The sequence below is a fragment of the Cnephaeus nilssonii genome (assembly GCF_951640355.1).
Source record: "Cnephaeus nilssonii genome assembly, chromosome: 4".
Classification (NCBI taxonomy): domain Eukaryota; kingdom Metazoa; phylum Chordata; class Mammalia; order Chiroptera; family Vespertilionidae; genus Cnephaeus; species Cnephaeus nilssonii.
Window position 1 is genome coordinate 86,809,972 of NC_137075.1, and position 288,358 is coordinate 87,098,329.

Consider the following 288,358-nt stretch of genomic DNA (forward strand, 5'->3'; position numbering starts at 1 on the left):
CAGGCAGTTTGGGAAAGGAGCAGAGAGGCTTTAAGAAAGGGGACAATTGCAAGTTTTGTTGATGATGAGCGGTGTATGCCCCTCCTTCGCCTGCTCATGGAATGCCTCGAGAGCAGGGCGGTTTGCATGCTGGGATAGGTCTCCAACCTATAGCAGAGTGGCTCAAGAGGTCCTGGTTACATTCAAGTCGGTTTATATCTCTCTCCCCACTATGAGCCCTACAAGGGTACAGACTGTGTTTCTAGCTTTAGTAGATTTCCCGTCATCTGCCAAAGTAGCCTGTCACTTCATACCTGTCTGGCGAATGAATGAATGAGTAAATGCTTCCCTCTTCACCCTTTGCAGAGATGGTCTTATTTTGACATAACCAAAGGTGGTTACTAGATAGAGGATGGCCTCACGAAACACTGAATTTAACCTTTGCCCTTTCCATACACCATAACGAAATATTTTAGAGGTTGAAACAAAGGTCAGCTCACGGAGGCAGAAGCTGGGAGTCATTCTCCAAGGCATCTGAGACATTTCCCTCTGGAATGGAAAGCCTAGCCTGCTTCCTGTTTTCACTTGCAGCTTCAACTCTGAGTGTGTGCCATGTACGTGTCTTGTGACGTGTGATGGCAGCTGTGATGAGCCTCACATCACAATTAGATGACGACCTTGGAAGAAGATCCATGGGCAAGTCAGGAAGAATAATGAGGGCAATCTAGAGCATCGCTCAGGGAAGCCCTGGTTGTTTGGAAAGGTCTGAGACCTGCACCACCTATTTATTTATGAGTGAGATTAAGAGAAAGAAAGAGGAGGAGACAGAGATCACACTCCTTGCCCTGGCCTGGTGGCTCCATTAGTTGGAGCATCCTCCCGTGCACCAAAAGGTTTCGGGTTCATTCCCAGTCAGAGCACATACTTGGGTTTTGGGTTTGATCCCTGGTCCAGACATGTATAGGAGGCAACCTGCTAAAATTCTCTCCCACATCTTTTTCTTTTCTTTCTTTCTTTCTCTTTCTCTCTCTCTCCCTTCCTCTCTCTAAAAAAATCAATAAACATGTTCTTGGGTAAGAATTTTTTTTAAAAGTTAAAGATCCTGCTCCTTTAGAGCAAAGGAAAGGAGGGAGAGGCTACCAAGTACTGTAGGCTTAAGTTAAAAGGATTTCCTTATATGACCATGATGTAACAAGACATTTAAAAAATTTCTGGCCCTAGCCGGTTTGGCTCAGTGGACAGAATGTCAGCTTACAGACTGAAGGTCCCGGGTTCGATTCTGGCCAAGGGCACATGCCCGGGTTGCAGGCTTGATCCCATTGTGGGGCTTGCAGGAGGCAGCCGATCAATGATTCTCTCTCATCGTTAATGTTTCTATTTCTCTTTCCCTCTCCCTTCCTCTCTGAAATCAATAAAAATATATTTTAAAAAAGTTTTTCTGAATAACACTGTTCTTCCACAGCATCCTCTTATGAGTTATGAACTATCCCACTGGTATTGCTATTAAGAGAGTTTGGGGGTCTTTTTCCCCCTGAGGTTTTTAGGGGGGAAACAAAGACCTAGATTTTTTTCTTCCAGCTTAATCATACATCTCACTCCCCAGACAGGGCTTGGAAAGACTCTGGGTAGTCCCAAGATTCACCTCCTCTTTCAAAGGTGGAGGTTTATCCCCACTGGGGACATGCTATACGTCAGGCAGACTTTTACGCAGTGAGGAGGCTTGGCAAGGTTTAGAGGTGGTGTCAGCACCGGTGGGGTAGTGTGAGGCTGCTCCAGACTGGAGGATCAGTGAGGGCAGGGTTCATAACTGTCTATCCACCACTGACACACAGTAGATGTACAATAAGAGTTGAATGAATGAATGAATAAGATAATCAATGCACATGGAAGTGTGAGTTGTGCAATGTCTCTTAAAAACTAGGAAAAAGAAGTCTAATTTCTCCTCATTCAGTCTCAGGTAGGACCTGAAATGGCATTTCCAGGTGCTTCTCAAGGCATCTGACCCCACTTCACGGGAGTCGGAGGCACTAGACTCCATCGGGACACTCCAGCACCCTCGAGAACAACATCAGAGTCCCAAGGTTTTCCAAAAACAAAATTTATGGACACAAATGCTGAAATGATGCCCTTCAAATAAAGACTACAAACTTTTCGTGTGCAAACTGATAAGCCTTGGGAGGCCCTGTAAGTTTCCTAGGGCTGTTGTAATCAAGCACCTCAGATTTAGTGGCTTAAAACAACAGCAATTTGCCTTGACTTGTGTGGCTAAGTGGTTTGAGTGTCAGCCTGTGAACCAAAGGGTTGCAGGTTCGACTCCTGGTCAAGGGCACATACTTGGGTTACAGGTTCTCCCAGGCACCAAGCCGAGTGTGGCGCATGTGGGAGGCCCAACCAATGATGTCTCTCTTACATAGATGTTTCTCTCTCTCTCTCTCCCCCTTCTCCCCTCCCTTCCACTCTCTCTATCCTTGGGTGAGGATTAAAAAAAAAAAGAAGAAAAAAGCACAATAGAAATTTATTGTCTCGCAGTTCTGGAGGCTAGAAGTCCAAATTCAGACTTCAGCAGAGCCATGCTCCCTCCAAAACCTATAGGAAAATCCTTCCTTGCCTCTTCCTGGGTTCCTAGTTAGCTGGCAAACCCTGGCACTCCTTGGTTTATAGCTGCATATCTCCAATCTGTGACTTCATGGTTTTCTCCCCGTATGTCTGTCTTCATGTGACTGTCTTCTTACTAGGACACCAGTCATATTGGATTAGGGGTCCTTCCTACTCCATCCAGTATGACCTCATTTTAACTAATCACATCTGCAAAGACCTATTTCTAAATAAGGTCAGATTCTGAGATACTGAGGTTAAGATTTCAACATATCTTTTTGAGGGAAACACAATACAATTCATAACAGAGCCATTTTTGGACCATGTTACATTAAAACAGGATTCACTGATCCAATTGACCCAGAGAATCAAATTGTAACCTGCTCAGTCTCAGTCTTCTGAAAGCCGGTATGAAACATCAGTCTTCAGTTGACCAAATTTCCCATTGTATTCGCTAGGCCGGCTGGTTTATAGAACTCTAACCCAAGGGTCATGCTAACTGTGAGTTACTTATTTGTGGGAGACAGTAGTATTTCCCTACCCTTTCTTCCTGAGCAGAAACTACAATCATAAAGTTGTATTGCTATGGCAAAAGGGTTATTTACTCGTCAATCTCTGGCCCTTCTTGGTAAGAAAGAGTTTGAGGTCTAGGGCTGGCGATGCCACTGATGCTAGATCAATGCTTCCTTTCTTATTTCTCTCACGGCACACAGAGGGTAAAAGGTAGCATTTGCAAAGCACTGAGGGAAAGGGACAGGGCTCCTCTAGCCACTTGCCCTGCCCAACTTCCTGAATGCTAAAGAGCTCACCATCTCAGGCACAGGACACCCACCTCGGACCCTGGGAGGGAAGCCTAGGGCTAGATGATTATACAGATAATCTAGAGGTGGGACTCTGACCCCCACCCCACTGCCCCCTCAGTGGATCTTCATTTGGTGACTTGACTTTTTCTTCATATGCACATATCCTATCTAATAAAAGAGTAATATGCAGATTGATCATCACTGCAACACACAATATAGCTGCCCCCATGTGGTCAAAGATCCTGCCCCCATGTGGACACAAGATGGCCACCATAAGATGGCCAGCAGGAGAGGGCAGTTGGGAGGCACCCGGCCTGCAAGGGAGGGCAGTTGAGAAGGACCAGGCCTGCAAGGGAGGGCAGTTGGAGGTGATCAACCCTGCAGGAGAGGGCAGTTAGGGGTGACCAGGCCGGTAGAGGAGGGAAGTTGGGGGCAAACAGGCTGGCAGCAGAGTGGTTAGGGGGTGATCAGGCTGGCAGGCAGAAGCGGTTAGGGGCAATCAGGAAGGCAGGCAGGCAAGCAGTTGGGAGCCAGCAGTCCTGGATTGTGAGAGGGATGTCCGACTGCCCATTTAAGCCCGATCCCACCGGTGGGATCGGGCCTAAACGGGCAGTCGGACATCCCTTGAGGGGTCCCATATTGGAGAGGGTACAGGCTGGGCTGAGGGACAACCCCCCTCCGTGCACGAATTTCGTGCACCGGGCCTCTAGTACCTGTATAAAAGGAAAGAATTGGCTTAAATTATGTCATCTACATGAAGAATGAGCACAGTTCTAATTCATTAGGGGAGAAAACTGTTCACACGTAGGATAGATCTAAGGTGTCTAACATTCTAAAGTAGTGCAGTGCCTAGTCCAGCATCAGAACTAGAATCTGTGACCACAGTTTTCTTCTCTGGTTTAGAGTCCTTCCTCATGGAAGATGAAGGTCTCAGCACAAGGAGAGATTAGTTTGTGAGCTGTGATGGGCTCTCCTTTGGGTCACCTGAAGAGGGTTAATCAGCTTCACTAGACTGCATTTTCCTGAAATGGCAGCATCTCCTCAAAGGCATGATTCCTCTCAACTGCCGCCGCCTCCTCCAGGCAGCCCTCCTTGATCATCTACCCTAAATCTGGCGACCCTTCTCTGTGCTCTGGCACCTACTTTCATCATAGCACCTGTTGTATTAATAGAGTAACTTATCATCTGTCTTTCTCACCAGGTTGCAAGCTCCTGACTCTTATATTCCCTTTATTGCCTATGTCTAGTACCTGGTAGGCCCACAAGCTTCTTGAATAAAATGAATGCCACAAATCACTTTGGGGACAGTGGATGACTACTTTCACAAGTCAGCTTCCTCAAAAACCACCCAATATCTGCTCGGTGCCCTGAACATCTCCACCTCTGCTCACACCTGGATCCAGGCAACTATAACATTGACTATGCTTTTTAACTCAGGGAATACCCCTGCTCCTTCTATCTTCCTGTAATCCCTCTTGCTCAATTCTGGTGTCCTCAGCTCCCATGGCTTGCCAGCTCCTAGGATTTCCCCACTGAGAAGGGACATCTTAAGAGGTTTGGTTACACTTCTGCCCATGAGTGTCTCCTCCTGATTGTCCCTCACTCCTCCCTTGGCAGTCACATGTGGGGCAGGTCAATACATAGGGCCTGGGGGCTCCTGCTCATCAGGGAGAGAGGCTTGGGACTGTCTGTGACCTCTCTCCCTCCATCTTTTCCCTTCCTTCCTTCCTTCCTTCCTTCCTTCCTTCCTTCCTTCCTTCCTTCCTTCCTTCCTCTTTCTTTCTTCCTTTCATTCTTTCCCTCCTAATTTATTTGTGTATCTATTGTGACAGTTTTATTGAGATATAATTCACATGCTATAAAACCCACGTTTTTGAAGTGTGCAATCCCGTAGTTTTGGTATATTCACAGAATTGTGCAATCATTACCACTATCTAATTCCAGAACATTTTCATTACCCCAAAAGGAGCAGTCCCTTCTCATTCCCTGCCTTGCCCAGGTCTTGGCAAACACTAACCTACTGTCTATTTCTATGAATTTGCTTACTCTAGATATGTCATATAAAAGGAATCGCAGTATGTGGCCTTTTCATGCTCTCACTAACCTATTCAGTTCCTTTGCCCACTTTAAGAATTGAGTTATTTGTATTTTTATCATTGAGTTGTAGGAGGTTTTATTTATTCTGACTGCAAGTTCCTTATCAGATCTATTATTTGCAAACTAGAAGCCCGGTGCACGAAATTCGTGCACAGAGGGGGGTTGTCCCTCAGCCCAGCCTTTACCCTCTCCAATCTGGGACCCCTGGAGGTATGTTTGACTGCCCTCTCACAATCCAGGACTGCTGGCTCCCAACTGCTTGCCTGCCTGCCTTCCTGATTGCCCCTAACCACTTCTGCCTGCCAGCCTGATCACGCCCTAACCACTCCGCTGCCAGCCTGGTTGATGCTTAACTGCTCCCCTGCCAGCATGTTTTCCCCCAAATTCCCTCCTCTGCCGGCCTAGTCACCCCTAACTGCCCTCTCCTGCAGGGTTGATCGCCTCCAACTGCCCTCCCTTGCAGGCCTGGTCCCTCTCAACTGCCCTCCCTTGCAGGCCTGGTCCCTCTCAACTGCCCTCCCTTGCAGGCCGGGTGCCTCCCAACTGCCCTCTCCTACTGGCCATCTTGTAGTGGCCATCTTGTGTCCACATGGGGGCAGGATCTTTGACCACATGGGGGCAGACATATTGTGTGTTGGAGTGATGGTCAATCTGCATATTACTCTTTTATTAGATAGGATAGAAGCCTGGTACAGGGGTGGGGGCCAGCTGGTTTGCCCTGAAGGCTGTCCCAGATCAGGGTGGGGGTTCCCTTGGGGCGTGGGGCGGCTTGAGCGAGGGGCCTGTGGTGGTTTGCAGGCCACCCACGCCCCCTGGCAACCCAAGCAGAGGCCCTGGTATCTGGAATTTATTTTCCTTCTACAATTGAAACTTTGTAGCCTGGAACGGAGCCAAGCCTGCTTTATTATTTGCAAATATTTTCTTCTATTCTGTAGGTGTTTTCACTGTCTTAAATTTTTTTTTAAGTTTTCAATTACAATTGATATTACATTAGTTTCAGGTGTAGGTTTTTTTTTCACTTTCTTGATGGTATTCTTGGAAATGCAAGAGTTTTCATTTTGGTAAGGTCCAATTTATCTGTTTTTTTTCTTTTGTCATTTGTACTTTTAATATGATATCTAAGAAACTATTGCCTAATCCAAGGTCATAAAAATATATTCCTTTGTTTTCTGGTAAGAATTTTAGTTTTAGCTTTTACATTTAGATTCACTATCCCCTCTCTTCATTTTTGGTCTATCATCTCCCAAGGACAAATGCATTTTGCAGCAGGTTTGTTTGGCATAATATTCTCTGATTGTCTGTTACCTTTACACTGGGATGAGACACTTCCTTAGTAAGTTGTTCATATTTAGTTGTTCTGCGAAATGGACATTTATACCTTCAATAAACTTTGGCTTCCATCATGTAAAAAAAAACCCACAAACAAAAAATTAAAAAAAATACCTGCTTCTCCCCCCCCCCCCCGCCCCCCCACCTCCCCGCCCACAACACACACACACTATTCTTTCTGGAATCCAACCAGGCTGTGCTCTGCCACAGACCAAGGCTGGAGAGACTCCAGGCAATGACAGTTCTGGAGGTGGGTTGAAGCTCAGTAGTGTAAACAGGGAGGGGAGATCATCTGTGACCTCAATATTGAGGAAGAAGGACTTCAACTGCAGAACTCTTCATAAGGGCCCTTGATGCCTGGCAAGCTGTCACCTCACTACTGACCCTGCCCTTTCTGCAGCTGTGGCTCATTGTTCCTCTGCTTTTGATTATTCAGTTCAGCCATTGTCTGAGCCATTGTCTGTCAAGATGTTTGGTTTTGGAAATCCTGCATTACACCTCTGAGCAAATGACACCACATTTTCTCTCTGAATCCTGCATTTATTGGTCTTTGAAAGTTGGTAACAAAATTAGTCTTGGTTTTCTTAGACATTGGTTTCGTATGGTTGTTGGTCCTCTCCAAAGGGTATGTTTGTTCCACTTATCAGCAAATCCTTCAACTTTCTATTTATTTGAATCCCTTCAAAAACAAGAAACAAATTCATTTAAAAAAAAATCAAGCTCTATTTTTCATCTGGTTAAGTTTTCTAGGCTTCAGATTTAGTACAACTGGAAGAATAGTGCCAGAAAGAAAGATAATTTAAATCTGACATATTTTTACAGATGAGGTCATTACTTTATTCTTTTGGAACACAACCTCCCCGAATGATGTAATTAGTAAGGGCTACACTGTAAATGTCTACAATGAGATAATCACCTCCTCTAGGAGCAGCAGCTAACATCTATCTCTCCAAAGTCTACTTTCTAGTAAGTCAGCCCACACAATGTGCAGAGGGACAGCTTGGTCACTCTCCCAAGAGAGATTTTAAAGCTGATCTGCGATGATCTTCTGTCATCCAATAAATGGAAATAACAGCCACCATCCAGGAAGCCACTGCGTGGGGAAACCTACAAAAGGCCACAGAGGGACATAGCTCTTGGCTGCCATAACTCCACCATTTGGAGGTGTAGATCCAAAGACGGCTTGGCTTCTTTTGCTGCTGATTTGCTCTTAGAAATGCCAGGCCCTCCGGCTCAGACCAGACCGGAAGCCCAATGGCATGGAAGTCTTGGTCCATCCTGCTCAGTGTCAGGATGCTTTTAATGGAAAAACAGGATTAATAACGTGTACACAAATTTCACTTAATATTGACCCCTTAAAAGATGCCTATGCAATCTTGTTGATCCACTTGAAAAGAAGCAGCTATAAAATGGTATGTATAATATGCTGGCCCTTTTGGTAAAGTGTTTACATACGTTTTTAAAAGTCTAGAAAAGAGATACATTAAAGTGTTTTCTCCAGATGATAAACCTACAAGTTTCCCACTTTATACTTAAAAATTGTAATATATTCACCTTCCATAATAAAATAAATAAATAAATTGGGCCAATTCCACTTTGAAAAAAAAATTAGGCCTTTCCCTGAACTCAAATGCATGTTCAGAATTTTAAAAATATGCAGCGAAGAGTACATATTCGAATCTGCTACTCTGCGAGAAAACTTAAAAATAATCAGTCTTTAATGGTGGAGAAGCAGGCCAAATGTCTGCTGCTCAAGCAGGCGGGGCCAGCCCTAAATTCCAGGTCACAGGGCAGTTTGCCAGGGCTGCGGGCTCATGATGCTTCTGCCCCCTGCTGGAATGCTCGGGAAAGTGCACGCTCTGGCCCAAAAAATTTCTCCAAGGATATGACCCTGGAAGATGAGAGCTTATGAACCCAGTGACACTTGGAAAAACTGGCCTTATTGCTCAAAACTTCGGGAAGGTCTTGCCACAGAGAAACTAGTCATGTCACAAACCTTTAATGCTCCTTAGCCTGCTTTTAACACATATATTTATTTTTAAATGCCCCAGACTTCATTCTAAGCATTTATGTATTTATAGAATATACGTACAGATTAAAAATAGATTCCTTTTTTGTGCCACCCCACATTTTATAGTATATATATTATATTGTACTATAGGTATTTCTTTGACTTGCGTTTTTCACCTGTCAATACATCCTGGCAGGGTCAGGACGAGGGTGAGGCGGGCGAGACCTGCACAACCCTGAGAATGGCCTCCTTACATGTTTGTGCCCTTTGACAGCACATGCAGGTTAGCTTCAGTCTTTTGACCTTAAATAGTATTCTATGGCATCAATAGGCCACAACTAACCATTTCCATCTGGATGAACCTTTAGGTGTCTCCAATTTTTAACTATTACTAAAATGTTGTGTTGAAATCTTATAGATGCCTCCTTGTGCATGGAGCCAAAGTTACAGGGTGTTTTTTTTTACTTTATGGTTATGTGTTTTTACCTTGTTGAAGAAGCCTTCCCTACATTAAGGTTATAATAGTATCTTCCCATATTTTCTTTTTCATTTCGGGCCTGAGGTGCAGAATTGAGCTAATCATACTCCTTGGCTCCTCAGTTCATACTCCACAAGTTATCATTGGTCCATATAAGACACTTTTAAAAAATATTTCCTTTTATCCCCATTTCCCACTCCAATTCCTCCTGCCCACCAGACAATCACTCTGGTGTGTTTGATAGGTATAATAGTATTTGTATGTTTTCTTATAAAATATGTAGTATGTGTATGGGAGATTTATGTAGATGATATTGTGTCACAGACCTTATTCTATTTCTTACTGTTTTCATTCAGCATTGTGGTACAAGCTATCCACATGGCTGTGGTACATGCAGTTTCTTGCTCTTGACTGCTTCACTCATCCCTTCCCCTAGTACTGAGCCCCTGGAGCCTTCAACTCCCATTACCAGAAACAGCCCTGCAATGAATAACCTCGTGTGTGGTCCATCCGGTGTAAGTTCTCTAGGGTATATTTCCAGATTGCTTACATTTTTTTCTACTACTTTTATAGTTTGGTTTTTTTTCTTCTATCCATATAACCATCCACATTTGATTAATTTATCTGAGCACATTTAGCTTGTGCTATGATCTCAACTCTTCGTTCTTATAATATTTTTTGTAAAAAAAAAAAAAAAAAAAAAAGGAAGAAACCTAAATTCCATTTGATCATGTTTCTTCAGCTCTGTTGAGCTAGACGTTGGGAAGGAGTGTGTTTTGTTTTGTTTGAATCTCAGCTCTCAGATTTATGCTACATGATAATAATATAATTTAGTGCCCTAGCCAGTTTGGCTCAGTAGATAAGAGTGTTGGCCCGTGGACTGAAGGGTCCCAGGTTTGGTTCTGGTCAAGGACACGTACCTGGGTTGCAGTCTTACCCTGGCCCTGCAACACGTACCCTGGCCCTGCAACCAATCAATATGTCTCTTTCACATCAATATTTCTCTCTCTTTGTCTCTCCCCCTCCTTTCTACTCTCTCTAAAAAAATTAAAAAAATAAAAATCTATGGAAAAATATCCTCGGGTGAGGATTAACAAAAAAAGATAATAATATAATTTAGGTTGGGTCCTGCCTAAAGCAGAACTGGGACAAGATGTTGGTGACAGTATTTATTTGGGAAGCCATCCCAGGAATACCAGGAGGGGGGAAAGAGTGAAACAGGGAAGACGGGAAGGCCAATGAAAGATGCATTACTGAGCTAGTTATAACTGGCACAATTTCCCTGGAGACCCTTTGAAGAGCCATTTAAAATTACCTGGAATTGTCCCCCTGAAGGATGAGACACACACACACACAGAGACACACACTTTCCTGCTGTGACTGCCTGCAAAGTAGCTTGGGCAAGCTATAAGCTAGGAGAAAATCCTGAGACAGAAAAGCTGAGTGACTTCTTGGTGCTTGAGTGGGAAGCCATCAGCATGCATAGGAGCTGTTGACTCTTGGCTGCCCACTTCTTTGCCTGAACCCTTCTATTCATGTATTGATGACCTCTGACCGCTCTGTACCCACCCAGCAAGACCTGCTCAGACCTCTCTGCAGTCAGGACCTATCATTACAGCATTCCCTCTGCCTCCCTGGCCCCAGCCCCTCTGCTCACCCCTCTGACTGGCCTTTAGCCACCCACCTCTGGAAATTTGGCATTTTCCTCCTGCCTAGCACATGGGCCCTTTTATTTCTCTTTCCAGCTCCGCTGTTGCTTTCTTTCCCTCTTCTCTCCTGGTTACCTCCTTAAACCTGCCAAACAGCCTCAGTGAACCCTACTAAGATCATTGGCTACTGGGCTCTCACAAAGAGGGTCCACACTCAGCTTCAAAGATTAATATAATCAGAATGATACCGAATGCTGTGTGAGCACTTACTAAGTGGCAGGCACTGTTGTTTATATTGGTAGAAGAACCACCTCATGAAGTAAGTACTATCATCATGTCCATTTCACAGACGAGGGAACCTGCTGGAGAAGATGCCTTATCTGGCCGATGGAGCTCGGCCTCAAGTGTGGGTGTCTGGCCTAAGGATTTCTTCTTGACCACTTCAGTTAGCTTAGCCAGCTGACGTGGGGAAGGGATTTCACTCCTTGTGTCTGGTTTTTGACTTTTCAAACAGCACAGTCTTTAAGGTTTCTTTTCTTTCGTGAAATTATTGGAAGTATGAAATAAGATTTAAAAAAAATAATAAACCTAACACCTTGTTATTTTTCATGTTTGTTTTGATTTTTTGTTTACTTGGTTCATGTGTTACTGCTATACATTTTTCTCAGGGCTCACCCTAATAGATTTCCCCCCAGCCTCCAGATAGCTGAGATTCTACTATAAAAATGAATTCATTTGATGTCAGTTTAGTTATAGGGAGAGCATGAGTGAATTTAATGACCTTTCCTGAGAACTAGTTTTGAAAGAGGAGACCGGGAAGAAGCATGAATGTGCTAAGCCTGGATTAAAGGGAAGCCATACTAGGTCATCACCCTAGAAAAGCTCTCGCACATGTCACCGGGATTTATGTTCAAGAATGTTCTTGGCAGCATTGTTCATAATGGGCTCAAACTGGAAATAACCCCATCCGTGCAGAATAGAATGGGAAAATGCATTGTAGCATACATATTAGTACGATGGACTACAATACAGCAATGAAAATGAGTGACCTACAACTAACTACAGCCATATCCTTGAATCTCACAAACATAATGCTGAGGAAAAGAATGCAGTTTTGACAAGAGAAAACTGTATTCCATGGGAATCCATACTGGTAAGGTTCAAAGATAGGTGGTAAAATTATAAAGACTATGAAGGAAATTAATATCATGAATGTCAGGATAATATCAAGCCTATCTAATAAAAGGGTAATATGCAAATTAACCATTGCTCCATCACAAAGATGGTGGCACCCATAGCGGCCGGAGGCTGGATGCTGGCGGTGTCGCCCGTGGAGGGAGGGAGGGAGGGAGGGAGGGCAGGTGGGCGGGCCTCTGGCCAGAGCCCGGCTGGGGCGCAGGACACTGACGTCATTGCAGGCCGGGCTGAGGGACCCCTGCCCCCTGCCCTGTGCACAAATTTCATGCACTGGGCCTCTAGTTAATTATAATGGGCATGGAGGGGATTGTGATTATTCAGGTGATACACAGGCATCTTCTTGGATACTGATAGTTACTATTTCTTTATCTGGGTGTTGGTTCCACAGAGGGTTACTTTGCGATTATTTGTTAAGCTGTCCAAATGTGTTCTATGCATTTTTATGCCTGTATGTTTTATCTCATTCTTTTGAAAAACTAAAAGCAGGGAAGAAAGGAAGGGAGGGATGGAGGAAGGGAGGGACAGACAGGAATGCCAGCCCCTCAAACCAGATCTCATTTCTCTGTTTTTTTCTTTTTTATTGAATTTATTGGAGTGACATTGGTTAATAAAATTGTGTAAGTTTCAGAGGTCTAATTTATGTGTTATAGCTAATCCAGACCAGGTTCTCGGAGACCTGGTCAGGTTGGAGGCAGGTGCCGAAAGGCTCTGTGCATAGCATCTGTGGATATTCAACTGCCAAATAGTTTTCCATTGAACCAATTTGTTCTCTTACCAGCAGTTCCCATTGCTTTGCATCTTCACTATTAGCTGATATTGTCAGATTTTTAAATATTTACTTCTTTTTTAAGATGTGTAAAGGTATCTCATTATTGTTTTAACTTGCATTATTATAGTAATTAATGTTGAGCATCTTTTTAATGTTTTGTTTTTGTCTTTTGTAAAATGCCTTTTCAAGTCTTTTGCCCAACACCCCCGCCCCCCCCCCACACACACAATGGGGTTGTTGTCTTTCTTATTGATTTATTGCAATATGTATTTATTTTGGATATGAGGGCTTTGCAAGTTGAAAATATCTTTTCCCATTCCATGGCATGTTGCCTGTGTTTTGCTAGATGGATGGCACGGAGGTAGCAAGGGTTTGCCGCTCTGAATTCCTTTGCTTACCCCTTGGGTGCCTTGGAATTTGCTCAGCCTTCCAGGGCTGCCTTTCTCATGCATCTTGGAGTTCCTGGCCCCACAACCCCAGCAGCCATGCTATCCCCTCCGGAGGCAAGCTGCCCGAGAGGTAAGCGAGTCCCCATGAGAAGGACAATGTGAGCCCTGTGCAGGCAGAGCCCGTGTTCTGTTTTCTTCTCTTCCATGAGCAGAGAAAACAGAGTTTGGTTCTGTCTCACGCATTAACTTTTACTTTATACACCAGCGCAGGAAAGAGTGACATGGGAAAGGATTTAGAGGCAGCCAGTTTCTGAAGCCCTTTGTACTGGCCTGGATTTCAGTGTATGGACAATGGTAGGTGCTACCTGAGAACTGGGAACGTGACTGTGCCAGGGCAGAAAGAGAAATCACATCTTGCCAAGGGGCAATGGGCCATGCTACCTGCATCAGCGTTTGAAGCCAACATTAAGAAGGTTACTCACGGGCTTGGAAGCCATTAGCAGCCCTCCCTGTAATACCTATGTAAAAACTAGGGACTGTCTTCCAGCGGAAGTGAGAGGTAACTGAGTACTATTATTCTACCCTAATTTTCTTTGCAAGGAGGCCTGGCTCTGGTGAGAAGGGTGTGGTGGATCCCGAATCTAGGATAAATTTAAAGAATTAAAATCTACATGCAACAGGGACAATACAATTTTGAAATAAAATCAGTCAGTCTTTCCTCCCCACTACCTTGAGCCCTTCTCTGACCCCAATCTCTTGAGCACAACTCTTGGTTTGCATGACATGGAAACCACATGTGCAGACTGAGAGGTGGGGGGTAGAGGGAGACAGCCCACTGCAGGCTGGAGCCTCTGGAGAACTAAAGATGTAAGCAACTGCAGTAAGGGTGCAATCTGGGGGCTGAAGAACTTGCTGTGTGTCGGATAATGTAACTCTTTCCTCAACTGACGTCTGTGAGAGATACGTCGGAAAGGCTTTGTTACTTTCAAGGTTGTCTGGAGTCAGACTTGCGTTTCTTTAGACCAGCGAGCACACCCTAAGGCAGGAAACGGGGGCTCAGCTATATCTGGGTCAGACTCCTGTGCTTCTCTTTATCTGCACCAGCGGCATGCTATACACAAACAACTCGTTTTCTCCTGGTGTGGCTGTGCAGGATGTAAAATTACCCAAAACCTGGGACTCTTGGGACCCCCTCGACTTCTCACAGGCACCATCAGAAACCGGCTCCGGCTCTGAGACCTGCAGCTGCTCTGGTGGTGCCCACACTGAACCAGCGATTAGACATTGTCTCCCCCCTGTAGATGGTTTCTGAAACCTTAGAGCAGATCTTCACATTGAACCTGATCAGATTCAGGCCATTGCTCCCTGAGGTTTCGTTTAGGTTTTCTCAGAAACCAAGAAGAAAATAAGAATTTGAGTGCGAGTCATTCACTTGGGAGTCATCTCAGGAAACAAGGAAGCACAGCGGGAACCGGAGGAGCTGGGGGCCCAGCGGCCGCTCTGCCGCAGCGAGGTGAGCCAGGAAGTCAGCAATGACGTGTGAGCAGAGACACCCAAGGCCCTGAATCAACCTCCAGAGCCCCAAAGCTGCCGCCTCACGTCTGCCTTCCAAATCTCACGCGATTGTTCTCTTGTGGCCAAGCCTACCATGTTCCACACATGGAGGGATCTGGAAAACGGAGCTCCCGCTCCACAGCTCTCCCCTGAACGCACAGACAGCTCGATCCTCAGTCCACAAGGTCTGGCGCAGAACAGCACTTTCTTTGTTTTCCCGTATCAACTGAGTTCCTGCCTCTAGCCCCATTCCCACAGACAGGCAAAATGTTTAACTTCCGCCATTCCTGGGTTCCCCACTTTGGGGTCAGGTGAAGATTCCACCATCTTTCCCAGTTCCAAGTGGAGGTGCCTGCTGCCACTGGGTCATCCGTGACTGTCGAAGGTTAACACTGAGACGGGCACTATGCCTTTCCCAGGGGTCCCTCCACATCTGGTGGCACTTGTGTTTCCATGCCCCACACTTGGGGGAAATGAGCTTGTTTCAAGGCTGGGGGCCCCCATGCCTTTCCTCTGTGGGGTTTTGCCACCTCCCTGAAGCCCGGCCAGGAAGGGAATCTGTTCCCTTCAACTTTCTTAAACATCCCACTGTAAAACTCTAGCACCTTTTCCTTTACTCTTTCTTCTACTTTAGCCACACACCTACATTCACCGAAGGATTTGGTAATCAAGGAACAAAAGACTGACATCTGCCCTTTCATATACCTTTAAAAAGAAGTCCTCACCCAAAGATATGTTTCTATTGATTTGAGAGAGGGGAGGAGAGGGGAGGGGAGGGAGGGGGAGGGGGAGGGGAAGGAAGGGAGAGGGGGAAGGAGAGAAACATGGATCAGTTGCCTCTGACCTTGGATCAAGCCCAAAACCTGGGTATGTGCCCTGACTGGGGATCAAACCTGTGACTCTTCGGTGCATGGGACAACGCTCCAACCGAGCCACCGGCCAGAGTTTCTAAGGCAATAAAACATAATGGGAGAGAGAATATACAAGGAGGAGAAAAAACAAAAATTAATCTTTTAAAATACTATCCACGCACCTGGGGCTGTGATGGCGCTTCTTCTGTGTCTGGAGGAAGACGCTGGTCATGGCAGCTGCAGCTGGAGGTCAGCATTCCCTGGGCTGTCACCATCCTCTCTGCTGTCACCATCCTCTCTGCTGTCAGCATCCTCTCTGCTGTCACCATCCTCTCTGCCTTGCCCCCTGCCCAGGACGCTTCTCCCCTTCTCCCGGTTGTGCTGAGGCAATGTGCTGGGGAGAGAGTGGCGCCGACGTGAGGCCTCCAAGCCACAGACCTCTGGACACCCTGTGGGGCTGAGACACATGCTGCTGAGGGAATAGTGCCCCTTGCTGCCAGCAGCACTATCCCCGGTTTCTGTGGGCCTGGGAAGCCTCCCTGCCTTAGTGACCACCCCAGGAGAACTGCTGATCACTTTGGTCTATACCCGCCCAGCAGAGAAAATACAGCCACCCTGTCAGTCACAGCTCCGGGCTTGACAGAGTCAAGATCTGCTAAATGAAATACACTTGCAGGTTATGAGTGACAGAGGCATAGAGAAAACAATGAATTAAAGGGAAAAAAACATCCCAATGGATCTCATAAGCATGGCCATGTGGATACCTGACCCACACAGGCTGATCCCTGGGAAACACCAAAGCAGCTGGATTTAAGACAAGTCTAAGCCGATCTGTGGGTCTAAACCAAAACTGTAGAATTAAAGTTGGCCTCGGGCCGAAACCAGTTTGGCTCAGTGGATAGAGCGTCGGCCTGCGGACTCAAGGGTCTCAGGTTCGATTCCGGTCAAGGGCATGTACCTTGGTTGCAGGCACATCCCCAGTAGGGGGTGTGCAAGAGGCAGCTGATGGATGTTTCTCTCTCATCGATGTTTCTAACTCTCTATCCCTCTCTCTTCCTCTCTGTAAAAAATCAATAAAATATATTTAAAAAATAAATAAATAAAGTTGGCCTCGGGAGGCCTCTAGGAAGCAAGCAGCCAGCTTCCAGGTGTCCCAGCGATGCCCACATGCATGTGCTGGGCCTTATGCTATTCTCTATGTACATACTAGTACATACATGGTATGTGGAGACTATGTGTGTGCACAGACATCTAAGATGGGGAGCTCAGCAACCGCAGCATTGCATGCACCACAGAGCATAGGGAACAATGTTGGGTGACTACATCACCTATTGAAGTGTCTGTCACCTAGAGTTACGTAATAAGAGTTTCCTCTGGCTGAGCCTTAAGTATAAAAGTCTTACTAATTTACTCAAAACAGTATGACTTCTAACACAAAAATGCTTCTATCTTTATCTATGTTCATCTATCCACTTTTGCTACGTGTCTGTCATTTAACTGTTTCTCATGATGATGTTCAGCAGTCTGCTGCTTAGCAATCCTTTCCAACTCGTTTCTGAAAATAGTTTGGTAAGTGAATGTTCTCCCTGAGAGTCATTTCATACCGTTGCCAAGGATTTGGTTGCACATCGTGTTTTAGACTAGTTGCACTTGATACCCCTTTCAGTTTATTTTCATTCCTCATTTAATTATACATACCTTCCCCCCTGATCTTCCCTAGTCCTCAATCTCTCACACGCCCCAGCACGTCAATGGTGTGCTGTCAGTAGATATTATTGCAATGCTGGTTTATTGGATTTTGTGTCCAGATTGATGAAATGGAGAAATCAACTAAAAGAGGTATGTTTATAACAATATTGATTGGTGATATCAGGAAAAAATGGGCAATGACTATAGTAGTGAATGGATAACTGATTAAAAGCCCGAGAGTGTGCTGCTCGTGTGACACGTGCTGTTCACATGCACATGGGTGAGCATCTCCTGGTTCCAGTTACTTTTCTCCTTGTGAATAATCACAGGCATCATTCTGAAGAGAGAGATACCCGAGTGGAAACAAATACAATCTTAGTCTATTTTCACTTCCATATCATCTCTACATCTCTACACCTTTTTATGAAATGATCTCCTGCCATAATAAATACTGAGACAGGGTGTTAATTGCATTCCACTGAGTCTGGTTCTGTGAGAAGGCATCCTGAGGTGTGGATTGGCAGCTCTTTTTAAAAAAAAAATTTTTTTTTAATCCTAAAAAATTAGGATATGTTTACTGACTTTTTTAGAGAGAGGAAGGGCAAGGGAGAAACATTGATCGGCTACCTCCCATACTCACTCGAACTCACTCGAACCTGCAACCCTTTGGTGTATGGGACGATGCTGGGGCCAAGTGTTAGGAAGTCCTCTCTTGAGTATCAGAGGTTCCAAGAGAGAAGCCTCACAGGACTGGAGGAGCAGCTGGGGAACAAGAACTATTTAAAAGAAGTGCTCGAGGCTATATGATGCTGAGTCTCTCATCTTCCTCTGGCTTTTCACAGATTGAATGTGGGGACAGAAAAGGAAAAAGTGAAATGCAAACAATAGCTTTTCAGGTTGTTCCTATGGCACATGCCTTTTCTCTGAAGGTCTCTCCTCTAAGCTGAGCTCCTGTTTTAAGATTCTTGTGAAATGACAAGATCAGAAGTGAGGGTGTTATTACTGCAATAACATATGCTTTGTTTTTCCATTACTGAAGGAGAAAACTTTCTGGGGAGTGAAATTTAACACTCTATTTAACAATAGCACTGCATACTAATTCATGTCAAAATATAAAACCAATCTATTCAAGAAAACATCAAGATTAAATGAAATGGGCCATGATACATGAAATGGGCCATGATAATGGTATGGGTTCATGTTATGAGGATTACAAATTCTTTCTAAATCTTAATCATGGTTCCCTTCTTGTAGCCCTAGCAATGCAGTATTATAACTACCTGATTATTTAGCCCAGTCCCTTCTAGACTAAGCTTGGTGAAGGGAGGGTCTGTGCTAATCTTGTTCACCATTGTATATTCCACAATGCTTGCATGTAATGGACAATCAATAATTATTTGCTCAATGGATCAATGAATGAAGCATTTATTGCCAATCTCACTCTTTTTGGTATTTATCATATCCTACATATACTGTACTTCCCTGTCTTCCCAACTGGATTACAAACTTCCCTGGGTCAGGGACTCTCGCTTACGTATGATATATCACTAGCACTTATTATGGTGTTAAGCACACAAAGGCATCCACTCATTTGTTTATAGATGAGAAGCTAGAAAATGGGTTTGATTTAAACACCTTAAGTACTTCAATTTTTTATATCATGTAGTGCGTGTAGAGATGGCCTTAATCACAGATAAAACATATATTACTTGCTTAGTTATCTTTCCAGTTGTTCAGGAAACAAGGAACCAAGGTTTAAAAATAGATTTATAAAAAAGTGTTTAACATGGAGGAGCAAGAAGAAAAGAGCAGGAGAGAAATAATAGAACTAAATAGTCCCAAGGGGCCAGGTCTTCAGCCAGGGAGGAGCCGCCTCCTGTATTGTGCAATATGTGTGGCTTGGCAGAAATGAGATGAACATGCACTCTTCCCTTCTATTAAAGGCTAATTGTTTTTTTAAAGTAAAATTATGACTTATACAAATACAAACTTAGCATGTGTCCAATATTTTATTTAACTTATTAATGAATGAGGGAACTAGTAAGATATTACAACTGATTCAAAAGATAATCCAAAGAAGCAGAAACATATATAGACAATTAACAGTGCTGCAATTCATTTGATTAACAGACACAACACTGGTTTCTTGGGTTGAGGGGGAGAGAAATCAATTGTACTCCAAGAACAATTTGCATTTGTATTTCTATGGACAAGAATCATTTGTACTACTGTCAGGTTTTTGTTTTTTTTATATTTTTATTGATTTTAGAGAGGAAGGAAGAGGGAGAGAGAGATAGAAACATCAATGATGCGAGAGAACCATTGATTGGCTGCCTCCTGCACACCCTGTACTAGGGATTGAGCCTGCAACCTGGGCATGTGCCCTTGACCGGAATTGAACCCAGGATCCTTCAGTCCTCAGGCCGATGTTCTATCCACTGAGCCAAACTGGCTAGGGCCTACTATCAGGTTTTTTGTAACACATAAGAGTTGTAAAATAGCTCAAAGCACACTTAATCTGCTAGTTGGACACCCTGTAACCTGTAGTTTAAAGTCTTTCACAATTTCTCTTGACACCAATAGATCTCTCAACTTGTCTTCCAACATAATGATTCACTGTGTGAAGGCTTAGTTTTTCTCTGAAAAAGTTTAAGAAAAATAAATGTGTTTTTTTTTAAAGATTACATTAATCATACAAAGTCTCTGAGTTCCTTAGATAAGACCATAGAGTGGAATAAAAATCTCAGTTCTTCATAGATGCTTGTGTGCTTCAAAAGACAACCTGATCCTTTTCTTTGAAATGTAACTCTTTTGTCCTCCTTAAAATAATATAGCTGGCATTTAATGTTTTTTTCAGTCATGAGATATTTTATAAATACAGAAAGTTTTTCTGCTGTGGCTGAAAGGGGGACACTGTCTGGAGCAGTGGGCAATTCCCACATCCAGAGGAACTGTCAATGGAGGTGACATCTTTCAGGCAGGTGAGCAGGAGGAGGCCCACAGCTGGGCTCTACTAGCCTGTGGCTGAAGTTGTGATTGGGGCAAGCATATTCCTGGCTGAGGCTGCACACATGTAAGGTGGAGACCAAAGAGGGCCCAAGTTAGTCACACATGCTGACCCTGGGGTTGCACTGAACTTATTTGCATAGTAAATTTAAAAAGGCTCTTGTAGCCTAGCCAGTGTGGCTCAGTGGTTGAGTGTTGACCTATGAACCAGGAGGTCACAATTTGATTCCTGGTCAGGCCACATGCCCAGGTTGTGGGCTCAATCCCCAGTGGGGGGCATGCAGGAGACAGCTGATCAATGATTCTCTCTCATCATTGATACTTCTATCTCTCTCTCCCTCTCCCTTTCTCTCTGAAATCAATTATATATATTTTACAAAGGCCCTTGTAGAAAATAAAACTTGAAGCATACCTGAAGACAGCCTGAATTTTGCATGTGTTCCCTTAAACATACACAGATCTATCAATGGTGGAGGAAAGACCAGTTTAAGGTGTTTGAGCACACTTAACACAGTGTGGGCGGATCACGAGCATTCTCATCTATATATATAAAACCCTAATATGCAAATAGACTGAACAGTGAAACAACTGAACAACCGAATAACCGGTTGCTATGATGTGCACTGACCACCAGGGGGTGCTTGCAGAACATGTTGGGCATTGGCAGCAGGCAGCAGATTACGGAACATGGCAGGTGTCAGCTGCGGTGGGATGGTGGAGCAAATGAGCGGGGGCGCCAGACCAAGGTGGGGTGCCAGTCACTGTCATCGAGGCGAGTCTCTGGTGGTTATTGAAAATTCTTTGCTCTTGTGCACCGCAGTCCCGCTTGGCGCTCACACCTGCTGCTGGCGCTGGCCCCGCTCACACCCGCTGCTGGCGCCAGAGCTGCCGCTTGCACTTGCTGCCGGCGCCCAGTGCCAGCCTCGATCGCCCCTCTGGGCTTCTCCACCTCCCCCTGCTCCTGAGGGGCGATCGGGGCTGGCAGCCGCTGCTCGCACCCACTGATGGCGCCGGCCCCAATCGCTCGGCCGTCAGTGGGTGAGAGCGGGGCTGGCGCTGTCAGCATGTGGGAGTGGCAGTGGGAGCAGGGCTGCCAGCAGACGGGAGACTGGGGGCGCGGTGGGAGGGGAAAGGTGGGGGTGCGGAGAATGGGTCAAGACACCCCCCCTGTGCCCACCGCAGCCTCTTGGCCCACAGTTCCTTTCAAGGTGCACGAATTCGTGCACTGGGCCCCTAGTGTTTTCATATTTCACAGTGTTTTACATAAATGTTAAAAGCATGCCTTAAAATTAAATACCCATTGCATTTTGAAGTTATTTATTACATGTTCTTACAAGCTTTTTAAAGTATGATACTTCGTAAAACGTTTTTTGTACTCGTTCAATAGAAACTTCTCTGGCCACTGGGTAAAGCTAGCAATAAAACTACTGGTGCACAATGTGTTAACATTTATCACAAAACAAGATGGTTCTTCTCTGGCCGAAAAGTCCTTGTACTCTTGGTTAAATCCAGTTTAAGAGGAAATTCAAACAGATTTCTTTTCTTCTTTAACAAAGAAGGTATTAGGGTACACACGGAGAGAATGGCACTTGAATATATAGTTGAACCTTAAACAATGAGGGTGGACCACTTGAATATATAGTTGAACCTTGGGCTGGGGTGGCCCACTTTTAGGCATATTTTTTTCAATTTACCTACACAGCTCAAACCCATGTTGTTCAAACCCATGTAAGCAAAAGCCCTCCATTCTACCTGCTTGTTATTAGTATAGATTAATGGATTTCTATTTTTTAAAATGTTTATAAATCATTATCATAATTATTTTGGTGTTCAAGTTGTCCCAGAGTTAGCTAGTAGGATCCTCTTCAAGCTGGCTTCTGTGTCCCTGTGATATGCCTCATCATTTTTTGGGGGAAAACTTCCTTAATTTCCAGCAAAAAAAAGATGTTCCAGGCTCATCTGGAATCAGATTATTTCTCCACGGAGCCCTAATTCTTCTTTAGTGTGCATATTAGCTATTTATTACTGCATAATTAGCTACCCCAAAATTTAGCAGCTTAAAACAAGTTATTATCTCACACAGTTTCTTCTGAGGTTCAGGAATTTGAGAGAGGGTAACTAGGTAGTTCTGGATAAGTTTCTCTCCTCTCTTGAGGTCACAAATATGATGCTCATTTCTTGGTCTTTTTTTTTTTTTTAATGGGAATTTATTCTGGGAAGAAAAATCACACTTGATACAAGGAGTTCTCAGGCCATAGAATAAAGAGTCAAAACTAATTCAATATTGCAGGTTCTGTTCTACTTTAAAAGATTGTTTCTTTTAAGATCAAGTTCTAAAACAAAATTTTAGACTACCTTTATTTTACTCTAATACTTTTAGTCTGTTTGAGTATTTTCTTTTTCATCAGTTGGCTCAAGTTATTACAACAAAAGGTTATTGAAGATCTACTTGTACAAGACTGATAAAAGAAATAGGCTCTGGCCTATAGGAACTTGCAAAGTAGTATAATCCTACTTCTTTCCTGAAATTTTTCTCAAAGAAGTAAAAATTTCAGAGGTGAAGCTACTAGGAGCTTCCACTTGTTTAATGATTCTTACCCCCTTGCTCACCATTCCAGTTATTTTTCAGCTACTGAATACCACAATCTGTGCTGCACTATTAGCTCGGACATGAATGCAATGTAAAGAGCAATTCTTGACACCTGCCTAATCAGGGTAGTCTGTCTTAGGTTCCCAGGGGTTCCAAAGCTGTCCTAGGAATAAGCCTTGCTCAACCCACTTGAGCACAAAAGGAAACAGTTAATAATTAATGAAATTGAGAAATCTCCCACACTGGGTAATCCATCTTTGAGGAATTTGGGGTTCTTTGTGAAAGAAAAGGCAGCCTTGCTTTAAAGCAATGGGAAAGGGCCCCGGGCCAGCGGTCTTCCAGAGCCGGTTTTGATCACCGCACTGCCCCCCAACCAGCTGAAAGGCGGGTGGTCCAATCATATCAGGTCTCGGAATCTGTTTCTCCATCCAGAACGTGAGGGGTAGGCTCGACGGCCCCGCTCTCACTGCAATTTTCCAGTCCAAGGCTCACGGAGAAACCCATAAAACGAGTAAGGGAACTCACGATTTGCTCTTTGTGGACAAGCAGTAGGGGCGGCCAGTCGAGCTAATTTATTTATACACTTTGCCTAGACTCGTGACCATCCTTGCTCAGCACCTCCCCCACCTCTCACCGTCCCAGGGAGGGACTGGAGCCAGGGGCAAAGGTCTAGTCGTGCGCCTGCGTGCTGCGGTCGGAGGGATGAAGTCGCGAGCTAGCCCCGGTCCGCGCCGCAAACCACGCGATATTTCCTGCGGAGCTCGGCAGCGGTGAGTGGGGAGCGAAGGCGGTCTGTGGGTCTGTCGCGGCCGCAGGGACTGGGGCACCTTCAGTTGGGTAGGGCCGTCCGGGTGCGGGAAAATCTAGGAGCCAGGGTGACCTCTTGGCTTCCTCCTGGAGCTACTGGCGTTATACCTAGGACTTAGAATAAAGAATGCTGGAGAAGCAGAAACAGGTTTGTTTAAAAAAAAAAAAAAAGAATTGTGGGGAGTAAGCAACCTCAGGATTGGACATACTTGTGTCCAAGGTGCCTCTGAGATGTTCATTTAATACATTTTTTGTTTTTCTAAAATATGTTTTTATTGATTTCAGGGAGTAAGGGAGAGAGAGAGAGAAACATTAATGATGAGAGAATCATTGACTGGCTGCCTCCTGCACACCCCAAACTGGGGATCGAGCCCGCAACCCAGGCATGTGCCCTTGGCCAGAATCGAACCTGGGACCCTTAGGTCCGCAGTCCGATGCTCTGTCCACTGAGCCAAAACAGCTAGGGCTAATACATTTTTTGAGTATCTACCATGTGCCAGGCATAGGGGTTGGACATAAATCACTGAACAACGGATACAAATCCCTGTCCTCCTGGTGCTTCCAGTCTGGGAAGTCAGCTGGAAATTCTGGGCTGTAGATGCAGATTCCTAGTCATTTCCAGATGAGTGATGGGTCGTGGGAGCCCAGGAGGAAGGCGAGGTCCCTGAGAAAGGGAAGGGTTTTGCAGGAGTCCCCACATATTGGACTTGGGCAGAGGAAGGAGGAAACAGGAGACTCAAAGGCTCACCTGGCCAGCTCTGGAGGAATATATCGTGCTGTTTTCTTTTAATCGAGCCTCAGTGGGAGGCTTAATAATGATGGTATGAAGATGAATGTGTTTGAATTATGAGGCCAAAAACATTATGCCCATTCAGACTTCAACAAACTTGTTTCTATTAAACAAAAATTCTAATTAGACTTAGTCCTTCTTCATATATTTGTTTTAGGAGGCAAACTCTGACAGGGAACTAACTATATCTTTTGTGGATCCTAAATATGATTTTTCTTCTCCCCACAAATGTGCTTTTTTGTTTTTAAATTGTTTAATATTTTCAAACTTCCTTGTGATTTAAAATGTTTTCTATCAATAGGAATTACTTTATACAGAAATCTTGTGAGATCCCTGTGCAAACAAGGTGATGATTGTACAAAGAGTGGTATTGAATTCCCGACCTGGTACGTATTTATCTGTGATGAATGAAAAGCTGTGGTCTTTGATAATTATTAATGCAAATGGAGGAACAAAAGTATCCATATGATGTCAATGTGGTAAATTGAGGTTGGAAGATGATAATAGTAGCAGAGATATTAGAAGAAATTCTTTAAACAATGTACTATTCAGTTTTTCAAGTGATATCAAGGCCATTTGTTGAAAAAATAAGGTATTTTAGAATTACTATATTTAAAAGATTATATTACAACTATGTGGCTTTTGTATTTTATTTATAGTATGTATCATTGGTTCTTAAAATTTGCTTTTCTTTTGATGTGAACAGCACTGACTTATGTCTGTGCTGATCTCTAACCTGAGTCATAGAAGCAGGTATGGAAGTAACCTGTGAGGTTTGGGCTCATGCTGCCTTGGTTTTGTTGTCTTTTCATAATCCTATATAATAAAAGGCTAATATGCAAATCAACCAAACCTCAGAACGACCGGTTGCTATGATGCGCACTGACCACCAGGGGGCAGACACTCAATGCAGGCGCTGCCCCTTGGTGGTCAGTGCGCTGCCCCTGTGGGAGCCAGAAGCTGGGCTTGCAGCTGGTGAGCGCATCGGTGGTGGCAGGAGCCTTCTCCCGCCTCAGCAGCAGCGCTAAGGACCCTGTGAGAGGGTGCAGGCCCGGCTGAGGGACACCCCTCCCCACTAGTGCACGAATGTCATGCACCGGGCCTCTAGTATTTAAAAAAGCTGTCTATGATTTTTCATTTTTGAAATCTTCCTAAATTTTAAAACAAATGAGGTGATTTACCTGTAGTCATCTCAAAAAAGAAATCTTAAAGTTGACAGCAATATACCAAAGGATCTTCTTGGAGAAAATGAAGAGCAAGTAAAACTACTTGAAGAATTTATATTGAGTTACAGAGAAATTACAAAATAATATAGATTTATTCATGCCCAAGTTAAAAGACAGTGCTCTGGACCCTAGAGTGACCTTTTAAAGAATAGTAAATAATTATATAGAAAAATGAGTTATTTTATATTTTTACCTAATATTTTAGGAAAAAATGGTAATCCAGTGGCAGAAAATTTCCGAGTAGAAGAAGTAAGTTTACCAGATCATATCAATGAAGGACAAGTACAAGTCAGAACTCTCTATCTTTCTGTGGATCCTTACATGGTAAGAATCAGGATTTTGTGACTTGGTGAAAATTATTTTTACTTTTATGTTTTTTAATGCTGCATCTGAATCTTATTAAGCAATCTTCATGGTTAATGAATATTTGAGCAATTATATTTTGATACTTGTGAATTACAGATTGCCTTTGTTTTTATTTACTAGTGTTATTAAGGAATGTTATAGGAGGAAGATTTTCATAATAGTAATACATGTTTCTTCCAAATGTCCAGACTACTTCCCAGTAGTAAGTAAAGCTTGAAGATAGTAAATTAGGATTGGAAACTCTCTCAAATTTATCCAGTTTATAAGATCTTATTTATCACTCCATCTCCAGGGACTAGCATGGTGCTTATTAAGTATTAATTAAAGGAAGGAAGGAAGGATGGAACTCACTTCTTTCCCCAGGTGGCCCTGCATGGTATGATGTGCCATGCCACTCCACTTGGGAATTATAATTAATCACTTGCCTTCACTAGACATTGTTCTATTAAAAAAAAGAACATAAACAACTTCAAATGAAAAAAGAAAAGGAATCTAATGAACATTAAATCATTGCAATTTTATATCATTCCAAAATCACAACTAATTTTAATCACCATGTGTGTACACTATTTTACATGGTTATATTTAATGTGTATATACTATTTAATTTCATATTTAAGTGACTTTATATACCTATCTTCATATGAAAAACTAGTGGAAATATCATTACATTGGCGGTTCTGTTTTTCTCTTAGCCTTGTTTGAGTCAGGTCCTTGGTCTGGCCAATATCCAACGGCTGCTGCACTTGCTTTCCAAAAATACATGGGAGGGACACAGAAGCAGAAGTGTAGCATGTACCTATAGAAGCTTCTGCTTCAGTTCCTATTTGGTCTTTTCTAACTGAACTAGACCACCCTTGATCAAGCAGTGTTTCCATCTTTTCCATCTCCTGGACCACACTGTAGGCCTCCAATTCTTGACTTCATGAGAGAGGCAAGAGTGAGCCACAGAGAAGAAGAGAGCCTTCCCTAATGTCCAGGATGTCTTTAGCATAGTCTCATGGGAGGGTGTGGTGTCACTGTGGCATTTTTTCTTTGCTGAATAAAGAGAACATCCACCTGAGGTTAGGGGTATGATGTAGTGCTTGCTCTGAAGTTTTCCCTATCATTGTTTTATTGTGGAAAATTGAACAGTTGGGGAAAGCTTATAATTGTTTTGGGAATAGGAAGTATTAGAAATTAGGAAGAGGAGTTCAGAAGGGATGGTGATAAACAACTGTATAAAAATAGTTTTGCCCGGCCGGTGTGGCTCAGTGGTTGAGTGTTGACCTGGAGGTAACAGTTCAATTCCCAGTCAGGGCACATGCCGGGGTTGTGAGCTTGATTCCCCATAGGGGGCATGCAGGAAGCAGCAGATCAATGATTCACTATAATCATTGATGTTTCTATTTCTCCTTCCCTCTTTCTCTCTCCCTCCCTCTCTGAAATCAATAAAAATAAAAAATAGTTTCATTTTTGTATGTGTTATTTCCATTGGGGAAGTGAAATTGCTAGCCAAAAGAAATGAGTACCATTATGGTCCATATGTTACTAATTTGTTTTCTATAAAAAGTAGACAGTTTCATAATATTGTCATCAACATGTAAGTATACTTAATTTGCCAAAATCCATTGAAACCACTGGCACAGTAGTTTGTATTGATTTTGTTAGTATAATGTCTGTAATGTTACTTAAATGTATTCAAGTAATTGTTTAAAATTTTTAACAGCTTTATCCTATCTAATAAAGAGGGAATATGCTAATTGACCATTAAAGCCTCACAAAGATGGTGGCGCTCACAGCCAATAAGGAGGGAATATGCTAATTGACTGCCACGCCCTCAAAGATGGTGGCACCCATAGCCATAAGATGGTGGTGCCAGTCCCCTCAGTCCCACTGGGGCAGCAGGCATGTGGCATGGCCAGGCCCTCCCCCAGGCGGGTCCTACCACTCCACGTGCCTGCCTCCAGAGTCCCCCTATCCCCTCAGCCCCCCAGCTGCACAGGGCCAGCCCGAGGCACAGGCAAGTTTCGGATGGCATCTTTCCAGCCACCCAGGGCCGGCCCAAGGTGCAGGCAAGCCTCAGATGTTGGCTTCCCAGCCGCCCAAGGCCAGCCCAAGGTGCAGGCAAGCCTCGGATGGCAGATGCCCAGCCGACGCCCAAGGCACAGGCAAGCCTCGGACTTTGGCTGCCCAGCCACCCAGGGCCGGCCCAAGGTGCAGGCAAGCCTTAGATGGTGGCTGCCCAGCTGACCAGGGCTGCCCAAGGCTCAGGTAACCAGGGCCGGCTGAGGCTTGCACTGCCATCAGTGGCAGCAGCAGAGGTGTGATGGGAGCATTGCCTTCCCCTAATTGCTGGGTCCCCTCCCACCCCTGAGGTCTCTTGGTCTGTGAGAGGGGCAGACCAGGCTGAGGGACTCCCCTCCAGTGCATGAATTTTCATGCACCAGGCCTCTAGTTGAAATATAATACACGTATCATACAATTCACACATTTAAATGTACAATTCATGGTTTTTAGTCTATTCACAAAATTATGGAACTATTATCACTTTAGAATATACTTAAATTTCTATTATCACTTTAGAATATACTTAAATTTCTTTTGAATTGCACTTCTTGTTAGAGGATACAATTTTTTTTTCAGAATAAAAAACTGAAAGGAAGATAGAAATTAAGATAAATTTTATTTGTTTGATTAACGCTTTACTTAACATTACTTATTATATACCTTTCCTTTAGTCACTAGATAAATTAGTAAACTGGCTCAGTATTATTAGACAGAATTATGCTAATCAGTGTTTTCTTTTTTAGCGCTGTAAAATGAATGAAGACTCTGGGTCTGATTATTTAGCACCTTGGCAGTTGTCTCAAGTGGTTGACGGAGGAGGTATTGGGATTATAGAAGAAAGCAAACACACAAATTTTACTAAAGGCGATTTTGTGACTTCGTTCTACTGGCCCTGGCAAACCAAGGTTATTCTGGATGGAAATAGCCTAGAAAAGGTGATGTATAATATAAAAGTATTTTTCGCCACTGTAATTCTTATTTTGTACCTTTGGTCTTCAGTTGTTTGATATGGGGGTGGGGAGGTGGGGAGCATACATTTTCTTTTAGATCTTTGCAAAAATGTAGAAAGCCTTTGTTCCTTTTCCACTATTGGCTGTAACTATATATGACAGTTCTTAGATTACCAGTGAGTGGTGGTGTTTTCCACATTTAATTTATTTCTCAAATTTTACAGATATAAAATAAAACCTGAACTATACTTAAGCATCAAAAAATATTTTATACTAAGAACCAGAGGCCCCTTGTAGTCGTATGCTTTAAAGTTTCCTGAGAAATTTACACTTAAGGAATTCCTTTGGTTTGGGCTTGAAATTCCATCTTGTGTCAGAAATCTTGAGTTTGGTTTCTGTTAGGTTGAACCATGTGAAATTACCAATGTTTTCCTGTTTTGACCTGCAAAAACTGGCAGCTTCATGTACAGGGTGAGGCAAGAGTAGGTTTATAGTTATGAGTATGGAAAATAGTACAGTAATTAAAAAATAATAATACAAGAATAAACTCTGTGTTTCGCATACTCACAACTGTAAACCTACCTTTGTCACCCGTGTATAGTCACATTAAGGGTTAGGTATTCAACATATGAATTTTAGGAATGTCGATGTAAGAAATGTCCAAACCAGTAGAAAAAATTTTTTAAATATATATTTTTATTGATTTAGAGAGGAAGGGAGAAAGAGAGAGAGAGAGAAAAACATCAATGATGAGAGAGAATCATTGATCAGTTGCACGCCCCACACTAGGGATCGAGCCTGCGACCCAGCATGTGCCTTGACCGGGAATCGAACCATGACCTCCTGGTTCATAGGTCGATGCTCAACCACTGAGCCACACCAACCAGGCTCAAATAAATTCTTATAAAAAATTTTCTATTCCCAGCCATGTGGCTCAGTGGTTGAGCATTGACCTATGAACCAGGAAGTCAAGATCCGATTCCTGGTCAGGGCACATGCCCAGATTGCAGATCTCCAGTGTGGGATGTGCAGGAGGCAGCTGATCAGGATTCTCTCTCATCGTTGATGTTTCTCTCGCTTCCTCTCCCTTCCTCTCTAAAATCAATAAAAATATATTTTAAAAACTTTATTTGAGCCAAACTGATGACAATTGCTGGGAAGCAAAACCTCAGACATTCTGGAGAATAAGTTTTACATTTTCTTTTATACATTTTGAAATTAAGAAGAGAACATAAGGAAGATTACGTGAAGGAGGGAGAAAGCAAGGCAGCAATTGGATTACAGGATAGTTAACAAGAATGATAACCTAAGATAGACAAGAATAATGGACGGCTTGCTTAAGGCAAACATAAACCTTTTACTGAAGAAGTTATATGCCTGGGGAGTGACTACCCACCAAGACCTGCCCTGTTAGGAATTTATGATCAGATCACCCTGTGAGGTTACTTTCTGTAGAACCCTTTTTTTGTCCACAGGAAGACACAATTCAGCCTATAACAGGTTGTTTCTACCTTGTTGACTTAAAACTAGAATTCCTAGTTTTCTTTTTAGAAGATATATATTTAGACTAAATAAATAAATAAATACAAATAAAAGATATATATTTCATTTTAGGTAGACCCGCAACTCGTGAATGGACATCTTTCATATTTTCTTGGAGCTATTGGTATGCCTGGTTTAACTTCCTTGATTGGGATACAGGAAAAAGGTCATATAACTCCTGGATCTAATCAGACAATGGTTGTTAGTGGGGCTGCTGGTGCTTGTGGATCCTTGGCTGGGCAGGTAATAATTTCTGAGAATTACTTGATTTTCTAAAATTGTCATAATTTAATCTCTAGGTACATATATATAATTTAAAATATAAAATTGAACAAATTTATGATTATTTTGCACATTTCTGTTAGAAATGATGTTATTACCTGCTTAGACTGTCTTTATAATAATATGAAAAATGTTGTAGATTTTTGTATCTTGTTCTCTGTTAACCAAAAATAGACATGGGAAATGCTAGAATGATCCAAGGAAGAAAATCAGAGTACCTATTTGGAATTCATGAACTAAAAATAAAAAACAAACTTGCCCTAGCCAGTTTGGCTCAGTGGTTAGAATGTCAGCCTGCGGACTGAAGGTTTGTGGGTTCTATTCCAGTTAAGGGCATATACCTCAGTTGCATACTCAATCCCTGGCCAGTGCAGGAGGCAACCAATCGATGTATCTCTCGTACATTGATGTTTCTGTCTCTATCTCTCCCTCTCCCTTTCTCTCTCTCTAAAATCAATGGAAAAAATATCCTTGGGTGAGGATTAACAAAAAACCCCACAAAAACTAATATTGTAAAAAAAAAAAAAAAAGTCTTCAAATACAGTAAATATTATGATAGAATTTTATAAAATGCATTGTTTTTATGAATAGTAGCCTTTATAGTATGAAACCTCTGAAATAAAATATTTTATCTTAGTAGTGATTTTACTCACAGGCCTAAAAAGTATTTTAAAACTTTAAAAATTTTTTTATTTATTGGAGTGACATTAATAACATTATATAAATTTCAGGTGTACAACTTTATTATATGACATCTGTGTACTCTATTGTGTGCTCACCACCTGCTCCTTCTGTCACCATATATTTGACCTCCTTTACCCTCCTTGCCCTCCCCTTACCTTCTTTTCTTCTAGTAACCACCATTCTGTTGTCTGTGTCTATGAATTTTTTGCTTTATATCCCACATGAGTGTGATATATCCCACATGAGTGAAAACACATTCTTCACTTCTCTATCTGACTTATCTCACTTAGCATAATACTATATGCTCAAGATCCATCCCACTGAAAAATATTACATTGCAAGTTAGTGATGTTTGGGGTCTGACTATTCTTTTTATGAAATTAGCTTTAAATTCTGAAATTTTAACATTCAAACTAAGTCTAATTTTATTCAATCTTAATGTTTTTAAGAATGACATTATATTTGTTTTCTGTTCTTTTGATTTCAAATTACTTTTAGCTGAAAGCCCTGTAATCTAACCTAAGTTGTGGTGAACACTCTCATATACTTGTAATATCTTATACGCTTTCACATTCTAAAATGTAAACGTGACATAGAAAGTTGTTTAATTTTCAAAAATTTCCCCCCTAGATTGGTCACTTGATGGGCTGTTCCAGAGTGGTGGGAATTTGTGGAACACAGGAGAAGTGCCTCCTTTTGACCTCAGAACTGGGCTTTGATGCTGCAATTAATTATAAAAAAGACAATGTAGCAGAACAGCTCCGGAAACTATGCCCAGCTGGTGTGGATGTTTACTTTGACAATGTTGGCGGTGACATAAGTAATACAGTGATAAGTCAGGTAGTTTGCTGATTTGTTTCTTATAAATTTGAATGCTATATTTTATTTGATGTGATATATTTTTACCTGATATTAAGAGATAGAAAAAAACTTTGTAAGATTATAGGGCTTATTGAGAAAAGGAAACTAATGCTGATCAGTACTGTAATTGATACAGAAGAGCTTGCTGATATATCTACTTCCATTTACTTACAGATTTGCACTATGAACATCAGTTTCAGTTCTTTGCTAGCATTATTATATTTTCACCTGTAATTAATTTTTGTGAAAAGTACCGTTGTATTGTTCAAATGGTGAAGTTCTGACTCTTAACTCACCACGAACCAACTCAGCCATGGCCCCTGACTTTGGGTAGGGAATAGGTTTTCATAGATTGTAGTATTTACCTATTTTTATTGACAATGTTATAAAATATGAACATCAGCTATTAACACTGCATTGTCCTTTACTATAGGTAAAATTATTTGCAATTGAGGTTAAATTATTTAAATACAAAGAAATATTCTGCTACTACTACTACTACTACTACTACTACTAAAAGTAGCAACAACAACAGCAACAATTAATGTAATTCTTTTGCTGATTTCCAAATTCTCATTTACCTCTAATTCCTTGGGAGTGGACTTATTTTCTAGTCAATTAAAACTCTTAAGTACATATACTGGGTAAATCTTTAAAATGAAATCTATTAATTGGCACTAAAGGATTAAATTCAATGGTCAAAGAGGCTTTCTTTGAGACAGCCATAAAGTCAGATATGGGAAAGGCATATATCTAAGGCAGTGGTCGGCAAACCGCGGCTCGCGAGCCACATGCGGCTCTTTGGCCCCTTGAATGTGGCTCTTCCACAAAATACCACGGCCTGGGCGAGTCTATTTTGAAGAAGTGGTGTTAGAAGAAGTTTAAGTTTAAAAAATTGGGCTCTCAAAAGAAATTTCAATCGTTGTACTGTTGATATTTGGCTCTGTTGACTAATGAGTTTGCCGACCACTGTCTTAGGGTATAATCACCTATTTTATCTGAACAGATGAATAAGAACAGTCACATCATCCTGTGTGGTCAAATTTCTCAGTACAACAAAGATGTGCCTTATCCTCCTCCACTACCTCCTGCTGTAGAGGCAATCCAGAAAGAAAGAAACATTGCAAGGTGTGTTCTACCTCTTCCTGTTTTTATCAAATTCAAGGGGTTTAAAGATCATAGGTGTATATGAAATGTATTGTTCTCCACGTATAATTTTTTCTTATTAAATAAAACTTGCAAATATGTATTTTAAGCTGATTCAGTATTTAGGGTTTGGTTAACCAGCTCTTTGGCAGAAAACTTTTAAAAAATTGCATCTGTTCTATAAATCTTTTGCAAGTAACAGAACCTCAATCACATTGGCTTAAGTACAGAGGAAATTTATTGGCTCATGTATTGAGAAGTGCAGTATTAGTATAGTCCTGGCTGAGATCCGGCTGGATAAAGCGTTTGTATAGTGGCATCACGACTCCGTTTTTCTCCACCTCTGGGCTGTGCTCCCTCCCAGGCTCTCCTCTTGCAGCAGCAAGAGGATGGCTCTTACCTCTAGTCTTACATTTTACCAGGTTAGCAATCCAAGCAGAAAGAGAACAGCTTTCTCCTCGAAGTTTTCTCAGGTCCCAAAGCTGATACTCTATGGCTTACACTGGCCTGGCTTTGGTCACAGAGGGTGGGGAAAGGATGTTACCCACTAAGTAAAATCACAGAGCTATTACCAAACTGGGTCGTAAATGCTGGGCAGCCAAAACAATGGAACTCCACTGCACTTATCCCTATCTCTACACCTAAACCTATATCTGGCCAGATTCTGTGATTAAGTCCTAATGATTGAATGATTAACAGATAATAAGAGTTCTGGAATGATTTTATTTTGGACTCTTTTATTCCCCTACTGGTCTCTGATCATTATTCTTTTCTTTCCCAATACAGAGAAAGATTTCTGGTGTTAAATTATAAGGACAAATTTGAGTCTGGTCTTCTACAGCTGAGTCAATGGTTTAAAGAAGGAAAGCTAAAGGTAGAACTTGCTTCTATTCTTTATCAATGGCATTCTTACTGCTATTTGACATGCTTTTGAGTTTATTATAGCAATGTACTAGTTTCACAATAAAAATTCCTACAAAAGGGAAGTGTACTGAATATTATAAATTAACTTGACCTCCCAGGTGATATAACCTCCTGGTTGAGAAGCCCTCTCTTATTATACCCTTCACGTGAAATTTTATTAACCTTACACTTTTCTTAGATTATATTGTAAGATCAATAGATTTTCCTTCCTAAATTTTAATATTCATTAATTTAACAAATATTAATATGGAATGCTACCATGTGTTAGAAGCTGTGCTTTCTAAAAAATCTTATAAGCACCTCCTAGTACCCCCACCTCTCCACTACCATATTTCTCTCCTGCCCTCCCAGGACATTCTGATATATCTCGTTTTTGCTTTAAAATCAGAAGTTATTAATCTGGGGTCCAGAGACCATGACCTAGCATGTTCTTAAAACCTGCAAATGATAGGCAAAGTTTATGTGTGTTTGCTTATGTACTTTTGGAAAAGAGGGTATATAGCTTGTGCTGTTACCAGTGGAAGATTAGACAGTGGGAAAATAGAATTTTATTTAAAAAAATTAATTGATAGGAAATCTTTTTGGGTTACCTACATGAGATTAAGAATATCTATTTTTAGATAGAAAGTGCTAAATAGTATTGCTGTCTTTTGCAAACATGAAAACTATTAAGTAGAAACATTGAAGTCTAAAGAATACTAAGTATAGCTATTTTGATTTACAGATTAAAGAAACTATGACAAATGGATTAGAAAACATGGGAGGTAAGATGAATGTAGATTTATTATATACTAGAGGCCCGGTGCATGAAATTCGTGCACTTGGGGGGGGGTCCCTCAGCCCAGCCTACACCCTCTCCAATCTGGGACCCCACGAGGAATGTCCGACTGCCGGTTTAGGCCCGATCCCTGTGGACATCCCTCTCACAATCCAGGACTGCTGGCTCCCAACCGCTCACCTGCCTCCTAGCCTGATCACCCCCTAACTGCTCCCCTGCCAGCCTGATTGCCCCCAACTGACCTCCCCTGACGGCTCGGTCGCCCCCAACTGCCCTCCCCTGCCAGCCCGGTTGCCCCTAACTGACCTCCCCTGCAGGCCTGGTCGCCCCCAACTGCCCTCCCCTGCTGGCCTGATCACCCACAACTACCCTCCCCTGCCAGCCATCTTGTGGCAGCCATCTTTGACCACATGGGGGCGGCCATCTTGTGCGAGGGCGTGTGGGTCAATTTGCATATTGCCTCTTTATTATATAGGATATGTGCTCAGCACAAATAATACCTTTTTTCTTTTGCTTCTACTTCTCTGGGGTCTTTTTCTTTTAAAATATATTTTTATTGATTTCAGAGAGGAAGGGAGAGGGAAAGAGATGAAAACATCAATGATGAGAGAGAATCATTGATCAGCTACCTCCTGCACTGGGGATTGAGCCCACAACCCGGGCATATGCCCTGACCAGAATCGAATTATGACCTCCTCGTTCATAGGTCAATGCTCAACCCACTGCTGGCTCTTTTGTTTGTTTTAAATAAAAAGGATTAGCTCGGCCGGTGTGGCTCAGTGGTTGAGTGTTGACCTATGAACAGGGAGATCACAGGTTGTGGGCTCAAATCCCAGTAGGGAAATCAATAAAAACATATTTTTAAAAAATAGAAGGGATTAATCAATTTTTTTTCTTTCTCAGAAAAAAATTTAATGTATTTGGTTACTAAGTTTACCAAACAGAAATATAATTTCACTTATTTTTCTGGCATAATGTGTATTTCACTTAGTAAAACTTTATGATTAGATTTCTGATATTTTAACTGTTATATAAAAACTAGAGCCCCGGTGCACAAAATTCGTGCACTTGGGGTGGGGGGTGCCTCAGCCCGGCCTGCACCCTCTTGCAGTCCAGGAGCCCTCGGGTGATGTCCAACTGATGGCTTAGGCTTGCTCCCCGCCATCAGTCGGACATTCCTTAGCGTGGCTGCGGAGGCAGGAGAGGCTCCTGCCACCACCGCTGTGCTCACCAGTCATAAGCCCGGCTTCTGGCTGAGCGGCGCTCCCCTGTGGGAGTGCACTGACCACAAGGGGGCAGCTCCTGCGTTGAGTGTCTGCCCCTTGGTGGTCGTCAGTGCGCGTTATAGCGACCGGTCATTCCGCCATTTGGTTGATTTGCCTTTTATTATATAGGAATGGATTTGTTTTTTCTTGTTTTTTTTTGTTTTTTTTTAAATTTTATTTTATTGTTTAAAGTGGAATGGATTTGTTTTGCTGATATTTTACTTTCAAACTTATTTGCCTCTAGTTTTCAGACTGTAAGCCATGAGTGTCGATATAGACAACCAATTAAACATTTCTAGTTTGGGTAAAAATTTTTTAAAAATATATTTTCATTGATTTCAGAGAGAAAGGGAGAGGGAGAGATAGAAACATCAATGATGAGAGAGTATCCATTGACTGGCTGCCTCCTGCACGCCCCACATTGGGGATGGAGCTCGAAACCCAGGCATGTGCCCTGACCAGGAACTGAGCCGTGACCTCCTGATTCATAGGTCTACACTCAACCACTGAACCACGCCAGCCTGGCGGGTAAAAACAGTTTTTTAGATGCTAATTGGGTTAGTTTACTCTGTAACTTTGCCAGTGTATATGTGATGTTTCTTTTCATGACAGTTTTCTTCTATACTTAATATTAAAATCATTGAAGTAATTTTTTTAATTAATTGTGTTTGACCTACCAATAGATATGTATGATAGTGACATTTATGTTGTGAAATAACTTCGTTTTGTTTTTTCTTTCTAGCTGCATTCCAGTCCATGATGACAGGAGGTAATATTGGAAAGCAGATAGTTTGCATTTCAGAAGAAACCTCTTTGCAGTCTCTATAAACACCTTCATCAAGGAAATACAGATTTCTTTCCATTTTGCACAAAGACTTTCATGACACATTAAAAAAAAACAAAAACCTTAGAGTGCAGATAGCTTTTGGTTTAAATGTAATAATAGGTGATTATTTTCTTAGTTGCAAAATAATTCTTTCTATATCTTCCATATTATATATGTACTCTACATCCAACGTATTATTTACAACAATAGATTGAAGTCAAAATGATCTATTTTTCTTTCTTTTCCTAAAACTATTACATATGATATTTTTATCAGATATACTGAAACCACTGGAGATTTGATACAACTATTAATGGATCATACAAAACAGCTTTTCAAAATTAATAACTTTTATTGAAAATGTAATGGTTGAGAAGGCATTTAGTAAATATTTGTAGAACTGGAAATGTTTTACATAATTCTTGAACTGAAACTTGTCATAAGAAGAAAATTGAGATGGCCTTTCTATATTGTACATAAAAAAGGGACTTAATGGCAGGGTGTTTGTCTGGAGTTTGGGGAATTCAGAGCTCTGTGTTGGGACTAGTATGAGAAGATAAGTAGAGGTTCATTAGGTTGATGGAGAGACTGCATTTGCTACAGAAGATGATCTATTTGTGTGATGCCAAATTTACTGTATAGTCTAATAACTCAAATATTTATTGATAAAAGCATATGTTTATTTTAGGTTAGCAAGCACATACTGTCAAATAGTTGTCAAGATTTCCAGGGCAAATAGATAAACATCACTTGGAGTTTTAGGTGATTAAAAAGATTGAGACAGCCTGGCTGGTGTGGCTCAGTGGTTGAGCATCGACCCCAGACCCAAGAGGTCACTGGTTTGATTCCTGGTTAGGGCACATGCCTGGTTTGCAGGCATCATTCCAAATAGGGGGTATGTAGGAGGCAGCCAATCGATGATTCTCTCTCACCATTGATGTTTCTGTCTCTTCCTCTCCTTCCTCTCTCTCTAAAAATCAATAAAAATATATTTTTAAGCCCTAACTGGTTTGGCTCAGTGGATAGAGCATCGGCCTGTGGACTCAGGAGTCCCAGATTCGATTCCGGTCAGGGGCATGTACTGTGGTTGCGGGCACATACCCGGTGGGGAGTGTGCAGGAGGCGGCTGATCGATGTTTCTCTCTCATCGATGTTTCTGGCTCTCTATCCCTCTCCCTTCCTCTCTGTGGAAAATCAATAAAATATATTTAAAAATATATGTATATTTTTAAAAGGATTGAAACAAAGACAGCTTCAGAAAATGTTAGCACTGAATGGGCAAATTAACAAATGATTGTAAACATGAATGTTCAAGACCTACAAACGTAACTCTAAATTAGAGTTTGCCGGGGTCAGGGGAGGTGGGGGAGAGTATAGGGGGGATAAATGGTGATGGAAGGAGACCTGACTTGGAGTGGTGAATGCGCAGTACAGTGTTACAGGTGATGTGTTGTGAAACTATGCATCTGAAACCTGTAAATTTTGTTAACCAGTGTCACCCCAATAAATACAATTAAAAAAAAAACACAGTAAAATTGAGGGTAGTTTTCTCTGAGTGTCCTGCTGGTTTATGGTCACCTGTTTATACACTGCATATACTTTTTAAAAACACTATCTTATTGTTAAAAGTATTACAGATATCCCCCTTTCCCCGGCCCCATTGACACCCTCCACCCTACACCCCCCTCCTGCAGTATACTTTTGTTGGCAACATTTATAGAAAGTAGATTCAAATTGTGTTAATAATCAGTCATTCCAGTTGTCTTTAGTGGCCTTCTTTCTTGTTTTATATAATTTTCCTGGGCCATTTAATCTCTGTATGATAACTCCCAAATCTACATCTCTATTTTTGATCTCTTTCTTACTTGAGCTTGGGACCTTTACCTCCAAGTAAATATCCCCTTGGGATAAACGCACTTTAAAGAGGAATAATCTTCCCCTGAACTGTGTTTCTCTTTTGTTTTGCAAATCACCATAGTTTATTCAAACTACTATAGTAGTATATTCAAACTACTATAGTAGTATATTCAAACTACTACTCTCTCACCCATATATATGCCTGTCTTCAAGGCTTACCTGTAATTTTAAGTGCCTTTCTCAGAGAACTCCTTTAATTCCCGCTGTTGAGTTCTTCATGGTCCGGCAAGCAGCACTATCAAAAAATTAGTAATTTCAAGAAGTCAGCAAACTCATAAAGCTCTAACAAGTGGTGGCATCCAGCCTGGAACGCAAGTGGTCAGGACACCTGAGAGCTCTTTACATCCAAATATGTGGAATCCAGACGCTAGGGAATTCATATTCCAAAAGTTCTATCTACACTCGAGTCTCAATTCTCACCCTGCTCGGTATACAGTGCAGAACTAGGTTCTGCAAGTTCCCTTCCCGGGGAAGTGAAGCTTCCCGATCCTCCTCACTGAGAACTCTGATACAAGTCTCGGCAGTGATCGTTCTCGCTCGCCTCCATTGCAGCTAGTACAGGTCTCAGCTGACAGGTACAACGACCCCATCCGCCGCTGCGGGGAAGCAGTGACGTCACGGCTAGATGAACCGACCCCGTTTTTTCGGGCTTTGCAGACCTCGGAGCCCCGAAGGCCGAGAGAGGATGAGTGGGAGGTGGGAGACCGCGGCGCCTTCGGTCCGGGCGCGGAGCCCTGCGCCGCAAACCAGGTTGCCCGGCGGCCCCTTGTACCCAATCTTACACCCGCCGGCCCCGACTCAGCCTGGAGGCGAGAGAGTGGGTGTGTGCGTGGGGGGCGGCCAAACTTCCTGTCCCGCGCTCGAGCTGCTTCCGGCAGGAGCCGGAAGACGCTGTGTGTGGACGGAATTCGGGACCGATTGACCCACGGGCGGCTGCAGGGGACGTAAGGTGAGCTCCAGGGCGGGCCGGACCACACTGGCTGGGCTAGGTGGTCCCCGAAAAAGAGGGAACCAATACCACCTCCTCGGGGGGCTCGGGCCCAGGGCGCCTCGGGGAGGACAGGGAAACCGCCCCCCTTAGGCACCCCTGCGGGACCTGGCGGGCCCGGGAGCGGCCGGTCTGAAGCCCCACGGCTTAGACCCTTCCCCTCGCGGGGTTTTGGGGCCGATGTGTCGGCTCCTTTGCTTGGTTTTGGGGGCCGGAGCGTGGGAACAAGACCGTCCTGAGAAAGCCGGAGTCAGCGAGTCCCGTGGGCGGGGGCTCCCTGCCCTGGCAGCCGGGGCCTGCCCGCGGACCTTGGGCCCGACACGAAGGCCGGCGCACTGGGGAAATGCGATGCCAAAGGGACTCCGCCCTGGATATCTCGTCCCCGAGCTGCCGCCTCTTACCTTCTGGGTCTGGGAGGAGGAAGGCTGCCGACTTAGAGGGGCCGGACTGCGGGTTTCTGCTTCGCCTGTCATTTCAAGGCAGGTCAGGGGTGTGGGCTGTGTGTGCAAGCCTGTATGCGTTTCGCAGGTTGAAGTTATCCTCTGTAGTTTCTTCAAATAACCGATAAAATTAGTTTATTAAAGTTTGTGTCACTTGCTCATGAGACTCTGAAATGCATTTAGGCACTATTTGGAGGTTAAATACTATGAACGTGGGACCTAAGAATTTGCACTTCTTCCTCACTTTGGCAAAAGGTCAGTGCAGCGTATTTTCAAAGAGACTAAAAAAACATCTTGAAATAAAGTCAGGGACATTTTGTTGTTAAGGAAGAAATTCCACTTTGTGTTATCTTCGTGTGGACAGTCAACTAAACTAGCAGAAGATTTAGGTTCTAGTTTTTAAAGTTCTACATTGAAGCAGATGCCTAATTTTTGGCAAGTTACGTAATCTCTAGCTTTTGGCTTTTTCTTTTTTCTCTGTAAATTAAAGAGCTTACCTATTTATTCAGCAAATATTTCCTGAGTGTTTACTTTGTACACAGCATCGTCCTAGGTTAATGGAAAAAGGGTGAATAAACTCAAACCTAACCAATGAAAAAAATTCCCATGTAGACAACTAACACCCAAAGGAAAATGAAATAATTGCTAAAAGAGGGGTTAAACTGTTTTGTGAAAACACCGAGGTAAGGACAGATTTGTTCTGACTGGAGGGAAAGGATCAGAGAGTCTTAATGGATGAGATGACATTTGAGTTGAATTTTAAAGGTGGGGAAGGATTTCACAAGATCAGATCTAGATTGGGGGTGTTTACTACTGATTGAAGAACTAGCCCAAGCAAAGACCTTGAGCACTGACAAAGGTTAGTGTGTTCATTTAATAGTGAATTTAGTGTGGCCTGGAGTAAATAGTTTATTAAGGAATAGAGTGGATGCTGGTGTTTGAAGACATGTAGAATATTTAAAATGCCATGTTTAGGTGTTTGACTACTGAGGCACTGAACTTTGAGTAAGGGGAATAATACAAACATTTCTATGTTTTGGAAAAAGATGGTTGGAAAGGGGAATTTTAAGGGCTGGGTGGCCAGATAGAAGCCTATTTTAATACTGTATTTGAAAGATAATGAGAAACCTAAACAGGGCATTACATTTGGGGGAATCAGAACCACTGGGATTATTTCAATAGGGAAGATGAAAGGGATTGTTAAAGATCTAGAATTTGCAGCTGAGTGGGAGAAAGATTGGGCAATAATTGAAATGAATGCTACAGGGAGAAGAACAGGTTTGGTGGTGGAGTTAATAATCTGGATTTAGTACATTGTTAGGTTGAGTTGCTGTTGGATAGCTATGTGGAGATAGTAGCAAGCAGTTAGAAAGTTTGAAGTTCAGAAGAGGTCAGGAATAGAGACAAAAATTTAGGTATCATTTGCAATGTCATTCATTTATTATACAGATTTATTCAGTGCCTACTAGGTGCTTACATGGAACCTTGTGTGGAAGCCCTTTAAGCTCGTAGTAAAGAAAACCTTAGAGCGTCACAGTATCAGAAATGACTCTGGAAGACCTAAATTCCTTATCCTATATAATAAAGAGGTAATATGCAAATTGACCATCAGTCCAAAACACAAGATGGTCGCCCCCATGTGGTCAAAGATGGCTTCCCCCATGTGGACACAAGATGGCTGCTACAAGATGGCTGGCAGAGGAGGGCGGTTGGAAGGGACCAGGCCTGAAAGGGAGTGCAGTTGGGGGCGATCAGGCCTTCAGGGGAGGGCAGTTGGGGTGGACCCAGGACTGCAGGGGAGGGCAGTTGGGGGCACCCAGGCCAGCAGAGGAGGTCAGTTAGGGGTGACCAGGCCAGCAAGGGAGGGCAGATAGGGGCAATCCGGCCGGCAGGGGAGAAGTTAGGCGTCGATCAGGTTGACGGGGGAGTGGTTAGGGGGTGATCAGGCTGGCAGTCAGAAGCAGTTAGAGGTAATCAGGCAGGCAGGCAGGCAGGTGAGCGGTTGGGAGCCAGCAGTCCTGGATTGTGAGAGGGATGTCCGACTGCCCGTTTAGGCCCAACGGGATCGGGCCTAAATGGACAATCGGACATCCCTTGAGGGGTTCCAGATTGGAGAGGGTGCAGGCTGGGCTGAGGAACACCCCCCCCCCCCCCCCCGCGTGCACAAATTTCGTGCACTGGGCCTCTAGTACTTACATAAAGTACTATGCCAGGTGCTGGGAAATATAGTAGTGGACAAGACTAGTTCTTCCCCTTGTTTATGGAGCCTGCAATTTATGGGATAGCCAGACAAAAAATAAATAAATACTGTATAAAAACAAATGAAAGAATTAGAAATTGTGATTAGTGAGGATGTTAGAGGGAGTATGGCGAACCTTCTTTGAGTAAAGTATCAGGGAAAGCCTTTCTAAATGAGTTAACAGTTAAACTGAACTCTGAAGGATTAAGACAAACAAAAAAGGAGCTAACCAATGGAAGAGAATGGTAAAAGCATTCCTAGGGAGAGCAAATGTCATGTGCAAATCCATAATATAAGAAAGATGTGTTCTAGGAGCTAAGGGGAGCTTCCTCTGGCTGGGACTTGGTGAGCAAGTAAAGGAGGGTGACTCTGGAGGGTGGAGACGCAGGAATGGCTCACAGAGGTTTTTACAGGCCAGAATAAGGAGTTTGGATTTTGTCGAGACACATTGGAAAGCTTAGAGAAGAATTTCAACAGGGAAGTGTATCTATAATAGGATTCACATTTCAAGATGATAATTATTGCTGTGAAGAGAACAGAATGGAGGGTGGCAAGAATAGAAGCAGGGAGACCAGTTAGGAGACGGTAACAGTGCTTTAGGGAAGAGGAGATGGTGGCCTGGAGTAGGGTGGTAGCAGTAGAGAAAGAAGTAGGTGGATTTGCTATATTTCCTCTTTTGGAGATAGAATCAATAGGACTTGCAGCTGGATTGAATATTGGGAGCAAAGGAAATAAAGTAATAAAGATTACTCCTAAATGACGTAAATAGTGGTCCTTGAGTAGAGGGTTGTGGTGAGAGGGGCTGGTAGGGAATGATGGGAAACAGGCTTGAGAGAGAATTTGTTTTGAACATGTTAAAATTGAGATATTAAGTTAAAATGTTAAGTAGAGATGTATATACATGTCTGCAGCTCAGAGGAGATATCTGGGCTACAGATAAAAATTTTGGAGACCATATGATTTAAAGCCAAGGGAACTGGATGAATTCACAAGAGGGAGAGAGTATAGCAAGAAAAACGGATCTGAAACCTATCCTGAGGAACATTAACATTTAGGGGCTGAGTGGAAGAGGACTATAGGAGTTATCAAAGGAGATTAGAGAGATGGCCAATAAGGTAGAGTGAAATAAGGAACATGTATCTTGGAAGCAAAAAGAATCGTGTTTGAGAAAGGAGGCAGCGCTTTTGAGAAACGGTGCCAATTATGCCTCTTCGGTTGCAAGTGAAAAAGAGAAATTTTTAACTTTATTTCAGAAGAGGAATTTATAACTAGGATGTGAGCAACTCACAGAACCAGAGAAAATGCTGAAGGCCCTGACTTTATAAAGGACAGGAATATGAGCAGCCCCAGGGGGGGCTGCTAACTGCATTACTGGAATGAATGGGCTGCTGCAGCATTTTTCAGTCCTGAGTTACTTTCAGGATTCATGTTCTCAGGAAAAGTGTCTGATTTGTTCAACATGGATCAAGTGTCCAATAGTTGGCCAGGATAGAAAAGAATGTCTTAATCTGTAGTCCTGCCAAGAATGTAATTAATGGGGAGGGGTAGATCCCCAAACAGAATGGATCCTGTCACCCAGGCAGGGGAAATGAATGTAGGACAGTCAAAAACAATAGTTGTCCATTGCAAAGGTCAAGTAAGATGAGGACAGTAAAGTGTCCATTGGATTTGGCAACATGAGGATCATGGGTTATCTTTACAAGAGAGGTTTTGGTGAATTGATGGGGTTGGGTAATGATTGGAGATGAGAAAGTAGAAACAACTCTTGATGAATTTAGCTTGTAGAGAATTAGGATTGTAGAGAAATGGGGAGGTGAATGGAATAAGATTCAAAGCTATAGGAATGGAGCACCCAGAAGATCCTGGGAAGAGAAAGGGGAAGGCCTAGGGTGGACCCTGGTTTTAAAACTCATTCTGGCTTCACAGTTCTATATTCCAAATTTCTTTCGTTAGTACCTGTTACCACTTTATCATTAGAATTTAATCAACTCCCATAATGTGCTAGGTATGATACAGAAAGTTACCTCGTTTTCCTGTTCCCAGCACTACCATGTTATACCAAAATTTAAACTGCTCTTTTAAAATAAATTTTAAGTCTTTGTAGTTTATTAATATCAGTAGAGTTTTTGTTTTCATTTTTCAATGATTACTGACTTGTCTGGGTCTATATCTGTGGTCAGCCACAGGTGGCGATGAAGGGAGCTGAGAAGCAGATTGGCCCATGGTCAGAGAGACTAGTCCTTTTGGTTGAAATCATGTGCTTTATTTTAGCCTTTGTATGAATGGTGACCAGTTGGGGGGAGCACAATGTTTCTCAATTTCTTTTTTCCTCTACCCACCCACCTTCCACTTCTTTCTAAAACTGGGTCAAGGTCAAAGCATTGTTGACCTTCCTCAAGTTAGAGCAGTACTGCTATTCTGGGCTTTGATTTCTAGGGTGGAATTACTTTGCCTTTTATTTTTATTTACTTTGTATCCTCAGTTGAGGATATGTTCTTATTGATTTTAGAAAAAGAAAGGGAGGGAGAGAGAAAGAGAAACATCGATGTGATCGGTTGCCTCCTGTACACATTCGGACAAGGGATCAAACCTGAAACCTAGGTATATGCCTTGACCGGGAATTGACCTTTTGGTGTTCTGGACAACACTAACCCACTGAGCTACCCAGGGTCACTTTGCTTTTTAGAGGTTAACACAATGATCTATGTCTTTTATGAGGCAAAGTAGTAAAAGCCCCTGGTCATCTTTCCCTTGGAAATACACTCCCTTCTGCATAGCAATCAGGACTGAGACAGGAGACTTGTATCATCTCTGTTCCCCTGTTGCTTGCTTACTTTGGATTGGTTTTCTCTCCCAGTTATGTGAGAGGTCTGCATTGGGGTTTGGGACCAAAAACTTCTTTTTGTTGCTGGTCATTTGCCTAGTTTGTAATATTTTCCTCTGCAGAACTCACAGGGAGGGCCTGAAGATAAGATTCAAGTAATCTATTTCACCAAAACTCCAACAACAATAATGGCTGATTGTTTGTAATACACACACACACACACACACACACACACACACACACACACACATATTTACATTGAGTTCAGAGGAAGGTAGAGGGAGAGAGAGATAGAAACTTCAATGATGAGAGAGAATCATTGATCGGCTGCCTCCTGCACACCCCCTACTGGGGATGGAGCCCACAACTCGGGGCATGTGCCTTGACTGAGAATCGAACTGTGACCTTCTGGTTCATAGGTTGATGCTCAACCACTGAGCCACATTGGCTGGGATTAATATATATTAAAAGCAGGTTTATATCAATGGGTTTACACTTTGTATGTGATGCTATCCTATATAATAAAACGCTAATATGCAAATTGTCCCCGTGGGCGGGAGTTCGACCAACCGGGAGTTAGACATGTGCTGACCACCAGGGGGTGCCGCAGAACATGGCGGGCGTTGGCGATGCAGCGCTAGCAGCGGGTGGCAGTGGAGGCACTGCCGGCCCCCATGGGCCCTGTCAAGAGTGGGACTGCGGCCCTGGCCGGTTTGGCTGGGTGGATAGAGTGTTGGCCTGCGGACTGAAGGGTCCCAGGTTTGATTCCGGTCAAGGGCATGTACCTTGGTTGCAGGCACATCCCCAGTAGGGGGTGTGCAGGAGGCAGCTGATCGATGTTTCTAACTCTCTCTCTCCCTTTCTCTCTGTAAAAAATCAATAAAATATATATTAAAAATAAAAAAGAGTGGGACTGCAGCGCGATGGTGGAGCAGGTGAGCAGGTGGCGCCAGGCCAAGGCAGGTGCGAGCGGGGACCCTGGTCGCCCCGCTGGTCACCCCACAGATTGGCCCTGATCACCTGCCAGGCCTAGGGACCCTACCCATGCATGAATTTTGTGCACCGCATCTGTAGTGTTTAACATATGTATTTTAGACATTTTGAAGTTACTTTAATACAGTGTTTTTCAATCTGTGGGATGTAACCTGTTAGCAGCTTGTGAGATCAGTTTATTGGGTCTCATCATTAAAAAATTTTTTTCAGAGTGCATGAGAGTAGTATAGTATAGGTTAGTATTGTTTCATGAAACTATGTTATCTGTGTGTGTTTAGTTTATTGAGTTATGATGGAAAATGTATCTTACTGTGGATTGCAGTCTCTATAGGAAATTTGGACTCAGTAATAAAAGGCAGAGTTCTTAACATTTTATGTATACTAGATAGACTTACTTGTTTCTTAAGCACCTATTTAGAAGTTTTATTTCTGAAGAATTTTATAATCATTTCTATTGACTGATAAAAATAATCCTAGGGTTGATCTGTTTCATTTCTATATTTCAGATGAGTTTCCTGGGGCCAAGAAGATGAGTAGCTTGCCCGGGTCTCAACCTAGTCAGAGGCAGAATTAAGATTTCTGCTTTAGAGACCTTGCATTTTTGTTTTTAAAAAAACCTATCTCAGCTTCTTTATTTAATTTGTTTAGCTACTTAGTGTTAATGCATAATTTGTTCAATGATGTTGGGTGTATTGCAGAAAAAGAATGCAGCTTATTAAACTTTAGTCCCCAGGATTTGTTTATTTGGCTAAAAACAGAAGGAGAGTTGTTCTCAGGATGGTCCTGATCATAGAGATTGCTGTTGTCCTAAATCTCCTTTGCTATTGTTAGAATTCTCTAATTCTTTTCAAGCCTTGTGTTTTGCTTTGGTTCATTGCAGAGGTTTTTTTGTCTGCATTCTTTTTCATCTCTAGGCTGACTACAAGCTAACATTCAATTATAGCAGTGACAGGGTCAGTGGATTTCTAAAAAATATAATATATATGCTGGGCCAATTTTTTTAAAGCAGTCTAATATGCTTTGCTGGCCATGCACACAGTAAAAGGGGAGAGGGAAATAGAATCTGAACAGTGCTACTTTGACCAATTTCTGAGATCAGTTTGTTTTGTTGTAAAGTCTTAATCTAGAGCCAAGATTCCTTACTTATGATTTGTGGAAAATATGATTCGATGGGCCTGGCCTTGGTTGCTGATAGTTAAATGTTGTTGTCTCTTCCATTATTTATGGAGCTAAATTAGTACATTTTCTATTTTAAAGGAAATAAAGATATACATTTTGCCTGTCCACCAGCTACAGATACAAAGTAAAAATGAACAAATATTACTATCCACATTAAAGAACTTTGGATGATTTAGGTGACTGCTGTGTATATTGCATTTTTAATCTCTTATCTTAATTAATAGCATAAGAAAGCCAGGGAAGAAATTTCCTCTGATACCCATAATTTTTCTGAAAATAGCTTCCCTTTGAGTAAGAGCAGTGCCTTTCACTTCAGTGTCATATAAATTGCATTTAAATGAAAAACATTGCATTGGGACTCTCCCTCCCCCCCAATACTGGCAGATTATTTTTATTTTAAATATACTCAAACATAAAGCTAGATAATTCTTATACCTCCTATGCTGAGCCTTTATAGCTCTTAATCAACTGCAACATCAAAACAAATTTACAAATCAATAATAGTAGTGCCACAATCAGTGGGTTTCTAAAATATATATGCTAAACAAAGATTATTTTCTTTAAGCAGTCTAATATGTTTTGATGGCCATGGGGAACCATGTACATCATAAAATTTAGATTATCAAGATTATGTCAGTTGTTGCCATGGATTTATATCTTCATGAATAAGTATACAGATGTAAGCAATACCATACAACAAGAAAATTCAAATTAACATTCATATTAATTTGGTAGAGATGTTGTTTGTTAAAATGAACTACATATTTAATGTTGAGCTTAACAGTGGAAAGATTTAGCCTTGGATTCAGTAATATATTTCATTTGTTTCTAAATTTTAACTTTAGTAATACTAGTGCAGAAGATAGCATACAAGGTAGTATTTGTAATGTCAAGGCATTGTTACACAGTTTATGATAATCAGATCTTATACTTAACCAAAGGTGACTGAGAAGTCCTTGAATGCCAGTTTTAATGAGGTATTGTTTGATGACTATGTAGAGTTAGAATTGCCTTATTCAATTAAAGATTTGCTTTGCAAGTGAAAAGATAACATAGAATGGAAGAAAGGTTGTGCAAACCATATATCTGATAAGGTCTAAGATATGAACATATGCCCAATAAGCACAGGAAAAGATGCTCAGCATCATTAACCATCAGGTAATGTAACTCAAAACCACAGTGAGTTACTACATCATACCCATTAGGATGGCTATTCTAGAGAAGGCAGATACTAACAAGAGTTGGTAAGGGTGTGGAGAAATTAGATCCCTCTTATATACTACTGGTGGGATTGTAAAGTGACACAACCACTTTGGAAAATAGCCTGGTATTCCTCAGGAGGTTAAACATAGTTACCAAATGACCTAGCGATTTCACTCCTAGATATGTACAGAAAAGAATGAAGACGTATGTCCATGCAAAAACTTGTACATGAATGTTCATAGCAACATCTGTACTAATAATAGAGGAATATGCAAACTTTCTGGGACGCCGTCACAGTAACAGTAACGACCGAACAGCAGGCTGCATGGGACAACCAGGCCAGCAGGGGGGTTAGTGAGGGACGAGCAAACAACTGAACAGCAGGCTGCGTGGGGCAACCAAGCCGTCAGGGGTTAGTGAGGGACGACCAAATGACTGAACAGAAGGCTGCGTGGGGCGACCAGGTCGGCAGGGGGGCAGTTGGGGGCAACCAGGCCAGTGGGGGGAGGGGGGGTTGGGGGCGACCAGGCTGGTGGGGGTGGGGGGCAGTTAGGGGCAATCAGGCAGGCAGGCAGGTGAGCAGTTAAGAGCCAGCAATCCCGGATTGTGAGAGGGATGTCCGACTGCTGGGGATCGGGCCTAAACCGGCAGTCGGACATCCCCTGAGGGGTCCCGGATTGGAGAGGGTGCAGGCTGGGCTGAGGGGGACCCCCCCTCATGAATTTCGTGCACCGGGCCTCTAGTTATGCATAATAGCCAAACTGGGGAAACAACTGAAATGTGGAAACAACCCAAATGTCCATCAATTGATAATTTGATAAATAAAATGTATATCCATACAGTAGAATAGTATTTGGCTACAAAAAGAAATGGTGTACCAATACATGCTACATACAGTAAGGATAAACCTTGGAAACTTCATGCTAAGTGAAAGCAGCCAGGCACAAAAGATCACATATATAATTCCATTTATAAAAATGTCTAGAGTAGGTAAATCCATACAGGCAGAAAATAGATTAGTAGTTGCCTAAACCTGCTCAGTGAAGGGTTTGGGAGAAAATGGGTACAGGTTTTCTTTTTTTGGGATGACAAAAATGTTATAAAATTGATTGTGGTTATGTTTGCACAACTGAATATACTAAAAACATTGTACTTGTCCTCTTTAAATAAGTGAATTGTATGGTATGCAAATTATATCTCAGTGAAGCTGTTATTTTAAAAAATTTGCATTGCAGTTTTTGAAATCTGTTACATGGGTAACTGGAATTAGGAATAGAGTTGAATTGCATTTGCCATCACACTTAGCTGGAGCTGTGTTAAAGATGAGATCCACACAGTACATTTACTATGGTACTGAGTGCTCCAATACAGATTCTTTTGAGGTCATCCTGCCTATTGTACTGCATCCGACTATTCTCTCTTTTGCTTACACAGCACACATAACAAACCACAAATTTGGATACCAAAATTGTATGGCAGTTCTCAGTAATAATACAGATACCCATTTATTCCAGAAAGTGATTGTTCTAATTTTTAAGATTATCATTGAAATGAAAACACTAAAATAAAAGGGAGTCATAGATAACTATGGATTGAGAAATGATGATGTAGAGGTGATCCTTAAACTATAAGAGAAGTGGCAGCTTCCTTTTCTAAGTTGTTATTACAGCTTTGCAAAAGTGTTTAAGATCTGCTATATCTGATTTTTCCCTTGTTCAGGGCACATATTCTTATCCTTTATTTTTCATTAGGTAAGGAAACAGAAACCCATCTCTGGAGCCAGCACCATTAGTTTCTTTAAAAAAAAAATTGAACAAATATAAAGACAGTAAATAATTGTCTAGTTTCTTAGAGATTTACAATCCTGGAATCTCAAAATTGTAGGAACATTAAGAATAACCTAAACAAACATTTGGTAATTTCTTGGCTTCTTGAGATGAGCTGGAATTGGGGAAAGAGAATTCTTAAACCTTGGTGATTCAAGATCAGATTTGAGAGATGTAATCACTATTCATGCCAACTATTCATGCCAACCTCCTCTGTGGGTAGGAGTTTGGCTCTGCAGCTTAATAACTTGGACAAGTGATATATTGAGCCTTGGTTCCTTTCAAAGTAAAAGAGGGATGGATAAGCCACATTGAGCTATTATAGTACTTGAATGAGAAAAATGTGTGTGAAAGGAAAAGTTGGAGATTTATGCTACTTTATGTGGGAAACAACATTTTATTTACATCTTGTAAATAAATTTTTAATGATGAAAAATACAGATTTCTAGCAGCTAACAAAAGGGAGAGGAAGGAACTATCAGGGCAGTAACACTTATTCAGGTACATCTAAATGCTCTTTTTGTAGAGTAAATCTTTCTAACTCTTTACTTTACCTTGGTATTAATTGAAAATTCTCATCTTGAGTACATTTTACACTGTATGATCACTTTGTATATAGTAGTGCTCCCAATTTTAACAATAATTGTACAAAATAAAGTGAACTCACTTTGCCAAAATCCCAGGGGGGAAATTAAGCTATAAGAAAGTAAGAATTTCAATTATGGGGAGAAAACAGCTGCATCAGGGTCCTGAGAGTACTACTTTGGGAAAATATTATTCAAATTTTGACTGACTCGAAATACTTTTAGAAAAATTGGGAAATTGAGAAAATAGTCACACCAGCCTACCACCCAATTAACTACCATCACAGCTGTGTGAATTTCCTTTCACTTTTTCTTATGCTTACCTTAACTAGTTTTAATATTGGCAAGTGTGTAATTTCATATTTTGTTTTTTTAAAAATATATTTCTTTATTGATTTCAGAGAGGAAGGAAGAGGTAGAGAGAGATAGAAACATCAGTAATAAGAGAGGATCATTGATTGGCTGCCTCCTGCATGCCCCCTACTGGGGATCGAGCCCGAAACCCAGGCACCTGCCCTTGGCCAGAATCGCACCTGGGACCCTTCAGTCTGCAGGCCGATGCTCTATCCACTGAGCCAAACTGGCCAGGGCTCATATTTTGTTTTTGTAATTTAACCAACATTTTCTAATTATTGGGTATAATTTAATCAACACTCCTCAATTGTTGGGTATATGCATGTATTTATATGTTGTTTGAAGTTGCTTATTATCACAGATGATAAGATGAAATTCTTTGGATATATAGCTTTTCTCATATTTAAGAACTTTCGTTAGAATAGGTTAGTAGAAATAGAAATTCTACATCAAAGTAAAACTTTTTATGGGTTTTGATACCTACTGAGTTTGTTCTATTTTAAAACAATTGTTTTAGGACGAATTCTTTATTGCTTGCTGTGGATATACCAGGGTGGGAAATAGTGGAAAAGGACATGCAACTTATGATTATTATAGTAGATAAAGTCTTTGTCTGTTTAGCTACATTTTTCCTCTGCTCTTAATATTCTCTCTCTCTCTTTCCCTTATTTTAGGCTAAATTGATTACCCACCCAGCACAGCATCTTACAGGAAAAGCATAGCATGTCCTAGAGGAATATGAGCATAAACAGGAAGGTGTCATTGACTTTGAATTAAAATTTTAACTTGTCCCCTGAACAGCTATAGGATTTGGAAGCTGAATCAATGTTATCAGATGAGTTAGAATCCAAACCAGAGGTGAGCCAAATCAGCTTGTTTTGTTTTCTTTTTAGTGGGCTGTATTCCAAAGGTTGTCCTTATTTAGTTTGGGGGTCAACAGACTTTTTCTGTAAAGGGCCAGATAGTAAAATTTTAGTCTTTGGGGGCCATATTGTTTTGTGTTTTTTTAAAATATATATTTTATTGATTTTTTACAGAGAGGAAGGGAGAGGGATAGAGAGCCAGAAACATCGATGAGAGATAAACATCAATCAGCTGCCTCCTGCACACCCCCTACTGGGGATGTGCCCGCAACCAAGGCACATGCCATTGACCGGAATCGAACCCGGGACCCTTCAGTCCGCAGGCCGACGCTCTATCCACTGAGCCAAACCGGTTTCGGCTGGGGGCCATATTGTTTTGATAGTAACTACTAGTTTATTATTTTTCTCTTTACTAAGTACTTTTTCAAAGATTTAAGAATTCCGTTTTTACCTCTTATGACTTTTAATATTTGTTATTTAATAAGTATAAAATTATACATCTAGATAATTATATGACAAAATTTTGTATTTTATATATGGCATATATGGGTAATGTGTGTATACATATGTAAATATTTACTACCACAAACCATTCTTTTATTAATTTTGCATATATCTGAAAGTATTTTCTTTCTAAATGTAATAGGACTTAAACTTTTTTTAAAAGGATTTTTATTGATTTTTAGAAAGAGAGGAAAGGAGAGGGAGAGAGAAACATCAATGTGAGAGTGCAACATCAATCGGTTGCCTCCCACATGTGGTCTAACCAGGGATCAAATCCACAACCTAGGTATGTGCTCCAAACAGGACTCAAACCTGCTACCTTTTGGTGTATGGGACAATGCTCCAACCAACTGAGCCACACTGGCCAGGGTGACATTTTTTTTTTTTTAATATCTTTTTATTGATTTTAGAGAGGGAGAGAGAGAAACATTGATCTCCTGCCTTCTGCATGCCCCCTACTGGGGATCAAGCCTGCAACCTGAGCATGTGCCCTGACCAGGAATTGAACCAGCAGCCTTTCAGTGCATGGGATGGTCCTCAACCAACTGAGCTACACCGGCCAAGACAACATTTTAAATTTTTATTTATTTTTCTCAACTTAAATATATCTGTGTTACACAATGAAAAGTCACTGAATTTGGAATCAAATTACTTAAGTTTGAAGACTGACACTGCTTCTAACTAGTTTTATGACCTTAGAAAAGTCATCCAGTGTCTTCAACTTGATTCCTTATCCTTAAAATACATGTTCAAGCTTACTGATTTATAGTGAGGCTTAAAAGAGCCGATACACAGAAAAGTGCTTTATAAAATGTAATCGGTACAATGTGGTTGAGTTTTTAATAGCCATCATTTAAAAATATAATTATTTTTTATCATTTATTTGTTTGGTGGAAGATGACAGAGGTTAAATTAATTACATAATTTAGCCTTTCTCCAGAACAGATGACTTGATAAAAATAACTTTAAATTTTATTTGTTGTTAATTTAGTTTTACACTGAATATGGCTGAGACTAGTGAGCAATTAAGACTTAATTATATCATCACCTTTTGGGAAATTCAGGTGTTATATCCATTCCTAACAACTTGTATATCTTTATGTTGTTTCCCCTTCCCCTAGCTCCTGGTACAGTTTGTTCAGAATACATCCATCCCATTGGGACAGGGGCTAGTAGAATCAGAAGCTAAAGACATTACTTGCTTGTCCCTCCTTCCAGTGACTGAGGCCTCAGAATGCAGTCGGCTAATGTTACCAGGTAAAAATTAAGAACACCACAGTTAAGATAAATGAGTCCTAAGAGCTTAGCCTACTCTATGGTACTGGTAGAATGGATTAACTGATTTTGTAACAGACTGGTGGAAACTGTAAAAATTAGGAATCGTGGAGAAAAAGGAGCCATGGGAGTCATAAGTGCATTGATAGTTTATCATAGGAATGGATATGATCACCCATAGAATATGAAAGTGAGAAGAAAAGAAGGCTAAGGTAGAACGCCTTGGAATGTACTGTTTAAGGAGGAGAGCCTGTGGAGGGAAGAAGGGAAGTCTGGAGTAGTATGGGAATACTGGCATAGAGTACAGGCATGGAACCCCAGGGAATAGTCAATGTGTCACATGTTCCTAAGAGGCCCAGTGAGATAGGGTCAATAAGGCCTTTGTTGACCTACCAAGACCTGTTCCATGGAAAGGGGGTAGAAAGCCAGGCTGCAGTGGATTGCAATACTTGTGTAAGATAAGTATAGAGGAAGTATCTATATTTTTATAAAGACTCCTGTTATGGGAAGGAAAAAGAGAAGGATGTAAGATAGATGGAAGAATTCTTCTCTCACATTTGAAATATTTAAGGGTGGTTTTTTGCTAAAAGAAAAGAGCCAGTTAGAGAAGTTGTGGACAGAAAATGTGGATAATTGGTGAGGAGGCTTCAGGAGAGGTAGAATGAAGTCAAATGCTAAGCATAGGGAAGTGAAATTATTAGCTTTGGATGGGAAGAGGGTGATCCAAAGCTAATAATCTCCTTGACTATTACCAAGGAGAACATTATTTTTAGATGCAATGAATTCTTTGTTTCCTGGTCCTTGTTTTAAAATTTGGAATACTAATGTTAAATCAGGTGAGGATCAATATTTATTGGTGACAAATTATTTGTTATAGTCTTCTGGTTACTGTCTTCTAGTGGTGTTTCTTTTTCTTTTATTTTTTTCAAGTGACTTTAAATCTTTTTCAATGTTTAAAGATTCAAGAAGGGCAGATATAATGAACTAACCAAATGTTGACTTAAGGTTTCCCTAACTAGCTCCAAATTTTTCCACATTTCCTACCTTTCAATTCCCATTTTTCTATTAGTATATTGGGAGTCTTTTCATATGTTTATAGATTTTCAATATATGAAAATTTCCACGTGCTAATAAATTTTGATCTTCATTAGGCTTTCCCCCCAACTTTTCTCTCCCAATTTTAACTTATTATTTTATCTTATTTTTTTATTGTTTAAAGTATTAACATATGTCACCTCCCCCCCCCAATTTTAACTTATTGAATAAATATTTAACAATAATAAAGGAAATGAAAACAGAATCAAAAGCATGTCTTCTTTTGCACATTACCTTCTTTTAGTTTTAATTTTGATTTAAAATATTTTCAAGAACCAATTGTAGATAATAAATGCAAACTCATATGTACTCACCTCTCAGCTCATGAAATACAATATTACAATAGCAAATGTATCTGCACAAAACTCCCTAATCTCATTCCCCTCCCTCTTAAAGTATGTGTGTATCATTCTATGGATGGCCTGCATGTTTTCTTTTTACTTGAGATATATGATAGATTCAGAAAAGTATAAAACCATATGGATATACATATTGAATATTGTAAAGAAGATACCAACCACTTAATAAAGAAGTAGAACATTGCCAGCTCCTAAGCCCTCCATGGAGCCCTCTCTGATAAAGACAACCTCTGTTGTCCCATAGGTCACCACTGTCCTTAGCTTTTGAGACAGTTCTTTGTTTCCAAGTTTCCAGTAACTACCCAAGTCTAAGTAACGCAGTTTGATTTTAGCTGTTTTTGGACTTTAAATTAATGGAATTATATGCAAGTATGTTGTACCTTTCTTCCTTTACTAATACTCTGTATTTGTGAGATTAATCCAATTCATTCTTGTGTGTGTAGCTATGGTTTGTTTGATTTCATTGCTCTAGAGCATTCTGTTATATGAGTGTACCACAATATTCATGCCACAATTGATGAATATTCACTTATTTTCTATTGTTCAATGACAAACTGTGTCTCTATGAGCTTTATTTAAAAAAAATTGTGGTAAAATATACATAACAAAATTTACCATTTAACCAATTCTATGGTATTAAGTATATTTACATTGTTGTGCAACTTCATTAGGCTTTGACATGGCAAAACTGCCCCTAGGCTTCCACTTTTATTCCTATAATTTTGTCTATTATCTCCTTAAAATAGGAAAAATTGTTATCCGCCTTTGATAGAGATGAAGGAAACTCTGAAAACAATGGATGCTTCAGCACTGTAGTTCAGGTCCTCATTACATTGCAACCAAATCCTTTGTAAACTCATCTCCGTCTTACAATAAAATTAGAAAGTATTTTGATTATTTCTTTATATCCAGTGTAAACCTGGACTATAATGAAACATATTGATGATTCTATAAAATTTCAGTTATTTCCCCAGCTATGCTCCCCCCTCTCCCTCAATAATTCACCAGAACTGTCACATACATGGAAGGGATCTCTCCCAAAGAAAAATAATATAAAATTTAGAGCCTATTCTTAGGTTAATATTCATTGTATGACCATGTTTTTTAAGGGAAAAGTACTGATTTCTGGCCTCAAAAGGACAAAGGTCTATAATTCCAAATGTGGATGGTTGGTTATTAGTTACTGCCAGGTGTTAGAGGAGTATGTCCCTCACTTTTTGGCTGACTCCCTTTAGAACTTAAAGCCATCTCTCTGTTCTTTTCTGGGGCAAATTTTGTATTTGTAAAATGAAAATGTTGTCTGTTCCTATATGGGTGTTAGATAATAAGGGATGTTACAAGGGTATTAGGTGCTATGTATCAAAATTGTGAGCTCTTTGGAAATAGGTGCTTTATAAAACTGCACTATTTTTTCTTTACTAGATGATACTCCAAATCATACTAATTCCTCCAAGGAGGTCCCTCCTTCAGCTGTGTTAAGAAGCCTTCAGGTGAATGTGGGCCCAGACGGAGAAGAGACAAGGGCTCAGACTGTACAGAAGTCCCCAGAGTTTTTGTCCACTCCAGAGTCTCCTAGCCTGTTACAAGATCTACAGCCAAGTGATAGCACTTCTTTTATTCTTCTTAACCTAACAAGAGCAGGTATTTTTTTTTATCCTTTTCTGAACTCTGCTCATGCTTAAAAAAAATTGTGGTGGGCCATATTTAACTCAGTCATACTTAAAATGAAATGAAGCTTTATTATTTTATTACTTTGGAGAATTGGTATAGTCTAGTGATCAATTCAGTGTGGATAAAGAGAGGGAAGACTCTAGGGTGACTCAAAAGTTTCTTGTATGGGAAATTAGGTGGTGCCGGTCACCAAGATATTGAACACAGAAAGAACAGGGCTGGAGGGAGGATGATTAGTTCCTATTTGTGCCTGTTGATGTTGAGCTATGGGAGGGACATTCAGGAGTAGGAATCCTTTAGTGTTAGAAACAAATCCAGAGCTGTAGAGAGGTCTGGTGTGAAATATGTAGTTTTGGTGCTTATCAGCATTCAGGAAATGTATGAAACAGCAGGATTCTTTGATTCAGTAGTAGCCTAGAACCGTGGTCGGCAAACTGTGGCTCGCGAGCCACATGCGGCTCTTTGGCCCCTTGAGTGTGGCTCTTCCACAAAATACCACGGCGTGGGCGAGTCTATTTTGAAGAAGTGACATTAGAAGAAGTTTAAGTTTAAAAAATTTGGCTCTCAAAAGAAATTTTAATCGATATTTGGCTCTGTTGACTAATGAGTTTGCCGACCACTGGTCTAGAACATCAACAGAAAAATAGGCAAATCTGGGACTATGGGAAAAACCCAGACATTTATGAGGATAACAGAAGAATAGGAAGAAATTGCTAATGGGGTGGGGAGGAGGTAATAAAGGGTAAAGGGGATCAAATATATGGTGACGGAAGGAGATTTGACTTTGGTTGGTAAACATACAATGCAATATACAGATGATGTGTTATATAACTATACACTTGAAACCTGTATAACTTTATTAACCAATGTCACCCTAATAAATTTAATAAGGAAATAGAATGTGAGTGGTATAGGGGCATCCAAAGGAGGAAAATGTTTTAAAGAAGAGAAGTTACTAAATCATGCCAAATACTTCAGAATGGGCTAGTGAGATGAGGACTAGTGACTTTAGCAAGAGCAATTGTTTTTGCAGTAGTAGAGGTGGAGGCCAGGGTTAAAGAGATGGGGAGTAGCCCTGGCCAGATGGTCAGTGGTTAGAGCACTGGCCTGCGGACTGAAGGGTGGCAGGTTCTATTCCCAGTCAAGGGCATGTACCTCTGTCACAGGTTCCCCAGCCCCAGTAGGGGCACCTGCAAGAGACAACCAGTCCATGTTTCTCTCTCTCTGCCCCCTCCTCCTTCCATCCTTCCATTTTCTCTATAAGTCAATGGAAAAAATATCCTTGGGTGAGGATTAACAAAGAGAGAGAGAGATGGGGAGTAGGTGGCAGGTGAGAAAGTGAATATGCAAGTTAGCAGTTACACTTGTTTAAGAAAGTTAACTTTGAAGGAACAGATGAAGGTGGACAGCTAGACAAGTACTTGGGACTTTTTGTTCTTTTAAAAAAAGTAAAGATGGAAGAGACTTGAGCTTGAACAGGTTTAAAGGCTGTAAGAGAGGCTGTAAGCTGGCCAGTAGGGAAGAGACAGCTGAAGGAGACATGGGATAATTTAAGGGTAGGATGGGGATACTAGAGGAAGGGGTTAGCCTGGTTGCCAGGAAGGACATCTTTGCCATTGAAATAGAAGGAGGTAAGATGGAGACAAGACTGTAGGCTGGAGTGGAAAGGTGATGACCTAATCTTGTGTGAGAATTGAAGCTTGAGGTAAGAGGTGAAAATCTGGAACAGCTGATTCAGGACACACAGGGTTCCAATAAAAGGATTACTTGATGGCTAACTTTTCTTGTTTCTACTAGGTCTGAGCTCTTCAGCCGAGCACTTAGTATTTGTACAAGATGAGGCAGAGGATTCAGGGAATGATTTCCTCTCCAGTGAGAGCACGGACAGTAGCATTCCATGGTTCCTCCGGGTTCAGGAGTTGGCCCATGACAGTTTGATCGCTGCTACTCGTGCACAGCTGGCAAAGAATGCAAAAACCAGCAGCAATGGTGAGACCCTTGTGGTGTTTTCCAGTATTCTATGCAGAGATTTTGGTAATGCAATGGTTATATTTTGAGGAAATGAAATTGTTGCTCATGACAAGTTAGCAACTAGTTATGAGGGCTGTAGTATTGTTTCATTTCTTTTTTTAATGTTAACCTTTATTTTTTATTTTTTTTAGATTTATCTTTATTGTTGAAAGTAATATGGATGTACATCCCCCCCCCCATTGACCCCTTCTAGCCTACCCCCTCCCCCTGTATTTTTTCTTTTGAGTTCAGCATGTCTGTACTACTTCCTCTGCCACTTTTCTCTACCCAGTAATTTTCAAAATGTTGTCCTTGGATCATCAGTATCACTTAAGAACTTAGAAAGGCAGGTGCTTAGGCCCTGTCCTACTGAAGATCAAATTCTTCCTGTGTTGCTTTTGCTGATCTCTGGATCCTAAAATCTTCAGCATCCCCACATTACATTGAGGGAATAGTGTCATATTTGCCAATGAGAAGCAGTGTAGGGAGGGAACTTGTGATTTGGACTCTGAAGCCTGATATGCATACCTGGTGCCATCATTTACTAGTTCCCTGCCTGGGCAATATAATCTTCCTTACTTCAATTTTCTCATGTTCAGAACATAGAGGTCAGGTAGCGTACCTGATTAGGTTGTTATAAGATTCTATCTGGGAAATGCTTTGTAATCAGCAAAGCATTGTGTGGATGTTTTTATTACTCTCAATATGTTACTTTACTACCTAACAACTACCTGATATGCTTGAGTATAGGGTGAGTCCAAATATATGATAATCTTCCATTTTCTCAATGAAATGGGTGCCTAAAAGCCTTTTTGGGGGGCTATTATATATAACTTTAGGCATGTAGATAAAATTAAACATTGTAATTTACTATTTGCTAAATGTGGTTACACACACATTTTAGATAATATGAAATACATTAATTTAATGTTGCTTTTTACCCAATAACATAATGAAATTTTATTCAATATTTTAATACATTTAAACAAAAACCTTTGTCATTACTGAAGCCACATTGTGAGTCCTGTAGCAGTTTATCAAAGCACATCATCTTCACGCCTATCTAAGTTGATCGAGATAATAAAATATTTTAACTTTGTATTGGCTGGTGTTTCTCAGTGGTTAGAGAGTCGACCAGCATAGCAAAGGGTCACAGGTTTGATTCCTGGTCAAGGGCACACCTGGTTTGCAGAATTGATCCCCAGCCCCAGTTGGGGCATGGGTAGGAGGCAACCAATTGATGAGGCTCTCTCACATCGATGTCTCTCTCTCTCTCTCTCCCCCCCTCCCTTCCTTCCTCTCTTCCTCTTTCTCCCCCTCCCTCCCTTCCATTTCTCTAAAAAAAATCAATGGAAAAAATATACTTTGGTGAAGATTAACAACAACAACAACAACAAAATTTAATTTTGCATTTGATGCTTATATCAGGGTAGGCAGAGGTCCATGGGCCAAATACCCACCTGTTTTTGTAAATAAAGTTTTATTGGAACACTAGCATGCCAATTAGTTCTACAAATCGTCTATGGCAACTACCATGATAAAGTTCAGTACTTATGACAGAGATCATATAACCCTCATAGTAAAAAATATTTACTATCTGGCCCTTTACAGAAAAAGTTGACTGATCCTTGCTATATATGATAATCTCACTGGAAATTGCATCCCAAATGCAAAGACCTGCTGGCATAACTGTAGGAGATTTAAAGTGTTTACAGTTGTTATCCAGCTTCTGCAATATGAGGTGTTGAATTTCTTTGTCTTTCTCTTTATTTAAGTGTTTGAACCAGTGACCTCTAAATATTCAAAAACATCATTGTTGAAGTCATTTTAATCTGTCTTCTGTAAACAGTACTCCCCCCCAAAAAAAAACACAGTAATTGAGGGTGCACTTCTTTGAGTGATTTTATAAGGAGTCAAATACAAGGCAACTCACTCTTTTCTAAGGGATTTTCTTCTGCTTTATAATTATATCATTGTATCTACAAAATTGAATTCACAGAGCCCCAACTGTCACAGGCTTAAATCTCTGGATTAGCGAGGGGTTTCTGCAGACCTTTCATTAGACATTAATTAGCTGGAGCTTTGGAGTTGGGAAATTTCCTTTGTGGTGTGTGCTGTTTAAATTTTACCTATGTACAGGTATTACTTTTTCAATTAAACAAATTTTAAAAACTGTGTTTTAAAAGAGAAAGTTAATATTAACTAGCAGAAGGCATCTTAGCTTTTACTTTGACCTTGGAGCAATTAGTTTTATGACTAGCATTGATGCAGTACAGGAAGGCGAATGTAGGGCAGGAAGAGAATAAGATCAATTGATGGGACAGACACTGCCTTTGATCAACTGTCAGGTTCCAGGGAGTGTGATAGGAACAACATATGTACCCAACTCTTATCTTTCTAAGGTATGTATGAGTGGAAAGATAAAGTCTTTATGCCTACAGCAGAATTACATGAATGTTTTTCTCAATTGATGTCCAACTATGTCTGAAAGAAAATGGAAGGAATTTGGAATATAAATACTTTTTAATTAACTGATTTATTTAAATTTAAGGAGGTACTGCAATGTGTGCTTCTCTCCTCCCCTCCTTTTATTCTGTTGAACAAAAAACTTCAGTAGATATTATCTCTCACTTTTTACAGTGTGGTTAGAAATTTTAAAATCTGCTGAGTTTTTGCATTCTTAACCCATTGTACGCCATAAGCATCTGTAGATGCAAGCGGCAGACCTTCCCCACATGCCACGTGAGTCTATAAAAAAAAATGTTTTCCCTAAGTGGCAGCCCTGACCAACTTTAAAATCATTTTTCGTAAGAATTTTCAGCTCGCCCTAACCGGTCTGGCTCAGTGGATAGAGCGTTGGACTTCGGACTGAAGGGTCCCGGGTTCGATTCCGGTCAAGGGCATGTACCTTGGTTGTGGGCACATCCCCAGTAGGGGGTGTGCCGGAGGCAGCTGATTGATGTTTCTTTCTCATCGATGTTTCTGGCTCTCTATCCCTCTCCCCTTCCTCTCTGTAAAAAATCAGTAAAAATATATTTAAAAAAGAAAAAGAAGAAGAATTTTCAGCTGAAAATATTAAAGAACACCCGAATTGTAATATATTTATTTTTATAATATTCATGGCAAATTGATTTTTTAAATTAAATTCAAAATATTTGGTGTGTGGGGATGATTTCCCTTTTGGACGCGTGGCAGTTAACTGGTTAAATATTTTATAACTGAAAAGGAGTGGTACAGAAAATTAGAAGGTGGCTCTTACTCTGTAGAATGATAGGAATAGCCAAATTGACTTCAGAAGATTGAAATATAAGAATGGCCATAGCCCTCACCGGTTTGGCACAGTGGATAGAGCGTTGGCCTGCGGACTCAAGGGTCCCAGGTTCGATTCTGGTCATGGGCATGTACCTTGGTTGCAGGCACATACCCAGTAGGGAGTGTGCAGGAGGCAGCTGATCGATGTTTTTCTCTCATCGATGTTTCTAACTCTCTATCCCTCTCCCTTCCTCTCTGTAAAAAATCAATAAAATATATTTAAAAAAAAAAAAAAAAAGAATGGCCATCTACAAAAGAAATTAACTACCATAAGCCCAGAACTAAGCCAGAATGGCTGTTCCTCCTTAAAATACAAGTTTGTTACCTACGACTTTAAGTCATCTTTTGTAGCACTCCACTCTGGGTGTTGATATATCTGCCTTCTCACCAATCTGTGTAATACAAAGTAGGTTTAACTCTGCTTTTTGATATAAAACCATTTTTGACATTTCTTACATTTGCCAAGAGGCCTAGTCTGTGCAACAAAGCATGATGGCTTTGGTAGTTCTCTGGAACACTCTCACTTCCTTTGTTAAATGGATACAAAGAGTTGGGGAAGATTAAGATAAGTATTTGATAATTGATCACTAGGAATAAAATATAGGAGCCTTGTTGTTTGAACCAAACTATCTGAGCAGGGTTTTTTCCTGGATTACAAATATGTGACTCTCTTATAGGAGAAAACGTCCACCTTGGTTCTGGTGATGGGCAACCCAAAGAATCTGGGCCCCTTCCTCAAGTGGAAAAGAAGCTCAAGTGTACAGTTGAAGGCTGTGACCGGACATTTGTGTGGCCAGCTCACTTTAAGTACCACCTCAAAACTCATCGGTGAGCAAAGCTGAGACTCCATACTTGGAGCCAAAGACATTGATGTTTCCAGAGGAACTTGTAGCCCCAATTGATAAATTAAAGGAAAGCAAGGGCTGCCACTCATCTGTGGTTAAGATGTCCTTTGTTCTTTAGTAGAAAGATCATCATTGTCTCATTTATCTCATTCTTGGCAAATATTTAATAAGACATTTGGCATCTAAATGAACTGCAGCAAGAGTCCTCAAATCTCATTATAAATATAACTTCTTGGAGAACTTAAAAAGAATAATGCATAATCTTGGGCTCCACCCTAAACCTATGAAATCCGTATTTTGAGAAGAAGGGCCTGGGCATCTGTAGTGTTAACAAACGTCAGGTAACTTCAGTATATCCAGGTTTGGGATTTACTATCTGCCTTCAGAGTCAATTGGAGCTTTGACTTGTCCTCTCTAACAGTAAGCATTTTTAAGTATGTTGCTCATGCGTTTTTGTTTGTTTTTCAGAAATGACCGCTCCTTCATCTGCCCTGCAGAAGGTTGTGGGAAAAGTTTCTATGTGCTGCAGAGGCTGAAGGTGCACATGAGGACCCACAATGGAGAGAAGCCCTTTATGTGCCCCGAGTCTAGCTGTGGTAAGCAGTTCACTACAGCTGGGAATCTGAAGAACCACCTGAGGATCCACACAGGTGTGTGCAACCCTAACCTTCCCATGGACAACTGTTTGGCTTAATGCTTGCTTGCGTATCCTTAGGAAAGGCTCTGAGGTGGAAATAGAGGCGAAGGTCTAAGGTTGTTGCTAGAACTATGAAAATGGAATTTCTTTTTTTCAGATTCTTCATGGCACTCTGCAATTCATTCAGTAACATTTCTTGAGCTTTCACCTGTGTGTGAGAAACAGTGTTAATTTCTGCCTCTAGGAGCCTAAAGTGTAGAAAGGAATATAAAACCTCTGACAGCAATGATATGATGAGAAATGGACAAAATAAGTCTTTCCAGATATCTTTGAACATTACACAACTGTAATTTGGGCATGAATATTGAGTCACAGAAACATTACAGAGCCTTTTCTAGGCACTGAATGGGGTAAGATGGGGGAAATACAAAGGCAAAGATATAATCCCTGACTTTGAGGAGCTTGCTTGCTTGTTAGGGCCTCACAGCATGAGAAACAGAATAGAGAAATAACTTGTTCTGTGTCAAACAACATGTTCATATCAAAGTGGAAAAATAAAGATACCCTGGCTCTCAGTCTGAGAAGGAGACATAGGGGATAGGGTGACTTTCCAAGCCACTTGCCCAGCATGTGGAAAGTCTCTTGCCAGATCAGAGCTTACTCACTGAACTCAGACCACTGCCTCAGGATGTGTAACTCTTCTCTACTTTCTTGCCACTTCCTTTGTCTCTTCCTTGTTCATTCTTGCATGACTAAAATGACAGCAGGTACAGTTAAAGGGCATTTAAAAAGTACAAGCTGAAGCCACATTTGTTCCAGGTGTGATCCCCTCTAGATTGACATTACCATTGGCTGTGTTTTAGGGCGGAATAGCTCTGTTCTCAGCTCTTTCTTGAAAAAGGAAACTATACTTGCTCCAAGAAAGCAGTTTGAATTAAAAAAACAAAAAACAAAAAAACTGCCCTAACCGGTTTGGCTCAGTGGACTGAAGAGTCCCAGGTTCGATTCCGGTCAAGGACATGTACCTTGGTTGCAGGCATATCCCCAGTATGGGGTGTGCAGGAGGCAGCTGATGGATGTTTCTCTCTCATCGATGTTTCTAACTATCCCTCTCCCTTCCTCTCTGTAAAAAAATCAATAAAATATATATTTTTAAAAAACAACAACTAAGATAAACATGTAGCTGAATAGATTAGGAAAGAAGTAGAGTTCACCATGCCTTATTGTTAAGTACAGTAACTTCAGCCTTGTGCTACTCACCTTCTTTGTAGCTTTTCGTAAAACCGAACATCTTAAAATGCTTTCTTTTACTTCAGAGAATGACCTGATTTTCTCTCTTTATTCTAATTTTTACTAGCTCTCCCTTGTTAATCTTCCAGTTGTTCACCAATATCAGAATTTCCAGCTTCTTTCATTTTCACTCAGTGTGCTCTCTCACCGCATTCCCAGGCCTCAATTCAGTCACTTCTTCTAGGATGACTCACAGATCCAGGTCTCAATAATTAATATAATAGTCCTGGCTGGTGTGGCTCAGTTGGTTGATCGTCATCCGTGCACTGACTGAAAGGTTGCTGGTTGATTCCTGGTCAGGGCACATGCCTGGGATCTGGGCTCAATCCCCAGTAGGGGGTGTGCAGGAGGCAGCCAATTGATGTTTTGCTCTCATATTGATGTTTCTTTCTCTTCCTTCTTCTCTCTCTCTAAAAATCAATAAAAAAATCTTTAAAAAATTAGTATAATAATAAAAGTTAGTATTTATTGAGGTAATTTAATATGTGCCAAGCACATATGTGTGTGTGTATATATGTGTATCTTATTTAATTTTCAAGGTAACTTTATTCATTACATACTGTATTTATTGATGAAGAAACAGAAGATTAGAGAATTACATAACTTGCCTAACATTATGCAGCTAGGAAATGGCAGAGCTGCCAATTTTAGTGGCTTACCAGGAGAGCTTACTATGCCAGGCACTATACTGAATACTTGTGTTATCTCATTTAATCCTCAAAATAATCTTTTGAGATTGTATTATGTTCATTTTATAGATAAAAAACTGATTCTTGGAGCCCCAGTTGGGTGGCCCAGTTGGTTTGAGCATTGTTCCATACACCAAAAAGGTTGCTGGTTTGATTTGATTTCTGGACAGGGCACATACCCAGGTTGCGGGTTTGATCTATGGTCGGGGCACTTAGGGTAGGCAACCAATCTCTCCCTTTCTCTCTCTCTCTCAAATCAATAAACATATCCTCTGGTGATGATTAAAAACAAACAAACAAACAAACAAACAAAAGTAATTCTTGGAGAGGTTAAATATCTTCCCCATACTAATAAGTGGTAGTGTCAGGATTTGAACTCAGGGTCAAGTAACTCATGCTTTAACCATAATGCAACATTGCCTTTTAAGCCTCCTCTTCTCCTTTGTACTTTATCTCCGCAAAATCACCACCCTCTCAGTGTCCAAATAGGGAGGCTGTATCTATTTCCTAGGCCAGCTTGATTCAGAGATTCATACTACTAGATTCTGTTTTCTAAATCCTCTATTTTAAGGTTATTTTAGTTCATCTCATTAAACATTTAATCTTATTTATTACTAGAATTTTCAGTTTTTCTGACATCTATTCATATTTTTGTATCATATATATATATACACACACACACATACATATATATATATGATATTGTTCAGTATTTTGTTCAGTCAACAACTTTTTGAGTACCTAGCATTCTGGGGTAGGTGTAAGTACACAAATATGCTTTCAAAAAAGTTGCAGTCCACAGGAATGTCATAAACATAAAGCTGTGTGGTCCTAGCCAGTTTGGCTCAGTGAATAGAGCGTCCACTGTGGACCAAAGGGTCCCGGGTTCAATTCCGGTCAAGGGCACGTACCTTAGTTGCAGGCTCAGGCTCCTGGTTGGGGCTTGTGCAGGAGGCAACGAATCGATGTTTTTCTCTGTCTTTCCCTCTCCCTTCCACTCTCCCTAAAAATCAATGGAAAATATCCTCATATGAGAAATAACAAAAACAAACAAAAAAAGAAAAACACCACATGAAACTGTGTGGTGCAGTCTGAAAGAACAGGATAATCTAGAGCAGTGGCACTTCCTCCTTCAAGGCCAACTCCTGTGTTATCACTATGCCATCCTTACTTGCTGAGTAGGAGAAACTCATTCTTATGTTTCTCCTTTATTCTAACACCACCACACTCACAGCACTCTGACACCAAATGTGTGGGTTTTTCCCCACACCAAGCAATTCTCTGCAACACCAGCTGGGTGCCCTACTTGGAGGGAGATAGGTCAGACCTCACAGGTTAAGGGCTCAGACCCACAGACTGCTTCCACCCTACCTCTGATGCCAGCAGCAAGTAGTAGACTGCTCATAACTCCTCTCCGACTTGGCTACAAATCAAGTTTTCATGATCCTCCCTTCAGATTTGATTATTTGTGAGATAGCTCACAAAACTCAGGGAAACATGTTTATCAATTTATTATATAATAAAGGATATGCTAAAGGAAACAAACAGCGAGACAGAGAGAATATAGGTTGAGGTCTAGAAGGGTCCCAAGCACAGGAGGTTCTGTCCCTGTGCAGTTGGGAGGTGTCACCCTCTCAGCATGTAGATGTGTTCACCAACCCAGAAGCTCTCTGAACCATGTGCTTTTGGGATTTTATGGAGGCTCCATCACATAGGCTGAAAATCCCAACTTTCTAATCATGGCATGGTCCAACCAGGAGCCCACAAAGAGTCACTTCCGCCGAAACCGGTTTGGCTCTGTGGATAGAGCATCGGTCTGCGGACTGAAAGGTCCCAGGTTCGATTCCGGTCAAGGGCATGTACATTGGTTGCGGGCACATCCCCGGTAGGGAGCGTGCAGGAGGCAGTTGGTCGATGTTTCTCTCATCGATGTTTCTAGCTTTCTATCCCTCTCCCTTCCTCTCTGTAAAAAATCAATAAAATATATTTAAAAAAAAAAAAAAGAGTCACTTCCTTTGAACAAAAGACATTGTTACCCAGGAAATTCCAAGGGATTTAGGGACTCTGTGTCGGAAACCAAGATCAAACCCAAATATTAGAACAAAAGATGCTCCTAGTGCTGTATTGCTTAAGGAATTTACAAGGGTGTTAGGAAACCTGCATCAGCAACTGGGATTAAAGACGAAATGATAGAGCAGGAGTCTCCCAGTCCCCTTATTTATAAGAATTGGAGGAGCTCTGTGGAGAACCAGGGGCAGAGGCCAATGTATATATTTCCTATTTCACACTTGCTGTTTTCTGAACTTGCCCTGGGCACTCTCAGTTTCAAGGCTCTGCTTAATGCTATTCCTTGTGCCTAGAATTTCCTTCCATCCTCGTCATCTTTTAAGACCAGCTTAAATTCAGCTTCTTTAAAAAAATTATCACAATCAGAGTCTCTTCCCTCTCCAAATGCTTATAGCCCTTTTTGTACAAGAATTAATATTGATGTTATTTATAAATACATTTCTCTCTCACACACTAGTCTGTGACCCTTAGAGGATAGAGACTACATCTGATTTTTTTCACTTTCTATTTTGAAAAAATTATAGGCTTACAGGAAATTGCAAAAATAGTACAAGGAGTTCTGTGTGCTTCTTCCACTTCCCCAGAAAGTGGTATCTTATACAGTCATAGTACAGTATCAAACCAGGATGTTCACAGTACTGCCGGTTAGTCCACAGGCCTTACTCAGTTTTTACCACGCATGTTTGATTTTTAAATAACTAATATTGTAGAAAAAATTTACAGAAAAGCGGAAAGAAAATAAGTCATCTATAATACCACTATGAGGATATCTACTTTTAACATATTTTATAGATTTTTTGTGTACTTTGCCTAAACATGTTTTTATTTGTTTTCTTTATAAAATGAAAATATATAATATCTACTTTATAACTTTAAAAATCTGTTTTTTAATGGATCTAGAAACTGATTCTTAAAGAGACTTGGTATATAAGTTTAAAATCCTAGCGGCATATATTACATAATGTTAATCTTGATGTCCTCAGAGGGGTATGGTCACTAAAGAAGGTAGGTCAGTGCAGTTGGGGGTCAGCACTTGAGCCAGGAGGGAGAAAAGGGCATGGCAGTCTGGTGGGCTGTATACGAGCAGAACATTGAGAGGTGACATTTGCTAGATAGCCCAGTTGAAATTATATAGCCTGAATTAAAGAAATCAGATTAAGTCATTGGAAACAGAAAACAGTTGGTGGGAAAAGAGAGTGAGAGATAGTTCACCAGAAGACTGAGTCTTTATCTCATTTTCTGTTTCTAGGAGAGAAGCCTTTCCTTTGTGAAGCCCAAGGATGTGGCCGTTCCTTTGCTGAGTATTCTAGCCTCCGAAAACATTTGGTGGTTCACTCAGGTACTCCCATCGTTGTTCAGAACCACCAGGGTGAATGTTGAAGACGAGGAGAGTGGTGGCGGGAAGCGGATAAGGGGCTATTGTGAACCCAGGGTTGGAATCCTTGAGGATGGTACATATCCTAGAGATCTGTGGAAGCCTGTATGTGAAAAGGGAAGTAAATATTCTGTGTGGCTGCCATGACCTTATAGCAAAGATGTTTTATGAAGGCAACAGAACAATGGGTCTGGAAAGGACTGGGGGCTGGGAACAGTGAGGATGCTAAGTCTTCCTGGGGTACTTTTCCTGCCTTCTTACTGAAGGTTGAGAGGCTGGGGAAGGTGAGAAGTGGGAGAAGGAGCAGCCTCTTACATAATTTAACCTTCTCTGGGCTTCTCCATCTAGGCCTTGAGTCCATTTTCTTGTCGTTTTGGCTCCCCTGTCTTAAACTGATCCCTGTTTCAGGAGAGAAGCCTCATCAATGTCAAGTCTGTGGGAAGACCTTCTCTCAAAGTGGGAGCAGGAACGTGCACATGAGAAAGCATCACTTGCAGATGGGAACAGCTGGGAGTCAAGAGCAGGAGCAAACTGGTGAGACAGGGTTTGGTGGAGCGCTGTTTCTTCTGGCCAAATAACTGGCATGCCTGGTCATCGGGAAATTTTCTGATTCTGTTTTGGGTAGAGACCTGGTCTCATTTGGAGGGCTAGTGGTTTCCAAACATAGCTATACAGTAAAACCCTTTGCAAGCTTTTAAAAAAATACATATATTTTTATTGATTTCAGAGAGGAAGGGAGAGGGGGAGAGAGAGAGAAACATCAGTGCTGAGAAAGAATTAATTGATGGGCTGCCTCCTGCATGCCCCCTACTAGGGATCAAGCCTGCAACCCAGGTATGTGCCCTGACTGGGAATCGAATTGGCAACCTTCTGGTTCACAGGTTGACACTCAACCACTGAGCCACAAGCTTTTAAAATATATACAGTATATTCATATTGTCTACTCCTTCCCCTAAACTAAACTAAACCTGGTAAGTGAGGTTATTTGGGAGTAAAATCCCAGAATCTGTAGTTTTGAAAGTTCCCTGAGTGAGTTGGATGGTAACTAGTGCTGGTCCATGAACCAGTATTTGAGTATCAGTGTGATAAAGATTTCTGTATGACAAGAGTTTAAGCATATTTTACTTATCAGTCATGACTCCCTTTTTAACATAAATTCGATACTTTTTGTTATTATTCCTTTTCCATGTCTTTCCTTAACCAGTTCTTTCACTCCAAACGCTCCTTTAAGGGCATTCATCCTATTTTATAAGCTAATTATCCAGCTCACAAGCCAGGGTGTTTATTCATAAGGCTGAACCCTTTCCTTGTAGGCTTATTCTTGCTTTCAAAAGTAGGTGAAATAGGAGGTGGTATCCAAAATGCAGGTTAATTTTTAGAAAGAAAAGGCAAGCTTCCTGTGAAAGAATGGGGACCAGGAGCAGCCTTGACTGCTGTATATCTCTCACATCCTATTCTCTGTGCAGCTGAGCCACTAATGGGCAGTAGTTTGCTTGAAGAGACTTCAGTACCCAGTAAAAACCTGGTGTCTGTGAATCCCCAGCCCAGCCTTGGTGGAGAGTCCTTGAACCTACCAAATACCAATTCTATCCTAGGAGTTGATGATGGTAAGAATTTCAGCTCTCCTTTATTTGGGGAAAGTGGGCTGCCACTAGAGACTAAGGAATGGGATTGCCTCCAAAATGGAGGTTCTAATTTCATTTCTTGTGAGTAGCTGTGGTATGATTGAGTAGCATTTGTGTTCTTTGTCTCTGGGATGGATAAGTGAACTTAAAAAAAAATTAATTGAAAAGATGATGTAACAATAGAATAAAGAGAGAAAAATTTTAAGAAGAAGATTATCCATAATCCTAGCATCCTAGCCCAACTATTTCTATTTTTCCTATTGCAGTTATGGAAGAACTTAACTTTTAAAACATTTAAACAGAACATAACCAGGTTTTACAGAGGAGATATAAAGCAATTTCTCCATACCATCAAAAGCCATATCTTCAGGAGAAAAGAAAGGGCTCTCTAGGAAACATATGCTTCTCTCTGGTGTAGAAATTTCACCCAAGTTACACAGGCCAGGCCCTCTTCTCTGAAAAACGTAACAGGTGAGGTCAGCATGCATTTATTCAGTGCCTACTCTATGCCTGGCACCATGGGAAAGATTAAAAAGTAGAAGACAGGGACCTTAAATCTAGTTGAGAAGTCAAAACTTAACACGTGGGAAACAGAAGACAGTAATAAGCAAATGTTAAATTATATGGTATAGTAAGGAAGAGCAGTGTAAGTTTAAAAAAGCCACTAAACTAAACTGAAATTTGAGGGCTAAGTGGTTTATGCATAAACTATTTCCAAAAGATCTTCATAGTGATATCACTAATGAACATTGAATAAGTCTAAGATCTGTGTTTTAGTTATTCATATCGTACTCAGTCTATTTGGGGCATACGTGACCATTTCTGTGTAACTTCTCCAGGGAGCCGACAAGGCCTTAGAGTGTGCTCTGTACTTACCTCTCCTCTGTTTCATGAATGATACTAGTGGCTAACTGAAGGATGAGGCACAGAAATTGCATGGAGGTACTTTGCCAGCCTGAAGGAAGAAAGTCGTAAGGGAGGAAGGGACACAAAGGAGCTTTGAAGTGAAGCTAGGTTTAAGTTCTTGACTTGCACACATTGTGCTCTTTGTATCATTGGTGGCTGCTTTAAGGATCGCCTCTAGTTTCCTGATTTGCCTGCCTAAGCAGCTTTTGTCCTGTTTCCTACACAGTGTTAATCCAGTTAACAGTGTTAATCCAGTTAACAGTGATAAAGCCATATTACTCTAAATCGGCATATTAAAAACTGGTCAGCTCCTATATCAAGATTTTTTGCCTTTTCTTCCCATTCCCCTTTTGTAATATGGTACTTTCCAAATTCATTGATAATGACTTTTAGATAAGAATTAATTTGTAAGAAATACAGGAACATGGGATTCAGTTTTTCAGGGAACAGTTTTAAAATTCTTAAGAGGCTTGATAAGGCAGGTAGGTATCTGTGGATTCACTTTTTGTTGAAACATTTTTTTCTGCTATTTCACAGAGGTGCTTGCTGAAGGATCCCCACGTCCCCTGTCTTCAGTGCCTGATGTGACACATCACTTGGTGACCATGCAATCAGGGAGGCAGTCATACGAGGTTTCTGTCTTAACTGCCGTAAATCCACAAGAGGTAAATGGTCTCTTGCCCTTGTTTTGTTCCTGTGGAAACTAATGTAGAGAGTGATTGGGAATCTAGTTCAGAGGATTTGAAAAATTCTCCAATTTCAACTTCCCAGAAGCTTTGAATAGAATATCTTCCTTTAAGCTCAGAAAGGAGCCTGAGTTGTAGGGTTTCCTGAATTGAGAACTTGGTCAATTACAGGTGAGATTCTCAGTTTTAATTTTCTGTATTCACATGCCTTAATGAATATCTGCTCCTTCTGTTTTCTGCCTATGAGATGAGTTTGCTTTTATTTTTATAAAGAAAATAACATCCTTGGATAAAGTGGTACTTAAGCAAAAAAAAAGTACTAACAAATCATTTTTCAAAATTATTGTTCATTTAAAAATATATATATTTTTTATTGATTTTTTTTTCACAAAGAGGAAGGGAGAGGGATAGAGAGTTAGAAACATCGATGAGAGAGAAACCAATCAGCTGCCTCCTGCACATCTCCTGGGAATGTGCCCACAACCAAGGTACATGCCCTTGATCAGAATCGAACTTGGGACCTTTGAGTCCGCAGGCCGATGCTCTATCCACTGAGCCAAACCGGTTAGGGCAAATTATTGTTCCTTTTGATAGGGTCATATGTCTAGAAGATACCAAGCTGAACCAATTGGTCATATAGAAATGTGTTCACTGGTTTATTGAATGAGAATCATCATCTAAATTAAAGAGGGATTTTAAGATCATTAAGAGCAAAGATGTGTCATTAGAGACCAAGGCTAAGATCGCTCACGGGCTCATATTCCCAGTTACTATATACAGATGCAAAACTTTGACAGTGAAGAAGGCTGAGAGGAAAAAAATTGATTCATTTGAAATGTGGTGGAGGAAAGCTCTTATGAACACCCTGGACCACACCCTGGACCACTAGAAAGATGAACAAGTAGTTCCTAGAGAAAATTAAGCCTGAAACATTGCTGGAGGCAAAAATGACAAAACTGAAGTTGTCCTACTTCGGGCACATCTTGAGAAGGCAGGGTTCTTTGGAAAAGACAATAATGCTGGGAAATAGAAGGCAGCAGGATAAGAGGAAGACCAAACATGAACTGGACAGGCTCCATAAAAGAAGCCGTGGCCAAGTCTACAGGAGCTGAGCAGGGCTCTTGAACATCACTATGTTCACTAGGAGTTGGAGCTCATTCAGTGGCATATAACACACATGTCCATTGGTTCTTTCCTAAGTTACCTTCTCCTGGTTATTGCTTTGGAACATGTCTCAACTATGTAGCCTTCCTTTATCTATTTTATCCTTGTTTATTTTTAAATGTTTATTATGGAAGTGTTCAAAGGGTATAGAGAGAATAGTATCTTTTATAGTTGGTTGGTTTGAATTGGGATTCAAACAAGGCCCATACATTGCATTACTTAATAATTCTTAATTCTCTTTAAAATAGTTCCCTACACCCAACCACACTTTTTTTTTTTTTTTCTAGTATGGTTATCTATTTAAGGAATTGGGTTACTCTGCCTATAGAATTTCCGACATTCTGATTTTGACTGATTGACTCCTGTTGTTATTTAATATATTTTTCTATTCACAGATTTTCTAAAAGATGATAATTACATTTAGAGGCTTGATTAGATTCATGCTCCCCCTGAACCCCCGAGAGAATATTTCATATGTGGCATTCTTGCTTCCTATGACATCTCATCAGGAGACACATGATAATCAGTTGTTCTCCTCTTACTGATCTTAAGATTGACCAGTGAGCCCTAGACGGTTTGGCTCAGTGGATAGAGCGTCAGCCTATGGACTGAAGGGTCCTGGGTTTGATTCCGGTCAAGGGCACATGCCTGGGTTATGGGCTCAATCCCCACAGCCAATCAGTGGTTCTCTCTCATCATTGATGCTTCTCTCTCTCTCTCTCCCTCCCTCTCCCTTTCTCTCTGAAATCAACAAAAATATATTTTTAAAAAAAGAAAAAAGATTGACTAGTGAGTTAAGTAAAAACTTTGGCAAACATTATTGATCATGGCCTAAATCTATTTTTACATTAGAACTTGCAAAATGGTTATGTCCTAATTCTCTTTTTTCCCTTGCTTTTCTTTTATAAAAGAAGTACTTTTTCTCACCAACTATTGGGTTGCTCTGAAAGTCAGTTCAGTCTTCTCTTTCACAAATTATTATCTGACAAAACTAATCTGCAACACTCAACCTTTTCTTTTTTTATGTTTGAAACTTTGGAGTTTTTCTCTCCTATACTGCTAAATACTTTTTTTTTTTAAGTTTTTATTTTATTTTACTTTTTAAATGTTACTGGTTTCAGAGAGAGGAAGAGAGAGGGAGAGATAGAAACATCAATGACAAGAGAATCATCTATCTATGCCTCTTACACGCCCCCTACTGGGGATGGAGCCCAAAATCCAGGCTTGTGCCCTGACCAGGATTCCAATTGAGACCTCCTGATTCATGGGTCAACACTCAACCACGGAGCCACACTGGCTGGGCAAAATCCTTTTTTTTTCTTTAATTGAAGCACTCCAAGCAACCCCAAACTAATGCCGGATGTATAAAATCATAATTCAGTCATCATACATTTTGTACCTAATATGTGTGAGGCCCTCTACTGGGTACTAGTTATACAATGTAAATAAAATACAATGTCTGCCTCAAAGAACTTACAGTCAGAATTGGGACCTCTACCTTTTATAACTCCATAATTATGTAAATGGTGTCCCTGGAGTGGTGGTGTACAGAGAGGTTAGAATGGGAAGGGTGACAGATCAATAACTGGCAATTTTTTTAAAATATATTTTATTGATTTTTTACAGAGAGGAAGAGAGAGGGATAGAGAGCTAGAAACATCGATGAGAGAGAAACATCGCTCAGCTGCCTCTTGCACACCCCCCACCGGGGATGTGCCCGCAACCAAGGCACATGCCCTTGACCGGAATCGAACCTGGGACCCTTGAGTCCACAGGCCGACGCTCTATCCACTGAGCCAAACCGGTTTCGGCAATAACTGGCAATTTTTACATGCTGTAGTAAGTGCTAGTCTTGGGGGAAGTCAGAGAATAAGTTTTAGTGTTTATATATTTTTTAATATATTTTTATTGAGTTCAGAGAGGAAGGGAGAGAGAAACATCGATGAGAATCATTGATTGGCTGCCTCCTGCATGCCCCACACTGGGGTTCGAGCTCACAACCCAGGCATGTGCCCTTGACCGGAATCGAACCTGGGACCTTTCAGTCTGCAGGTTGATGCAGGCCGATGCTCTATCTAATGAGTCAAACCGCGCCTCGCGAGCCACATGCGGCTCTTTGGCCCCTTGAGTGTGGCTCTTCCACAAAATACCACGTGCAGGCGAGCACATACAGTGCGATTGAAACTTCGTGGCCCATGCGCAGAAGTCGGTTTTTGGCCTGGACGAGTCTATTTTGAAGAAGTGGCGTTAGAAGAAGTTTAAGTTTAAAAAATTTGGCTCTCAAAAGAAATTTCAATCGTTGTACTGTTGATATTTAGCTCTGTTGACTAATGAGTTTGCCGACTACTGGGCTAGGGCAAGTTTTAGTGTTTGAGATCTGAGGGATGATAGCAATAATCTTGATGGATAAGTGGGAGGGGTTGGAAGGAAATAATAGGCATAAGGATAGCAATGTGTACAAAGGCAGAGGATGAGAGGGAACAGGGAACTATGGAACCACAGAGGATTGAGTATGATGGGAGCTGGAATGGAAAAATGGGAACAGGAAAGATAAGCTAGTCCCTGTCTTGAAGGGCCTTCCAGGACCTGATTGTATCCTGGGGGCAGTGGCAGCCACTGCATAGTTTTAAGTGAGGTATGATATGGCCTGATTTGTGTGTGCAGAAAGGCCAGTAATAGTGCATTTGTTCTCTTGAACCTAGGCACATGGGTCATGGAATTGACCTCAGAGTGTCCATGTCCAGGTGATGCCCACTTACAGCCTCAGGCAGACACAATAGCACAGGCCACCTAAGAAACAAAACTCGGCTTTCACCCCAGGAGAACACTAAGGATCTATAGTGACTAGTTTCATAATGGAAGGACCTGACACTTAATAGGAAAATATTAACACAAAGTGGGAAGTGCTGCCCTTAGATGTAACTAAAAATCCTGTACTATCACTTTTTCCTCATGGGTCCTTGTATATTTATTAACACACTAGAGGCCTGATGCACGAAGTTCATGCAAAAGTAGGCCTTCCTTCCTCCGGCTTCCCTCTGGCACCCGGGACCTGGGCTTCCCTCCGGCTGCCAGCAGGCACCCAGGACCCAGGCTTCCCTCGCAGCCCCCGCTTCATCCGGAAGGATGTCCAGTCTAATTAGCATATTATACTTTTATTATTATAGATTACCTTCACTATTACCATTATTGCCTTCCTGTTACAACACTGCTCACCCTCCTTTTCCTTTCTCAGGGGTAGGCTTATCACATCCTCCAGTACCTTAGTTGTTTTCAAGCTACAAGCCCCCAAGGCTCCAATCTTAGTCCTCTTCCTCATCCAAGGTCTAGGTACTAACTGACCATTCCTCCAGTCATTGAGGAAGGTTGATTCTTTGGGGAGACTCAGATGCCAGAGAAGGAGAAGGCAATTTGCAACTCTAAAACAACATATGCCCATTCCAAATTCTGTTTTTGGAAGTTACCATGCATTATATATTACACCTGTAAGAATCTACTGATGCACCAATTGGACTCCTAGAAATATGCTCTAAAAATAAAAATAACTTATCAAGAATATCAGAATAACCAAATCAAGTATCTACAAATTTCATGGAAAATATATCAAAACTACTCCTCATTCAGATGGTGCAGATTGGACAATTTCTGTCTTCCCTCAATATTGCCAGGTCTCCCAAGAATCAGAGGACTCATTGTGCAGGCCCACTGGGACCCCAGGGCTTTTGGACCTGCCAAATACAGGTCATCCTAACTGGGGTCCCATGTCACAGAGTTCACATTCTATTCATTCATTCGTTTATAGAAACATTGATTTGTTGTTCTACTTGTCCTTTGATTGCTTCTTGTATGTACCCTGACTGGGGATCAAACTTGCAACCTTGGTGTACCTGGATGATGCTCTAACCAACTGAGCTACCTGGCCAGGGCGAGTTCACATTCTTGAACTCAAGAACCAGTATAAGTGATTGCCAGCTAGTTTGACTATATCTTATCATGTTTTCCAGATAAAACAAATTACAAATTCTATACCATTTCTCATAAAATGCCATTGCTAAGTTTTTGAGTTCAAACATCTGAATCTTGGCCTAGATTAGAAGCATACCATTCTTACATCCCTACCACACAGCATCAAATGAAATCTGTGCTTTAATTTGTTTAAATGTCTTTAAATTCTGTACTGTTACATTCTCTATAAACTACCTTCATCCACATTGAGGTCAACAAGTAAATACATCTCCAGGTCAATAATTTATCTGATTAGATTTTAATAAGCCAAATTTGTATGCTGAATTTCACAGTATTCCTATCTCATTTTCTTTCCATAATAAAATGGAACCCAGTTCCATCAATTATTGTACAAAACCGCCTTTCAACAAAGTGTAGAGCAGAATGTCCATGTTAGCTGCCACCCTGCTGGAGTCTCAGGCTTGTCTCACTTCATCACAGGAAAGGTATTCCTTAAGCCCAGGGAATCCCTGGAGTTCTTCTGAGTTGGGTCTAGCTCTCATATAGAACTCTTTGGGAATAGCCTTCCATTCCTTTTATTTCTACTTGAACTTGCAGCCTGTACTTGAGCTAACACTGACATAAGATTTTTGGTCTCACCATTTCTAATTTCCCTGTAAGTCATAGATTCCTCCTTCACTGACTAGTAAGTACACGAATATGCGAACAATAGTTTGACTTATAGACTCAGGACATTTTATTGCCGTAGGGAAAATGACAGCATCATGAAGTGTCCACAGTGCTGTCTCAAGGCCAGTATCTGCATGGCTCTTGCTTTGGAATTAGATATCCTTGACTCCGCCCCTGCAGTGCATTCCCCACTCCCACTCATAAACCTTTTACTTAGTATGAATTACTTTTCTTTTATTCATCGGTACCCTATTCCAGATTTTGTTGTACTCTTTTACAGTTACTCAACCAAGGAGATTTAACTGAAAGACGGACATGAGCATGGGTACTGAATGCTGAAGAGCAGCTCTATCTGATCCCAGCGAGCATATAGTGGGAATAACTTGCTTATGGCTCACAGTCTGCCAGAATCAAAATGAATCTGTGAATGACAAGACCCCGCTTTTTCCTCTGTGCATCTTCCCTGGCAAAGAAGATGAATGCAAGAGAGCTTCTCTTCAGACTCTCATCTGACCCAGAAAAGGAAGAAAGCAGGGAATGTGGGCTAGGTAACTGTACCTACCTCTCTTCCCACTGGAAAATTTTGGGATGGACTTCTCCCAAAAAATGAATTTGATTATGTATTGGCTGACGTATCTCAGTATAACTATTGAGAGGAGATTTTCCTATGAAGAGCTACCATCCCAGCCTCTGCTGTCTTATCACGTGGATGAACTAAGTCCTGCCACCAACCATAAAACTTCACCAAGAAGTTGAGCTTTCAAGATGCCTTGTTGCTTTGGAGAAGGGAGTGATGTCCGTTCTGTTGTGATATTCTCCCTTTAGCAACCTGAGTAAGACACTCTCCGCCAGTGGGCTGCAAAAAAATAAATTACTTGAATCCCTACTTGGCCCAGGCTGAGGTACTATCTTGTCCTATACACCTCTACTTAGTCACTTTGCTTCTTTGTTTATGGAACATACAGTAGCATGTTTAAAGGGCTTTTTTTTTTTTTAAGTTAAATCACATGATTCAGAGCTTCAGTTGTTTTCCCTTTAAATAAACAAAATAGCCCCGTCAGTTCTTTGGCTTGTTTCAGACAGAATTTATTCTCTTAGAAGATTAAGAAAGTAGTTCAGTCTTCACCTTTAAGATAAGGTATTGATTTAACCTTAGGATTCCATGCAGGTAAGACCGGGCTAAGGAGTCTTGGGGAACATGATATGAACATCTTTATCTCTAACTAGCAAACCCAGATGATAGCTATTGCCGGAGTATCACTCTGTCCTCACCAGAAAGAACCATGTCTGAGTCTGGAAAATTAGCAATGAATTTTCCCAGAAACTTAAAAAAAAAAAAAAAAAAAAAAAAAACGCATGAGAAAGGTGCTTCTGTTAGAGTAGGCACTCTTGCTATTATCCTGTCTCTACAGCTACTGAGAAAACATCTAATTATAATTAGTGAGAAGTATTCCAAAGATCACTTACTAGCAGAAAATCATGGCTGTCAAATTTATTTAAAATGAACCTCATGCTGACACATACATGCTCACAGATAACATTCTAAATATATAACAGGAAAGAACTGCTTTTTAAAATAAAGTAATTACAGTTCTCAATTTGTTAATGACATGTATAATCGTGCTATGTTAGATTGAGTTCATGTCAATTACTTGTATTCTTAAAATACCAGTTTTTACTTCCTGTAGCCTCACTCTTATACTAGAGCAGTGGTTTTCAAGTGGGAACATTTTGCTCCCAACTCTCCTAGGGACATTTGGCAATATCTAGAGACATATTTGGTTGTCCCAACTGGAGGGTATTACTGGCATCTAGTGAATAGAGGCCAGCATGCTGCTAAACATCCCACATTGCACAGGACAGCTCCCTGTCCTTGTACCCAACAAAGATTCATCTGACCCAAAATGTCCATCGTGGTGAGGCTGAGAAACCCTGTACTAGAAGTTGCAAACTTGTCATCCCCCAGGTGTTTTATTTTGCCTGTACAGTATTTCCAAGTAATTTTTAAATTAGTTGCCAACATGCAGATTTCTGGCTTCTGTTGAAAATGCAGTTGATCTGGCAATTCTGGGCCTGTATTCCAGCAGAGACTCCAGTCTCTACTGTCCCCCTACTCCCTTACAGCCAGCCCATTCAACCCATTTCTGACTAGCCTCTGTAGGCATTTGGGCTTGTGCCCTTTTTTCTGTCCCTAATATTTAAGTGTGAGGCACAAAGTAAGAACCCTTAGCTCAGCTATGGTCCCTCCACCCTGAGCTTCACTTTGATTTATTTGAACCATTCCTTGATATCTGCTACTTTTCTTTTCCCCATTCTCCAAGAATAGCCATGACTCAAAACCCAAGTTTTCCCTTGCCTTGATTTGACCCCACTTTAGTTGCTAATATTATTGAGAAGCAGTAATTAAGTGTACTGGTTAGGCCGGTGGTTCGAGATTATCTAGCGATTCGTAAGACAGCTCCTCCTGCTCCTTCTTGGGGCTTGTAGGCTGCTCTAGAGGTTCTTCTAAATCCTGCTGTGGGTTTCTGATGCCGAGTTTTGTAGTTTCATGGGTGCTGCAGAATAAATAAAAATATGAAAAAATGTTTAATTAAAGCATGTAAAGCTTAAGGATGGTCTCAACATTTTTATTATATGGGATGCAAAAGGAAATTTCTAGGTGGGAAATGGGGAAAGGAATTAGGACTTAAACAACAAAATTGAAAATATTAGAGATGCTTTACTCCCTTTGATGTATACGATCTCAATGGAGGAGGTGGTGCTGAGTTATTTTTAAAGAGCGCTAGAAAAACAGTTTTATGGGAAATAAAAATATACATGATTTTTCAAACATGGAGTGGAAATACTTTTGACTGGTGGCATTGGAACTGGAATAGAAAAATGATGTTTCAAATTTTAGGAATCTAGACTTAATATACAATGGTTATATATATATATATTTAAACATATTTTGATTTTTTACAGAGAGGAAGGGAGGGGGATAGAGATTTAGAAACATCAATGAAAGAGAAACATCGATCAGCCACCTCCTGCACACCCCCCACTGGGGATGTGCCTGCAACCAAGGTATATGCCCTTGACCGGAATCAAACCCTGGACCCTTCAGTCTGCAGGCCGACACTCTATCCACTGAGCCAAACTGGTTAGGGCTACAATGGTTATATTTTATTCACAACTGCACTTTTCTCCAAATTCAAATGTGTTATCTGGAGATGTCTGGATAGTATTCTGTAAGTACAGGATAGTGATCTCAAAATATGAGTGGCTGTCCTAAAGACTCCTCCCAGGGGCATTACTAGGGATGGCACCTGGAGGACTGCAGGGGGTCAGCAGCATCTGGGATTACCTGGGACAGTCCTGCATTTCTAACTGGGCCTTCCACTGTGCAGCCCTGGTGCCCTGAACCTTGTTCCTCACAAAGTCTTCATCCAGCCCGGCCTGCTTCAGGGTGTCTTGATACCTTTGTTCTGCTTCTTTCCTGGCAAGGTCCTGTGGAATGGAAACTAATCTGTAACTGTCTTGTGAATTTCTTGTTAATTCTAAATTACTAGCTTAACCCATATCCTTAAAATACTGCTCACCACCACCCCTCTCCCATTAGTGGGGACAAGATTTGCATAGAAATTACTTCGAGCTTTGTTTTCAAGCCTTAAAGTGCATAGGAGCTATCTGAAGATTTTGTAAAGAATAGACTCTTATTTGGTAGGTCTCAGATGGGGCCTGCAATTCTGTATTTCTAACAGTCCCAGGAGATGCCAGCCATTGATTAGGGAGCCACACCTTTGAGAAGCAAGGACTTAGATTTTTGAAAGACCAAGTGAGGTCCAGATGAAAATGATGGACTAAAAACCCTTCGAGACCTAGCAATGTACCACAGATCTAGAGGCTGGTGATGGTCCACCACTATGAACAGTGGCTCTGGACAGCAGAAAAGACTGGATTTTCAGTCACATTAATAAGTTAAAGATGTGCTTGCTAACAGCCAAACTCACTGTGTGTATGGGACCTAACTCCCACTCTGATTCATACTGAAAGCTAGACTACAGTGAAAACTCTAGGAATTGAAATTTCCCATTTTAGATAGCTTTAGAGTCCAGTCTTTGATTAATTTAGCCCAAGTAACATTTACTATTAAACTACTATTACTACTTTGGTAGTAATAAAATGGGCCCAATTTAGAATCTGAGCTTCAGGGAAATGTTTAGATATTAAACTTTCATGTCTAAGAACTCTTTCATCCTAGACAGAGAGAAGATGACTGATTGTTTAGTTTTACCTTGGTAACTTGTTCGAAGAGATATGGCCTCGTTTGTATTCTCTTTTTCATTTCCTCCAATTCTTTCTTATACTCTTTTGCTCTTTTACGGTCATTGTTCCTGGAATTAGTAAGATTTTTAAAATGCGCCTTACTCCAATCCAGAATACCCTTCATTCCAGTTCAACAGAGTAAGTCTCACGGACATTGTAAACTCCTAACTGTGCCTGGCAAAACTCATGACTGCCATTAGAGGACCCTACCCTAATAACTCCATTTGCCATTTTCAAGGCCAATGATCTGCTGGATCCCAAGACACTGCCCTTTGACACATGGAAGACACTGACCGGTTTTCTTTCAGCTTTGCTTTGAATACCTCCTCCAGGCTTTTATGGGGATCCATGGCTTTTGCACGCAAGGTCACGGATTTGGACATTGCTTGACACTTCTTTTTATGCATCTCCAACCACTGAGTACTCTCATGTGCTTTGTTCTTTTTTTCAAGTGAACTTCTAAAGGGAGGAGGGGAAAAAAAAGAATACAGATGACCAACTTGGATATATTTAAAAGCAATCTTAGTAACCTCTCTGGAAAGTTGGTGTTGTCTATGAGTGGGGATGGGTGGGTAATTTACCGCCCTGGCATTTCAGAAAGATTAAGATTCTGGCATCAAATGCAGGGCATATGATGCCTTCCCAGCACTCCGGATACAGTGATATTCTACCCAAGAGAGTATCACTCATTGAACTGAAAAGAACGTGAATAAAATATCCTTACTTAAGTAGCCAAACATTCAGGCTTGTCTATCCTGAAACAAAATACTAATAGCTACCAGTAGCTGAGTTATGTACCCTGAACCAGTGCAAACAGTCCACAGGGGCATTATGCCCACTATCTTGTGTCATCCTCATACCTGCCCTGTGAACTAAGAACTAGGAGCATTCATTGTATAGGCAAAGAGATGTAGCCTCAGACAGGGTAAGCCACTTGCCCAAACCTACCCAGCGTACCAGTGGAAAAGCCAAGGTTAGAATTAGGATATCTGACTATTTTTATTTATTTATTCTTTAATTTCTTTATTGATCAAGGTGTCACATATCTGTCCTCATCCCCCCATTCCCATCCCACACCCCTCCCCACGGATGCCCCCACCCCCCTGTTGTCCTTAACCATTGGTTAGGCTCGTATGCACGCACACAAGTCCTTTGGTTGATCTCTCCCCCCGACCCCCACCCTCCCCTACCCTCCCTCTGAGGCCCGACAGTCCGATCGATGCCTCCTTGTTTCTGGGTCTGTTCTTGTTCATCAGTCTATGTTGTTCATCATTTCCCCTAGATGAGTGAGATCATGTGTTACTAGAAATATACTTATAAGAACCGAATGTGAGACGAGCAATAATAGTTATGCTGACAGGCAAATGAATCAGTCTGTAGTGAGTTTCTTTCTGGACCAACAGTTCTTTTGAGACCCAATTTCAATGTCCACCAGTTCCTTATGTGTACATGTCGGCACTGACATTACAGTTCTGGATGGTGGACAAATGGTGGTAATGCAGGTCTGACTCCCTCTGGTTTAGTCTCACCTGGACCCAGGGGCGCGGCCTCACCCGGACCTGGGACCCAGCATCACCCGGGCCCCAGGGCGTGTGGCCTCACCCGGACCCGGGATCCAGCCTCACCCGGACCCAGGGGCGCGCGGCCAGGATATCTGACTTTTAAGTCTCTGCCCTTGGTGTATGCACTGTGCTATAAACAGTGGGCTGGAAGGTGCCTGAGTTTATGGTCCTTTGGGAATACAGATAACTAGAAATGGACTTCTTTTAATGCACAATTTGGGATCAACTTTTAGTACTTCGTTTGTGTAAATATTCTACAAGGAATGGAGAGTTCTACCAAAAGAAAAAAGTCAAGACTCTTGCATTTGGCCCACACTCAAGTGGACCGATTAGGAAGGGGGACATTAAAGTTTTATCTGCTAGTATGTCAAACTCCCTACTGCTAGGAAGCAGCGGTGGACATCCTCTGCAGGTGGGCCAACCTCTGGTTCATAATATCTAATTGGGACCTCAGGATATTGCTACATTCAGCCTTGATTTAGTAGCTCTACGAAATTTGAGGAAAAGGGAAATATCCATTGGATTCTAAATACATTTCTACGATCTGTGTGGGTCTTAAAGGGCCAAGTCGGTTCTTTTACTCCTCTGTGAGCTCCACAGGAAAGCACCAATATGCTGGTCCTCTGCTCACTTGTCTCAGAGGCCTGGTGGAGGAACTCTTGCTGGCTCGATGAGAACAATACCATGACAGATAAGGTCAGTTAAAGAGTTAAAAATAAGGAGGTGCCGGATTCCCATCTGACTTCTGATAGTTCCCCCAGATGAATCTCAGAGAATTTCAATATGTGCAATGGGTGCTCATCTCTGGGGCAGGCTCAGCCACCTGTCATCATGCTTCTCGGAGTTCCTGCTCCTAATGGGTTCCTTCCTTTTTCATCTCTAGGTCTTTACCAATGTTGTTCTTTGTCTGGAAACTTCTTTCTTTCCAGCCTTTGGCTTATTCCTCTTCCTTCAGGTTTCACCTCAGACCATCTATTACAAGAGTCCCCTCCCCAGGCTTCCCAGTGCCCCACAGTCCCCTGTATTCCCTCATCATTGCACTCACTGACAAAATAAGGTAGCTGCTTCGTTGCCTTTCTGTATTTCAGATTAGGTATTAAACTATAGGTTCCATAGGTATCTCCAGCCTTAACATTCTACCTGGCACAGTGTAAGGCCCCGTGGGTATTTGCTGAATGATAGCTAGGTGTGTTCCCGCCCTAAGTGTGGAGGACCACATGTATTCCTGTCCTGACCAGAGAATTCCCTTCCACGCCTTTAGGCTTCCTGATAACAGGAGAGGAGGCCCAGCAGTGGGGTGGTTTCCATCATGTGGGCCACGATCCGGGCATTGTGAGTCTTTTGCAGCCTGACCACTCACCTGACTGCAGATTCCCTCTTCCTGGTGGCATCTGTGATGTGCACAGGTAGGGTGTTGGCAGAGAGGGAAGCAAGGCCACTCAGAGAACGACTCCTGGGCCGGGAAGCAGCCGGTGGCTGTGGAGAGTCCTAGAGGAAACAAAGGCTGGTATTGGTGGGACCGCATGTGTGATTAGGTTCCATCTTAGCTGGAATCCATTTCAGTTAAGATAGAAACTAATCAGACTAAGAATCTTTTTTCCGGGTATTAAAGCCAAGGGTAATGAGATTTCAAGTTTAGTAATTGGGACAGACTTGGATGTCAATCCTGGAGGTTGTTTTCATTGTTAATCCTCACCCGAGGATATTTTTCCATTGATTTTTAGACAGAGTGGAAGGGAGGTGGAAAGACAGAGAGAAACATCGATGTGAGAGAAACACATCAATTGATTGCCTCCCACACGTGCCCCAACCAGGGCCCAGGGCCGGGGATCGAGCCTGCAACCAAGGTACATGCCCTTGACCAGAATAGAATCTGGAACCCTTCAGTTCAGGGGCCAACGTTCTATCCATTGAGCCAGACTGGCTAGGGCAATCCTGAAGTTTTTAATCAAATGAGTAGAGTTCTTTGGAATTGGTATAGAGACACAACAATTGATCCCAACTTTCTGCCTCCCAGACCTGCTTGAACTTATTTCTTCAATTTCTCGAGAGAGAGGGAAGGAAAAGAAGTATTCTTATGGTCTTAAGTTTATAGGAATTGTGTATCTTTGATCTGCTTATAGCTGAACTGGTGTTTTAAAAAAGAAATTAAGATAGAAAAATGCCATGAAAAGTGCCTTCCATTGAGACGTGGCCCTCTTTGGATTTTGGGCCTCCAGGCCCTTGACCCTCCCACAACTGCCTGGGCTCTCACCTTCCTCCCTCCAGTGGCGGCAGCATCACAGGGCCGCTGGGTGTGACACAGGCTGGCGGTTCTCAGCAAGAAGGGCTTGTTGCGAGTCCCCTCCCGGGTGTCCCTTCTCTTTGCAGCTCTTCTCTGGAAGGCCTTGTAAAGGCCCTCATAGTCAGGGACAGCAGGATTCACCCGAGGCTGGAATCCAAAGTCAGTCTGCAGAAACCCAAGCTTTTCCTGCCAGGTTCGGGTGGCTGTGCGGAGCTGTGGGTCAGCCCTGCAACTGGAGGAGATGATGGGGGAGGAGGCCATCTTGAGCATGTCCATGGCTCTCATTTGGATGCGAATTTTCCTGAAGAGCTCAGCTTCTGTGAAGAAAAGTCAGGGTGGTGATGGGTGAGAAGGGACTGAGACTCATACCAAAAGGTTTGGAGAACTTTTCCTCTTTTAAACACTAGCAGTAATGTGCTGGAACCAAATGTTAACTTTTCAGGAATTTTGTGATCCAGCTGACATGTGGGGAAGCCTGAAATTGGCCATGATGGGCATATTTACATGACAGAAAATGGCAAACACTACAAATCGGGGTTTTTTTCCTGGAGAGCTCATTAGTAAATGTTGAGGAGAACACTGCCAGGTACCAATCAGGTTGCAGAATCAGCTCCATTCACATTTACTGAGTGCTTTCTCTGGTTCCTGAAGGATGACCAGGAGGAATGGGCCAGTCACCTGCTCCTCTCCCAGGTCTCCCCTGTCTCAGAGAAAGGCCCCACCACCCACACAACTGCCCAAGCCCATTATCCAAGTCATTCTTGACACGCCCTCCTTCATCTGATCAGTCACATGTTCCACCGTCTCCTCCACTTTAACCTGTCTCCAGTCCAGTCTCTTTTTGTTGCCCCTGCTACTAATTTCATAATTTTTCAACTAAATTGTTGAAATAGCCTCGTTATATCAGCATCCCTGAGTCTTGCACCTCCCCCTTTAATTATCTCAATAGCAATCAGAGTGATCTTTCCGAACTTCATATCTGATCATGAGCCACTCTACTTAAAACCCTCCAGTGGCTCCCCAGTGCCCTTGGGTGAAGTCCAAACTCCTTCCCTCGGCCCACAAGGCCCCAGGTCTGACCTGTGCCTGCCTCTCTCCTCCCCTCTCCCTCTTCTCTCCACCCTCTACCTTTTCACCCCTGAATGTGCTCAGCTTTCTTACCTCCATGCTATAGCTCTGTTGGTACTCTTCCTCCCTCTTCATCAAATTAACACAGCTCCCCATTCCGGGTCAGCCTCAGTGCTCACTTTCTCTGGGGACCCTAACTGTTCCCACCCCTCACCACACCCTAAGTTAGGTCCTCTGTTATAAACTCCATAGGACCCTATAATCCTTGCAAATGACTCATCACAGTTGTGGTTATTTGTTTATCTGTCTCCCTCCCATGTCCACAAACTCCATGACTATTTATTCACCCTAGAACAATGCGTGGGACATGGCACATGTTACTGAATGAGCAAAGAAAGCCTGAGTCTCTTATTTGAGCTGCACTTCTTGAAATGAGTACCTCACCAGGATGGGGGAGGTTTCCTCAGAGGCAGTGGCACCGGTCTAAGTCAGTCTATAGATGTCTCGTTGGTTCTCTGTTCTCCTATCTGTGCGGCCACAGAGGCCTTCACATCCACTCACTGAGGGCAAGGCTGGTGGGGAGTGCTGCAGGACATCTCCTACAGGGTTCCCCCTTGTGTAAATACACCCAACCTGCTCCATGGCCTGCACTGAGGGGCCCCTAGCAGGCCACCTGAAAGCCAGGCTAACCCCCGAGCCTGACTAAATCCCCACCGCACCCCCGGCAGGAGGCAGCAAGGTGGCAAGGTTGTCTTTACCCTGGAGTTTGTCCCCGAGAGCTGGCTCCAGAATGGACCTGGGGATCCTTCTAGTGGCAGTCTGCTTGGAGGCCTTGGCCTGAGCACTGGCGGCCAGTTCCCTCTGTTGGGCGGCTTCCTTCCGTTGCTCCTCCTTCTCCAGGAAGCTGAAGGGTTTGAAAGACGAGAGGAGCAGTTCTTTCCTCTTCTGGATCCCTGCCTGCCTTCGGGCCTCACTGCGCGCCATGATTTCATGGTAGAGGGGCAGGTAGACATGTGCAGGCACGGGTTGTGCTCGGAACTGCCGGTGGCACTCGGCCTCCTCCTGGCCCTGCCTCTGGGCCTGCTGCCTCTCGAGCTCGAAGGAGGCAGGTGAGGCCAGCCACTGGGCCTTTTTCTGGGCCTCACGCACCGTCATACGGAACGGCTGAGGAACAGTGATGGAGGATGCCCAGGAGCTGAGACTTCGGTGCTGGGAAGGAGGCCTGGAGCCTGTGGGCGGCTGGGACTGAACCTTGGGAATGTCGGAGGGTAGGTTGCTCAGGGAGCTGCAGCGCCTTGTGTAGCCACACCTGGGGGAAGAAAGCAGCTGCCTTGTGCTTGGAGGACAGGGCGGCCAGGAGGCCCGGCTCCTCCCAGATCCTCCTCCCCACTGCGCTCCCTAGACCTCTCTGCTGGCAGGTTGCATCTAGCTTCTCAGCCTAACATCGCAGCCCCACAGGCCTCTAAGCCTTTGCCTTTCTCAACCAGGCCTCCTTCCTTCCCACAGGCCAGCTATCAGCCTTAGTAAGAAGTCTCTTCTCCAAACTGATCCAAAAATTGCCACTTTGCATTCTAATATTTTCATAGGGGGATAGCGCAGTGGTGAGAGCAGGGCTTTAGAGTCAGACAGAGCCATAGTCAAATCTTGCTTCAAACAATTGCCAGCTGTGTGACCTTCAGCAAGGTTCTCTTGGAACCTCAATTCCTCATCTGTAAAATGGCAAAATAATACCTATTTACAGGGTGATCAAGAGGAGAAAAAATAAATATTAAATGAGGTAGAGTATACATACACATAACAGGGCTTGGCCAAGGTAAAGGAACCTTGCTGCCATTCTCAGGGAGGTAGTGTGTTTGGGAAAGGCATCAGTTTAACCAATTCCTGTGCTTCAGGTGACTACGGGTTACCCAGAGTGATTTAGGACTGCTGGGTAGGAATCAGAACACATGTTTGGATCTGGAAGCTGATTCTTCCGGAGCCTGAGTAAGTGGCAACTTGAAAAAGTGGTCTTTGCTTTACTGAGGAAGAAACACAGGACTTGGTTGGAATTGTGCAGTGAAGCAGCTGTTGAACTGCAGTGCCTCACCTTGGAGATGGTGGGTACTGGACCTGCGGCTTCCCCCTGCCTTTGTTCTGGAAGAAACTCGCCAGGTCCTCATCATCTTCAGAGAGGCTCTCATCACTGTCTGGGTCAGACTGATGAAGGGATTCTGACAGGCACCACCTGCCTTTCTGCTTCAGTGCCTGCAGGGTCTCATAAAAGCTCCCAGTTGAGTCAGGAGAAGTAGAATCTGTCTCCTCTAGGCTGAGGAACTCATCAAGTTTGCCAGCCCTAGGCAAAACCAGCCCATCCCCAGACAGCTCCTCTTCTGCCTCTGTGTCTGAGGAGGATCTGGGGGGAAATATCTAAAATGAAATAGGATAGAGCGGGGTCAAACTATAATTTCAAATTTATTCAAAACTTAACTGTTAATTTCACTTTGAATAAGCCTCTATGTATTAGGGACTGGGGAGGAACAAAGAAAATTTTTAATTAACAGGAAAGACAATGTGGAAATAAGATGTGTTCTAAAGAAATTTCACGCCCTAGCTCGTTTGGCTCAGTATATAGAGTGCGGGCCTGTGGACTGAAGGGTCCAGGTTCGATTCCAGTCAGGGGCACATTCCCCGGGTTGTGGCCTCAATCCCCAGTGGGGATTGTGCAGGAGGCAGCCAATCGGTGATTCTCTTTCATCATTGATGGTTCTAAATCTCTCTCTCCCTCTCCCTTTCTCTCTGAAATCAATAAAAATATATTTTTTTAAAAAATTTCACAAATTGGCCGAAACCGGTTTGGCTCAGTGGATAGAGCGTCGGCCTGCGGACTGAAAGGTCCCGGGTTCGATTCCGGTCAAGGGCATGTACATTGGTTGCGGGCACATCCCCGGTAGGGGGTGTGCAGGAGGCAGCTGGTCGGTGTTTCTCTCTCATCGATGTTTCTAGCTCTCTATCCCTCTCCCTTCCTCTCTGTAAAAAAAAAAAAAAAAAAAAAAAAATTTCACAAATTGGTATATGGGTGTGCTTGGTCGAAGGTGTCAATCCCAAGAAAGAATATACCTGCCAAAGACTCCTTGTTGTTAACTGGGCTCAAATTCATAACCAGAGTGTAGCAGCCACTTTTTACAATGGTCCCCCACCCACACTGCGCATCAGGGAAAACCTCAGCTGGAGCTGCCAGCCTCAAGTACTGTGTTCCTGCCATCAGAGCTGACCCTTGTATTAGAGCTCCTAGAGCTGTAATTCAACCAATGGGCTGAAGACCTACCCTATCCAACTGGAGCTGTGCAACTATATCCTCATTTGCATATTAACTGACCAATCAGAACACAAGAAGTCTATGGTTCATTTGCATGAAAACGGATCAATCAGGGACTAGAAGGCACTCTTCTCTGTATAAGGCAGCAGAGTGCCCAGATTGTGTTCCCCAGGTTTGCAAACTGAGCTGCAACCCTTGAGTTGTTTTACTGAATAAAATCTCTCCTGTACCGCACCCAAAGTTGGGGACTTCTGTTGGTGTTGAATTGTGGCAGCAACCTTTGGTTGACAAAAGACAGTAAAGAGATGCAAAGAGCTGAAATTGGATCCCTACTTCATGCAGTGTGGTGAGCATTTACAGAGAACCTACTCTGCACCAGGCATTCTGCTCCCTCCAGGAATCCTACCCATGACCTTGGCCACACTTTGGGTCCTGCCCTCTTGGGGTTTTACCAACTTTTTTCAATCTTCTTTTTTCTTGCTTTCCTCATATTCTAGCTGATTTCCACTGTGTCACTAGGAATGAATAATTAACAGGAGAGACAATGTGGTCTAGCTGAATGAGCAATGTCCTAGAATGTGGGAAACCCAACTGGGTTTAAATACTCCAGAAAATATAAATTAGGTGACTAATTTGCACTAAGAATTAAGCTGAGAACAAGACAAGGCCTTGTCTTGAACTATCAAGGCCTTCATGAAGCTAACATTCCAGTAAAGGAAGACAGAAGATATAAGATAATAATTCAGTGAAATCCATAAAACTATGGGATTATAGAGTGGCTATAGGAAGCTTTCCTTATATGATGGGCTAAAAAAACCCCATCAGATAAAGACTATATATATTTATGTAAAGATAGAGATATATTGTGGAAGGTATGTATATTTGTACTATAATCAGAGTTAGGTTTATTAACTTGCTGCAGTAAACCATGGAAAATAATAGGGACCTTGGGAGGGGGGTAGCTTTTACCCATAGTAGGAGGGTGGGAGAGGGGCTTTTTCTAAGGTTAGCTTGTCCTGAATAATTCTGATGAGAGTTAGGGGAAGCAGGGATCAACTCTGAATGGATGCTGTCGTGAAGAGGGGACAGTTTAGTAAGTGGATGATTGAGCAATTTTTATTCAAAAGGGGGCAAGAACAAGTGGGCTGGGTAAGTAACTGATAGGTAAGCATAATCATTTAGAAGGGGGTGTTAGTCATTTTACAGTATGGTGTGGTCCTATGAGAAACACTGCTTTCTGCTGATCTTGCTGCTGGCCTTCTCTGTCCATTACGGTCTGAATTGTACTTTCTCAGACCTGGGATGATTTTTACTTCTCACTGTGGAGGAGTTTGGGATTTACACCTGGCTGATGAGAAGGAGCCAGCCTCGCTCAGATCTGGGGTAAGCGGTTTCTGGGTTCAAGGAACAGCGAAGACCTTGAGGCAGGAACAAACTTGACTCTTGGAGAAGCAAGAGGGCCAGTGTGGCAGGTGTGGTGGTGCCAGGATGGGACCAGAGGGTGACTGACTGCAGCTGGACTTGCTGATGATTTTACTGGGTTTTCTAAGGTCCAGCTCTAACACTGCAAAGAACACGACATTGAGTCAAAGGTATGTATGTGCTCTAGCCCTCACTCTGCTACTGAAGAGTGTGTGGTCCTAGGAATCTTCCTTTTTAAAGGAACTTATTGAGAGATAATTCACACATCATGCAATACATACAATCCGCTTATTTAAAGTGTGCAGTGGGTTTTAGTATATTCACCGTTGGGCAGCCACCACCAGCTTTACATGTTAATCACTCCAAAAAGAAGCCCCATACCATTTAGCAGTCACTCACTGTTTTCCCCAATCTTCCCAACCCTTCCCCAGCTCACCCCTCATCCTTCCCCGCCGGCCCCAAGCAATCGCCATTCTACTTTCTGTTTATATGGATTTTGGGGCAAATTTCCTCATCTCTCCGTGCCACAGTTTTCTCTTCTACAAAATGGAGACAACAGTCTACGACAGTCCTAGGGCGGCTGAGGGGATAAAGCGAAAACTGAGGGCCATTGCGTGGTTCTGCGAAGAGCCTGACCTAGGGCTCCGGTTCAGGCAGTTCTAAACGCAACCAATTTTAATCCCACGCCCCTCGGGAACACGCCCCTACGTCTGTCTCCAAGGCAACGTCAAACACTCCTCTCAGGCATTCCTTTCCGGGGCCCAGACCTGATTTTCCCCCCTTCTGTCTTCTTCCTCACCTGAAGGCTCGGAGCGCCGCCGGAGGCTCCCGCACGCCTCCCCACCGTCATCTTCCCAGCGGGGCAGAGACAGAAGCGGCCGCGACCCCGGCGGTGACTGCGGCGGCGGCTCAGACTACGTGAGCCAAGTTCCGCCCCTTTCTAGATTTGTGCTCTGATTGGCTCCCAGGCGGATGCTTGAACCAATCCCCTACCAGGGAGCCTCCAAAACATCCCGCCCAACGAGGCAAGGATTGTTTTCCGATTGGCCTATTCCCTTTCCACGTTCTATTTCCGGTTCTGAGGCCGCGAGGCTGAGGCGGCAGGTGATTGGAGGACTCTGGTCTGGAAGTGCCACCCAAGGCGGGCCTAGCGGGGTGCCCAGTACGGAGCGGGTCTGCACCATGGCGGCTCTGTTGGCTGTGAGCCGGTTAGGGGCTGCACCAGCAGCTGCCCGGAGAGGCCCGCTGGTCTCCTGTCGGAGGTGGGCCGGTGCCCCGGCAGACACCGTGTACGATGTGGTGGTGTCAGGTGGAGGCCTGGTAGGCGCCGCCATGGCCTGTGCCTTGGGTAAGCGCATCTTCAAGGCCGGTAGTGTGGGGAGAGGGGCCGTGGAGCTGTGGGGACTCGGGGAGTTCTGGCACTGTTTTCCCAAAGTCTGAGGGTTGCGGATCTTGTGGCCCCTTCCCTCGCCCAAGGATCCCCAGGGCCCCAGGGCAAGCGTGTGGTTCTTGGGGGTGCCGAAGGGTCAAAAGTGGGAGGTACCTTAGGAGTCCTTCCAACCGGTAGGGAAATAGACCTGCTCAGGGTTATTTAGTTAGGGGCAAAATTGCAAGCAGTCAGGCATTGTTGCTTTGGGCTAGGTGTTTCCTCCCTCCTTCCTTCCCTCCCTCCCTCCTCTTCCTCCCTCCCTCCTCTTCCTTCCTTCCTTCCTTCCTTCCTTCCTTCCTTCCTTCCTTCCTTCCTTCCTTCCTTCCTTCCTTCCTTCCTTCCTTCCTTCCTCCCTTCCTCCCTCCCTCCCTCCCTCCCTCCCTCCCTCCCTCCCTCCCTCCCTCTCTCTCTTCTTTCTTTCTTTCTTTCTTTCTTTCTTTCTTTCTTTCTTTCTTTCTTTCTTTCTTTCTTTCTTTCTTTCTTTCTTTCTTTCTGTTTTAACAGCTTCATTGAAATATAATTTGCATACCATAAATTTCACCCATTTACCACTATTTTATTTACTGATTGATTAGAGAGAGAGAGAGAGAGAAACATGGATTGGTTGTCCCGCTTATTTTTGCATTCATTGGTTGATTCTTGTTTGGATGGGACCGAAACCTTGGTGTATGGGACACTCTAACACACTGAGCTACCAGGCCAGAGTTAAAGTTCACCCATTAAAAGCATGCAATTTAATGTGCGTGTTTTTTTTGTATACTCATAGAATTGTGCAGCCATCACGACAAATTTTAGAACATTTTTATTACCTCCAAAAGAAATCTGAACTCATTAGCAGCCACTGCCCATTTCCTCCCAATCTTAGCTCTAGGCCGGTGATTTTCAATGGTTTTCATCTCATGGCACACATAAACTAATTACTGAAATTCTGTGGCACACCAAAACATATATTTTTTGCCGATCTGACAAAAAATAGGTATAATTTTGACTAATTCACACCGACGGCTATTGTGTTGGCAGTTGTCATTTTTGAATTTGACAGTCTGATGGAAAAGAGGTCAGTGCTCTGACTAGTCGGGGATTGCATGTTTTAAAAATTCCTGCAGCACACTGGTTGCAAATCACTGCTCTAGGCAACCACTCATGTGTTTTTCTGTCTGTAGATTTGCTTTTACTGGACATTTCCATCTACGTGAAATCTGCTTAATGTTCTCAAGGTTCATCCAGGCTGTATCATGTGCCAATACTTCATTCATTTTTATGGTTGAATAATATTCCATTGTGTGGATATAATACGTTTTGTTCATTCATTAAGTGATGGATGATTTTGTGTATAAGCTTTTGTGTAAACATATTTTTGGTTGTCTTAAATATATTCCTAGGAGTGGAATTGCTGGGTCATATGGTAATTCAGCCAAACAGTGTTCCAAAGTGGTTGCACCATTTTATATTCCTACCAGCAATATAGGAGGGGTCCAATTTTTCTACATCCTGGACACTTGTTAATGTTTTTTTGTTCTTAGTCATTCCATTGGGTGTGAAGTGGTATCTCCTGGTTTTGAGTTGCATTTCCATAAAGACTAATGGTGTTGAACATCCTTTCATACGCTTATTGGTCATTTGTATATCTTTTGAGAAAATGCCTGTTTAGAGTTTTTGCCCATTTGAACTATTTGTCTTTATTTTTGAGTTGTAAGAGTTTTTTGTGAATTCTCAGTACACATCCCTTGTCAGATAAATGATTTGCAAATATTTTTTCCCATTTTGTGGGTTGTCTTTTCACTTTCTTGATGGTGTCCTTTGAAGCCCAAAAGTTTTTAATTTTTTGTTTTTTCACCTGAGGATATTTTTTTCATTGATTTCTAGAGAGAGTGGAAGGGAGTGGGAAAGACAGAGAGAGAAACATCGATGTTAGAGAGACATTGATTAGTTGCCTCCTGCACACAGACCGACTGGGAGTGGGGATCCAGCCTGTAATCCAGGTACATGCCCTTGACCGGAATTGAATCCACAACCCTCAGTCCACGGGCTGATGCTCTAACCACTTAGCAAAACTGGCTAGGGCCAAAAGTTTTTAATTTTGATGAAATTGAACTTATTAGTCTTTTACCACTTGTATTTTTGGTGTCATATCTAAGAAGATTCACTCCTAATCTTCCTTTTGAGAGTTTTATAGTTTTAGCTCTTACATTTAAGCCTATCATCAACTTTGAGTTAAACTTTGTGTATAAGGTGAGGTAAGAACTTGGCTTTCATACTTATAGTTTAGGCTGCTTCACTACCCTGTGAGGTAGATATTACTTTCATATCTTTTATGAGAAAACTTGCCTGGCAAAGGTTAAGTAAGGACCAGAGTCTCATAACCAGGCACCAGCAGAATCTGAATTCAAATCCAGGCCACCAAACTCAGGATAGTTTGCTTCTAACAACTGCACGGTGACTTTCAGAAATTAGATTTGATTTTTCTGGCCTCACAAAGATCATTAATAGTGTTTGTTGACTTGAGAATTAGAGTGTGGTTCCTCTTCTAGGAAACTGGGGGGAAACAATGCTATGTATAAGCTGATGGGCTTGAGTCTCAAAGTAATTCTAGAAAACAGTTATCAATTATTAAGCACTTGCTATGGATAGGCATATTTTAAAGTATTCTACCTACATTTTTATTTAATCTTCATTGTTGATTGTGCAGGTAAAGAAGTTAAAGCTCAAGAAAACTTAAGTAATTTGCACTCAAAAGCCAGTAATTAGAAAAAGCAAAGATTTTTGTGTGTATACCCTTTCTCCCTGACAGCTATTTGGTTGTACCTATTGATAAATGGATTAAAATAGTGGTTCTCAGGTGCATTTAAGAATCACCTGGGTTGTTTTGTTTTGTGTTGGTTTTGGGCTTTGAAAAACTAAGACAGGCACATATATAAAATTCAAAAGGAATTTTGAAATACAAAGGGTATTGGGTATAGAGTATCTATATATATAAAAGCCTAAGCGACCGACCATTCAGCTGGTCACTATGACACGCACTGACCACCAGGGGGCAGATGCTCAATATAGGAGCTGCCCCCTGGGGGTCAGTGCGCTCACACAGTGGGAGCACTGTTCAGCTGACCAAAGGGCGCCAGATGCAGGGCTCACGGCTGGCCGCCACAGCCCGGAGACCGCAACGGAGTGGCAGTGAGCCTACCGACGGGTGGCGTTAGGCACAGTGGGGCCAGGATGAGCAGGAGCAGCAGGCAGCGTGGGACTGCCGGTTTCCGCCCGATCCCCACACGCCACGCCGAGGAACACCCCCCACACCAGTGCACAAATCCGTGCACCAAGCCTCTATCTAGTAAATCATATAAAGTAAGACTTCCATTTTTTATTGTTAGCCACCCAGTTCTCCTCACGGACAATCGTTGTTACACGTTTGTGGGGTATACTTTAGAAATGAGGGTTCACAGTTCTACCTCCAGTAACTGATTCAGTTTGTCCAGGTGAGGCCCTTTATTAACATGTGTCTCTGGGGATGGATGCAGGAGATCTGAAGACCACACTTTGAGAATGAGAAACACAGGGAAGTGCTTAATTGTCTTGTAACAACTTTACCTCTTAACTTTTATGCGATGTTATACACCTTTCATGGGCAGGTGTAGTGTTGTGGGGTGTTTCCTCCTGTTGAGTCAAGTGAACTACCTGCTTGGGATTTTGTGTGTGCTAATGCCTCCCCTTGATCATCATGGCATGTGTCCCAAAGAAAATTCTTTGTCAGTAGTTGATATACTGACTGATCTTACTTTATAGTTCAACTCCCATTTAATTTTAGATAGATGCTTTAAAAATAAAAATTTTCCAGTAGGCTCTTCATCTTGATGTATCAGTCAGTTTATGTTTTCCTTGATTTTTCTTCAAACTCAAATTTATGTTCTAGGCTTGAAATATCTATATTGTCCTTTTACATTGTTATTTGTAAACTTGTAATCCTCTAATGTTTTTTGACAAATGAGTTTTCTAAAATGTTACATTAAATAGCTAACAAATAAAATATTAAACTTGGCTATATTTTATAATGTGTTTGGAAATCTAATTATTTTCCTGTTTGTTTCCTGGTCTGTTGTTTAACAAATGTCTGTGAAGACATTATCTACTTTATGGATTGAGGAGATACAGCATTTGTTGCTGGGGATATTACTATAAGGGGGAAAAATCCCTGTCCCCAGGGAATTTAGAATCTAGCAAAGGAGAAAGATTTGTAGATAACTGATCAAAGGAAGAATGAGATGAAGCTCTCCTGGAGGAACAGGGGAAGGGGAAGATGGTCGGGCAATTCTAGCACATATTTTTCTCCTTTCTTGGCAGCAGCAACTCACTGCTTATTTCCCCCCGTGTCTTTCTCTGAGACACTGGCGAGACTGACTGTAATGTGCTGCAGACACCCAGTGATGGCATCCCCAAGTCCCCCCCTTTTTTTATTTTAAATAATTTTTTAATGATTTCAGAGAGGAAGGGAGGGGGAAAAAGAGGTAGAAACATCAGTGATGAGAGAGAATCATTGATTTGCTGCCTCCTGTACACCCCACATTGGGGATGGAGCCAGCAACCTGGGCATGTGCCCTAACCGGGAATTAAACCCTAACCTCCTGGTTCATAGGTCAACGCTCGACTCTCGACCACTAAGCCACGCCAGCGGACCCAAGTTCCCTTTTTACTTCCTCTGCAATGTTTTAGGATCAGATTTGTAGGCACAACTGATGTATTTTTGGCCCCCTTTTCTTTTACAGACTAATTCTTTATCCTTGATTTAACCTTGAGGCTACAATGAATTTCGCTTATTAACTACATTTTTTCTGTTGAACGGGATTTGTAATTTTCAGTGATGTAATACTTTGAGGATTAGAAATATCTGGTGTCTAAATACTACCTTACGGTGGTTGGCACGATGGTTCGCATGGCTGAAATGGTGGTATAAGTTACTGCTTAGGACTGCATGGTGTTTCCTTTTTGTGTGCTTTGTAAGAAATTTGTTCTTAAGGATTAAGGCATGAATTGTTGCTTCTCTTGGCAATGAAAAAATAAATTCTGATTTTCCTAAAATGATATAAAATTTTGTTTTTTTTGTTTTAGGATATGATATTCACTTTCATGATAAGAAAATCCTGTTGCTAGAAGCAGGTCCAAAGAAAGTATTGGAGAAATTGCCAGAAACTTACAGCAACAGGGTCAGCTCCATTTCCCCTGGCTCTGCAACCCTTCTCAGTAGTGAGTAGAACATCCTCTCTCACAGAACCAATCTCCTGTCTCTCTCGGCTTCCCAGTGTGCCCCAGAGGCAGAGTTACCAGAGCATCTGGGCGGAGGGAGCTCACTGAGGTGGATGGGAGAGAGGGGTGTGGTTGGTAGTTTCTGAAATCGTTAATGTGCCAATTCCCCATCTGAGGAAGACATCCTTGGAACATGTGGGGCCATCGCGTAGACTTCATTTGTGATGTTGGGTCATTATAAATGTGTGGAACTAAAACTATATGAACTAATTATGAGCAGAGTCACTCTTCATTCCCAGAGTCCGCCCTGGGAAGCTAGGGAGCCCGTGTAATAAATGCTTTTGGGGTGAAGATGGATGTGTGCGAACAGAACCAGTTGTCAGCACATTGTCTTTAGGTCTCTGCTCGGACTATCCTGTCTAGAACCACCTTACCTAAAATAGCCTCTCGTATCACTCTCTAGCCCCTTATACTGCTTTATTTTTCTTCATAACACTACCACCTGACATTATATTATGTATTTGTTTTTTACTACAAATAGTAAGTTAGGATGTTAGCTACAGAAAGGTGGGGACTTTGTCCATTTGGTTTCCACTTTTTGCTCAGTACCTAGAAATGTACTAGTATCTGTCACATTTTAGGTGCTTTGTAAATATTTCCTCAATGAGTGAAGCTCTTCAGTGCCATGGAGATCAACAAAAAGTAGTCTTTATCCAGAGAGTTTGTAACTTCAATAGGATGGAAAAGAAGAACAGTATGGCTTTGATTTCCTTATTTATTTCCCCTACTTTACAATGTGATTTGACCTGTTGATCTTGAAAGCTGGGTCTTTTCTCAGACTGTAATCTGAGCCGGGGAACAGAGGAGCTTAGCTCCTGCCATCGAACATCGAAGGGGAGAGTATTTCTCTGTTATGGAGAACACTGAGAACAGCCTCTAACTGAACACGATGGAGGGACAGAGGGAGCCCAGGAAGGAGGCTCCGGTCTCTAATAGACCCTTTCTTTTGTAGGTTTCGGTGCCTGGGACCACATCTGCAACATGAGATGCAGAGCCTTTCGGCGAATGCAGGTGCTTCCTTTGTCACTCTTGGCAAGATACCTTGGTCTGCTTTGTGCCAAGATATTGGAGTCCACATTCTCCAGGTTTTCTGAGAATGTGGGAAGAATCAAAGTCCACACGCAGTCTAAGAAAGTGGGGGAAAGCATTCCCCAGGGAATTTTCTTCTCACCTGATGTCCTGCCAGAGGGACTGACAGTTTGTGATTATTCTGCTCTGTCACTTGGGAAAGCAGTACTCAGTTTCTGATTGGAGTAGAAATACAGACTTTCTTTTACTTGGGTTGTAATACAGACGTTCCCTTGGTGTTGCCAGGTGTGGGATGCCTGCTCAGAGGCCCTGATCATGTTCGACAAGGATAACCTGGATGATATGGGCTACATAGTGGAGAACGATGTCATCATGCATGCTCTCACGAAGCAGCTGGAGGCTGTGTCAGGTGAGGCTCCCACCTCTTCCATTCTCTGGAAGGTGAACCTCTTTAGAATTATTCTAGGGCTTACTGGAAGGAAGGATCCCTTTTACAGATACTGAATGTGCACCATAAACAAACATTCTGATACTTATCTCAGGGTTTTTCTTGTTTTTCTTTTACAGCTCTATTCAAGTATAATTTACATACCAAAAAATTTACCCATTATAAGTGTACAATTCAGTGATTTTTATTATAGAGTTATGCCACCATCATCACATAATTTTATAATATTTCCATTACCCCAGAGGAAACCTGGAGCTCATTTATAATATTCCCCAATCTGACCCCCAGCCCCTGGCACCACCGGTCTACTTTCTGTCTTTTGGGATTTGCCTGTTCTGGACATTTCATAGAGTTATACTCATAAAATATGTATTCTTTGGTGTCTGACTTCTCCCATTGAATGTATTTTTGAGATATGTTCATGTTGTAGCATGTATCAGTACTTTATTCTTTTTTATTGCCCTAATCAGGGATCAAACGCATAACCTTGGCATAATGGGAGGATGCTCTAACCAACTAAGCTACTGGCCAGGGCTCCTACCCCTTTTTAAAAAAAAAATTATAGCCGGTCGTTTCGCCTTTCGGTCAGTTTGCATATTAGCTTTTTATTATATAGGATACTCTATATCCCATATAGTTCATATTACCCTTGTGACTATGGAATGGTATCTCATTATAGTTTGGATTGTATTTCCCTGATGACTAATAATGTTGAGTGTCTTTTCATGTGCTTTTTGGTCATTTTTCTTTGGAGAAAGGTGTATTCAGAATCTTTTGCCCATTTAAAAACTGGATTATTTGTTTTTTTGTGAGTTATAGTGTGTTTTTTTTAATTAAAAAAATTGATTTCAGAGTGGAAGAGAGAGCTAGAAACATCGATGAGAGAGAACCATTGATTGGCTGCCGCCTGCACACTCCCCTCTGGGGATCGAGCCTGAAACCCTGGCATGTGCCCTGATCAGGAATCGAACTGTGACCTCCTGGGTCATAGGTCGACTCTCAGCCCCTGAGCTATATCGGCCAGGCCAAAGTTCTTTATGTATTCTGGATATAAATTCCTTATTCAATATATGATTTGCAAATATTTCAGGGTTATTCTAGAGAGAGAAAATTGGAAGCAATCTTAAATGCTTTTGATATGGGTAGTAGTTCACCCATGTAATGAGCTTCTGTGCATCTTTTAAAGATAATTTAGACCTAATATTTACTAACTTAGAACCATGTCCCACAATCTATTGGTGAAAAATATTACACGTCACATGATTCCATTTGTGTGTGAGGGTGTGCGCACCACATGTACATGTATAAGAAATTGTTTGGGGCCGAAACCGGTTTGGCTCAGTGGATAGAGCATCGGCCTGCGGACTCAAGGGTCCCAGGTTCGATTCCGGTCAAGGGCATGTACCTTGGTTGCGGGCACATCCCCAGTAGGGGGTGTGCAGGAGGCGGCTGATCGATGTTTCTCTCTAGTCGATGTTTCTAACTCTCTCTCCCTCTCCCTTCCTCTCTGTAAAGAATCAATAAAATATATAAAAAAAAAGAAAAAAAAGAAATTGTTTGGTAAGCTCTATGGCAAAGCTTTAACTCTAGTTGTCTCTGTGTGTTATGATTGAGGGTGGTTCCCTCCACCCCCTTTTAAACTTTTCTTTATTCCGACTTTTACAGTGAGCATATCTTTTTTATGGTCAGGAAGAAAAATGTTATGAGATCTAGAAGTTTGAGCCCGTGGTATTTCCGTGCTGTTTACTCTGAAAGCACACATGGGCTCATTTAAGCGTAGAGTGAACTGAAGAGCAGGAGGGGAAGAGTGCCTGCTGTAGGCTGATGATTCACTGAGAGATTAATTTTTTTACACTGATTCATCCCTGTGGTTTCTGTTGTTTATCAGCTCTCAGACAATAGCACCAGTCACATGAGGTTTTTTTAGATCTTACTTTTCTTGTTTAGAAAAGGACAAGAGACCGCTGTCCTGGGACCTTGCTTTAGGGGTTTAGTTATGGCTTTTCCTCAGCCTGCGTGGGCTGTCTTTCTAATGTTTTGTGTTTTCTCTTCTGACCTCCCTAGACCGAGTGACTGTTCTCTACCGGAGCAAAGCAGTCGGCTATACCTGGCCTTTTCCAATTTCCATGGCAGACTCCAGCCCTTGGGTTCATATTACCCTAGGTGATGGCAGCACCCTCCAGACAAAATTGTTGGTAGTTGAAGATTCTTATTTCGCCAGGGGTCTTGCATATTCACATGTTAGCCTCAATTCTAGGGCCTCTAGTTTTTCATCTAAGCTACAGTGGATGTTAATTTTAGGCTAAGCTTTTGGTTATAAGGACCAGTACCCAGTAAGCCAGCTCAAGTTAAGATGGTCTTATTGTAAATCCTGTACAGGACCAAATCTCCTGGACCATCTTAGGTCATGAAATAAGGACAGCTGGCCTCACAGAGACAGGAACCAGAGTATCAGAAGTTGAGGCTGTTCTTTCCCTCCCAGGAGTCCTGTAAGTCCTCTCCTTGTGTCATATTTTTCCTCTGTCTGTTCATCAGCTTTCCCTTTCCATGGCAGCCATCCCTCACCTTACGTCAGGACTGTTCAGCTCTAGTGCCTGCCTATTGCTTTCTAGTCCAAATAGCAGGGGAATTTGGCTGAGTTTAACCTGTGGCTGGCACCTCGTGGGTCAGATGTCCAGCTTTGGTCCGTTAGCTGAGGCCGGGGTCACATATGTAGAGCCACCCCTTTAGAGGCTGTGAGTGAGGCAGGCATGATAAAAAGTTGTCTGCCATAGATGGGCTTGCCAGCAGTTAGAACTAGAGAAATCTTTAAGAGGCAGAGACAAACTTCTGGAGCAGTTTCATTTACTAAAAGATTGTAAGACTTAGCAGGCTCTTGTTTTTGTGCAGATTGGTGCAGATGGTCACAACTCAGGAGTACGGCAAGCTGCTGGAATCCAGAATGTCAGCTGGGACTATGACCAGTCTGCTGTTGTGGCTACTCTGCATTTATCAGAGGTAAGATCCTGAGCCCAGCCCTGGCCAGTGTGGTTCAGTTGGTTGGAACATTGTCCTGTATACTGAAAGAGGGCAGGTTCGATTCTGGTCAGGGTGCATGCCTAGGTTGCGGGTTTGATTCCCAGTTGGGGCATATATAAGAGGCAACCGATTGATGTTTCTCTCTCACATCGATGTTTTTCCGTCTATCCCTTCTTCTCCCTCTAAAATCAATAAACATATCCTCAGGTGAGGATTAAAAAAAAATAAGACCCTGAGCCCACCATCTGGGGACCCTGCTGGTGTTTATTATGTGTACTTCTCACAACTGTTCTTTCTTTTACAGGTCACAGAAAACAATGTAGCTTGGCAGAGATTTCTTCCCTCTGGGCCCATCGCTCTGCTCCCGGTAAGAAGTCTGTCTGGCTAGTCTACTTAAACACGTCCAGCCTCCCTCTTTTAGGACTTCATTTTCTCTCAGCCATTTTCAGGTTCCAAGTGAAATATCTCCAGGCTAGCTTCGTTTCTCCTTCATACCTTTATGCTTGATAGTGCCCAAGAACGGAAGTTGTAGCTCTCAGTATTGATGGTGTTCTTTTGCGACAGCTCTCAGACACCTTGAGTTCCTTGGTCTGGTCCACATCCCATGAGCATGCAGCAGAGCTGGTGAGCATGGATGAGGAGAACTTTGTGGATGCCATTAACTCTGCCTTTGTGAGTATCAACTTGTCTGCCTGATGAGGTGTTGCAGGGGTAGATACAGAAAGGCAGTTTTGAGTAGGAAAAAGAAGTAACCAACCAGCTGCCCTTCTGTAACTGAAAGGCTTGGTCTGGATGACGTGGAGGAGGATTCAGGGAAATCCAAACAATAGAAATCAGTAACCTTTGTGCTCTTTTGAGGGTCATGGGCTGCTGTTATGCTGATTGAAACAGCTGCCTGGGTGGAAGTTAGCATTGGCCTCTTTTGAAGCTGTAATTCCTAGGTAATCTTGAGCGGAGCTGCTGGGTCCCAGGTACCTGAACCTTTGAAGCCTAATTCATCAGAATGTTTTGGAGAGGGGCTAAGCACATTTCAGTGGGGGTCTTAAAAGTTTTAGACCAGAGGTGGGGAATGTCCAGCCCATGGGCCATGTAAGGCTTGCAGAATCATTTGGACTGGCCCTGCCAAGGCATTAGGGGTGAGTTAATTAATGTTTGACTAAATATAGCAGGCTAATTTCTAAGTTGATAATTTTGTATGGTCCTTGAATGATGTTATAAATATCCAAATGGTTCTTGGCAGAAAAAAGGTTCCCCACCCCTGCTCTAGACAGACATGGGTTCAATACTGGTACTAACTGTAAATCTCCTAAAAAATGGAAATACCAACCTTTCAAGGGTTAATAATAATAAAAGTCTAAAGACTTAAGATGAGGCACTTTATGTAAAATACTTGCAGCATACCTCATACATTATAAGTGCTCAAATAGTAATGATTCTGGAGTAATATGGCTTTTAGATAATAGGGCACAATATTTCTGAACGTTAAATGCTACATTTATCTAAATTCACTAATATGACAATTGGTAACATTTATCGAGCACTTACTACGTACCAGGTACAGGTGAAGAGTTCTACCTGTATGTATGTATTTAAATCAGCGACTCTTTGAGGTAGGTACTGTTAACATGCGCATTTAGAGATAGGTAACTTTCCCAAGGTCCTACCTCTTGTGCAAAGCTGGGTTCTGAAATGAGGCTCTCCCTCAAGCCTGTGGTTTTAACTACCAAACTCCACTACCTCACTCATAATTCACACCAAAGAACTTAAGCTTTGCTGCTCTATAGTAGCAACAGTAAAAGGAACTAAACATACTGAAGTGGCTTCCAAGATAACTGCTACCCCCTCGCCCCCCCTCCCCCGGGGCCATTTAGCATATATTCCTGGCACAGGCCTCTGTAGGACATTCATTTAGCAACTAGAGGCCCGGTGCACGAAATTCATGCACTGGGGAGAGGGGGAGCCCCCCCTCAGCCCAGCCTGCACCCTCTCATAGTCCAGGACCCCTCCCTCCTTATCACCCGCTTGCTCACTGCTTCTTACCACTTGGCTCGCTGCTCCTTAGTGCTGCCATGGAGGCAGGAGAGGCTCTCACCACCACTGCTGTGCTCGCCAGCCATGAGCCTGGCTTCTGGCTGAGCAGTGCTCCTGCTGTGGGAGAGCACTGACCACAGGGGGCAGCCCCTGAGTTGAGCATCTGCCCCCTGGTGGTCAAAGCGCATCATAGCAATTGGTCATTCTGGTCGTTCAGTCCTAACAGTCGCTTAGGCTTTTATTATATAGATAATTACAAGCGCCTTCTACGTAGAAGGGTCTGGTGATAGACAAATGAGACACAGTCCCTGCTTTTAGGCAGCTCATGATCATGTGAGGAGAAAGGTATATAAGTGACAATTTCAGAACAGTGGTAGAAGTATGCATAGGATGCTACGGGAACATAGAGGTGAGCACACACAGGCGAGTTTGGAGAAGGGTTTATAAAAAGAGCTGACAGCCTCGGGGTGCTCTGAGGTGAGGTCCTGGTGAAGTCTAAGTGGGAGGACATTCTAAGCAGAGGGGAGTGGATGTTGTAGAATGAGCTACACAATGTGGCTGGTGCAGGTCATTGAAGTTGGGGACTAGTAAAAGATCAAGGTCAGAGGTAGGCAGGGGCAGCTTAGCCATTTGGCTTGATACTACAACCTGGAATCTGTGTTTTGCCTTTATTGGAGGGACTGGTCACTTGGGGTCTAGATTGGTTTAGGCATGTTAGGTACCATTGCCCTTGGCTTTCGTTATAAAAAGAGTTTCCTTGTTGAATTAATTCCCTGCTAGTCACTGATGAAATTTCACTTTTGTTTTGTGGCTGATGCTACTCAGTGGAGTGATGCTAACCACACAGACTTCGTTGACTCGGCCAGCACCATGCTGCACCAGGCTGTTGCCTTTCTGAAGCCCACTAAGGTCTCAGCTCGCCAGCTGCCGCCAAGCGTAGCCAAGGTGGACGCCAAAAGCCGAGTACTGTTTCCTCTTGGCTTGGGACATGCTGCTGAGTATGTTCGGCCTCGGCTGGCGCTCATCGGGTAAGAATGGCAGAGCAGAGCTACTCCCTTCGCACTCTGCTGCTGGAGGCCACACCTGAACTCTGCTTCCTTTGCAGGGATGCGGCCCACAGAGTCCATCCACTGGCAGGACAAGGTGTCAACATGGGCTTTGGGGATATCTCCAGCTTGGTCCATCACCTTAGAACTGCAGCCTTCGATGGGAAAGATTTAGGTAAGGATTCTGGTTCCTTAAAGAAGTATCCAGAGGTCATGTAGTCAGGGAAAATCAGGACCCCTGAAGGCCCCTCAGGAGCTGGATGTGGTGGACATAAGTGTGTGTGCTTTTCTAGGAAAGAAAACTTTACTATGGGATTAGGGTATAACTTTCCTTTTTCCTCCAGGCTCCATGAGCCACCTCACAGGTTATGAGACAGACCGACAACGTCACAACACTGCTCTTCTGGCTGCTACTGACCTGCTAAAAAGGCTCTATTCCACCAGCGCTACCCCTCTTGTGCTGCTCAGGACGTGGGGCTTGCAGGCCACAAACGCAGTGTCTCCACTCAAAGTAAGAGGTTGCTCACGGCTCTCTTAAGAGTCTTGGTCACCGAGGAATGACTTTGCCAATGACTTAGTTAATTTGAATTAATTTTCTTGGCTGTAAAATTATCCTTTTTATCTTCCCCAGCGATAATGAGCAAAAAAGACTGTGCTGGGCTTGTTGGTGCTAGGGCCTATCTAAATAGTAATTTTATACAGTATAAGGAAGGGTTAAAATAGCAAATAGGGGCTTTCAAAGATAAAGATGCTTCAGCTCCTTTTGCTGTTTGGTCAGCTTTTTCTACTGAGAAACATCCATTTAAAGGCACTTCGGAGGGACTCTTGTGAAGAGTATCTATCTGGGACTTTAGCTGAGTTTTTGCTTTAATCACTTTGGATACTTGAAAGTATTTCCTTCACCCGCCCTCACAGTGTCAGAGTATCACTCACTTTGTTTCATTTCTCTTTAGGAACAGATTATGGCCTTTGCAAGCAAATGAATGCTGCTCTCCTGCAGATTATATTGAAGAAAAATAAACATCTTTTCCCAAGGCCATCATACAGTTTCAAGATTTAATTTAATAAATTGACTTTGTATTAGCATTCTCTAGTTTCTTTTTCTCCTTTATTTAAGGGGTCTGTGGAACCCAAATAATGAGTGATAATTTGCTGTGAGGAGGGGTATATAAACCAAGCCAAGAAAAACCCCAAAGGAAGACTATTACGATTTTTGTTGAAAAGAACTTTTTATTACTAAAACAAATCATTAAGGTGCTCATTCATTTTCACTTGTTAACGATCCTTTCTAAAGATAAGATCTATAGTTTTTTTTTAAATGCTGGTCATAAATTTATACAATTACCTTTTGATAAAGAAGAATTAGAAATATTCAATTGATGCATTTTTGTTAGAATTACTGTTTTAAAATTAAAAATAAATTGCTTTAACCTTTGTTATAGGTGCACTGGACTTTCTAAAAAGAAAACCAGATCTTGTTGTTCATTATTACTTCCTTATCACAGCACGGATTTCCATTTTATTTATGGTTCCTCTCTGGGACACCATTGTCTGTTCAGTGACAAAACAATAAATAGTTTCATTGCACAGGTTTGAAAACTTCAGGAGCCAGGTCAAAGGGAAAATCTGATTAATTAGCAGCAGAATTTGTCATATTTGGTTGCAGACTGGTGGCTGATGGGTGTAGGGGTGCTGTGGGTGTTTGAAGAGCTCACTTCACAGTATTGAAGAGATTTGGGGATCCATTAGATTTGTATGCTGTAGAGAAAACTTTGCCCAAAAGTCTGATTTGATGATGAAATGAGAAGAAATAGTCTGCTTTTGAACCAAGCTAAACTATTCTTAGTTTAGCTTAGTTATTGAAGGAATGAGAAATATGTTTCAACAGGGGAGCTTTTCAGACAAATGTACACAATTTATAAGATACTATAGTAAAAAGTGATAGTGTCACAGATGTTCCTGGAATCTCTGGAAAGATGAGCCCAGAATGAAAGATGGCAACTACTGTGAAAGTTGTATGACTAGTAGCAGAGTCTAGAAAGGTCACCACTGAACGGGAGAGGAAAAGGTCATCTTTCACAAAAATGGGAAAGGTAGCCCAGGAAAGGAGAAGAGAACATGGACTCTCCAAAAGTATGCAAATAAAATCAGGCAAATAGGAAGAATTTTAAGGCACATCTTGCAAGGCCCTCCGTAACCCACAGAGGATGTTCTTCATATGATGATGGTAAACGCACAACATCCACTATGTGCCAGACCAGGTCCTAAGTATTTGAAATATATAAACACATTTATAGAAAAGAAACTTAACCAACAATATTAGACACTATAGGATTCCTCAATAAGAGGCCCAAAAGGTACACCAAGGGCAGAAAGGACATTATAGACAAGTCATATTTTCTAAGAAATAAAAATTCTTATTCCATATTGCTCCTAACATGGATAAACTGGTTAATTCTCTAGATGTTCTAATCAAGATTATCAGAATTTAGGTAGACACATCTCAAGAGTTCTGGAGGTACTTGGGATGACCAAAGGAGTCTGAACAGCTTCTGTCCATAAGAAAATCTTCAGAGACAAGCTATGACAAAGACCAGGGAATCTTGCCGCTCTCGACCGTCAAACTGGCGGAGTCTTTAGTGAACACAGCTTACCTCTTGGGAATCATATGGAACAACATTTAGCGTATGACTGGTTCTAGCACTCAACCTGTGTGACACAAATGGTAAGGGGTCTAGAAGCCAAGTGTTCTATTAAAGAAGAGACCACAAAGGACTTGCGAGGAATTTTCTTCAGGAGACGGAAAGGCTATGAAAGGAGGGATGAGAGATGACCATTGAGAGGAGAGATTGCAGCTCCACATGAGAAGGGATTTTTAACATCAGTGCTGTCCCAAATGCAATGAGATGTCTCAAAACATGCCTAACCAGAAGCTAAATATAGCTACTTAGAAATGTTAAGGGGATTCTGCAACAGTTAGAAGACTGGATTATATCTTTGGGCTGTTTCCAACTCTAAATATTCTATTATGTATTAGCATTTTTTTGAGGAAGACAATAGGTATCAAGGTGACCTTGGTATAATAAAAGTCAGTGTGAAAAAATAATAAAGTCAATGTGAAGAATCTGAAGAAATTCCACAATGAAATTCAAAACAAAACAAAACACTAAAATGTAGGGGATAAAGATAAAATTTGGCTAGTTACTTGCACATCAGATGTTAACCACTTATTGACTCAGTGGAAGAACTTTAAAAAAGGAAGTAGTGTGAGGGCCAGGTGTTTAACATTTTTTGTGTGAGAGAGCCGAAAGAAAGTCTACTGTGATAGCTACAAGTGTGGAAGATACAAACTGCTGGAAAGAAGCTGGAGGTAAAGAGCCAAGGTCAAAGAGCCAGTCAACAGGAAGATCCTTCAAGCCCAAGGGCACTGAGTGGGCAGACAAGAAGCAGGCGAGAGTCCTATGGGAAAGAACAAGATAATGAATTTTAGGGGAAGTAATTCACAAAATGAAGGGCTCAGAGCATTCCAACCCAAAACAAGAATCCACAGTATGAGGGCCAAAATAGCCAATGAAATAAAATGTTAGCTTATCATGGAGAAGGGTATCAGAAACCCTGGAACTAGACAATTTAGGAGATGGTAGCTAAAATGATCAGGGGCCAGGTAGGAGATGTTGCTATAAACAGAATAAAAGGGCAAACTGAAAGGAGCTATGGCCAAAATCTAGATCCTCCAATAGTAGGATAGAGATGTACTTCTTAGAAATACAAAGAAGTTTAGGATGACAGATTACTGTAAACAGAGCCTGGAAGGAAGTACTGGCACTGAATAAACACATATTCCTAGAAGGTTGTTCAGATTCATTAATCTTACCGTTGACATAAAAAGTTGATTAAAAGAAGGTGGCCTATACAAGGCAGCCACACTCTCCCAAAACTTGTCCTTAGAGCCTGGATGGCCCCTTTTCTTAAGGCTGTACAGCTAGGAGTTGCTCTCCCTCCTGCTAAGAGTTAGGACAGCTCTCAGCTGGCTGATTGGAGCTAGCACAAAGCAGGATCACACAACTTCAGAGATGGTACCTGTCTTTCCTCTTGAATTACAAAATCAGGCATTTTTTTTCCTCTTTTTTTAGGGGGGTGGGTGGATGGGTATGATAAGGGTGGGACAAGGTAATGTGCAGGGAGGAAAAATATACTGGTGTTGATAGGCTATGGGATTGCAATCAGCTAAGTTTAGCATGTAAGAAGAAAATTAAAATGTTCAAAAGGAAGAGGCACTCAAAGGGTTGAAAGGAGATTTTTCTTTGGTTAAGTTCCAAAGCTATTCCTTTTGGCTCTCTGTGACACACAAGCATGCTCAAAAATTTAGACTCTAGTACCAGCTGTGCAAACAGTATGGTTAGGTACCAGTTCCTATTAGATGTGTAAAATTAATTAAACCCAAATCTCTAGACTTAAGGGCAAGAGCTGTCTACAAAAACCTCTTCCTCCTGATGAAGCCAGCTGCTGGGTTTCAATCCAGGTGGTTTCCAGACTGCCTCATAACATGACTGAGTCTTATCTTCTCCCGTTAAAAGGTTGTTGGCAAACGCAGGCCTCGGAGGAAGCTTCTGGCCTCAGTGGGAGACGCCCAGAGACTGCAGCAAGTGAAAGGTGGCTCCCAAGGCCCAGCCTGTCTCTATGTTGTTCACTTTCTTTGTGAGCTGTTGGGGAGGAGAAAAAGAGCCTTCACATTTTCATTCAATTTTTAACTTTAGCCAGCACGACATGGGCCAAGATCACCCACATGGCCAAACCAAGGCAAACTGGAAGTAGCCAGTCTGGAGGCCTCCCCACAACCCATTTCTGCAAGTTTCCTCCCTGCCGTGGCCTATTACCATCCCTTGCCAAGCTGATCCCTGAATCTTCTGGCCCAGGAAAGTGGTCTCACCCAGGCTTTCCAGACAGGACCTTTGGGACTCTTCCCCTAATCCTGAAATTAAATATAGCAGGAGTTGGGGTAGATTTAGAGGTATGAAAGCACAGACTAATAAGCTTCCTCACTCATACTTTGTAAGTAACTGCATTTTCTTAAGCACTATTAACCATCTAAGGTTTTTAAGGCATTCTAGGCCAGGATGAGCCTCAATTCGTTCATGACCCCAAGTTAGACCCCATTTTCTCAACTACATAAAAGGGATTCAGTTAGTATTTATCAAATTGTTTTCTTCAGAATCCTGAAGGTTCCTTGAAAGTGCTTCAAAGAGAAAGGGGGCCACATGGTGAAGGAGTCCTGTACCTCTGCTTCAACTAGATGTTCCACATACCAGTGTTATTGGCATTCTGCATAGCTTTTGTTGAGTAAAGACCACCACACACATACACACAAGTTTGGAAACCAGTGGATTGGTTTTAGTCTGTCTTTCTAGTACTCAGTTTTAGGACACAATACTTTGTTGACCTAAGGTAATCCAATCTAGTCACTGGGCCAAACTCTGGGAGAATGGCGTGTGAATCTTGAGGTTTTGTCTGAGATAGCTGGGTCAAACTGGGAGTGTCCCCCAATCAAATGCTCTCCTCTGTTCTGAGGACTGGGCTGACAGCCTAAAGATACAGATGCTGAAGTGAAGCTATCTCGGGCAGGACTGTGCACCCCTGATTTAAATTTTGTTGCCACTGAAATCATAAAGAGCAAAAGGATGCCAGCACTGGAAATGGCAGAAACTTGTCCTTAAATGATTTGGTTATAATTGATGCTTAAATAGAGAATGATGTTAACTCAGTACTATATGCTATGTACTAAGGGTTTAGGATGACCTCTCTAATCCACAAATCTCTTCCCAACTACTAGTAACACCAATACTAATAACTTATACTATGTGCCAGGTAATGTGCTTCACAGGCATTACCTCAATTTTCATAACAGTCCTATAAAATAGGAACTCGAAGGCTACCTGTGCTTTGGGTGAGGAACCTAAAAGTTAGAGAGGAAGTAAATCATCTAAGGTCACAGAGCCAGCAAGCTTGCAGAATCAGAACTTGAGTCCAGATCTGACGGACAACAAAGCCCATGCTTTAAACACCACTATACTAATCTACTGGCAAGTAACTCTTCTGTCTTAAGCCCCTTAAATGCTGACGCTCTTGGCAGGCAAAACACATTAAGTCCAAGTACCTTAGTACGAATCAGTTTATGACATCTGTATAACCCAACAAATTGGGTAATATAAACTCATCCGGAACTGATGAAACAGGAAGGGGAAATGGCACAAGGAGGGGAAGGGGGCTCAAAAAGAGTAGTCTACTTACTTGACCCCAAAGTTCAAAGCTGCCTTGTGCCATCTCCTTTAATAGACTACATGATATCTGAGAACAAAGATTACATCTTACTCATCCTTGTAACTGTGGATGAAAAAGGGTCACATAGTAAACCTGACAAGCTCAAGGTGGTCTGAACGTAAAAAATCCTAACTAAAAGTGGGTCATGGTGGGTAGTCATGTCCTAGGCCTGTAGCTTCCTTGAGAAAGGTCAATCTTTACCTTTGAAATTGTCTATTTTCTTTGTGCATCTAAAATAACAAACCTTTGAAATGTCAGGGTAATTTTCTTTTCCAGACCCCTCAAAGGCACAACCACCCACACCAGAGCACGAGACCACACTGTTGTATTGTCGCCCACATGCCATTGGGTGTACTGTAAATATTTGTACCCACCGATGTACAAGATGCATCTCTGTGTTTTACTTTTTATCTAATCTCAGAGATTTCTCCACTTTGCTTTCTCCCACCTCCCTAATCTATCACCAAATAGATTTCATGTAACCCCCTTATATCTCCTCCTTTGATTCTAATCTATATATACAAAGAGCCAGGATCGTAACATCCACAACGACTAGAGGCTCAACCAAACGTCAGGCTTCTCGTACAGCAGGCGAGCAGGCTGAACTGCTGGCCTCTCGGAGAGAGAGAGAGGCGGGGCTGATCAGCAGCAGCAGCGGCTGCTGGTGAGGCCCAGAGAGAGAAGCAGGGTGATCAGACCCTGCTTCTCTCTCTGGGCCTCGCCAGTAGCCAAGTCTCTCTCTCTCCCCCAGAGGTCAGCAGTTCAGCCTGCTCGCCAGCAGCCTGGGGCGGTTGCTGATCAGCCCCACCTCTATGATCAAGCCCGGAGATAGGCCCAGAGATGCTGACTGGCATAGAAACCGACCAATCAGAACCAAATCTGGGTGAAGTGCGAGGAGCCAATGGCTGCCTAGGAGGTGGTGCTTTTGACACTGACTGGCATAGAAACCGATCGACCAATCGGAACCCTGGGTGAACTGTGAAGGCAGAACCTAAGGTGGGGGCTAAGGAGGGGTTTTAAGGGCAACAGCTGTTTGGTGTAAGGTGTAAGAAAGTTATTCAATTTTTTAATGACCTATTTGGCAGTACAGTGCATATGACTGGCTATCAGTCCAGATATAGGGATTATGTGTTTTTGTCTGCCAAGAGCATCTCCTCCTGCTGAAAAAGGCTCCCCCCACATTTAAGCAATCCTATCCTATATAATCTATCTATACTAATAAAAGGGTAATATGCTAATTAGACCGGGTCGACCAGCCATCTTCCAGACGTCCAACTTCCTTCCAGACATAGCCATGGTGGTGGGGACCAAGGCAGAGGCAGTTAGGGGTGATCAGGCTACCAGGGGAGGGCAGTTGGGGGTGAGATCAGGCCGGCAGGGGAGGGCAGTTGGGGGCAACCAGGCCTGCAGGGGAGGACAGTTGGGGGTGAGATCAGGCCTGCAGGGGCGGGCAGTTGAGGGCAAGATCAGGCTGGCAGAGGAGGGCAGTTGGTGGTGAGATCAGGCCAGCAGGGGAGGGCAGTTAATAGTGATCGGGCCGGCAGGGGAGAGCAGTTAGGGGTGAGATCAGGCTGGCAGGGGAGGGCAGTTAGGGGTGATCAGGCAGGCAGGCAGAGAGGTTAGGAGCCAATCGTCCCGGATTGTGAGAGGGATCCCAGCTTGGAGAGGGTGCAGGCCGGGCTGAGAAACCCCGCCTCCGTGCACAAATTTTGTGCACCAGGCCCCTACTGTATAAAATAAACTGCAAACTGCCATTCTCTGGAGCATTTTCCCAATCCACTGAGATTTTGCTTCCTAGCAATGGTTGTCAGTTTGGCTCAAATAAACTCTTATAAGACTTTTTCTAATGCTGGACATTCTTTCATTGACATAAACATATGTGCAATTATTCAATTACTGTACTGAAAACAAGAAAATGGGATGGATTAAAGATGTAAGATGTGCTTAGAACAAATAAATAAGTTACTACAATGTTGAGCCTGCCTATTCTGGAACAGATGGACAGAGATAGGAAGATAAAGAGGAACCCAAGACTCCAAGAGGCACTAAATATACATATATATATATATATATATATATATATATATATATATCACATATATATGGCATACTACATATACACAGCATTCAACATTCATGAGGTCTTAAGCCACTTGTTGGTGGCACCCTTCTGGTCCCTCATGTCCTCTGCCAAATAAGACCATCTAATGGGCTGAGTGGGCTAATATTACCAGATAATGTACTTGCCCCTATGCCTCTCCAAATAGTGGAAATTTGTGCAATGGCACCAGGCACCTCTGTCCTTGTGCCCCCTTGATTAAACTTCAGTTCTAGTACTTGCGGCCAATCACACTGTCAGCAGCAGCAGAAGGAATTAGGATATACATACCCAGAATTCAGGAAGTGTGGCACTTCCAACCTGTTTGCACCCTACACTGTGTGTTCACCTGTCCCATTTCTTTCCTGTTGCTTCTCGTCCTGAGTTTCAAAATTGATTTAATAAACCATGGGGCCTGGGCATCTTCATTTGGACTGTAAGCCTTCTCCTCTGTGACCTCTAGGATAGCTTTCCTGGTAACATACTTAGAAACTGCCTTTCCCACACTCATAGTGCCTTGCACAGTGCTTGTCCATAGCCCGAATAAAAATCCTCATAATTCCACCTATAGTCACTCTTAACTCTTTCTTCCCAACTCCCAGATAAGTCTGTTATGAGACTCCTCAGCTCTTTCTCTTGCCTGTAAGACGGTGCTGTCCGCAAAGCCAAAGCCATCCTTCAGCAAGGCTGTGATGTAGCTGAGATCCATGCACAGGAAAGGACTGCCTGAGGTGAAATTTTCCAAGTTGTCACACACTGAAGGGGAGAGAGAGTAAAGAGTGGAATTCAAGTTTGCAGCCAACTGAGAGGTGTATGATTTTCTCTAAATATAGACTTGGAATAAGCAAAGCAGAATTCTCCATTTGGCTGATGCCTAGGAGTCTTAGAGGCTAGAACTGTGCACTGACAGCCTCTACAAGACTGCAGCTGCTTCTTCTTCTTTTTTTTTTTAATGTATTTTATTGATTTTTTACAGAGAGGAAGGGAGAGAGGGACAGAGAGCCAGAAACATCCATGAGAGAGAAACATCGACCAGCTGCCTCTTGCACACCCCCTACTGGGGATGTGCCCGCAACCAAGGCACATGCCCCTGACCGGGGTCGAACCTGGGACCCTTCAGTCCGCAGGCTGACGCTCTATCCACTGAGCCAAACCGGCTTCGGCAAGACTGCAGCTTCTTAAGAACTTGCAGATTTCTGATGTGGTATCTTATCTACTCAAATTTACATGGACCCTCATTTATTTGCTAAATTTCTATGTCTATTCTTTGGGCTTAATTCAACCACATCCCTTACTTATTATTAATGCTGAGGCCCTGAGGACAGGGAAATACCAGTTAGCATTACTTTGGGGACACTGGATAAGATTATTTATTTATGTTTTCAATGGACTCTTTCCAGGAAACCGCTGTGGCTATTTCCCATATATTTTGGTGCTTGATGTTTCATTAGCACTGATAACACTATTTCAACTAAAAAACACCACCAGAAATGTAGAAAAGCAGGTTTTCACCATTTTCCTAAAGGCTCTTCTATTCTCATATTTTTCTATGCCACTTAATGCTTTAAGCTCCTGGCAAAGACAGGAAACCAGCCTCTGAGAGGCTTTCTGCTGGCTGTGGAACTTCAGGACACGTGAAGGTCACTGGACTTTGTACAGTCTCACAGACTCACTGCTAAGGGCTGCCACTGACACTTACCTTCTTTTGCTTTTCTTTCAAAGTCTTCAACTTTTAAAATACCCCCCTTTTCGTAATCTGAAATGAAGCAGAAGAGTAGCTGATGTTAAAAAGTGTCAAAGAAACATAAGAAAATTCATCCTAGTGAGATTTGTAATAAGTAAAAACAGGAAATAAAATTCCCAACATTAGAGAATGGATTAAATAAACATGATATTCATACAAAATAAACATGATATTCACACAAAATAAACATGATATTCATACAAAATGATCATGATATTCATACAAAATAAACATGATGTTCATACAATGATAATCATGTTTATTTTTGATAGGGGAAGGGACCACTCTCTGAGGCAAGCTACTGGAGCTCGATCATAGTAATAAGAGAAAGCATAGAAGGAGCTTCTCTGGATTTCAATATTCATTCTGTTTATTTATAATCTATTTTATGTTATATGTATTTAACCACAATAAAAAATTTGATTCATTTACAAAAACACATTAGAAAATAGAAAATCAATTCATATCTCAGGCCATGACAGATTACATACATATATCATCATAGCTAAACAAAAACATTACTACTGTGATTAAAAAAAGTTATAAAGAGGGAGGAGGAAACTTTAGGGTAATACATATGGTTTTAAATATTGAATTTGGTAATGGTTTCATGGGTATATAGATATGTCAAAATTAGTAAACTATACACTTTTTCCCCCACATCACTCGGGTAATGTGCTGATGTAACAGGGTTTGAGGGAGGCACATCTCACAAAAGAGCGTGAACACCCAATCATCACACTTATGAACTACCTTGTACATTTTAAAATAGGTACATTTTATGCTGAATGAAATAAGTCAGAGGACAAAAACTATATGATTTCACTTATATGTGGACTCTAAAAAACAATGAAACAGACTCACAAATATAAAGAATAAACTGATGGTTGCCAGAGGGGAGAGGGATGGAAGGATAGGCAAAAAAGGTAAAGGGTCCAAGAGGCACCAACTTCCAGTATAAAATAAATAGATGCAGCAATGTAATGTACAACATAGGGAATATAGTCAACAATATTGTAAGAACTTTGTAGTGACAGACGGTTACTAGACTTACAGTGGAGATCACTTTGTAAGATATATAAATAAATGTTGAATCACTATTTTGTACAACTGAAACTAATACTGTATGTCAACCATATTTAAAAAAAAATAAAGTATGTGCATTTTATTTTATGTCATTTATACCTCAATAAAAAGTAAAAAAGACTTCATGTAAAATTTTAAGGCCATTTTCTAGCTCTAAAAGATTCTCAATCATATGCCCCCTTCCATTCGAGTAACTGGTGTCACTCAATAACCAGCACTGAAGAAGAGAAGGATGATCACCTCCAACCAAGCATTTCAGATAATCCCTCTCCCTTTCCCACCAGAACCTTGCCCAATGTCCTCCCTGACCTGACACCCGGAGTGAACTTACCAATCATGTGTGTGTCAACAGCTCGATCATAGTAATAAGAGAAGGCATAGAAGGAGCTCCTCTGGATTTCATCTGGTTGGTGAAGTTTTCCTTGGACCACCCTCAGCACTTCAGCATAGCAGGGCTCAAAGCCCACTTCCCCTGCCAGGGCAAAGTGCACAGGGACACGGTGAGAAAAGTGATAGGGGAAGGGACCACTCTCTGAGGCAAGCTACTGGAGCCAACGAGGAGACAGGAGGAGGAAACAAGGAAAGCTGAGGCTCAGGACAACAGGCTTAGAGATGAGCTAACTTCCACAGCCCTGCTGGTCTGGAGGAAAGGCACCTGCTTCTCATACAGCTCCCCTCCCTAACCTGTACTCACCAGAAACAGCCCCAATCAGCCTAGGCTGCTGCCTCACATTATGTCTCATAGTGCTTATGAGAAGTGGCTAGAAGGCTTGCCTGCTTCCTTTACTAGAAAAATCAAGTTCGTCCTTGATTTCAAGGTCTGTGCTTTTTATAAAACTTAAAGTGAATTATTCTCCCTATCATCTCAATTTTAAGTTTCATCCTGCTGAGGGCAGAGACCCTTAATGCTTTAGACCCCAGGTCTAATGGATCCACAACACCGGGCCAGGGAAAGAGCAGGATACAGAGTGACAGCTGTTCACTGTCACCTCCCACTATTTCTTAGAGGCATACCAAGATCTTTTTGCAACGAGTCTCTGCAATATGACAAGTTTCTCTTGAGCTCTGTAAAAAGTTTCACATAGAACTTCTCCAGACTTCAAGTGTAAAAATAATTTCAACCAGTGAAAAAAAAAATCACTTGCCTTCTTGGATGCCGCCATATTGGTATTTCACGCCCCCAAAAATCCACTCTGCTTCTAACCATCTTGGTAGACAGGCACTTCGAAAAGTATGTCCCTCAGTCCCTGAAAGAAAAACACCAGACCACAAAGTAAGAGGCAAGGATGTGAGAGAAGGAGGCAAGCAAGCCACTAAGGTGGAAAGTAATCACCAAGGTGGCTGGGCCTTTAAATCATATTAAATTAGTTCCATGATTACAACCAAGGACAGGAATTCTTAACAGGGTTCGTAGATGGGCTTCATGGTGTTGGTGAAGCCCCTAAAACTATGAGCACATTTCTGTCATATGTGCATTTGGTGGAGGGAACCATGGCTTTCATCACATCCAAAAGAAATCCCAAACCTACAATGGACTAAGTTCCCTCCTTTCTAAAAAGGAGGAGAAAATACTGTTTTACTTTTCTCATTTGTGTTGTAAGGCTTAAATGAAACACATTTATAAGCTGAAATGCTATACAATCATCATCACAATAATAGCTTACTGGCTATTATTGCAAATACAAAGTGTTTTAAATGTAAAATCTTACTTAAGGTGAGGAAAGGGGCACAGAAAGGTAGCTAACTTGCCCCAAATCACAAAACTGAAACTGAACCCAATTCTACCTGACCACAAAAGCTGAGCTCTTGCCTAGCCCTTGTGGCTCAGTGGTTGAGCATCAACTCATGCACCAAGAAGTCGCTGGTTTGATTCCTGGTCAGGGCACATGCCCAGGTTGTGGGCTCAATCCCCAGCAGGGGGCATGCAGGAGGTAGCCAATCAATGTTGATGTTTCTCTCTCCCTCCCTCTCCTTTCCTCTAAAAATCAATAAAAACATGCAAAGAAAAAGAATCAAAGAAAAAAAAGCTGAGCTTTTAACCCTTCTACCACCTATGAAGAGGTGAATGGAGTTGCTCAGCTATTCCACCCTGCAAGTGGATTTTTTTTGCATCTGCATCTCCCATGTAAAGCCAAGGGCTTGAGCAAGCTCCTACCAAATTTACTCTTTGAGCCTTGAATTTCTGCAGATACTTCAGCCTCCTGGCCACAGGCTGTTGCCCCATACAAACAGACCTTATTCTAGAAATGACTAATAATGCATATCAAAACTTATCTGACTCATAAAGGAAAAAAAGAATTTGCCATTATTATGTCCATTGTATAACATACTAGAGGCCTGGCGTACAAATTTGTGCACTAGTGGGGTCCCTCGGCCTGGCCTGCGCCCTCTTGCAATCCAGGACCCCTCTAGGGATGTTGGACTGCCAGTTTCGGCCTGATCCCTGCAGGCCAGGCCGAAGGACCCCACTTGTGCAAGAAACCGTGCACTGGGCCAGTTTCGGCCTGATCCCCGCAGGCCAGGCCGAAGTGACCCCACTGGTGCAAGAATCTGTACACCGAATCCAATGCACTGGGCCTCTAGTATGCATATAAGATCTTTGGTTAATCTCTTCCCACAAGCTGAGTATTGGGTTCACTCTCACCATACCCCAACCAGCACAGGTACCCAGACGAACCTTCTGTTTCCAGGGCTCCCAGAGTTGCTAGTCTTGCAGCTTTCAATCCAAATCCCAAGTAACTGTAAAATACAGGATTGACTGCTGGTCCTGAAGTCCTCCAGCCTAAAGCTACCTCTTTCAAAAGTAACATGGTTCCTCTGTGACCTATTCATCTAGTGTGGCTAAGTGGTAATTTCTGCACAGTTTAGATCGGGGTGCTGCAGTAACTACTTTCCACAGCTATGACTTAAAGGCCAGAGATAGTGATGCTGCCTAGGGTCCCACCCTGGGAACCACCCCCAGAAAAGCTCTCATCTTAGCTCCCAGACTCACTGTGATCAAATCCTAGGCTGGATTTTGAACATCTGAAGGCAAACTCAATGGCATCAGCACAGAGCTTTGGCTGAACTTTTACTGAATGTCCTCTTTATAGAGAAAACTTTTGACTCTTTAAGTCATATATGTTGGAAGCCAAGAATGGATAAATCCTTGGATCCCTTGGTACAAGCATGTCAAACCCATGAGTTTGACATGCTTGCCTTTGGCATTTGGTAAGTGGGTTGAGTTTCAGGTTAATAGGCCTTCAGGGACTGGAAAAGACTATGTAAGGCTTATCAGATGCAATGAATAGATATGAAAATGCTTTAAAAAGTTAGAAGACTTGCTAGGCTGGCATAGCTCAGTGGCTGAGTGTAGACCTATGAACCAAACCAGGAGGTCACAGTTCGATTCCCAGTCAGAGCACGTGCCTGGGTTGTAGGCTCAATCCCCAGTGGGGGTCATGCAGGAGGCAGCCAATCAATGATTCTCTCTCATCATTGATGTTTCTATCTCTCTCTCCCTCTCCCTTCCTCTCTGTAATCAATGAAAAAAAATATTTTAAAAATAAGTTAGAAGGAAAAAAATAAAATAAAATAAGTTAGAAGGCTCATACTACATGAAATATTTTTCCTCCCTGTTCCCCTCCTCACCTATGTGTATAGAGTTTATAAGTTCTGTTAAACATCTCAAAGGAAGTGAGGTAGCCCCTAGGGGTTTGTTCCAGGGTTTTCTGCAAATTAGAAAAAGCAAAAAGGCTATTCAGAATCTGCGATTATTCTAAGGATGTTATCACCACCATCCCTGTCCCTCCCCCAGAAAGCAAGAGATCAAGGAGACAGATTAAACTGCTAATCTCATATGGCTTGAGGAAGCAAAGGGACTCTGAACAGTGACAAAGAAAAGTTCACTCAGTTATTAACTTACTCTACTCAGCCTATTTGTAGTGGAGCTGCTACCTAAAAATAGAGCACCACTTTCCTAGCACCATGATATGCCTGCCAAGTGAGTTGCTAACCAAACCTTCATGGTAATGACTCACCTGAAACTGGGGTAGAAATGTGATTTGGGTGGAGGCTCCCCCCAGATCCAGGGTCCCCACAGTCTCCTGACTGTGGCCATGCAGCTGACCTGTGGATGAGAGCCAGTGTGAAAATGTTCTGTTCCTGGACAGCCCAATACTCCTCGGTCTGCAATTTCTCTCCTGCTTTGGAGGAATTCCATAAACGCTCCATTGCTCCCTGCCCCCATGGATTACAGGCAAATGTTAACCTAGAAGGACTCTTGCTGCAGCTGAGGCCTTGAAGGCAGGTTATAAACACTAAATCCTGTCTTTCCTTTCCTCTTTTTTACAAAAGGAAAGAACAATACAGGAAAAAAGAAAGGTAATTTTGCTCTTTGACCCTGTATGAAACCCAGTCAAAATCTTGATACACTTGAGAATGTATTACCTGTCAGAAAATTCACAGTAATCCAAGCTAATATGCCTAAAAAAGACAGAGAGACAAGGATTACATCACAGAGTACTTTCCCTCTTCTCTGGCCCCATCTTTGTTCTCTTTTCTCTCTAAAGTTCATGTCTAAAGCACACACCTCCCTTCTCCCCATCCTACCATTCCTGCTATTCCATTCCTCCATGCTTATTTGTTTCTCCTTAGTTCCTTTTGCTTCAGCACCCGATCCTGTTCACAGTCCTTTAATCAGATCTTTTATTAACCCTGGCCCTCTCCCTCTAGAACATATATCAACACCTCTCCACCTTCATAGGATCCATCCATGATGCTAACACTGTCATTTGGTACCAGGAAAGGTGACTTCTTGAAGATCTCTTTTACCTAGAGAAAAAGGAAAACATTTGAATTCCCTAAGGCAATAAAATTGATTTCCATATTTTGGCTATATCCTAAAAGGCTTAGAAAACTACTCTCTTCATTGTCCCTAAATAAAATCTTAGAACTCATTAATTTTCTCTAAAGAAACTAGAGAAGGCCCAGCGGTGTGACTCAGTGGTTGAGCATGGACCTAAGAACCAGGAAGTCAGGGCATATGCCCAGTTTGCAGGCTGGATCCCCAGTAGGGGGCCTGCAGGAGGCAGCCCATCAATGATTCTCTCATCATTGATGTTTCTATCCCTCTCTTCTCCCTTCCTCTCTCTGAAATCAGTAAAAATATATTTAAAAAAGAAAAAAAAAGGCTAGAGAAGAAACTATGCAAGTTATTAGTGATTTATTGTAAAAAGAAAACACAGGAATTCCCTTAACTTTAAAATAAACTGCAACCAACCAAATCATCTACATTTATAGGTGAACTGGACCTAGGAAAGGGCATACATTTGACCTTGCCAGCTCAAATCAGGATCCTGTAATTTTTTAAAGCACCTGATTAATTCTACCTGGATATGTGCTGGAAGCTAGGAGGACCCCTGCCCACTCCATTTCTTAGATGAGCAGATAAATTTGGAGAGTAGAAAAAGAGTTGGGCCTGGGGGGCTCCTGAGACTACAATAAAGTTTCTGCTGCTCTCATATCAAATTCTATAGTTTTTGTCCTTCATGGTAAAGGAGCTCATGTCCCTGGGCTGAGGTACTCTGCTGCCAACCCCTGTCAAATCCTGGCACATGGCTGGGGCCTCAAAAGAGTCTAGAGAGATCCCAAATCTAAATTTACTTATTCTATTTCAGAAGATGAGGATGAAGAGCTTGCACAAATGCTCTTGACGCTCTATAAATATAGGTCAATAATATGGGTGTTATGTCTTATTTTTATACTAGTGGCCCTGCGCACGAATCTGTGTGCAAGTAGCTCCCTGCCACTTGCCTCAGCTGGCCACCCCGCCCACCGCCACTAGTAGCTCGCTGCCCCACCCCCCTGTAGCTCCCCACTGCTTATAGCTCTCAACCCCGCCCTCCTGCTGATCGGTCATTATGTGATGGCGTCCCAACCAATTTGCACATTACCTTATTATAAGTATAGATTGTAAGTATAGATGATTATCATGTTGGGGAGAGAGAGGCTCCAAATAGAGTTAGGAAAAATTCTAGTCTTGGTTGTTCTCATTTCTGACAGAACACTTCATGCAGTTACCTCTGAACCCTATTTCAACCAGGAAACGCCAGTTAAGTGATCCATAAACAAGCATTTAAGAACACAGATAAGCCATAGCTGGTTTGGCTCAGGGAATAGAGCATTAGCTTGGGGACTGAAGGGTCCCAAGTTCAATTCCAGTCAAGGGCATGTGCCTGGGTTGCAGGCTCGATCCCCAATAGGGGATGTGAAGGCAGCCAATCAATGATTCTCTCTCATCATTGATGTTTCTCTCTCTCTCTTTACCTCTCCCTTCTTCTCTAAAAATCCATAAAAATATATTTTTTAAAAAAGAAGATAGACGAGCAAACAGGAATAAACAAAGTTTCTGCTCTTGCCCTCTCCACTCCATGCCTCTGCTCACAATTAATTCTCAACACAGCAGCCAAGAGTGGTGCTTTAAAAACAGACATCAGATTATATCCCTCCTTAGCTCAAACCCTCCTGTGACTTCCTTCTTAGAGAAAAAGGCCTTACACTGGCCTTTGATGCCCTATCACTCCTTCTCCTCCAGCCACCCTACCCTGGATGCTAATCCTTGAACATGTCAAGCACATTTCTGATTTAGGTCTTTACACCTGTTTATCTAGCATGGAATAGTCTATATTCACAAATGTTTTACATAGCTTGTTTCTTTATTCCCTTCAGATCTCTGATCAAATGCATCTTACCAATGAGGTCTTTCCTGATCACCCTATTTAAAATAGCACTTCTCCCACACTACCACTAGCATTCCTATCTGCCTTACCCTGCTTTATTTTTTTCGCCATAGCTTTTAAAGCACCTGACATCCTTTGTATTGACTTGTTCATTTTGTCTTGGAAACTAGGATGTTAGTTCCATTAAGACAGGGACAGTGTTATTTTTGTTTCCTGCTCTATGTCTACTTCACCAGTGCCCAGTACATAGTAAAGCACTCATATGATGAAAAAATGAGTGAATGAATGAGGAATTGGAATTCAGATTCTCATAAGGACATTCCAGGCAGTTTATCTTTGGGCAAGGGACTTAAGCCCTCTGTACTGACAAAGGAGAATCTATAATAATAAGAGCGTAATATGCAAATCGACTGAACAGCCGAACAGCAGAACGACCATCCGGACAACCTTCCAGACAAAGCCAGGGCTGTGAGGGCCGAGGCAGTTGGTGCTGCGAGGGCCAAGCCCCTTGCATGAATTTAGTGCATTGGGCCTTTAGTGGATTTATAAAACTGAATTAAAACACCTAAACATAGAATCATTTTTTTAAAATATATTTTATTGATTTTTTACAGAGAGGAAGGGAGAGGGATAGAGAGTAAGAAACATCCATGAGAGAGAAACATCGATCAGCTGCCTCCTGCACACCCCCTACTGGGGATGTGCCCACAAACAAAGTACATGCCCTTTATCGGAATTGAACCTGGGATCCTTCACTCTGCAGGCCGATGCTCTATCCACTGAGCCAAACCCGTCAGGGCGAATCATTTTTTTTGCTGTGATTTTTTGTTATAATGGGATTCTGCATATATTCTTCACAATATTAATTATTAATCTTATTAATTTACACATTTTTGTATAATAAAATGTACAATAATGTTTAAAATAGAGTTTTTTAAAACTCTCTGTACTTAGTTTTGATCTGAATGAGCAATAAAATAGATATCTTTAAAAACCTTTCATACTTTACAATTCCATGATTCTTCTCAAAACCTTTATACTGAGAGAAAAAAGTAAGACACACAAGAAAAGAAATATAAACTGTATGACTCCATTTACAGGAAATGTAAGAACTTGCAAAACTAATCTATAATGACATAAAGCAAATCAGTGGTTGCCTGGTTTCACTAGAGGGGGAAATTGACTACAAAGGGGCACAAGGAATGTATGTATTTGTCAACACTCATTTAACTGTATACTTAAAATTGATAAATTTAATTGCATGTAAGTTACTCCTCATTGAAGTTGATTAAAAATAATTCTGCTGTAATAAGTTTAGAAAATTATGAGCATCATGATCCTGGCCAGTGTGGCTCATTAGATTGGGTGGTCTACAGTGCATCAAAAGGTTGCCAGTTTGATTCCTGGTCAGGGCACATGACCAGGTTGTGGGCTCGATCCCCAGTAGGAATCGTACAGGAGGCAGTTGATCTACGTTTTGCTCTCACATCAATGTTTCTCTCTCTCTCTCTAAAAATTGATTTAAAAGAATATATATTTTTTAAAAACATCACGGATCGTGCTTTAAATTTTTTTAGGAAAAGCTCTATAAATTCAAGAGTAATATTTTAAAATGTAAATAACTAGCTACAAAAGAGCCCAAAGTCACCACAGTGCTTTAGCAATGGTGGAATACTAAAGGTTAACATGCCAGAGGGCTTTAAACCCATAAAGAAAATGTTTATATAGGGAAAAAGAATTATCCAAGATGCAGATGATTTCAAATATTACCTCAAAGAGCAGAGCCTGGGCTTTCTGTTCTGGCAGTAAGCGCAGTCCTGCTGTTGCCTTCAAAACCACTGGGGTCCTTTTCCAATGACTTCGGGGGATTGAGTCTTTGGCTACCTCCAAGAGCTCTTGAACAGTCTCAGCACCCTGCAAAAAGAGAAGAGCCACTCAGGCAGTAAAGAGTCCATGTGGTGGCACTTGTATATTCCCTCATCATGTTTCTGTAGGAGCAGAAACCTAGAGAAGTAGGCTTCTTTGAAGGAGAATCCATTTCATTTTGGGTAAGTAGTAATAAAAATGATTCTTTTATAATGTGGTCATTTTAATTGATTGCTATTTTGTGTCTCATATAAATTAGCTTCAGGCCAGAAAGTTGCATATAGTGAAGGAAACACATAATTAGGAGTTAGAAGGCTTGCTAACCCTGTGCCTAACATAGGGGCTTCCTGGACTTGGCTTCCTCGGCTGTGAGATGGGATATATTCCTCGTACCACCACAAACTGCTGTGTACATTAGATGAGGCAGACTGTGTGTAGTTTCCACACAAAGGCCAGCTGTAGCTGTTATTATGCTACACTTTATATGATTTCCATTAGGACAGAATATGTCAGGTTCATTTTTACATCACTAACACCTACATGCATGGTACACAGTAATGCTTAATTTATGATTAATTCAAAAGCATTATTTTAAATCCTGTTTCCCTGAGTAAACACCTATCCTGATACATGATGCCTCTTATAATCATAATTAATAGCAACCATAACACAATCTTCTTCTCTAAATGTCAAATCAGTCTTTGATAATGTAGTTGCTTTCAAGAGCTCCTAGTTTTCTAGCATTTTTGCCATTTTAAAACAGTGAGCTGAGAAAATAAACATCCCCTCAGTTCTTCAAGTTCAAACCATTTTAGGTTTCCCTTTGGTTAATGATTATGCTCGAGACACTGAATAATATCTTTACAGCTGCTACCAAAGTTCAACATTCTATTTTATTCTGACTTATTCTATTTTAATGTGGCCTCTGACACACTGGGTTTTGCATGTTGTGGGTGCTCCAATGTGAAACATAGACACAACAAAACCATTCATCCTCTGCTACCAAAGATTTTTTCATCACATATTCTTGCCTAATTTCCAGAGTATAGGCATGGTCTGTCTTATATCTAAGTGTTCAGAAAGGAGTTCAGTGGGTCCACATTCCCTAAGTTGTCTGTCATGTTTATATCTCATACCCTATAGAACTTCATGTCCATCTTCTACATCTACATTAATCAATGCAGCTGATGGCTTCAAATCAAAATCTTAAACAGTAAATAAAAAGGGAGAAATCTCTTAAAGAGATTCTAGCCTCCTTCCACCAAAGCCCTAGTGAGTTCAGGATATATAATTTCTGTTATCCAGGAGATTAGCAGAGGACAGAAAACCGACCTCACATATAACCTCAGTATCAGTGGTGAACAGCACGAGATATTTAACAGCAGCTGTGTGGTGAAATTATCAAGATATTGAGAATCTAAACATCTTATTGTAATTGTAAAAAACAAACAAACAAACAAAAAACTCACCTGCTTAGGTTGATCTACAAAAGCAGAAAGTCCTGGCTTTACAGAATCAAAAATTTCCCCTTCCAGAACTGGAAGCTGTCCTATTTTGTCCAGGGATTAAAATAGAAGAGAGATGACTGATTACCAAAAGTTAGGCTGCTTCTGATACTGGGCTCTGTCATACGACCTACTAGATTAACCTGCTATTCCCCGAGCTATTCCAGGTAATCCCACCTGTGGGGAATGGCTGGCAGGAGTATTGAGGAAGACAGAGGATGACAGGCAATCCTTGAGAGTCCCTCTGTCATTTCTCTGGTGGACACCTAGTTCCTACTCCTTTCCCTAGGCTTTACATGTAACTTGAAGACAGAACCCTGGAAATTCAGGAAAAATTATACTTCAGGGTCCCTTCTCCAAGATGGTAGTGATCCTTCTCTCGAGACTACCCCAATATTCTCAATATTCTGCACCCGGAAGTATCAACCACCTTTCAAGAAAAGGAAAGACAAATTTTAGCTATACTTCTTGGACACATGGGTTTCAAACTACAGGCAACCCAGATCTCTCTTAATCTCACATTGAATTAAACATTATATACTCAATTATAGTCCAAAATGTTCTCTGAAGAAAGACATTCAATAGCCATAAGATTCTGTAATGCACATTACACACTCTCAGTACATTTGTTTCTACTAGAGTATGGATTTATCAACTCTGGTGAGGGTACCAGTTGCACTTACCTGCTATTTTCTGCACAAAGGTGTAAACATGAATTCGTGTTCCAGTGCTCCCTGCATCAAACATAATTCCATACAAGGTGCTGGTACTGACATTGATGGGGCACATGGAAGACAGGAAGACACCCTCAAACCAAGTCTGCTGGTCTCTGTGGAAGGTAGTGCTGCAAACACAGGATGCTACCAACATGAAAAAAGCTGCTCCCCAGGAAGTGGCCATTCTCTTCCCAAGACGTGGTGAGTCTAGACCTTTGTTGCAGAAGCAGTGCTGCTCAAACACCTGCAGTGGCTTAAAGGACAAAGCCACACAAGGTTAGATCAAGTGGCCTTTTTGTTTACACCTGTAAAAGAAGTAACACCATCGTAGAAGTACCACCCCTTTCCTAAGGTGCTCCTTCTTCTCTGTTTCTAACAACCAGAACAACCAGATAGACCAGGGTGACACAGACTCTTAGGACCTTTTCTGAAGGCTATCTGGTTGCAAAGGAAATTTGGGATTTAAAATATATTTAACCAAGCTCTGCTTTTAATTGTAGAGTGGATCTCACATATTCAAAGGCTCTCTCTGACACCTTGCTCCTATTGTGGAGTCCAATTTTCTTATCTCCATTTTGACAACTTTGTCTTTAGAGCATGTACTAACCCTCTCTCCCTGTTACCTCTCTTTCTGCTTTTTTACATTAGAAGCTTCAATTTCTGAATTAAAGTTATAAAGTTCCAAAGGAGTTATAAAGCCCCAGCCCCGGGGTGTTCCCAGCTTTCAAAAATCAGGTTATTGGACTGACACCTGTGACCAACAATGTTGACATTGGCTTGCACATGCAACCACATTTCAAGGAAATAATTAACTTAATTTAAATTACTTAAATAGGTCATTATGGTTTTTATTTTCTTTATTTTTCATTCATTATGGTTTTTAAAATATCCTTCACAGGTTTCAGGCCATGTTATCCCCATAAGAACTTAGGGCAGATGGACAAATTAACACAGAGACATTCAATAACTTGCTGAAAGTAATAAAGCAGGTCAATGGTGAGATTTTATTATTATTATTATTGATTTTGGAGAGGAAGGATGAAAGAGAGATAGAAACACAAATAATGAGAGAATAATTGATCAGCTGCCTCCTGCATGCCCCCTACTAGGGATCAAGCCTACAACCTGGGCATGTGCCCTTGACTGGAATTGAACCTGGGACCCTTCAGTCCACAGGCCAATGCTCTATCCACGGAGCCAAACTGGTTAGGGCAACGGTGAAATTTTATCAGATAACAGTCTTTACTCTTGCCAACCTTTCTTTTTCCCTGATTCCAAAGTGCATCTCTTATGGAAAGTTACTCCTATATTTCTTTTTTTTTTTTTTTACTCCTATATTTCTTAATGTGTCCTTAGTAAAGGCATAAAACTCAGTACTAGTGCTCAGCATTCTTTGTTTTGAATTTGTATGTTACGATAGGTTGAATACAATTGATGATGAAAACCTAGAGTAAGGTGACACAGAAAAATGTCTCCTGGATAGGCTGTATTTTCCCCTGGTATTAATGAAGAATGCTATATCTATCCTCTAACATTTTTTAATCCTCACCCGAGAATATTTTTTTCATTGATTTTTTTTTTTAGAGAGAGTGTGGAAAGGAAGGAAGGCGTGGGAGGAGATAGTGAGAGAAAAAACATCTATTGGATGCCTCACGCACTTGCTCCGACCAGGGCTGGGGACCGAACCTGCAACCCAGGTACATGCCCTTGATTGGAATCAAACCTAGAACCTTCCGTGCACGGCTAACACTCTACCAAGCATGTCAAACTCAAGGCCGATGGGCCGCATGCCTCCTTGCACTGAGCACACTGGACAGGGCTATCCTCTAACATTTAAGGCTTCCTTAATTGCCCCTTATGTACTTTGCTCAAAACATTTTTTAAATCATTTTTTTACTTCTCACTTACAGTGGACATACAATATTATATATTAGTTTCAGGTGTATATCCCAGTGACCAGACCTTATATAACTTACTAAGTAATCATCCTGATAAATCTCATACCCATTTGACACCATACATAGTTAATAGGATATTATTGACTATATTTCCTATGCTGTAATTTACATCCCCATGACTATTCTGCAACAACCAATTTGTACTTCTTAATCCCCTACCCTTTTCCCCCATCTTCCCAGCTATCCCCAAATTTGGCAACCATGACAACGTTTTCTGTATCTATAAGTCTATTTCTTTTCTGCTTGTTTATCTTGTTTTTTTAGATTCAATTGTTGATAGATATGTATTTATTGCGATTTGGTTGTTTGTTTTTTATCTTTCTCCTTTTTCTCCTTCTTCTTCTAGAAGACCCTTTAATATTTCATGTAATAATGTTTGATGGTGATTAACTCCTTTAGCTTTTTCTTGTCTAGGAAGCCCTTTTTCTCTTCTTCCATTATAAATGATAGTTTTCTGGGTAGAGTAATTTTGGTTGTAGGTTCTTGCTTTTCATCACTTTGAATATTTCTTGCCACTCTCTTCTGGCCTGCAAAATTCTGTTGAGAAATCAGCTGACAGTCTGATGGGAGCTCCCTTCTAGGTAACTAACTGCTTTTATCTTGATGCTTTTAAGATTCTCTTTTTACCTTTAACCTTTTGCATTTTAATTATTATGTGTCTTGGTGTGGGCCTCTTTGGGTTCATCTTGTCTATTTCCTTCACCAGGTTAGGGAAGTTTTCTGTCATTTTTTTTTTTCAAATAGGATTTCAATTTCTGTTTGTTTTTCTCCTCACCCAAAGATATTTTTTTCCATCCATTGATTTTTAGAGAGAGAGTGGAAGGGAGAGGGAGAGACAGAGAGAAACACCGATGTGAGAGAGATACAGTGATTGGTTGACCAGAGCTGGGAGCCTGCAACTGAGGCATGTGCCCTTGACCAGAATCCAGAATCAAACTCGGGACTCTTCAGTCCACAGGCCCATGCTCTATCCACTGAGCAAAACTGGCTAGGGCTCAATTTTTTTAAAAAAACTATTTTTATTGATTTCAGAGAGGACTGGAGAGGGAGAGATAGAAACATCAATGATGAAAGAAAATCATTGATCAGCTGCCTCCTGCATGCCGCACACTGGGGATCAAGTCCACAAACTGGGCGTGTGCCCTGACCGGGAATCGAACAGTGACCTCCTGGTTCATAGGGCAACACTCACCCACAGAGCCACACCGGCTGGACGGTTTTCAATTTTTTGTTCTCTCTCTTCTAATTCCGGCACTCCTATTATTCAAAATTGTCCCAGAGACTCCTTATACTATCTTCATTTTTTTTTTTGGGGGGGGGGTTGGGGGAGGAGGGGAATTCTCTTTTCTTTTTGCTGTTCTGGTTGAGTGTTTTCTGCTTTCCTTATATTCCAAATCTCCAATTTGATTCTCTGCTTCATCTACTCCACTGTTGACTCCCTATAATGTATTCATTTCAGTTAGTGTAGTCTTCATTTCTGACTGGTTCTTTTTTATGTTTTCTATCTCCATTTTTATGTCTCCTTCCCTCTTTGTTGAAGTTTTCACTAAGTTCATTGAGCATACTTATAATCAGTGTTTTGAACTCTGCATCTAGTAGATTGTTTCCACTTTGTTTAGTTCTTTTTTTTTTTTTTTTTTTTGGAGTTTGGTTCTGTTCTTTCCTTTGGAACATGTTTCTTTGTTTCCTCATTTTGGCTGCCTCCCTGTGTTTGTTTCTATCTATTAGGTTGAGCTGCAACATCTCTCCGACTTGGTAGAATGGCCTTATGAACTGGGTGTTCTATAGGGTCCAGTGGCACAGCCTCCCTATGCACCTGAGCTGGGCATTCTAGGTGCATTGTTGTGGGAAGCCACTGCTTTCCCAATATTGTCATAAGAGTGCACCAAGGAACGCGGAAGGCCGATGGACCGTGGATGTTAGCAGGGCTGTGTTGAGACAGTGGTGGCTTGAAGCAATTTCTTTTTTCTTTTTTTAAATATATTTTACTGATTTTTTTTACAGAGAGGAAGGGAGAGGGTTAGAGAGTTAGAAACATCGATGAGAGAGAAACATCGATCAACTGCCTCCTGCATACCCCCTACTGGGGATGTGCCCGCAACCAAGGTACATGCCCTTGACCAGAATCGAACCTGGGACCCTTCAGTCTGCAGGCCGACGCTCTATCCACTGAGCCAAACTGGTCAGGGCTTGAAGCAATTTCTTGACCTAATAGTCTCAAAGTAAATGTTTACTGAACCTTACTGATCTTTATTGACCTTAGAGATTGTCTGTCTGCTACCTGTTTGCTGTGCTTTACTGAGGGCAAGATGTGTATCTAAAATTGAATAAAAAGCAGATAAGGCCAGGTTTGAGTGTGCCTCTCCAAGAGAGAGGTCTCCACCTGGCCCCCCATGCCTTCTAAATTCATATTTCGTGTCTATGTTTTCATTTGTGTGTTGGCCCCTTCTTCAGATCCTGAATCCCTGCCGCAAAAGGTTGCAGCACACTGTACTCTCCAACCCCAGCCCCAGGTGGGCTGTGTACACCCTCCTGTGTAGTTGAGCCTTGATTGCTGTATGCACAACAATGGGAGGGATTTATCCCCCAGGCCAATCACCTGCAAGGACTGTGGGAGATCACCAATGACTATGGAAGATCAGCTGTGCAGGCCCACCCCATAGAGCAAGACTTACTTTGGCGGGGCTTGGTGCCTACTGAGACCACCTCTGAAGTGTGTCACATGTGGAGGTGATTGGGTAGTGCTTCAATGTGGTCTGAAGCTGTCCACTGGGTGCACTGACTTTGGGCCTCCCAGGAGGTTCAGACCAATGTCAGCTGCTGCCTGGGGCCACCCACCATGAGCTACAAAGTGATCTGCAGATGGCTGCTACTTGTGCTGGGCTTGGAGGTGCCCTGACAAGACCAAACTGCAAACCAAGGCTCCTGCTACTAGTGCTGGACCTGTGGCCACTTAGTGAGAGGTATGGGGCACACTGAGGCCAGCTGCTGCTTGAGAGATTTTAGGAAAATCTGAAGCACAAGCCAAAACAGACCATTCATGTCAAAAAGCCACTGGAAACAGTTTGGGTGGGCCCACAAGTTGGGTGGAGTGGGGTCTCAAGGAATCACCAGGGTGGGGCAAAGAGTATGAGCCAGGTTGATGGAAAAGTCAGATATGGCTCCCTCATGCTGCCTCTGGGGAGGGGGGTCTCAAAAAAAGAACAATGGCCTCTGCTGGCACTTTAATCTGGAAGAAAGCTGTCCCCCAAACTCTCGCCCTGATGTCAGATATTTCAGTTCTTCCCCTAATGTCCCTGGTTCCTTTCAAGCTGCTGCCCCAGCACTGGAGCTCAGAGGGAGTGAGACCAAGGTAGTCCAAGTGTGGGCCCTTTAAGAGGCAGCCCTCCATCTCACTCAGCTATAATCCTTGCTGGTTTTTACAGTCAGAAGTTATGGGGATCTCTCTTCTAGATACTAGAACCCTGGGCTGGGGGGCTGGGTGTGGGGCTGGGACCCCTCGCTTCTCAGGGGGCACCTCTGCAGCCAAGATATTCCTCCCAATTTTTATCCATTACACATTGATATGGGACCAGCCTGTTCTATGTCTCACCCCTAGTACCAGTCTTAATACCAGTCTTAATGTGGCTTCTTCTTTAAATCCCTAGTTGTAGGATTTCCATTCAGCTAGATTTCAGATGGTTCTGAATGATGGTTGTTCTATAGTTTAGTTGTCATTTTGATGTGCCAAAACAGTTTTTTGGGAGGTTTTCTTATCCAGCTTTATCTCTGAAATTCACCTTGTATAAGCCATACTCGTTAAACAAGATCTAATTCCAAAGTCCCCATTTCCCAGTTCCCTTATCTCTAACACAATACTCGGTGTAGTTGGAATACTGAGTGAGGATTTTTAATCATTCTTAAGTTTGTTTATCTCCTATATCAAAATGTATCACTCTCCACAGATGACACATAAAATAAAATAAAATTAAAATTAATTGAATTTGGAATTTTAAAGTATTTTAAATAGAGTTGTTTTGAGATACTGCAAAGGCAGAGTTAGAATTATCAGTCTGAACACTCTTCAAGGTTGAACTTCTATCCTGAAGTTAAAAACCAGAGTTATTATTGGTTAGGAAAGGAGAATTTTTAGAATCTTACACAAAGGAAACTTCATCCCAGGAAATCAACCACTGAAACCAGGGCAGATGCCTGGCCAGATTCATACTCACATCTTAAATTACTCCCTCTGGCTGATTCTTCTTTTACAGAACATAAACTGGTCATGTAGATCAATCTAAATAACTGAAAACAGAAACCACCTTTAGGATTCTCTGAGCATTAACAGATCCTGGCCTTGTCCAGAGCTCAAACCATATTCAATATCTGATCCCGTTTCTCCCCCAGGAAGTGTATTTAGGGACTTTCCAGTCACCAGTCTTCCCCCCTCTCCATGACTGATGTACAGCAGCTTCTTCAGGGCTTATTCATATTTTCTCTATTATTGTTGTTTCTGAAAAACCTCTCCATCTTCTATTTCCATTAAGCAAGAATTTGCCTTTCAAAAGAGATTTCAAAGGGAAAAAATGCATACTAGGTATCCTTTTTCCTGGAGTGAAAACTGCAGAGTCATACCAGGTGTTCAGTGTACTAGTAAAACTAAACAGATATTAAAGAAAGCAAAAGATGAACACATAAAATGCCTCTTTTGCTCTCAACCCCACCTTCTAACACCACTTCTAATCTCATTTTTTAAGATTAGCTACTTTAAGAATGGTAATAGAAAGGTTTACAATTTAGAGTGCATAGAATAGTGTCCTATTTACATGACACCAGCCTGCACAGCTTGCTCATTTGCTTTAGTTTTTGCTCAATTGCCATTAGATTCTTAGTGAGACCTTTCTTGTTCACTCTATAAAATGCAACCCACCCAGTCACCTACACATCTACCTTCCTTCCCTGTTATATTTCTCCATAGCACTTCTCATCTCCTAATGCACTATATAATTTACTATTTTGGGTGTGTTGGTTTTTTTTTATACTTTCTGTTCCCCCTTCCCAATGTGAGTTATACACAGGCAGGAATATATGTTTTGTTCAATGATGTGTTCTTGGTGCTGGAACAGAACGACCACAAAGTAGGTGTTGAATATACTCTGAAGGGAAGAACAGTTTTCAATAGCTCATGGACTGAATCTCACCCACTTAAGAAGAATATAATAGCTAACTTCTTTCCAAAAGGAGATTACCTACCCTTTGGAAGACCAAGATTCCAAACTTGCAAGGAAGAATTGTTTCTCCAAATGTGTCAATTACATTAAAAGTTTTATATGCTACTAAAAATAATGTACATAGTCAGGTTTATTTTTTATAAATTGGTGAGTATATATCAGTTTATTTAAATCCACTACTTTCAGAATTGGTCTTCTCAATATCTCTTGCTCTTTATCTCCTATTCACTCCCAACAAAGCCTCATCTTCAATTCTTTTCATTGAGACTTTGGTGCCAGCCAGTGTTTGTCACTATGCTCACATCCTTCTAAAGTCTTTTCAGTGTATCTTTGTCTCCATAGTAAACACTATTCTTCCCTAGTCTGCCTCTCCAGAGCTTCACTTCTGGATTCCCTCCCTCCTTGTCACTCAGAGCCTGAGAGACCACAATCCCACAGGACCCATGTCCCATCTGGGTGCTCACCTGCTCGCGTGCCTGCCTGTTCCCTGTGAATTCTTGATTTCATCGTTGGTTGCCTTTTGCTCTTTGCTCCTATTTCAGCTCTTCTGAGTCAAGCTACCTTCATGAAGCACATTCACCTTTGTGCTAGTTTGCAAGTAACTGTGTGACATTCTGCTAACTCACTCCCTTCTTTATCTTTCACTCCTCCCTTATCCACATTTTTTTCTGGGTACATTATAGTCTGGTTCATCTACTTTTATGATAGTTAAGTGCCAACTAGTAGATTATTGCTTATAGGATAGAAGTTGCTCAGGAACTGAATTCTATATTCTTTTTACACAGGAAATTAATTACCCACTAGTGAATGTTTTACAACATTATTTAATAATGTTATTTTTAAGAAGGGAAGATGGCTGCCGACGGGAAGGCAGACTGCAAGATAGTGTGTGAGTGAGAGAACAAAGCGAGAGTGTGTGGTCACACGGGGAGTGTTTGTTGGTGAGTTGAGGGACAGCTATACTCCAGGAGACTGTGGGGGACTGCCGGATGGGGTTCCCCTGACCAGAAAGCCCCCACGGCTGCTGGGTTCCCTTCCAGAGCGACCGGCTCTGATGCAGAGACTGCGCCATCTTGAAAGGGAAAGTGGATGTTATTGGAAGCCTGAAAATCCCAGGAATCTACAACTACGGCACCCAGTGAACAGTTGCGAACCCAAGAACACCGGTCCCCAAGTGGCGTGAGCACGTAGATTCAGAGGAGCTCTGCACCCCCTCACGGAAAGGTCAGATTTTGCCAGGGATAAGGAGAGAGAGAACTACATAACCAGACACCTGGAGAAGAGAGATCATGGGGAGACAAAGAAACAGCCTGCATATGAAAGAAAAGCAGGCATCACCAGAAAAGGAAGTAAACGAAATGGAGACAAGCAACCTGTCAGAGAAAGAATTCAGAGAAATGGTCATAAGGTGGATTAAAAGAATGGAAGACAAATTCAAAAATATGTGTAAGAACCAAGAGGAAATGAAGAAGAACCAAGAAGAAATGAAAAATGACATTGCTGCTTTAAAGAACTCAATAGAAAGCATCAACAGTAGACTAGAAAAAGCAGAGGACTGCATCAGTGAGCTAGAAGACACGGTAGGAAAAAAATACCCCAGCAGAGCAGCTTCTAGAAAAAAAAATTAAAAAGCAGGAGGAGAGCCTAAGAGAACTTTGGGACAACACTAAACAAAACAACATCCACATAATAGGGGTGCCAGAAGGACAGGAAACTGAGAAAGGAATAATGTTATTTTTACAATTACAAATACGTAACTATGTAATGTTATTAATTCCTTACTAATTCATGTTTTTACAACACAGTCCAATTATAGAGAAGTTAATAGTACTCCTGATACCTTCCATCCTTGAAATGAGTTTAGAAATCTGGGCACTGAATTGTCTAATTGATAAGCATTTACTGAGTATCAAATATATAACAGGCACTGTGCTAACTTCTAGATACAAAAGAGAAATCAGATATAGGCCCATTTATTGGGGAGACTTCAGCTTGTTAGAAGAAAAAGAAAAGTAAACTAATAGCTATAATGTACTATGGTAAGTTCTCTGAAAGAAAGAGGCACAGTGTGTGCCAGAAACACACATAAGAGGCAAGTAACTCATACTAGAAGGGGAAGGATGGAGGTGGGAAGGGAGTGGTAGATTTCTTTTTTTTTTTTTAATATGTTTTTATTGATTTTTTATTGATTTAAGAGAGGAAGGGAGATGGTGAGAGAGATAGAAACATCAATGATAGAAACATCAATGATGAGACAGAATCACTGATTGGCTGCTTCCTGCACGTCCCCCACTGGGGATCGAGCCCACAACCCGGGCATGTGCCCTTGACTGGAATTGAACCTGGGACCCCTCAGTTCGCAGACTGACTCTCTATCCCCTGAGCCAAACCAGCTAGGGCGGGAGTGGTAGATTTCTTAAGGGATGAGAGGCTTGAGTCCTGAAGCAGAGGTAGAAATTAACCTGGTGAAGTGACACAAAAAGAATTCTGAGAGCTTCAAATATTAAAAGAGTTCAGAATGACTAGAATATAAAGATGCACCAGAATAGAGGGCAGGTGTGAGAAAGGATGGTTCTCAGGCATTGAAATGTTTCAAAATGAGTGGACTTGTTTTTCTTACATGTACAATACCATGGTGACACCTGACTGTTATTTATGTTTATTTCCTCCCTAAGCAAGTATCAATATTGATTGACTTAAATAAAATGACACAGTATTCCCCAACAGTGGAAAATAATGAAATGGGATAGATGACTAGAAAGGTCCACCCGAGTATCTGAAAACAGTGAAATGTAAAAGTACCAACTGCCAATTTTTCTGAGCTCCACAGTAAAGTTGGCTTTAATAAAGTTAAATATTAAACACAAATCAAGTTTAAAATGTAACTGGGATAAAATTTCTAAACTATGGGAATGGATTAGTCAAACCAACCAGAGTATAAGTTAGCCAAGCAGAGCCAAGCCAATGTAGTTCAAATAAAGCAAATCTGTGACAGATTTCAGCACAGTGAGCACTGCCTCCCTTGGGGATATGACTTGGCACCTACATACCAAACACCAAATGCCAGAGTCCTGGGACACCTTGCTATCTATCTGAAGGGTGTCTAAGGTGAAGGTACATATTGTTCGTATTTCTCAAGCCAAGTAGTGAGCCTGGAACATGTCAGACGTCAGTCAATGTGTCCTGAATGGACTTGGTACAACTGGACTAATGGAATCTGCAGGAGCATTGGGCAGAGAGTACCCCCTTTCCCAGGATCTTATTATGGTAAGCATCATATCCTCCAATCCCCATTATCCTCCACCTCAGCCCATGGATAGGAGTACTATTCCAGGAAGCCTATTTACTCAAATATTAATTCATTCATTTAGCCACTCCAGAATTTATCAGTTGCCTAATGCTATTCACAAGTAGAGCAGACAAAGATGAACCATCTTAGACCTGCCCTTTAAGAGACTAAACAGGAAAAAAATACCTCTGTAAAGTTAAAATGTGACAAGTAGCAGTTACCATGTTCTGAGATTTCAAAGCAAGGAGAGATTGCTTCCAGCTGGGATGATCAGAGGCTTTGTGAAAGAGGTGGCACCTGAGAAAGGGAATTAGGACAGGAGAGGAGTGCTTTTGGCGGGAGGAGGGGAGACAATATAAATCAAGACATGGATGGAAAAAAAAAAAAAAGAGGATAGGGCATGGGAGTCCCTGGGGAATAGTAAACAGATCAGTTTGACTAACTGTAGAAAATAAAGTTGGAAAGGCAAATTGAGGTCAGATAGTAGAGCACCAAATGCTCAGTTAAGGGGGGGGGGGGGGGGGTAGCGGGGAGAGAAAGAGAGAGGGAGAGAGAGAGAGATATCTGTTGCTCCACTCCTTTATGCACTGGCTGGTTGATTCCTGTATGTGTCCAGACCAGGAATCAAACCCACAACCTTAGACTATCAGGATGATGTTCTAAACAACTGAGCTATCCAGCTAGGGCTCAGCTACGGAGTTTCAACTTTACTCTGCAGGTGATGAGAAACCATTGGAGATTTTGAGCAAGGGAGTGTCACAAATATGACTCTAACAGTTACATGTAAGAAGGATTGGGGTGGAGAGCCTTGGAAAGCTCCATTTGTCTAATTCAACAAGTGTCTGTGAATGCCTGCTAAGTACTAGGTGCCAGAAAATTAAATGTGAACACACAGACCTTTTTTATTCAAGATACTCAAGAGTATGGCAGAGGACACACACACACACACACACACACACACACCTTTTAAGTTAATCAGAAAAATGCTAAAGGAGCCTAAAGCACAGGATTTAATCTACCCAGCGGATTAAGAAAGGCATCATAAGATGACATTTGAACTGGTCATGAAAAATGAAGAGCAGGTCTGGCCGGGTATGGCTCAGTGGTTGAGCATCAATCTATTAACCAGGAGGTCATGGTTTGATTCCCGGTCAGGGCATATGCCCAGGTTGCAGGCTGCAGTGCAGGAGGCAGCTAATCAATGACTCTCTCATCATTGATGTTTCTCTCTCTTTCTCCCTCTCCCTTCCTCTCTGAAATGAATAGATATATTAAAAAAAGAAAAATGAATAACAGTAACTGCATAAATAATAGAGACATGTGGACAAAAACCAGAGGGACTTATAAAAAGGTGAAAACAGATAGGGAAATTATGGATAATTTAACTTCATTTTTAAATTTTCTCAAGAATTTCTGTCATGTGAATTTGAGACACACAAAAAATGAAGTAGACTATAATGGAGAAGGGTATGGAAAAGGAGGGTTAGCATTATTAACATCCCCAGTCAATAAATGAGAAAAGTGAGGTTTAAGAAATTAATTTAAGACTACACAGTAGTAAGTGAAAAGAGCCAGAAATCAAACCCAGATTGTTTAACTCCAGAGCCCATAGTTTTAACCACTAGGTCACCCAGGAAGGGTCATGCAGTATGGCTCTAGTGAAAGATAGAAATGGCAGTGAGGAGGTGAGTATAGAGCAGAGACGAAGCTGGAAAGTTAGACTGACATCTGAATGTGAAAGTCTTACAGTAGTTTGATCTCCTTCCTTTACACAACCAAAAGCTTCTGATGTTTCCTGCTGGTTCTACCTTCATTACATTTCCAGAACCTGAGTTTCTGACCACTTCCATTGCTACTACCTTAGCCCAAGCTACCATCTCTCATGTGGTTTTTACCCTAATATTGTCCTAACAGATCTCTGCTGTTATTCTCTTTATGAGTCTATTTTTAACAAGCAACTGAAGTCATCCTTTTAAAATGTTAGAACATGTCTCTTTCCTCTCCAAAATTGAGCAATTGCTTCCAATTTCCCTCCAAGTAGCAAGGTCCCAACAACAGCCTTCATGGATCCACCTGCTCCACCTTCCTCACCATTACCTCTCTGAACTCATCTACTAAGGTTTCATCTTACTCTCCCCACAGTGACCTCTGTACTTACGTCACACATGCTCCTGCATCAGGGCCTTTGTTTGGAACAATCTTTTCCATACATCCACTTGATATATGATATATTCCTACAGCTCCTTGAAATCACTGTGCAAATGCATGCCACTTATTGAGGCCTATCTTTAATACTGTAACTCCCCCCCCCGCCATTTCATGTGCCATCTCCTCCACCTATTTTCTCAATCCCCTCTACTCTGATCTACTTTTTCTTCTTTCCATACCACATTCCAGATAGCTTATATATTCTGTTTATTGTCTGTGTTCCTCTGACAAGAATATAAGCTTACTGAGAGGAGGAATCTTTTTTGTTTACTGATATAGCCCAAGCACCTAGAAGAGTATCCAAAGGTGCTCAATAAAAACTGACAATAGCCCTGGCCGGTTTGGCTCAGTAGATAGAGCGTTGGCCTGTGGACTGAAAGGTCCCGGGTTCGATTCCCGGTCAGGGCACATGCCTGGGTTGTGAGCCAGTCCCCAGTGGGGGGTGTGCAGGAGGCAGCTGATCAATGATTCTCTCTCATTGATGTTTCTCTCTCTCTCCTTCTCCCTTCCTCTCTGAAATAAATAAAAAATATAAAAAACAAATTAAAAAAAACAAAACTGACAATAGACCCTAGCTGGTTTGGCTCAGTGGATAGAGCATCAGCCTGCAGACTGAAGGGTCCTGGGTTTGATTCCAATCAAGGGTACATGCCTGGGTTTTGGGCTCGATCCCCAGTAGGGGGAGTGCAGGAGGCAGTCAATCAATGATTCTCTCTCATCATTGGTGTTGCTATCTCTCTCTCCCTCTCCCTTCCTCTCTGAAATCAATAAAAATATATTTTAAAAAAACAAAAATAAAAAAGGAAGAAACAATACTTTCATAGTTATAGAGTTCTAAGAGAATGTAATTGATTAATACAGCAATTTTCAACCTTTTTCATCTCATGACACACATAAATTACTAAAATTCTGTGGCACACCAAAAGTATTTTTTGCCCATCTGACCAAAAAAAAAGTTTAATTTTGATTCATTCACATTGGATGGCTATAGTGTTGGCTGCTGTCATTTTTTTATTTGACAATCTAAAGGAAAAGAGGTCAGTGCCCCTGACTAAATAGTTAGGTGTTTTATGTTTTAAAAATTCTTGCAGCACACCAGTTGAAAATTGCTGAATTAATGAATACCTAAATTCAGTCATATTGTCTTAGAAGAAACTGTAATTTTATTTTTCTGAATCTATTAGTTGTATAGCTAAATTGAATTTCTTTATCTAAAGACTTTCAAATCATTAAACTTGTGATAAACTAACTTTCAAAAAAAAATCTAAAGGACACTAAACATAGTTTACATTGCCCAAATCCGTTTCTATTTATTAAACCAACAAATACTTGAAGATGTTGTACATTAGTTATCTATTGCTACACAACAAATAACCCTAAAACTTAGTGCTTAAAACAATAAATATTTATTATCTCACAATTCCTGTAGTTCAGAAATTTGGGAGTGGCTTAATTAGACAATTCTGGTTTAGAGTCTCTTCTGATACTGGGGTTGCAATCATCTGAAGGCTTCACTGAGGCTGAGGACCCACCTCCAAGATGGCTCACTTAATGGTTGACAAGCTGATGGCTGGATGTTGAATGGAAGCCTCAGCTGTTTCTCATGCAGACTCTCCATAGGGCCTTGAATATCTTCACAACATGGTTGGTGGCTGGCTTCCTCCAGAGTGGGCAATTCAAGAGAGAGCAAGGCAGAAGGAGCAATGTTTTTTTAAGACTTGGCCTTATTTATACACTATCATTCCCCCCCATATTCCATTGGTCATACAGATCAAACCTGATGAAATATGTGAGGGGACTACACAAGGGTATGAATATAAGGAGGTGAGGATCATTGGGGGCCATCTTAGAGACTGTGCTACAGTAAGTTATATACAGTATTTGCGTAATATTTTATGTTCGGCTTTTTTGCAGTTTATGTATATTTCTATTAACATAGCTTAGATACTTCTTATTTTAGGAAGTATATATTATTGCAAAGATATTAACTCTTAAAAATTAAAAACAATATGGACTTTTAACGTCTCTGAAAATATCATGTCCCACCATTTGAAGCTTTTCATTTTTTCTGTTACAGTCACAAAATCTTACTTAATGAAAATAATATCAGAAAAACTGCAACTCACACAATGTCCTCTTTGTTCTTATGAGAGAAAATAAATTTAAATACTTTAAATAAAAGTCAGATATATTTAGGAAAGAGTAGGAATAAAAGAATCATCAGACTTAAGATTATAGACACCAGTTAATAACTGAATAATAAACCTAACAGTGAAATTAAATACTAAATCAAGAAAGATATAGAGTGAAAATATGTATATTAACAGAATAGCAACTTCTTTCATGCAACATAAAGAAAAAATGTTTCCAATCATTAGTTAAGTACTGAAGAGATATTTGGTAGAAAGAGACAAGACCAACAACTAGAACAGATTTGAAAATCACTGAAATTTTTTATAACAAATATTTTTCAAACATCAACTAAATAAAAGGTTTATTAAAAATCAACTTTTAGCCTTAGCCAGGTAGATCAATTGATTAGAATGTCACTACAATATGCCAAGGCTGCAGGTTTGATCCCTAGTCAGAGCATATACAAGAAGCAACCAATGAATGCATAAATAAGTCGAATAACAAAATCGATCACTCTCTCCTCTCTCTAAAATTAATAAGTATTTTTTAAAAAATCAACTTTTATTAGATCATTGCCAAGGAGCTATGCTGAGACCTGGAAACTACAAGAGAAGAGACTGAATAGGAAGAACTTCCCAACATGAATTGTCTCATGCTGGTGAGAGGAGGATTCTTACTCCAAGGGCTAAGCCCAAATCTAATTCACAGATCAGAAGGATGGTTATATCTTTTAGGTCTCTCCACCGCTAAGACCAAATACTCTAATTCCCAATAAAGGAATTAGATTGATGCATTGGTGGTTACCAATAAATATAAAATTCTTTCCTATAAACAGATCATTTATTTCTGTACTTCATCACATTTTAATCAAAACATCATTAGACAGCCCTGGCAGGCTTGCCTTAGTGGATAGAACGTTGGCCTGTGGACGAAAGGGTCCTGGGTTAGATTCTAGTCAAGGGCACATGCCTGGGTTGCAGGCTTGATTCCTAATGGGGGGCGTGCAGGAGGCAGCTGACCAGAGATTCTCTCTCATCATTGGTTTTTCTATCTCCCTGCCTCTCTGAAATCAACAAAAATCCTATATAATAAAACCCTAATATGCAAATCGACTAAACAGCGAAACAACCAGTTGCTATGATGTGCTCTGACCACCAGGGGGCAGACGCTCAACGCAGGAGCTGCCCCCTGGTGGTCAGTGAGCTCCCACAGGGGGAACACCACTCAGCCAGAAGCCGGGCTCATGGCTGGCAAGCATAGCGGCAGTGGCGAGAGAGGCTCCGCTGCAGGTGGGTGGTAAGGAGTGAGCGGTCCCAGACTGCGAGAACCCCGGACTGTGAGAGGGATGTTTGCCTGCTGGCTTAGGACTGATCCCTGAGGGGTCCTGGACTGCGAGAGGGCATAAGCCGGACTGTGGGACCACTCCCAGTGCATGATTTTTGTGCACCAGGCCTCTTATTAAAAAAATTATTACACAAGTGTCAAAAGGCCCATTGTGTACAATGAAACCATTTGAGTGTTATACAAAATTAGATCAGGTAGTGCATGACTTCATTCTTCATTGTTTGGGGTTTGACTTAACTATAATATTCATTACATGGGGAAAGCTGTTGCTATCAATGCCTCTCATTCGTCACAAGTCACAAGCCGTTTATTAAAAGTGAAAGTCCTTTAGATTAAGAAAACACTATCAACTGGGAGGAGGTTAATAGTGCCCCAATGAGCAAATATAATGAAAACCTAAGGTCATAAACTATCCCTACATCCAAACACATATTGATTGTGGGAGGCACTTATTGCAAAAGACTAATTGCAAGGATCAATGCTATTTGTCACAGTTTATACTGGAGTTTGAGGGAAGAGACGTGAAAACATATTTTCCTTTTCTTGTTATCAACTGAAAAATAGCTACTGCTTCAAATATGTTAAATTGAAAATGAAAAATATGAGAAAGATTGAAATATTACAATGATACCTCATGCATAAAGCAAGGAATAACATCAGCCAAGACCGGTTTGGCTCAGTGGATAGAGCATCGGTCTGCGGACTGAGGGGTCCCGGGTTCGATTCCGGTCAAGGGCATGTACATTGGTTGCGGGCACATCCCCGGTGAGGGGTGTGCAGGAGGCAGCTGGTCGATGTTTCTCTCTCATTGATGTTTCTGGCTCTCTATTCCTCTCCCTTCCTCTCTGTAAAAAATCAATAAAATATTTTTTAAAAAAAGGAATAAAATCAGCAACAACAAAAGAAGGAAAGTCAGACTCCAAAAATTAGTGTATATTTCTGTGTAAATGTATGGGAGGGCAGTGACTAAGGAGCTAATCCATAAAGTAAGTATACAAAGTCTATTTATGCACTTTCTACCTATGAAGAACTCAAATACCAGTTGTGTTTTCCAAGTGTAATCAAGAACAGCCACTTACTATTACATGTATGAGTATATGGTTAAAAGGGACCAAGTCAATCCCAGTCCTAAATACACATCCACAAGAATTGAAAACAGGGATTCAAAGAGATATTTCTATGCCAGTGTTCACTGCAGCATTATTCACAACAGCCAGAGGTGAAAACAAACAAAATAAACAAAATGATATGTAAACAAAATAATATACATGTAGATATGATGGAATATTATCTCTATATATAAAACCCTAATTTTCAAATAGACCGAAATGCAGAACCGAACAACCAGTCACTATGATGTGTGCTAACCACCAGGGGGTGCGCGCAGGATATGATGGGCATCGGCCGCAGCAGGATAGTGGAGCAGGTGAGTAGGGGTGCCAGACCAAGGTGCGGCGCCAGTTGCTGTCACGGGGGCAAGCCTCTGGTAGTTACTGAAAATTCTTTGCTCTCGCGGGCCGTGGTCCCGCCTAGCGCTTGCATCTGCTGCCAGTGCTGGCCCCACTCAGACCCGCTGCTGGCACCGGCCCCACAATGCCAGCCCCAATCGCCCCTCAGGGCTTTTCCACCTCCCCCTGCTCCTGAGGGGCGATTGGGGCCAGCAGCCACTGCTCACACCCGCTGCCAGTGATAGCCCCGCTCAAACCCACTACCAGTGCCGGAGCCACTGCTCGCACCCACTGCCGGTTCCAGCCCCACTTGCACCTGCTGTTGGCGCTGGCCCAAATCGCTCCGCGCTGTCAGCGGATGCAAGCGGGCCAGCGCTGTCAGCACATGGGAGTGGCTGCAGCTGGAGTGGGGCTGCTGGCAGAAAGGGGACTAGGGGCCGCAGCGGGAGGGTCCAGGCAGCGGCAAGAAGGATGGCCCAAGGCCCACCCTTGTGCCCACTGCAGCCTCGCAGCCCACAGTTCCTTTCAAGGGGCACGAATTCGTGCACTGGGCGCCTACTCCTATATAATAAAAGCCTAATATGCTGTGTCTGGTCATCCAGTCATCTGTTCAACCAATGAAAGCATAATATGCTAATGATATGCTAAGGCCACTCAACCACTCACTATGATGTGCACTGACCACCAGGGGGCAGACAGTTGACTGGTTGACCAGCTGCTATGATGTGCACTGACCACCAGAGGGAAGATAGTCACCCAGTCGACCAGTCACTATGACGTGCACTGACCACCAAGGGGAAGATGCTCTGACCGGTAGGTGAGCTTGCTGCTGGGGTCCGGCCGATCCAGACTGAGCTAGACAGACTGGACACATGCTGGAGCCCTCCCGCGGTCTCTCCCCGGCTGGCCAACCTCCCATGTCCCTCCCCGGCTCCAATTGTGCACCAGTGGGGTCCCTCAACCTGGCCTGCGCCCTCTTGCAATCAGGACCCCTCAGGGGATGTCAAGAGTGGTTTCAACCCTATCCTGCAGGTCAGGCCGAGGGACCCCACTGGTGCACGAATTCATGCACTGGGCCTCTACTTTAGCTATAAAAAGGAATGAAGTTCTGACACCTACTACAACATGGATGAACCTAGAAAATGTTATGCTAGCACTAACCAGTTTGGCTCAGCGGACAGAGCATCAGCCTGTGGACTGAAGGGTCCCAGGTTCGATTCCAGTCAAGGGCATGTACCTTGGTTGTGGGCACATCCCCAGTAGAGGGTGTGCAGGAGGCAGCTGATCGATGTTTCTCTCTCATCGATGTTTCTTACTCTCTATCCCTCTCCCTTCTTCTCTGTAAAAAAAAATCAGTAAAATATATTTTAAAAAATCTTATGCTAAGTGAAAGAAGCCAGACACAAACAGACAAATATTATATGATTCCACTTATATGAAATAACAAATAGGCAAATGCATTAAGAGAAAGTAGATTAGAGGTTTCCAAGGGGTGGGGGAGAGAAGAATGAGAGCTATTACTTAACAGGTCCAGAGTTTCTGTTTGGGGTGATAAAAAAGTTTTGGAAATAGTAATTATGGTTGTACAACACTATGAATGTAATTCATACTACTGAATTATACACTTAGAATGGTTAAAATGTCAATTTTTGTTATACATATTTTACTGTAGTAAAAAAAAATAATTAAGAGCAGAGGGAACCAAGCACTTCAAATATAAGATCATAAGCAGAAAAATGGTGGCTACTTAAAAGAGTAACAGTTATGACAACACTCTTTTCCTGAGCTACGACCTCAGCACACAGCCAGCCAATTACATTTTAAATTCTGAAGGATAGTACTGATACTCAGAAAATATTCTTCAGCATTTGAATTTATATAGTATCATCCATTCTCTCAGAAAGAGAAAGTTAAACTTACCTATGCAACAGAAGCCTAAAAATTATACATGCAAGAGAGAATTTGAACAATGTTATAAATTCCAACTACAGGGCAAACATTTTAAAGAAAAATCTTTACATTTTGTTGACTACAACTTAAACACTTCTCCAGGGGACTTTCAGTCAAGATGGTGGAGCAGGTAAATGCTGTGCTGGCCTCCTCCCATGACCATATCAAAATTATAACTAAACTACAAAACAACCATCCTTGAGAACTGCCTGAGATTAGCTGAACAGAAGTCCTAAAATTAAGAAATATACAGAACAAGCCACGTTGAGACTGGTAGGAGGAATGGCAATTAGAAAGACAAAGTAGTGGTAAATATCCACTCAGAACAGAAAAAAAAAATTTTTTTTAAGAGGATAATTAAGGGAACTCCGGGACAACATAAAGCACTCCAACATTCAGATCATAGGGGTTCCTGAAGGAGAAGAGATAGAACAAGGAATTGAAAACTTATTTGAAGAAATAATGACTGACAACTTCCCTAACACGGTAAAGGAAATAGACAAGTCCAGAAAGCACAGAAAGTCCCAAACAAAATGAAGCCAAAGAGGCCCACACCAAGATGCATCATAATTAAAATGCAAAAGGTTAAAGATAAAGAGAATCTTAAAAGCAGCAAGATAAAAGCAGTTAGTTACCTAGAAGGAAGCTCCTATAAGACTGTCAGCTGATTTCTCAACAGAAACTTTGCAGGCCAGAAGGGATTGCAATAAGTATTCAAAATTATGAACAGCAAGGACCTAAAAACAAGATTACCCAGCAAAATTGTCATTTAGACTTAAAGGAGAGGTAAAGGGTTTCCCAGACAAGAAAAAGCTAAAGGAGTTCATCATTACCAAACCAGTATTATAAAAATGGAAAAAAGCTGGGGTTGCAATACTTTCTTCAGACAAAATAGACTTTAAAACGAAGGCTATAGCAGGAGATGAAGAAGGACTTAGCAATTCCACTTCTGGGTATTTACCTGAAGAAATCCAAAACACTAATTGGAAAAGACATATGCATCCCTATGTTCATTGCAGCATTATTTACAATAGCCAAAATATGGAAGCAACCTAAGTGCCCACTGATAGATGAATAGATACATACAACATCGTATGTATGGTACATACTATATACAATGGAATATTACCCTATATAATAAAAGACTAATATGCAAATTGTCCCCTCGCGAGTTCGACCAACCGGGAGTTCGACCGCTCACTATGATGTGCGCTGACCACCAGGGGGCGGCGCAAAACAAAGGAAGGCCCCGGCTGGTGGCCAGCAGCCAGGGGAAGGAAGGCCCCGATTGGCCCTGATTGCCGGCCATGCCTAGGGACCCTACCTGTGGATGAATTTAGTGCACCGGGCCTCTAGTTCATCCATAAAAAAAGAATGAAATCTTGCCATTTGTGACAACATGAACAGACATAGAGGATATTATGCTAAGTGAAATAAGAGTAAGACAAATACCGTATGATTTCATTTATATGTACAATCTAAAAATATAATTGAACAAATAAAACTGAAACTTATAGATATAGAGAACCTTTTTGTTTTGTTATTGTTAATCCTCATCTAGAGATACTTTTCCATTGATTTTTTTTTTTTTAGGAAGAGTAGAAGGGAGGAGGTGAGACAGAGAGAGAGAGAGACATCAATGTGAGAGAGACATCAATTGGCTGTCTCCCACACACACCCTGATGGGGGCTGGGAATCGAGCCTGCAACCAAGGTACGTACCCCTGACCAGAAATGAACCCAAAACCCTTCAGTCTGTGGGCAGATGCTCTAACCACTAAGCAAACTGAGTAGGGCTACAGAGAACATTTTGATGGCTGCCAGATGGGAAGGGGGTTGAAGGGATGGGTAGAAAATGGGAAGGGATTAAAATGTGCAAATTGCGAGTTATTAAAAACAGTCATGGGAATGTAAAGTACAGCTTAGGGAATATAGTCAATAATATTGTAATAACTATGTATGGTGTCAGATTTATCAAGGTGATCACTTCATAAGTTACATAATGTCTAATCACTATATTGTACACATGAAACTAATATATTATTGTATGTCAACTGCAATTTTAAAAACTATTTTAACTTAAAAAAAAAAAATAGCACCCTGGCCAAATGGCTTAGTTGATTGGAGCATTGTCCTGTACATCAAAAAGGTTGTGGATTTGATTCCTGGTCAGGGCACATACCTACGTTGTGAGTTCAATCCCTGATCAGGGTGTGTATGGGAGGCAAACACTCAATGTTTCTCTCTCACATTGGGGTTTCTCTCTATTCCTTCCTCTCTAAAATCAGTAAAATCATATCCTCAGGTGAGGATTCAAAAAATAAAATAAATAAGCATTTCTTCTCCAGGTATTCGCTTGGAATCCTACAAATCTTGACATTTTCATTAAACTTTCCTTTTAAATACACTGAACTCAAAACAAGAGACACTTCAAACTGGCATCTCCAAACATCTCCCTTCCTCAGCACCACTAGGATTTCCTCTTCTAATTTCCTGTTTCTGTTAGAGACATCACAAATTTCCTAATTCAAAACTCAAAATCTTCATTATCTTTGCATTCTCCTCTCTCAAATAAAAACTGCCAATACGTAATAATCATCTGTATATAAATAAAAGAGTGGCCGAAGCCGGTTTGGCTCAGTGGATGGAGCGTCGGCCTGCGGACTCGGGGGTCCCGGGTTCGATTCCGGTCAAGGGCATGTACCTTGGTTGCGGGCACATCCCCAGTGGGGGGTGTGCAAGAGGCAGCTGATCGATGTTTCTCTCTCATCGATGTTTCTGGCTCTCTGTCCCTCTCTCTTCCTCTCTGTAAAAAATCAATAAAATATATTTTTTTAAAAAAGAGTGAATAGTTAAAAAACTAATTTAAAATTTTTAAGAATAAATCTTTGATCTCCAGGATTTCTTATTCCTTCAGGGATATAAACAAACTGGTTACATCACAAGATAATACCTATTTAACAGTATTCTATATTTATATCATATGCCATAAAAAATGTAGGATGAAAGTAATTAACTCCCCATGATATCATGATATTCTGAAATATTGATCAGTCCTTTCAGAAATAGGTTGAATGATAATATATTTATCCAGGATCCCAAAGTCTGCATGAAAACAAAATCAAAAGTCTCCTCCAGATATAGAGTAGTACCTGCTACCAAGTGATTTCAGGATGATTTAAGAGTAGAAACTTGGTCTCCAAACTAAACCAGAATAAAGCCACAGAAGACTTTACAGAGTAAATCCAATTTTAGAACTACTAGAAGAAAAAAATAAAAATACTATTTATTTTGATAAGTAGTCCTAACTTCTTATTTGGTGTGGAGAGCGGCTACAGCATTTAGACAGGTTCAAGCCTCAGACTAATAAGAGGGCATGGTCCTCTCATGGCAAAGCCACGTGCAAGTCCCAGCTTGGAAGGCAAAGCCCTCCACGCCCTTGCCTTGCCTCATGGGATAGGACTATAAAATAAGAGTCTCTCCATCTGAGAACAGTGTCCCACCTGACCCCAACTGTATTCTCTTGTCTGTTTTCTTTAATCCTTCACCACCCCTCCTCAGGTTCATCCCTGGCCATGCTGGACGCAGTTAAAAACCGACAATGAGGTACCATCTCACACCTGTCAGAATAGCTGTCATCAACAAATCAACCAAAGAGAAGTGCTGGAGAGGATGTGGAGATAAAGAAACTCTCTTGCACTACTGGTAGGAATGCAGACTAGTGCAACCACTGTGGAAAACAGTATGGAGTTTCCTCAAAAAATTAAAAATGGAGGTCCTATTTGACCCAGTAATCCCACTTCTAGGAATATATCCCAAGAAATCAGAAACACCAATCAGAAAGGATATATGCATCCCTATTTTTATAGCAACATAATTTACAATAGCTAAGATTTGGAATCAGCCTAAGTGCCCATCAGCAGAGTGGATTAAAAAACTATAGTACATCTATACAATAAAATACTACGCTGCTGTAAAAAAGAAGGAACTCTTACCATTTGCAACAGCATGGATGGACCTGGAGAGCATTATGCTAAGCAAAATAAGCCAGTCAGAGAAAAATAAGTATCACATGATCTCACTCATTTGTAGAATATAATGAACATAAACTGATGGACCAAAATAGAGCCGGGGGGAGGGGGAAGGGCGGAATTTTTAGAATAGAAGTAATCCTGTTATTTGCAGATTTCTAATAATTCCTACAACTTTTGTGATATTTACTATGTTAGTACAGTTTTGGTAATCCTATATAATAAAAGGCTAATATGCAAATTATCCCCTTGACTGGGAGTTCAACCAGGGGGTGGGGCCGGCCGGCCAACCGCCCATGGCCCCTCCCCCCAGCCAGCCCCACCCCCCAATCAGGGTGGGCCAGACCCCACCTGTGCACGAATTCGTGCACCAGGCCTCTAGTATTATTATACAGTATTTTCCAGCATATAAGACAACTTTTTAACCCAGGAAAATCTTCTATACGCCCAGTCATCTTATACGCCAGAAAATACGGTATTTAAAATCTTTTTTTCTTGAAGTATTAAAAAATAAAATAAGGAAAAAAAGAAAGAAAAGCACAGCCCTAGCCTGTTTTGTTCAGTGGTTAGAGCAGACTGAAGGGTCTCAGATTCAATTCCGGTCAAGGGCATGTACTTCGGTTGCAAGCTCGATCCCCAGCTCAGGTTGGGGAGTGTATGGGAGGCAACCAATCAATGTGTCTCTCTCACATCAATGTTTTCCTCTCTCTGTCTCTCCTCCTCTCTTCCACTGTCTCTAAAAATCAATGGAGCCCTAGCTGGTTTGGCTCAGTGAATACAGCGTCAGCCTGTGGACTGAAGGGTCCTAGGTTTGATTCCGGTCAAGGACACATGCCTGGGTTGCGAGCTTGATCCCCAGTAGGGGACATGCAGGAGGCAGCCAATCAATGATTCTCTCTCATCATTGATGTTTCTATCTCTCTTTCCCTCTCCCTTCCTCTTTGAAATCAATAAAGATGTTTTAAAAATAAATAAATAAATGGACAAAAATCCTTGGGTAACGATAACCCCACCCCCACCCCCGGCAAAAAAAAAAAAGGCGCAATGGCTGTTTGCCTAAGGTCACCCATTGAGTATTTTTGCCATGATTATTTCCCAGGTCAAAGTGGACTGAATGAGAAACAACTGTTTCTTGAACCTGTGTTAGATGAACATTTGCATTTTATTAAATAACTAGAGGCCTGGTGCATGAAATTCGTGCACGGGGGTGTGTGTCCCTCAGCCCAGCCTGCACCCTCTCCAATCTGGGACCACTCGAGGGATGTCCGACTGTCTGTTTAGACCCGATCCAGGTAGGATTGGGACTAAACGGGCAGTCTGACATCCCTCTCACAATCCAGGACTGCTGGCTCCCAACTGCTTGCTTGCTTGCCTTCCTGATTGCCCCTAACCGCTTCTGCCTGCCAGCCTGATCACCCCCTAACCACTCCCCTGACAGCCTTATTGATGCCTAACTGCTCCCCTGCCAGCCCGATTGCCCCTAACTGCCCTCCCCTGCAGGCCTGGTCCCCCTCAACTGCTCTCCCCTGCAGGCCTTGGTCCCTCCCAACTGCCCTCCCCTTCAGGCCCGGTTGCCCCCAACGTCCCTCCTCTGCTGGCCTGGTCACCCCTAACTGCCCTCCCTTGCAGGCTTGATTGCCCCCAACTGCCCTCCCTTGCACGCCTAGTCCCTCCCAACTGCCCTTCCCTGCTGGCCTGATCGCCCACAACTGCCCTCCCTTGCAGACCTGGTCCCTCCCAACTGCCCTTCCCTGCTGGCCATCTTGTCGCAGCCATCTTGTGTCCACATGGGGGCAGCCATCTTGTGTGTTGGAGTGATGGTCAATTTGCATATTACTCTTTTATTAGATAGGACTAGAGGCCCGGTGCACGAAATTCGTGCACGGGGGGGATGTCCCTCAGCCCAGCCGGCACCCTCTCCAATCTGGGACCCCTCGAGGGATGTCCAAATGCCTGTTTAGGCCCGATCCCAGTAGGATTGGGCCTTAACGGGCATTCGGACATCCAGGACTGCTGGCTCCCAACTGCTCACCTGCCTCTTAAGGATTGCCCCTAACTGCTTCTGCCTGCCAGCCTGATCACCCCCTAACCACTCCCCTGCCAGCCTGATTGATGCCTAACTGCCCTCCCTTGCAGATCTGGTCCCCCGCAACTACCCTCCCCTGCAGGCCTGGTCCCCCGCAACTGCTCTCCCCTGCAGGCCTGGTCCCCCCCAACTGCTCTCCCCTGCAGGCCTGGGTCCCCCCCTAACTGCCTTTCCCTGCAGGCCCAGTCGCCCCCAACTTCCCTCCTCTGCCGGCCTGGTCACCCCTAACTGCCCTCCCCTGCAGGCTTGATTGCCCCCAACTTCCTTCCCTTGCAGGCTGGTCCCTCCCAACTGCCCTTCCCTGCTGGCCTGATCGCCCACAATTGCCCTCCCTTGCAGGCCTGGTCCCTCCCAACTGCCCTCCCCTGCTGGCCATCTTGTGGCGGCCATCTTTGACCACATGGGGCAGCCATCTTGTGTTGGAGTGACGGTCAATTTACATGTTACTCTTTTATTAGATAGCACTAGAGGCCCGGTGCACGAAATTCGTGCATGGGGGGAGGGAGGAGGTGTCCCTCAGCCCAGCCTGCACCCTCTCCAATCTGGGACATCCCTCTCACAATCCAGGACTGCTGGCTCCCAACCACTCGCCTGCCTGATCACCCCCTAACCACTCCCCTGCCAGCCAGATTGCCCCTAACTGCCCTCCCCTGCTGGTCTGGTAGCCCCTAACTGTCCTCCCTTGCAGGCCGGGTTGCCCCCAACTGTCCTCCCCTGCTGGCCTGGTCACCCCTAAATGTCCTCCCCTGTAGGCCTGATCAACCCCAACTTCCCTACCCTGCCAGCCATCTTGTGGTGGCCATCTTGTGTCCACATAGGAGCAGCCATCTTTGACCACATGGGGGCGGCTGTGTTGTGTGTTGGAGTGACGGTCAATTTGCATATTACTCTTTTATTAGATAAGAGGATTATATAGGATAGCAGCTAGCAGATGTACAGTTTTTGAAATTCTTGAACTTGCCCAGCTGGGAGGTATGGAGGGGACACTGTCTGAGTGTGGGCCGAGAGGCAGGTGATGGATTGCATGAGGTGCTGGACCTAAATCACCTCCTGCTTGGAGCAACACCGTGCTAACATTTACACTTACCTCGGCAAATATTTATTCACTTTTGTGTGTGTGTTTCTTCTTAAGCTGTTTATTTTCTAATGTAATTATTGCTACAAAGACTATAGGCAATGTATATGTAAGTTATGAATCAGAATAATAAAGCAAATTCTTATGAAAGAAAAAACACAAACTGGGCAAAAAAGAACTACAAAACCAAGTCAACAAAACACTTGGCTTATTCCAAGTTGTAAAAAGACGAGCATTCTGCCGAATCCGGTTTGGCTCAGTGGATAGAGCGTCGGCCTGCGGACTCAAGGGTCCCAGGTTCGATTCCGGTCAAGGGCATGTACCTTGGTTGCGGGCACATTCCCAGTAGGGGGTGTGCAAGAGGCAGTTGATCGATGTTTCTCTCTCATCGATGTTTCTAACTCTCTATCCCTCTCTCTTCCTCTGTGTAAAAAATCAATAAAATGTATTAAAAAAAAAAAAAAAGACGAGCATTCTAAACAATGCAACAAGGCAGGTTTATTCAGCAAAATAACCCTGAAATTTCATAGTAAAACTACCAGAAATTATGGAAGGAAATGCTACCAGATGAATTGCTAACCTGCAACTTCCTACTCTACTATTTGCACCATCAGATATATCTTACTAACAGGAAGACTGAATAATAACATCAAGATTTTTGGCAGAGAATGTAGAGGTTCAGAAGACTATATTCTAGAACTACCTCTACTACACTATGAATCTGGACATTTCTCTTAGTCATATTCATCTCTCAATGGTTCTAACTATAAATTCAACCTTATAGTCAATAAAAATGTGCTGTATGATAAAATAACTATAAAGTACATACTATAAAATACAAGTAGAAACTACTATGCTCATATTAAGAAATAATCTTGTTACAATCAAATTTTCATGTTTATAAATGAATCCGTAAACTTATGTATAAACAAAAGACTTGAACTGAATTTCATATTACAGTTACTAATTTTTAGAATGCATTCCAAATATAGCCTGTGATAGAAGATGCCCTATTCCTTTTCTGCAGGTTATCAATAGAGTGCACTTTCAGAACCTTAAACATACAAAATTAATCATAACTTTATAGATTCCATACCAAGAGGAAACCCCTTCAATGTATGGTGATTCACCCTGGACCCACTGGAGTGTGACATACAAAAGAGGGGGAAATGCACCAAAAATAGAGTAAGCCACGATCGTGCTAGCAGATGGTATGTCTAAAAAGATTTTCAGTGCTCATTAACAAATCAGCATGTTCCCTCTAACCACAGAATTCAGAAACAGAAACTAAGTAGGTGAAAAAAAAGGGGGTGTGGGAGAGCACCAGAGGTCAAAGGCCTCTGGAAAGGGTGTCGGTAATTAACTTTTCCCCAGGGAAATGGAGAGGGAAGATGCACAATGACGTTTTAAAAAGAAATTTTAAATTCAATTCGAAATGGAGGACGTCGCACAGCTGAGCCTCAATCACAAGTTTCCTAACTATTGTCTGGGCACCCAGAGTTCCCCACCTGCCTTAAGGACTCACTCACTCTCCTTGAATGAAGGCTTAGTCACAGAGCTCCTCCTAGGAAAAAGAACAATACTTTGGAGTACTCCTTTGCACAGGCGTGCTCAGGAGGGGGGGAGAAGCAAGAGCTTCCAACTTTATGCAACTACAGAAAAAGGGGCTGCGGACGCAAGGGATACTAGCAAGCAGGAATGCGGCCGGCTCTGGGCAGGCAGCGTTGGCCGTACAGGACAGAATGGGGCCGAGGACCAGACGCCCGGACTCTCCGGAAGGCCCCGTAGCCTCCAGGTGGCAGTACTCGTTTCCTCGCCCGGCTCCCGGAGGCCCACGGGCGCTGCCCGGCGGAGGCTGCCAGCCTCACTCCAACCACCGTCTCCTAAAAAGTCCTCAACGGCCTCACCAAAAAAATGTGTGGCCCCCCCGAAAGTCCGCTACGTGCGCCATCCCTTACAGAATCAGCAAGAGTTAGAAGCCTGAAGAGGAAGGGAGAAACCAAACGAGCCAGGGCAGGCGCGGGAGAGCCGGCGGCGGAGCACCGTCAGGCGGCCGCGGCCACGCAGGCTGGGCGTGAGGAAATGGGAGGATGCGCAGCAGGGACGCGGGACGCTGCGAAACTGGCGGGGCGGCCGGACCTTGTACGGTAGCAAGACTCCCGGGGCGAGGGCGCCTCGACCTCGCGCCGTCCGAGACGCCCGGCCCCAGGACGTCGCGCCGCGCCGCGGGCTGGGGCTAGCTTGTCCCGGTCTCCCCACCCGGCCCCGGGACAGGGTCTGGTCCCTCCCGACACTCGCACACTCACCGCGCGCGCCGCCCCGGCGCGGCCGCCCGCCGCCCTCGGAGCGATCTCCGCCCCGCCCTCCGCGCCCGGCCCGCTGACTGGGCGGCCGCCGCGCGGCGGCGTGGGAGTCACGTCAGGGCGCATGCGCTCTCCGGGCGCTAGCAACGGCCGGCGCGGAAAGTTACCAGCCCGGCGTGCTGGTTCCCTTAGAGACAGAACCCGGGCTGGGCGGCGGCGGAGAAACCGCCCAGACAACCCGGCCCTTGGAGAAGCCAAGATGCCGATTAGGGGCAAGAGCAGAGGGAAAGGCAAGAACAAAGACAAAGACAAGAAGAAGTAAGGAGAACCCACTCGGGGGCCCTCTCCCGGGATTCGGGCCTGGGGGCCGCGGGGGTTGGCTGACGGACGCCTTGCCGCCCGCCCTCCTGGACTTTTCTCTGGCTCTCCCGGATTCTGAGGACAGTTCCCATTGTTCAGAAGTTCTCAAATGCATGCCAGACTTGACTGCTTCAGCTTAGACCATAGGATGAGATTTGGGACCCTGACGTAATTTAGACACAGCCCCTACCTATGTATAATGCATTAACGATGGAGGCAGACAGGTTCCCCAAAAGTAGAATTAATACAGGACCGAATGAAATAGGTGCTTGTGGAGGAACAAAGAGCTGAGAGTGAGGAGAAAGCGGTCTGACACTAGAAGTGAAAGCCAGGATAACATTCATTGGGATACTGGGGGTCCTCTAGACCTGCGCTGTCCAATAGGGTAGTCACTGGCCATGTGTGGCTACATTCAAATGAAATAAAATTAACAGTTCATATCCTCAATTGTACTAGCCAGATTTCATAACCTCAGGAAGCACATGTTGCTAGTGTAACTACATTGGACAGCCCAGATATCTAACATTTTCATCATTACCCAGTGCCTCACATTTGAACTGTCTTTTCTATTCTGACTTGCTCAGTCTTAGACCCTGGCTCTCTCTACTATAAATCCATTACCTTAGTTCCTCTTCACCATGAAGATACATTCATAGTGTAAATGTAACTTTTAAGTCCATATTTCTGTAATCTTCCACCTATCCCAATCCCAATTTTCTTTTTGTTCTAGGTTATTTTGTGTGTATTTTTTGTTGATAGATGAGTGATTCTTAACCCAGGGTGATTTTGCCTTCCAGGGCACATTTGGCAATATCCCCGGAGACATTTTTGATGATTACATCTGGGAATGTGTGCTATTGGCATCTAGTGAGTAGAGATGCTGTTTTACATCCTGCAATGCACAGGACAACCCCCTCACCCTCCACACCCCAAAGAATCATTTAGCTCAGAATGTCAGCAGCGCCAGGGTGGGGAAACCCTGCTCAAGACTATAAACTTCTCTAGAATAGGCACTAAGCATTATTCACCACATCTCCGGCACCTAGCAGAGAGCCTGGCACACAGCAGATGCTTATTATTTGTTCAATAAATAAGGTATCTGCCTGTGTATGCTTCAACCTAGATATTTATTCCACAAGAACTGTGCTCTTGATCCTAGTCTGAGAGATCTCTACTATGTGGTTGTTATGATCTTGAACATCTAAAGGATCTCTTGATGATTGAAGTAGTTCCTTAGGTCTTCTAGGGATTCCTTTTGGTTCAAAGGAAAGCATAAAGGATTTGACCAAATTGGCTAATTGTTCAGATTTCTCCAAAATGATCAGAACTAACTGTAGCACGAATCCTTTCCAGGCTTGGAGCTGCTGCTAATTGTCACTAACCTATTAGGTAGCCCTGGTAGTTCCTGACACATTGGAGTGTCATACATGGTGTCCAACAATACTACATATGGGACTATGAGAGAATCCCCAAACTTGTAAGGTTTGTGAAGTTACTTGTTTAAGAGAGTAATAAATGCTCAGTGCAGAAAGTTTAGGAAACATGGAAAGTTAAAGTAGAATACAAAAATCACCTGTAATTCATCATCCACTAATAGCATTTTGGGATATTTTTTTAAGTTTTTAAATGATAGCCCAATGTACATACTTATTTGTAACTTTCCTCATCTATATATATATATATATATATATATATATATAATCTATATCTATATCTATATCTATCTATATATATATATCTATATATATATATATATATAGATATATATATATATATAAAGAGGTAATATGCAAATTAGGCCAAGACACCATAATGGGTCACGACCGGACAGGAGGAGGTTGCGTGCGCAGAGACAGAGACACAGAGCAGAGACAGACAGGGAGGCCTGCACCAGCCGGCGCGGCGGCTCGGGTGGCTCCGGAGTGGACACAGGCAGGGTGGTGGAGGGACGATGTGAGTCAGGCACAGATCCGGCCCCCCACAGCACCCCGGCACTGCACGAGTCAGGCACAGGTCCCAGCCCCCCACGGGGTGCCTCCTTGAGCGATTTCAATCGCATGCTGAGCCTCTAGTTTATTCATATAAGAATTCTTCTACAGTGTAACTTTAAAACCCACATAACTGCATAGTTAGTCTAGCACTTTTAAAAAGTGCCAAGGGCTTATCACATTCTTGGAACTCACTAGCATATGTTTTCTATTTTTGACCATGCATCTACAGTATATATATCAACAATGAAGAACATTGAGCCCTTGACAGGTGGTTCAGTTGATTGGAGTGTCACTGTGTACACCAAAAAGATTTTGGGTTCGATTGCTGGTCAGAACACATACCTAGGTTGGTGATTTGATCCCCACTCATGGAACATACAGGAGGCAACTGATGATGTTTGTCTCTCACATCAATCTCTCTCTCTCTCTCTCTCTCTCTCTCTCTCTCTCTCTCTCTCTCTCAAGTCAATAAACATATCCTCAGGTGAGGATTAAAAAAAAAAAAAAAAAAGAACACAGATCTCTTATTCTTTGGATTTTCCATGACTCATAGTTTGAGAAATCCTGCTTTGTTTTTACAGTCAGTATTATTGGTCCTTTTATGAGAAATCCTATCTGATTTCTTTCATCAACTCAGAGCAAGTTGGACTTGATACCTTCAGGAAGCAATTGGATGACTGTAGCAAGGCAGTCTGTCACTATTGCCAAAATCATGCTGGAAAGGGAGTTCAACAGCTATAACAGGGTGGGGTTGGGGATGAAGCTGGCCATAATTTGTAGAGAATAAAAGGTGAAAGTGGGACTGAAAAGGGATCAAGAACCAAAAGTTGGTGGGGATGGAGGGTGGCAGTATAGAAATGTCCACACATACTTATGTGTGGAAATATTTAGAATTCAAATACAGGTGAAGTCTTAGTTATTATCTAAATATATACCCAGTGCCTACCATAGTAAGGGATAATGTTTGGTAATGCTCATACAATCTTTATTTTGGAAAAAGCCTCCCCTTTTATCACTTTAATCTTCAAAGCCATTCTTTATTATTATTTAAAAAATTTCCTCTTTACCTCTGTACAAATGATTATGGTTCGTCAGGCATCCTTGAAGCCTGATGCATTGTGGAACTAGCAGATAAGATATTTAACATACTAGTACTTGCTCAAGTGACTTGAACATTTGTCCAAGGCTAGCCAAGAAACAAACAAAAAATACACACAAAATAACCTAGAACAAAAAGAAAATTGGGATTGGGATAGGTGGAAGATTACAGAAATATGGACTTAAAGTTACATTTACACTATGAATGTATCTTCATGGTGAAGAGGAACTAAGGAAATGGGTTTGTAGTAGAGAGAGCCAGGGTCTAAGACTGAGCAAGTTGGAATAGAAAAGACAGTTCAAATGTGAGAGAATCAAATAAGTGAAAAGATGTGAAAGCTTTATGAAATAAATTTAACTTATTATGCCTTTCCTCTTTGTTTTTCTAGTCCTTTAGAGTTATGCTCCAAAGCTTTCCTCTTCCAGGAAGAGGCACCTACTAAGACAACTCCTTTGTCAAGTAAATATGTATTTATTACTAACTAATTCATCTAATAATGTTTGCTCATATGTGCCAGGCAATATCAAACAAAACAATAATAGAGAAATGTAATAGAGAATAATTAGTTATATGTTGTCAATGCCCTCTTCCCATGTAGGAAGACAACAAAAACGGAGGAAACTGCAGTGGAAAGAGCCAAGGCCAATGCCTCCCTTTGGGAGGCCAGGCTGGAAATCACAGAACTCTCTAGGATTGAGTATCGTGATACTTCCCTGAGACTTGCGAAAACTAATGAGGACTTAAAGAAACAGCAGTATAAAATGGAGAAAGACACAATGTCTGTATTAAGCTACCTGAAGAAGCAGGACCAGGAGAAAGATAATATGGTAGGTGGGTAGAAATCCTAATTACATAGAAGCTTTGTGGCCTGTATTAACTAATTGATATTGGTCTGCCTTTATCAGTATCACTTATATATATATATTTTTATTTTCATCTGCCTCCATATATCAAAGGCCTACATCTAGCTGTAGCAAATGCATAATTTTTCACAATCATGGATGTTCATTAAAACCAAAGAAATTATTTTGCAAAGAAGTAAAGCAGGTTCAATATATCCTGGTTAGCTAGCTCTCCTATAGTGTTTTACTCATTCTTCTATATCATAGAAATGCATTATTTTCTTAAACTTTATTTAAGCTGTTATAGTCTTATTTCATGTTAATTATAGAAATATTAAAAATAAAATGCTTTGCCCTGCCTGGGCAGCTCAGTTGGCTAGAGAATCGTCCCAATATGCCAAGGTTATATGTTCTATCCCCATTCAGGGTACATATAAGAATTAACCAAAGAATAATGTATCCATAAATAAATGGACCAATGAATCAATGTTTCTCTCTCTCTCTCTCTCCCCTTGCTTCCTTTCACTCTCTTATCTCACAAGTTTATAAGAATTAAAAAAGAAAATGTTTTAAAAATTATATCTTGAACAAAATTTGGAAATTTTTCTTAAAAATGGGTTTTTGTATTTAATGCTTTGTTCAGTCAATCACAAAAGATCATTTCACACCCGTGCTACATGGTTTAGGACTATATCTATTTTTTAGAATTTGTAAGTTTTCCTTAAACTAGTCTAAGATATTGTTTACAACAATATTTCACTTCTGGATCCTCTGATTGCATAACCAAATCAAGGAGTTTTTAGTTTAAAACTACTTAGGTTCCATACTAAAACCAGCATTCTTGGAGAAATGACTAATTCCAAGACTGGGACAGGGAAAATAAAAGATGAGCCTGGAATATCTTATCGTGACAGAGAATAAGTTAAAAATATTAACTTGAGCCGAAACCGGTTTGGCTCAGTGGATAGAGCGTCGGTCTGCGGACTGAAAGGTCCCAGGTTCGATTCCGGTCAAGGGCATGTACATTGGTTGCAGGCACATCCCCAGTCGGGGGTGTGCAGGAGGCAGCTGGTCAATGTTTCTCTCTCATTGATGTTTCTAGCTCTCTATCCCTCTCCCTTCCTCTCTGTAAAAAATCAATAAAATATATTTTAAAAAATATATATATTAACTTGGGATGGTGAACACAGAGTACAGATGATGTGTTGTGGAATTGGGCACCTGAACCTGTATAATTTTGTTAACCAGTGTCGCCCCAATACATTCAATAAAAAGGGAAAAAAAATTAGTAAGAAAAAAAAGTAAAAATATTAGAGGACACAGGAACTAGTTGAAAGGGGCTCCCACTGGCCAAATCTGGGAAAATCAAAATAAATAATTACTGATAAATTAAAACTCATTGAAAAGAGTAAGTCCATGAGCACATACTACTAATAAATAAATACATTATAAATGAGGGAGAAGGGAGAGCTTTTCCTTATAGTAGAATGTAGTAAATTATTAAATTTCCAAGGAGTGAGGATGGAGTAGGAACAGTCACCATTTGGCATCACAGTAATAATTGATTCGGTCAGAAATTATCAGTGGATGCTAAAACTAGTGGGTTATAGTTTGATGTGCAGAAGGATATTTGCATAATCTCAAAATACCTTCCCACAAATTACTTAATAATTACAAAAGAAAAAATACTAACTTTTTTTTGTGTGTGTAAGCCTTGTCGAAACAAGGCCGCCAAAAATTTTGGTTGCCTCCAAAAAAAAAAAAAAAAATTGGGAGAGAGAGAGATATACTAACTTTTAAATGGAGAAACCTGGCAGACACAATCTTAATTGATTAAAGTTGACATCAATCACCTCATGATGTGATGCACTAGAAAGGATACACCATTGCTTTGCAGTGTATGCCTTCCAAAAATGCATAACTTGAATCTACTCATGAAGAAACTTCAGACAACCCTAACTCTGGCCAGTAACCTTCAAAAATGTTGAATCATAAAAGACAAAGACTGAGAAACTTTTCCAGAGTAAAGGAGGCTAGGATACATGACAACAAATATAATACATAATCAAGAGTTATATCCTGGACTGGAAAAAGAAAAGTTGCAATGAAGGACATTAATGGGACAAGTGGTGATAAAATATGAATATGGATTATAGATTATATCAATGTTAAATTTCCCAATTTTGATAATTATACTCTGCTTCTTAAAAAGTGCATTTTTAAATTAGGAAATACATAATTATTTAGGAGTAAAGGATCGTCATGTTTTTAATATATTCTCACATGGTCCAGAAAAAAACAATATCATCTGTATATCTATACTTATATAATTATATATTTAGATAGATCTTTCTATATATTTAGATGCTTTTTTCTATACAGAGGGAAAGTAAATGTGGCGAAATTGGGTGAAGAGTGAATGAGAACTCATTGTACTCTTCTTGAAACTTTTCTCCTAAAAAGTTACCCATATATATTATGCTAAGTGAAATAAGTCAGACAGAGAAAAATAAATTCCATATGATTTCACTTATATATGGAATCTAAAGAGCAAAATAATTGAACAAGTAGAAACACTCATAAATACAGAGAAGAGACTGATGGTTGCCAGAGGGGAGGGGATTTGGGGGACTGGGTGAAAAAGGTGAAGGGATTAAGAAGTACAAATTGGTAGTCACATGCCGCAACCTGCAAGGCTAGGGTTCAGGATCTGAAGAAGGGGCCGACGCACAAATGAAAGTCCTATATAAGAAATATGAATTTAGAAGGCATGGGGGGCCAGGTGGAGACCTCTCTCTTGGGAAGGCACACTCAAACCTGGCCTTATCTGCTTTTTATTAAATTTTAGATACACATCTTGCCCTCAGTAAATCACGGCAAACAGGTAGCAGATAGACCGTCTCTAAGGTCAATAAAGATCATAAGGTTCAGTAAACATTTACTTTGAGACTATTAGGTCAAGAAATTGCTTCTAGCCACCAATATCACAACATGGAACAATTGGTGCTTAGCGTCAGCCTGCTAATGCCCAAGGTCCATCTGCCTTCCCCGTTCCTTGGTGCACTCTTATGACAGTATTGGGAAAACGGTAGCTTCCTGCAGTCTCAAGATAGTCCCAGGGATGTAAAGTACAACATAGGGAATATAGTCAATGATATTGTAATAATATTGTACAGTGCCAGGTGGGTACTTGAAATATCGAGGGGACCACTTTGTAAGTATATGATTGTCTAATCACTAGGGTATACATTTGAAATGGATACAAAATAATATTGAATGTCAAATGTAATTGAGAAATAAAATTTTTAAAAAGTTACCCAGATAAGAGAAATGCATATCAAAACAACAATGTGATAACCATAGCTACTATCAGAAAGTAACAAATGTTGGAGAGAAAGCAGAAAAATTAGAACCCTTATGCACTGTTAGTGGGAATGTAAATTGGAACAGTTACTATGGAAAACAGCATGGAGGTTTCTCAAAAAATTAAAAATAGAATTGCCAGATGACTCAGCAACAAGAATTTAAAGCAGGATCTTGGAGAGATACTTGCATGCCCATGTTTGTTCAGACATTATTCATGTAGCCAAGAGGTGGAAGCAACACAAATGTCCATTGATGGGATAAAAAAGGGAAAAAATGGTATATACAGACATTTAATGGAATATTATTATACAGCCTTAAAAAGGAAGGAAATCCAAACAACCTAAGTGCCCATCAGCAGATGAGTGGATTAAAAAACTGTGGTACATCTACACAATGGAATACTATGCTACTGTAAAAAATAAGGAACTCTTACCATTTGCAACAGAATGGATGGACCTGGAGAGCATTATGCTAAGTGAAATGAGCCAGTTGGAAAAAGATAAATATCACCTGATCTCACTCATTTGTGGAATATAATGAACAACATAAACTGATGATCTAAAATAGATCCAGAGACATAGAAGCATCGAACAGACCATCCAACCTCAGAGGGAAGGCTGGGGGTGGGGGAGGGGAAGTAGAGGGGGAAAGGCCAACCAAAGGACTTGTATGCATGCATATAAACATAATCCATGGACACAGACAGTAGAGGGGCAAGGGCATGTGCTGGGGAGGTGGGGGGAATGACCGGGGAGAGGTCAATGAGGAAAAAGGAGACATATGTAATACTTTAAACAGTAAAGAATAAAAATTTAAAAAAAGGAAATCCTGTCACATGCTACATATGACGTAGATGAACCTCAAGGACATTATGCTCAGTGAAATAAGCCAGTCAGGAAAGAATAAATATTGTGTGATTCCATTCATATAAAATATCTAAAGTAGTAAAAATCCAGAAATAAAAAGTAGAAAGGTGGTTGCCAAGGCTTTGGGTAAAGGAGGAAAAGGAATTAGTATTTTATGAGTATAGAGTTTCAGTTTTGCAAGATGAAAAAGTTACAGAGATCTATTGTACAACAATGTGAATATACTTTACTGAACTGTACATTTAAAAATGGTTAACATTTACTTTCTGAAGTCAATAAAAACATATTTAAAAAATAAAAAAAATGGTTAACATGGTCAATTTAATGTCTTTTAATTTTATTTATTTTTTATATTTAGAGAGAGAGGAAAGGAGAGAGATAGAAACATCAATGATGAGAATCATTGATCAGCTGCCTCCTGCACGCCCCCTACTGGGGATCGAGCCCCCAACCTGGGCATGTGCCCTGATTGGGAATCAAACCATTACCTCCTGGTTCATAGGTCACCGATCAACTGCTGAGCCACACAGGCGGGGCTCTTTTTTTAACATGTATTTATTTATTTATTTATTTATTTTATTTTTTAAAATATATTTTATTGATTTTTTACAGAGAGGAAGGGAGAGGGATAGAGAGTCAGAAACATCGATGAGAGAGGAACATCAATCAGCTGCCTCCTGCACACCCCCTACTGGGGATGTGCCCGCAACCAAGGTACATGCCCTTGACCAGAATCGAACCTGGGACCTTTCAGTCCACAGGCTGACGCTCTATCCACTGAGCCAAACCGGTTTCGGCTAACATGTATTTATTGACGAGAGAGAGAGAGAGAGAGAGAGATCAATTTTTTGTTCCACTTATTTATGCATTTATTGATTGATTCTTCTATGTGCCCTGACTGGGTATCAAACCCACAACCTTGGCATACTGGGACAATGCTCTAATCAACTGAGCTACCCAGCCAGGGCTTAATGTTGTATTTTTTTTTTTTACCACAACTAAAAAATAAAGTTACTTAGGTAATTCTTATGATAGCCAGGTTTTGGAAACTAGCATTAGCAGATTAAAGGTATGAAGTATGTTCCCTCTCCTCTTACTCAACCTCTCCAACCCTACTGGTTTTAATATGTGAAAAACAAGGCTATTTAATAAAGGAAGAACAGCAATTTCATCACCTTCTTAACTCTGTATTTTCATCTTCTACAGATTGAAAAACTAAAACAGCAATTGAATGAAACAAAGGAAAAAGCCCAAGAGGAGAAGGAGAAATTGGTAAGTATCAGTATACATTAATTAATATACTTACTGGGTGATCAGGTTTCTGGAAAGCTCATTTTTAAGACACAATGAGATTAAATGAATCGGTCATCTGAGCAGCTCATTGACCTTACAGCTCATACACCTGTTGTGCAGAAGCTCAAAAAATAACATTAAAATATGTTATTGTAGAAAACCATCTGGTATTAATGGTGCTTACTGAGCCCGTGTTTTACATTCTTCCTATGGCTTTTCAGTGGGCCAAAAGTTAGGAAATATGTATATATTTTTAAAAGCTTAAAATATATCACAAAATATAAGCCCACACTAATATTTTCAATTCAGATGCAGGAATACAGGGTTTTTACTTAACTTTATCTCCTTATAAAGTTAAGTGTGTCCTTTCTTCCTTGCCCAAAATCCTGGTTCTTAATGATACCTATATAATTTTGTATTTGCTTTAAACCTCAATACAGTCACAGAATACTAATACCAATGCTACCACGAACATAGATTAATAGGAACAGTTTTAAGATTTTTGTGGGGCCCTTTTCCCCTTGATATATGTCAATAGGAATCTACTATCAAATTATAAGGTTTAAGAACAATTTGAAGCCCTAACTGGTTTGGCTCAGTGGATAGAGCGTCAGCCTGCGGACTGAAGGGTCCCAGGTTCGATTCCGGTCAAGGGCATGTACCTTGGTTGCGGGCACATCCCCAGTAGGGAGTGTGCAGGAGGCAGCTGATCCATGTTTCTCTCTCCTTGATGTTTCTAACTTTCTATCCCTCTCCCTTCCTCTCTGTAAAAAATCAATAAAATATATTTTTTTAAAAAAAGAACCATTTGAAATAATTCCTTTCTGTGAGGTTATGCCACAAACGCAACAACACACTTTGCTTTTGATTTTTAGGAGTTGCTTTTGAAAAGTTTAATTGTGCATATAAAAGTATGTAATTATATAAATATTTATAATTATGTAAAATATTTATGTGGTTCCAAAGTCAAATCTATCAAACATGGTATATTCTGAAAAATCTAACTTCTGTCTATGTGTTCAAAATATACCAGAGTATATTATCAAAATAGAGTTTTGTCAGCATGATAGGTGAGAAATGTTGTTTCAGTGTATTTCAATTTGCATTTCTCTTATTGTGAGCTAGGTTGAGCATTTTTTTCATATTTTTTAGGGTCATTTGCATTACTTTTGATATTTCAGGTGTGGTGGGTTTTTTTGTGTGTTTGTGTGTTTTGTTTGTTTGTTATTGTTGTTTTTGCTGTATTGGCCCTTTTTCTTTTTCCTCCTTTTTCTCTCTCCTTTTCTTCCCTTTCTCCCTCTTCTTCCTTCTTTCTTCTCCTCCTCTCTCTTCTTCCTTCCTTCCTCTCTCTTCCACCTTTCTCCTTTCTTTCTTTTTTTAAAAAATATTTTTATTGATTTCAGAGAGAGGAAAGGAGAGGGAGAGAGAGAGATTGAAACATCAATGATGAGAGAGAATAATTGATTGGTTGCCTCCTGCATGCCCCCTGCTGAGGATTGAGCCCGCAATCCAGGCATGTGCCCTTGATCAGAATCGAACCCGGGACCCTTCAGTCCGCAGGCTGACACTCTATCCACTGAGCCAAACCGGTTAGGGCTCCTTGCTTTTTTTACTAGAGATATTAGCCTTCCCTTTGTCTCTTAATTTATTAGTTTTAATTTAGGGTCAGGAACGTTATTTATCTTTCTTACAGATTACTTTTTTTTTTTTTTTTTTTTTTAGCCCTGATCGGTTTGGCTCAATGGATAGAGTGTCGGCCTTCGGACTGAAGGGTCCCAGGTCTGATTTCAGTCAAGGGCATGTACCTTGGCTGCGGGCACATCCCCAGTGGGGGGTGTGCAGGAGGTGGCTGATCGATGTTTCTCTCTCATCGATGTTTCTGGCTCTCTATCCCTCTCCCTTCCTCTCTGTAAAAAATCAATAAAATATATTAATAAAAAATAAAAAGAGAGAGACAAAGACTATCACAAAAATTTTTTTAGTCTTATGCCTCTTGTTAATAAATACCTGCATTTTCCATACAAGATCAGCTTACTTAGAATTTTTCTTATTCAATGCACTTGATATTTTTTAACAGAAAGTAAAACTTTATGCAAAAATAAAAAGGGAACATTTCTCCAAAGAGGGTAGACAAATGGCTTAAGGCTTCAAATGGAACATGATTCTGCAGGATATCTGTTATTTTTCCTAACTCATTTACCTGTTTTTCTTTGTTTTTATATATAGGAACAAAAGTATACTGTGCAAATAAATGAGCTGGAGGGACAGTTCTATCAGAAAGCCAAAGAAATTGGCATGATTCAGACAGAGCTAAAAACAATAAAACAATTCCAAAAACGAAAAATCCAAGTGGAGAAAGAATTAGATGAGGTAAGTTTCTTTCTTTCTTTTAAAAAGGAGGTTAGAATTAACTACTATGTCTGCAAAAGCCTTCACTGATATTTACTCATGTGAGATGGTAAAGGGATTTTTTTTTTACAATAAAAGTGTAAGACATCAGTTTAGGGCTGGATGCAAAAGGTCTTGATGTTTAGACTTTTCTTTTTCTAAGCATTGATTCCTTTGTAAATGTACCAAATCTTAGCCAGCACATCCTCCCACATTTATCAGCAGTCAAACCTTTAGAGTAACTTCAATAAGAAACAAACTACAGTTCTTTGAAAAAAGTATGGGCAAAGTCCTAAAGGAAAATATGCTTAGACAGATGAATGATAATTTTAGAAAATTTTAGAAGGCTCTCTGGGTAGGTGTGGGTGGGATGCGGAAAACAGTACTTTTAGAAAATTCCTCTGACCTTGCTATGCTCTTTTTCTTACTTTCCATCCCCTCAGCTCAGAATATAGTTTTATTGCATTGATCATAATGCAACAAATGTCACAGATGAGTGCCAGGCACAAGTAGCTGAAGTCAGCTTTGTGACTTTGGGCAAGCTACTTAACCTCTCCATACCTTGGTTTCCTCATCTGTAAAATGAGGAGAATAAGAATCTTATAGTGTTGTTTTAAGGACTGAGTGCATATATGGAAAGTATTTAAAATAGTGTATATGACATAGTGAGAATTATATTAACAGTGGTGTGTAGCTCTCTGAAAAAATAGGTTATTAGTGAAAAAAAGTAATAATTTTCTGTGTCTCCATAGCATTTTGTATCTTTTTTATACCATTTAGCCTATCCTATCTTGATATTATAGTTATAATTTGTTTTATCTCCCCTACTGGATTGTAAATTTTTCGAAGTACAAATAGTGTTGTCTTTTGTATTCATCAAAAATACAAGATAAACAGCCGAAACCGGTTTGGCTCAGTGGATAGAGCGTCGGTCTGCGGACTGGAAGGTCCCAGGTTCGATTCCGGTCAAGGGCATGTACCTTGGTTGCAGGCACATCCCCCGGTGGGGAGTGTGCAGGAGGCAGCTGGTCGATGTCTCTCTCTCATCGATGTTTCTAGCTCTCTATCCCTCTCCCTTCCTCTCTGTGAAAAATCAATAAAATATATTAATAAAAAAATACAAGATAAACAGTAATTTACTAGCTCAATAAATATTTGTTAAATGCTGAGTGGGTCTTTTCATTAAAAATGTAATTGGCGGGAACCTGGCCAGTATGGCTCAGAGGTTGAGCATCAACCTATGAACCAGGAGGTCATGGTTCGATTCCCCGTCAGGGCATATGCCCAGGTTGTGGGCTCTCTTCCCAGGGTGGGGCGTGCAGGAGGCCGCCAGTCAATGATTCTCTCATCATTAATGTTTCTATCTCTCTCCCTCTCCCTTACTCTTTCTCTTTCGCTCTCAAAATAAATAAATAAATAAATAAATAAATAAATAAATAAATAAATAAATAAAATAATTGGAGGGATATCAATTTTTCTTTTAATTAGATGGGAGGAACCCTTTTGCAATGTTTACATATATCAAATCATCACTATGTACACTTGAAATACATTACAATTTTATTTGTCCTTTATGCCTCAATAAAGCTGAAAAAATTTAGACGGAATATTAAGTTCTGTTTTATATGAAAAGGCTGCATATTGAATCAAATTAAGTTCCTTAACTTTTCAGGAACTCTCAAAATAGATTCCTATGTGGAGGTATACATTCTGAATCAAAATGAATGAGGAACTAGTTCATAATCCAGTGGGCCACAGTGTGATTTTTTTTTAAAGAACAATGTTGCCACCTAGGGGACAAATAGATTTCATATCTCTTCAAAGAGGGCTGTTGGGCAAGGACGACTTAAAATTCAAAGGCTTATGGGGGAAAATAAAGTGGTTCTGTGGAATATGGAAGAATTAAGGCAGGTGTGGAGGCCCGTGAACTTAAAATTAAGGGGGTAGGTAAAACATAAATGAAGAAAATTAATTATACTGGGTAATAAAATTCACTGTATAAATTTAAAAGAGGCTAATTATATTTAGATTATAAAAAGGTAGTCAAAACATATATTTTAAAGAAAAAAATATTTCTATCCACGTGATTTGTGAAGAAGAAGCATATATTAGTAGCTTGCAGTTATTTTAGTTATTTTTTTCATAAATTGTTTTGTCTTTGTTTTTGATGATAACCATTTTCAGCAAATTTAGCTGATAAAAAAAGTTGTCCTCTCCCCGCCACACACACAAACACCTAGGTATAGCCATTGAATATTTTTATTAAAATGCTATGTAGAAGCATATTTATATATATATATAAACATATTTCATATATATATAGGCTAAGGGAGTTTATTACCACCAAGCCAGCAATGCAAGAAATATATTTTTAAAATATTTTTACAAAAATGAGGTCATGATGTACAAATTGTTTGTTAACATGAAATCCTATTGAGTAAATGTGTCATGATTTATTAATTGGTTCCTTGTTTTGGACATTTTTACTTTAAAAAAATTTTTTTTATTGATTTCAGAGAGGGAGAGGGAGAGAAACACCAATGATGAGAAAGAATCACTGATAAGCTGCCTCCTACTGGGATCGGGCAGCAATCTGGTCATATGACCTCACCTGAGTGGAACCCTTATCTCCTGGTCCATAGGTCAGTGCTCAACCACTGAGCCACACTGGCCAGGTGAGACCATAGCTTTAAATTAGCTCTGCTTTCTTTACCTAGAAGAATTTTATGTCATTTTTGTCCAGCTGGCATGGCTCAGTGGTTAAGCATTGACTTATGAACCAGGAGGTCATAGTCAGGGCACATGCCTGGGTTATGGGTTCAATCCCCAGAGTGAGGTGTGCAGGAGGAAGCCAATCAATGATTCTCTCTCATCATTGATGTTTCTATCTCTCTCTCCCTTCCTCTCTGATCAATAAAAATATATTAAAAAAAAAGAATTTTATGTCCTTTTTATTATATACTTAGAGGCCTGGTGCAAGAATTCGAGCACCAGTGGGGTCCCTTGGCCTGGCCTGCAGGATCGGGCCGAAACCGGCTCTCTGACATCCCCTGAGGGGTCCCAGATTGCGAGAGGGCACAGGCCAGGCCGTGGGACCCCACTGGTGCATGATCGGGGCCGGAGAGGGCCATGGAAGGTTGGCCAGCTGGAGAGGGACCATAGGAGGGCTCCAGCTCGTGTCCAGTCTGTCTCGCTCAGTCCCAATTGGCTGGACCCCAGTAGCAAGCTAGCCTACTGGTCAGAGCGTCTGTCCCCTGATGGTCAGTGCATATCATAGCGACTGGTCGACCAGTCGACTGTCTGCCCCCTGGTGGTCAGTGCACGTTATAGCAAGCAATTGAGTGGTATTAGCATATCGTTAGCATATTATGCTTTGATTGGCTGAATGGATGACCGGACACTTAGCATATTAGGCTTTTTTTTTTTAACTTTTTTTTGTTTTGTTTAATATATTTTATTGATTTTTTTATAGAGAGGAAGGGAGAGGGATAGAGAGTTAGAAACATCGATGAGAGAGAAACATCAACCAGCTGCCTCCTGCATACCCCTTATTGGGGATGTGCCCATCACCAAGGTACTTGCCCTTGACCGGAATCGAAACTGAGACTCTTTGGTCCGCAGGCCGACGCTCTATCCACTAAGCCAAACCAGTTAGGACTAGGCTTTTATTATATAAGATAGTTTTAGAGGACAGAATGATTCATCTGTGAAAATCATAGGGAGATGTTTCTTAAGATTAATACTAAGAAGAATTTTCTAAAATTAAGAACTATTAAAGGTCAGCTTAGTGAATTAATGAGATTTGAATTAGTGATATTCTGTTTCTAGATGTTCTTCTTATAGGAGGGATTTTCATATTAATTGAGAGATTATATAGTCTGACTCCTCAGGTCTCTTCAGTTCTAAAATATGATTCTGTGTATCCACATGGTTAAAATGAAAGATATTTAGAAAATATAATTATGAGGATACCTTGTCTGAATGTTTTGAGAACTGTTATTCATGAAAGACTTTTTAGGAACTCAATACTGATCCTGTAAATCTAGAGAAGTTTGGGGGAAATGTAGTACTCACAGGCAAAGACTTGGAGTTTTTCTGTGTGTTCAGGATTAAGAGGTAAAGTGTAACAGAAAATGTTTCTTTATTGAGAATTTCCTAGGAATAGGCCCCAATCAACCCCAATTTCATTTCCTATTGACCAGGTTTTTGTTGTTGTTGTCTTTTTGTTTTGCTATTTTAATTTAGCTGAAGGAGAATTTAAGGAATTCAGAGCGGAAACATCAAGAGACTCTTAGAAAATTGGAAAGCAGGTTTTTTAAAGAAAAGGTATGACATATTAAGGTTAATTTAAAATTCTTTCATTTACCAGAACAACATAAATGTATTTACATGTACTCTGAGATATCAACCTTCCATTTGGTACCTTGTTAGTTTTTTGTATTTTTTTTTTTATCAAATCACAGTAGAATAAAAAATAGGGAAAACAAAGCCTATTTTAGATATCTCACTGTCTAGTCTTTTTTCCCTTCCCAGTTAGAGATTCTTGAAACCCCCAAGTGAGATTGTCATCTTACCAATGCTTTCAGACATATCCCCCTCAGTTTGGTGTTTCCCTGGTGGAACTAAAGCTACATAAACCTCATTATATAGGGGAGTTGGGATTGGAGAGGTCACTCTGGTACACAGGATGTACATTTTAATTATTATTATTGTTTGGGTCCAATCATAGGATATAATCTCCATGAGAGCAGGGACCCTATCTGTTTTGTTCACCACAGAATCTCCAGTGTTTAAAAAACCTGGTACACTATTATTGCTCCATAGGAATTTGTTCAATGAATGCATAATGACTCTCATCACTCTCATAGATACTGACTCTCCTCGTTATATTTAGCAGAAATTTCTCTCAGCTCTGCTTTGCCATACTAATGTGGAATTTTTTTCCTATTTATCTGTCATGTATTTCTTTAATGAGGAAATGGGGAGGTACCCTAAGGTTCCTGTGTTCACACTATTCTTCTGACTCCTCTATCAATAGGTGGAGTTCACATCAGGTCATGTGGACAGGAGTATTTTGACATTATAAAATACTTAACTTTTTGATGTGTTAATTTGTTGTTAGAAATATAACTCTGTATTAAAACAGACTATTTTCTTTTTTAGCACCGACTAGAACAGGAAGCTGAAAAGAAGATAATAATGCTGGCAGAGAGAGCCCATCATGAAGCTGTTGTGTAAGAGACTGCTGCCATTTTCCCCTTTTTAATAGCCTCTTACCTTTTTCAGGTCTGTTTTGTTCTTATCATGTTGTCCTCCCACTTCTCTCCTGGTTTGCTTTCTTTGAATTTTCTGGCTTATTTTCCCTCACTTTTTCCATAAAGAGAACTTTGTGTTTCCACCCTCTTCCACTCCACCCTTTTTTGTAGCAGCATGGTGTACAGGTAAGAAACTGGGTTTTGAAATTAGACTGGTTTTCAACACATATACCAATTGACTGTAGGTAGATTCCTTAATTTTTTGAAATTAAATTTCTTTATCTAAAAAATGGGGTTAATGCTCTAGCAGGTTTTGCCCAGTGGATAGAGTGTCGGTCTGGGGACTGAAGGGTCCCCAGTTAGATCCGGTCAAGGGCACATGCCTGCTTTGTGGGCTTGGTTCCCAGTAGCGGGCGTGCAGGAGGCAGCCAATCAATGATTCTCTCTCGTCATTGATGTTTCTATCTCTTTCTCCCTCTCCCTTCCTCTCTGAAATCAATTAAAAAAATATTTTTTAAAATGGGGTTAATAATAGCAATCTAGCAGGGTTGTCCTTATCATTAATTTGGGGGGATAAAGCAATAATTGTCCTAGTTTGGTAATATCTGAAACTTAGACCTCTGTTTTGAAATCTTGTGTCTCTCTATTTCAGGCAATTGAACAGTGCTGGAAGAGCTGTTTTTAAAGAGAATGTTTATCTCCAGAAAGCTCTTGACTACCACCTGAAGGAAGCTGATGCTCTACAAAAAAAATCTAAGAAGTTGCTAGAGTCTAAAACTTCCCTTTTATATCAAAAGGTTCCCATTCTCTTTTAGACTTTGCTTCCTATCTTTTAAAAAAATATGTTCTTACTGATTTCAAAGAGAGGACGGTAGAGGGAGAGAGGAATAGAAATATCCATGATGAAAATCATTGATCAGCTGCCTCCTGCATGCCCCCTACTGGCGATCTAGGCTGAAACCCGGGCAAGTGCCTGACTGGGAATTGAACTATGACCTCCTGGTTCATGAATCAAGCTCAACCACTGAGCCACACTGGCAGGGCCTTATCATTTTGTTTTTTGTTTGTTTTTTTAAAGATTAAGTTGGTAAATATTAAGCATTGAGTATAATCCTCCTATATAATAAAAAGGTAATATGCAAATTGACCATCATGCCATCACAAGATGGCTGCCTACAACCAGGCTGACAGTGGGGTTAGTGAGGGACGACCGAACGGCCAAACAACTGAACAGGCTGCGTGGGGCAACCAGGCCAGCAGGGGGGGTTAGTGAGGGACGACCAAACAAGTGAACAAGCAGGCTGTGTGGGGCAACCAGGCCAGCAGGGAGGGGCAGTTGGGGTCAACCAGGCCAGCAGGGAGGGCAGTAAGAGGCAACCAGGCTGGCAGGGGGACACTTGGAGGTGATTAGGCTGGTAGGGGGGCAGTGAGGGACAACTAGTCCACCAGGGGAGGGCAGTTGGGGATGACCAGGCTGGCAGGGGGGGGGGGCAGTTAGGGGCAACCAGGCAGGCAGGCAGGTGGGCGATTAGGAGCCAGCAGTCCAGGATTGTGAGAGGGATATCTGACTGCTAGTTTAGGCCCGATCCCCAACAGCAGTCAGATATCCCCCAAGGGGTCCTGGATTGGAGAGGGTGCAGGCTGGGCTGAGAGGACCCCCCCTCTGTGCACTAATTTCCATGCACCGGGCCTCTAATAAAGATATGTAAGGACAAAGGGGTCATTTTTCTTCTGTCTGAATGATGTACCTTTCTTATCTCAAAAGATTAATTACTGAATGACTAAGAAGCATTAGACTTGGCATTATAAAGAATATATCAGAAACCTAACTACAACTCCTATTATCTACTACTTGAGAATACTCATTTTGCTTTGCTTAGAGTTGGTCTCTGATTCACTTAGGAACAGGTTCAGCTGTAACAGCCCTGACAACAGTGGCATCTACACTAATAAAGAGAAAGATGCAAATTGACCATACCTCCGCATCGCCCACCAGCCAATCTGGAGTGAGTATGCAAATTAACCCAAACAAAGATGGCGGGTTAGTTTGCATACACAGGCGCCAAGCCCGCAGCCTCCCAGGACCATCACCGCCCTGGGAGGTGAGGGTGGCCGCGCAGCTTGACAGCAGACAGCAGGCCCTGCTTGGCTGTAGCCGCGGTGACCCGTGAGCAGGCAAGCGGGCCCACAGGCAGCACCCAGCAGGGCCTGCTTGGCCATCACCAGGGCAACCCATGAGCAGGCAAGCGCGGCTCACAGACAGCACCCAGCAGGGCCTGCTTGCCCATGGCAGGCCCCACAGAGAGCAGAGAGCCATGGGGAGTGGGCCTAAGCTGTCAGTAGGACATCCCCTGAGGGCTCCTGGATTGGAGAGAGTGCAGGTCGGGCTGAGGGATGCTCCCCCCACCCCTGTGCACGAATTTCGTGCACCGAGCCTCTAGTCATCACATAAGGGTTTATTCTCTCACCTGAAGGAAGTCAGAGCTGGAAAGCCAACAAAGCCCAGGTTCCTTAACTCTGCTCTGCAGCATATGGCTTACATCCTCAAAGTCACCTCATGGCCCACAGCAGCTGCTGGATCTCTAATCATTACTAAAAGAGCAGGAAGGAAGAAGGACAAGAAAGAAAAATATATGTCCCTCCCTTTAGCATTCTTCCTGAAAGTCCTACACACATTTCTACTTACACCTCATTGATTAGAACCTACATCGCTATGCTGAACCACAGGGGAGACAGGGAATTTTCAACTGAGCTCACTGCCTTCCTGAAAAAAAAAAAAAATTGGCATTTTATTACTCAGGGGGAGAAGAGAAAATGGACATTGAGATAGGTAATTAGCAAACTGCCAGAGTTTCCAGTATACAGTTGTTAATTTTTTTACTGTATAGTCATACTGATTTTGGAATTACCCTTTTGATAATATAAAATATTTAACCTTTCAGAATATTAGGGGAAGGAAAGTTTCTTTTTTTAAAAAATATATTTTTATTGATTTCAGAGAGGAAGGAAGAGGGAGAGAGAGACAGAAACATCAATGATGAGAGAGAGTCATCGATTGGCTGCCTCCCGCACGACCCCACTGGGGAATTGAGCCCACAACCCCAGGTACGTGCCTCTGAACGGAATCAAACCCAGGCCCCCCCAGTCCGCAGGCCGGCGCTCTATCCACTGAGCCAAACCGGGTAGGGCGGAAAATTTCTTAATTGGCAAAATTAGTGGTCTTCACAAGTCTAGACAAGGACCCTAGGATGTTTTTTACTCTGTATATGCAGAATTCTAAAATATCCCATCTGAACTTGGCATCATACTCAAATCTAACAAAGTAATGGAAATTAGAGAGGAACTTTTAAGTTCTGAAATTGACTAAAGAAAAAAGAAATCTCTCACCTCTTTCTGTTTTTAGGAAATCGACGATCTGCTGGTTAAGGAAAAGGTTATGCAACTTACCCAGCAGAGATCTCAAATCCAAAGTCTTCAGAAGAAGGTGGTAAGCTTGGAGACTGCCCTGAGTTGTCTGACTAGAGAGTTTGAGACTGAAGTTCTAAAACTGAAGCAACAGGCAATGGTAAATAACCAAGGTGATCTGATTGAAATTTACAAGCTGCAGAACCTTCTTCAGATGAAGGACAAGGAAATGAATAGAGTGAAGAAATTGGCCAAGAACATACTAGATGAGAGAACAGAAGTGGAAAGGTTCTTTTTGGATGCTCTACACGAAGTGAAGCAGCAGATTGCATTTAACAGGATACATTATAAGCAGGTGGCACAAGCTGCTTTCAATTTAAAAATGCGAGAGGCATATGCAGGAAGAACAGAATATCCTAAAATTCGAACATTTGATGGCAGAGAGCACAGCACCAATAGTGTGGATCAGGATCTTATGGAGGCTAGTAAATGGTACTAATAATACTTTAATATTTTATCTTTTGTGCTGCTATTTTTGTACCCTTTAGAGAAATAAGAACCCTGAAAAATTCAGTTTGGTAATATCTAAGTATTGAGTAGATTACTTAGTGAGGTACTTGAGGATAGGAACCAACTCATCTTTGTAACCCCTATGCTTGGCATAGTTTGTGGGGCCTAATATTCTTAGTGGTGCCCTCTTTTTAAAAAAATATATATTGATATTTTACAGAGAGAGGAAGGGAGAGGGATATAGAGTCAGAAACATTGATGAGAGAGAAACATCAATCAGCTGCCTCCTGCACACCCCCTACTGGGGATGTGCCCACAACCAAGGTATATGCCCTTGACCAGAATCGATCCTGGGACCCTTCAGTCTGCAGGCCGATGCTCTATCCACTGAGCCCAACCGGTCAGCGGAATAGTGCCCTCTTTTCTTCATAAGAGAAACTGTTAAAGGGACTAGATTATTTTTTCCCATAGAATGCCATTGCAGTATCTTTTAACATGCTCCTTTATTTTGTTTTTTATAAACTAGTTACCAAGGTTTAATTAGATTCAGGTTAAACATTTCTTATAAACATACTTTCATAAATATTTTATAAATAGAGGCCTAGTGCACAGATTCGTGCACCAGTGGGGTCCCTCAGCCTGACCTGTGTCCTCTTGCAATTTGGGACCCCTTGAGGGATGTCGGACTATTGGTTTCACAGTCTGGCCTGTGGGGATTGAGCCGAAACCGGCAGTCTGATATCCCCTGAGGGATGTAATAGTGCACAAAGCTTCAGGCAGCTCCCGCTCATCCTGGCCCCGCTGCTCAGTAGTGCACTGACACGGAGGCGGGAGAGGCTGGCGCCACCGCAGCTTCGCTTGCCAGCATTGAGCCTGGTGTCTAGAACCTGTCAGTCAGCTGAGCGGCACCTGCTATGGGAGCACACTGACCACCAGGGGCAGCTCCTCTGTTGAGCATCTGCCCCTGGTGGTCACTGTGTGTCATAGCAACCGGTCAAATGGTCATTTGGTTTTTGGGTCACTTAGGCATGTATATATATATATGTCCCTTTTACTATTCTGAGATGAAATTCATAGGTAATAATACCTAAATAAACATATAATTTTAAAAATCAATATAACAATTCATTGTAACAATTCTTTCTTTTACAGAACTGTCCCATGGATCGGAGGACACCCAGTAGTGCCCCCATCATTGTGTTAACCAAAAGTCCCCACAAGTTTCCTTGATATGTACTGCTACTATGATAAAGGTAGCAGAATGCTTGAGACAGTTGTAGACTATATACTATGATTAACTGCTTACTTAGCATTTCTATCTGTTGGAGCACTCTTCCCCCTATAAACCACGTATTAAGTTATGATGCATTTTTAAAGATTATTGTTAAAATTATGTTTTATATCCCAATGAAATTAGATTCTTCAAAGGCCTTAAGTCAAGTAACTTAAAAGGACTCCAGACCTCTATGTACTTAACATCTTACTAAGAGTGCTTCCAAATGTATTTTCTGCCTTAAATTATTTTTTAGTGGATTAATTTGTATGCTCTTTTAAATTAGCTGCTGGAAAGGTTGGACATGGTTAATAGCTTCTGAAAGATAAGACTATTCTTCGAAAATGTCCATATAGTGTATGATTTTTTAAACTTCTTTCTATATTCATAAGCCTGTAATAACACTCTTTTTTTTTTACCAACAGATACACTACAATTCCCTCTAATTTATTTAATGCCAAGCAAGTTGAGTCCCTATCAAACATAACGCAGTTTCTTTTAAAATTTTTTGTCTATGGCCCCAGCCAGTTTGGCTTAGTGGATAGAGCATTGGCCTGTGGACCGAAGGGTCCTGGGTTTGATTCTGGTTAAGGGCACATGCCTGGGTTGTGGGCTTGGTCCAATGTGCAGGAGGCAGCCAATCAATGATTCCCTCTCATCATTAATGTTTCTTTCTCTCTCTTCCTCTCCCTTCCTCTCTGAAATCAATGAAAATATATTTTAAAAAATCTTTGTCTATATATATTAAGCAGTATATTAGTTTTCAGAGGAAGGTACATAAACTGATTCTACACATTTTTATTGAGGAAACTGGACTCTTCCTATTCTGGCTTCTGTGTGACATTTCTGCTATTGAGCAACTTGTCACCTTAACCTCAGTTTCTTATTAATTGCTTCCTTAACATTTCTATCTGTTAGAGCATTCTTCCCCCTATAAACCCTCAGCAGGGCAGGTAGAGGCAATAGGAAAGTAAAAGATAAGTAAATGATTTTTAAGAGGCTTAAGAGGCAGATTGGAAAAGGACAGTTGAAGTATATGGTGATAATAAAGTAAAACCTAAACTTTAAAAAAAATATTTTTTATTTTTTATTGATTTCAGAGAGGAAGAGAGAGAGAGAGAGAGAGAGAGAGAGAGAGAGAGAGAGAGAGAAACATCAATAATGAGAGAGAATCATTGATCGGCCCCCTCCTGTATGCTCCACACTGAGGATAGAGCTGAAACCTGGATATTTTGCCCTGACCTGAAATTGAACTGTGGCCTCTTGGTTCATAGGTTGACGCTCAACCACTGAGCCATGCTGGTTGTGCAAAACCTAAACTTTTAAAGAAAACTAACATGCTGTGGCTCAGTGGTTGAGCACCAACCTATGAACCAGGTCGGCTTATATGTAGATAGAGTATGGATGTTGTATAATATGAGAAATTTTTTGCATATAGAGCACTTAGTTTTATTTCTTTTTTTAAAATATATTTTTATTGATTTCAGAGAGGAAGGGAGAGGGAGAGAGGTATTTTCTTTTCTTATATTTACATATTTTAGAAATTTTCTTTTCTCATAGTTACATATTTTATACTTTTCAAAAAAAGAGATGCTTACTTTGATCATATTTTTCCTTTTCATTTCTTTTCCCTTTGATATTCTTCAGGACAGATATTCAAGGAAATGTGGATATTGGAGATTTGACTTGGGAGCAGAAGGAGAAAGTCTTACGATTGCTCTTTGCAAAAATGAATGGTTTTGGTCCTAGGTAAATCCCTGTTTCTGTAGTAAAATACCAAGTTGTCATCAATCCTTTAAACCATATAGGAATAATGAACTTATTCTCACTTAGAATGAAAGGATTAGGAAAAGATCAGAAAATATAAAAGGGTCATATTGCTTAGCTATACAGTTCTCAGAGATAAATAAATAAGGGGTAGAAAAGATATTAATTTTAGATGTTTAAGATAATGCTTACTAAGAAGGTATAATATTGCACAGCTGAATGAGCGGTAATGTAGAGATGCATAACAATTGTTAAGATTTTATTGGTCTACAAAGATAAGTAAATGATTTTTAAGCTGATTATTAATCAAGAGAATCTCTAATACCAAAGAAAAGACCTAAAAAGGAAAACAAAAATCTACAGATATTTAAAATAATTCTTTTTAAATTGATTTTTAAAAAAATTGATTTTAGAGAGAGGAAGGGAGAGGGAGAGAGAGATAAAAAAAAAAAATCAACAATGAGAGAGAATCATCGATCTGCTGCCTCCTGCACACCCCTTACTGGGGATCAAACCCACAACCCGGACATGTGCCTTGATGGGTAATTGAACCTTGATCTCCTGGTTCTTGGGTTGAAGCTCAACCACTGAGCCACACCAGCCAGGCTAAAATAATTCTTCTTAATGAATTGTTTCACTCTCTCTACTATGTTTTATCAGTGACTATAACCCTGGTAATGAACTATAAAGTGGGTAAAATTAATCAACCACTTACTGATTGCCTGTTATGTGCTTGGCAGTATGTTAGGTACTCTGGGGATTCAACAGAATTAAGAGACATTAACTTTGATCTCAAAGAGATCAAGCAAAACCAAAAATAACAAGGATAAAAATAGATGGAACAAAAAAGTACAATTGGAGTTCAGACAATATGTCAATGGGCTAGAGTAGTCAGGGAAGAAGACTTCAGTTAGAAAGACAGGAAGTATGACTCTCTGGGGTACCTTGTAAGAGAGTGGGATAGTAGAGAGAGGGGGAAGGGCACATCAGGCAAGGGGCAAAGTAGACAGCATAAGCAAAAGCCCAAGGTAGAAGTGGGTATCAGGTATTTAGGGAACATTGAGGAAAAAGTGCCTAGCTTGAAAAAGTGTGGTAATGCTAGAGAATAATTAGTAATTAGAAATAAGGATTAATCTGTAGATTAAATTATGATGAGCCTTTAAAAACTGCAGAAAAGCCTGAACTTTTGCTAGTGTAGATTCTAGAGCAGTATAACCTATTTTGCTTCTCCATCTTAAAGGAATACAAAGAGCAGTAAGTCATACTCTCATACTTTCACTGGGAGGGCTCACAGGTTATTGTTCTCAGAGCTAACCGGAACCTAACAGTGACAATATGATGTCTTGGAGGACAGAAATAGAGGTGGGATCCAGCAGAAGCTGCTGCACTACTCATGTGGTAGTGAGGGGTTTAGGCAAAAGTGGGAGCAGTCAGAAAAAAGGAAGCTGAGACATGGGAAGGAGAAACAGCTTAGTGATAAAAGGACAAAAGGAATAAAGACAACAAAGTGTAAATGTTTGTTTTTAGATTAAGAAATAAAAGAATGGTGGTATTAAAGTCAAATGAAAAATCTGAAAGGCCAATGTGAGGGAAATATTTAAATTTTATTTAATCCATCCATCGAGTCATTTAACAAATACATATTGAATGCTGCTATTTACTGAGGATGTCATGGTGAGTAAAAAAAGACACGCTTAAAACCAGGGAGTTCATGGTTTATGTGGGAAGAAAGTCATTATTCAAATGATCACATAAATATATTCAAAAGTACAACTATGACATAGGCTCAAAGGAGTGGTATGAGAGCCTTGATGAGGGGAATCTGACCTAATTGAGGTCAGGAATATTTCTGAGGAAGTAAAAGCTTGAGCTGACCTCTAATAGTAAAAGGTAAATCGGAAGAAAAAAGGGAGAAAAGCCATTCTAGGCAGAAGAAACAGAAAGTAGTATTTTCAGTGTCAAATTGGAGATGATGGCAATATTGAAGTAAAAAATACTTAAGGCATGTGTAAATAGTGTTTGGAGTACAGATGATAGTTTATGGAGAGAGATTTGAGCATGTTTAATGAAACTGGTAGTTGAGTTTAGTAAAGTGGATGAAGGTAGAAAAGTAAAGGGTTGAGGCTAGAACCTTGAGGAATAACCACAATTAATGAACAGGGGAACAAAGAAGAGTACAACCAAACGAGAGGAGTTTAAAATATTGGCTAAATGGACGATAAAGAACTTTGAAATGGCTTTGTGTCTCTGGTAGTCTTTTGAAGATGTGGAGGTACAATCTGTAGGTACTAAATGTCTGTCTCATTGTGAGTTGACTTCTCCCAGGGAATATAGCCTGAGTTCCAGGCCTCAAGTTCCATACTGTGTTGTTTTCAACACTGGAGAACCAGGAAGTTGAGTGAAATCTTTCACACCAAAGTAATGAACTTGAACCTGGCCACAATGAAACCATGTCTAAGCCTATTGGAATCACATGCCAGAGTTAGATGAAGGAAAAAGAATACAGGAATAGAATGGTGAAATGTTGAGATAAAGATGAGATTAAATGAGTAACCTAATGTTAGGGAGAAATTAAGTGATAAAAGGTCTACCAAGGCAAGAAGAATAATTAGGAAGTTGGTAAGAATTCACAGTAGATTGTATATGATTGTGAACCCAATAGTTCAGTATTTTTCTTTGTGAGTGAACTAAGTCAAAGGAGTATGTATAATCAATAAACTGTACTCTAATGCATCAGCAACAACTCTGGCTATAACTTAGGCACTGGTAGTATCTAAAATATATTATTAGACTATTTAAGATAGCCAGATTTTGAATGGGTTAAAAAATTGACTTGAGAAACATTGATTTGTTGTTCCACTTATTTATGCATTCATTTGTTACTTCTTGTACGTGCCCTGATCAGGGATTGAACCCACAACCTTGGCATATCAGGACAAAGAAAATGCGCTAACCAACTGAACTACCCAGCTAGGGTGAGGATAGCCAGATTTTGAATGGGTTTATGCTTCTTTCATGTACACCTAGTTGAGGGCAAGTTTTAGGAGTGAGATATGTGTCTTTATCTGCTGGCAAAAAAACCTACCATACTTTTTTTGTAACTATTAAGCTGACTTTCAAATTAAAATATTGACTTAGTGACATGTTTATTTCCTGTGTTTAAACCAGACTTGCCAAAGTAAAGAGAAATTTTATACTGTGTCTCTCCATTTATACTGTGTTCTTTTTGTAGGAAGGGAATTTTTCTGGCCATGTTTTATGTTTGTTTTGTTTTGGTCAGTCCTCTGGTTTAACCTTGCCCATCACCATTAATAGCTGTTATGTACCATCATCATGATCATCACCATAAATATTTCCCATTTCTTAAGTTCAACATATCTCAATTTTAAGAGACTATAAGTTTATATTAACTTGCCTTAATATTATATTGCCTCTATGTGTGTGTAAAAGATCATTTTTTTGAAAATGAGAAGCCCATCCAATGGAAGCATTAATTTAGTGCTTTTTAAAAAGTATTTTATTGATTTTAGAGAGGAAGGGAGAGGGAGAAACATCAATGATGAGAGAGAATCATTGATCGGCTGCCTCCGGCACGCCCCCTACTAGGGATCGAGCCCGCAGCCCAGGCATGTGCCCTTGGCCAGAATCGAACCTGGACCTTTCGGTCCACAGGGAGACGCTCTATCCATTGAGCTAAACCAGCTAGGGCAGCGGTTGGCAAACCGCGGCTCGCGAGACACATGCGGCTCTTTGGCCCCTTGAGTGTTATAATGCCACTTCTTCAAAATAGACTCGCCCAGGCCAAAAACCGACTTCTGCGCATGGGCCATGAAGTTTCAATTGCACTGTATGTGCGCGCCCACACGTGGAAGAGCCACACTCAAGGGGCCAAAGACCCGCATGTGGCTCGCAAGACGCGGTTTGCTGACCACTGAGCTAGGGCAATTTAGCACTTGTAGAGTATAGTTGAAATAAGGGCACAAGGAGACACTGCCTCATTGTTAACTTTTACCCACCACAGGAAATACAGTCAGAGGTCTACATCTCCAGGTCCAGAATATGTTGTTCCAGACAGTGGACAAACAGAGGAATTTGGGTAAGGTCTCTCTCTTTTTTTAAATATCCTCACCCAAGGATATGATTTTTTAATTGATTCTAGAGAGAAAGGGAGAGTCAGTGTGAGAGAAAAGTGTCAATCAGTTGCCTTCTCTACTCGCCCTGACTCAGAATTGAACCCACAATCTAGGTTGTAACCTAACAGGGATCAAATCCACAACCTTTTGGTGTTGGGATGATGCTTCAAACAACTGAGTCATCTGGCTAGGGCAAAAGTAAAGTCTCTCTTTTTTTTTTTTTAAATATATTTTATTGATTTTTTACAGAGAGGAAGGGAGAGAGAGAGAGAGAGAGAGTCAGAAACATCGATCAGCTGCCTCCCGCACACCCCCCACCGGGGATGCGCCCGCAACCAAGGCACATGCCCCTGACCGGAATCGAACCTGGGACCTCCCAGTCCGCAGGCTGACTCTCTATCCACTGAGCCAAACCGGTTTTGGCGTAAAGTCTCTCTTGACAAAGCAATGAATGTGAGCCTGATCACAATGGTTCTATTGTTCTGAACTAGATTCCATGTGTGCCTGGTTGTTGACAGGTCTCTTTGTTGTTATTTAAGGGATGAAAGTAAGCTTCAAGATCAAACTTTCATCACCCAGCAAGTACCAATCTCAGACTCTTCTCATGAACTGGTAATATCCAATATTCAGAAAGGATCACAGGAGTCTGACATGGTAAGTAGTCTGTAATCTAACCAAACAATACATATAACTGTTACCTTTCCCCATGAACTTCTTTGCTAAGTCACAGTTGTTCAGCTCTACTATTTCAGGTATCAGTGAAATGAGTATTAATACTAGTATGAGATTGTGGACATTTTTATAACACTATCTATACTAAGGAAGGCATATACTTAATGCAAATGCATGTTTTGCCTCTTAGTGTTGAAAACCTATTAATTGCCTTTTGAAATACACAGCCTAGCCAAAATATGTACTCTCTTTTATGTAAGAATTAAAACATAATGACCATTTAACTCTTGGCTTTGGACAGAGGTGGGAAGTCTAAGTCACCACAGGCTAGGGGACAGAGGTATTATAAGGAAGTATGGCACCATTTTTTAAAGCCAAATTTTCTTTTTAAGAGCTTTTTATTTGTAATTCATTATTCATAATTAGGTACAATGTAGAATCAGAGAATGAGGCCACATCAGAGCAAAAAGAAAACAAAATACTCTTTTAGCTGCTACTAGCATTAACGTAACTGTACAGTTGTTTTTTTCTATCTAAGAAATAAGAAACTTCTGAGTAGCAAGTAGCTAGCCAAATAAATTGATTCCAATTAGAGGAACATGATTCTTTTTTTTTAAAATATTGAAACATCTTCTAATTTAATTATACCTGCCATTTTCATTATTCTTATTAGTATTTTTAAAAATATATTTTTATTGATTTCAGAGAGGAAGGGAGGGAGGGAGAGAAACATCAATGATGAGAGAGAATCATTGATAGGCTGCCTCCTGATTAGTATTTTTTTAAAAAGTGATTTCCGTTAAATGTAAGGAAAATTTAGGAGTCTCTGTGATTTAATTCCACTTGGAATTTAGAGAGTATGATCTTTTATTCAATCCAGCCTCTAGTTGTTGAATTGGATTAAATATCACTACCAGTTGCCAGCTGTGATAAGAGATAAAACAAGGGACATTCTATAAATTTCTACTGCCTCATCTTTAGGAAGGCAAATCTAAAATAAAACAAAATAAATCAGGAAGACCCAGTAAGGTCATAAATGTATTTTATTAAAATTCTAGTCACCTTAAATCAGCGATTTTCAACTGGTGTGCCACAAGAATTTTTAAAATATGCAAAACCTGACTAGTCAGGAGCACTGACCTCTTTTCCCTTAGATTGTCAAATAAAAGAATGACAACAGCCAACACAAAATAGCCATCCTGTGTGAATGCCCCCCCCCTTTTAAATTAAATCTTTATTGTTGAAAGTATTACATTTGTCCCATTTCCCCCTTCCCCCAATTGACCCCTTCTAGCCCGCCTGCCCGCCTTCACCTTCACCCCCAAGTCCCAGGCCTTCACCACCCTATTGTCTGTATTCATGAGTTATGCATATATGCATATAAATTCTTTGGTTTATCACTTCCCACCCACCCACCCACCCACACTCCCCTGCCTTCCCTCTGAGATTCCACAGTCTGTTCTACACTTCTATGTCTCTGGATCCATTTGTTCATCAGTTTATTTGGTTCATTAGATTCCACATGAGTGAGATCATGTGATACTTGTCTTTCTCTGACTGGCTTATTTCACTTAGCATAATACTCTCCAGGTCCCTCCATGCTGTCTCAAAGGCGAATGCCCTGTCTTGAACCATTAATATATAGGTCATATAACAGAGTTGCATTTATTGGTCATGTTGCATAATAAGGTTGCATCTGATTAATTCTGGGTACCAAAAATCCTTATTTACAAGTATATACACCTGATTTTGAAAAAAGTAATTTTGGAGCAAAAAGGGTAGGTAATTACTATTACTATTTTTTTTGTAAATAAATCCAAATTATACCAATTTTTTGTCAACTTGGCAAAAAATATAATAAATTCTTAGCAATTAGTTTATGTGTACCATGAAATGAAAAAGGTTGAAAATCGCTGCCTTAAGTGACTGAAGATTTTGATATTCTATCAGTAGGTGGTAGTAATAAGCCTAAATTATGTAGAGTGCACAAACATTTTCAAGGTTTTTCACTATCCTTAATTCACTGAGCAACTCCTATGGAGTAGGTCAGCATTATCCATATGACTAAAGAGAAATAGAAAAATAAATGACCTATGTCATCTGGCTAAGGACCAGAGATTACTTATGCTATCAGAGCCAGAAGCCTTCTCCTAGTTCACTGGGTGAAAACTGCATCAGAAAGACAGGATTTAATTGGATGTAGAACAAAAAGGCAGAAGCTATTTTGATTAGCATATCAATATCTATTTGACTTAAAGCTTAGCTACATCAAAGAAACAAAAAGCATAAAGACAAGTTGAATTAATGGTAGCAAAAGAATCTGTCAAAGAATTTTTTAAATTTCAAATATGGTTTTATTGATTTTGAAGAAAGAAAGGGGCAGGGAGAGGGAGAGGGAGAGGGAGAGGGAGAGGGGGAGAGGGGGAGAGGGGGAGAGAGAGAGAGAGAGAGAGAGAGAGAGAGAGAGAGAGAGAGAGAGGAAGGAAGAAAAAGAGAGAAAGAAACATTGTTTGGCTACCTCCTGTACACATGCCAACCAGCAATCAAACCCACAATCTGGATATGTGCCCTGACCAGGGATCAAACCAACCACCTTTTGGTGCACAGGATGATGCTCCAACAAACTGAGCCGCATCAGGCAGGGCAAAGCATTTCTTTTTTACTACTTTATGCCATGAAAAGCTTTAAAATGTCTTAGACCCTAGTCAGTTATTCTATATTAAGGGTTGTTTTATTAAAAAATATAATCAGGCTAGACTTGCTTAAGGCAAACCCCCCTTGATATCAGGGCCTAGAAACAAACGGACAAGAAACCTATTGGCATTTGAGTTAATAACTGAATTGTTAATTAATGATTGTTGAAGCAAACTCTAAAATTTAACATTTGGCACACACAACAAAATGGCGATTTATCCAATGCATACTGAGGTATCCTTGAGAAATTATTTGAAGAAGCAGGACAGAGGTGATGACAGAATTTAGTGGTCATGAATCACTAGGACAAAGTGGCATTCAGCAAAAAGAATCAAACAGTTGTCACAACTCTGGGATAAGTAGAAATGGACTATATCTTGTGTAGTATGGGATGAGAGGCTCAGGAAAGCCTGGCAGTGGGGTATCACCCACTGGCAATTATGTAGGGCTGTGTTTGAAGGTCAACCAAAGGGTGAATTATGGAAGATCTTCTTTACAAACACTAATCTCCCTTCAAGTCATGAGAATTTTTAGAAAACAGCTCTAAGCTCTCGTTCCAGATAAACATTTCACAGTTAACAACAGTTACCTCAAAAAGAGAAGTATGAAAAGTAAAAATCTGGCTTCAGATTTATACCAGGAGTCTCCCTATAGCAACTGTGCAGAGGCTCATGGTTCTGAGAAAGATTTTAGTTACAAGGTATTCCATTCTCAGGGACCTGATCTGAGCAAAGTTGGCAAATGAAGGTAGTTAAGAATAAAGGGAGAGGACTCAGGATGGACTGAGTCTGGAACAACTCATTCTAACGGCCCATGGTAGGCATGACCACAGCAGGTGAGGAAAGAGTAGCATCTTCTTCTTTCCACTGAGAAGTGATGGTCTTTAGCTGAGTGTAGAATTGGATGCCCTAAAGAGAACAAAGGAAGAAATAGAGAAAGAGAGAATTAGCATATATTTGGGAGAGATTTCATGATTTCTCTTTTAATCAACGTTTGAACAAGTTGCTGCAAAGTACTATTCACTCTCCTACTTGAGGAATAGGTACAACTAAAATCCAATATATTGTTCATGTAAGTTTTTCTAAAACATTTAGCATAATACTTGGCACATAGTAAACAGTCAAACCTTAGTTATCATTATGCTGAAACTGGCCAATGTAATCTGTTAAATTTGTAGGTCATTCTGTTTCTAGAGCTGAATACCATGTGCTTTGAGGTCTAGAGGCATGGCTCAAATCCTGCCTCTACTCCTTGTTGACTGCTGTTTAACCTTGGGCCTTATCTGTGACATAATGTTCACCTCACAGCAATGTGTGAGGGGAAAATGAAATGGCATACAAATCTCTCCTTCCCATGAAGAAGAGAAAGGAATGAGAGAATGAAATCTATATTAGGCATTTCTGACAACTGTCAGTGATGAACAGCTATACTGAAGCAGTAAAATCCACAATATCTTATAAATCTAAAGTAAAATGTCTGATATACACATTCATTTCTAAATAATCAATAACATAAAAGGCAAAAAAGTTCAGCATATTTAAGTCTTTATATCTACATGGTTTATTTTGTAAGTACAGTCTTGAACAAAAGAGAATAGACTAGACAGATCTAACACCAAATTACTAGAAAGCTAAAAAGATATTATTGGAAAAAACACACTAGTTTGATTGAAATACTCTTCTAGAATTACTTGACAAAATCTGGGCCATGTTAATATATTGAAAACTACTTGAGATTATTATATACTTTCAATGTAAGATACAACTAAAGTTTATATTATGTAAGAAGTAGAGGCCTGGTGCACAAATTCATGCACATTGAAAGGAAATTAATTAGAAGAAATATTTTAGAGGCCAGAGAGGGACCGCAGGAGGTTGGCTCCAGGGGATGTCTAGCCCGACCCGCCCAGTCCCGATTGGCTGGACCCCAGCAGCAAACTAACCTACCGGTTGGAGTGTCTGCCCTCGGTGGTCAGTGCATGTCATAGCAACTGGTCGAGGGTCAACTGAATGGTCGACCGATCAGTCGGACACTTAGCATATTAGGATTTTATTTATATATAGACTAGAGGCCTGATGCACAAATTTGTGCACTAGTGGGGTCCAGTCGGCCCACCCTAATGGGGGCCGATCAGGGGTGGGGCCAGCCAGGGCGATGGGCTGTGGTTGTTCTGGTTGTTATGGTCGTTCTGCCATTCGATCGCTGGGCTTTTATTATATAAGACTAGAGGCCCGGTGCACGAAAATTCGTGTACTCAGGGGGTTCCCTCAGCCTGGCCTGCGCCCTCTTGCAGTCCGGGTACCGTTGGGGGATGTCCACCTTCTGGCTTAGGCCTACTCCCCAGGTGATTGGGCCTAAGCTGGCAGTCAGACATCCCTCTGGCAGCCAGGGAGCCCTCGGGAGATGTCCGACTGATGGCTTGTCCCTAGGGAGCGAGCCTAAGCCATCAGTTGGACATCCTTAGTGCTGTTGAAGAGGCGGGAGAGGCTCTTGCCACTACTGCTGCACTCGCAGCTGTCAGCCCAGCTTGTGGCTGAGCAGAGTTCCCCCTGTGGGAGCGCACTGACCACCAGGGGGCAGCTCCTGCTTTGAGCATCTTCCCCCTGGTGGTCAGTGTGTGTCATAGCGACCTGTCGTTCCGGGTCAGTCCGCTGTTAGGGTCAATTTGCATATTACCCTTCTATTATATAGGATGATACTTTCATTTTAAAATGCAAATTAGCAATTTAATTACCTGAGGATTTTAGACTTCAAACTCTATATGAGGTTAGTATTTTCCTCCAAGAAGCCTCACTTACAGAGTAACTTATTAAGAAATTTTTGTTAATAGTATATACTGGTTAGTTTTATAAAAGCTGTCATTTTTGTCACAAACTGTATAATAAGCCTCCAAATAACCAAATTTTTTCTTAGCTAGTTAGCCACACTGCCATATTCTTCTATGTAAGTCCACTGTTAATTTTTTATTAACCTATAAAAGAGAGATCTGTATGAAAAAAAAAAAAGTAATTTATCACTGAATATTCCAGAATGGCTGAATTTCTGTAGGACTATAAAGAACTTCCACTAACCCATTTGTTCAACACATGTTTGGGCACCTGCTTTGTGCCAGGTGCTCTAGATAAGTAAATAACTAAAGGGTAATGTGGGCTTCTTAACATAGCTTAAAGATTCTTACATGACTTGTCCCCGCCTACCTCTCTAACCTCATCTCTTACCCCACTGTCTTACTCATTCACTCCCTGTGCTCCAGCCCATTTCTGCTGTTTGAATATGCCATGACTGTTTCTGCCTTAGGAAATATGCAACTCCTGAAGAATGTGATAACAGTGGTAACTTAATCCTCATAACCTCATGAAATATAGGTATTGTTATTTTCATTTTACAAATGAAGAAACCTGAGGCAAAGAGAAGGTATCCTCCAAGGTCACACAGTTGATAACTGGCCAAGCTGGGGTTTGAACCCAGGCAATTTGGTTTCAGATCTGCTTTTTTTTTTTTTCCCAGTGCTGTATTTATAGTGCCTAGAATAGTGTTTAGTACAGAGAAGGTGCTCAATGAAGTTTTTTGTAAGTGAATAACCATTACAGGGAGAAATATGTGGAGTGGTGGGAGCAATAAGGGCATATCCAACTGAGCACTGAGGAAAGGGCTGGTGGTAGTCAAGTGGTTTTCTGGAGGAGTCCATTCTTTAAATGGAGACATGACAGGTGATTAAGAGTTAGATGAAAATGAGGAGGCAGAGGAAAGGGCATATACTAGTATAAAGGCTTGGACTTCCTTATGCTTTTCCCCTAAAACTTTGTTCTCTTTCAAATCTTTTGTAGGGGACCTACTGACAAGCAGTGATGAACAATATATGACCTCACAGAGGCTGCTGGCAGACCCTTCCTTGCAGAATCCTTGTTCCTGAATATGTAAAAGTTTCTTAGAGGAAAAGACATTTAAAAAAACTTTGTTACCTGTTTGCCATAGAAATTGGTGTCTCCCCTGAAGGAAGATCGAGAGCCAGTGAATGAGAACATTGGTAAAGGCACTGGAATGGGGACATTCACACCCACCTAAGTAGAACAAATCCACGTCAGATATTAAGAAAACGACTCAAACAAAGTAACTCTCCATTTAGAAGCATAAATGTGTGGCATTAGAGAGACCAAGTTTAAATACCCACCTTCCACCCTATATCCATCTCACTGAACTTTTATTCCTGAGGAAGAAAATGAGGTATTGTGGGAGATCAGAGCGGTAGCAACTGATCACTCTTTACCACCTCCCTAGGAAACAGTAAGTGGCTATAAGAATCTCCTAAAAATTCTTTTCACAAACCTGTCCAACATCCACCAAGTGGGAATATTTCCTAGCAGTGGCTCCATTGGTGGTGAAGATGGCAGTTCCATTTCCATATGGGTTATCATTTACAATCTTGATGGCTTCATCCAAAGTATCTGTCTCCAGAACCACAAGAACTGGACCAAAAATCTCCTCTTTATAACAAGTCATATTTGGCTGCCAGGAGTGATGCATCCAGAAAAGAAGTCAGTATTTTATGCTTATTTGTTAATTTAGAGCGCACTGTTTACATAGACAGCTTTCATGTTAGTAATTGCTTTTCATCTTAAAGCACTTATTTTTTTTAAAGTGCTTTCTTGCTGTGTTCCGTCTTCCAAGCTACCAATCTTATCAATAACTTCTAATTCCCATTAAGTACAATTACAATCCTTTCCTTTAAGCATTGTATTTTTAGGTCCCATGACCCATCACTAGCTTCCTCTTTTATACTTGTATAACCTGTTCATACAATTATTATGTTACTGAAAACTTACATGAACATTCATTTTTTAAGTAAATCAAATATATATTTAAAATACCACAGGAGATTTCTTTCTGTTTAAAGAAACCCTGTGCTAAGTTTTCTATAACATAAACAATCCATTCTCATTCATTCCTTTGTTTCCCAAATGAGTCTGCACATTTATATTTTGATATCAGGTCACATTAAACATTCAAAACATTCTTTACCACTGTAGCTAGTCAGCTGTGTTTATTGTTTATAAGTGGATATTTTCTTCCATGGTTCTTTGGCAAGAGATTTCATAATTTCTACTACACTTACATTCAACTTAATTATTCAGGATTATAGTAGGATTTGTGGGGACATATATATTTCAAAAAAAGCCTCCTAACCTCAACTTGGCATTAATTTTAGCTGAAAAACATGTAGAGTTTTGATAAATAAACATTTTTATTTGATAATAAAAATTATCTTCCTTTTGTCACTTTCTGGTAAAGATGCAGCTAAATTTAGGGCACAAAGTACTCAATAAATATTGGTGGCTGATATAGCTGCAATAGCTATAAGCTTGGAGTAAGAAGGAATGGGAAAAAATTTAACATTAAACAAATAAGTAACAAGTATAAGATAGGGATTGACAAAATATGGCCATTGGGCCAAATATGGCGAGCTGCCTGTTTTTGTACAGCCAACAAGCTAAGAATAATTTTTGTTGTTGTTATTATTAATCCTCACCCAAGGATATTTTTCCATTCATTTTTAGAGAGAGCGTGGAAAGGAGGGAGGGGGGGAGAGTGAGAGAGAGAAACATTGATGTGAGAGAGACACATTGATTGGTTGCCTCCTGCATGTATCCGACCCGGGCTGGGGATGGACCTGCAACCCAGGTACCTGCAGGACTGGGAATTGAACCCATGACCCTTCGGTGCTCAGGCTGATGCTCTAACCACTTAGCACACCAGCCATGGCTCTATATTTTTTAAACGGTTGAAAAAATCAATCATGACATACAAAATTATTTGAAATTAAAATTTCATTATCCATAAATAAAATTTTACTAGAACACAGCTATACAATGTTAATGGTTGCTTTCATACTAATATGTCAAGAGTTGAGTAGTTGTGACAGACATTGCATATCCCTGCAAAGCCAAAAATATTTACTATCCAGCCCTTTATGGAAAGTTTTCGGACTACCAGTAGAGTAGAAAGAGATTAGGAGTGAGAAGGGAGGTTTATTCAGACTCTAGATAAAATAACTGAATAATTCTGGCATGAAATAAAGTCTCTAGTCATTAAATGTACTTTATTTATAAATTAGAGGGATGAGCTTCCATAGCCTCTAAAGTACCTTCAGCTACCATATATGGGAAACAAATAATCCAGAGTTGTTTACCTTGACATTTGAGATGATGGTTGGTCCAACAAAGTTGCCATTTTCATAGCCTTTGACTTTAATGTTTCGACCATCAAGAAGGATGGAGGCTCCCTCCTTTGTTCCACTATCAATCAGATTACAGACTCGCTCTTTGGCCTGAGGCGTGATCAGAGGGCCAAGATCAGCTCCAGGCTGGTCTCCTATAAACAACACAGAAGTGTTTAAGGTCTTCATTAACATAATTTATGACTGCCAACTAAAGATTAATCCAAACAGGTTCAGTATAAAGAGAGGCAATGGTAAAAACTGATATGATTGCTCCCATTGGCCAAAGCCAATGTTAAAACCAAGAGCTTGGTGCCACAGATGCAAAGTCTAAAGGAACGAGGCAGATAACCGATTACCTGCGTTGACTCTCAGGTTTTTGGCACGCTCCACCAGCTCTGGCAGCCACTTCTTAGCTTCTCCCACAAGGATCGCTGTTGAAAGAGCCATGCAGCGCTGACCAGCAGCTCCAAATGCTGCCCCAACCAGCTGGTTAAGTGTATTTTCCTTATTGGCATCTGGCATGACTACCCCATGGTTCTTGGCTCCCTAAGGAAATACAGAAAGCACACGAATCTTCCTTGACAAAATAAAATTATGCTAAAAATCATATAATAAATAATATGAGATTTCAAATAAAAATTTAAGGTAAGGACTAGAGAATTTATCCTTTGTCGCTTTGAGGATAGATTTATTATTTTGATATTGCTAAAGTCTTGGTAACATTGAGCAAGTCTCCAGATTACTCCCCCCTCCCACACTTTTTCAGTTGATAAGCTGATACATGTTTATTTAGATTTTTTTTAAAAAAGAAGAACAACCCTAATCATCACATTTAAGTCAAACTGACAGGCTAACACTGCATCCAGGAACCAATGAGAACTACTTTCTCTTTCCTGTCAGATAGGAAAGAATTTGTTGTCTTTTGAGGTTTCCAGTTACATGAATAGCAGTGTAAACAACTACCAGTAAGAATGCCAGTAGCCAGATGAAGCAAAATAGGAGGTAGCCCTCTCCTGATAAACAGTTCTAGAAAGAGGTTCCCCAGACTGGCTTGCTTCTAGATACACAGCCTCATGAACTTCTATGAAGGATACCATCTGGTCATTTCCACACATATGTTTTCAAATATAATTATAATTGATTACATGGATAAATACCATGCCAGCTACTTAATTTTATCCCATTACACACGTTATACTGTGAACTGGGAGGAACTTAAGTCAAACTGGCCAAAATACACTCGGCCATGAAAATAAGTAAGTAGGCATATCATGAAGTTTCCAAACCTGTGCTCAGTGGCTATTCTTTAAGCAACATTAGTCAAAGAGTGAGAAAGTAGCAATTGGACTTTATATTTAGTATCAAGTATTTGACAAGGAACTAGTAAGAGAACAGCAAAACTATGCAATCAAGTAAACCACACATCTCGTATAGGGATATGGGGCTCTTCTCAGTGCCTTAAATAGTCTGAACTCTTAGGGAAGAAGATATTTGGACATTAGTAGTTAGGATACGCCTTAAAAGAAGGAAAAGGTAAAAGGGCTAGAAAGGCATGGTATGAAGGAAGAAACAGGGCCAGAACCAGAATTCGGCTGTTACTGCTAAAGCCCAAAGAATATGAATAACATTTTCAGGGAAAAATGCGCCCCTGGGCACCCAAATTTGTTGTATAAGATAAAAGGTAATTAAAGTTGCTCAGCCAGTGTGGCTCAGTGTGGTTGACCATCGACCTACGAACCAGGAGGTTAGGGTTCGATTCCCGGTCAGGGCACATGCCCGGGTTGTGGGCTCAATCTCCAGTGGGAGGTGTGCAGGAGGCAGCCGATCTATGATTCTCTCTCACCAATGATGCTTCTATCTCTCTCTCCCTCTCCCTTCTTCTCTGAAATCAATAAAATATATGCATTTTATATATTTTAAAAAGGTAATTAAAGTCACTTAGAATAAACCTCATCACAATATTCATCATTAAAGGAAAGCTATTCAGGATGAAATGGGAATAAGGAAACATCTGGTTCTGGCCCTGTTTCTTCCTCCATACCATTGGCGTTAGAGTGGGAGGAGAGGCCCCTCTGCTGCAGGGCTGTTTCTAGGTAAATTTAATACATATAACAAAGTTTGAAAGAAAGAAGGAATAAGAAGTCACCATATTGGCTTGAACTCTCTTGCCATGTCTTGACCCTCTCTCGAAGATGTACTCTCCTGCCTGGTTGGATCCCACAAAGCTGATTGCTTTGATATCCGGATGATCACAAATAAAGTTCACAGCTTTAAGAGGAAAATAAATGATCACCATAAAGGAACAAATGGCTATAGGTTTCTCAACATAACAAATTTCCCCTTTCCCCACTGCTATGAGGGAGAAATTTTCATACTTTTGTGTTTCAATGCTGGATTCCCATTTTGAAGTTCTCTCTTACTTTGTCCTCTTAATTCTTTAAACTATAAAGTCTATTTAGCATTTTCCCTTTCATTATTTTTCTCATTTGCTATTCCAGAATTTCCACTTCTAACTCTGAAACCTACAACTCCTATTTTTCTTGAAAATAACAGCCCTTCAGAGCATCTGAGATCTTGCTTCCTGGCATTGTCCTCAGTTTGGGCTCAAACACACTTCTAAATTCTCCAAAATAACAGCCCTTCAATACTCAACACTTCTGTTCTTTAAGAATATGATATTTCTTCAACTGTTACTACATATCAGAACTCTCAGATACTGTTGTGCCTTATGTGAGAGACAATATAGCACAGTACACTCATGTGCTGCTTAACGACGAGAGAAACATTCTGAGAAGTTCATCATTAAGTAATTGTGTCATTGCGCAAACATCATAGAGTGCACTTACACAAACCCAGATGGGAAATTTGTTGAATCCAAAAGTGACAAATGGATCGACATCCACAACCTATCGACATCACCCAAGCCTATGAACAAGTGCCTGTTGTTCATAGGCTACAAACCTGTACAGTATGCTTCTGTATAAAAAATATGAGATTAAATTAAGCACGAGAAAATGATGCAATCAACAGGTGCAGTAAACGTGAGATGTATAAGGCTGCTGCCAGCATAATACGACATACTATTTTACAGCAAACTTTTAAGTAGAAAGAGTACACTCTAAAATACCAAAGAGAGCCGAAACCGGTTTGGCTCAGTGGATAGAGCGTCGGTCTGTGGACTGGAAGGTCCCAGGTTCGATTCCGGTCAAGGGCATGTACATTGGTTGTGGGCACATCCCCCAGTGGGGGGTGTGCAGGAGGCAGCTGGTCGATGTCTCTCTCTCATCGATGTTTCTAGCTCTCTATCCCTCTCCCTTCCTCTCTGTGAAAAATCAATAAAATATATATATATAAAAAAAAATAAAATACCAAAGAGAATAGCAGAGTAAGTACACAAATCAGTTATATAGTCATTATCATTATTAAGTAGTATGTATTGTACATCATTGCATATGCTGTATTTTTCTATACCAGCATCACCACAAACATGTGAGTAATGCATTGTATTACAATGTTACCATGACTACAATGTCACTAGGTGATATGAATTTTTCAACTCTATAATCTTTTTGGACCACTGTTGTAATATGCAGTCTGTTGTTGACCAAAACATCGTTATATTTAAAAGTAAAAACCAGGTTCAGCCTTCCTGGATATATACATCTTGGCTCTGATAGGTTTTAGCAGTGTGACTTTGGGCAAATTACTTAATTTCATTATGCCTCAATTTCCTTATCTGTAAAATGGAAAAATAGCATCTATCTAAATGGGTTCTTACAAAGATTAAATGAAATAATCTATGAAAGATACTAGGAACAGTGCCTGAAACACAGAAGCACTTTTTTTTCTTTTTTTGTTTTTTCTTTTTTTTAAAAAAAAATATTTTATTGATTTTTTTACAGAGAGGAAGGGAGAGGGATAGAGAGCTAGAAACATCGACCAGCTGCCTTCTGCACACCCCCCACCGGGGATGTGCCCGCAACCAACGTACATGCCCTTGACCAGAATCGAACCTGGGACCTTTCAGCCCGCAGACCGATGCTCTATCCACTGAGCCAAACTGGTTTTGGCCACAGAAGCACTTTTTAAGTAGTAGCTATTATTATATGAATTAGAAGGCCTTTAGTCTCTCTGAGGTCTGTAAAGTGAATCTCTGAATTAAAAATCCTCATAAATTATCTCAATATGAAAGTGAAAACTTTTTCTTTAATCTTATCTGTGTCTTGCCCTAATCCATATTTCTTTGTCCCAATGTATTTTGTAGAGCAAGAAGCACTGCTACTCCCTAGTTAGCACACAGACAGCAAAATAGTTAACAAATATTACCTTCAAACATGGAGATAACTTAGTAAATCCCTTCATCCCTAGGTTCCTCATTCTAGAACACCCATTACCACTCAACACCTTGGTATTTGGGAAGCCAGATTAAGTGCCATGTACTGAAAGGCAGTTACCTTCATGTTGTCCATGGATGATGTTCAGTGTTCCATCAGGGGCACCAGAGTCCTGGAGCAACTTAGCAAGAAGCATAGTTGCTCCAGGGACTCGCTCTGATGGTTTCATTAGGAAGGTATTTCCACACACCATGGCCATGGGGAACATCCAAAGGGGGATCATGGCAGGAAAATTGAATGGAGCAATGCCTGCACACACCCCCAGAGGCAGACGGTAGGAATAAAGGTCCATGTCTTTGGTGATGGATGGCATGGTCTCTCCCAGCAGGAGGGATGTCACACTACAGGCATGCTCAACCACCTCTGCAACAGAGAAGAAGCAGTCAGGCCAGCAGCTGTCCACACGGTACACTACTTGTCTTTGTCATGCTCCAATAAGCCCTGAGGGCAGGGAGTGGCTCAGGCCAATGACAGAGGAAAGAAACACTGACTTGACCTTCCATGAGAGAAGGGCTTGTGCAAAATGAGATTCTCTAAATGGGAAAAAGACAGTGAAATGTACATACCTACTGGAAGATCAGTTGAGTAAAACAAAAAATGAAGTAAACCAATTGCATAGATTGCTGAAAAGTATTGCCATTTTCCACAAGTATTAAAAAACATGGGATAACAAAATCAACATAAAGGAAGAAGCAATCCCTCATTAAGGGATCTTTGCCTCCCATTTTCCTTTGCTCCTTTCCCAAATGTCCCTGAAGCTCCCCATGAGGGACACCCAGCTTACGAAGGCCTCGAAACACATCTCCTTCAGCATCAGCTAGGGTCTTCCCTTGTTCCAGAGTGATTAACCTGGCAATTTCTTTCTAGAGAGAAAACACACAAATAGAAACCAATGCAAGGATGTGTCTCCTTTTAGTTCTCAGGTAGCAAAGGAAAGACAAAACTGGGGAGAAGTAATATGAGAAAGAGAACCATGATCTACGTCTCTCTGGACTGTACAGTGAGAGAGTGCAGCTAAAAGGGCCTCTGTGGGTGTGACACGTCTGCTGTAGACAACAGTTTGGAAAACGGTGTCATTCAGATTTCTTACCAAGTTTTCTTTAATAAGTTGTTGATAGCGAAGCAGAACCTGCTGACGGCTTAATACTGAAGTGTCTGCCCATGCGGGAAAAGAACGTTTGCAGGAGGCAACAGCTGCATCCATTTCAGCCTTGGTGGCCTGAGGGACCCGACCAATGACCTCATTGGTGGCCTGATGGGAAAAAGCAGCACATCATCCTTTGCCCCTGCCTCGCCTTCTTCATTTTTCATGGCTACGAAGGCAACACTATGTGCTTCACGATAGACACCCAGGTCCCCACTTTCCCACCATGTTCTCAGAATTCTAGGCTAGTCAGTTTAAGCAGCTTTGCTTACTGGGTTGTGGATGTCGATCCATTTGTCACTTTTGGATTCAACAAATTTCCCATCAATGAAGAGCTTTACAGTTGTCTGGAAAAACAACAATAACACATACACACAAAATACTGTATTAGTTAATTGTTTTACTTTTTTCTCTATCACAAAGAGGAAGGAATTTGGCTTGATAAGGAATCTACTGCTCTCTAGAAATGTTGCCACTTGCAAAGCGATACACAATAAACTTGTTTATAGTGTTTAAGATGTGGCAGAGTCTCTGAAAACTGTGACCTCTCTGAAAATGGGAAATTCCCCGCCAATCAATCACACAGTGGAACTTCATGTGTAAACACATGTCACTGTAAAGCTTACACTAAAAAAGCAGCAGACTTTGTGTTAACAAAGATTAGCTATTGTGACTTCTTGGTCCAGCTGATGTTCTGTTACATTAGTATGATAATGTCTTACCTTTATGATCAAAATATATGTATATTTTTAATCCTCACCCAAGGATATTTTTCCATTGATCATTTAGAGAGAGTGGAAGAGGGAAAGACTGAAAGAAACATTGGTGTAAGAAAAACACATCGATTGGCTGCCTCCTGCATGCTCCCTGACCAGGGCTGGGAGGTGCCTGGGCTGGGGAGGAGCCTGCAACCAAGGTAAGTACCTTTGACTGGACTTGAACCCAGGACCCTTTGGTCCGCAGGCCGACCTCTATCCACTGAGCCAAACCAGCTAGAGCTATGATCAAAATATTTTTAAAATGTTTTTATCTGTGATTTTTTTTTTCTGAGAAGCTTACTTTTGTTAAATTTTTATAAGTGTCTGTGGACCAAAAAAGGTGAAGAGCAATTGTGCTACAGTGTGTGCACGCTTTATATAGAAAGGATTTTGAGCCCCAGTCCTATTTATTAGATTTTAGGTACGACATATGGCTGACAGACACAAGGTCTGTAAAAACAACTCTAAAGGTTGTCAAGAAGTACAAATCACCTGGTAGGATCAACTAAACTTCTAGAAGCCATGAAAATGTTTGTATCTTTTAACAGTTATCTTATTTCAGAAGAGAAATAATCTAAAAGAAGTAAAAACAAACTGTAAATAAATGTTTGTAAAACAATATTAAAAAACTGAAGCAATCTAAATGTTATATGGGGAAAATATGAGATAATTCAGGTTATGTATACTTAATGGAATATAACACAGCCATTAAAATATTAACATAATAGAAATATTAAATAAGAAAACCAAGACAGAAAGTTTCACATACACTGATCACAGTTACATAAAGAAGATAAATTTTGAGAATATAAATTCAGTATAATTTTATACCCCAAAATTATACTGAATTCCTTCTCAGAAGTCAACTTTTCATGCCAAATAAACTCACCGCTGAAGAAGAAGAGAAGGAGGATGCTGAATACCAAGTGGAATTCACCTTGGAAGAAACCTGTTAGGTAAAAGAATGATTATTTTTATAAATGAGAGCAGAAAATTATTTAAAATGTAGTGAATGGATACTATATGTTTAATATTATACTACTAGTATGGATATATGAAAAAGGATTTGATGTTGGTTGTTCTCAAGGGTCATATAATCTTTGAGAAGACATGAGACTGAGATACAGCAAGTTGAGAAAACAAGAAGCTATAATGATTGTGTCCTCAATTTCTGGACAGTACTGATTTTAAAAAATAATTTTTGCCCACCCAGGTTGCTCAGTCGGTTGAGCATTGTCCCTGGGCACATACCTAGGTGGCGAGTTCAATCCCTGGTGGGGGTGCCTATGGCAGGCAACCAATTGATGTTTATTTTGCACATCGATGTCTGTCTCTTTCTATTTCCCTTCCTCTCTCTAAAATCAATTAAAAATATTTTTTCTTTCATTAGTCCATATTTTCCTAATTTTTGGCCTGGAAAATGTAGTCACCATAAATCTAACAATATGAAAACACTTACCATGGTGTCCAACACAATAAGTGTTGAATGTAAGACAGTATATAACAAAGTATCAAATATAAGTATAATATGCCCATACAAATACTTAAACACAAATGTTCAGAGCAGCTTTATTTATAACAGCCCAAAACTTAGAAATATACCAAATGTCTACCATTGGATGGGTGAATAGAGGAACTAATGTGGTATATCCATACATTGGACTACTAACCAGCAATACAAAAGAATGAAACAACATGAATAATTATAGTAATTATATTGAGTAAAAGAATTCATACATAAAAAAGAGTACATATTGGATGACTCATTTATATAAAACTAGAAAATTCAAACTAATCTGTGGTGTCAGAAAGCACATCCAGTGGTTACCTAAAGATGATGTGGGAGGTGGAGAGCAGAGGGTAGAGGGTAACTTTCAGGGATATGGATATAATCATTATCTTGATTGTGATGATGTTTTCATAGGTGTATACAAATATTAAAACTTATCAAATTGTACACTTTAAATATATACAGTTTATGTCAACTTTATTTCAATAAAGCTATTTTTAAAAATGCCACATGTACCTTAGAGATTATGATTAGAATACTGGGAGGGGGATCAGTTACAATAAAATAATTCTCTAAATCAAGCATGTCAAACTCGCGGCCCACAACAAATATTTTTGTGACCCAGCCAATATAATGGTATATAAGAAACATTTTAATAAAATTTTATAATTTAATTTTTATAATATCCTGTTATATGTAACTAGAGGCCCGGTGCTTGGATTAGTGCACACTGCAAGTAAATTAATTAGAAGGTGGCCGGCGGGGTGGGACTGGGCAAGACAGGCTGGACACGCCCTGGAGCCAACCTCCTGTGGTCCCTCCCTGGCCAGCCGCACCTGGGTCAGCGACAGGGCTGGAAGGGCATCTGTGGAGTGAGTGAGGTCCCTCCAGCAGGTGGGGTCCCTCGGCCTGGCCTGTGGAGATTGGGCCAAAACCAGCAGTCCAACATCCCCTGAGGAGTCCTGGAGTGGGAGAGGCCACTCTGCAAAGTTGCTGTGGCTCAGCAGCTCCTGCATTGAGCGTCTTCCCCCTGGTGGTCAGTGCACGTCATAGGTGCTGGCCCAATCAGCCAGTAGCTTAGCCTTTTATATATAGAGAGATGATTATTAACCTTTTGCACTCGGATGTCGAGTGTGACTCGACACGGTTAGCATTAGAATAAAGGAATCGAGAAAAAAGCAAGCGAGTGCAAAGGGTTAAGGAACTACAACGTTCGCTAATGACTGATTACTATAATCGTGTTGCATTCATTTCCCTTATGCGCCTTATGTGTAGATGCACCATTTCTCTCCACTAATACTAGCAGCAAATATTTTAGTAGCTGATTGCCATGTCATTAGCCTTGTACTGACTTATTTGGTGTGTGCAACAGGAAATATTTTGCTTTCGGAGAACAAGAAAAATAGGTTTATTTGCATTACGCTTAGTAATTTGTGCAGTTATTCAGTGTCTGGTAGGTTAATGTTCAAGAAAAAATAATAATTTTTATTAAAATGTTCTATTATTTTATGTTAATGATTACCAATTTATATCAGCCCTTTGTATTCAGCATGTCTCTATAGAAATAAACCTACGTTTCTATGAAAATTAAAGCTTTATTTTTTTGCGGCCCACATCCATAAACTTAAACCTTATTTATTCGGCCCAGGTTAGCTTTTGAGTTTGACATGCTTGCTCTAAATAAATAGTTTATATACATATATGTTATGGAAGTTGATTTAATAAATATTAAAGTCTAATCAAAGTGAGCAATATGAAATACCTGGGACTGGAATATAATAATCTATTATCTTGTCTGGATAGAGAACATGTTAACCAAAGGGTTAGAGCTGCATGAAGTGTAAGAATTAGTTCATCTGCAGCACTGTCCAGTCCAGAAGAAAGGGTCCTTTGGACCAGCAGACAAACCTTCCAAATGCCTATTCTGCTTTCCTCACAAATGCCTATTCCTCCATTCCTCACAAAAGCTATTTCAAACCACCAATACTCTCCTGGAGCCCACCATGTCTTATTTATAGCCATGTCCCCAATACCAATGTGATAAATAGTAGGTGTTCAATAAATATCTATTGAAAAAAAAAAAGGTGCATTGGGCTGGACTCCCCCCACCTCAGATTAGTTTAGGTGTTCCTCTTTTTGTACTCCCATAGCAGCCAATACTTCCCCTATCAGGTTTATTTGTCTCTGTTGTAACTGCCTAATTACTTGTTACCCAAAAGATTGTAAGTTCCATTAGGGTAGGCTTGTTTACCTGCTTTAAAAATATCTGTATTGCCCTAACTGGTTTGGCTCAGTGGATAAGAGGGTCCTGGGTTCCATTCCGATCAAGGCATGTACCGGTTGCTTTACAGAGTTACTGTGATCAAGATTGTACAGATATGAAAAATAGTTGGTGTTCAATAAATGTCATTATTTTATTATTAAAATACTTACTTGTTCTCACTGCTTGCTATTTAAAAACTTATCAATTCTCTTAAAACTTCCAACTCTGCTACTTCCTCTCTTACTCTCAGGAGCTGACTTTGCTTTCCTAAATTTCAGAGGAAACAGAAACCATGAGATGAGAATTTCCTACTAGCAAATCTACAAAACTGACCTGCAATTATACCCATCTTTTTTCCTTCCTCCCTCTTCTAATGGAGAAGGTAGCTAGCAAGCTCTGTGAGGACAAAGTGACTGGGAGACAGAGGTGCACAATCAATATCTGTGGACTGACTGAAGTGGTGTCTGTTCTCCAGTCTAAGGCTAATCCATGCACCTGTGTTCTGAAGCCAACCTTTCCTGCTGCCTCTTTTTAAAAAATAAATATTTGTATTGCCCTAGTCGGTTTGGCTCAGTAGACAGAGCATCAGCGTACAGACTGAAGGGTCTGGGTTTGATTCTGGTCAAGGGCACGTACCAGTTGTAGGCTTGATACTTGGCCCTGGTCGGGATGCATGTGGAAGGCAACCAATCAATGTGTCTCTCTCACATCAATGTTTCTCTCTGTCTCTCCCCCTCCTTTCCACTGTCTCTAAAAATGAATGGAAAAATATCCTTGGGTGAGGATTAACAACAACAAAACAAAACAAAAATATTTTTATGGATTTTTCGAGAGAGAGGAAGGGAGAGGGAGAGAAAGAAACATTGATGTGAGTTCAAAATATTGATCAGCAGCCTCCTGTTCGCTCCCTAGTGGGGCTTGAACCTGAAACCCAGGCATGTGCCCCGACAGGGAATTGAACCAGCAACCTTTTGGTGCACAGGATGACGCCCAACCAGCTGAGCCACCCGGCCTGGGCTCCTGCTGGCTCTTACATTTCCATCAATTATCCTTTCTTTCCTGTATCTTAAAAACCTCTCTCCAACCAATAGCAAGGGTTCTCTATACCAGATGTCGCCAACCTTTCGGACCTCATGGACCACCAGTGGTCCGAGGACCACCTGTTGGGCACTGCTGCTCTATACTAATTACCTTTATTTCCTCATCTCCTACTAACTCTTCAATCTATTCCAACTTTCATGATTGAACACCAGTAACTTCCTACATCCCATGGACTCTATCATACTTGACCTCTTAGCAAAGGTGACATGGTGTGAAGGAGACTATGCCATGATGTGACAGCTATGGGGCCCTGCTAACTAGATCCTGGCCAGAACAAAGATTGCTTCCCCAATATCCCCTCAGGGACTATCTAAATGACTCCTTCCCTAGGCCCCAAGCATGCTGGTTCCTGGAATAGGCCATTACCCCCATCCCAATTAAGCACGCAAAACCTTTCCCCTTATCTGGGGTAGCGCATGCCCCAGTACTCCATTCATCCAGCACTGTCCTATAGAACCCTTTAGTGCAAGCATGTCAAACTCAAAGGCTAACACGGGCCAAATAAACAAGGTTTAAGTTTATATCAGCTGCAAAAAAACAAAAGCTTCAATTTTTTTCTTTTTTTAAATTTAATAAATCTTTATTGTTCAGATTATTACAATAGTTTCTCCTTTCCACCCCCATAGCTCCCCTCCACCTGGTTCCCACCCCACCCTCTGCCCTTACCTCCCCGCCATTGTCCTCATCCATAGGTGTACAATTTTTGTCCAGTCTCTTCCTGCACCCCCCATATCCCTTTCCCCCTGAGAATTATCAGTACACTCCCTTTCTATGCCCCTGATTCTATTATATTCACCAGTTTATTCTGTTCCTCAGATTTTTAATTCACTTGATTTTTGGGTTCACTTGTTGATAGATATGTATTTGTTGTTCATAATTTTTATCTTTATTTTTTTCTTCTTTCTCTTCTTAAAGAATACCTTTCAGCATTTCATATAATACTGGTTTGGTGGTGATGAATTCCTTTTGCTTTTTCTTATCTGTGAAGCTCTTTATCTGACCTTCAATTCTGAAAGATAGCTTTGCTGGGTAGAGTAATCTTGGTTGTAGATTCTTGCTATTCATCACTTGAAATATTTCTTGCCACTCCCTTCTGGCCTGCATAGTTTCTGTTGAGAAATCAGCTGACAATCGTATGGGTGCTCCCTTGTAGGTAACTAACTGTTTTTTTCTTGCTGCTATTAATATTCTCTCTTTGTCTTTTGCTCTTGGCATTTTAATGATGATGTGTCTTGGTGTGGTCCTCTTTGGATTCCTTTTGTTTGGGGTTCTGTGTGCTTCCTGGACTTGTAAGTCTATTTCTTTCGCCAGGTGGGGGAAGTTTTCGGTCATTATTTCTTCAAATAGGTTTTCAGTATCTTGCTCTCTCTCTTCTTCTGGGACCTCCATAATTCTGATGTTGGTATGCTTGAAGTTATCCCAGAGGCTTCTTACACTACAACTTTTTGGATTCTTTTTTCTTTTTGCTTTTCCGGTTGAGTGTTTTTTGCTTCTTTATAATTCAAATCTTTGACTTGATTCTTGCGTTCCTCTAGTCAGCTGTTGGGTCTCTGTAAAGCTTCAATTTTAATAGAAATGTAGGTTTACTTTGATAGAGACATGCTGAATACAAAGGACTGATATAAATTGGTAATCATTATCATAAAATAGAACATTTAGATAAAAATTAATATTTTTTCTTGAACATTAACTTACCAGACACTGAATAACTGCACAAATAAGTGTAATGCAAATAAACCTATTTTTCTTGTTCTCCAAAAGCAAAATATTTCCTGTTGCACACATCAAACAAATCAGTGCAAGACTAATGACATGGCAATTGGCTGCTAAAATGTTCGCTGCTAGTATTAGTGGAGAGAAATGGTGTGCCTGTGGGTAAGATGTGTAAGGGAAAGGAATGCAACACGATTATAGTAATCAGTCATTAGCGAACGTTGTAGTTTGTTATTAATAATTATGTATAACAGGATATTGTAAAATTAAGTTACAAATTTTTATTAAAACATTTCTTACATACCGCTATATTGGCTGGGCTGCAAAAATATTCATTGTGGGCTGCAAATTTGACATGCTTGCTTTAGTGCCTGCCACATGGCACAAAGGATATCCTTACCATCTTCCAGTCACCCAATAGGAGCCTCAGATATAAGTTCCCTTTATAAACTTTATGTAATAAAGGAATTGTCAGCCTTTCTTTGTTCTCTCAACCCTAGGAAATTTTATATAACACATAGTAATCACACCCTCTTTCCTGAACCCCTTTCACTTGTCTTCTGTGATACCCTGGTATCTCTTCTTTCTCTTGGGCTATATCTCTGCCTTCTTTGCTAGTTCATTCTTCTCTGCCTGGCCACTGTGCATTGGGTCTTAGGCCGTCTTTTCTTCTCATTCTGCCTACTCTCCTTGAGTGATTTTATCACCTCCTGTGGCTTAAGTACTTAGATCCTGATGATGCCCAAATTTGTAGTTCCTAGCCAGAATCTTCCTCTTCAGGTAATATCCACATAACTGTCTTTGCTCTATCTCTACTTGTTATTTAGGTACAGGTTGAAAAAGCAGAATTCATCTTCTTCCCACCAACCTTTCTGCTTCCTATAGCCCACCTTGCAATGAATTGGACTACTTACTATTCATCTAGTTGCCCAACCAGAAACCTGAATGTCATCCCAACTCCTCCCTTTCTTTTCACAGTGAATAAACTAAGTCCAGGCAATCTGTTCTCCCAGAAATCTTTGAATACACTCCTTTTCCTTTACCCCTCCTGCCATCACCCATACCATCACTGTCTCTAACCTGGATTTCAATCTTAAATCTTGTAAACCTAGTTTCCATCCCATAGCCAGAGGGTCTTTCTAAAACACAAATTGGTTAGATCGCCCTTTTGTTTAAAACCCTCCAATGGCTTCCCACTGCCCTTGGGATAAAGAATAATCTTGATGTTGCTGAGAAGACTCTACATAGTATCTTTACTTCTCTAGTTTTATAGGTTCCTCTGTGCTCTGTTCCTGCCATTTGGAACATGTTTTGAGCTCTCTTTGTTCTTGCACAGGCTGTTGCTTCTTCATGAAATTTCTTCATTCCCTTTGCTTGACTCATTGCTACTTTCTTCTCTACTTAGCCATCACTTTGGATCAGTTTTGTAGGTTTGCTAGTAGGAAGTTGAGGAAGTTCTCACATTATGGTTTCTGTTTCCTCTGAAGTAGAAGAAACAAGGTTAACTCCTGAGAGTGAGAGAAGTAGCAGACTTGGAAGTTTTCTTTTTAAATGTTTTTATTGATTTTTAGAGAGAGAGGCAGGGAGAGAGAGGGAGAAATGTCGATTGGCTGTCTCCGACATGCCCGCTACTGGGGATTGAACCTGCATGTGCCCTGATTAGGAGTGGAACCAGCAATTTTTCGATGCATGGGATGACAGCCAACCAACTGAGCCATACTGGCCCGGGCATTACTTAGAAGTTTTTGAGTCTTAATCTCAGGTCTAGGCTAAGTACCTAATTGTAGAGTTCATAAAACACCTGAATTTCTTTATTTCTCATGTCGTATTATGGAATAATATCTTAATTATTAAGTCTCTCTCCCCTTAGATCACTAGATTGTGTCCTCTGCCCCTTGCACTGTTCTGGAATGAGCACTCAGTAATATTTTGCATAATGAAAGAATGAGTATACACCAAGCAAACGCTTGATACTAATTTTGTTTCATGTATACTCTCTTATAGGGCAGAAAATGCATGAATCAGCCAACCTGAGCATTCTAGGTTACTTAGTTTTATTTTTTTTCTCTTGCACACAGACTCCCTGCTGTGAAGAAGGCATAAAAGGCATTGCATTTGGTATAATAAAACTATCACATAGCCCTGGCTGGTTTGGCTCAGTGGATAAAGCATTGGCCTGCGGACTGAAGGATCCTGGGTTTGATTCCGATCAGGGGCATATGCTTGGGTTGAGGGCTCGGTCCCGGGGGGTGAGGGTGGGGGGACGTGCGGGAGGCAGCCAATCGACGATTCTCTCTCATCCTTGATGTTTCTGTCTCTCTCTCCCTCTCCCTTCCTCTCTGAACTCAATAAAAATATATTAAAAAAAAACCACACACACACAAAAAATATCACATAGTTTTTGACAGGTTAGATCTCCTATAGTTTCTTTATTTCCTGAGAAACAATCATTAGCACTGTTGCTGAAGAAACTACCCTAAGTCCAGTCACACCAAATTTCTTGTTCTCTAAGTATTTTGTACTTGATATTTGCTTTACCAGGAACTCCCTTCTCCCCTTGGCTAAAGGCCTGCTAGTCTTGCAAGACTCAAGCCCAGAGCCAACTCATTTTGGAAGCTTTTCCTGAACTGCACAGGTTGAGTTTGGGGCTCTTTCCATATGTTCCTGTAGTACTCTGTGCACTCCTATTATTTAGCAGTTATTGTTGCATTACAATAGGGAAGCTTTCAGTGAGTATTTTATTTTCCTCTCCTTTCCCAAAGCCTGGGGAGAGTGCCTGACACAGGAAAAGATGCCAAGACTTAAGTCCTGAATTTAGTTACTAGTCAGGAAACCTTGGATGACTTCAGCCATAAGTGTCAGGTAACTTACTCTGTTATATTCATTAATCTTCACAAACATTCTCCCCCCAACCCCCAAATTCTTAAAAACTAGAAATGGTGGAGTTGGGATAGAATCTCAGTATAATTGTGAAGCCTATGCTTTTTAAAAAAAATCCTCACTTAGGATATGTTTTTATTGATTTTTTTTATAGAGAGACGAATGAATTGAGAAAAAGAGGGAAAACATGGATGAGGGAGAGAAACACCAATCAGTTGCCTCTGGCATGGGCCCTGACCGGGGATCGAACCCACAACCTAGCTCTGTGCCCTGACTGGAATCGAACCCGCAACCAACTGAGACACCCAGCTAAGGCTGTGCTTTTTATACCACATCACTGAGGCAAATCACTGAGACTCTTAAAGACTGGTTTTCTGAATGGGAATCATAATACCACAAGAAGCATAAGTTCTAAATTTTACTAACAACCATAACAGAGATGTTATGCTGAATATGTACTTAAATAACTGAAAACATGAACTCTCTCTTTTACACGTCAGTTTGATAGTCGTCTAATTTTTTTTAATCCTCACCTGAGGCTATTTTCCCATTGATTTTTGGAGTGGAAGAGAGGGAAAGACAGAGAGAAGTATCGATGTGAGAGAAACACAATGACTGGTTGCCTCTTGCATGAGCCCCGACCAGGACTTGGCTGGGGAGGAGCCTGTAACCGAGGTACATGTCCTTGACTGGAATCAACCCGGGACCCTTCAGTCCACAGGCCAACGCTCTATCCACTGAGCCAAACTGGCTAGGGTGATAGTCCTCTAATGTTCATGACTGCCGGAATCTAGGCTGCTCTTTATCAAAGTTTCATGTTACAGTAACTACTATTAGGCTAAGGATTACTATTTCTGTTCTAAACTCAGAAGTTTCTCCAAATGACTAAGAAAATAGTGTATTTCCAAAATAAAGTACATGGGGAGGGATGTTCTTCACCTTGATGCAAAAGACAAAATATAGTACCTTCTTAAGAATCTTTCTCTCTTTTTTTTTAATCCTCACCCATGGATATTTTTCCCATTGATTTCTAGAGAAAATGGAAAGGAGGGAGGAGGGGGGAAGATAGATAGATAGATAGATAGATAGATAGATAGAGACGTTGACTGATTGCCTCCTGCATGTGCCCTTGACGGGGAATCGAACTTGAAACCCTTCAGTCCCAGGGCTGAAGCTCTAATCACTGAGCAGCTGTCCAGGGCTAAGGATCTCTTCTTAATGATTCATTGTGATTGAGGGGAAGGGAAGGAGGCAAAGGAAAAAAGTAAATTTTGTTAAAAGATTTCAAGGAGAACTGGAAAACACAGGGTGGAAATTTCGCTTTCCTACTACTGAAAAAGGATACTAGAAAAAAAACTTGAATCACAGTAAGAAATATACAAGTGAAGCTAGATCATCTGACAAACCCTTCCACTCCATTCTCCACACTTCCCCATTAAATAGCATATTTAAACATAAACCTTTGCTGACTCTGCTAAGAATCTTAAAAATGATTAAGTTTCTGCAGTAGAATTCACTAAAAAGTGGTAAATACCAATATTATGTAAAAGTCCAGTAATATAAAGGAACAAGTCCCCAGGCTGGAGGTAATGAGGAAGAGGGGGCAATGTTGTCTGCAGTAAATCTTGCCTCATATTCTAAGTCCTTGCTAAGCTATGAACAAGAAGGGAAAGGCTATGAAGAGAGTTGGAGGTCACAGGCCTCAGGCATGAGTTCCTGTAGCTCTACCACCTCTCAGGCTGGCTTCCTAGGACCCAATCCCCCCGCCCCCTCTCCCCACACACCCCAGTCCCACTAAATGGGCAATGCTGAGGGTGTCCTGGCCCACTAAAAACTGACTCAGGAGCAGGAACTTGGAACTTACACTTCGTGTGTTCCTTGGCTCCCGTTTCCTCTCACCTGTTTCAGAGATGTTTAGTCCCTTGCACGTGCTTGGGACAAACAGTAGCATAAATATGTTCTTATTTACTGCCAATGTGAACACTGTAACTTTGCTGAGAAGAAGTTTAACCAAGTCTTGGCCAGCAAGGGGACAGCCCAGGGATATGGAAAAGCAAACAGCCACAGCTGGGGAAAACAGCAAAGGGCTGCTTTGGGGGGGGAACCTAGTGTACACTTCCAGAAGCAGACTCAAAGTTCACCCACTGACCCTCGCCCCTCAGTGCCTCCTCCTCCCCACCCCCTGGAGCTCGGATTATACACAGTGAAGTAGGGTGGGGGAAGGAAACAATCTGGACGCTCGGGGCAGGTGAAAAAGCTCTAAAAAAAAGGTGACCAGAGGCGAGTTTCGGGGGAGCGAGGTGGCAGGTACAGAGGTGAAGGGGAAAGAATGTGAGAGGACCAAGGAGAGGTGAGTGCAAGAGAGTGTGACAGCAGACGTGGGGCAGGGCTGGAGGAGGAGAGCGGGCCAAGAGCCACACCAGGGGAGGCTCAAAAGGAAAAGGGTGGGAGGGGCAGGAGCGATTGTCCGGGGCTGGATCCTACGAGGACGGACCTGGAGCGCGGGGGGGTGGGACAGGGCCGGACAGGTCTTGTGGGAACAGCAGGGTCGGCCAGGATGGGGTTGACTCAGAGAGTGGACGGAAATGACCCAATTCCTAGCTTCACGACCCCTCGGCGCCACCCTCACTCGCCTGCAGGATCCGAGCCCGCACAGCCGCCGCCGCCACTACCGCCGCCATGGTTCCCGGTGCCTCTACTCCCCGTGACAGAACTGCAGCGGCCAGACTTCGCCCTTCATCCTGCCGCACCTCTTCATTGGTGGAGAGGACCATTTCCCCCAGCCAATCACTCGCCCGAACTCCTGACTCCACCCCCCATGCCCGGTTTTGGGCACAGGCGATTGGTCAGAAGTGAAAGCGCTCTCGCCCCCTCTCCCACCTCAGCAAATTCTGTTGGCGGAGGTAGGGAAGACGCCCCTCACTTGGGTGCTCCACATTCAGCACGCCGGGAAGACGCCCCTTAACGGGGAACCCCGATTGGCCACAGGGACGACCGCGGCCCCGCCCCCTCACTGAGGAAGTAAATAAAGCCTTCCTAGAATTTGCAGGCGCTCCACCTCCTCCAGTGCGTGAGGGGGTGTGGCCAGCGGTGGGGCGGGGTTAGGCAAAGATTTCCCTTTACGGGGCAAAGGAGATGGGGCCTGGGCGTGGGGGATAGGGTTTCTCTTCGGGGGCGGGGCTTGTGGGTCCCAGCTTTCCCGCCGACGGTTGGTCGCGTCACGTGACATGGGTTGGAAGATGGCGTCTCCCACAGAGGGTAAGAGCCGGCTTAGAGATCCTTCGCCTGCTCCCCTGGCAACTTCCGCTCACCATCTGCCGGTCGAACGTGGGCTCCTCTCTTTCCCCCTTCCACTTCTCTTCCTTGGGATGCGGGTGCGTCTTCAGCTTCGCCGATTCTTCACAGGTGCTCCGGAGGAGCTCAGTTTCCCCCGCCGAGTACCAGACGGGTGGAGGGGGGCACCCGCGAGAGAGACCCATCCCGGGCCCCGCCGCTCCCTTAGCCTCAGCTTCACGGAGGGCGGCGGCGGAGATACAGCTGGGGGAAAGGAGGTGCCTTATTGTAGCTTTCTTCTGGGGCGCCCCATGCAAGGGTTGGCTCTCTTAATCTTTGGTCGTCTGGAACTATTCCCTCCAACCGTAGCTGGGATTGGTGGCTGACCTCATCCTCTTTCTCCCCAGATTGGTACCGTTGTCCTGGCAGCTAGAGGAGCGGGGGACCTTCCCGGCCCCGCGCCAAGCGGGTCCCAAGGAAAATGAGAATTGAGCTTTTTAGTGTAGTTTGGTACACGACCCCGTCTCTCTTGCTTCCGCTGTATGTTTCCTCAGGCTGAGTGAACGATGTCTGCTTGTATATTGTCTTAAGGTGCAAGTCATCTCAGCAGCTAAGTTATGTTGGTATGGTATGCCCATGTGCTTTTGCGCTCGATCCTGCTTTGGAGAGTTAGGGTCTTGCAGTCATTTCTGCACTCAATTTTTTGCTTCTACTGCCCCCACGTCCGTTTCACTGATACGTAGTTTACCCTCCTCAAACCAACACATTTTGTGTTTGGAAGGAATCTTGGCAGTTCATTTCAGGAATGAGGAAATTGAGGCCAAGAACGCTGTACAGACGACATGTAGGGCATAAATGCTAGGCGCTTTGGGAGAGGAAAAGATTAATCAGACATGTAAATTCTTGCAGTTTTAGGTCTTAATTTAGATGTCACCTCCCAGAGAGGCTTTCCCAGAACATCTGGATATGCCCCTCTTCACCATGGTTCACTATCCCAGTGCCTTCGCTGTCAGCATAGTTATTCTGTTCACTTTGCCGCTTTCACACAGGACTATAAATTCTAGATCTGTCTTGTTCATAGTTGAAAGAATGTTACTTTGGCCGAAGTTTCAAGTTAAACCGAGTCTTAAATTTTTTGAGTGCAGGTAAACTGTGTAAGAAACTATGGGTGTTCATCGCGGCCACAGTGGCTCAGTGGTTGAGCGTCCACCTATGAACCAGGAGGTCACGGTTTGATTCCTGGTCAGGGCACATGCCCGGGTTGTGGGCTGGATCCCCAGTGTGGGACATGCAAGAGGCAGCCAGTCAATGATTCTCTCTCATCATTGATGTTTTTATCTCTCCTTTCCTCTCTGAAATCAATAAAAAATATATTAAAAAAAAAAGAAATTATGGGTTCAGAGTCAACAGAGATTCCTTCCCTTGCCTGGGTACCCTGTGGGTAAAATGTCCTTCTCTTGCCAGGAAAAAGAAACGAGTGGGGGTGACATTTAAATAGTCAGCCAAGGGAACGGGGAATTATTGTTTAGTGGGCACTGAGTTTCAGTTTGGGAAGGTGAAAAAGTTCTGGAGATGGATTGTGATAATGGTTGCACAACATTGTGAATGTACTTAATGCCACTGAACTGTACACTTACAAATGGTTAAAATGGTAAATTTCATTATGTGTATTTTACCACAGTTTTTAAAAAAGCCAAGTGATAGAAGAAGTAATTTCTGTTAAAATTTTAGTTTATTATGAGGTTATTTTTAGATTTCTAAGTTTTGGAGGTTTTAGAGCTGTATTCCTTGTATTTGATTTTGCCTGGTCTTCTCTCTCTTTTTTTTTCTCCTTTCTTGAACCAGGAAAAGTATTGGAAACATTATATATTTCTTCCTTTGATCTTTTAGCCATCTCCATTGCTACTCTTTGCACTCTTTATTTGTAAAAATTTTCAGTTTCATCTTTTACAAAGTTTCACTTCTCCACCTAATCTTTTTTTTAATCTGACAAAATCAAGTGGAGCACTTTGAACTTAAATTCAGTTTCTAAATAAGTATATAATCCTAAAATATTCCATTGCTTAGCTCTCTCACTTCTATTTTTAATGTTCTACCTGTCCTTGTCTTTAAAATTTAATTCAAATAATGTTGATTTGAAAAAGATTAGGTCATATACTCATTTGTCTTTTTTTAATTGAGTGATTTCAGAGAGAGGGAGGGAGGGATGGAAAAGAAAGAGAGAGAGAAACATTAATTTGTTGTTCCGCTTATTTATGTATTCATTTGTTGAATCTTGTGTGTTCCCTGGCTGGGGATCGAAACCTTGGCATATCTGGACAATGCTCTAACCAACTGAGATTCCCGGCCAGGACCTCATTTGTCTTTTTAATGCTAAATTTGCTGGGACTTTTTTGAAAAGGAGAAAGCTGAAATCAAGTAAGGCCATCTAATTACTTAATATATGAGAGTAAACCTCACAGCAGATTCTGAGTTATGCCCACAACTGTGGTTTTCATAAGGCCACCCCTCTTGGTTATTAGCTCCTACTCCCAATACGCTTATTTTTGTTATGGTTGAACTTCCCATTGGTAACATTCCTTGGAATTTGAAAACTGACACTTTGTGTAACACAGTTTTCCTTTCTTACCATTTTGGATGCTTTAATTAAGGCAATTTATTAGGGTCAAGTTCTTGACCAATTAGAATGCCATTGGAAATTCTCTTAGAACATTTGGGGGGCAAATTCAATTTAGAGAAAAGTTCATGTTGAAAACATTTATATACAGGTACACTTTCTAGGGAGTGAGTCCATAAGTCCATAGGTTTTTTTTTTTCTTTCTTCCAGATTTCAAAAGATTTGGCTTATTCAGAAAATGTTAAAAACTGTTTGTGTCATTAAATTAACTGATTTATGCAACTAGTTAGCATACTGAGCATATAATATGTACTCAACACATGTTAACTATTGTTGTTAATGTCCAGTATCTACTGTGTGCCCAGGCAAGAGTAGAGAGGAAATGGTGTCAAAGAATTAGGCTGGATCATATAGGATTTTATAGGGTGTGGTAGGTACAAATTTTACGAATTTAGCTGGAAAGAAGTCCTTTAAGTTGAAGAGTGACGAACTAATTGGCATTTAAAAAATCAGTTCTGGCTGATTTGGGGGTAGGGAGGAGAAGGGATAAGAATGGGAAAAGGGAGACCTGTTAAGAGGTTATTGAAGTCGTCCGGGAGAGAAATCATGGTTTCTTGGTTAATTAATTTGGTTTTCAGGTGTATTTTGGAGATAGTAACTAGTGGATTTACTAATGGTTGGTTATGGAAGGGTGAAGGAAAGAGAGTCATAAAGAATGGATGGCATCTGGGTTTTTGAGAACTGGGGTTTGTGGTAGGGCTATTTCTTGAGACATGGAGGACTGGGAGAGTATGGTTTTCAACATATTAGAATTAAGGGATTTTTCACATGTGAAAATGGAGAGAGATATCAAGTATTAGTTGGATACATAACTGCAGTTCAGGGAAAGACTGGGACTGGAAATATAAATATGGAGTCATTGGCACGGTAAAGGCTATGGGACTAGATGAGATCTTCTCATGAGACTTTAGGTGTGGAGAGTGAAGCCAGTTTAGGATGGGGCCTCAGTGAAAGAGGAGACTGAGGAAAAGGGGTCAGCGAGGAAGGAGAAGGACCAGCATAGTGGTTTTACAGAAGCTGGAGGTGGAGTGTTTCAGGGACAGTGGTCAGTGTGTGAAAGCTGCAAGGAGGTCACAAAGGAGAGAACCGAGAAGTGACCACTGGATTTAGCAACATAGGTCATAGATAACCTTGACAACAACAGTTTCCATGCATATAGGGACAGACGCCTGATTGTCATGGGTTAAGGAGAGAATGTGAGGTGAGGACGTAGAGACAGCAAGATAGATAACTCAAGAACTTTTGAGAGAAGGAGATAATGGGGTCAAGGAAGAACTTTTTCAAAGAAGGGAAATTCTAGAGCAGGCTTGCTTGCTGTTGAGTATGAAGCAGTAGAGATGGTAGAAACTGATTGTGCAAGAAAGATATTATTACTCATGATGATATCTTTGACGGAGCAAGAGAAGATGGAATTCAGAACCCTAGCAGAGGAGTTTGTTTGTCTTGAGAGCAGGGACACTCGATTGTAACTGGAGGAAAGTCTTAAGAGTATGAGTGAAGGTGCAGGTGGGTTTGCTGATACTCATTTTTTCTGACACCCCACTAAAACATTAGATATCAGAAAAGTGAGGTTTGATAAGGGAAAATGATATATTTTTACAACATTTAATTGCAATTATAGAACTCAGCTATCTAGACTTCCAGGTGAATGTTCCAGTATGTTATGTTCTTTGAGATTGAAATGTTTTAAAATGTAAATGAACATGTTTTGTGTCTTCTTGGCTCATCTGGGTATTTTGTTCTAGGGACGGATCTGGAAGCATCTTTATTAAGTTTTGAAAAACTTGATCGTGCCTCACCAGATCTTTGGCCAGAACAATGTAAGTTTTTGGTTTCTTTATATCAGAATCAATGCAGGAGAACCAGTGCTACATTGAAGGATATTTTTAAGGAGGTATCATTTAACGGCAATGGTTAAAATTTTAATTTTACTTCAAAGGGAAGAGAATGAATTCTGTGGTCCAATGTTCAGAATAGCTGTTTACTTTTTCAGGACACACTGTGACTTAGGAAATGATGGGGAGCCTTTAAAAGATAATCATTTTAAAAAATCTGTAATAAGTTCAGACAATATATATAGATACTTAACGTATTTCCTCACCTCCTTTGATCACTTATAAAATCACCATTAGTAGTTTGATACAACCCTTTTGACCTTTTATATACTTATTTAAATAAGCAAATAAATATATATTTTTAAGTATATAGAGGGTTTTTTTTTTTTTGTTTTTTGGGGGTATAACGATGGGGTCATATGTACATGGTCTACAGCTTAACTTATTCCACCTAGTAGTAGTAGTTTATTAATGGATCCTTCCATGTTAGTAGGTTTAAAGTTACTTAATTCTTTTAAAATATTGCATTGTATAAATATACTTTAGTTTATGTTTTCATACCCTATTTGGAAACCTAAATTATACCCAACTTTTGATATTACAAATAATTTAATGATAATGAATATCCTTGCACTAGGCACATGGGAGAGGATGACTGTGTATGAGAGTGCCCATTTACTCACATACTAGCTGATATTGAATGTTACTGATCTTTATTTTTAGTTTGTATTTCTCTGAGATTGAAGATTTTATTTATTTATTTATTTATTTATTTATTTATTTATTTTATATATTTTATTGATGTCAGAGAGGAAGGGAGAGGGAGAGAGAGAAACATCCAGGATGAGAGAATCATGGATCGGCTGCCTCCTGCACGCCCCCTACTGGGGATGGAGCCTGCAACCCGGGCATGTGCCCTTGACCGGGATTCGAACCCGGGACCCTTCAGTCCGCAGGCAGATGCTCTATCCACTTAGCCACACCGGCCAGGGCTGAACATTTTATTTTTACATATCTGGTTTTTTTATGTGATTCTTCCTGTAAGGCATTTAAATAAACAATTGGATTGGCAGAACAGCGTACCTACAAAGGAAATTGAAACTTTTATCTGATAAGAGATATTGTATCTTGCCACCCTCCCACTTAGCTAATTCCTGATCCTTCAAAGTTTAATTGATGAAGCTTTTCCTGCACCCTCACCCTCAGACTGATTTAGATTTCCTTTTTTTTTTCTGGTGATAGTGGGGTTGGGGGTCCTACCATACCATCTGGTATCTTTCTTGGAGAACTTAAGCAGTATTACAGTTATTGATTTACTCTCTCTTTCCTCTTCCAGAAAGTAGCTCTTTGAAGACAGGCTGTTTTCTTATTATTTGAATCTTCTATGTCTGGGACACTAAAATTGAATAAATAATGTTGTATCTTTTCTTTTTAGTACCAGGTGTTGCTGAATTTGCAGCTTCTTTCAAAAGTGTAAGTAATATTTTAATTACCTAATGAAGTTTATACCATGGTTTGCTCCTTGGTAACAGCTCAAATATCTCTTGTTTCTTTGTTTTCAAAAATAATGTCATAGTCTTTAAATCACTTTGTAACTACAGCCCTGGAAATCTGTTTTTATTATTATCATGTTAAATGATGATAATGCCTTCCTCTGTCCAAATGCTCTATTTTGGCATTTTGACCTTGTCTATTAGCCTCTTTTCTTAGCTTAAAAGCTTTTAACGAAAAGCAGTTGAAATAATTAATGTAATGCTAGCATTCTTTTTGCCCAAACTATGATTTTTTAAAAATAAATTATTTTATTGATTTCAGAGAAGGTAGAGGGAGAGAGAGATAGAAACATCAATGATGAGAGAGAATCATTGATGGGCTGCCTCCTGCAGCCCCCTACTGGGAATCGAGCGCGCAACCGGGCAGGTGCCCTTGACCGGTATTGAACCTGGGACCCTTCAATCTGCAGGCTGATCGATGCTCTATCCATTGAGCCAAACCAGCTAGGGCCCCAAACTATGATCTTGAAGCTTTTCTCTTTTGTTATGTGATGCATATGACCTTAACTTATATACCTCCTTAGAGGATTTCTGAAATTTCTCAGTGGCTCATCAGAAACCTAAGGAAGAAATCCATTAAGCCACAACTTTTCTATTTGCAGGGCAGCAGGAATTGTGCTAGATGCTGTACACATGTTCTCTTCTATATTCCCACAACTAGGAGAATATGATGATTATAATATTAGCTACCACTTATTTACCATGTGCCAGGCACTGTTCTAAGCACTTACATATATTACTTAACCTTCACAAAACTATATGAGGCATTTTACAGACCAGGATATAGGCACAGAGAGAGTAAGTAGGTTACCCAAGGATATAGGCTACATGTGCCAGAATCAGGCTTTGAACCCGTTAGTCTGATTACTGGCATCCACACTCTTATTTTGCTTGTTTGGTTTTTTTGTTAATCCTCACCCAAGGGTATTTTCCATTGATTTTGAGAGACAGAGAGAGAGAAACATCAATCAGTTGCCTCCTGCATATACCCCAACTAGGGATCAAACCCACACCCAAGGGTATTTTCCATTGATTTTGAGAGACAGAGAGAGAGAAACATCGATCAGTTGCCTCCTGCATATACGCCAACTAGGGATCAAACCCACAACCTGGGTATGTGCCCTGACCAGGTATCGAACTGGAGACCTTTTGGTGCACAAGACGATGCTCAACCAACTGAGCCACACTGGCCAGGGCCTGAATCTATTTCTTAACTATCTGTGGCCTCAGCAACTTTTCTAAAATTTTTGAGCCTTAGTTTTCTCAGTTAAAACTACCTCATAGGATTCTTAATGCCATAATGCAAGTTAAAACACTTTGCATAATAAACAATACACGTAGCTATTATTACTAGATCAGCTTTTGACTCGTGGATGGAGTAGAAAGTATCTGATTTAATTTTCTTACATTCTCATTCATACCGACTTTTCAGTTTAGTTCATTGTATCTGGTAACAACTAAGTCTTTTGAATCATAAATATAAATAAGTGGTTTTTAAATAACTTTTATTATAGTATGGTATTTTTTGAAAATCTGATTAAGAATCTATACCTTTTCCCTAGAAATATGGACATACATATTGAGTTTTGTTTCTAGGGGGCCAGGGTCATATCAGGATCCCAGGTTAAGATCTCCCTGTATAATCTGTTTCCAGAAATGGTGAATTTGACCTATAATAGCCTTCTAGGGAAAGTAGTATAGAGTAGTGGTTTCTGAACTCATACTACATGGATTTTGAATCCTGGGTCCACTAGCTGTGTGACCTGAGGCAAGTGATTTATAATCTTCCTGTACATTTGTTTTTTCATTTGTAAAATGAGGGTAATAATACCTACTTCATAGGGTTGATTTGGAAATTAAATGACATAATGCATGTAAAGTGTTTTGCTTGTTGCATAGTGCTAAGTAAATATTACTTTTTTAAAAAAGAAAAGGGCTTGCCCTAGCTGGTTTGGCTCGATGGATAGAGCATCAGCCTCTGGACTGAAGGATCCCAGGTTTGATTCCAGTCAAGGGCACATGCCTGGGTTGCGGGCTCGATCCCCAGTGTAGGGCATGCAGGAGGCGCCGATCAATGATTCTCTCTCATCATTGATGTTTCCATCTCTTTCCCTCTCCCTTTCTCTCTGAAATCAATAAAAATATATTAAAGGAGGGGCGGGGGCTCAAAACTGAAGTAATGTTTCTCACCTGTACTCCTACCTGCACAACAGAATCATCAATATGCAGCTATGGAGCCTTTAAAAAGTACATATGTAATGTTCCTTGCTCTGTCCTCTCCAATGGACTCTTCCCCCACCTCTGATATTCTAATCCTTGCATCTAGGGTATGGCCAGGTCATTTGTATTTGTTGTTGTTGTTACATCATAGGGTTGAAACTAGGGTTGAAAACTGTTGCCTAAAGCTATTCTAGAAAGGGACTCTTTCAGATTTTGTAAGTTCACTTTCAGAAATGAGAAAATAACTTAAAATTCTAAAGTTTTCTAAAACACCTGCTATAAAATGAAATTTCAAGTGATGACCGTTACAGTGTTCTTGCAAATTGAGGATTTTCTCATTCTTGATTCTTCTTTAAATCTTCTCCTCTGCTAGAAAATATTACTTACTGATTATTGTTTCAAACATTTCAGTTGGAGGTTTTCACCAGAACTGAATCTCAAGTAATTTCTTTTAATTGCTATACTAACCTGTTATGCATGAAATAATGACAATAGTCAGACCTAATTCTTCCAAGATCATTTCTCTGAGACCACCTTTAAGGATGAGCAGTATTATTTTGTAAGGTGATTATTTATAGGCCGTATCTGAACCTGGAGAAATCAGGGTTTTAGAAATTATAATTTGCCAGTATTTTCACACAAACTGAATGCTATGTGACAAGCTACCTATAAGAAGGAAGAGTAGGGTCTCTTCACACTTTGTATGTAACTGAGTGGATATATTCTTATTTTTTGACAGCCTATTACTAGCTCGCCACCCAAATGGATGGCTGAAATAGAACGTGATGACTTCGACATGTTGAAAGGTAAGCTATGCTGGTGACTTCTAGCTTTTAACTTGATATTTATGCTCTCCCACAGACCACCTTCCTAGTTTTTCTCTGACTGTTCCCTTGAAAGTATTCTTAGCTCACTCAAACTGCCTACCTAACTATCCTTATTAATAGTTCTTCATGTCTAAATGCCTTTCTTAACTTTTCCATGTGTAGCAATCCTTCTAATTTAAGACCTGCTCATAATGATTTTATCTGCTGGTAAAGTCCTTTAATATACTTTTGTTTTGTATAATGCTTACAGTTAACTAAAAGCTCTCGCATAAATTTTCTCATTTCTCATAAAGGTCCTGTGAGATAGGTATGATGATATCTAAGGTTCAAAGGGTTAACTTAACCAAGATTTGTTAGAGTGAAAAAATTTAAACTCTTATTTTAAGTCTTGTCTCTTACCACTAAATGCTTATTTAGGCTTTACTGCTATATGTTGTTGTCAGTACTATTAATTGACAATCCCTTCATAGGTAAGACCTGTCTTATTTTATTCTTTCCAATCAATTACTCCAATAAAGAATACTATAAGTAGTGATTATTGTTGTTTGATAAATGACTTGGAACTGAACCACAAGTGGAAATTTAAATTAAAAAACATTAATTTTCCTTGATTTTTGCTCTGCTTTATTTATTTATTTTTTAATCATCCTCCGATGATAAGATTCATGATGATTGTGAAGTAATAGACTGAAATGAAGGTAAAAATTGGATGCTTGAGCTATTTAAGCAGCTGAACAGATCAAGAAAGTCTACTGCTTATGCCAGATATTGATGATAGGTGGGAGAAAAAAACACCTTTATTTGATTTCAAAGGTAATTCATTGTTCTGCATGAAATGCTTAAATGCAGGTTCCCCTCCTCCAGCCCTGGAAGTATTAAGTCTCAAGGGCATTTCAGGTTCATTGTTCTAATGTTCCAAACAGACATTTATATGCCATCAATATGCATTTTCTAAGGAAACTTTAAATTTTTAATGAGAGATATAGCATAATGTATCATATGAATTGACCTGTATCTTAAACCTAAAAGGAATTTTGTGCTATGCTATTTAAATGAAAATCTGGGAAAGTAAATTGTTGTTTTTTAAGTATACTGTCTTTTTACCTAGTAAACTTAAAATTTTTTATAGGTATTTGATTTGAATGGAAAGTTTGAGTTAATATTTAGTTTTTGTTTTCTAAACTTAGGGAAATGGGGGAACAGTACATGTTTTGTCACTGTTTTATTAATTGAAATAATAAGGACTAATAAAAGACAGTGGAGTTAAGTGTCCATTTTTCAAGACAGATCTGTCTATAGGCTTTCTCAATGCTATGTGGAGTCACAAGGTTTGATACTTGCATTGTGAATTCATTTTGTATGATAGACAAAATGAATGTTGTTAAAGGATCCTTAAGATAAAACATAATTTGCTAACTCCTCATATTGGGTAAGCTCAATTTTGCATTAGTGGGAAAAATTCAAGTGTGTGTGTGTTGGGGGGTGCCGGGGGGATGGTTGGAGGAGAAAAGAAATGGGTTTATGTTCTTATTTGATAAAAATTAAAGCTTAAAATTTTGTATAAGAATGATTTCCATCTCAAATGAGTTGTTATTAGAGAACAGTGGATAGAAATGGTATTGAAATAAATGATTCTATTTCAGAACTGGGGAGCCTCACCACAGCTAATTTGATGGAGAAGGTACGAGGCCTACAGAACCTGGCCTATCAGCTGGGGCTAGATGAGTGTGAGTACCCAGATCACATTAATTCAGGGTTGCCTGTTGTATATTTCATGATGAGCTCTAGCTGTAATACAGATGTCTGTATAACATTTTATGAAGGTAAGATGTTGTTATAATCTAAAATGTGCCTTTTATGATAGAGTATGCTGGAATAATTACTGAGTTTACTAGGGGACATTTATTTTTCTCTGTACAGTAAAAATATATTGGAAATTCTTTCAGTTTTAAGTGATAGAATGTCCAATCATACTAGCTTAAGCAAAAGAAGAACTTTATTAGTTCACATAAAACAAAATTGCTTTTGTTTTACATCTCAAGACTTTGTTTCACTCATGCATTAGTCTTATTCTCTGCTGCTGCAGATAGCTTTTTCCTAGAACTGGGACAAGTGGCCAAAATGAGCTCTAATTTATGTCTTTAAATTTCATAGTCCCCAAAGAAAGAACATCTTTTCTGAACATTCCAAAAGAAAGGTCCTGGGAGGACTCTGACTGTTCCATCTTGGCTCACATACCTACCCTGCAACCAGTCCTTTAGCCAGGTAGCATGGAGCACTCTGATAGATCAGGCCTGGGTCCTAGGTGCAGACACAGATTGAAAGGCTTAGTCTAAATCAAATTACACAGAATGAGAGAGAACAATTGATTCCTCAAAGGACGGGATAGATAGCAGACCAAAAACATAATCTGTACCTTGAGCATGGTTCTAAAAGATCTCACTTGCCCGGCCAGTGTTACTCACTGGTTGAGCATTGATGTATGAACTGGGTGGTCATGGTTTGATTCCCATCAGGGCACATGCTGGGTTGCAGGCTTGATCCCCAGTAGGGGTGTGTAGGAAGCAGCTGATCATTGATTCTCATCATTGATGTTCCTATCACTCTCCCTCTCCCTTCCTCTCTGAAATCAGTAAAATACATTAAAAAAATAAATTAAATAAAGATCTTACTATTCCTATCTGTTCTTCATTATTTTAGTTTAAAATTATTTCTTTACTAGAGGCCTGGTGCACGAATTCATACACGGGTGGGGTCCCTCGGCCTGGCCGGTGATCGGGCTGATAGGGGCCTATACGGGCCATGGGAGGTTGGCTGTGGGAGTGCACTGACCACCAGGAGGCAGCTCCTGCGTTGAGAGTCTGCCCCCTGGTGGTCAGTTTGCGTCATAGTGATCGGTCGTTCAGTCACTTAGGCTTTTATATAAATAGATAGATAAATTATATCTCTTCCTATATTGTATTCATTTTAAAATTAGAAAAGGAATTGTAGAAAATTTTCACTTTGTAATTGAAAGAGATATTCAACATAAATAGAGTGGTTAGAACTTTGTTCTCAGTAGGTACCTCTTGAGACCTTCATAAATTCATAGTTCTGAGAGGCTATTACAGTTTACTAGAGGCCCGGTGCACAACATTCGTGCACTTGAGGTGGGGGAGGGTCCCTCAGCCTGGCCTGCGCCCTTTTGCAGTCTGGGAGCCCTTGGAGGATGTCCGACTGTTGGCTTAGGCCCGTTCCCCATGGGTCTAAGCTACCACCGCTGCACTCGTCAGCTGTCAGCCGGCTTCTGGCTGAGTGGCACTCCCTCTGTGGGAGCGCACTGACCCCCAGGGGGCAGTTTCTGTGTTGAGCACCTGCCCTTCGGTGGTCAGTGCACATCATAGCAATAGGTCGTTCCACTGTTTGGTCAATTTGCACATTATCCTTTTATTTATTTTTAATTTATTTTTTATTTTTATATATTTTATTGATTTTTTTACAGAGAGGAAGAGAGAGGGATAGAGAGTTAGAAACATCGATGAGAGAGAAACATCAATCAGCTGCCTCTTGCACACCCCCTACTGGGGATGTGCCTGCAACCAAGGTACATGCTCTTGACCGGAATCGAACCTGAGACCTTTCAATCTGCAGGCCGACGCTCTGTCCACTGAGCCAAACTGGTTTCGGCAGCCTTTTATTATATAGGATAATTTTCTTCAAAAATGCAAGTTTTGTACTGATTAGAGGATGGATTAGAGCAATTCTAAAATGTTTCATAAATTATTTTTCTTGTTTACAGAGCATATGGTGGGTTTTTATGCATCATTGATTTAAGTTACTTCCAAATTCAACATTTAACTTTAAAATTTAATTTAGAGCCTATGGTTTTTGACTGATAGTCATCACTTCTTTAGCCCTCTTTATCTTTTCTTTGTTTCCATTATTGTGATTAACATTGGCTCTGTTTTTCTTTTTTTACCAAGAAAACATTTTTGAATCACTTTGTGAATCAAGAAGCAGAGAACAACAAACTGCTTTGAGATATGGTTGCTAGGTGCTCTGCTAGGTTCACTCATTGTGACCTAACTTCTCTATGTACTGTGTATTTCTTGTGGTTGAAGTTTATGTCTTGGTAAAATTACTAATTACCAGATATGTCATAGACCTCCAGGGTTTATAATGAAAAAGCAAATCGTTGATTATTAAATTCATGAATGCAAGGCTTGTATAATATAGAAATTGATTCTCTTTCTAGCTCTGGATAATAAATGCTGTAATAATAATAATGATCAATCCTTTATCTCTCCGTGTCAAATTTTTTATAAAATAAATTTTATGCTCAGTGTATCAAGAAGATGCTATATCATCGAATATATTGATTGATAATGTTATCTCTGGTTAGTTATAGTTGAAATTGCTATATTTTCTCTGAATAGTTTTTCTGCTTTCCTACTGAGAAAGATAATGAAGTGAGTTGGTGTGGGGGTTTTTCACTACTTTTAATTATGGAAAATTTTAAACATATACCAAGGTAGAGAGACTAAAATAGTGACCTCATGTACTCATATCTGGCTTTAATAGGCAACATGGGCAATCTGTTTTACTTATATCAACCTCCCATGATTCTTTTAAAGCAATTCTCAGGCATCAGATTACCTTATTGTCAAATAACTTCACATGTGATTTCAAAAGACAAGGACCTTCCCTCCCTCCCTTCCTTTCTTTCTGTCTTTCTTTCTTTAATGTAACTGCAATCCCATTATTATGCCTAAAATTTTTTTAGCAAACTTGCTTAATATCATCAAATACCCAATTAAGATTCAGATTTCCCTGGTTGACTCATAATTGCTTTTATACAGTTAGCTTGTTTAAATCAGTATCTAACTAAGGTTCATATACCATATTTGGTGGCTATGTCTCTTAAGTCTCTCTTATTTATTTATTCATTTATTTTTAAAATAGTTTTTATTGATTTCAAAGAGAGGAAGGGAGATGAAGAGAGAGATAGAAACATCAATGATGAGAGAGAATCATTGATCGGCTGCTTCCTGGATGCCCTACACTGGGGATTGAGCCTGCAACCCTGGCATGTGCCCTGACCTCCTAGTTCATAGGTCAGTGCTCAACCACTGAGCCATGCCAGCCGGGTTCTTTTATTTATTTTTTTATTACTATTTTAAAATATGTTTTTACTGATTTCAGAGAGAGGAAGGGAGAGGGAAATAGAAACATCAGTGATGAGAGAGAATCATCAATTAGCTGCCTCCTGCACACCCCCTACTTGTGATTGAGCCCACAACCTGAAAATCAAACTGTGACCTCCTGGTTCATAGGTCAATATTCAACCAATGAGCCACACCAGCCAGGCTTAAGTCTCTTTTAATCTGTCATAGTTCCTCCTCCCTTTTATTTTCCCTTGTCATTTATTAAACCTAGTTATTTGTTCAGTAGCATTTTCCATATTCTAGATTTTGTTGCTTACCGTCCCTATGGTAGTGCATAGATAGATACAGGCTTGGTTTTTATTTTGGCAAGAATCTTACCTTATAATAGAGAAACATGCAAATTGACCGCACCTCCGCTATGCCCACGATTGGCCGGCAGGAGGCTGGGGGCGGGACTCCGGGTGGCATATCCGCCGTTGAGAAGATCAAGATGGCGGTGCCCAGTGGCCGGGCCCATGCCGCCGCTCCCCGGGGTGCCTGGGGCGATCGGCACCCTGGGGGGGGCGTGGCCGGGCCCATCGGCACCCCGGGGGGGCGTGGCCGGACCCATGCCGCTGCTCCCGGGAGTGCCTGAAGCGATCGGCACCCGGGGGGTGGGGGGGCATGGCCGGGCCCATGCCGCCGCTCCCGGGGGTGCCTGGGGCGATCGGCCACCTAGGGGGGCTGTCAGGGCCCCTCCCGCCCCTCCCTGGGGTCCCGGGGTTGATCGGCCACCTGGGGGGGCGTGGCCCTGCCCCTTCCGCCCCTCCCGGGGGTCCCGGAGGGCTATCGGCCACCCGGGGGGGCGTGGCTGGGCCCCTCCCGCCGCTTCTGGGGGTCCCAGGGGCCGAGGCTTTCTGGGCCTTGGGCACCAGCGGGGAGCCTGCACCGATCGCAGGAAACCACTGGGGGTCGGCTCCTGTGATCGGTAGCAGGGACGCTGGGTGCGGCGAGCCCAAGGCCGGGAAAGCCTGGGGCGGAGGCTTTCCCGGCCTTGGGCACCAGTGGGCAGCCTGCACGGATCGCAGGAAACCACTGGGGGTCGGCTCCTGCGATCCTTAGCAAGGATGTTGGGTGCCGCCCAGCCCAATGCCACCGCCTGGGGCCAAGCCCCGACCCTGAAAAAGGCAGAAGGCGGTGGCCACAGCCAAGGCCTGGGTCCCTGGTGCCGGCAGAAAACTGGTGCAGGCAGCCAGGTGAATGAAGGTCTATTGCACGAATCTTCGTGCAAACGGGCTACTAGTATTTCATAAGTATTGTATACATTTATCAGAAGGTATATAATGTCTGTCTCTCTTTGTGATATTAAGGTTAATTATTTGGTAAAGATATTGTTAGCCTGATTTATTATTCATTGTAAAATTCGCCATTAGCATTGCATCAGAGTTTTAGCAACCTTTGATAACTGCCTAAGTCCACTATTTTATTATAGGTTTCAAAATGATAATATTCTAATTCTGTCATTTCATTTTACTAGCTAGAATTTTTCTATGATGGTCTTTATTTTAGTAGCTGTTTATTATTACCTTGAAAGCTATTTTTACTGAAAAAATTATTCTTTCTCTTTATCAGTTTTTAGAATGAATCAGTTCCCTAAGCATCAATAAAGTCAATTTTAATGGCTTTCCACTGAATCAGAAACTTGGTTTGGTTTGTTCTAGTTTTAGTTTTTAATTCACACAGTTAAAATCATTATTACTGTTAAGGGTATTTCTAAAACTTAAGGCTTTGTAGGTGGGGAGATTTAAAGTCAACTAATCAGCCACCTTATGCACTGAACCAAAACTATGCAACAGAAATGCTCATTTCTGCCAGATAAGTCCCATGAGCACAGCTGAGATTTTTCAAAATTATTTTCTAGTTCAAAATTCAGTCTCATTTAAACTTCTGTAGCAGTGATTTGCAACCGATTGTCATTTGCTTTGATCATAAGGAATTAGTTGACATATTTAGAATATAGATTTTATATTTAGACTTAGAAAGAATTACATTGATATGGATCAGACTTCTTGGGTATAGACTCTCTTTGTTTTATTGTGTATAGTGTATTTGCATAAAAACAAGATTTTTTTTTTGTCCTTATAGATTATTCATCTACTCTAGAGGTTGACATTTACTTGATGCCCTAATCTGGTATTTCGATGTCTCAATCCTCTTTTCTACATTAATTGAGAGGATGACATGGATGAAAAATAAGCAATAGGAACTGATGAATCCCCCAGGACCAGTTATCCTGTTTTCATGCAAATATCTGCACTGATAAAGATGATGGAAAGCAAAAAGATGCAAAAAATATTTGTCCTTAAAACATGATTGTTTGTCACTTCTCTAGAGCATTGTTAAATGTTAGTATAGAAATAATGTGAACCTTCTTGGGCTGATAATAACTAGATTGTGTCTTTTGAAAGGCAAACCCTGCCCTTTGATTTGGTACATGATTATGTCTCATAACCCTTTTGGTGTGCAGATTTGGGAATGCAATAATTTTTTGTATAGGGGCCTCTTGGCTTGATTTGGGCAGTTAATTTACATGAAATTCTCATGATATATATAGAAATACAAAAAATTGTAAACTGCCTTACCGTATAAAGAATTCCATTTCTGTTACTTTCATCTGAGCTCAGTGTCCTTTCTGTTTTGTACTGGAACTGTTGTAGTCACTTCTTATTGGTGTAGTCACTTCTTATTGCCTGCCTCTCAACTACCTCATCCCAGTCTCTCTTGTTTGCCACTACCAGATTAATTTTTCTGAAGTATCATTTCTTCAGTTTGTCCTTTGCTCATAAGTCATTAGCAGTACTTCATTACCCATATGATAAAATTCAGATTCCTTTGCATGGCATTCAAAATCCTCTATACCAAGCATGTTAAACATGCGGGCCGCAGGCTGCATGTGGCCCACAATGCATATTTTTGCGGCCCAGCCAATATAATGGTATGTAAGAAACATTTTAATAAAAATTCCGTAACTTAATTTTTACAATATTCTTTTATACATAATCTATCTATATATATAAAAGGCTAATATGCTAAGTATCTGTCAGGGTAATGACGTCCTGTGGCAATGCCCAGCTTCCCCTCTCCCTAGCAGCTAGCCTCCTTGAAGTTTCTTCAGCCCAGGAACACGACTTGCTTTATAGCCAGGTGGAAATATTTTACACTTTAACCAAATGTCTGTGAAGTGTTTTACAATGCCTCATCTCATTTGATCCTTACAGAAGTGCTGGAGTAGGTAGATAGGAGACTCAGTGGAATCCCATTTTCTTTTCATTAGCTGGAAAATGGAGATTTAGAAAGCTTAGAAACTTGACCCAAATGAAAAGAAGTAAGAAATGGTGGACCTTGAAAATGACTTCAGGTTTTCTCACTACACAGAATATAGTCAAACACTGCTGCAGTTAAATATTTTACCCTTTGTTCTCCCTGCGTGATCTACAATAATAATCAGCTTCATGTTGATATTTACTGCTGTGCTGCTGACAATTGCCTGAAAGAGAAGTTGAGGTGCTTCACTGGGCTGGAAAAAGTTTAGCTAAATCAGAAAGCAGGTCTAATTAAGCAAGTTTATTCTATACTAGAGGCCTGGTGCATGAAAATTCATACACTGGAGGGGAGTCCCTCAGCCTGGCCTGCCCCCTCTCACAGTCTGGGAGCCCTCAGGGGTGGGAGGCAACCCGGTGATCAGGGAAAGGTGATGCCCCCATCACACCTCTGCTGCTGCCACTGCCGGCAGCGCAAGCCTTGGCTGGCCCTGGTTACCTGAGCCTCGGGCAGCCCTGGGCAGCTGGGTAGCCACCATCCGAGGCTTGCCTGCACCTCGGGTGTCGGCTGGGCAGCTGCCATCTGAGGCTTGCCTGCGTCTTGGGCTGGCCCTGGGCGGCTGGGGGGCTGAGGGGCCTGGAGGACTCTGAAGGCAGGTGTGTGTAGTGGCCAGACCCTCCTGGGGGCGGGCCTGGCCATGCACATACCTGCCACCCTGGCGGGGCTGAGGGAACTGGGCGCCACCATCTTGTGGCTGTGGGCACCGCCATTTTTTGAGGGCATGGCAGTCAATTAGCATATTCCCTCCTTATTGGCTGTGGGCACCATCATCTTTGTGAGGGCGTGACAGTCAATTGGCATATTCCCTCTATTAGATAGGATATATAAAAGTCTAAGTTGATTCGTGCATGCGTGATACATATAAAGCTCTTGCTGGTGCCAATTGCACGTGTGTGTTTCAATCTGTCTGTCATTGTCGATCGTAAATTTGGTTGACACTTCTATTATAGAGAAAGGGTGAATAGTGATATTAAAATATTTCTTCGAATTAATTTCCTTTCAATGTGCACGAATTCGTGCACCGGGCCACTAGTTATTAATAACGAACTACAACGTTCGCTGATGACTGATTACTGCAATCGTGTTGCATTCATTTCCCTTATGCGCCTTATGCACAGGCGCACCATTTCTCTCCACTAATACTAGCAGCAACTGATTACTACAAACGTGTTGCATTCATTTCCCTTATGTGCCTTACGCACAGGCGCACCATTTCTCTCCAGTAATACTAGCAGCAAATATTTTAGCAGCCGATTGCCATGTCATTAGTCTTGCACTGACTTGTTTGGTGTGCGCAGCAGGAAATATTTCACTTTCGGAGAACAAGAAAAATAGGGTTATTTGCATTACGCTTATTAATTTGTGCAGTTATTCAGTGTCTGATAAGTTAAATTCAAGAAAAAAATATTAATTTTTATTAAAATGTTCTATTATTTTATGTTAACAATTATTCATTTATTCCAGCCCTTTGTATTGAGCATGTCTCTATTGAAATAAACCTATGTTTCTATGAAAATTGAAGGTTTTGTTTTTTTGCGGCCCACATAAACTTAAACCTTGTTTATTTGGCCCGTGTTAGCCTTCGAGTTTGACATGCTTGCTCTATACTCTGGCCCTAGCCTAATCACTAGCCTACCAAAATACCATGCACTGTTCCCATTTGAAATACTCATTCTTCCCAGAACACTTGCCCATCTTCTTAATTCTGTTCATGCTATTATTCCTTTTTCCCAGAAAGTTCTCCCTGACCTAGTTCTAGTATTATAACTTTTATTCATCCTTCATTATTCTGCCCAGTATTTACCTCTTTTATCAGTTTTTCCTTTTCATACTTGATATGAAAAGTGAACTCTTTTAGTCTCCCAAATTACTCAAGAACAGTTTATTTTGTATGACACTTTTACCATTTTGGGAGATTTTTGGTACATCTTATCTCTTGGATTGATTATAACTATATAGTAAGAATCATATTTTTGTGCTGTCTTTGTAACCCATAGAGTACCTGGTATATAGTAAATGTGCAATGCATATTTTTTGATTAAAGAATGATCAACTGCAGATGCCTTCAAATGAAATGACAGAATTTTTCTAATGAAATTCATTGACTTAAAACTGAAAAGGTAGAAATTATTCTATTTCTGGATGATTTTTGTGTGTGTGTTTTAGTGATGAGAAAAGTAAGAAGGCATTTTAATATCTGGAATTTTTCCTCTATGACAGTGGATGATCAACCACACATAGTAAAGAAAGTGTGAAGCTTGTTGATAATGGTTTGTTCTATCTTATGCCTGAACCCTACTCCATCACAATCATGACCTGGGCATGATCCTGACTTAGTCTTGTAAGTTGCAACATTATATAGCTTGCTTTATTCCTAAGATCCATTGGACTATTGTGAATCTTATTGAATACTACTGATTCTCTGCCGTTTTTACTCTTAAGAACCCTCCTCCCCCAATCCCTTAAAGCTATAAACATTTTAGTAGTCAAGCAGGTTACCTATTTACTGGCTATCTTCAAAATACTTTAAAATAGAATGACAGCAGATCATGTCATTTGAAACTTAGGATAAAGCTTGGGGCTCTCCATGGTGTTTTTGTTGTTGTTGTTTTTTCTAAATATATTTTATTGGTTTTTAACAGAGAGGAAGGGAGAGGGATAGAGAGCTAGAAACATCGATGAGAGAGAAACATCCATCAGCTGCCTCCTGCACACTCCCTACTGGGGATGTGCCCGCAACCAAGGTACATGCCCTTGACCAGAATCGAACCTGGGACTCTTCAGTCCGCAGGCCAACGCTCTATCCACTGAGCCAAACCAGTTTCGGCTTGTTGTTGTTTTTAATAACAGCTTTGTTGAGATATAATTTATATACCCTCCAATTCACTTTTTTAAAAAAATATATATTTTATTGATTTTTTTTACAGAGAGGAAGAGAGAGGGATAGAGAGTCAGAAACATTGATGAGAGAGAAACATGGATCAGCTGCCTCTTGCACACCCCCTACTGGGGATGTGCCCGCAACCAAGGTACATGCCCTTGACCGGAATCGAACCCGGGACCCTTGAGTCCGCAGGCCGACGCTCTATCCACTGAGCCAAACCGGTTTCGGCTACAATTCACTTTTTTAAAAAAATATTTTTATTGATTTCAGAGAGGAAGGGAGAAGGAGAGAGAGAAACATCAATGATGAGAGAGAATCATTGATTGGCTGCCTCCTGCATGCCCCACACTGGAGATCGAGCCCCAAACCCAAGTATGTGCCCTGACCAGGAATTGAATCTTGACCTCATGGTTCCTAGGTTGTTACTCAACCACTGGACCAAGCCGGCCAGGCCACAATTTACATTTTTATAGTGTGTAATTCAGTGATTTTTAGTATATTCAGAGTTTTTGCAACACAAGCAGTTTTAGAACCTTTTATCACTACCAAAAGAAACTACCCATTAGCAGTCACTCCCCATTTCCTTCCACCCCTAAACTCAATAGGCATAAGAGCAGGACTAATAAATGAGTTGAATAAAGTGCAGGATATAATATGCATGTACAGAAACCAATTGTATTTCTCTACAGTAGCTAATCTGTCTGTATGAATTTGCCTAGCCTGAACATTTCATATAAATGAAATCATACAAAATGTGGTCTTTTGTGACTAGTTTCTTTCACTTAACATAGTGTTTTCAGTGTTCTTCTATGTTGTAGCATGTATCAGTACTTTATTTCTTTTTTGGCTAAAGAATGTTTTATTGTATAAATACAGTTATTCACTAGTTATCCACATATTTATCCACCAGTTGATGGACATTTGAGTTATTTTCACTATTTGGCTGATGTGAATAATGCTACTATGAACTTCAAGTACAAGTTTTTATGTGGGTTTATCTTTTCATTCTGTTGAATTTTATAACTAGGAGTGGAATTTCTGGGTCATATGGTAACTCTACCTCTGACCTTTTTTTTTTTTTAATATATTTTATTGATTTTTTACAGAGAGGAAGAGAGAGGGATAGAGAGTTAGAAACATCGATGAGAGAGAAACATCGATCAGCTGCCTCTTGCACACCCCCTACTGGGGATGTGCCCGCAACCAAGGTACATGCCCTTGACCGGAATCAAACCTGGGACCCTTGAGTCCGCAGGCCGACGCTCTATCCACTGAGCCAAACCGGTTTCGGCTACCTCTGACCTTTAAGGAACTGTCAGACTGTTTAAAATACTGGGTGTACCAGCAGTGTACAAGTGTTTCAATTTCTTCATATCCTTGGCAATACTTGTTATTTTTTGTTTAAGGAAATTATTATCATATCCATCTTAATGGATGTGAAGTGGTAGCTCATGATTTGGAATTACATTTGTCTAAAACTAATGATATCACACATGTTATTTGCTTATTGGCCAATTGTATGTCTTCTTGGAAAACTGTCTATTTAGATCTTTGTCTACTTTTTTTTTTTTAATCCTCACCAGAGGGTATTTTTTCCTTTGATTTTAGAGATAGTAGAGGGAATGAGGGAGGTAGAGAAATAGTCATGTGAGAGAGACACATCAATTGGTTGCCTGCTGCACGTGCCCCAGTAGGGGCTGGGGATCAAACCTGAACCCAGGTATGTGCCCTTGACCTGGAATTGAACCCTCAAATTTTCAGTGCTCAGGCCGTTGCTCTATCCACTGAGCCAAACTGGCTAGGGCAGTACCTCACTATCTTGATCACTGTAGCTTTGCAGCAAGTTTTTGAAATTGGGATGTGTGAGTTTTCCAGCTTTGTTCTTTTTCAAGATTGTTTTTGCTCTTCTGGGTCCCTTGAATTTCCATAAGAATTTCAATTTGTCAATTATTTAAAAGAAATCAGCTGGAATTTTGATAAGGATTGCATTGACTCTAGATCACTTTGGGGAGTATTGCCATCTTAATAATATTAAGGTCATCAATGTGGTGTGTCATTCTCTTATATCTTCTTTAAATTTTTTAACCATATTTTGTAGTTTTCAAAGTATGTGTAAATTTTGCACTTAATTTATTTTATTTTATTTATTTTTTATTTTTTAAAATATATTTTATTGATTTTTTTACAGAGAGGGAGGGAAAGGGAGAGAGAGTTAGAAACATCCATCAGTTCTGTCACTGATCATTCCTACTGGGGATGTGCCCACAAATTGATCAGCTACCTCCTGCATACCTCCTACTGGGGATGTGCCCGCAACCAAGGTACATGCCCTTGACCAGAACTGAACCTGGGACCATTCAGTCCATAGGCCGACACTCCACTGAGCCAAACCAGTTAGGGCTGCACTTAATTTATTAATATGTATCCATAAGTCCTGAAAGAAAATCTTTTGTTGATCATTTTTGATTTTGCCTTATGAGGGTAAAATCATGACAGACTGACATGGACAATTGTGAATTTTAAAAATGTATTCCTAAATATTTTATTTTTTGATGTGTTATAAATGAAATTGTTTTCTTAATTTCATTTTCTTGTGCTTGTTGCTTCTGTAGAGAAAAGCAATGCTTGTACAAACATTTTATATCCTGCAACTTAACTTATTTATTAATTCTAATTGTGTTTTAGTAGATATACTTAAGGTTTTTAATACCCCAAATTAGGTTACCTGCAAATAGAGATAGTTTTACTTCTTCATTTACAATCTGGATATTTTATTTCATTGTCTTGCCTAATTGCCCTGGTTAGTAAGTTTGGTACAGTGTTGAATAGAAGCGGCAAGAGTGGACATCTTTGTCTTCTTCCTAATCTTAGAGAAAAGCACTAAGTGTGATGTTTGTGGGTGTTTTGTAGATTCCCTTTGTCAGGTTAAAGAAGTTATGTCTTAATTTTTGTTAGATGTTGTGGTGTTTTGTTTTGTTTTTAATAATGAAGAGGTATTGAATTTGATACATTTATTCTTGATTACACGTTACCATCTATAATAATAAAAGCATAATATGCTAATTAGACCAGACGTCCTTCCGGATGTCCTTCCAGGTGACCTTCTGGACGAAGCTGTGGCGGCGGGGGTGAGGAAGAGGCCCCCGGCCGCTGCACCGAGGCAGAGGCGGCCGCCATGGCAGTGGGGGCTGAGGGGCGGCCGCTGCAGCAGCGGGGGCCAAGCCCCTTGCACAAATTTTGTGCATCAAGCCTCTAGTATCTTATAAAACAAATAAAAATCTCAATTTAATTTACACTTATTTACTTGGACTGGTTTGAAATTACCTTGGTACTATAAAGAAAAGATTACCTAAGAAGTTATTAAGTAAATTAGATCACACGAAGTATATTACCAACTAAAGAAGCTTTAAGAAGTTTAGTTTATTTTGATATATGCAAGTGCTTCTGCTAATTTATAGTCTAATCCTGTATGTTTATTTAGCAGTTTCAATAGGACTGTTATTTGGCTAAATGTAATCATCATGGTTTTTTCAAGTAAACATTTTATTGTAAACAGATTGAGACTTCCCCATTTAACCTTGATACTTCATCCCAGTAATCTACATTGATGGAGTTGTGTGCACCAGAAACTATTTGATACAACTTTCTTTGGTGGTGGTACCACAGAAAAGCTTCTGCTTCAACTAGCCTGTGGTATAGTAGACTTCTCTACCCTCTAGGCATGTGATTTTTTTTTAAGTGGCCATTTATGTTTAGAAGTCCAAATAAAATTCTAACGAACACTTAGCTCTTTTAATTTTTTAAATTTTAACCTATGAAGGAGGGCAGGGAGATAATAATTGACACTCTTATACCCTGAATATTCTTCACTGTGACTTGACATCAGATTTATTTATCTGGCTTACTTTATAAGGTCTGTTCAGTCCTACCTTTGTCTATATTAGTTAAAAGTTAAATTAACTCACTTGTCTGATTGAAGAGAAAAATTATTCAGCCTTCAACCTCTAGATGGCAGCATGAGTCTTATTATATTACTACTTTTTCCTCTACACATGTCTCCTGAACTGTGTTTCTGATTTTGGTAAAAAATTCTTGTAACTTTACCAGACTACTTGCCTGACTTTGTTGATGCCCTGCTTGATTTTTAGCTTTTTCTTTTTCTTTTATCTCTCCATTGTTTTACCCCCCAAACAATTCCTTTCTTAAGCAATGTATATTTTTTACTTTTTAATTGAATTATTGGGGTGACATCTATATATATAAAAGGCTAATATGCAAAGTGTCCCCTTGGGAGTTTGACCAGAAGACTGGGAATTCAGTTGCTCGATATGACGTGTGCTGACCACCGGGGGGCAGTGTGGAATGAGGGGAGGAAGGCCACGGCCAGCAGCCAGAAGGCCCCAATCGGCCCTGATTGCCAGCCAGGCCGAGGGACCCTTCCCATGCATGAATTTCGTGCACCAGGCCTCCAGTTGGTTAATAAAATTATATAGGTTTCAGGTATACAATTCTATAATACATCATCTGTGTATTATATGTTCATCTCCCAAAGTCAAGTCTCCTTCCTCCCTCTTTTATCCTCTTCTACCTCCTCCTGCCCCTTTCCCTCTAGTAATCATCAAACTGTTGTCTGTGTCTATGAGGTGTTTTTGGTTGCTGTTTTTTCTATTTTCTTAATCCCTTCATCTTTTTCACCCAGTTCCCCAAGCTCCGTCCCCTCTAACAGCTGTCAGTCTGTTTTCTCTATCTATGAGTCTGTTTCTATTTTGTTTGTTTATTCATTAGATTCCACATGCAAGTGAAATCATATGGCATTTGTCTTTCTCTGACTGGCTTATGTCACTTAGCATAATATTCTCCAGGTCCATCCATGCTGTCACAAAAGATAAGATTTCCTTCTTAATGGCTGAGTGGTATTTCATTGTGTAAATGTACCACAGCTTTTTTATCCATTCATCTAATGATAGACATTTGGGCTACATCTAAATCTTGGCTATTATAAATATGCTACAATGAACATAGGGATGTATATATTCTTTATTTATTTTTATATGTATTATTTTGAATTACTGTTAGCTAAAATTGATAAAATAAACTTGAATTCAATACCTCAAGAAGAATTTAATTGTTTCAAAATAAAGCTTTCAACTACTTAGCCATTTTGAGCGATGAGATAATAGCAAAAGAATGAAGCAACTATTTGAGTGCCTGCTTCCTGCAAGGCTCTGTAGGAGCTATGAAGATGAATAAGACATAAATTACTGCCCTTGTGCAGATTAAAATCTAGCAGTAGAGAGATAAGACAATTAAGTAAATGATTCTTTATAGAAGGTAGAGGTGATAAACTCTATAAGAGTACAAAGACCTGGGCATAGGGGAGAAGGGGGCAATTACATTAGATTGCTTTAGGAATGGCAGTTAAGTTTCATTTTGTATGTCAACATGGATTGATGGGTAAAGATTGCCTAGGTCTGTTTAATTGAGGAATTTTGAGAAGGGGCCTGGATTCAGAAATCAATTAGTGTTGTCTGCTATGAACAAGGGAATGATATGGTTATGGTAGTATTTTCTGTTTCTGGATCATTGAACATAGACCTTAGAGAACACATAGGATCTGGATAGGTGGAAGTGGGAAGGGACCACATTCCAGGTGGAATGAATATGAAAGCAGAGTTTGAAACAACTGCTATGCTCAAGGAACAGTTTGAATGATCCTTAAGGAGCCCAGGTTATATTAAGAGTCGTAAGGCCTAAGACTAGGAGGGAGATAGGTGCCAGATTGAGGAGGGCCTTGAACTTGGGCGGGGGTGGGGGGGTAGGGGTGGGAGGGGGAAGGCAGGTGAAGGGTTAGATTCATAGATAATAGGGGACATGTACAATGTCTTTTGAATGTCTTACTGACTATAACATTAACTATATGTTCACTATATGGCTTGTGAGACACTTTACTAAGAGACTTTACTACAAATCTGTTTATTGTAAAGATAAAGAAGAAAGTGAATAAAACCTAACGTTATGACTAAGAGATAACTACTGGTAACATTGGATGTGTTTCCTGACCCTCCATTTTCCCTTTATGTATGGATGTGTGCTTACATTTCTATGTGAGCCCATGCATATACACAAACATGCTTTTTAACATTACTGAGACTAAAGTCTATGTATGTAATTTTAGCCTGTAAATACTTTTCCCCCATTTATTCTTTTGTAAGCATTTATCTGTGTCATTAAAAATTCTATCACTGAAGATTTTTGAGTAGGGAAATCACGTACCTTTAGGAGCCATTAGTGCATAGGATGGAAGGGAATGGTAGAGAGAGAGGCTGCAAGCTATTGTGGGAATTCAGCAAGAAGAATTGAGAGCTTGAATGAAGGATGGCAGTGTGAATAGAAAGAAGTGCACTGACAGTAGATGTTTCAGGTATATCATTTTCTGGATAGGCCTTAGGGAATAAGCTGAAATTAAGAGTTTTTACCCTTATGTTTAGAGTCTGGTTAATGACAGGGAAGTCAGAAGGAAAGAGGGATTTGCTTAAAGAAAAAAATCACCTAATTCTCTTACATGTCCCTTAGTAGGCAGGCACCTTAATTTTCATAGAAATAAGTAAAATCCATTAGTATAGGTTGGTGTAATTAACAGCATTATAGCAATGCTCTTTTCAAGTTTAGTCATATCACCTAGACAACAGGTAATGTTTTAGATAGTTATTTTTTTCTCAGGGAAATGAATTTGTGAAATAAAATATCCATAACTTCAGAAGTAGATTTGTAGAGTCCCTATACTCTTTGGTAGATTATTACTTTAGTATAGTTTTCTTACATAATAGTACTTTTTCATTCAACTACCTACCTGTAGCTATTCAGAAAATTGTTGCCTTTGTATATAGTAACTCAACAAATCTTTGTTAACTGGAAAAAAAAATTTGCAAGTTTAAATTTGAAGTAACAGTAATTGCCCTAAAATATTTGCTGTTGATGCACCTTTTAATTAACCCCTCTATTTGGGTTATAGCAGCACTAGGGTAAATTCCTAGGAGTGAAGACTACATTTTACATGTAGCTGGAGATTTGTGGGATCGCTCATGGAGAATGAAATATACTGTCAAATTGTCTTCCAGAAAGGCACTACCTAGCCTTATATTCTCTCCAACACCATAAAGTCATTGCCAACTTGATAGGCAAAATATTGATATACTAGAAGCCCACCGCGCGAAATTGCGCGAGACCCAGACCCATCGCACTTGGGACCCAGCGTCAAGTCCCCGCCCACCTGCGTGCGCCTTGCTGCCTCTCCCACCTTGAAGACAGTTGTGGACAGAGATAAGAATAGTTTCCTGCTCTAACCTTTCCTTCTCAGGAGCACTTAAATTGACCTTCGTTGGAAGATGAGAATTGAACAGAGCAACACTTACTTGTTCCCGTGAAGAAATCATATGATGTTCAGTAGGTGCCTTTTGGCGTTTGGTCGTGACAGCGTGACGGCATCACGGCCACGGGGTTTTTATAATAAGAGATTGTTTTAATGTTTGTTTATTCACTTGTGAAAATGAAATCTTTTTTTTAATGTTTCTTGATCATGTCTGGTGACAAGGACTGGAAATTTAAGAAAGTATAGATTTAAATGATTTTAACCTGAAAAATAAAGCCCCAGGGAACGTGATTAAAAAGCAACCTAAAGTGTTATAAGTTGCATTTCTCAAATATCAAATCAAACTTACTTTTGTTTTCTGCATTGCCATACTATTTCACCATAGTCATTAGCGTGGCATCCTATTGTTGCCAATACAGTATAAAATATAGAAATCCCACTTTGAAGGGATCAAGGTTATTTCTCATAATTAGAAATTGTCAATTTAGCCTTAAGTATTTTGGGTTTTAAAAAATATATTATAATGGAAATAAAACATGCCATTTCTCATTTTTCCCTTGGTTAAAAAATTAGGATAGACAAAGCCTCAAATTACCTTTAAGGCCTATAAGCATTTGTATCTTTTATCCATTAGTCAAGTTATTTGATAAACCCAACATTGCCTGTGAAATGGCTTTATACGCAAAGAGGATTTTACCATAAAATGCTTGCAGTGTTTTATTCCCTTCTGAATTTCGGCGGCGGAGGAGGAGGGGTATGGGGGTGGAAAGGGCAAAGATAGAGGAAAGCAGGCAAGGCATAAATTAATTTGGATGGGGTTGGGCTCAAAGTAACATTCTGCATAATTCTATAAAATATATGACAGATAAGATGTACATAGAGCCCTGGCTGGTTTGGCTCAGTGGATAGAGTGTCGGCCTGTAGACTGAAGGGTCTCAGGTTCAGTTCTGGTCAAGGGCACATGCCTGGGTTGTGGGCTCAATCCCCAGCAGGGGGCGTGCAGGAGGCAGCTGAGCAATGATTCTCTCTCATCATTGATGTTTCTATCTCTCATTCCCTTTCCCTTCCTCTCTGAAATCGATGAAAAAAAATGTACATAGTGAAAGAATTAAACATTAGAGAATAACCAAGTGAATTATAGTACATCCATACAGTAGAAGACAATGTAGCCATTAAAAATCATGTTAAAGCATTAAAGAGCATTTAATGACAAAAATACTCTTTATATGAAAGGATAATTGCAATGAAAAAATTTTGAGCACAAAGTTAGCAATTTCTTTTGTTTTGAGAGCATGGGCATAGGCAAATTATTGGAAGGAAATAAACCAGTATGTTGCAGTGACTATCCTGAGTGATTTTTTTTCCTTAAAATTTTTCTGAATTTTCCAATTGTCAACAATGAAGACATTCTATTCTGTTGAGTAGGAAAAAAACTATCTGAAAGTAAAGAAAAATTTATACCTTTCTAAAAATAAAAATAAAATTAGTTGCTTGAAAGATCTACCTCTTAATTTCCTATGCAGTTAAAATTTTAAACTCTTTTATGAACTGTTTCTAAATAAAAATGACTAGGTCCATTAATAACAATTGGTCTTTTAAAGCAGGTGATGAATAGCATGGTGAAAGTTAATGACACTTCGTTTTCCATCCTTAGCATGATCTTCTAGAAGTAGAAATTGGGGAACAAACGGAGTGGTAAGCTGATGGGTCAAGGACCAGAGATGATTTCATTGGTGAAAGAGGCATCTTTTCATCAGCAAACATTGGCGAAGATTTTGTCAAGCTTTATGTTTTCAGCCTTTCTTCCTTGTACTTGGAGAACTGAATTCAGTATTAACTACTCAACAGGAGCAAAGAACCGTTTATAGAGTATCTGTTAGTCCTAAATGAAACTGCAGCTGTTTGGTTGAGAGGTAAAATGGACCTAATAATTTTTTTTTCTTTTTGGCTTAGAATATAGTGGGTTTTTAAAAATATATTTTATTGAGTTTTTACAGAGAGGAAGGGAGAGAGGTAGAGAGTTAGAAACATCAATGAGAGAGAAACATCGCTCAGCTGCCTCCTGCACACCTCCCACTGGGGATGTGCCCGCAACCAAGGTACATGCCCTTGACCGGAATCGAACCCGGGACCTTTCAGTCCGCAGGCCAACACTCTATCCACTGAGCCAAACCGGTCAGGGCAGAATACAGTTTTGTTATGATAAAGAGGAGAACCAAATAATTGCAATAGGTGTACATAGGAATTGAGTTTCTTTCCAGGCTTTGGGTATAAGAATGCCTGTTTCCACTCCTAAGAAAATAAATTGGATTTTCTTATTGCTTGTTTGATTATTTATTAGTTTAGTGGTTTTAAAAATATATATTTATTTTTATTGATTTCAGGGAGAGAAACATCAGTGATGAGAGAGAATCATTGATTGGCTGCCTCCTGCATGCCCCTTACTGGGGATCAAGCCTGCAACCCGGGCATGTGTCCTGACCAGGAATTGAATCCTGACCTGCTGGTTCACCGGGTCAACACTCAACCACTGACCCACACCGGCCGGGCTAGTTTAGTTTTTGATGCTCTAAAGATTTCAACAAAATCAAGAGTGTTTTTAAGTGTAATGTCAGTTCCTTTTTTTCTTCTTCTTCTTTCCATTGGTCTGTGTTAGAAATATGATCTGGAAGTGTGGTGATTTTGCATGTAATTTATAGAGATGACAAAGCACTTTGCTATAGGAACTCTAGAAAAATAATGACTCTTGATATGTAGAAGAGAAGTTTCTCTAACCTTTAAGTCTAAACTAAAAGCTTGGTAAAAGCTACTAATATTTGTTATAACTGAAAAAGCTTTGATAAATATAATAGTAAAAAAGGAATGAAATTTTTAAAGGAAGGACTGTTACATTTGATAGACTCTTATAGGAGAAGACATGTAAAAATTGACTGGATAATAGTGAAGAAAACTTTTGAGAGGATAGTTGAATCTGACAGGTTGAAGTTCTGGATATGCAATGCAAAGAAAACAGAGCTAAAATGAGACTTCAGATATAGAAATATTCCACTGTTCCATCATTTTCTTTAATAAACTTTTAAAAATTTAAGTATAATATATAAAAAGAAAAGTACACAAGTTATAATGTATACTTTAATGAATTTTTATAAAATCAATATTCCCATGAAACCACAACCCAGAACAAGATTAAGAAATAGAACTTTTGCGATAACCGGTTTGCCTCAGTGGATAGAGCGTTGGCCTGCGGACTCAAGGGTCCCAGGTTTGATTCCGGTCAAGGGCATGTACCTTGGTTTCAGGCACATCCCCAGTAGGGAGTGTGCAGGAGGCAGCTGATTGATGTTTCTCTCTCATCGATGTTTCTAACTCTCTCCCCCTCTCCCTTCCTCTCTGTAAAAAATCAATAAAATATATTTTTAAAAAAAGAAATAGAACTTTTTCGATATACAAAGCCTCTTTCATGGCCCTCCTAGACACTACTTGTACTTTCCACAAAGGCAAGCACTATTATTACTTATAATATCATTAAAAATTTTTGCTTTTTTAAATATTTATGTAAATGAATTACAAGTTATGTAGTCTGTTTTGGGCTTCTTTTGCTCAACATTCAATTATGACATTTTCCCATGTCATTGTCTTTAGTAGTCATTCTCTCTCTCTTCCTCTTCTTCCCCCCTCTCTTTCTCACTCTAAAAATCAATAAAAATATATTTTTTAAAGTGAATACATTGTAACTAATGTAAAACATCAGAGTAGTGATTTTAAGTTACTATTTCATGGATCTAAAATATGTCCACTGGGATATTAGTATAATTGTTGATATTACTGTGGACATTTGGGCAGATTTGTTTTTAAGAAGAGATTCTTAAACAGGTCAGATCAGAGGAATTATATCATCTACTAGAGGCCCAGTGCATGATTGAATCATGCACGTATAGGGTCCCCTACACGCTTTTGCTTTCGATCACAGAGGAGCTGGGTGCCTGTCCGCTGGTGCACCAGGCCTGAGCGGACAGGCACCCAGCTCCCCCGCTTTTGATGGTCTGCGGTGGGACGTGAGCTCGCTGCCCCAGAGGCCCTTTCTGTGCCGCAGCACAGCCATGGTGCAGACGCTGAGCTCGAGCCGCCGCTGGCGACGTGAGCTCAGCGTCCCGCCGGCCCAATCGGCCACCCCGAGTCCCGCCCCCCCCGCGCCTCCTGGCCAATCGCGGGCATAGCGAAGGTACGGTCAATTTGCATATTTGTCTATTATTAGGTAGGATAATTGATAGGTTGGAAAGCTTAAGTTTGTCTGGTTTAAAAAAAGGTTTGAGAGGATGTATACTATCTTTTGTAGTGAGCAACTTGTAGGAATTGCTTTTTCACAATATAGCTTAAGAAATACCTCTGTTTGAGGTAACTAAGGGTAGTGGAGAAAAATGATGACCTGAATGTGATGTAAGGGACAAAACAATTACCTGGAGATAAGTAGGTAGGAGCTAGATGATAAAAAGCTAATAGGAAAGGACAGTATAGTGATTAAGAGCTTGGGTTCTGGAGTCATACAGCTTTATTATCTCAATCTACCACTTAGGCAAGTTACTTAATTTTCTAAGCCCGAGATTCTTCATTTATGAAATGAGGATGATCACCTTAGAAGAGTGGTTCACATATTTTTTGGTGTCAGGACTTCTTTTCACTTCAAATTAATGGTGATCCCAAAGAGCTCTTGTTTTTGTGGGTTATACCTATATTTACTGTTTTAGAAATTACAACAGAAAAAGCTTTTAATATTTATTAATTAGTTTAAAAATGGAAATAAACCCACTGCATGGTAACATAAATAACATAGTTTAAGTTATCATAAGTAAATCATGCTGCAATTGCATCCAAATTATATTTCTAAGATCAACATGAATGGCACATTAAAATTTTTTTATACATATTGCCAAAGTTACCTTCAGAAAGACTTGTCCAAATTATATTTCTAAGAACAGTAAATGGAAGTACTTGTATTCCTACATCTTAGCCAACACTAGGTATTGCTAAACTTTTTAAAATATATATATTTTATTGATTTTTTACAGAGAGGAAGGGAGAGGGAGAGAGAGTTAGAAACATCGATGAGAGAGAAACATCAATCAGCTGCCTCCTGCACACTCCCTACTGGTATGTGCCCGCAACCAAAGTACATGCCCTTGACCGGAATCGAACCTGGGACCCTTCAGTCCACAGGCCAACACTCTATCCACTGAGCCAAACCAGTTAGGGCTTGCTAAACTTTTTAATACTTGCCCATTTTATAGGTGAAAATAATTTCAATATTTTTATATACATTTCTTTGATTGCTCATAAAGTTATGTTTAGTGGCCACTTGTTTGTCCTTCTTTATTGATTTTCCTGGTATATATTTTCCTTGTCTACTTTTCTATTGGTCCATCTTTCAGTATTTAAAGATAAGGAAACAGAGGTTTAAAGAAATGAGGTGACTTTCTCAGGGTCACCCAATAATTTAGTGACAGAGTTGGTAATCATGGTGTGTTTGAGCTGGAAGGCAATCTTTAGAAATCATCGAGTCCCAACCCTTTAATGTTACAGATACAGAAACAAAGGTCTAAAGATATTAGGTAACTTGCCTAAGGATAGCTACATAGCTCATTAGTAACGAATCAGGTATCTGAATCATGTCTCATGAAGAGGGAAAGGCAACTAACATTTTTAAACTTGCCATGTTTCCTTTTTTTTTTAAATTTACCTTTATTGTTGAAAGTATTACAGCCTGCTGTGTTTCTTAAATGTGTTTTCCCATTTAATTCTCACTACTGTTTTACTATACCCATTTGAACAGATGAGGTAACTGAGGCTGACAGAGCTTCAATAATTTGCCCAGAGTTACCTAGTTACTTGCAAAACTGGGATGAGAATCCGAGTTTTCTAATTCTTTTTTTTCTTCTTCAAGTTTTCTAATTCTTAATTCAGGGATATTGTTTTTAGACTAGTAAGAGTAGATAATGTTTCTTGGCTTCACTCAAATACTTGATAAAATATGATTTTTCTCTTGGGAACTTGTAAATAAAACTGCCTCTATTAAACAGCTCTTGTTTGATACTGGACATCAGTCTGACACTTAGGGACTTTTCATTATAAGTAAAAGCAGGTCAGACACCATGTCTAATGCTTATGGGTGAATATAATTGAGATCCATGAGCTAGATATGAACTACTTTTTCTATGGTAGTGATGTCTGGGTTGAAACTCTCAGTACTTCCTTAGAATTGTTTTTATTCCATGGAGAATAAAATCTTAATATATTAAATGAAAATGACATTTGGGTTCTCTGAAGTGTAAAATGGACCTCAAATCATCAAGGGGTTAAATAGGAACAAAATCAAAACTATGTCAATTGCATCCTATACAGTATTATCTCTAAAAAAGCCTGTTGACCTTCATTTCTTGACAGAGCTCAGAATTTCAAAATTATATTAGAGCTAATTTGGTTGAAGGTTCATTCTATAGAGATGCACAAAGATTAGTATTGATTTGTGTAGAACTTTGTTGACACTCTTGGTTTGGCTTAGTTATATAGAAATTAGTTGGTAAAATCTGTGTTCTGCTAAATTGCTTTCCAGAGAGATCTTGTGTTTGTTAATTTCATCTAAAGAATTAGGGGAAATGGAAGAGTGTAGCATGTGATAGAATCTTCCTTTTTTTCTTTTACTGGGGACTTTATAAGCTTATAGAATAGAGGTCCCAATAATTAACTCACATCATCCTAGTCTTAAGTGGTGTTGATCTGTTAAGCCTTTTTATCTAGACATTATTTCTTATCTTTGCTATTTTTTTGATTTGCTATGTTGGAACAAGAGTTGTATATTAATTAGCACTAATACATTCTGGTAAAGTCTGGGGTCTTAGTTTTGTTTTGCCTTTTTTTCTCCTTTTTGTTTTGTCTTTCCCTTTAGTAGTAGCCTTTGTGACTGAATGAATATGAAAAACGAGAGTTGGGTAGTTGAGGCAGTATTGCTAAAGCCATACCACTTTTAAGCTCATGTAGAGATGATCCCTAACAGTATGGGACTAACTCAGTCCACTATTGAAAAACAAGTATTACCAGAAGTCATTCTTATTCTAGTATCAAACATAACCGTCCTTGAAAATCTCCTTTGGAATGTTGAAAAGAGATCAAATGAAACCTTCAGAATTGTTATTTATTGGGGAAGAAGAAACCTCCAATTTCATTCATCCATTGTAGCTCCACTTTCTCATTTTAATGCTCTGTCCACAGTGGCAATGGTAAAGATGTCCTGCACCTACAGAGATGGCTGTGGGAGATGGGACATAACCTTTCCATTTATTGTTTGTTGCAATTTGGCCTGTTTTTAGACAGAATTGCTCTGTGAGTGCTTCTAGTGGAGAGCGAAGGAAATCAAAGTGGCAGCAAGAAATCAGCATTTACACGTGACCGTGAATTGGCTAATTTTAACATGCAGTTAGTTAAGAAATGATTACAGCCGGAGGAGTCATGACCTCAACTTTTCATCAGCTCCATTGGATTGTGCCTCAGTTTGGAAATGAAGGAGGTATGCGGGAAGTTTTAATTGTACCTGTGTGATTTATCCCTAGTCAGCTCTTTAATTTCTTCTGGCTGTCTGAGGCTTCCGACATGCTGTAAATTTCCCCAAGTTTTTCATTATCTGCAATTTCTTTATGACTCGTGAATCGGAGTGGAGAGAGAGTGTGGATTTACAGCGGAGATAAACATGTCCATAAAGTCTGTATCTGTGTCAGTAATTGTACTGCTGTCAGTGACTGTCCTGTTTTACAGGCCTCTCTTGGGAAAGGAGCAGGCTTCACTACCTGCAGCACTGAAGTGCTTGCTTTGATTTGCACTAACTTGCTGGGAGATTAGGTAGGCATGAATGGTAGGATAGAAATTGATACTAGACTTTGGCCTCTGTTTGTTTGTTTGTTTATTTGTTTGTTTAAGGTGATGACCTTGTGTTGTTGGATAACTGCATGTTGAAAATAGAGCATGGATTATGTTTATTTCCTAGGTGAAAATGCATCTTATATTGATATGGTAGATGTGAAAAATCCTTTCTAACTTCATTTTAAACAATACCTTTGAGATGGCTTTCCTTTCTATCACTACTGATCATTAAACTTGGGTCTTTTTTCATTTTTCCCTTTTTCTTTTCTTAGAATTAAAACAAAATTTCTCTTTCAGAACATTCATTCCTCCTCAAGAGTGGGGCCAGCTGGAGTTTTGATGATGACTACATCAACTATTAATGGCTCTTTCGTGACTTCTAGAAGTGGTGTGCTCTCAACACACTTTTTTCACTCATTTTCTTCTTTCCAATCATGGGAAGTTACACTGTAATTAATTCTAGATTGGGAAAACTTCTAGTGTATGGCTTACTAGGTCCAATTTAACAAACATACAAAATAACATTAAAAAATCAACGAAATCTCAAGACATCCTTTTAACTTGATGCAGTAAACTCCCTATTTTGTTAATGAACTTAAAAAATTGTTTTCTTTAATGAATGCCATATTGGAAGTGCTTGACATTGTTTATTTATTTATTTTTGTCTTTTATCCATTTGATACAATCTGATTGTAAGCACAGTAAGCTTGGATTAAGTTAAGTTTTACCTCTATGCCTATTGAGTTTGTCAGACGTAGAGTGAGATTTCTAGCTAGGTCTGACTATAGAAATAAGCGTCTGATCGCTCAGGTTGAAAGGCTTGTTATTACTAAGACTGTCTCCTCCCAGGAAATAGTTTTAGGGTGGGGAAAGTATAGTATCAGGGGTCCTCAAACTTTTTAAACAGGGGGCCAGTTCACTGTCCCTCAGACCGTTGGAGGGCTGGACTATAGTTTAACTATGAACAAATTCCTATGCACACTGCACATATCTTACTTTGAAGTAAAAAAAACAAAATGGCAAAAACACCCGCATGTGGCCCGCGGGCCGTAGTTTGAGGACACCTGGTATAGTATCCTAGCTTTGCAGGGGAAGCATTTTTTCTCCTGATTTGAGGGAAACTAGTTTATGGTTGTCTGCTTCTGTTTCTGCTGCTGTCAGCTGTCAAATTCAGTAAAAACGAGTTGAATTAGCCAACAGTCTCACTGTGTTGGAGGATAATGACATTAACAAAGAAAAGGGAAACACAATAAACAATTATTTGAATACTAATTTGTGTACCTGCTATTCTCTGAAATGGCTCCACAGTAGGAACTGATAACTTTGTATTAAAAGATTAACATAGGCCCAGGAGAATGATTTGGTAACATGTCTCCAGACTGGAAAAGGACAGGCAGTTTCTTTTTCACTGTCCTTAATCAAGCTGAGCATGAAATTCAAGAGTAGCCAGCTCGAAACTAAAGGGAGGGCAGGGGTATCTACCTGTTAACTGCTTGTAGAAGCAATCATCTTGGGTGAAAATCCTCATGTGGTGTTTTACTTTTTAAGATCCCTTCTTTGGAGCTATGGGTTAAAAAAAATAATAATAAAAAATATATAAAATCTTTAGGGAGGCAAATCACCCAATATATATATTTCAGATTATTAGGTAAATGGATGTTAATGCCAGAAATAAGTCAGGAAAGCTCCTCTTCACTAATTTAACAAGAATACTATTAAATCTCCTTTACCTTTGATAGTTCATTATGAAAAAAATTTAAACACCCAATGAGCCTCCATATATGCTTTATTTTTCTCCTTGAACTATTTTGAAGTAAATTTTAGACATAAGGCACTTTACCCCTAAATACTTCAGAACACATCTCTTAAGAAGAGAACAGTTTCTACATAACAAAAATTGCAAAATATCAAATGCCCTTACACATTCAGAATTCCTCAATTGTTTTAAAAATCTTTTGTAGCTTTTTTAAAACCAAGACACAATTAAGGTTCAGGCATTGTAACTGTCAATACATTCTTGATAGGAGAACATTTAAAGCTAAATTCTGCACACCAGTTCTTATAATTTACCAGTTTTTTTTCTTACGCTGAACATATATTTACTCAAATGACTGTCATGTTCCTTTAGAATATTGAGTTTCAAATTCTTCCTCTACAACAAGCCTGCTTTATCAAGCTTCTTTAATCTATTTCTGGTATTCTCCCCTTCTCCTAACCAAATTAGCTGTAGAATTTATCTTTTCTCCAATAACTACTCCACTGTGCAGCCAGAGTAATATTTTTGAAAGTTCGCAAATTGACATGTAACCTCATTCCCTACTTAAAATCCATCAGTGGCCTTCCATTGCTCTTAGGATAAAATAAAAAACCTTTAATTTGGCTTACAGCTCTTCATGATCTGGCCTTTCTCTCACTATGCTTTCCTCTCTGAGTGTGAGTTCTACAAATTCCAAAGCAGGAAAAAATGAAGTAAAGAATCAGGGGAACACCTCTTAGAAGAGATGAAATTTGAAGTAGGGCTTGACAGCTAATATTTGCATATGGGAGGAAGGAAGACACTTCAGACTGGGAAACAATTTTTGAGTATGGATTAGTTAGAGTACTAAAAATTGGAAAAGGGAGGAGCTAGATTATGGAAAGCCTGAAGAACGAGAGGAATTATTTTCAAACATACGGTGATAGGTCCTAAAGACTACCTAGGAAACTGTTGCTGGCCATGAATGCAATGACTGCTTGTCCTAGATAGGACAGTGTGAATGCAAGGAGGGGATGTTTAGGGGAAAATAAATACGAAATTATAGCAGATTAAAGAGGCACAAAATTCAAAATGATTTCAAGATTTTAAGCCCCTGTAACTCAGAATACATTTAGGGTAGAAGTGGAGTATGCATTATAAAACTTCGGTTTTGTTTGCTAAAGTATTGTTAAGGCATCTTTGAAATGAACATTTTAAACTACAATCAGGGTTATAGACTAAAAGCTTGTGAATATCAGGTGTATTAGGTAGAATGAGTTCAACTACATATAAAAAGAAACTCAAAATAATTGTGACTTACACAAGGGAAAATTTCCCTTTTCCCCACAAAAATGAAAGCTGGGGGTAGACAGGTTCAGGCTGGTAAGGCAGCTCCACGGTGTCATCAAGGACTAAGACCTCTTTCTTTGCATTCTGCTTTCTTAGAGCATGGCTTCCATCCTAAAGGATACCTCATTGTCCAAGGTGACTGCCAGAGCTCTAGCCATCAAGCCTGAGTTGTAGACCAGAAGAAGGTGGGAAGGGAAAAGAGCAAAAATGGTTTTCCCACAGAGCTGACTCCTTTCCTTTTAAGCCGTCTACTGGAAGTCGCAGAGAATATAGACATCTGGACCAACCTAGCTGCAAAAGACTAATCTTTTATTCTGGGCTGTAATTTTGCTTGCTAAAATTTGCTGTGTTTGTCCTGGTTGGTGCAGTTTGGTTGGGCATCATCCCGTGCACAAATGAAGGGTTGCCGGTTCAATTCCTGGTTAGGGCACATGCGGGGAGTTGTGGACTCAGTTCTCCAGTAGGGAACATGCAGGAGGCAGACAATCAATATTTCTCCCTTCCCCTCTCTAAATTAATAAACATATTCTCAGGTGAGGATTAAAAATTTTTTTAAATTGTTGTTTTGTTAATAAGGAGGAAGGAGAGAGTATTGGGATAAGCAACCACCATTCTCTGCCACAGGGAACAAGAGACCTGTGCATGAGCAGTGATAGATTACTAGTAGCAGAAGAATGTGAGGTGATGGTTACGTTGAGAAAGCTCAGATTAATGATTTTAGAGGTGTGTGTATGGATATTAATCTGTGAATTGGACTTATAATTTGTTGATTATCTTGTGTGAACTATAAAAAATGGTTACGGATTGATTCTTATGTCTGGTACTTCATAAATAAGTGAATGCCCAACAAGTCCTTTTAGAGATCTTGCAGAATATTTATTTATTTATTTATTTATTTATTTTGCTGCTTTTCCAAAGAAATAAACATTAGAACATATTAGCTGTTTTTATTTTGTTTTATTTTAATATTTTTATTGATTTCAGAGAGGAAGAGAGAGGGAGAGAGATACAAACATCAATGATGAAAGTGAATCATTGATCGACTGCCTCCTGCGTGCCCCACTCTGGGGATCAAGCCTGCAACCTGAGCATGTGCCCTTGACCAGAATCGAACCTGGGACCCTTCAGTCCACAGGCTAACGCTCTCTATCCACTGAGCCAAACCGGCTAGGGCCATATTAGCTCTTTTTAAAAAATATATTTTATTGAATTTTACAGAGAGGAAGGGAGAGGGATAGAGAGCTAGAAACATCGATGAGAGAGAAACATCGATCAGCTGCCTCCTGCACACCCCCCACTGGGGATGTGCCTGCAACCAAGGCACATGCCCTTGACCGGAATCAAACCCGGGACCCTCCAGTCCACAGGCCAACGCTCCATCCACCGAGCCACACTGGTTAGGGCCATATTAGCTCTTTTTAATCTTTAGGGAGGCAAATCACCCAAGAAATGGTCAGCTTTTAATATTGATCACTTTTAATGGTCAGCTTATTAATATTTGTATTTACTTCTGAGAAGAACCTGCTATAGATATTTCTAGTTATAGAGAAGAGAAATAGTTGGTTCTCTGATTTCCATATATATTACCAAAACAAATTAGAAAAAAAAAAAAGATTATTTAAGTAAAATTATCTGTTATACGGTTAGCCTGACTAGTGATCCAAGGGCTGATTTTTATTTTCACTGTGTCTCACATAGCCTTGATTATAATAGGCTGTTGGCATTACTGAATGAATAATTGGATTATTGGATTATTTCTAAAGTCCTGTATGATATGGGCTCTGGTAACATTTAGAAGTTAAAGATAAAAAAATAAAAAGAGTTAAAGGCAAAAGTAAAAAACAAAGCACACATACAAAAGAAGTTAAAGGCAGTCTGTACTGTTTAGCATAGCAAAAGTTGCTAGTTAAAAATGGCTAGTTAACTCCTGGCCAATGTGGCTCAGTGGTTGAGTGTTGAACTATGAACCAGGAGGTCATGGTTTGATTTCCGGTCAGGGCACATGCCCAGGTTTCAGGCTCCATCCCCAGTGAGGGACCATGCAGGAGGCAGCCAATCACTGATTCTCTTTCATCATTGATGTTTCTATCTCTCGCTCCTTCTCCCTTCCTCTCTGAAATCAATACAAATATATTTTTAAAAAAATATATGTATATATTTTTAAATGGCTAGTTAAAATAAACGATTATATTATATTAATATTATTAATATATAGTGTGTAATTAATAAGATGTTTTTATAATAGCTTTATTGCTAGTTTAAAAAAAATCTAACTCCTAAAAATACTTTTCAGCAAAATACGTGGAAATAAGTAGATTCATTTAGAAGCATTTTTTGAAAACTTAGCTTACATAAATCTACTAGGTTTATGCTGCTAAAAATCAGCATTTTACTCTTAGGATTTAAAGACAACCCCTTACAAAGTAGCACTTTGCTGCAGAATATGCATGATTTTGCCCTACTTATGGTGACTGGATTCTCATCCTCTCAATAGGATCAATATTAAGCTAGCCTTCTTTACCTCTTCGATCCATATTAAACCTGTCTTGGAAAGAGTCTGTTTATTGGATAATATAGCTACACTGGGGCTCTATGACAATATCGTTTGCTGCCTCATTAGCTCTGGAGCATTTGAACAAGATAAAAATGCCCTAAAGCCTCTTATCTGATGTCTGGTATAACCTACTGAAAGCAGAAGTGCCATTAGTTTATGTTAGAAATCAAATGGCCCTCTCCAGCTCAGGAAGTACTGATTAAACCTGAAGTGTCCCTGGAGGACTCTACAGCTGTCAGAGGGGTGGTGGCTGTCCCTCACCAAGAGGGAAATCTGGGCCAGAGGTCTCAGTGGGGCGGTGCTTTAAGAACTCGCACGTGGCTGCCCCAGCTGTTCTGCTTTGCCTAATGAATTGTTTTACAAGAAGAGGCTGGGTATTGTCATCACTAGCTGCCTGCCTTAGGGACTGGAGCAGGCCAAATAATAAGTAATGTTAGTGATGGTAATTGAAATGTGATGGCTCTCTTGGGAGATTTATAGCTCTGGAGCTGGTTGGCACTTGTGGATTGTCTTGTCCTCCCAAGGCCCTATTTGAAGTGTGCCTTATTATTTGTTTGTTTTGTAATACTATTGTGTGACTCTTTCCTTTCCTCTCTACTATAGAATTTCATTGAGAGAAACATTTTAGAGCCATTATAGTGGCTTTAAGTAGAAAGGGAACAGCTCTGACTTTTTCTTTTATTTATTGATTGATTTATTTTTATTTTATTGATTTGAAAGGGAGAGAGGGAAAGGGAAATGCAACAATAAAGAAGGGCCATCACATTTTAGTCTCTTGGGGTACCACTACAGAGATCTCTCTAGGCTTTTGAAGAAACATTTTAAATTTATATAAGTAATACCACCTCTTGATTTAAGAAAAATTTTCAATAGTGTGGAAGGCTATAAAGTGAAAAGTAAAAGCCTTACCTGCTGAATGTATCAGAGGTAAGCACCACCAACACTTTATCTACGAAACACTTCCAAACATTTTCTGTGCATAATCAAGTTTATGTATGTTACCACATACAGATGAGATTATAATATATGTACTGTTTTGTGACTTTTGTTTTTTCAGCCAACAATATATCTTTCCACAGCAGTACATAGAAATCCTCATTTCTCAGTTGCTGCATAGACTTTCATTAGATACATCAATTATAGATTCTTAGTAGGTAGTTTGATTTAAACCTTATGAGTGAATACTTATTATACTAACTGGTTACAATTCATTGATTTGTGTTCTGTGGTTCACCTATGATTTTACATGAAGTAATTTTCCTTTTCTTCCAGGACTGCTTTAAAATAGGAAATAATGAAGGTGAAAATTTGGGTTTGGGGATGGTGTGAGTTTTGTCATAAGCTATCAATATACATATGTGTAGTGTTATGCACCCTGCTGTGTATTTTAAATTTTTTGCTTATTTAAATGAGAAGTATTCTGTCCCAGATAGGTAGGGGGAAAACAAATAGCTGTTAATGAATGTTAAAGGCATTGACTGCATGCTTCCTCCAAAGGCGAATGAGTGTTTTCCCCCTAATTTTCTACTTCAGAAGCTCCAAGAATCAAGTGAATGCATTAATGGACATGGGAAATGATTTGTCAGCATGTGGAAATGAGGACTTAGGTTTCTTGTGTAACAGCTTGGCTAACAAAGCAAGTTTGTGTCTCATGAACTTTAGAGGCCTTGCTGGGAGTGGCAGTATGATGAATGAAGCAAAGCAGTTTTCTAGGAGCATTTCAGGTCAGTGATGGGAGAAATCAATTGTCTTCTCAGGCAAACAGAAACCTAATTTTAGTTGCATTGTCTTCAATAGAATCCATGCAAATTGAGTGGTAGAAATTTTTCACTTCTATTAAAAACTAGAGGCCTGGTGCATGAAATTTGTGCCCGGAGCGTGGGGGGGGGGGGGTGTCTCTCAGCCCAGCCTGCACACTCTCCAATCTGGGACCCCTTGAGGGATGTCCAACTGCCTGTTTAGGCCCAATCCCTCTCACAATCCAGGACTTCTGGCTCCCAACTGCTCGCCTACCTGTGTGCCTGATTGCCCCTAACCACTCCCCTGCAGCCTGATCGACACCTAACTCCTCCCCTGCTGGCCCAATTGCCCCTAACTGCCCTCCCCTGCTGGCCCAGTCACCCCTAACTGCCCTCCCTTGCCAGCCTGATCAATACCTAACTGCTTTCCTGCCAGCCCGATTGCCCCTAACTGCCCTCCCCTGCAGGCCTGGTCACCCTCAACTGCCCTCCTCTGCCGGCCTGGTCCCCCCAATTGTCCTCTCCTGCAGGCCTGGTCCCCCCCAACTGCCCTCCCTTGCCAGCCTGGTTGCCCCTAACTGCCCTCCCCTGCCGGCCCGGTCACCCCTAACTGCCCTCTCCTACTGGCCATCTTGTGGTGGCCATCTTGTGTCCACATGGGGGCGGCCATCTTGTGTGTTGGAGTGACAGTCAATTTGCATATTACCTCTTTATTAGATAGGATAGGAACATTGTGCCCTAGCCTGTTTGCTTAATGGTTAGAGAGTCAGTCCGTGGACTGAAGGGTTTTGGATTAGATTCCGGTCAAGGGCACATACATAGGTTGTAGCCTTGATCCTGGCATCTGGTCAGGGTGCATGTGGGAGGCAACCAATTGTTGTGTCTCTCTCACATTGATGTTCCTCTCTGTCTCTCCCCCTCCCTTCCACTCTTTCTAAAAAGCAATGGAGCCGAAACCGGTTTGGCTCAGTGGATAGAGCGTCAGCTTGCGGACTGAAGGGTCCCAGGTTTGGTTCCGGTCAAGGGCATGTACCTTGGTTGCGGGCACATCCCCAGTGGGAGGTGTGCAGGAGGCAGCTGATCGATGTTTCTTTCTCATCGATGTTTCTGGCTCTCTATCCCTCTCCCTTCCTCTCTGTAAAAAATCAATAAAATATATTAAAAAAAAAAAAAAAAAGCAATGGAAAAATATCTTCAGTTGAGGATTAACAAAAAAAAGGAACATTGTATATCTTTTTAAATTCAAAGCCCTTTAGGCTCATTTTCTCAACACTTCAAAGTTCCGATTTGCCTAAATATTATTAAAGAGATGTCATACTAATCCTATATAATAAAAGCCTAATATGCAAATTGAGTGAACGGCAGAATGACTGGTGTAATGACCAGTTGCTATGACATGCACTGACCATCAGGGGGCATACGCTCAATGCAGGAGCTGCCCCTAGCCCACAGGCTCTAGGCCAGCCAAGGCGGGTGCCAGCAGGCCCTCCCTCGCCCCCCATTGCCCCACCAGTCGCCCTGCAGAGGGAGGCAGCCGGTGGTGGCAGCGGTGGGCAGGGCCAGTGAGCGGGCGGTGCCAGGCCAGCCAAGGCGGGTGCCAGCGGGGGCCTCCCAATTGCCCTGCTGGTCGCCCCACAGATTGGCCCTGATCGCCAGGCCTAGGGACCCTACCTGTGCACAGATTTTATTCACCGGGCTTCTAGTAAATTATAAAATTCCAACCAGTTTTTTTTGTTTGTTTTTTTAGGTTTCTTATATGATATTTTTCCTCTCCTTGATGTTACTCATTTGAATTGATGCACAATGCTTAACTTAATAATTAGAGGTTATTATTAATAACAATTACTCTTTATACGCGATTTACTTCTTATTCAAGCCTTCAGTAGATTTTTTGGAGACAGGTGTACAGAGATTTCAGGGAGTCTTGTGGGCTGTCCTCCATATCTGTGCTGTTCAAAACTGTAGTCACTAGCCGCATGTGGCTGTTTAAAGTTAATTAAAATTAAATAAAATAAAAAGTTTAATTCCTTAGTTGCACTAGCAAATGCTCAGTAGCTACATGTGGCTAGTGGCTACCATATTGGGTAGCACAGAGAGAACATTTTCACTGTACAGCACTTCTCTAAACTACAGGTTGGCAAACTATGGCCTACGGCCTGTTTCTGTGTTCCCTGGAGTTAAGAATGGTTTTTACATTTTTAAAGCGTTGTAAAAATAAAACAAAAAAACCAGAAGTGTATGAGACAAGAGACTAAGTATGGTCCACAAAGCTCAACATATTTACTATCTGGCACTTAACAGGAAAAATTTGCCAGCCTATGGACCTGTGCCTGTTTTTCTTGATGACATTTCGACTTTCTGATCAAGTTAGGTTAGGGTTTTTTTTTCTTAAGCCATCAGAAGATTATGAATTTATTAAGCAAATTAGGTAAATTTAGGAACAAATTTTCTTTTTTTAAAATATTTTTATTGATCTTATAAAGAGGAAAGGAAAGGGATAGAGAGATAGAAACATTGATGAGAAAGAAACATGGATCAGCTGCCTCCTACATGCCCCCTACCAGGAATTGAGCCCAAAACCCGGGCATGTGCTCTGACCGGGAATCGAGCCATAACTTCCTGGTTCATGGGCCAGCGTTCAACCACTGAGCCATGCTGGCCGGGCAGGAGCAAAGTTTCTTATAGTAAGTAGAATCTGGAATGAGTCCAGAGCTTACACAAGTCAGTTCCCTGGAGCTAGCACAAGTGGGATGAGCTTTGAAATAGGTACAGTTCTTTGTAGTATAAATGATTAACTTGCAACAGCTTTGTAAGTAATGCCTGCAGTCTAACAGAACATCATTCTGATTTTGTACACTATTTTGTCTTTTATGTACTATTTTCTCTCCTACGCTGAAATAAAATAAATATATTTCAGCAGATGCACTTGATCTTTCAACGAAGATTTTACCATGAAGGTTTTTAACTTCAAATTATTTTTAACTGCCAAATGATTTTAGTCAATCTCTCCAGAAAGAATGAAGCAAAAAGATTCTTCTGTTGGTATTCTCAATATCTGAGAGATATTCTTCTCTTGCCAAATGTAGCTCTAACAGTTTCTCATTAAATGTTAGGCTTATGAAATCTGCCTATAAAATGAGCATCTGGCATTTCTGTGGTAAATTAGAGAGTCAACTTCTTGCTTTCAAGCTTAGACCTTGACATTCGTGAGGGAATGTTATGAATTCCCACATTTGTGATAACCCGTAGCATATAATTTTTGTTCTAAAATGCAGTAAGGTATGGTTGAAAAAAATTAAGTTACCCCTTTGGGTTTTTATGTAAATTATTCCCTAAGTAGAAGTAATTAAAGTAATTCTCCCACTAAAATAAATATTATACTACAATATATTGAATTAGTAGAAGCATTAACTTGATTTGTCTGAAACTTCAGATTCAAGATAGTGATGCCAGATTATTATGGGCTGTGTGGTAAGATCATGAAATGTACTGAACCACAAAAAAAGTCACATTTTAACATTATCCTTAGGGGGAAAAAGGCAAATGGTAGAAGAGGGTAAGGGAAATAATCTGTGAAATAGTATTCTGAGAAGGAACCTTCATGAAGTGATATCTTCTTTCTAAAGAACACTATGAATGGTAGCTGTGTTTTGCTTTTATTCCCTGGTACAAATTTTATTACTTAAAGCTCTATTCATTGATCATAACTGGTTGTGGTGTCAATTAGCAGTTTCCCATGTTAGAACTTCGAAAAAATTTATGAAAACCCCCAAAATTTCTTATGGTTCTTTACTGTCATCCTCTTTGCCATTCTTTGCCAAACCATCCCTACGTCTTCTTGCTCTTTCAGTTCTTCCATGTCACTTTTATGTATGTCCTCCAAACCTTTGCCACCCTTTTGCCTCACCAGTATTAATTGTTCACTCCTCTTCATTGTCTGTGAAAATTATCTCCTTGAAGTGATACACTGCCTCTTCTTTAAGGCATACCAGTAAGCATCTACCCTTTTAGATCACTTGATCTCCAGTATGAGATTCCATAGTATTTCCTATATAATCAAGGATATGCCTCTGTAAAGCAGGCTCTTACCAAGTTTGAGATCTTAGTCCATGTCATTGTATGATGCCAGTTAAAGTCATATGCCTTGAGCTTGTGTTTTACACCTCAACTGAAAAATCAGAAGCGTTAAGGGGAAAGAACATCACCTTGAGATTTAGAGTTGGAAACTATAGTTGTTAAGGAAGGCCTTACACGTTGTCCATGATGGGAAGAACCTGAAATTTAAGCTTTTGAGAAATTAGGTATTTCTCCACTCTGGCATAAAGAATTTATAAAATCGGCCATTGCCCTATAGAAAACATTGCCCTATATTCAAGATTATTTTATTGGTCTACCAATGTTTGTCCTGGGGTTCTCAGATTAGTAGAGCATACTTAATTTTTTAATGTAAAGTCTGCATTATTTACAAAGTAAATAAGTCAGTTTGACCTTGCACTCCATAAGCTCTTTACGTAAATTATATGAGAAAAAGAAGAAAATAAATGAAACCAGGAAGCCCCCAAAATCTGAAGAAGTACATTATAGGCCTGTTCCTAACTGAAGGCCTGATTTTGTATTCCACTTCCTTCAATTCATGAATGAATACCTTCCACCTCTCCTTTTTCCTTTATTCTCTCCCAAAATAGAAACTATCTGATCATCCTTGGTACTTATTTTAACATCTGACCCTACCAAGGGTGCAACTCCCTTTCTTAGGATTTAGATATTGTCAATAAATAAGCATTTCTTTATAGCATACTATGAAGAACACTGTGCTAAACCCTTACTGTCAAAAATATATCAACTCCTCTCAAGGCACTTATAATCTGATTTGGGTGACTATGTAAAAAGATCACAGAACTAGGGAGCATGTCCTAAGTGCCACTTGAGTACCATAGGAGTTCAGAAATGAGATATTACAGTGGGCTGAAAATGGATGGGTAGAGTCTAAAAATGTGATATTTAAACTGGAATGAAAGAAATAAATCCTATATATGATCATTGGCAAATTAATTTCCTCCTCAGTGTGATTCCATGTAAAATGTAACACTCCATGTAGTAGTTTCTTTTTTATTAACCTGTAAAAATCCTTTTTTACCTTATCCATTTGCCTTGCTGGCTGCCGAATTTGCTAGTTCAGTAAAAGGCATCATTTGTTTGTCTTTGTCCACATATGGACCAGTAATTAAGTAGTTAGGGAGGCAAACTAACCTTACATCATAATTTGGCCTCCTTAGCCACCCTGTTAAGCCTGTAAGTGGAAACAAAAAGATAAAGTAACCACAATCAAACATGTCTAGCTTGGACTGAGTTTGACCTGCACCTTGACAATGAAGTTGGTTATTTCTGTTTTCCATTCTGAATAGATTTATTACCCATCAAAGTCTCAAGACCCTTAATTTAAATATATATATATTGATTTATTTCCAGTCTTCCACATGCTAAATGTTAACCTCCTTATGACATGCAGTGATGATTTCTGAATTTTCATTAGAAAATTCATTGCTGAAGCACTGAAGCAATTGGTTACTATTGCAGCTAATTCTTATTTAAATAAACAATAATTATTTTAAAAAATAAAAAGGATTAGCCAGAACAGTTTTTTAAATTCACAGCAGCACAGTATATCAGTTCTGGCTTGGCAGACTTTGACCCAGGACTGTGCAGTGTTTTATTACCCTCAGGCACATAAGGCCACATACTTACAGCACCACTTTTGTAGCAGATATTTTTATAACTCTACAATATGATTAGACTGACGTAGAGCAATTCTCTAAATTCATAGGCATTAAAATATTCTGGCAGCTGTCTCCTTTTTGCCTTTAAGTTGAGCCATCATGATGAGATAAGACTGCACCAAGCCTGATCAGTACATGAATGAAGTTAGGAATGGTATTCGCACATTATTGACAAGAGTCCTTGTCATTATGAATAGTAGAAATCTTGAAGGAGGGGTTTCCATTTAATTCCAATTTAATTTTAGTAATATTCTTGTTTTTCAGAAACCTTTTTACTTCAAAGTACATTCCATGTAATCAGATAAGAAGGGAGTTATGGTATAAAAATGCCTTTGAGCCCTAGGCAGTTTTCTCAGTGGTTAGAGTATTGCCCACAGACTGAAGGGTCCCAGGTTTGATTCCAGTTGAGGACATATATACCTCGATTGTAGGCTCGATCTCCGGCCCCATTCAAGGCACGTGTGGGAGGCAACCAATCAATGGGTCTCTCTCACATTGATCTTTCTCTCTGTGTCTCTACCCCTCCCTTCCACTGTGTCTAAAAATCAATAGAAAAAATATCCTCAGGAGAGGATTAACAATAAATAAATAAATAAATAAATAAATAAAGCCTCTGAGTTCTAAAAGAAACAACTTAGATTGTGCCAAAAAAACAACAACCACAAAACAAACCAAAAAAATACGATATCACTCTGGCCAGTGTCATCCCATACACCAGAAAGGTTGCTGGTTGGATTAGATTCCTGGTCAGGGCAAATGCAGAGGTTTCGGGCTCAATGCCCAATGGGGGCATGTAGGAGGCAGCCAATCGATGTTCCGTTCTCACATCCATGTTTCTCTTTCTCCCTCTCCCTTTCTCTCTCAAATCAATAAAAATATTTTTTTAAAAACCTACAGTATCTTTACTGGGAGTTAGAGGTATTGATTAGGGTTTAGAGAGTGTTTGGGAAAACCTGGATGGAAGAAACTTACTGGTAAGTTCTTATTAGGGTGCAGTGACATGGGGTACAGATTCTTTTGTTCTCAACATAGGCTTCTAGCAACCCCTGGACTCTAGGTCATAGTCCTCAAAGGGGTGCTGAGAGTCTGGGAAGGTCCTTTTTTTTTTTTTTTTTTTTGAAGTCTCATGTTATGATCTCAACAACTGTGACCTCTCTTCCCCTAAGTACTTATTACCTGCTTCCAAGTATCTCAAATTCTTCTAACTAGGAACAGTTTACAATGGAAAGATTTGCCCTTTGCTGAGAAATATGAGACTTCAAATGGCAAATGATTATTGGTACAACTATTTTGGGAAACTGTTAGGCAGTATCTACTAAGGCAGTATTGGGTCATATACCCTATGACCCAATAATTCCAGTGATATATAGAAATAGAAATGCAAACATTTGTATGTCAAAAATACAAAAGTTCTGCTGAATAAATAAATTATGATATATTCATAAATAGAATATTATATAGCCATGAAAATAAGCAAACTATTGCTACATGCAACAATATTAATGAGTTTCAGGGGCATAACATTGAGTAAATGAAACTAGACACAAAGAAGTACATATCATACAGTATCATTTACATAAAGCTCAAAACAGGCAAAGCTAATCTATGGTGATATAAATCAAAATAACGGCTGCATTGGGGGTCTGGTGGTGGCTGGGAGAGGGTATGAGGAGGGAGGCCTCTGGGGTGCTGGTAATGGTTCTCTGTAGAGATGTATGTGGTTGTTACACAGATGTGTTAGTTTTGTGAAATTCCTCACATCTATACTTATGATTTGTACATTTTTCTGTGTGTATATTATGCTTTAAAAAGTTAACTGGAAAAATATTTTTAAAGGCAAATAGTGGCTGAGATAAGAAATGAAACAAATTCACCTTGAAGTCTAATAGCTAGTCTGTCTTTAAGTGGAAATGAGAGCTCTCTAGACTTTCTGCTTTGATTTGGGAGCTCGTGAAAGAAGATTATCATGCATTAGTTTTTCAGCCAGTTAGGAAAGAGGATGTTGAAAAGGAAGGGAACCAACTCCCCAGATTTCAAAATATTACTTAGAGCAGACCTTATATAATTGGATAAGAACAATAGGAATTGTTTTCTGGGGTATTTTTATCATGGGTAGCTGAGAAGTTATACAACTTTTTGGGCCTTAAAAGTTTGTTTTTAATATAAACATCCTTAGCATTAAAATTTTTGTTCCCAGAGAGTCATTAAATGAGGTAGCACTGTAATAGAGAAAGACTAGTGATGACTGTTATTCAGTAGATGGCAGTATTCCCTTTAAAGTTTTTAGTTAAAATGTAGGTGCATGGGGGTAACTCTTAGCAACTTTTTTTGGTAGGAGTGATAAAAGGTCACATGCTGGGACAAGTAGACTAGAAAGAACTTTTTAATCTTTTTTGTCCATTTGTTGTTTCATGTACTACTATTTTGGATGAACCAACAAGAGTCAGAGTCCACAAATTTGGACATAGTTTTCTACATAAAACCCTTGCCTGCAAGAATGATTGCCTGCAAGAAGAAGTTTTTTAAATGGAGTATTGCTTTAAGTGGGTGTTAATGGATAGAAGATTCAGAAAGGATTTGGGAAGTCTTTTTTCTTTTTTCTTTCTATCTTGTATTTAGGAATATATACATATATGTCAAGATTGAGATCATGACTAACTGCTTTGAATAAAGATGTCAATGAAATTTATTGATACAGAGGTTAGGATGTGATTGAATATAAATTAAAAGAAAAATTAAAGTGATTGACCAGTATATTTTTGTTTGTTATTTTAATACAAATTAAGTGCTATTTGAATAGTCTGTCTTTTGAATAGTCTCTCTAATGAAATTTTCTTAAAATGGCTTTTAAGAAAAAACCCCAGTGCTTTCTTGATGGAAGCACTGGGGTTTAAGAAATGTTGTGGCATATAGGGATTATAGTTAGAGGATATTGATGTGAATTAGAGTGATATGCCAAAGAAGTTAAGAATTATCAACCAGCCTGACTGGCATGGCTCAGTGATTGAGCGTTATGACCTATAAACCAGGAGGTCATGGTTCGATTCCCGGTCAGGGCACATGCCCAGGTTTCGGGCTCAATCCCCAGTGGGGGCATGCAAGAGGCAGCCAATCAATGATTCTCTCTCATCATCGATGTTTTATCTCTCTATCTCTCCCCCTTCCTATCTGAAATCAATAAAATAAAAAAAAACAATAAAAAAAGAATTATCAAAAGACTAACCATGCCCATCGTGCAGAATGGGAGACCAATGAACAAACTATAGTCAGTTGAAGACAGCAGAACTGCATTCAAGTCCTGATTGCTTATTAACTACTAGAGGCCCGACACACGAAATTCATGCAATGGGCTCGGCCCCTGCCTGCCACGGCCGGAAGGACGTCCAGAAGGACATCCGGTCTAATTAGCAAGTTACGCTTTTATTATTATAGATTGATCTTAGGCAAATCACTTAACCTGCCTGAGTTTTCTTTTTCTCTCTGTGAAATGTAGGTGACACATAACTGCTTTGCCTTCCCCTCTGTATAGGTTGTTAGATGCATCAAGTGGGTGCATTGTCTTTAAGGGTGGTATGTTGATATTAATGCACTCAACGGATGGACTCTAGTTGTTTTTTTATTGTTCAATTTACTTTTTGGTTTCTCAAGATTTCTGCCTAGAGTCATCAGATGCCTGCTGAGAAACACTGATAAACTTATATTCAACAGCCATTATTAATGACTACCTACTTACTAAATAGTTCCCAAAGCTTCACAACTGCATGAGTAAAGTGGACCATTGACCCCATTGTACAGTTACAAAGAACTGGGCTAGCCCAAGAGCTGTGAATCAGATTCAAACTGTCCAACTCAACAGCAGTTGCTTGTGGTATGTTATGCTAGGCTTGCTGTGATTGTGCTTCCTTTTTGACTTTTCCCCAGCTAGTATTTTAGAAGCCAGGGCGATACTATTTTTATGTATTAGACAATTCAAAAACAACATTGAGCCTTAAAATCCAATTTTACTATGTTTTGCATTAGAGTTATTAACAAAATCCTAATACATGCAATTGTTAATTTGGGAGTGGGAATAGTTGGTGCTCCTGTATTTGATTAGTTGAGCCTATGTTTCATCTTAGGCTAAAGCACATATAAGTCCTTTCTTGATTATCCATACTCAAGGAGAAAAGCAATAACATTAACACAATATACAGAGTATTAATATTTGGTTTGAAGATATATTGATTTTCTTTACAGACACTGCCCTCAGTTATATTTTAATATAACAGCTGGTTTGCCTTTTTCTTTTTTTATATTTGTGTGTGAGCACATGTGCACTCATATGAGCTTTAGGGGGTTTTCCATTTAATAGTCAATGACATTTTGCATGGAGATAACATTTTTACATTTTAAACTGTTAACTAAATATACTAATAACTAAATATACTTTTGCTATTTCTGTCAGGTAAAAACATATATGAAAATTTTTATGTATAGATACATTGCCTTTCAGTATTTCAAAATTATTATTTTTAATGAAAAATGATTTTTTTAAAATAATCTTCAATCTTCCCTTGTAAAAATATAAAAAGTACTTATTCATATTTTGGCCACCTTCTAATATAGTTTGTCAATTGTCACTTTATGTTTCTTAAATAAAATTTAAATTTTAGAATAGTTGTAGATATAGGAAAATTGTGAAGGAGAATTTCCATATAATCCACATTCACTTTCCCCTATTATTATTATTATTATTATTATGCTACATTTGTTATAATTAACGAACTTCACTTCTTTTTTTTTTTAACATTTTTTCCATACTTTATTTAGATTCCTTAGTTTTTTCCTCATGTTCTTTTTCTATTCCAGGGTCCATTTAGTAGTCTTGGCTGTGACAGTGTCTCAGACTTTCTTTGTTTTTGATGACCTTGACAGTTTTAAGGAGCACTGGTCAGGTACATTGTAGAATATCCCTCAACTGGGATTTGATGTTTTTCTCATGATTATGGTTTGCCTTTTACAGCATATATTAGGTTATATGGGGAGGTTGTCCTTGATCATAGTGACCGATAGGAAGAAGGCAGATTTGTATTTGAAAATATTGGCTGTGGATAACCCACACAAAGATAAGCATTAACATTATTCTTTGTTGGCATTTAAACATTAGCTACATTCTTTATGTTTTTTATATTTTATCGTTTTTCAAAAGAAGCCAGCCCTAATTCTGGCTTAAACCAAGAATATAGGTTATATGATCTGCTAATGTCCCTAAAGCAGTTTCTTTTCTAATTGCATCTATTGGGGCAGTTAACGTGGGTTTTAATGTTACTCCTAAGAGCTTTATTTAATCTGTATTGGCCTCTTAATTAGTAATGGGCAATTTTGGGTGAATTGTTAATTGAGTAAAATTGCAGAAATTATACGCAGAGTCCTTTTGTCGGTGCAGCCTAGAAATGTATAAGATTAAAGCAGGACCTGGTTTAGTTACTATTCTAAGATGAATGCTTGAAAAGTATTATCTTAGTGGCTTTGGTTTGTATTCTAGTCTGGTGGTGGTTTTAACTCTGCTAAGAATTATTGTCTTTTAACTCACTGAGGTCCTCAATTCTACTCCATTAAGGGCCACTTTTCTGCCAATCAAAAGCAGCATCCCTGAGATTGATTTTTGTTACAGTGGATAGTAATGGCTGCCTAGTGACAACATTTCAAACTCTTTTATGTAAACAGAAAGCAATCAAATAAGTACTAATCCAAGGATTATGCGGACCCAAATCCCGCGGCCAGTCGAAGAATCTCTGCGGTACATGTCCCCGGCTCTTTGCCTTCTGGTGGGAAGCAGCCCCCTTCTTCCGGGAAAGCTCACTTCTGCTTACTTGTGCTGCCTGTTAGGTTGCAGTATGCTAAAACCAAACACTCCTGCAGCTCCTGAATGGAATTCAAAAAGACACTTACATTTCCATAAATAAATTAGGAATTCAGTGGTTTCTTCGGGCTAATCAGGGCAGGCTGATAAACCTTGCTAGCTGTTTAATAAATGAATTGTGACTGATTACCTATTAATATGGACGCCTCAGGAATTCACCCAGGGGGAAGCAGAGCAGTGAAATAGAGAGGGGCATGGCCCCTTGGGAAATCAGGGCTTCATGTTTGCAGCTTAAATATCTCTGTGAAGTATCAATAAGGAGGTAATTGAATTTTGAACACAAACATGAGCGCCGAATGGATGAAAGGGGGAGGGGGATCTGATCATCTCTTCTCTGCCCCTTCATTCTCCCCTCCCCTTTTCCTTAGAGACCACTCTAGTAAAGATAGATGCTAAATCCATTAAATAAAGATTAGACTCTGTCGTAGTAGAAAATGGCAGCTTAGCTAGATCCCTGGGCAAATTGGGGCCTGTTGCAATACTGAAAATTAAAATATACATTTTTAACAAGTCTGCTATCTTCCTAGCAATAATGCTGGGCTAGCTGGTGGGGTTTGCTCCTCCTTCAGATGGGCTTTTGTTTGGGCGATCACTTTCTCTTGTATTAGTGCCAGTCTTTTCTGTATTCCTGGAGCGAAAGGGGCTGGGTTTATTTATTTATTTTTAAAGCTTCTGTTGAGGCCTTTCCTCTAGATCCTGCTTGCTTGTAATCAGAGAAGTGAGAAGGAGATTAGTGTCCCACGAATTGACGGTAGATAAATGTTCCCTTCCCTTAACTGGTGGGTCCAGAAGAGCCCAATCACTTGTATTTCAGGGATGATTGGAGACTGTACAGCAAGAAAAGGGCTTACAGACTGAAATAAACATCGATGTTATAGATGCAATTTTACTTGGCTTTATTTCCTCTAGATGAGGTTATTGATTTTCTTTGTTCTCCTATTTTAAGCCATATAAAGTCATATTAATTTAGAAAAAAGAAGAATTGGCATCATTTGGTTACAATCATAATACCCCTTTTTGAGCAGTAATAAAAACAAGTGTCAAGCCTTAAATACTTCTGTTATCTTTATGTCAATACCCAGTATTGGCTTTTTGGACTAATCCTTGTTTATATGTCAATCTACAGTTCTACAGTTCTGATGCCACTTTCCTAGGGCTTCAGTCGGTCAGTCTATCAACAAGTATTAATTGAGCATCTTTTAGGTGTGTGACATTGTTAGTTGACATGTTCACTGGTGAAGTTTGTCCTCTGCTACCACAGATCTGTATTAAAAAACAAACAAAGCTAATCATGTTATACTCCTACTTATAAACGTTCTTTGGTTCCTTGAGCCCTACAGGATTAAAATTCAAATTCCACAGTCCTTCACAAAAGACCTTCTTAACATGAACCTAACCTCTCCAAGTTTTATCTGGAAAACTTCTACTTATCCTTCAAGACCATTTCAAACCCCACCCTCTCTGAATAGTGTCTACCTATTCCCCCAGGCAGAATTCAATTTTTATCTCAGTGTAGGTTCTATACTTGTAGGTCTGAGGATTTCCATATGGAAGAAAAAAAAATGTACAACTTCTTAGTCTCAGTAATAAAGAATTTTGTGCATCATTTGCCACATGGTTTTGCAGACATTCCCAGATCTTTATTTCAACTTCAGAGGTATCTTGATGATCAAATTTTCATTGACTTCTTCTTATGACACTTCACTTTAGAATTTAACTTTGTTTTTCAGTAATCTTTAATGTTAAGAAGGAAGGAAAGAATGTTTGTGATCCCTCTCATTGCTGCTTCCTTAAATTATCTCTAAAGAGAAGAAATCAAACTTACTTAATCTGATTGCCACATTTCATAAATATGCCTTAGTATATTTCGAATGCTATTTCTCAAAGCCAAATACCACAAAATTTTTCTAGTCCTTCACATGTTGAAAGTTTCATTGATGTTGCACCAAGATGTTTATAATTTTACTCTTAGTTCTCTAACCTTTGCTTCCTGCCATTTTGCTGGGCCCCAGAGCTTCATCCAGCCTTACTGACAACACAGGTGTGCTGGGGCCAAGGAAGCAAAAATTTAAACGCTCTGTATTTCCAGTGGTCGGATTTTAACTATTGTAAGTTTTAACCTTATTTAACATTAATGGAATGATGCAAATAAAATGTTTTTTTCTAGTAATAATTTTCGGTGAAGAGTGTATATTTTCTTTTAATTATAAGAAATTCTGAGGTAGAAAAATACATTTTTAAAATGCATGACAGTAACAACTTAAAAAAAAAAAGCATTTCTAAAGTGAGTTACATAGCCAGGGCTAAACTCTGTTCAGGTACCAGAGTAGTAACCCATGTTTAAGAATTTCTAAGAATTAGTAACTGAAAAGTTGGGTTTTTAAAAAACAATCATTCAATAAATATGTGAGTGCTTATGTAGACATATTCTGCTGAGCACGGATTATAGAGAAAAGAACATTGTTGTACTGAGGTTACTTACAGTCTATTGGAGAGCACTAGAGAAAGGTACTTATCTCAGGCAGAGTCAGAGAAAGTAATCCTAAACCGTCTTTAAAAGATGTGCAGTGAGTGTTGTGGGGGGAAAGTGGGAGGATGGTAATTGCTCCACAGAGCACTGGTCAAGAAGTAGTCCGAGCATAAGCAACAACAGTACTAGTAAATGGCAAAGGCCTGAGACATGCTGTGTTTGGGGAACTTCTGAGTAAGTAGTTAGGAGATGAGGATGGAAAGCTAAGAAGGAGCCTGGTTTACACACATGAGCCAAGGTGTTATCCTGAAGGCTCTTGTGACAAATGAAGAACGGTAAGCAGGGAGATGACATCGATTGCCCTTTTCTTAAGAAGAGCACTCTGACAGTTGATGGCAGCAACTGTTGACTTGCTCCTCACTGTATTTCCCTCTCTTTTTATTTATTTATTTTATTTATTTTTTTACTGGGATACATCGCCTTATAATTGTGTTTCCCTCTCTTTTTAGTGTCTAGTACGTTATAGGTGCTAATGACCAGCTGGGGAGTTAGGGGGATGGAGGACAGGTAGTTTTAGAAGATGCAGTGTTGCAGGAACTATAGATGACTCTCAATTTCTGATTTGAGTAGTTTTTAATTAGTTTTCTTAATCAGCATAGAGAATATAAGCAAAAGTGCTATTTGGGACTGGGAGAAACTGGTTTTCAACCTGTTTTGTCTTGTTTGCCCTTGGGACCTTTTAAGATACCACTTTAACTTAGCTAAGGGTGGGTTTACTAAGCAATTTAGGCATATACAAATAAATTAATGAATTATATACACTCCTTCAGTTACTTATAGATGTAGTCTATCATATGCAGAATTATTCTTGTTTATTATTAACATCAACAGCTAACATTTCCTGATTTGTGCCTGTCACTGTGCCCAGCGCTTTATCCATATTCTGATACTACTCCTGTAGCTACTGTTATTATCTTGTACAGATGAAGAAAGAGAGGATCAATTGCCCAAGGTATTGAATGACAGAGCCAGGACTAAAACTCAGGCCTCTGTGATTCCAAAGCCTCAACTCCTAAACTTGCTTGCTGAACATGCATAAATCCTCTGACAATGGTAACGGGAAGGCTTTTGGTCCTGGCCCTGGGTGCTCTCCTGAGGCCTGCTTAGCACTACCATGAATTAATTGGTTGCTCCTTAAGGCCCATACTTGTCTTCCCCTTAGCCAACTAACTACAGGTTTAGCTTAAATGTCAATTTATTTGCAAGATCATGCCTAACCCCCTAGACTAGGTTACACCTACCTTTACTCTCATGCCTATTATATGTGCTCTACCGGTACCATCTACTTCCCACACCCTAACTTGATATTGCAAGTATTTGTTATATTGTCTGCTTTGTTCTCCACTGGGTCCCCAGTTCCTGACACACACATAGGTGCCAAGGAGAGGAGGGAAAGGTCAGACAACTTCTGGACTTAGGCAATTTCTTTATTAAGGCATAATGATATCTTTGTGAAAAATTCAATTTGGCTGTTGGTGTTACTGCCGCTCTTGCTTCTTCTGTTTTGCCTTTGCCTCCATGTACATGTATTTGTAAGTGTACAAATCCACATGACATGGAAACTCCGGCCTTAAGTCAAGCTACTGTATGAGGTAGCTGTACAAAAGATTATTTATAGACCCAAATGCTCTTCACCCTATGAGACTGTAATCTCTATAGACTAAAAGGAATTAGGTCCTTCGAGGTGGCTGTGTTCTTAGTTAGCCGGATAAAAACCTTTGATTATTCCCTGTCAACTTTAAGTAGTCCCGTGTGCATATGGAGGTTTTGAGATCACTAGGTGAAAATTACTTTTTATAGTAATTATGCGTACTAAAGGGAAAGAGTTTACCTTTTGTAAATCTTTCTCACTTATCTAAATCTTTTATACGTTAGACCATGCTGTTTTTCACAAATCCCTTCTAGTTCATGTCTACTAAACTTTAATTAACTTACTCTGTACTTTCCCAAGCACTAATGGAAATACGGGATTATAACCAATTTAATACTCTGGACATTCTACTAGACAATTTCCTCAATGTGATTTAGGGCAGTTTATAATCACTTCTTGTGGTCTTGGGGCCAGTTTTCAATTCATGAGACTCATATATCCTGTCTCGTTTTAATTAATTTTGCAAGGAAGATGCCAGGAGAAGCAGTATTAAATGCTTTCTTATAATCAGGTTCTTTCATTTATTGGGTTCTTGTCAGCCACTAATCTTGTAATTTTATCACAACAAACTCCAAAAGTTTTTCTGACATGGTTTGTTTTTTACTCTTCTTCTTCAGTGCTTAGTACTCATGGTTTGGATAACCTTATATTTATGGCTGTCTTATTCCGAATTGGTGTTGGGCAATTTCTCTAGATTTATAATAGCAATTGTCAGAATTCATTTTTTAGGATTTGGGGATCAGCTTTACTTGGTATCACATGTGTTCCATGTTCCTTTTATTTGGGTCTTTTTGTGTGATGATATATCTGCCAGAATCCAGTCAGGAGTAATGTGAGTAGGGACATTTTTTAATAAAGAATTGTTAACTGGTGAAAGGTGGCTAACTTCTAAAAGGGTAAAAGAAGACTCTAGGCCTGCAGAGGTGGCAACTGCAGAAAGCCATGCCACCCAGGGCTGAAAGAAAGTGCACCACAGAGGAGCCTAGAAATTCGGAAGAGGCCCCCACAAGGCTGAGACGCAGGCCGCTGAAGAGAGGACGGGGCTGCCACAGGAACATGTTGCCCACTGCCAGAGGGGCTCCGCTGGTGAACTGCAGCAGCAGCCCCTGCATGAAGGTGAAGAAGCTTAGCCAGAGGGAGCCCCTCCGCTGAACCAGGGCCGTGTTGCCAAGGTGATCATTGTTGAGACCCCTGCATGGCAACCTGCTTGTCACTGTGTAAAAAGGAAGTTTCTTCTTCCTGCTTCAGCCTTGCCTTCTCCCACCCACCAGCATCCTCTCTGCTGGCAAGCTTAACATGGGAGACCACTGACAGAGGAGAAATGCAGCCTACTGCGGGGTCTAGCTCCAGTATCACAAGGCAGGGCAGAGGGGTGAGTCAGGAACTGACAGGCAATAAATGACTAACTGGCACAGTGAGGAAAAGCTTTGTGTAAAGTGAAATCTTCCAATTAAATACTTTTGCTTCTCATCACAAATAGTTTTTGTTTTGTTGTATTTTTAAATAGGTGTTTATTGCTCTCAAAGCAGGGTACACCTGTAACTTTTACAATTGGCGGGGTAGCATTCACCACCTAGGCAATGCCATCTGAGCCAGAGATTGACAACTGTAAATATCTCTCAAAATTGGCTACTTTTCACAAAGGGGTTTAATAAATATTATTCAAGCAATAAATATCTAATAGTAACTGGGAGACAAAGCATGAAAGTAAACAGAAGCTGGCTCTTCCAGCCTCCTAATCCCATTGAATCCTACTTTCCTTTTCCACTAATATTTCTAACCATTTTTTTTATATTGATTGGTTTTAGAGAAAGGGAGAGAGAAATATTGATTTCTTATTCCACTTTTTCTTTTTTATTATTTTTTTTTTTGCTCCACTTACTTATGCATTCATTGGTTGATTCTTATATGTGCCCTGACCAGCAATCAAACCCATAACCAACTGAGCTACATGGCCAAGGCCTTCATTTTTCTTGAACTGTTATTCTCCCAAATTTTTTAGCCACATTGAGCCTTCCTGTTCCTGACTTCCTTTAGCACCCAATTGTTATTTATACTTACCAACTAAATTTTGAGATCCTGTTGTCAGGGACCATGCTTTATATTATACTTTTATATATTACTAGAGGCCCGATGCATGAAAATCGTACAAGAGTAGGCCTTCCTTCCCCCGGCTGCTGGCACCGGTTTCCCTCTGGCACCCAGGACCTGGGCTTCCCTTTGTCCGCCGGCAGGCACCTGGGACCTGGGCTTCCCTTGCAGCCCTGGCTTCTTAGTCCAGAAGGTTGTCCGGAAGGACTTGTCCGGAAGGACGTCAGGTCTAATTAGCATATTACGCTTTTATTATTATAGATAAAACAGTATTTTGCAAATGCCTGTTGTATCTTTATATATTCAAAATAAAATATGGGCCCAGCTGGCATGGTTCAGTGGTTGAGCATCAGCCTATGAACCAGGAGGTCACGGTTCAATTCCCGGGCAGGCACATGCCTGGGTTGCAGGTTCGATCCCCAGTGTGGGGCATGCAGGAGGCAGTCGATCAATGATTCCCTCCCATCATTGATGTGTCTGTCTCTTTCTCCCTCTCCCTTCCTCTCTGAAATCAATTTTATACATATATGTTTTAAATGGAAACAGCCTCCAAGGCAGTCAGAGAACAGATAGGTACTTACCCATTCCTGCCTTCGTCGCTACTTTTTCGAAGCTCTCCATCCACTTTCTCTTGATCCCTAGAAAGAGAATAACTAACATTAGGAATATAAAAACAAAACCAAGGTAGGAGTGGGGAGAGTGACGAATCATGGAGAAAGCTAGAAGTATGTATAGTGAAATAAATTTGGGGAGAGAGTGCTTCCAAGTTAATTATGGTTTGAATGCATGTATGCTTTCCTTCTCTTCCCAAATCCTGCTAAAACAGAATTTTAAAAAGGATATATTCCCTCAACGAAAGAACAGGAAAGAGGACAAAAGCAGTAAACTTTTGGGAGCTAGAAAGCGTATGAATTTAGCAGACCTAAGAAAAACAATCCTAAAGTGAGCAAAGTTAAGAACCAAGCCAGTTTACACTTCACAAATACTCCAAAAGGCTGAAGATTGGTGCTAGGTTGAAGGCAGAGATGGTGTAAACAAGGAGAACTAATTAAAGTCTATTTAAGGAGTCAGAAGTCTAGATCACCTGCTTTGTTATAGTCCATAAAAGACTAGGGCTTTCTTCTCTAGAGGGGGTGAACCAAAGTGGTTCCTCAGCCAGACCAACTGAGGACAGGGCTTCTGTAATGAAAATGTAGTGAATTATGCACATTATGCTGAGACCATGTCTCCCTGTACAACCAGGCCTTTTCCCTCTAAGTCAGGAACATGAAAGATACTTCTCTGGGGAATCTCACCAGCCACCCAAATGAGTAAATAAACCAAGAAAAAGATGGCATAGGATACAGAAAACAGGGGCTCCCCAGGGTGATTGTTGTGCACCAGGCAGAGAGGACAACCAGACCATATAGGAGACTTTCAGGAAGGTGAAATTGGCAAATTACATGATACATCTCCGTATCTGAAGATGTTGAAAACAGGCAGATACAGAGTCTATTGAATGAGAGAAAGTACAAAGAACACCAAACTAAATAACCCAGGAAAAACAAAGAATATGCAAGAAAGGGAAGGTAATCATAGTTTATTACATGGCTTAGCCATAGACTAAAGGGAAGGTAATTATAGTTGATTACATGGCTTAGCCATAGATAGTGTTTGTATAATCATAATAATGTAGAAAGTGAATATTGATGTAAGTAAAGTTACAAAAAGTAACTCTGGAAGAATAGGAGATAGGTGTTTACACATGTAAGGAATTACGGTGAAGGGGTGTAGAAAGGAGCTAAATCATCACTTTCTATACTGGAGGAAAGCAGATACTGTCTCAAATTAAAAAATTGAGAAGTAGTAATACAAGTATATTATTTAGTTATTTAGACATAAAGAGGTCATCTATACTAATAAAAGCCTAATAATGCTGATTAGACCGGACGTCCTTCCTTCCAGACAAAGCTGCAGCAGGCGGGGGGCAGTGGCAGAGTTTCCTGGCTGCGGTGGAGGCGGCAGGCAGGGGTCTGGGCCAAGGCCCTTGCATGAATTTCATGCATCGAGCCTCTAGTATAAAATAATCAGCTAAACAGAGTGAAAATGGTTGCTACTGAAAAGGAGTTAAAGGTGAACTGTAGCCCAGCTGGTGTGGCTCAGTGGTTGAGCATTGAAGTCAGGGTTCGATTCCTGATCAGGGCACATGCCCGGTTGCAGGCTTGGTCTCTGGTATGGGGCGTGCAGGAGGCAGCTGATCAGTGATTCTCATCATTGATGTTTCGATCTCTCTCTTCCTCTCCCTTCCTCTCTGAAATCAATAAAAATATATTTTTTAAAAAGGTGAACTGCAGCCCTTGCTGGTGTGAGCATCATCCTATGCACCAAAGGTTGCCAGATGCCTGGGTTGCAGGTTCAATCCCCAGTAAGGGATGTGCAGGGGGCAGTCAATCAATGTTTCTCTCTCATTAATGTTTCTTTCTCTTCTTCTCCCTTCCTCTCTCTCTAAAATCAATTAAAAAAACATTTTTTACAAAGGTGAACTGCATTTTTTATAACAAACCTTATAGAATTGATTTTTGAAACATGTACCTGTATAACTTTAATTTCTTTAAAAAATAACTTAATTGTGCCCTAACCAGTTTGGCTCAGTGGATAGAGCGTCGGCCTGCAACTGAAAGGTCCCAGGTTTGATTCCGGTCAAGGGCATGTACCTTGATTGCAGGCACATCCCCAAAAGGAGGTGTGCAGGAGGCAGCTGATCGATGTTTCTCTCTAACTCTCCCTCTCCCTTCTTCTCTGTAAAAAAATCAATAAAATATATTTTAAAAATAATAATAACTTAATTGTTAAAAAATAGGTGAATAAGTAATAAGAAGGACAATAACAGTATGTTTACTTTTTTATTTATTAATTTATTTTTAGAAAGAGAGAGAAATATCGACTTGTTCCACCCTTCTATGCATTTATGTGCCCTGCCCGGGAATAGACCCCACAACCTTGACATATACAGATGATGCTCCAACCAACTGAGCAACACAGCCAGGGCAAATGTATGTTTAATAGGAAAATAAATGGAACCCAAAACAGGAAATATATATGAATAGGTAAAACAAACAAACCAAAAAGATGTTTGTCTCTCTGTTTGTGAAAAGGAAGCTAATTACTTGAACTAAAATGTGATTGCTTACATATTGTCAGTTTTTGTGTTAATAAAATCTATGTGCCCAAACTTATCCAGAAGTAATTCATAGTTTCTTGTTGGGAGGCAATTACATTTCTACCCCATGATGAGAAATAGAACCCAAAACTCAAGCCCTTAGCAATATCTTGATTAAAGAATCTCACTCTTTCTCATCTCATCTTTCTTCCCTTGATATAAGTGGTACTTTTCTGAGTATTTAGTTGGTTTGCAATTAATTTGGAAAAATAATTAAATTCTATGTTACTTTCCATTATTAGGGTCTTCTAAAATATTGACCTCTGGTAACTGGTAGGTTTTGGTGGGTGGAATTTTACTTTTTAACATCGCATTAAACTGTACATTTAATACCAGGTCTGGGTGATCTCTCTGGGGAGAGTGGAATTGATGGATCCTTTTCCTGCCAGCCCTGGTGGCCTGTCAGGAGAGCAGGTGTTGCTGGGATGGCTCATGCATTCAGGAGTCATAGTGCAAATGTGATCAAGGCGTATATTCCCCAAACCACTCAGGCTAGTGTCTCTCTTGGGGAAGAAGCCAACATTGCCCTCCTATGCTTTTTTTAAAAGGAGAGAGAGAAAGAAAGAAAAACTAATTATCAACCTACAGCAAATGTCATTCAACTCAAGTCCCTGAAGGATAAAGGCGGATGTGACAAATGTTTCTGGAGAGAGGTTTGAGCTGTCACTTACCTTTTTTTTTTTCATCCTCACCCAAGGACATGTTCATTGATTTGAGGGAGAGAGAGGGAGAAAGAAAAACATCGATGTGAGAGAGAAACATGGATTGGTTGCCTCCCATGTGTGCACTTACCAGGAATCGAACCCATAACCTTTTGGTGTATGGGATGATGCTCCAACTAACAGAGCCACCGGCCAGGTGTCACTTTTTTTTTTTAATATGTTTTTATTGATTTCATAGAGGAAGGGAGAGGATAAAAAGAGATAGAAACATCAATGATGAAAGGCAATCATTGATTGGCTACCTCCTGCACAACCCAGGCATGTGCCCTGGCCAGGAATTGAACCATGGAATTGAACCGTGACCTCCTGGTTGATAGGTTGACGCTCAACCACTAAGCCACACTGGTCAGGCTGTCACTTGTCTTTTTAATGGATCCTCCATGTTTGGGTATAGAATCACATGCTATTTTTCCTTATTGTGTATTTTATATGAAAGAAATACTGTTTATCTCTGCAAATACAAAATAATTATGCAGTTTCTATAAACCCTGTGGGTTTGAACAGAATCAAGGAAGATGATAAGGGGTTAGTTTTATTGCTCTTAAAGTGTTCAGAGACAGCTGTCTATTGACTTAGTCATCCCTAATTATTAATCTGTTTTTCCTTACTTTTGATTGGACTTATTACATCCCATTTGGTCCACATTGAATAACCATGGGCTAATCCATGTCCTGTTCCAGAGAACAGTTAGGAACAGCGGGGAGAAGTTAGAGACAGATTAGTTTGTTTTGTTTTTTACATAGTAAAAAGGAACTTTCCAATGTCCAGAAATTAAATGGACTCTTGTAAAGTACCAAGTTTTTCATCACCAGGAATGCTCTAGAACAGTGGTTCTCAACCTTTCTAATGCTGCAACCCTTTAATACAGTTCCTCATGTTGTGGTGACCCCCAACCATAAAATTATTTTCATTGCTACTTCATAACTGTAATTTTGCTATTGTTAATGAATCGTAATGTAAATATCTGTGTTTTCCGATGATCACTCATATATGATCGCGACCCACAGGTTGAGAACCGCTGCTGTAGAGCCTAAGATCATCGGAAAACACAGATATTTACATTACATTTCATTAACAATAGCAAAATTACAGTTATGAAGTAGCAACGAAAATAATTTTATGGTTGGGGGTCACCACAACATGAGGAACTGTATTAAAGGGTCGCAGCATTAAAAAGGTTGAGAACCACTGCTCTAGTCTGTGAACTCCTTTTGGTCAAGGACCATGGGGAGATAACTGTAGCAAAGTGGCTAAGCTCAGGCTCGAGTTAAGGACACCTGCGTTCTGATCCTACCTCTACCATTTATTAGTTTAAACTTGAGCAAGTTATGTAGCCTCTGTGTACCTCATTTGTAAAATGTGGATGATAAATGGTACCGGTTATATAGGGTATTGTGAGAACTTTAAATAATGATGATACCTGTTAAGTGATTTAAATAGTACCCAACATACCACTCAGAAATGTTAGCAGTCATAGTTCTTAGCCATTCAGCAGCACAAACTCTTCACTGGTTTTGCATTAAGTTTTGAATGTGTAATAAATAGGTTAACATTACAGTGATGCCAGTCAGGAGGGATTTAGTATTGAGTTGGTTGTTAAGTGATGTGTGGAGCAGGGTACAATTTGTTTTGAGTAAGAGATGAGAAGCATGATGTCAAGTCAGCACCAGGAAAGATGCTGCTTGTGAGAACTTTGGCCACAAATATATTGATAATATAAGAAACAGACTCATATAGAGAACAGACTAACAGCTGTCAAGGGGAGAGGGAGTTGGGGGACTGGTGAGAAAGGTGAAGGAATTAGGAAGAAAAAAAAAAGACACAGACAACAGTATGGTTATTGCCAGAGGGAAAGGGGGAGTATAGGAGAAGACGGAAGAGGGCAAAGTGGGTAATAAATTGTGGCAGAAAGAGATTTGACTTTGAGTGGTGAGTGCATGATGCAGTATGCAGATGATGTGTTATAGTTGTACACTTGAAACCTGTATGGTTTTATTAACCAATGTCAGCCCAATAAATTCAGTAAAAAAGAGAATGTAAGAAATGTGTTCAGATTAGAAAATGATTCTACTTAGCCACACTGGACTAAAGGACAACCAAGTAACTAGTGTGACAAGTATGGAGGTTCTTTTAGACCATGAGAAATTATACCGTAGGAATAACTGTAAACTTGTGCAGTGATTTTCTGAATCTTTTAATCTCTTCAAAGTGTGAATGCAAAAAAGTTAGCATTACTACTCGTATACGAAAAAGTTGTGTTCAATAAATACATAATGAATGAATCGATTAAAGAAAAGAAACTATCAGCCTGGCTGGTGTTGCTAAGTGGTTAGAGCATCGACGCCCACACAGAAGGGTCGAGGGTTCAATTCTCAGTCAAGGGCACATACCTGGGTTGCAGGTTTGATGCTCCGCCTGGTCAGAGTGCATGCGGGAGGCAACCAATTGATGTGCCTCTCTCACATGGATGTCTTCTCTCTTCCCCCCCTCTCGGAAAATCAATGGAAAAATATCCTCTGGTAAGGATAAATAAATAAATAAACAAACAAACAATCCGTTTTATTCTTTTTAAAAATATATATATTTTATTGATTTTTTTTTACAGAGAGGAAGGGAGAGGGATAGAGAGTTAGAAACATCGATGAGCGAGAAGCATCAATCAGCTGCCTCCTGCACATCCCCAATTGGGGATGCGCCCACAACCAAGGTACATGCCCTTGACCAGAATCGAACCCGGGACCCTTCATTCCGCAGGCCGATGCTCTATCCACTGAGCCAAACCAGCTAGGGCAGTTTTATTCTTCTTGGTATCTTCAGAGCGTAGCACAATAATGAGCACATGGAAAGTCTATAATTAAAAGCTTTTATATAAATGAAGTTCTCTACCTTGCTCATGGTCTGAGTTAGGGTTGCTAATTCACTTATTACATCTAACCAATTATTTACTTGTACTGAGGATTACTTAGTTTTCATACAACTTTAATCTTTTATTTCATGGATTTTGATGTGTTTAAATACATAGCTTTGTTAAATGTTTTCTCATCTAATGCATTTGCATTAATCTAATCTACTTATATTAAATCTAATTGCATTCTGACTTCCTGGGATGAATATTTAGTCTTTAAACAAAAAGAGCATTTTTCAAATAATTATTCATAGTGTCTAAGTAATCTAAGTAATGTACTTATTTTAATTCAAAATATAGGATCTTTGCTTCTAAAAGGACATCATATATAAAACTTCCGGTGTTATCTTAATTAAACAGAATTGAATTTATGAAGTGTATTTCTCCTGAAGTAAATGGCAGCAGTGTCCCAATGCCCAGATTTTTTCCCAGTCAGTTATTTATCAAGCACAAAGCCAAGAGAAAGGCCTTTGAAAGAGGGATAGAAAGATAGAAACATGCAGGCTACTGGGCATTTAGTCCAAAACCCAGCATGTGCCCTGATGGGGAATCTAACCATCACCTCTTGGATCATGGATCAATGCTTAACTACTGAGCAACACAAGCTGGGCAAGGTTTTTTTGTTTGTTTGTTTTACTTTTTTGGTTCCTCAGGAGAAAGGTAAGAACTGGATGCCTATGTCTTTAGCGGAGACACTCAGCTTCTTTTGCCTTCAATCTTCCCTATGCAGACTTTTCTCTTTTTAAAATAATTTTATTTTTGTTTCTTTTTTCAATTTTTAGAGAGAGAGACAGACAGGCAGACAGACATAGATCGGTTGCTTCCTGCAAGCCTCCTACCTGGGATTGAGCCTGCAACCCAGGCATATGCCTTGATTAGGAATCAAACCAGCAACCTTTCAGTGCACAAGATGATGCTCAAGCAACTGAGCCATACCAGCTATGGCCCTGTGCAGTCTTTAACAAGGGTTTACTTGAGCCCAAGAGGCTTTTTATACTTCTGCATGTAATTTTTCATATGCCATAAAATTCACCTGTTTAAAGTGCACAGGTCAATGAGTTTTTAATATATTCACAAAATTGTGCAACTGTTTGTAATCTAATTTGGAAATATTTCCATCACCCAAAAAGAAACCCTGTACCCATTAGCAGTAACTCCCATTCTCCCAACTCCCTGTATATTATACCATAAGACTTACATTAGAATTCCCTAGATATACTTTTACAATGAGTACAGAATATATCATCCAATGATTTAAATACATTTTGCTAAAGTAGTAGTTTACTCAACCATTTATTAGTCTCTCCTTTGTGTTTGGGAGTCACTTAGAAACTGAATGGGTAAGCCAAAACACAACCCTCTTTGCTTTCCTCACTCTCATTGTTGAGTTCTGTTTCAAAGAACTCTGGAGTTTGATATTTCATATCTTGAGCAAGAATGGAGAAGAATGACTTATTGTGAATCCATTTACAGTTGGTTGTTTTGGATCATGAAAAGCTGAATGACAATAGGTCATATCCTCTGTTTTGTTATTTTTAATCACATTTATAGTTTTTAATCTGTGGTGGTTTTTTGCTTAGAGTGAAACTGAAAGAAAGATTCTATATACTTGGAATACTGAAGAACTTCTGGCATATAGAAATTAATTTCTGTATTGACATTGACCTCAAAGACACATCATTGATTATACAAATTGTGACAGAATGCACGGGAGAAGGATCAGCCAGCACTCTGAGGGAGGAAAGTTTAACCTTTATCTTGTAGATCTGCTAGTCCAGGGGAATTCTGGATCCAAAGCCTGAACTGAACTCGTGGGGCGGCTCTGACCTATATATCTCCTCCTGTGGCGGGCCTCTGAGGGTCCCTGCAGCTCCGCCCAAGTCAGTCTTGGTGGGGCCTTGGGGGCATGCTCCGCAGCTCCGCCCAAGTCAGCTGTGGCTCCGCCCAAGTCAGTCAGAGTGGGGAAGTAAGACTACAGTTTTAACCAGATACTGAACTAGATTGCAAGCCCCCCCATTTTCCTTTTCAAAATGAAGTGAATGTACCAGTAGCTCAGGCTGAATTTGGAGAATCATTAAGAAAGTAGTTCAGCCCAGCCTGTGTGGCTCATTGGTTGACCGTTGACCTATGAACCAGGAGGTCAAGGTTTCATTCCTGCTTAGGGCCCATGCCTGGGGGTGTGGGCTCGATCCTTAGTGGGGGGGGGGGGGGGGGGCATGCAGGAGGCAGCAAATCAATGATTTTCATCATTGATGTTTCTATCTCTCCCTTTCCCTTTCTCTCTGAAATCAATAAAAATATACTTAAAAAATAAAAAAGAAAGTAATTCAAAGTAAAATAAACATTTTAGCAAATTATAAAAGCTAGTTTTTGTAGCCTACCTTTAAAATATGAGGTTTAGCTCTGGCCAGTGTGGCTCAGTTGGTTGGACATTTCGGTGCACCAAATAGTTGCCAGTTCAATTCCTGGTCAGGGCACATGCCCGGGTTGCAGGATTGATCTTCGGAAGGGGTGTGCAGGAGGCAACTGTTTGATGTTCTGCTCTCACATCCATGTTTCTCTCCTCCCTTCCTCTCTTTCTCTAAAAATCAATAAAAAAATCTTTAAAAAATGAGGTTTAGTCAGTTATGTTTGGTTACAAGAATGCTAATTATGCTAATAGTTTTATAACTGAGATGAAAAATAACATGAATATAGTGGAAAAACTGATTTAAGTTTCGGTTATTTCATGGAATTAGATTGATCTTCCAAACACAAGGAAATAAAATACTAGTAGAAGTCTCCATTTGGGGTAAATCTTGTGAAAACTTTAATCTTGAGAAGAAACTAGACTTCAGAGCATCTCATTTGACTTAATTGTTTGGGTGTCGACTGTCACAGCTTTTTGCTTAACAAAATATGATGAAGAATGGTTATAATTGGCTTAATTTCTGCCAAACTTTGCATAGGCAAAGTTTATTATTTGTGGTTTAATTTCTTAAAACCAGGCCATTTCTTATAGTACTACTTTGGTATCCACAAGAAATACCAAACAGTGCTGGGAATGAAGTGGTACTTTGAGCTTATTTTAAGATCGATTTCATAATGTTCATTTACATTTTACACTAGTGGCCTATTGGAAAGCTTTTAAAAAGTAGCTATCCTTAGCTTGCCTGGGTGTTCCTTGATAGTACATTCCTAAAGGCTTGGTTCAAATAGCACCCCTTTTCTAAAGCTTTTCCAATCTATCCAACCCATTTCTGTCCTCATAATGTGTGATATATTTCTCATAGCTTTGATGATATTGTTTGGTAATTATTTTCCAGTCTGTCTTTTGCTAAGATTCTCAAGGTTAAGGATTGTATTGTAACCTTAACACTAAGAATGATACATGGCAATTGAGGTACTAATTAAGTTTTGGTAAAAATTCTAATCCTTTGGTTGAATGTTTTAATTTCTCCCTTTGTTACTCATATTTCCTTAAAAAAATAGTCTCTCCTCTACTTTTAGCTTTATGGTAAGAAATATGCTTTGTTGTGATCATAATTTTAATAAAACAAAACCCTGCCTCCTTTTTTAGTAATGAATTAGAACTACAGAGAACTGGAAACAAAAATCAAAGAGCCTGGATAATATAGGTTAGTGGTTCTCAAAATTTAGCATGCATCATAATCACCTGAAGGGCTTTTTAAAACGTGGCTTCTTGGGCCCGATCTCTAGAGTTTCTGATTCAGTAGCTCTGGGACAGAGTCCTGAGAATTTGTATGTAATATATTCTCAAAGTGGTGCTGTTGTAGTTGGTTCAGGTACCACACTTTGAAAACCACTGATGTAGGTTATAAATTCTAACTAAGACCTCCAGTATATTGAAATAGGATCTGTTCCTAAAGTTAGTCTTGCCCTCTCTGTAAGGTCTTGGCGGCGGGGGGCTGGGGGGAAGTACTCCACAATTGCAAAAAACTCTACAGTTATCTGCAGAGCACAGTTGAGCTGCTGATGAGTGCCCAAATGGGAGGAAAGGTTTTCTAAGGAAGATTGGTTGATCTCTCTTGGTGTCCCGTCATCTGCAATTATGAGTATGTAATGTGCACACAGTAAGTACCTGACTAGCTGATGGAATTAGGTTAGAGCTCTAACCTTCTGGTTTTGAGGCTAGTAGTCTGACATCTATAAAGTGCTTCTTTCACTTTTACTTCTGTATTGGTTTGAATGCAAATAAAATTAATGAAAAATATATTTTAAGTTTAGTTATTAAGCCCTATAATGTTTATATAGCATCTAATTAACCATATTTTTCCGTCTGTTATATTTAGCCATATTGATTACCCATAAATAGTTTTTAAGATCCTAAATGATGGCCAGTTGTGCATGAAAGTGTTTTTTTCATTCAGCACATGTTTATTGTATGTTAACTATGTATAGGTTAAGCTCTGGAGTTTCAGTGATGCAGACTATTATAAACAGCATATATAATTTTCTGGCTGAGGAATTCATGAATGTTGTAAATACGATTATTCAGAAACATCAAAACTGGATATTTTGAAAAACAAACAAACAGAAAGCTAATTAGCTGTTATTTCTAATCCCAAGGAAAATAACCACTGCCATATGACATCGTAAGTAGACATGTCATAGTCAAGTTCTTACCTGATTGTGATGTGCTTTTAAAAGAAATTCATAATCAAGTAAAGACAGTAATTATTGTACTTTTATGTTAGTACATGATTTTAGAGGAAAAATATTTTTTAAATTAAGACTTACTGGACAGCTACTATATATTGTACATGTTTTCCAAGTTTGTGAGGGAAATTATCTTTAATAGTCTCTTCCATTTATGAATTATAGTCTGATCAGGTTGAGAACATGAACTGTACATACATGAAACCACAGTGCAAACAATTAAAAATCAAATTATCAGCTAG

General features: G+C 40.7%; 8 protein-coding genes and 1 long non-coding RNA gene across 23 annotated transcripts in view; 5 read left to right on the forward strand and 4 right to left on the reverse strand.

Moving 5' to 3' along the window:
• Positions 1-15,643: 15,643 nt before the first annotated feature.
• Positions 15,644-23,651, reverse strand: LOC307098350. Its single transcript, XR_013813429.1, has 3 exons — positions 23,512-23,651; positions 18,031-18,152; positions 15,644-16,095 (listed from the first exon to the last, which is right to left on the reverse strand). It is a non-coding gene; the product is annotated as an uncharacterized lncRNA (long non-coding RNA).
• Positions 23,652-23,737: 86 nt separating this feature from the next.
• Positions 23,738-38,844, forward strand: PTGR2 (prostaglandin reductase 2). 3 transcript variants are annotated; one of them, XM_079769038.1, is made up of 10 exons: positions 23,738-23,756; positions 24,885-24,969; positions 26,015-26,133; positions 28,968-29,159; positions 30,789-30,959; positions 32,313-32,522; positions 33,550-33,671; positions 34,476-34,563; positions 35,338-35,377; positions 37,399-38,814. In XM_079769038.1, exons 2-10 carry the CDS (start codon positions 24,933-24,935, stop codon positions 37,482-37,484), a joined length of 1,065 nt encoding a protein of 354 aa, XP_079625164.1. In that variant the 5' UTR covers positions 23,738-23,756; positions 24,885-24,932; the 3' UTR covers positions 37,485-38,814. The 3 variants fall into 3 exon arrangements, with proteins under 3 accessions (XP_079625164.1, XP_079625165.1, XP_079625163.1); XM_079769039.1 differs by lacking the exon at positions 23,738-23,756 and adding an exon at positions 23,772-23,823 and having other exon boundaries at positions 37,399-38,844; XM_079769037.1 differs by lacking the exon at positions 23,738-23,756 and adding an exon at positions 23,807-23,941 and having other exon boundaries at positions 37,399-38,844.
• A 1,366-nt stretch (positions 38,845-40,210) lies between these two features.
• Positions 40,211-81,423, forward strand: ZNF410 (zinc finger protein 410). 2 transcript variants are annotated; one of them, XM_079769035.1, is made up of 12 exons: positions 40,213-40,348; positions 52,704-52,887; positions 54,518-54,653; positions 57,548-57,766; positions 59,594-59,785; positions 63,796-63,946; positions 64,432-64,613; positions 69,896-69,985; positions 70,430-70,555; positions 71,488-71,628; positions 73,090-73,217; positions 79,318-81,420. In XM_079769035.1, the coding sequence occupies exons 2-12, from the start codon at positions 52,855-52,857 to the stop codon at positions 79,354-79,356; spliced, it is 1,437 nt and encodes a 478-aa protein (XP_079625161.1). In that variant the 5' UTR covers positions 40,213-40,348; positions 52,704-52,854; the 3' UTR covers positions 79,357-81,420. The 2 variants fall into 2 exon arrangements, with proteins under 2 accessions (XP_079625162.1, XP_079625161.1); XM_079769036.1 differs by lacking the exon at positions 71,488-71,628 and having other exon boundaries at positions 40,211-40,348; positions 79,318-81,423.
• A 27-nt stretch (positions 81,424-81,450) lies between these two features.
• On the reverse strand, positions 81,451-93,877 carry FAM161B (FAM161 centrosomal protein B). 2 transcript variants are annotated; one of them, XM_079769033.1, is made up of 9 exons: positions 93,776-93,877; positions 90,346-90,665; positions 89,018-89,163; positions 87,162-87,508; positions 86,268-86,395; positions 83,640-83,804; positions 83,314-83,413; positions 82,384-82,526; positions 81,451-81,592 (listed from the first exon to the last, which is right to left on the reverse strand). In XM_079769033.1, exons 1-9 carry the CDS (start codon positions 93,824-93,826, stop codon positions 81,454-81,456), a joined length of 1,539 nt encoding a protein of 512 aa, XP_079625159.1. In that variant the 5' UTR covers positions 93,827-93,877; the 3' UTR covers positions 81,451-81,453. The 2 variants fall into 2 exon arrangements, with proteins under 2 accessions (XP_079625159.1, XP_079625158.1); XM_079769032.1 differs by having other exon boundaries at positions 89,018-89,568.
• A 227-nt stretch (positions 93,878-94,104) lies between these two features.
• On the forward strand, positions 94,105-108,358 carry COQ6 (coenzyme Q6, monooxygenase). The gene is made up of 12 exons (XM_079769889.1): positions 94,105-94,324; positions 99,506-99,640; positions 100,653-100,711; positions 101,015-101,138; positions 103,242-103,372; positions 104,067-104,174; positions 104,500-104,562; positions 104,760-104,867; positions 107,052-107,254; positions 107,332-107,447; positions 107,617-107,783; positions 108,226-108,358. The coding sequence occupies exons 1-12, from the start codon at positions 94,159-94,161 to the stop codon at positions 108,253-108,255; spliced, it is 1,410 nt and encodes a 469-aa protein (XP_079626015.1). The 5' UTR covers positions 94,105-94,158; the 3' UTR covers positions 108,256-108,358.
• A 151-nt stretch (positions 108,359-108,509) lies between these two features.
• On the reverse strand, positions 108,510-158,422 carry ENTPD5 (ectonucleoside triphosphate diphosphohydrolase 5 (inactive)). Of its 8 annotated transcripts, XM_079769883.1 has the most exons (16): positions 158,362-158,385; positions 143,522-143,645; positions 135,494-135,566; positions 129,292-129,577; positions 128,573-128,652; positions 127,008-127,151; positions 123,255-123,330; positions 122,947-122,982; positions 122,538-122,626; positions 122,149-122,228; positions 121,196-121,257; positions 119,664-119,765; positions 118,850-118,990; positions 117,388-117,444; positions 116,329-116,444; positions 108,510-111,975 (listed from the first exon to the last, which is right to left on the reverse strand). In XM_079769883.1, the coding sequence occupies exons 4-16, from the start codon at positions 129,506-129,508 to the stop codon at positions 111,889-111,891; spliced, it is 1,287 nt and encodes a 428-aa protein (XP_079626009.1). In that variant the 5' UTR covers positions 129,509-129,577; positions 135,494-135,566; positions 143,522-143,645; positions 158,362-158,385; the 3' UTR covers positions 108,510-111,888. The 8 variants fall into 8 exon arrangements, with proteins under 8 accessions (XP_079626009.1, XP_079626007.1, XP_079626012.1 ...); XM_079769881.1 differs by lacking the exon at positions 143,522-143,645 and having other exon boundaries at positions 158,362-158,422; XM_079769886.1 differs by lacking the exon at positions 158,362-158,385 and having other exon boundaries at positions 129,292-129,568; positions 143,522-145,322.
• A 104-nt stretch (positions 158,423-158,526) lies between these two features.
• Positions 158,527-187,600, forward strand: BBOF1 (basal body orientation factor 1). Of its 2 annotated transcripts, XM_079768412.1 has the most exons (11): positions 158,527-158,676; positions 162,407-162,635; positions 168,089-168,154; positions 170,402-170,545; positions 174,809-174,889; positions 175,727-175,797; positions 176,471-176,615; positions 179,222-179,715; positions 182,654-182,755; positions 186,795-186,869; positions 187,446-187,600. In XM_079768412.1, the coding sequence occupies exons 1-11, from the start codon at positions 158,618-158,620 to the stop codon at positions 187,573-187,575; spliced, it is 1,596 nt and encodes a 531-aa protein (XP_079624538.1). In that variant the 5' UTR covers positions 158,527-158,617; the 3' UTR covers positions 187,576-187,600. The 2 variants fall into 2 exon arrangements, with proteins under 2 accessions (XP_079624538.1, XP_079624537.1); XM_079768411.1 differs by lacking the exons at positions 182,654-182,755; positions 186,795-186,869; positions 187,446-187,600 and adding an exon at positions 180,886-180,948.
• Positions 187,601-189,017: 1,417 nt separating this feature from the next.
• Positions 189,018-215,000, reverse strand: ALDH6A1 (aldehyde dehydrogenase 6 family member A1). 2 transcript variants are annotated; one of them, XM_079768409.1, is made up of 12 exons: positions 214,886-215,000; positions 203,675-203,734; positions 202,300-202,374; positions 201,974-202,135; positions 201,668-201,746; positions 200,944-201,246; positions 198,636-198,757; positions 196,846-197,035; positions 196,460-196,641; positions 194,599-194,778; positions 194,235-194,333; positions 189,018-191,180 (listed from the first exon to the last, which is right to left on the reverse strand). In XM_079768409.1, the coding sequence occupies exons 1-12, from the start codon at positions 214,931-214,933 to the stop codon at positions 191,076-191,078; spliced, it is 1,605 nt and encodes a 534-aa protein (XP_079624535.1). In that variant the 5' UTR covers positions 214,934-215,000; the 3' UTR covers positions 189,018-191,075. The 2 variants fall into 2 exon arrangements, with proteins under 2 accessions (XP_079624535.1, XP_079624536.1); XM_079768410.1 differs by lacking the exon at positions 214,886-215,000 and adding an exon at positions 206,729-206,760.
• Positions 215,001-215,395: 395 nt separating this feature from the next.
• Positions 215,396-288,358, forward strand: part of LIN52 (lin-52 DREAM MuvB core complex component) — a 93,492-nt gene continuing 20,529 nt past the window's right edge. The window contains exons 1-5 of one of the 2 annotated variants that reach the window (XM_079767611.1): positions 215,396-215,510; positions 219,948-220,022; positions 221,473-221,510; positions 224,550-224,616; positions 226,281-226,364. In XM_079767611.1, coding sequence (XP_079623737.1) covers positions 215,480-215,510; positions 219,948-220,022; positions 221,473-221,510; positions 224,550-224,616; positions 226,281-226,364 — 295 coding nt within the window. In that variant the 5' untranslated portion in view covers positions 215,396-215,479. Of the gene's footprint in view, positions 215,511-219,947; positions 220,023-221,472; positions 221,511-224,549; positions 224,617-226,280; positions 230,412-288,358 lie in introns of those variants that run through there. The other variant, XM_079767610.1, reaches the window with a different exon arrangement.

Excerpts from the sequence above, each read along its gene's own strand:
- COQ6 (XM_079769889.1), top strand. The coding sequence starts at position 94,159 with ATGGCGGCTCTGTTGGCTGTGAGCCGGTTAGGGGCTGCACCAGCAGCT. Across the intron at positions 104,563-104,759 it reads GGCCCATCGCTCTGCTCCCG|CTCTCAGACACCTTGAGTTC; the intron begins GTAAGAAGTCTG and ends CTTTTGCGACAG. Across the intron at positions 107,448-107,616 it reads CTTCGATGGGAAAGATTTAG|GCTCCATGAGCCACCTCACA; the intron begins GTAAGGATTCTG and ends TTTTTCCTCCAG.
- ENTPD5 (XM_079769881.1), bottom strand. The coding sequence starts at position 129,508 with ATGGCCACTTCCTGGGGAGCAGCTTTTTTCATGTTGGTAGCATCCTGT. Across the intron at positions 127,152-128,572 it reads TTGTAGATCAACCTAAGCAG|GGTGCTGAGACTGTTCAAGA; the intron begins GTGAGTTTTTTG and ends CTCTTTTTGCAG. Across the intron at positions 111,976-116,328 it reads CGGACAGCACCGTCTTACAG|CTCACAAAGAAAGTGAACAA; the intron begins GCAAGAGAAAGA and ends CCTCCCCAACAG.
- PTGR2 (XM_079769038.1), top strand. The coding sequence starts at position 24,933 with ATGATTGTACAAAGAGTGGTATTGAATTCCCGACCTG. Across the intron at positions 24,970-26,014 it reads GGTATTGAATTCCCGACCTG|GAAAAAATGGTAATCCAGTG; the intron begins GTACGTATTTAT and ends CTAATATTTTAG. Across the intron at positions 26,134-28,967 it reads TTTCTGTGGATCCTTACATG|CGCTGTAAAATGAATGAAGA; the intron begins GTAAGAATCAGG and ends TTTCTTTTTTAG.
- BBOF1 (XM_079768412.1), top strand. The coding sequence starts at position 158,618 with ATGCCGATTAGGGGCAAGAGCAGAGGGAAAGGCAAGAACAAAGACAAA. Across the intron at positions 168,155-170,401 it reads AAGAGGAGAAGGAGAAATTG|GAACAAAAGTATACTGTGCA; the intron begins GTAAGTATCAGT and ends TTTTATATATAG. Across the intron at positions 175,798-176,470 it reads GCCCATCATGAAGCTGTTGT|GCAATTGAACAGTGCTGGAA; the intron begins GTAAGAGACTGC and ends TCTCTATTTCAG.
- FAM161B (XM_079769032.1), bottom strand. The coding sequence starts at position 93,826 with ATGACGGTGGGGAGGCGTGCGGGAGCCTCCGGCGGCGCTCCGAGCCTT. Across the intron at positions 90,666-93,775 it reads GCGGCGCTCCGAGCCTTCAG|ATATTTCCCCCCAGATCCTC; the intron begins GTGAGGAAGAAG and ends ATTTCATTTTAG. Across the intron at positions 89,569-90,345 it reads CAGTACCCACCATCTCCAAG|GTGTGGCTACACAAGGCGCT; the intron begins GTGAGGCACTGC and ends TTCTTCCCCCAG.
- ZNF410 (XM_079769035.1), top strand. The coding sequence starts at position 52,855 with ATGTTATCAGATGAGTTAGAATCCAAACCAGAG. Across the intron at positions 57,767-59,593 it reads TCTTAACCTAACAAGAGCAG|GTCTGAGCTCTTCAGCCGAG; the intron begins GTATTTTTTTTT and ends TGTTTCTACTAG. Across the intron at positions 71,629-73,089 it reads TATCCTAGGAGTTGATGATG|AGGTGCTTGCTGAAGGATCC; the intron begins GTAAGAATTTCA and ends GCTATTTCACAG.
- ALDH6A1 (XM_079768409.1), bottom strand. The coding sequence starts at position 214,933 with ATGGCGGCGGTAGTGGCGGCGGCGGCTGTGCGGGCTCGGATCCTGCAG. Across the intron at positions 202,136-202,299 it reads GGATCGACATCCACAACCCA|GCCACCAATGAGGTCATTGG; the intron begins GTAAGCAAAGCT and ends TTTTCCCATCAG. Across the intron at positions 196,642-196,845 it reads AAACCTGAGAGTCAACGCAG|GAGACCAGCCTGGAGCTGAT; the intron begins GTAATCGGTTAT and ends TGTTGTTTATAG.